General features: G+C 44.5%; 3 protein-coding genes across 5 annotated transcripts; 1 reads left to right on the forward strand and 2 right to left on the reverse strand.

Annotated features, from left to right (window-relative positions):
* Window positions 1-4,272: 4,272 nt before the first annotated feature.
* On the reverse strand, window positions 4,273-82,077 carry DECR1 (2,4-dienoyl-CoA reductase 1). 2 transcript variants are annotated; one of them, XM_088471517.1, is made up of 10 exons: window positions 81,974-82,077; window positions 59,228-59,433; window positions 58,169-58,226; window positions 49,715-49,801; window positions 40,239-40,386; window positions 11,922-12,021; window positions 9,895-9,967; window positions 9,652-9,798; window positions 8,458-8,520; window positions 4,273-4,580 (listed from the first exon to the last, which is right to left on the reverse strand). In XM_088471517.1, the coding sequence occupies exons 1-10, from the start codon at window positions 82,049-82,051 to the stop codon at window positions 4,521-4,523; spliced, it is 1,020 nt and encodes a 339-aa protein (XP_088327643.1). In that variant the 5' UTR covers window positions 82,052-82,077; the 3' UTR covers window positions 4,273-4,520. The 2 variants fall into 2 exon arrangements, with proteins under 2 accessions (XP_088327643.1, XP_088327644.1); XM_088471518.1 differs by lacking the exon at window positions 81,974-82,077 and adding an exon at window positions 81,808-81,937 and having other exon boundaries at window positions 4,274-4,580.
* A 3,351-nt stretch (window positions 82,078-85,428) lies between these two features.
* NBN (nibrin) lies at window positions 85,429-166,059 on the forward strand. Of its 2 annotated transcripts, XM_088471391.1 has the most exons (16): window positions 85,430-85,549; window positions 100,145-100,278; window positions 102,001-102,149; window positions 106,904-107,063; window positions 113,675-113,778; window positions 115,877-115,994; window positions 117,306-117,496; window positions 121,188-121,297; window positions 131,484-131,622; window positions 131,813-132,070; window positions 133,647-134,076; window positions 152,318-152,398; window positions 154,060-154,218; window positions 154,477-154,590; window positions 155,851-155,900; window positions 165,959-166,059. In XM_088471391.1, exons 1-16 carry the CDS (start codon window positions 85,519-85,521, stop codon window positions 165,990-165,992), a joined length of 2,262 nt encoding a protein of 753 aa, XP_088327517.1. In that variant the 5' UTR covers window positions 85,430-85,518; the 3' UTR covers window positions 165,993-166,059. The 2 variants fall into 2 exon arrangements, with proteins under 2 accessions (XP_088327518.1, XP_088327517.1); XM_088471392.1 differs by lacking the exon at window positions 152,318-152,398 and having other exon boundaries at window positions 85,429-85,549.
* A 2,498-nt stretch (window positions 166,060-168,557) lies between these two features.
* Window positions 168,558-196,629, reverse strand: OSGIN2 (oxidative stress induced growth inhibitor family member 2). The gene is made up of 6 exons (XM_088471519.1): window positions 196,378-196,629; window positions 178,486-178,624; window positions 175,481-175,617; window positions 174,760-174,951; window positions 174,175-174,266; window positions 168,558-172,327 (listed from the first exon to the last, which is right to left on the reverse strand). Exons 2-6 carry the CDS (start codon window positions 178,550-178,552, stop codon window positions 171,283-171,285), a joined length of 1,533 nt encoding a protein of 510 aa, XP_088327645.1. The 5' UTR covers window positions 178,553-178,624; window positions 196,378-196,629; the 3' UTR covers window positions 168,558-171,282.
* Between the last annotated feature and the right edge of the window lie 91,729 nt (window positions 196,630-288,358).

Here is a 288,358-nt window from a genome sequence, read left to right on the forward strand (position 1 = left end):
CTATCCTGGGCATGGGATAGGCATCAAATACAGTGGCATCATTTAACCTCCTGTAATCCACACAAAATCTTGTACATCCACATTTTTTTGGGACCAGTACCACTGGGGCAGCCCATGAACTGTGAGATCTTTGTATCACCCCTAGGTGCAGCATCTCATCAATTTCCCTTTTCATTGCCTCCAGCACTTCTTGGGAAGTACGATATGCTGGCTGTCTGAGGGGGGTCTGATTACCTGTGTTTACATGACATGTAACCAAGTGTGTCTTTCCCGGCTTTCCTGTGAAATGGGACTGAAAGGGCTGTACGGTGTTAGCTAGCTGTTCTAGCTGCACCTCAGACAGCTCAGTGCTGTAGTGGGCATCTGCAAGTGACCCCCCCTCTTTTGCAGCAACTGCCAGATCTAGTAAGGGGTCAGGTTCCTGATCACTCTCAGGCAAGCTACACACAGCTAACACACATGTCCCTCTGTCATGGTACTTTTTGAGCATATTGATGTGGTACATCTTCTGTCTCTTACGTCCATCCCCCTTTTCTACTACATAATTAACATCACTGAGGCGCTGCACTACGGTGTAGGGGCCTTCCCAGGCATCCTGTAGCTTGTTCTGCCTCATAGGGATCAAAACCAGGACCTTTTCCCCCACCTCAAATATGCGTTCCCTAGCCCTGCTGTCATACCAGAGTTTTTGTTTTGCTTGTGCAGCCTTCAGGTTGCTCTGTGCCATTCCCATTAAAGACTGCATTTTCTCCCTGAACTGTACTACATAGTGTACCACAGACTGTTCAGGAGTGACCAGCTTACCTTCCCACTCTTCCTTGATCAAATCTAGAGGGCCTCGCACGCCACGCCCATATAGGAGTTCAAAGGGTGAGAATCCAGTTGATTCCTGCGGCACCTCGCGGTATGCAAAGAGGAGGTGCGGCAGGAACCTCTCCCAGTCTCTTCCCTGGGACTCCACAAGTGTCCTCAACATTTGTTTCAGGGTGCTATTAAAACGTTCGACCAATCCATTGCAGACCAGATGGTACGGGGATGTAATCAGATGATTCACCTGCATCCTCTGACAGAGACTCTGCATGAGGCGGGACATGAACTGGGTACCCTGATCAGTTAGCATCTCCTTGGGAAACCCCACCCGAGAAAAAATGGTGATAAGCGCATCTGCTACCTTGTCTGTTCGAATGGATGAAAGAGCTACAGCTTCTGGGTACCTTGTAGCATAATCCACTATAGTCAGAATGTACTGTTTTCCTGAGCTGCTGGGGATGGCTAGGGGCCCCACAATATCAACAGCAACCCTCTAAAAGGGCTCAGATATGATGGGAAGGGAAATGAGAGGAGCCCTCCCCACATCACCAGACTTCCCAACTATCTGGCACATATGGCATGAACGACAGTATTCGGCTGCCTCCTCCCCATGTTGGGCCAGTAGAACTTATGCTTCAACCGAGCAATGGTTCGTTTCACCCCCAAATGTCCTGCTAAGGGGATCTCGTGTGCCATTTTCAGGAGCTCAGTTCTGTAGATCTGAGGGATTACAAGATGCCTTTCAGCACCCTCAGCTGTGACCCATTCTCTATAGAAGAGTCCATTTTCCATAAAAATTCTCTCTGATTTACCCTCCAGACCTGCCTCACTGATTCTCTCCCTCACAGTTTCCAAACTGGGGTCTGTCTGCTGTTCTGCTTTGAAAGCAGCACTTCTCATTAGCTGATCAGGGTGAGGAGACAAAATGGGATTTCTGTCCTCCCCTATCCCAGCCTCTGTGCTGACAGCTTCAGCAGGAGAGGAGGAGGGGGCTGAGGGGGATTAGTATCTAGTGACACACTCTCCCCCCAGGTGCAGGGGTTACCTCACAGTTACTCTGGGCTGTGGCTCTCCTGGTCATTAGGTAACAATGCCATCCCTGTATTAGCAGTATAGTATTCACTCCAACCCCTGATGATGGTACATTTGCAATATCATCTGCTAACAGTACATTACACAGTTTTTCATTAGGGTACACCGTTAGACCCATTTCTGACTGACCAGACTCTGGCCTGTGGAACTGCAAAGGGTTATCTGCTGGAACAGCACTTTGTACATCACTGATACAATCACATTCATTTGTACTCATGCTGGGCCGGTTAGCAGGGGTCACCTGGGGGAAAACTGGGTTAGATTGTTCCTTTGCATCATTTACAACATCACTCTCCGATACATATTTAGTTTGCATTTTCCCCAAATCACACCCCAACAGCACTGTAGCAGGTAAATTGTCCAGCACCCCAACATCCCGGATACCTCTCCCAATTCCCCAGTCAAGATACACACGAGCCATAGGCACCTCTGGGTGCACCCCACCCATTCCCCGCACTGTAAGTCTTCCCTGGAATAATATACTCGGGGCCCACTAAGGCTGGGTGGATGAGGGTCAGGTCTGAGCCAGAGTCTAATAGCCCAAGTACAACTTGGTGTCCTACCTGGACCGCTTGTAGATTGTCCCGGGGGTGTCCTTGAGACCCTTCCACACACATGATGGCTGGCACAGGTTTCCCTGCTGGGCCACTCGCAGGAGAGGGTGTTGATCTTTTCTTCTTGGGGCAATCGACACTGATGTGCCCCATCTCATTGCATGTAAAACACCTGCGGCCAGTTGCCAAAACAGGTTTTCCCCCCGCCCCCCAAAAGGTGCAGCAACAGCTGGTTTTGCAGGGCACCGCGGGGGTGATCCTACAGGTCGTCTCTCTCTCCATGCCGCTTGTCCTGGCATCCCCCAGCTCTTCACCACAGAAGCCCAAGTGCTGGTGCACTTGTCTGCCAGGCTGGCAGCCTCCTGAGATGTTTTGGGATCCCGATCCAGGACCCACTCTTTGACCTCCGCTGGACACAGTGCATGGATCTGTTCCTGGAGAATAAGGTCCTTTAGTTGGTCAAAGTCTGGTTATCTAGATGCCTGGTTCCAGGAAGACAAATCTCCTCCAAGCTTTGTATTCCTACAGGTCAAATACAGGACACTGCCTAGAAACCATGTTGATACACACACACACACACACATATATATATATATATATATATATATATATATATATATATATATATATATATACACACATACACACATTTACATGACATCATTCCAGGCGATTATTCTTGAGATAAACACCACACACCCCCTGCAACCTATATAGTAGGGGTCTTCAACCTTGGCCCTCCAGATGCTGTGGAACTATACATCCCAGCATGCACTGCCATACTTTGAGCATGCGGTTATATCAAAAATGCTGGGATATGTAGTTCACAGCAGCTGGAGGGCCAAGGTTGAAGACCCCTGCTCTATAGTTAGCCACTGACACCCTTGTGATGGTGTGGCCATGACCCTAAGTCACAAATTTGTGTGTCAAAAAGTGGTCTTATGGAAACAGGATTCAATAATCTCTTGTGCGAGATGACATACATAATTCAGACATATTTCAGATCTGTAGATCACGGAGCCATATGGCCTCTCAAGGTAATGTAAGTTAGCCACTTCACCACTGAATATAGAGCTGTCACTTATATTTATTTTCATTTTTAATTATTACATTTTTTTTCTTTACTTCTGAATATTTGAAATTCTGCAAAAAAAAAATAAAAAATCAGGTTCACTGATGGAGTTTAAAAAAATCTAGGGAAGGTTTGAGTAAGTCATCATTGTATATATGCCGGGTATGTTAGTGCTAAAGCAGATCATGAGAGTACAGGAACAAGTAATAAATTGCACAACGGGTACAGTAGAGCTGAGTGAGGACACATTATCTAACTGATCTATTTACAGAATAGGCTGCTGGTGCAGATGAGGACTTCAAATAAATATACTCCAAGCCAGTATAAAAAAATAAAAACAGGGCTTCTCAGAAGGTAGGCAGAAGGCTATCCCTCGTGATCGCTTTCATCTCCCCCCCCCCCATGCTGTATAATGTGGCCTATGACTGGCTGTGTAAACCATACATCCTCTTCTACAGAACTGAACACTCTTAACATTTTCAATGACCTTACATTGAAACACCTAAGGAGTTAATGATGCTAAGCACAAGCTGGAGTGGCATTACACTTGCTTGAAATCCCTCTTCCAAAACAGAAATACTCCTTGAACCATATCAAGTATTAAAATGTTTTTGGAACGCCGTGATCTTTAGAGTTTTTAAACAATTTAAAAGTGGTTTGTCATCTAATTCATAAATCAGATGTATGGTATGCAATTTTAAATAAATTTCACTTTGTGGCAGAATATGTTGATTTTTTTTTATTTAAGATATAGAAAATTAACATTCTACATTTGTTACATACAAAGATTTATTCAATATTAAACAACCCCCCACCAAAAAAAAAAAAAAAAAAAACTGGGTGATCACAACTATTTGGTTACATTTTTCAGACATAAATATTTGTGGATTACATAATGATAGTGCATATTCTTGTTGGCAGGAACTGAAATTAAATGTTCAAAATAAATCCTCCTAGTTCTCCTCGAACTCTGAATTTGATAGTAAATTTATTTAAGAGCCTTTTGTTTTCCGGATTAATTTTTCCATGATGTCCCACTGTTCATTAGTTACCTATATATAAATATATAAAAGAAAGAGTAAAAATTATAGGGATTATTATTATGTACGTGTTCACAAACTGAGAGGTTACATTATGCTCTGATACTCATTACAGATAATCACGTTACAGCAAAAAAAAAAAAAAGGAAATGGTCAATTCATATATTATACTTAACAGAAAAGAGTAACACTGGGGATATGACAACATGACAATTTGAGGAAAACCAAAAATCCAATATAGAGTCAGCCATGATGCTTTGCTTGTTCAGCAGTGTAATGAGCATTCGTCCCAGTAGAATAACAGCATAGATAGGGATGTCGCAAAGGATTACAGCTTTCGTTTTAGTTTTTTACAAACAGAAATACTGGGGATTTTTTAAAGAAAATGCCACAATATTCTGAGAAATCAGCATTAGGACCAGGGGCGTTTCTAGAACGGGTGCACACCCTGCACCCATATTTTGAATACTTACCTCACATGAAGACTGTGACTCTGTAATGTAGCGTTTCTCATGCAGATACACCCGCAGTCGCACACAGAATATAGGCATGCCGCATATTTTAATCAGCAGAGGCTGCTTGTACGTCCTATTCACATCACTTTGCAATTAAGATGCATTTGAGGGTAAAAAGTCACACGAAAAGATGCTCAGCGCTACGAGTCACGCTATGGCGTGACTAGAAAGGCATGTTAACGCGCAAGGAAGTAAGATGTATGTGGACACAACTGTACATATATGTATATAATACATACATGTATATAATACATACATACTGTACATATACATACATATGGCTGCACAAAGAAAGCTACAAAACCATTGGGATATTTTTAGAAATTCAGGTCAGGTTGTCAAGCTTGAATGACCTTCAACCCTGTTGCTACTAAAATATTGCAGAGCCAAATCCTGATCATTTCTGATCCTTCAAATTGTGGACATACAGGAAAGATGCATACCCCACCCACCCCCCTTTACAGTGGCGGAACTAGAGAGTGGTGGGCCCAGGTGCAAGAATATGATTTGGGCCCACAGCCCCCCCCACACCCATTCCTGGCACCCCAACATTTTTTCACCACCCCTCACCTCTCCCCAGTAAATAAATACAGTGTCTGTCCTGCTGCCCAGCCTTGTTTTCTCACCACCCCTCACTGCCCCCCCAGTCAGTAAATTCAGTCTGTCCAGCCCGAGTGTGTCAGCCTCGTTCTCCCCCCAAGCCCCAGCGTGTCAGCCTCATTCTCCCTCCATCCCCAGTATGTCTCTGCCTCGTTCTTCCCGCCAGCGTGTGTTCCTTCCAACCCCAGCGTGTCAGCCTCTTTCCCCCCCAGCTCCAGTGTGTGTCAGCCTCTTTCCCCCCCAGCGTGTGTGTCAGCCTCTTTCCCCCCCAGCCCCAGCGTGTCAGCCTCTTTCCCCCCCAGCCCCAGTATGTCAGCCTCTTCCCCCCCCAGCCCCAGCGTGTGTCAGCCTCTTTCCCCTCCAGCCCCAGCGTGTGTCAGCCTCTTTCCCCCCCAGCCCCAGTCAGCCTCTTTCCCCCCCAGCCCCAGTGTGTGTCAGCCTCTCCCCCCCAGCCCCAGTGTGCATCAGCCTCTCCCCCCCCCAGCCCCAGTGTGCCAGCCTTTTTCCCCCCCAGCCCCAGCGTTTGACAGCCTCTTCCCCCCCCCCAGCCCCAGCGTGTCAGCCTCTTTCCTCCCTCCCAGCCCCAGCATGTCAGCCTCTTTCCCCCCAGTCCCAGTGTGTGTCAGCCTTCCCCCCCCCAGCCCCAGTGTGTCAGCCTACCCCCCCAGCCCCAGTGTGTCAGCCTTTTAACCCCCCAGCCCCATCGTTTGTCAGCCTCTTCCCCCTCAGCCCCAGCGTGTGTGTCAGCCTCTTCCCCCCCACAGCCCCAGCGTGTCAGCCTCTTTCCCCCCCAGCCCCAGCATGTCAGCCTCTTTCCCCCCCAGCCCCAGTGTGTGTCAGCCTCTCCCCCCCCCCCCCCCCCTTGTTATGTCACGCGTGCCATGTCATAACAAGGGGCCGGGCTGCTGGATCAAGGGGCTGGGCTGCGGTGGGTATCTCTCATGTTGGAGCCGGAGCGGGCCCGCTCCAGCTCCAAACATTTAGGTAATGGGGACGAGGTCGGAGGGCAGCGGCGCTGTCGGATGCAGGCGGCCATGGGCCCCAGCACCACAGCGGGCCCCGGTGCAAGGCACCGGCTGCACCACCGCTAGTTACGCCCCTGCCCCTTTATTAAAGTCATGTTGTTTATAGAGTAAAGTGCATATTAGCAGATAAAAAATAGCAGCGACTGATGGGTGCAACATTCTGCTCCTCATTAATGTATGGCAAAATGTCCAAAAGTGCAACAACTGAATCAGAGTCAAGAGAAGCTAAGCCAACATTACAGGTACAAATGTAACTATGACCATGCTACACATTTTAATGCCAAATTTAGCAGATTAAAAAAAATAAAAAATAAAAAAAATCAGTAAACAAGGAATGTGGCAAGTACAAAAGTCTGGGTATACATTCAGTATGTAATAGCACGTATCTATACATAAATAAATAAAGTCCCTGGTAGGCGTCTGTCTGTGTGTTTGGGTTAATCTTGTGAACTACTGGACGGATTTTGGTGCAGTTGTCACTATTCTATAGAGCATTTGTTGAGGAAGGATTAGGTGTATGACACATTAATGTATGACAAAAGGGAGCCGAGCAGTGACGGTATTAGTGAAGCAAGTTAATGAGAAAACGGACGTCCATTCGCTTTCTTGGCGAACGCTGCCTAAACCGTTAGAGATATATCACAACGATGGACTTTATTTTATACCATGTAGAGATAGATACGAATTATCTGGTTCCTCTAGAAAGATAATGTAAGCCCTGTTTACTGATACAAAATGTTTTTTTTTCCCTTCTTGTACTGTTCCTATTTAATTTATGTGAAGAACAATATTTTAATTTTAAACAAATCCAATTCCCGGTAGGAGCCTGCTTTGGCATGACAATAAATAAAGCACAGGGACAGACACTTAACGTGGCTGGAGTTGACCTAAGTGGAGACTTGTTTTGCTCATCGACTTTACGTGGCTATTTGCGTGTCATGTCAAAACTAAATCTTTTTGTGTTGACGTCAGGAGGAAAACGACTGTCTTCTACAAGGCAATCTTACAAGACCTTGGTTTAAAAAAAAAAAAAAAACTATTGCAGTAAATTCAAATTTGCCCCCGTGCGAAGTCGGGGCGGGTTGCTAGTGTATGTATAAATACATGTCATGTTAAAGTCCCTACCCTGCAGAAGTCATGTTAGCGTACAGTATTTTTAGGTAAAGATTCAGTAAAACAAGGTTTTACCAAACTTTGGCATTCAGCTGTAGATATTGATTTTTAATAAGTGAAGAATGTGCATTAAGGGGGTGCTCTCAGCTTATTATTAGGTAGCTGCGGAAACTTTTTATACCTACAAAATTTTGGCAGCACTTTTTGAACAATCCAGATGCACTTTACATGGCAAATACACTCACTGGGCAAAACGTATTAACATAATTAAAAGATTATAATGTATAACTCTAACGTTGTAAAGACTGTCTCGATGTCCACTAAAGGCAGATATCCACTTATAGATATACAAACGAGAGCACGATTACGACACTGCTGTCGTGATCTCGCTTGTATATCTAGTGATGTGCCTAGACTGAACGTTCACTCGCTCAGTCCAGGCACATCCCTCATCCTTGCACATGCTGAACCTGACGGGATCGTCAGGTTGACCAGCATGTACGGATGTCGGAAGCGACCAGCGGGCACGCGCATCAGATAAGTTTTAAAAGACTGTTTAATTGTAATGTTACTAATGAGACTTTGCAGTGTATACCTAATGTTTACAATGCCAGCATTACGGAAGATACATATTACCTTTTTTAAACTATTAAATTCTCCAGCCATTGAAACGTATTCGCCACCATCCATTCTTATAATCTACGAAATATAAAAAGGTATAAAAAAAAACAAGGTATAACATTTGTTCTGCCAACGAAAAAAAAACAGAATATATAGGTTTACTTAGCAAACAACCATGTTCTTCTAATCTCTCTACCATCTATCCAAGATCATAAAGATACTGATAGGGTAAAGCGCACAGTCCAAGCTTCCCACTGATAAGATTGCTGTTCAAGTGAGAGATAATCTTCATTTCTCATGTCCAGTACTAAAATGTGATAGACGCACCAACTTTTGTCATGGCACCTTAATAGCTCTTTACACTCCTCTACCTGAAGATACCAGACATCATCAGGCACAGTTATCAAAAAGGTCTTTCCAATGGACAAGTGTCATCATTTGAGGTGCCAAAGCCTTCCAGCTCCGATCCTAACCTACCGTCCCATGTTCCTTGCGCACGGTCTCTCCCCCCTGTCTCTGTCTCCTTTAGACTGTAAGTTCTAACAAGCAGGGCCCTCTTCCCTCGTGTGCTTTTCCTTCCCTCACTTATCATCTCCTCCCCACTGCCTACAATGGCACCTATCCCTTGGGCTCTGCCGCCCTACTTCTCATTTGGGTATTATGACTGCTGATGCAGCAATGTTTATAAACCATGTCCATGTCCTGAAATAATCTGTATTGGAAGTCATTTTTTCTTGTTTTGTTCATACCGCCTGTTTATGTACTTTGTAAGGTGTGCAGAGCGCTTGTGGTGCCATATAAATATAATAATAATAGCCGCTGTAGGCTGATTTTTACAGTTTCAGTACCTACTGTATAAAATGAAAATAAACAAGCAAAGTGTTTAATGGGACTTATCACGCTTCTGTTTCATAAGTGTTGTAAAACACTTAGGGCTACTTTGATGGATTCAATTTGTAAAAAAGTGTAACAAATAATTTAAACAGATTTCTTTTATCAGGAGAAGGGAAAGAAAGGGAAGGAAAGGAATGTAAGTGAGGAGAATGAAAGAGAAGGGAAGGGATAAGGGTGGAGAGTAGGGGAAGAGAGGAAGTTTCAGTCCATACATCACAATTTACAACTTTTTTAAAACAAATGCACTGACCGAACAATCCAGCATAAATTAAATAAAAACAAAAATTTGGGTTAATGTATAAACAGAACACTTACCGCCCCAGACACCCAGCTGGCATAGTCACTGCAAAGATACACTGCGAGATTTGCTATCTCCCCTACTGTGCCCAAACGTCCAATTGGGATCCTGCCTACCATGTCTGCTTCAAAGGCTCCAGTGGGGTCCAGGCGACTGAAAGCACCCTGATAAATACAGAGCGTCATCAAGTAAACGTAGGGGCAAAAAAAAAAAAAAAGCAACCCATATTATTTATTCTTATTCATTAAAAGTCCATCTACCTTGGTTTTTACAGGACCAGGCTGTATAACATTGAACCGCATGCCATATCTTCCCCACTCACCTGCAAGCGATCTAAAATAAGGATTATTACACATAAGCATCACAATTATAGGTCTGCAAAACAATGAATTAAAATAGCTAGAAAGCACCAAAACTAAGTTACTCTGGTGCATTGTGGTTTATAGCACAACAGACCATACATCACATTCTCAGGAAATTGCATCATTTTATATTGTATGCTGGAACAAATTAGGGATTTCTTTTGAACTATACTTTTCAATTATTCTCAGTTTGTTTCATGAGTTTGAGAAACCAAAAGACGTTACTATAACTGGTAGGAGTAGTTGATGAAAGAAAATTATTGTGAACTTTTAGGAGAACATGTTTGACACCCTAAATTCCTAAACAAAAATATATATTTTAGATTTAAAACAGTTTATTTTTGTGACCTGAGGATATGCTACAACTGAACATGTAGAGTAAAAGGTGACTGGTGCATCTACTAAAAAGGGGATTTCTTCCACTACTTTTAACTCAACCTCCCCTGCTCTCCACTCCGCCTCCCCCTGCTCTCCCACTCTGCCTCCCCCTGCTCTCCCACTCTGCCTCCCCCTGCTCTCCCACTCCGCCTCCCCCTGCTCTCCCACTCCGCCTCCCCCTGCTCTCCCACTCCGCCTCCCCCTGCTCTCCCACTCCGCCTCCCCCTGCTCTCCCACTCCGCCTCCCCCTGCTCTCCCACTCCGCCTCCCCCTGCTCTCCCACTCCCTGCAGCAGCAGACAATCAGTGTAACAGAGCGTACAAGACATTGTACAAAAAGAAAATAATGTCCAAGCCAGTTTGGCGAAGGAAGCGTCAACGTTAGAATACGGGTAACCCATACATTTATTCACCAGAAGTTTATCATGCCGATTGTTCCCTCTCAGACAAATGTTTTTTTTTTACTTTACATTTATGTCATTTTCCATATGACTTTGTATTGTTATTCTTCCCATGACCCATGATCCAAAGACATTGCTGGTGTCTGTCCAAACTGGCCCTCGGGTGTATAGTGTCTGTCTGTCAGTTAGACTGTAAGGTGTATAATTGTATATATACAGTAAATATGATGTCAAAGGGTTGGCACTCACGAATATTCCAATAGCGATCTGGTCGTCACGTTATTGGGACTCCAGCAGTGGCATCCACCTCCGTATAGCAGTAAAATGAAACACTTACAAGACTTACAACAGCAGTTTGAAAAGCCCCCACGCATTTATTTCAAACAAACTCAAGTTGACCGATCTGTTCTCAGTTCCAGGATTTACCATTGCAGAGCAGTGCAAAAAAGTGTCAGAGTGAGATCACTAACAGATAAATGGGTGTGGAGGGCACATTTTTAGGTGCGTTTACTGCAGCATGGGAGGGCACATTTTTAGGTGCATTTACTGCAGCATGAGAGGGCACGTAGCCAACTGTACAGCACAAGGTTTGAAAAAAAAGGAAATAAAAAAAAAAAAATTACCAGCAGCACAGATAATTTATATAATTAATTTGCTACGGTCTGTTCCTGTCTCCAACATGTATGCACAGTGGAAGGTGGGGCAAGCACCACCATTGTTCAAAAAAAGCACAGACCTAATGCACCAGAAGACCCGGCCAACACTAGGAACGGTGTAAGTATGGGAACGGGTGGGGATGTGACTGATGGGACTGAGCAAAGTGGGGGTTCGGGTGGAATGGGATGAGCAGTGAAAAAGGGGGTGGACAGAGGAGGTGGGGCGAGGTCACATGCTAAGATGCCAGGTCCATTTACTAGTTGAATTATAATGTGATAAGAGACTGTTCTACAATAATAATAATAATAATAATAATAATAATAATAATAATAATAATAAATAATACATTAAAAATTAAAAAAATTGTGACTGGTGAACTCTGGCTTTCCAGGAGTTTCCGTACTAGACCTTTACACCAGATGCTGGTGGATTTCTAGTCTGCTTTTAATGTATATGCACAATAAATAATATGCATTATAAGAGCACTCACTTGCACAATGCCTCCACCCCAGCTTTAGCAGAAGCACTAGGAACAACAAAGCCAGAGCCACTCTCTGCATATATTGTAGTAATTGCCAGAAAAGCAGCACCTGGAAAACCAGAAAACAAAAATAGCATCATGTAATATTTTCTACTTCTCAGATAATGGTGACAAGTTAGATAGATTTAATGCCGTTGCATTTTGTACAAGTTATGTTGGTGAGTGGGAGGATTTAAGCTCGGTCAGGTCACAGTGGCCCAAACATTTTGGAAATGTGAATAATTGACATCATATCTAGTCATCCTTTTTTATTATCTCTATGTAGTTGGAGGATTTTAACAGAAAAACAAACAAAATAAAGTTGACATATTTTATGAGTAAAAAATGTTTGGTATTTCACTCGGGATCGGTATGATTTAAAATCCCGACACCAGAAGACCGGCACCAATGAAGATCCCAACTGCGCTAAAGGTAAGTATAAACTAACCTAAGCCCCCCAACCCTCCCTTAGGGGCCTAAACCTAACCATCCCGGGGGGGGGGCTAACCCTAACCACCCCTTCCCCTGGCCTAACCCTAACCCTCCCAGGGGGGGGGGTCCTATTCATAAGTACCCCCCCAGGAGCCCCCCCCACCATGCAGCTGCCTGCAAGCGGCGCCCGGCTTGCCTTCGATTGGGATGCCGGTAGGTAAAATGACAGGCATCGGGATTTCAACACCTGTCATTAGACTCTTGCCGGGTTTAGACAGTCGGGATGCAGACGGTCGGCATTCCGACTGCATACCTTTCACTCCAGTTAAATTAAATTAAATGTTTACCACACTCTCACCAGGCAATTAGCCTTGTTGTGATGAATCCCTGGTTCCTGTCTATGGCCGTTTGGGTTAGAATTGGGATGAAATAGTTTAACTGCATGCATGGTTATGGACAGTTACAGATATCGGAGTCATTTTAAATCCAGAAACCTTTTTAGATGCAATCTACCCCCTATCTAAAGGTTACAATATCTAATGCTGCCTCCACCCAAGCTACTATTAACTATCACTATTAAGGGGCTGGCTTGGGTCAATCCCTACCATATACTGTTATAATATCCCTAAACATACAAGTTAGTAATAAACATTCAAAAATTTGACACTCAATGCTTTAAAGTAAAAGGACACAGGTTAAATGTTAAAACAATCACTTTACTCTTAAACTGGGTACAGACTGATATATTGTACGATATATATTATTCCAACGCGGATCGGAATGATATATAGTGAGGATTGTACAGTGCATGGCGGTCGTTGGTCGCATCGTTCCATCTGCTGAACAGCAATGGTACAATGCAATGAACAACGCCATGCTGCTATATGCATCATGGAACAATATATTGCGCAGTCGTACACCGGATCGAGCAGTGTGTACGGATGGTGCGACATATCGTTTCATTGCATCGTTCCGTGGGCTGGGTACACATTATATAGTGTGTACCCATACTTTAGAGTTCTCCAAAGACTGGCCACACAGCTTATATTGGAGAAAACAGATTACCTTACATTAGAGATCTTCTGATAGGAACAACAATAACACAAGTAGTAATAAGTTATTGTGATGCATTACGATCTCCAAAAACCAAATGTCCATAAAACATTACTTAATAAATGCACTTAAATACTTTAACACTTAAAATATTACCTATTATCTATTTTTGTTGATGCACGTGTGGTTAATTATAAACAGTTGAAAGCCTGGGCTTGATAAATATCCTGCCTATAGAAACTAATACTTTTGCACGTTTCTGTTAACTTGGTGCCACTAATTCAATATCTCTGGACTGGAACAGTGGAAGGCAAATAATGGATCTACTGGCAACAGTCTCCCTGGTCGTGGCTTGGCTAGGTACAGCTGGTTTCTTGGTATAGTAGAGTACTTTAGGTGTTAAGATTCAGCTCCTGCAAACTGTGCTATAATTTGTTAAATGCCTCTACAGAAGCTGTTAATTCAGCTTCAGTTTCTATGTCTTTTCAGACTAGATGCTATATCCAGGGCTAGAAGGACCCCTCATGAGATATTATATATAAATGTAGAAATGGACTTGCATCTTATTCTATATGGCTTACTTGCTATAAGTCTTCTAATTATCCAAACTACCAACAGCTGGTCTCGGTTGTAACAAAGTTTAATTATCATCTTTCACAGTAAATTCTTTGAGAGCTTTTTCTTCTCTTAGTCCTTGCAGCTGACGGGACACGTATACAGTTTGTGATAGATACAGGTTGAGTTTCCCATATCCAAATATTCCGAAATACGGAATAGTCCGAGATACGGAATTATTATGGAATAACTGAGACAATGAAACCTTTGATTTTTGATGGTTCAATGTACACATACTTTGTCTAAAGCACAAATTATTAAAAATATTGTATAAAATTACCTTCAGGCTGTGTGTATAAGGTGTATATAAAACATAAATGAATTTCATTTCTGTACACAAACTTTGCTTGAGCCACAAAATTATTGAAAATATTGTCTAAAATTACCTGCATGCTGTGTGTATAAGGTGTATATAACACATAAATGCATTCTGTGTGTATATTGGAGTCCAATTCCCAAGATATTTCATTATGATATGCAAATATTCCAAAATAAGGAATATTCCGTTAGCCAACATACCCCTGGTCCCAAGCATTTTGGATATGGGAGACTCAACCTGTAGTAGTTACCTTTACTGCTGGTGTTAGTCTCTACCTAACTGCCACCGAGTCTCTATCTTACTGCAACTGGTCGTCTACAATAACTGTAGCCGATTCCTTAATGTGTGAAGGGCATGAGTGTTAGATATACTGCTGCCAGAGAAAGCGTTCATCTCAATCACAGGGGTCCACCCTTAAGCCCAACAGCGTCTACTTAAAAGGCCTCCCGATATGAAATTCCTCCTGAGGTGTGCCTCAGGGTTTGAGCCCTTACAGAATTACCACAGCCGTAATTGCCTCTATAAATGACACTGCCCCCGGGGTCCATCTAGAACACCTGTTCATCAACTCACTGCACGGCTTCCTGCCCAGTCTTTTACAGTACTCCCTGTGTACCACTTTCTGGCTTGTGGGTCCACTACCAGCACTTTCTGGATGCTTCTCTAACTTGAGGCACTCACTGACTCGAGACTGTCATTAATTCAGAGGAAGAACATCAGTATAATACCTGTACTATTTAACCTATTTACAAAGTCAACATATTAGGCACATTCATATTAACATATTTATATACATATTTATTAGGCATATTCATATTAAAAATATACATTCACACAAATATGTTTAAACTGTATTTACACCAGGGTTTACAATCTCCCCCTGGTGCATGGGTACTGAAAGCAGCCAATTAAAGTCAGGACCATAGTATCAAGTTACTTTTCAAACTTATGTACATAAAGTTTAACACACCATAAGACATTCTTTGCATAATCTCTTCTTTAATAACTGCTCCCAAAATAGGGCAAGATAACAAACAATGTGGCTGTATCACCCTAGATACCTCTATAGACTCCCGCCACCTATCATTCATTAAAATCATTGGGTGCGGCCTACTCCTGACAGGGTGCTCTCTTGTGTGCACAATATTCTGGGCTATCCACATTACAAACTACATCTGAGGGAGTTGGTGACAAAGACCCCTCTGCAATACTTTCTTTGTAGGTTTAGAAGGAGGTGTATATGGATCTACCTGAGATACCCATCCTCCCATGGGCATTTACTTTATTACAGAGGAATTAAGTGCATCTCTTTAAAAATGCCCTCCTGTTTCCTAATCTTCACTGTCCCCATCCATGTTATCCACTCTTCTTAGTATTATTATCTCCCCGGCATTGGTCTATTCTGACCTTATTCAAGGAACCATACCTCTTGACCTAGTGGTAACAGGTGTTGACGATGTCAGTATCAGCCCTGAACTACATTCTAATTGCAGTTGATACACGGGGAGATCAGGTATCTTCTCAATGATTACATAGGGATCATCCTTCCATCGGTTGATCAGTTTATTCTTTTTAGGCACTCCTAATTGTCTTAATAGTAAGCAGTCTCCTGGAGTTAATATGTGTTCTCGCACATTGCGATCAAACCAATTTTTTATTTTTCTCCCCGACTTCTGGGAAGCAACTAGGACCAGTCGATAGGATTTAAGTTTTTTCCTTAACTAAGCAACATATTTGGTGTGGGGCTGGAAAGAAGTGTCCACTGAAATATCCATGCAGATGTCAATAGTAAGTCTGGTCTCTCTCCCAAACAGGAGTGAGTAGGGGGACTACCTGGAAGACTATTTTTGTACAATTGTAGGCAAGTATGAATTGACCCACATACCTATTCTAATGGTGTTTAAATTGAGGGTCTAAAGTGCCTCTCATGCCAAGCAGTGTTCTATCGCCTTGTGAATGATAAGGTGTGCTATGAGATTTAGAAATTCCACAATATGTGTAGCGTTCATTGATTAACCAGCTCTCAAAATCCCTCATTTAGTCTGTAAGCAGATGAGCGGATAGACCATAAATGTACAAACAATTTATCTCATAGGGTTTTGGCAATGATGGTAGCTTTATGATCTCTTGTTAAATAGGCGTGGGCTTATCCAGTAAAATAAATGGTCATGAACATTATGTTTTAATTTTTCATAGATGGCCCTTTCAAACATAGGAAAATCGACACAAATTAAATCCAGAGGCCTATTGCTAGTGATGTTAACCAACGCAGCACTGTTGTGAGGAAGAGTTTTCCACAGTATACAATTTCCACAAGTCTTACAATGTTTTTCTACCTCCCTTTCCATGCATAGCCAAACAAAAATATCAGAGATCAGTACAAAGGGCCATGAATGGCCATCAACTCTAGTTTTGTAAACTTTTGGCAATATTTACTGATACCGCCACTTCCCAATCAGTTCGAAGAGTTTTTCTATATGGCAAACTGTTCCTAAAAATCAGATGTTTCTGTTGCCTAAATAGTAGTTTAACTGCTTCTGAAAGAGGAGTCAAGGCAAGATTGTTCAACTTCCTTTCCAGGACATTGAAGAAAGGGGCACTATCAGGGTCCCTCTGTTGTTCATATCTCAAATGATCATAAGTTACCTTGGCAAACCTTCCTAGGCGAACTGGCCAAGCCAGCAGTCCTCAGGGGACTCTAATACTACAGGTTTTCCTGGTATATTCACAAAAGTAACAAGAGTAATAAATAGTACCATCTCTGGATCTTTTAAAATGTGTCACTCAGGAATGAATACACCCGTGCTTCAGCAAGGAAATATGGAAAACATGCACTGTTAGGGTTCCCCGAGGACTAAATTTGGGAAAACACTGTTGTGTGGTGTATCTTGCATAAAATCATGCTGCAAATGACTATAATGTGTGTATATATTATATATATATATATTATATATATATGCACCTGTGCAGATTTCAGCGATTCTGCCACTTACGCACACCTGCCCGTTCATCCCTGGAGAGGTGGGACAGGGAAGGGGCAGAGTGTAAAGGCGTGCTTACACAAACACAGACCTGCAAAAACACACACATACGCCTGTCGAGAGGCAAATCTTTTGTAACTGATACAGACCAGGATGATGATGACGATTTGCCATAAACCAGGCACAAAGGGGGCCTGATTCTGAGTCACTGCTGCAACTTTCACAGTCTTTTGCCGTAGTCGTGTTTGTGACTTTATGCTACTGACAGTAAAAGCCCTTCCCCCGGTGTGCAAGTGTGCACAGCTGTGCAAGGACTGGGACGCCCACTTTGTGTGTCTTTAGACGCAACCACCGGTCGCACCATCGAAACATGCACCAGCCCAGTGCTAGGTGCTAGAGAATGGCCTCTAATGTAAGTGATTAAGTATCCGAGTTTGCAAGAAGTGATGCGGCTCTCCCATAACACGACCATAGAACAGTGGGATCTTTGGGTGTCTGAAAGGCCACATCCGAGTCACCGCCCAGCACGTTTCTAAGTACTACTGCGAAGCTGTGCGTACACACTACTGGATGTATGCGCTGTGTGACTATTAATCTACTAAGACGCATGTGCAGTTGATAAACAATCGACCATTACATATATCTGTAATACGTCTGCCTTAGAACCAGGCCTGCGGTGCGGAGGCTTACATAACTTGAGATGAGAACTGCTCTGCACATGTGCACATGCTCTCCTGCTCCGACTGTTAACCCTGCAAACCGACTGTATCGGAGAAGAGCCTTATGCAACATTTTGCTATAAATAAAATTAAATAAAAGGTCCATTGACACGTCTTGTGTTGCTTAGAAACCATTTATGTTACCACAGTATTGCTTATGCCGAGTGAATAAGATTGGTACATTATTATTATTCTGCAACCAACTTATGGTTAAATTATTAATAGTTTAATAATGAAGTAAAAAGTTATCAAAACAAATTTTAATTAAAACCATTCCTGCCTAAAGGAGATCCATACAAGATTTAATACCACTGTGGAAACGTGGAACCTGACTCAGCTAATCAGATTTTATAGTGGGGAATGATGCTTCAATCTGAGCACAATAAATTGAGCCGTGAACCATGTGAACATTTACAAGACGTGCCTGGGGATATTTTACAATGACTAAAATGAGTTTGAGATTGTATGTGCTTCAATATTTCACACAGCGGACCAAGGAGCTGATAAATCACGATGTGGACGTAAACATAGCACAGTGTATAATAAAACACTCGCTAGTTGCCAATATCTGGAAAGAAGTTTCACGGACAGGTGTATGTAAGCATGTCAAGTGCGGCGCAGTCTAGACCGATTTTGGCTCACTACCATTCCCACCGTGATATGTTCAATGAACAGAATTCGATTTTTAAAATATAAAAACTTTATTAGATTTAAAAAAAAAAAAAAAAAAAAAAGCAGATAGGAAAGAGTTAAAGTAAAAAAAAAAAAAAAAGGAAAGGGAAGAGAGCTGCGCCACCAGTCACAGCGTTATTGCTTTGTTGGAGTGCTCACTAAGGGGCTCCTATAGTAAATTGTCCTCATCTACTATTGCTGCAGTCACGCCAGACAGCTCCTCTCTGTTGGCGCCAGGCATCTTTGTCACCCGGTGCCCATCCACTAGAGGACATTGAAACGACTGCACGATTACGACATTGTAATCGTGCAGTCGTTTGTCAGTCTGTGGTGTCCCTACAATGAACAAGCAGTCGGTTATCCAGCAGGTTTGCCCGATGATAGATGTCTAAACGACCAGCGGGGACGCACATCGCTGGTCGTTTTAGACATTTTTCTTAACGATTTTTAAGCGATTTGCGAACGATTTATGAACGATAACGATATCATTATCGTTCAATTCAACCGCCTAGTGGATGGGCACCTTTAGTCACAAACGGATGTGAAAAACCAGCTTCCTGAGACTGCACTGATTAATCTAAAATGACACACTTGTATATCTGTGTGCGTCCCTATCTGTATACGAAGCACTATGACACAGAGGCCGCGGCTTTTTTCCACACCAAGGTCCTTTGCGCTACGTACACAGACTCAGACACATATATACAAGTGTCGCTTATAAAATTAATCAGTTTATTGCATCCACTTGCGACTAAGGGCCGTATTCAACTAGAAGCGAAAAGTTCATTTCGGCGATACTTTCTCGACTGTTTCAACTTATCCCCGTATTTAATTGTAGCATGCTTTCGCCGATGTGAAAATGCAATACAATGTAATAGGCGAAAAAGTTTCGCCTATGAATAGCCGGCGGAAAAAAGTGCAAAACTGGGGTTTGAAGGTGCAAGTAAAAAAAAACCAAAAAAATAAACACCCAGCACCCATGGGACAGGCTCCCTAAGGATAGCTGCGCCAAGTTTAAAAAAAAAAAAAACACTGCTGACACCCCAAAAAAGTATTTTCGTTTTGGTGGTGAAAAATCTAAAGTTGGGGTACAAAGTTAAAAACTAGCAAAATAGACTCCAGGGGGGTCCGCAAGAATGCCCCAGTTGCAAACTTCACATTTACAACCTCAAAATATGCTAGTACCCATTTTCATTTACCCCAAATTTGATGGGACTAGTTATTTTCACACAAAAACCCTCCAAAATGCTATTCTTCACCATTTAAAGTGGCCAAATACCTTCAGCAGGGCTATTCGGGGGTACCCAGAGTGATCCCCCATGTCAGTGCATCTTTTGGGGGGTGTCAGGCTGATTTCCCGAAAACTGACAGAACTTTTCGCCGGGTTCCATTTTAGCTGATTTGGAATTGAATACAGGGATAATACACCTCTCTAGCTTAATTAGGAGAGCTGCTATGGTGATTTGAAAATATTCTGGTTGTGAATTTTTTACAGATTTTTTTAAATTTTACATAGCATTATTCTGGAAATGGCATTAGATATTTAAATAAAATGTTGTATTTTTTCTTAGACTATATATATACTCTCCATATAGTAAATTTAAAAAAAATAAAAAATCTGAGCTGGTGAGGTAAAATGTTAACAAAAAGTGTGGTTTTCACACGGAATGGCCCTTCCGCGGACCCATCTTTCTAGTGATGCTGACAGAAAAATAGCGCTGTACACAAGCTAGCAAAAGACTATCCAGTGTCTTTGCTTTCTTCTGTGCATGCGTTTGCAAAGTGAACAAGCATTATGCAATGTGATATTGCGAATAATCACTCATGGAAGATGAAATAATAAAATTATAATGTGATTATCTGCATTCATTGATTATCCAGCCATGCATTTATTTATTTATTGGCCTGCTCTGTACTCATTCATCTATACATCTCCAATGCCAGCACTCATGGGACATTAATCCCTTAGTGGGATGACAATCTGTATTGCCTCTGCCTCTTGGCTCTCTGCAGTCTCCAATTCTATATGAAGCGACGCATGCCATACTATAAAAGGGACAGAACCTACCACTCAGCTCTATCGTACTTGCTTACTCTCCCAGGACAGCCGGGATCCTCCCGAAAATCGGGTGCCGCTCCTGGACCCACCCGCAAGAGTAGCACGTCTCCCGGAAAGGCCGCCCCCCCCCACTTAGCGAGCTAAAATGGGCGGTCCGGGGGGGGCTGATGACGTGATTCGCTCTGAATCGTGTCATTGTTGCCTCGCCCCCTGCATTACAATGCCAGTAATATCGCCATTGTAAAGCAGGGTGTGGTGCTGCGATCATGCCGGCAGCCTCCTTTACAGCCCACTTTAGCCGCCCCCACACCCCTGCTGCATCGACCTGGCTCCCCCCTCCCGGAGGCAGCTGTCAGAAAGTTGGTAAGTATGGCTCTATATAGGAGGAACATAAATACCGTAACACAATAACAGGGCTGAACACCCTCCAAGCAGCCAATGAGTGTAGACACGACATGTTTACAGGATGCAACTGGTAAAAAACCTCCCACATATGGCATTATAGAGAGCACATATAAGATGTTTACCCATTCACGGTACAGCAGTACTGTGACAGGTTGGTGTGTCACGTTATAACAATCTTACCATGTACATAATGAGTTAATATGAATTTCTGGACCGAAACTAAATTGTAATATATAGGGGTGAGCGGGTTCGGATTTCTGAAATCCGAACCCCCCCGAGCACCCCCGATCCGAGTCCGATCCGAGTCAGGCTCGACTTTTCCCGCCTGACTCGGATCTGAAATCGAGGCAAAACGTCATCATCCCGCCTTCCGAGTCTCGCGGGTTTTGGATCCTATATAAGGTACCCGCGTCGGCGCCATTTTCTCACTCGGCTGTGGACAGTGAAGAGGGAGGGTGGGAGTTAGGGCTGTGTAGTGTAGTGTAGTGCTGCTGTTGTCCACTACTTCAAAGTCCATAGGGGCTGGCTGTGTTGTGCTGTGCTGCTGTTGTTAATAGGGGCTGTGTCCACTACTTCAAAGTCCATAGGGGCTGGCTGGACTGTGTTGTGCAGTCAGTTCTCCATAGGGGCTGTGTCCACTCCAAAGTCCTGTGCAGTGTCCCAGTCCTAAAGGAGTGCTGTAGTGTTGTCCAGGGGGTGCTCTGTCCATCAGGGGTGCTCCCCCCAAGTGCTAAAAAAATAATATATTTTCTGTGTTTGTGAATTGTGTGCGCAGTAGCCGCACGTGCATCAACAAAGTAGTGCCAAGCGTGCGCCTGTGTCATAAGTAAAGGGCCGGCTGGCTTGACCGTTAAAGGGTGCTGTAACCCCCGAAAGTACACTCCAGTCCAAACAAAAAAAAAATTATTTTCTGTGTTTGTGAATTGTGTGCGCAGTAGCCGCACGTGCATCAACAAAGTAGTGCCAAGCGTGCGCCTGTGTCATAAGTAAAGGGCCGGCTGGCTTGACCGTTAAAGGGTGCTGTAACCCCCGAAAGTACACTCCAGTCCAAACCAAAAAAAAATTATTTTCTGTGTTTGTGAATTGTGTGCGCAGTAGCCGCACGTGCATCAACAAAGTAGTGCCAAGCGTGCGCCTGTGTCATAAGTAAAGGGCCGGCTGGCTTGACCGTTAAAGGGTGCTGTAACCCCCAAAGTACACTCCAGTCCAAACCAAAAAAAAAATTATTTTCTGTGTTTGTGAATTGTGTGCGCAGTAGCCGCACGTGCATCAACAAAGTAGTGCCAAGCGTGCGCCTGTGTCATAAGTAAAGGGCCGGCTGGCTTGACCGTTAAAGGGTGCTGTAACCCCCAAAATACACTCCAGTCCAAACCAAAAAAAAATTATTTTCTGTGTTTGTGAATTGTGTGCGCAGTAGCCGCACGTGCATCAACAAAGTAGTGCCAAGCGTGCGCCTGTGTCATAAGTAAAGGGCCGGCTGGCTTGACCGTTAAAGGGTGCTGTAACCCCCAAAGTACACTCCAGTCCAAACCAAAAAAAAAATTATTTTCTGTGTTTGTGAATTGTGTGCGCAGTAGCCGCACGTGCATCAACAAAGTAGTGCCAAGCGTGCGCCTGTGTCATAAGTAAAGGGCCGGCTGGCTTGACCGTTAAAGGGTGCTGTAACCCCCAAAGTACACTCCAGTCCAAACCAAAAAAAAAAATATTTTCTGTGTTTGTGAATTGTGTGCGCAGTAGCCGCACGTGCATCAACAAAGTAGTGCCAAGCGTGCGCCTGTGTCATAAGTAAAGGGCCGGCTGGCTTGACCGTTAAGGGTGCTGTAAACCCCGAAAGTACACTCCAGTCCAAACCAAAAAAAATATTATTTTCTGTGTTTAGCCGCACGTATATATCAAATCGATATAACATAAATGGAGGACCAAACTTTCTCCGATAAAAATAAAATAGAGAAAGATCAAGAACCACTTCCTCCTAGTGCTGAAGCTGCTGCCACTAGTCATGACATAGACGATAACATGCCATCAACGTCGTCTGCCAAGGCCGATGCCCAATGTCATAGTAGAGGGCACATACAATCCCAAATGGCAAAGTTCAGGAAAATGACCATGAAAAAGACATTTAAATCAGCTGAAGAGAAACGTAAACTTGCCAATATGCCATTTACGACACGGAGTGGCAAGGAACGGCTAAGGTCGATCCCTAGTATGTTCATGACTAGTGGTTCAGCTTCACATGACGATGGAAGCCCTCCTCCCACTAAAAAAATCAAAAGAGTTAAGCTGGCAAAAGCACAGCGAAGAACTGTGCTTTCTAAGAAGATATCACAAATCCCCAAGGAGAGTCCAAGTGTGGTGGTGGTTGCGATGCCTGACCTTCCCAGCACTGGACGGGAAGAGGTGGCTCTTTCCACCATTTGCACGCCCCCTGCAAGTGCTGAAAGGAGCACCCACAGTCCACTTGCTGATATGCAAATTGAAGATGTCACTGTTGAAGTACAACAGGATGAGGATACTGGTGTAGCTGGCGCTGAGGAGGAAGTTGGCGAGGAGGATTCTGATGGTGATGTGGTTTGTTTAAATCAGGCTCCGGGGGAGACAGTTGTTGTCCGTGGGATGAAAAAGCCCATCACGGTCATGCCTGGGCAGAAGACCAAACATTCCACCTCTTTGGTCTGGCAATATTTCTATCCAAATCCGGACAACAACTGTCTTGCCATATGTACCATATGTAAAGGTGAAATAAGTAGGGGTAGGGACGTCAACCACCTAGGAACATCCTCCCTTATACGGCACCTGCAGCGCGTTCATAAAAAGTTACTGTCAAGTTCAGAAACTTTGGCTAAGACCGTAAGCAGTCCAGGGACACCTAAATCCCGTTGTATCCAAGCGCCTGCAAACCACACCGTCAACTCCCTCCTCGTCAATTTCCTCCTTAGTCAGGATCGGAAGTAGTCCTGCAGGCCATGTCACTGGCATGACTGACTCTCCTATCCGGGATTCCTCTGGAGGATCCTGCATTGCTACGCCTACTGCTGCCGCTGCTGCTGTTGCTGCTGCTGGGAGTCGTTCATCATCCCAGAGAGGAAGTAGGAACACCACTACTTTTACTAAACAATTGACCCTCCAACAGTCCTTAGCGAGGAGGATGAAGTACGACAGCAGTCATCCTGAAGCAAAACGTATAACTGAGGCCTTGACTGCTATGTTGGTGTTAGACGTGCGTCCGGTATCCGCCATTAGTGGAGTGGGATTTAGACAATTGATGGAGGTAGTGTGTCCCCGGTTCCAAATCCCGTCTAGATTCCACTTCACTAGGCAGGCGATACCGAGACTGTACAGAAACGTCAGAAAAAGTGTCCTCAGTGTCCTGAAAAATGCCGTTGTACACAATGTCCACTTAACCACGGACATGTGGACAAGTGGAACAGGGCAGACTAAGGACTATATGACTGTGACAGCCCACTGGGTAGATGTATCACCTTACGCAGCAACAGCAGCAGCGTCACCAGTAGCAGCATCTCAGAAACGCCAGCTCGTTACAAGGCAGGCTACGCTGTGTATCACCGGTTTCAGTAAGAGGCACACCGCCGACAACCTCTTAGAGAAACTGAGGGAAATCATCGCCCAGTGGCTTACCCCACTTAGACTCTCCTGGGGATTTGTGATATCTGACAACGCCACCAATATTGTGCGGGCATTACATCTGGGCAAATTCCAGCACGTCCCATGTTTTGCTCACACAATAAACTTGGTGGTGCAGAATTTTCTGAAAAGCGACAGGGGCGTGCAGGAGACGCTTTGGGTGGCCCGAAAAATTTCTGGCCACTTTCGCCATTCAGCGACTGCGTGCCGAAGACTGGAGCGCCAGCAAACACTCTTGAACCTGCCCCGCCATCACCTGAAGCAAGAGGTTGTGACGCGGTGGAACTCAACCCTCTATATGCTTCAGAGGATGGAGGAGCAGCAAAAGGCCATACAAGCCTATACATCCACCTATGACATAGGCAAAGGAGGGGGTATGCACCTGACTCAAGCGCAGTGGAGAATGATTTCCGTGTTGTGCAAGGTTCTCCAGCCCTTCGAACTTGCCACACGTGAAGTCAGTTCAGACATAGCCAGCTTGAGTCAGGTCATTCCCCTCATCAGGCTTTTGCAGAAGCAGCTGGAGAAAGTGAAGGAGGAGCTAAGACGGAGCGATTCCGCTCGGCATGTGGGACTTGTGGATGAAGCCCTTCATTCGCTTTGCCAGGATTCCAGGGTGGTCAATCTGTTGAAATCAGACCACTACATTTTGGCCACCGTGCTTGATCCTAGGTTTAAAGCCTATGTGGTGTCTCTCTTTCCGGCCGACACAAGCCTGCAGAGGTGCAAAGACCTGCTGGTGAACACACTGTCAGCTGAAGCGGAACGTGACACGTCAACGGCTCCTTCTTCATTTTCTCCCGCAACTGGGGCTGCCAGGAAAAAACTTAGGTATCCTAAGCAACCCGCTGGCGGTGATGCAGGGCAGGCAGGACCAAGTTTGGACATCTGGTCCGGACTGAAGGACCTGGCAACAATTTCTGACATGTCTACTGTCACTGCATATGATACTGTCACCATTGACAGAATGGTGGAGGATTACATCGGTGACAGCATCCAAGTAGGCATGTCAGACAGTCCATACCTGTACTGGCAGGAAAAAGAGGCAATTTGGAGGCCCCTGTACAAGCTGGCTCTATTTTACCTGAGTTGCCCCCCCCTCCAGTGTGTACTCCGAAAGAGTGTTTAGTGCAGCCGGGAACCTTGTCAGCGAAAGGCGTAGGAGGTTGCTTCCACAGAATGTGGAGAAGATGATGTTCATCAAAATGAATTATCAGCTCTTCCAGGGAGACCAGCCTCCAGAAGGTACAGAGGGACCTGTGGTGGTGGATTCAAGTGGGGACGAGTTAATACTTTGTGAGGATGAGGATGTACACACTGAAGAGGGTGAGGAATCGGTGGATGAGGAGGATGAGGATGACATCTTGCCTCCGTAGAGCCAGTTTGTGCAGGGACACATTAATTGCCAGCTTGTTTTGTGGGGGCCCAAACGAACCAATCATTTCAGCCACAGTTGTGTGGCAGACCCTGGCGCTGAAATGATTGATTTGTTAAAGTGTGCATGTCCTGTTTATACAACATAAGGGTGGGTGGGAGGGCCCAAGGACAATTCCATCTTGCACTTCTTTTTTTTCTTTGCATTATGTACAGTTTGGGGCCTAGTTTTTCTAACTGCCATCCTGTCTGCCACTGCAGTGTCACTCCTAGATGGGTCACGTGTTTGTGCCGCCCACTCGTGTCGCTTAGCATAGTCATCCAGCTACCTCGGTGCAACCTTTTGGACATGAAAACACTATTGTGAGGTGTGAGGTGTTCAGAATAGACTGGAAATGAGTGGAAATTAAGGTTATTGAGGTTAATAATAGCATAGGAGCAGAGAAACCAACAAATTCTGTGATTTTAGCTGTTTTTATGCTTTTTAAAAAAAAAATACAGATCCAAAACACAAAACCCAGAACCCAAAACACGGAAGGGTGGTTTTGGCAAAACCAATCCAGATCCAAAACACGAAGAAAGATCCAGATCCAAAACCAAAACACAAAACACGAAAAGTGGCCGGTGCACACCCCTAGTAATATAGTTCATGTACATCACAGAAGTTCCAGTACAGTCTCAGGGAAAAACCAAATACTGACATTTCTGTATTGATCGCATGTTCTTATGTGCTTGAAAGGCAGATAATTCTATAATATTGTTATCTCTGCATGGTCTGTGTACAGGGACCAGGGTAACAAATTCAGGCTATAGGTGCGGCACCTAGTTATATAGTGCCAGGAGGGAGCTCCTGGAGCTATTTCATTCACTGCGATGTTTACTTTGACGGGTAGCAGTTAAATAGGAGAACGCCAGTTCTCGTGACTTAACCTGGGTGTTTAGTTGCGAGAACTGGCATATTCCAACTAAAGTGCCGGGCGCGAGGTCGTTTGTGTCGCGCTAAGCCGGAAAACAGCCTCGCGGCCGGAACTTTAGTCTGGTTTCTCCTCGCACCCTCCTTAAGAAATGAAGAAGTTGGTGCTATTCAATTCCCGCTGAATTGAATCGCCCCCCCATAGTATTACTTCCCATGTGGAACCGGTAGCACACATACATACTTGCTTGGTAAGTGCTTGGTAAGCTGAGGAGCGGCACTGACCCCTGCGGGTAAGGGCTGGCGCAGAGGGTACCCTTATGTGTCTCCGCAGCCGGCTTGACAGTGTTTAAAATGTAATTTTTTTGTATGTAATTAATGGGCGTCCGGCCAGGAACACGTTACCTCCGCGTCTGACTGGGAGGACCTTCCCCAGCTCCGCCTCCCCTGCATCGGCACCAGTAGGATCAGTCATCTGATCCTGCTGACGCACAAGCGCACAGTGACGTCATGAGTTCGGGCCGTGCATGTTCACATTCACTCCTGCGGCCACTACTACCCCCAGAGGCTGCCTGGACCCGGCCCCGAGAGTATAGGCTGGCATCAGCAGAATCTTCTGCGATGTGGCCTGGGGAAGTTGAGCAGAGCGATATTTAAGCCAGTGATCCGAGGAGTCTGTAGTAAGCTGAGCTGTCTGCTTCAGTCTCCTCTGACAACTGCCTAAGACAGGGATGTGGAACCTCCTGCCCGGGGGCCGTATAAGGCCCTCGGAATCATTTGGTCTGGCCCTCTGAGCTTTTTTCGGCTAGCCTCATCTGGCTAGCAGGGTGCCTAGAATGGCACACTGCAGCCAGAATCTATGCAGCAATGCCGCCTGGAACATCCTTAGGATGCTTCAGATGGTCACACTGCTGCTCCCCGGAGCATCTTCAGTATACTCCGGGCATTGCTGTAATCACTGGCAATTGTGGCCCCGCCCCGAGTGACGTCACACGGAGAGGGAGTGGCCTGCACCGGGACCGCAAATAATGTTCTATATATCAAAATGGCCCTCGGCAGAATAAAGGTTCCTCACCCCTGGCCTAAGAGAACCGATGAGTCATCAGGAAGCTCCACCTCACCAGTGTGATGTTCAGCTTCTCCAGAGACCCTGGCAGCCACTGTCAGACATGACAGCTACAGTAGGCTCAGAGGAGCACTACTAAGAAGAAATACAAGAATGAAGATGACCCTGGACGACTTTCCCTTTCTGGCCAGTGTTGTTATAGGTAAGTGTTAGAGGGGACAAAATGTGGGTGAGATGAGGGAAGGGGGGAGCACAGTGAGGGTGAGATGGGGGGGGGGGAAGAGAGAGAGAGAGAGAGAGAGAGAGAGAGAGAGAGAGAGAGAGAGAGAGAGAGAGAGAGAGAGAGAGAGAGAGAGAGATTCGTTGGACTTTTGTTTAAATATCTTCATAGTGCACTATATAATTGCTTACACACCAAGGAGGATCTGATCTCTGGACATTATAAGCACATTTATAGTCGCATGCTGCATCAATTTACAGGCTCTATGGGCCTGATTCAGAGACGGACGCTCTGAATCAGGGTTTTTTTTTTCTTTTTTGTGCGGCCTCCTGGCCGCTGGCACAGCTATTGCGAGTGGCCAGGATGATGGTCGCGATGGTCAAGACCATCGCGGCTTGCGACGAGACCCTTGTGGTAGGGTCTCGTGGCCGCAAGCCCCAGAGAGCTTCTGGCTCTAATAGAGCCGGAAGCTCTCCCACTGACATCACTGGTGATGTCAGTGGGGCCGCCCACAAACGGCAGGCGCCTCCATTTGTGAAGCCACCCCACCGCCACGCCTACAAAAAGGGGCGATCTGTCGATCAACATCGACAGCCGCCCCTTTTGTAGTGAGCCACGGAGCAAGAGAATTTCTCTCTCGCTCTGGGGTTTGCGCACGCGTAGTGAGCCTGCTGCGCGTGCGCAGAGCACACCAGCTCAAGCGCTTGCGAGCGGGTCTGAATCAGGCTCTATATCCACAGCCTGAACCTATAAGCTGTTTTTTTCATAAAGATATTCTTAGCTGCACATGAATTTGTACCAATTAGGTACTTTATGACTCAGCAAGGATCAGCTCATGGGACTTTTTTATACGTATTCATTACTGGTGTATATTACATGTATTTATGCTAATTTTTTAAGCTAAATCTTTATTTTCGTTATGAATGGAATATAAAGCTGGTTAGGCTTTTTTATGGTATGTGCTCGGCATCCCGGCGGTCTGGATTCTGATGCGCTTATTACCGGTACCGAAATCCTGAAGCCGGTCAGAAGCCCGGTGCCCGCAACCCGACTGCAGAGATACTGAAGGTAAGTATCGGGGGGGGTTAGGCACTAGGGGAAGGGTTAGGCTCCAGGTAGGGGGTGGTTAGGGTTAGGCACCAAAGAGAGAGGTTTAGGCTTAGGGTAGGGAGAGGGGGAGGGTTAGCATACCGACCAACAAGTGTCGGTATGCTAGTCCTTTTGGGATGCTGACGTCGGGATACTAACAGCCGGGATCCCGAGCGCCAGCATCTCATACAGATTCCTTTTTTATCACTAATTTGCCATATGAAATGTAAATGATCATATATACTGATATGGAGAATCTTGCCATTTACAGTACATGTATTCTGAGCTACATATATTTAATACTATAATCTGGTGAAATAAATATTTACTGCTTTATACAATATTGTTGTGGCTGACATTTTTTAGGGACCCATACTTTATCTACCTCATGTTGTCCCAACCCACTTCCCTTCCAACCCCCTTTTGTTTCCCAAGAGATAGAAGCGCTGTGAACTCTCACCTTAATATTTACCCAAAATCTAGGAGAGGTACCTAGGCAATTCCAAGCAGCAACTTATTTAAATTTGTGGAATTTGTGCACATCGACAACACAAAACTCTCCATGGCTGCGGCTGCCTGCTGGTGCGTTGGTGACCTGCAACAAATTCACCTGCTGATGGTACTCAGGGGGAGGACAGAGGCTGCTGGACAGACACAGGTGGCATAATGTTATAAGGGGCATTACTGTGTGTGGCATAATTTTATCGGAGACATTACTATATGTGGCATAATGTGTAAGGTGCTTTACGATGTGGCATAATGTGGTGTAAGGGGCATTACGGTGTGGCATAATGTATAAGGGGCATTACTGTGTGGCATAATGTATGAGTGGCATTATGTACTGAGTAAGGAGTACTACTGTGTGTCATAGCATGAATGGGCTCTGTGTGGTATAACGTGACTAAGGGACACTACTGTGCAGTGCAATGTGACGAAGGGGCACTACTGTGTGGCATCATTTAAATAGTCACGGCCTGTCCCAGCGAAGCCACACCAGTTTTTTTCAGCATGTGCAAATACTTCAGTTGTGTATGGCAGTTCTTTATGTACACAGAGCACCAAATAGTGTAGTTACGGCTCTGCTTTGGTGTGCACAGATGTGTCGTCCTCTGTGTTCAGCACCCCCTGCCCTAAAGAATTCCTACAGTGATCACTATCTAATCCTCTACAGCTGCTAAGCTAGGGCTTGGTCAACTGGGAAACTGCCTTCTCTTTTCTATGTGTGTGACCTAAACCACTGCAGTGCCAGCTTTACAGAATCAACCAAATACCAAATGTTTGACTATGGCAAATGTTTGAATCCCCTGCAGGGTGAGCCCTGTTCGGTGTATTTTAATGCAGAGAATGATGTACACTTGTATGTTGTTCTAATATTAATTATATTTGTAAAAGCATAGACAGTTGGAGGAGCCAAGAATATTAAGTGGAGGAGTCTATGCCAGGAGCCAGGTGCTGACGCAAGGTGGACCTGTGAGCTTTAAATGCCAGGGCCTATTTTTAGTTCCAGTCCGGCCCTGGAAAGACCCATAGCAAAAAGTTTATAAGGGCCCTTATGTACCACCCAATGTTGAAAAAATGAGATTTATGGTAAAACTTACCTATGTTAACTCTTTCTTCGAAGTCCATAGGGTCCACAGGGAGACCTTGGGGTGTAGATGGTGGTTGAGGACCGGGCACCACGCAGTTAAAGCCTTCAGCTCGCAGGATGCATTGGTTCAACCCCTATATGCCGCCCCCGTACCAACTCAGTTCGTGAGAAGCCAAAGGTCGTTGGAGAAGAGAGAAGGAAGATTGGTACACACAAGAATCACACTCTCACGTAGAAGGAGATGAGAAATCGGTGACCAGAAACATAGCCCATGTGAAGCCAGGTGCGTCAGGACAGGTGCCCTGTGGACCCTATGGATTTCGACAAAAGAGTTAATAAAAAGGTAAGTTTTACCATAACTCTCATTTTCTTTTTCAGGGTCCATAGGGCTCCACAGGGAATGTCCCAAAGCAGTTATTCAAGGATGGGGACGCTCCTGCGCTGAGAGGAGAATCCGGTGCCCAAATGAGGCATCCTGACAGGCAAATGTATCAAAGGCATAGACTCTCTGAAAGGTATGGACAGAGGACCACGTGGCCGCCTTACAAAGCTGTTCAGGTGAGGCGTCACGACAAGCTGCCCCGAAGGACCCACAGAGTGAGTAGAATGAGCAATAACAGTAGCCGGTACAGGGAGGCCTGCCTGCTTGTAAGCCTGTGAAATAGTCATGCAAAGCCATCTAGCAAATGTCGGTCTGTTGGCTGGCCATCCCTTCTTGTGAAATCCATAGAGCACGAATAAGGAGTCTTTTTCCGAAGAGAACTGGTACAGTCCACATAGATCCTGAGGGCACGGACGCCTCACAACGCCTCTTGAGTTACACAGGTTCCAGGGGTTCAAATGGAGGACCCTGGAGGGCATGAAGAGCTACTGACAAATCCCATGGAGCCACTGGAGGGACAAAGGGAGGTTGTATACGGAGGACACCATGGAGGAAGGTGTGGACATCCGGTAGTAGAGCAAATCTATGTTGGTACCAAATGTATAGAGTAGAAACATGCACTTTCAGTGAGGCAAGGCGGAATCCAAGGTCCAAACAACTTGAAGGAAGGCCAGGACTCTGGAAATCCTAAATACTTGAGGGTCATAGCTTCTGGTATGACACCATTGAAAATATGTATGCCACACACTGTGGTAGATCCGAGCAGAGGCTGGCTTACGCGCTCTGGGCATAGTTTTGACCACAGAGCTAGAGAATCCTTTGGACCTTAGGAGGGATGCCTCAAGAGCCACGCAGTCAAAGACAGAAGACCCAGGTCTGGGTAACGGCAAGGACCCTGAGACAAACAGGTCCGGAACTTTGAGGCAGCAGGAACGGAGTGTCGATGGAGAGACTCCAAAGATCTGAGTGACAATGACGTCTGGGCCAAGCTGGAGCCACCAGCAGGACAGTGCCACCGTCTTGTTTGAACTTACGAAGAACTCGAGGAAGAAGGGTGACTGTAGGGAATAGGTACGCAAACTGGAAGGTCCACTTCACTGATAATGCGTCTACGAAGGTTGCCTCAGCATCCCTTGTTCTGGACCCATACACCGGCAGTTTGTGATTGTATTGGGAGGCCATGAGGTCCACCTCTTGAAGGACCAATCTGCTCACTAGGAGTTGAAAAACCTCTGGGTGACGAGACCATTCCCCTGTATGCACGTTGTGATGGCTGAGGAAGGCTGCTTCCCAATTGAGAACTCCCGTAATTAACACAACAGAGATGGCTGGGAGGTGACCCTCGGCCCATGTCAGAATGCGTGACGCTTCTACCATGCTGTCCTACTTCGAGCGCCTCCTTGATGGTTGATGTAAGCCACTGTTGTGGCTTTGATAAAGAAGATGGGCCCCCTTAGCTCTGGGCCCCATAGCACCTGCGCCCCTTGCACCTATGGTAGTTACGCCCAAGCTTGTCACCTATAAATATTTAAATGACAGTCCTAAAATTGTATATAGGTACTTCTAGAACTTAAACTTCCGGTCCACATAGATTCTGGTTCCGTCTCTACTGGTTTCCTATGAAGATCCTCTGTCACATGTTGTTCCAGCCTCCAGTCTAATCCAAACATCCGATTTTATTTTCTCTTCAAAAGAAATGCTTATTTTTATTTTTACATTGACACTTATGCAAAATTATTGGATTCACTGTAGATCTCAGCATAAGGCAATGACACAGCGAAGTTCTCTCTCCTTCCAGTCTCCTCAATGACCTTGAACATGTCCTTCAGGGTGCGAAATATTACTCCGGGCTCACGATCCTTACCCATCATAGTAAATGTCTTCCCTGTGCCTGTTGGACCGTAGGTAAATATGGCAGCATTGTAGCTGGAAATTATATCACCCACTAAGTTCTTCAGTGTGGAATGATACACATGCTCCTGGGTAGCCGCTTCATTGAACACTTCGTTAAACGTAAATGTTCTTTCTCTTGTCCTGTTTGAGCGCAGGATATCATAAGGATCCTCGCCAGGGTCCTGCAATAGCACTGTCTGCTGTCCGAGCTGGTGTGTTATGCATCAGGCGCTGTTCTTAATCTCTGTCCAATTAAATGGATGTATGCGCAGAGCGACAGTCATTTGATGTTCTGTAACGTGGTTACTCTTCTTCTTCATGTTATCTCCAGAGCCTTAGCTCAGAAAAGAGGGGTTTCCGTATCGGTGTTGGCACTAGTCCAGCAGTATCAGATATAACCCAGGAAACATCCAGCTGCCTGTTAATACCACTCACAATTGTGGCATCATCAGCTGCCACTATGGCATCAATATGACATCACTAGGTGCCCTGTGGAAGAGGGACACTTATGTATCTAAGGCAGGCCAGTGAGGGATGCGATGAATACATGTCAGTAAATCAAAGCACATAATTGGAACATTCAGAAATATGCAATGTTTGTTGCACCACGCATACATCCCAATGCCGTTCGTACAGAGTCATAGGCGAAACTGGGGGGTGGTCTGGGGGTGCACAGAACCACCCATTAGCCCAGTTCCACGATATTCCATGAAGTCAGCAGTGTCGTGGGCGCCGTTTCACTGTGCCTGCTTTTTCAGAGCGCCGGCGGCAGTTCAAACATGGTGCTGGCCGCGAGCCAATGACAGCTCGCGAAACGTCAGCCAATCAGGAGCAGCAGCCAATCATGAGCGCCCACTCCTGATTGGCTGCCGTTTCGCAAGCTGTGATTGGATTGTGGCCAGCGCCATGTTTGAAATATCTCCAGTGCTGCACCGCTATGTCATGCCATGCAGGTGCAGGTACCCAGGCTGCAGACATTGCCTGTGCTCCCAGTGCAGGTGGCTCTAGAAAAAGTGGTGCTAGCATTGCCAGAGACAGCTCAGTGTGTGGCTGGGGAGGGAGGAGACTCCATCACCGGGGAGGAGCCTGTGCTAGGCCTGTTGCAAAGGAGGAAAATGCGTAAGGTGACAAATGCTCCGAGCAAGAGAGCAGGTGACAGAAATTGGGGATGGCTTCTTATTTTATACAGGTATATTTTCTCACACAAACTCAAGGAATAGAGCCTCATCACTCATGCTGCTCTGTGTCTGGTTGTTTCCAAAGAGGTTCTGCAGCAGGCACCATTTCTGCTCAGAGACATACAGTCACACCCCTTTCCACCGTACAAAATGGAATTTGAGCATAGTACCTAAACTGCTGTCTTTGGACAAGTTTCTTTATCTTTGCTGAGTCAGAAGAGATCACTCTTTGAGCTTGATTCAGGGGTGGATGCCGGTGTAGCCGCGACTATGTTTTTTTTTACACAATAGCGTCTGCCGGCCGTGAGCTGTGATTGGCTCGTGGCCGGCACCATGTTTGCGCGAGTTTCCTCCGGGTGGTCCGGTTTTCTCCCACACTCCAAAAACATATTGGTAGGTTAATTGGCTCGTTCGTGCGCGCGTGTACATGTGGTAGGGAATATAGATGGTAAACTCCACTGAGGCAGGGACTCGTGTGAATAGCCAAGCACTGAGGAATATGCAAAGAGTGTGTGTCTCAAAACCACACCTGATATTTGAGTGACCACACCCTTTTTCGGGGAGATCACATCTACGGCGCGCGCAAAAGTTCCCTTTTCTCTAATAGACACCCTGCCCCCTGCAACTCTAGATAATAATATGCTAAAACTGGGACCACCCATTACCAGATCTCTAGTTTCGCCTATGGTAAGAAGGGGGAGGGCTCTACTAGTGCTGGTGCCCTGTATGTGACATGACCCACAGCCTGAGAGAGTGCAGATGCATACACAACCTCCCCATGGTCACTAAATCAGGGATACTAGAAAACCTGCAAAAAAATGTATATTGCACCATGCCATAAAATCTAACACACAATGCAGGTGTGGTTGGGGTGGAGAACTTATACACAGAGGTCGGGTACTCAGTGATGGGGGTGGGGGGAGTAGTAGGGAAAGTTTCATGTCTGGAGCAGAGCCAAGTAAAAGGAATAATTCCAGACCTGGAAGGACATGTGTGCTGGGTCAGTCTTCCTCCTGTGTGTTGATAATGCCAGACACTAGAGCCTGTACAGCATGGCTCCTCCCACCTCACTGACACGATCAGCGCTTCATCTATTGACCCCTACAGAACAGTCGCCTGCTGCCAGTGTATCCGTGGGCAGCACAGAAGGGCGTGGCCGCCACGCAAGGCCCGTACCCCTGTTATAGTGGACGGAGCTCAAAGTCAGTGGAGCCCATTGGGATTTACCTGGGCCCCCCACTCGCCAGCCCGACCCTGCACACGGGCTGATTTTGAGTTGGGAGCAAAGCGAAAATAAAAACCAAGTAACTTTGTATCTGGACAAGACATGTTTAAATGCAAGGGGTGCAAATACACTTCATTTTTTTGCATCAGGGTAAATACTGGACGATTTCCTATAGCCCACAACTGCTGGGCAGCTTCATCAACTAGTTGATTGGTTGGAATGAAAATCTGGTAAGGCACAGGTTCTCAAACTCGGTCCTCAGGACCCCAAACAGTGCATGTTTTGCAGGTCTCCTCACATAATTACTAGTGAAACAGTTAGCTGCACCAATGGATCTTTTAAAACGTGTCAGTGAGTAATGAATACACCTGTGCACCTGCTGGGTGACCTGGAAAAAGTGAACTGTGTGGGGTCCTGAGGACAGAGTTTGAGAACCACTGTGGTAAGGTATGAAAGCAAATGACAATCAGCAATTTGCTCCCAAACGCCGGAAAATGGACAAAAACTGTTATTTGACCAAATTGTTTAGATCAAACATTTAACAAACTTGTCTGATGACCTTTTTCCTCTGTTTTCTGGCATTTAGGAGCAAATTGCTGATCATCAGTTACTCCCATACGTTACACGATTTTCATTCCAACCAATCAACTAGTAGGATGGTTGGACAGAAAATCTTTACGTGTGTACCCAGCTTAAATCTCTCTCTGCATTTTAAATCTGACCCACCTGCACTGCAACATGGTTTTGCCCAGGTGCAAAGCTGCCCCTTTTTTGTGTTTGCCTTTCTCCTAGTTCAGAATCAGCCGCACATTGTCACCAGCTAGGGTGAACAGGGGGTCATACCTATCCCTGTACAGTATATGCAAGTCGGTGACACTGAAAAGAGTCGGTGTGTAGTCATAAGGGAAGAGACTGCAATGGAATAAGAAAAAACCCCAGCTTTTCTCTGGATTTCTAGAGTTTAACATTTAAAAAAATAATAAATAAAAAAATACTCAATTTGTTGCATCACTGGTCAATGTAACAATGTTAAACTTGTAAAGATAAAGCACAGCAGTGTCGCCATGATGGATTATAGCTGTTATATACAGAAGACTGTTCCTTTCCTCTCATCTCTCATTCATGATAAGCGATGGCCTCAGAAGATTAGAGGACGATCATCACGCCCTAATCAGATTGCCCTTTTACAGGATTTGTTGAATTCTGTGCAGTTCCCGAATGTTGCATCTGTCAACAAGACTTTAATCTCAGCATTGCCCTCGTCGGCCTAGCGTTTTCCCCATATATTGTCTGTTTAACCACATTTGATTTGATCAGTTTCTGTGACACCTGTTCTTGAATATCTATATGGTTAAAAAGACAATTACCCAATACAATTTTATTCGTTTTTCTTCTGTGTTTATTTTCTTTACAGTGACGACTATATTGCGGTCTATGTGCCGCAGACCAACCCTTATCAGATCAAATCATTTCCTGGTGGAAAAGTTATGACTCTTTCCTTGGTTATTCGATCGTCATCTAAAATAAAGGGCTCTTCTTTTGAGAGTTTAGGATGTAACTCATCTGTTATAGGTTTTCTTGTTTGAAATAAATAAGATTTACAAGCTAATAACAGTTAAAAACCAGGAACCCTGTTTTAACAACAAATTTATAGTGTATGATAGTTATAAGACTAGAAATAGACTAGAGTAGTTACAGACCATTATATTAAATTTAGAGAGAGAATAAGTAATAATTGTAATACCTAAAAATACACAATACATCAACACTTTATAAGTATATTTATTACAGACAGTGCTGTAACAGGGCATAGCTGCGCCCTGTGCTGGCCGCACCACCTCAGCACGTGACATTATGATGTCGCATGTATGATGTCATTATGTTGCGCAGAGGGGGTGGGGCAGCCAGCACCGGTAAGTGCACTACTGACCGGAGCATCCTACGGGGGCAACGATTAGCTGTCCAGACTGCAGGGTGCAAAGGACGCTCCAGACGGCACTGCAACACCGATTCTAGCTGCAGGGTGCCGTTTCAGGCCTCTGTCCTGTGTGATGGCACATGTCGTACACCCCTAGTATTGGCTCTTATTACCCCCTATAACTCACTAACACACTGTAAGATGCTGTACAACCAAGGTGTGAATTAAACTTCAGTGAACCAGAAGTTAAGCAAATCGTGCCAATTAAGACCTTACAATCCAATGGAAGAGACAAGAAGCACAAGGTCTTATTTGCATAACAGACCAACCATGAGTATACTCCGATAATCTCAGGATAGGGAACATCCACATCTGAGGGCAGACAGTGCACATACAAGATATCGCAGCTTGTTTGCAGGTTGCACTTAAAATAAAATAAACCTCCAATGAAATTAAACCAGATGTTTGTATAGCTCTATCTAAACATTAGAGTTGTCCTCATTACTATAGAGCTGTGGTTCTCAACTGGGGGGAAAAATGTACAAAAGTGGTGATGTTGCCCATAGCAACCAATCCGATTCTAGCTATCATTTCTCTATTGCATTCTAGAAAATGATACTCAGATTCTGATTGGTTGCTTTGGGCAACATCACCACTTGTCTGTTTTAGAAGCTTTAGTAAAACTACCCCCTGCAGTCCTCAAGTAAAACCAACAGGCCATGTTCAATCAGCCGCAAAGCTGGATTGTTATATTTCGGCGCACATTACTAGCAATTACAATAATGAAGACTTTGCTCGTACCCAGCTATGAAGAGCGTTCCCTAAGCATCATGCAGAAATATAATGGGTGATGATACCACCAGGACCAGTGGCGGACTGGGCCAGGGGGCAGGGTGCCATCTGCCCCCCGGGCCGGTACAAGTTTAGCATCCCACGGCCGCCTGGCTGTGGGAGTACTGTCAAGCAGTCACAGATGATTCTTCAGCTCCGATTAGCTGCTATAGAGAGCTGAGACTAGCAGAGGATAATAAAAAATGGCTGCCCCCATATCAAGCTACAAAAAAATGGCCGCTGTCGACCAATGGGGAGCCAGGTTCCTTTCACATGGAACCCTAGAGTCTGAAAAGTGGAAAAAAGGGGGCGGGGCTTATCGGGGGAGTCGGCCAGGGAAGAGCAGCTGAAAAAGAAGTTTGATGGCACCCAGGGAGGAGAGAGACAAAGAGGACAGAGGTGAGGAGTGCTCCAAAGTACAGGAGATCCTGTGCTACCTGTCTTTTCTACCCTTTTAGAAACCAGGTAAGTGGAGGGTGAAGTTTATATACAATGTATGAGTCTCTCAATCTCTCTCATATCTATCTATGTATCTATCTCATATCTATCTCATATCTATCTTGTAAACAAATTATATGAGTCCGTCAGTGTGGCATAAACTTTGCAAGGTTTTTTTGTTCTTTACAATATTCATTGTCGGAATTCAATTCAGCGCGATGCTGAATAGCCCCGGGGGGGAGCTCCTGGAGCTATTCAATGCAGCGCGCTGTTAAGTCGGAGAAAGACGGTTCTCACAACCTGGGTGTTTAGTTATGAGAACCTGCATTCTCCGACTAAAGTGCCGGCCGCACGGCTGTTAGCGCTGTGCTAAGCTGGCAAACAGCCGTGCGGACGGCAGTTTTGTTGGATTTCTCCTCGTTTCCCCAGGGGGGTGCGAGAAGAAATCCTTTAGCCCGACCAAACATTGCATTGAATAGCTTCAGGAGCTCCATCCCGGGCCTATACAACATCGCTTTGAATTGAATTCCCCTGGACTTAATGTGTCTGTATGTATGTACATATTAGTGTTCCCACTAGGTACTTTTAGCAGGACACTGTGCCCTGCCTGTTTTCCTAACTGTGAAATGCACCCTGCCCATCTTGTAATTGAGGATTGTGCCCCGCTTTCTCCGGGTCAGACACACACACTGTGGGACGGAGCTTTAGGGGAAGGCGTCACAAAGGGCCGGGCGCAGCTGCTCAACCCAGTCCCCAGGAGACGCACACAATGGATGGTATTTATTTATAGCTCTTTGTCATAACAATTTTACCATCATATACTTAATTTGCTATTTAAACCACACGCACATTACGTAAACCATTGTTGTCACGCCAATTTTTACATTGCATTCGCTAGTAAAAAAACTGGGCCACTTGCATGTGTCTGCCCCCCAGGGTGAAAGTTGCCAGCCAGCCCCTGACCAGGACCTCGCCGCTAACCAAATTTGCACCAAAAGTCTTCTACATTAGTACCCCCATAACTTAGACAAGTCTAACAGAATCCCCAACAGAAATGTTAAAAAGGATTTAAGACAGTTCTGACAGTGGCAGATATAAAGAACAGGGTTCTCAATGTACACTGGTGAGGTCACATCTGCAAAATGACTTCTGCTATGTAATAACAATATGAGCAGACGAAAAAATGTTCGCACTAGAACTTGGATAGCAATTGAAAGCGAGGAGTTGTTTCACAGTAGGTAAAGGTCAAGTCAAATCAAGGTCGATATGTCTTACCTTTTCCTGCCTTAATGAGCTCTTTCCCAACCTCGAGAGTTACGTAAGCTGTGCCATTAAGAACAATATCTGTGATGGTTCTCCAGGCATTTGCAGAAAGTCTTTCAGAAGGAGATATAAAATTCCCTGCCGCATTGTTTATCACAACCTAACATTAGAGAGAAATACAACAATAATAATAATAATAATAAAAAAATAATACTTAAACATGTAAAATAAAACAGATTTGCAACAATGCAATGTAGAAACTTCATTTCCATGTTCAGTTTAGGAGAATAATTGTCTTACAATTATAAAAAAGCTGAACCTGCCACTATTATTAATCTGCATTTGACAAGGGTCAGAGCACCTGTCCATTATCAATGTTCCACTCCTGCACGTTTGTGTGTCCCCAGATTTGAAGGAAGCAGCCTGTAGCCAATCAGAATATTGGAGTGTTGACAGCAGAACTGTCCAGGGGATGAATGTGTGACTCAGTCCACTTATGCCGACAATATAGTAATCCAGCATGTCACAGTGCCAGGATATGGAAGCACAAAATCACAGACCATGAAGTTTGGTCCCCATCAAGCTCTCAGTGGTATTATTACACAACTACTATATATGGGATACCCGGTGTTGCCCGGGTTTATGGACCTTGAAGTCAATCAACAGCCTTCATTTTTTACATTGTCCACGCCAATAACCCCATTCCATAGATCCTGAAAAGGACCCCACTGTTTGCTAACATGGTTCTAGCCCTAAAAAGGACCTATCCATTTATATAGAGTATTTAGACACTGTTACCTCAACACTGAGGTATTAACAATGTTGTATAAGCAGTGTTGCTGCAATACTTGAGGAGTCAACTGCAATCTGCTTTTGGCCATGATTAGATTTAGGAGGAAAGTTTTTCCTGTTCCCCCTGGAGCACCTAGAAAGACAATACCTGCAGTTTTTCTTTTTACCATAGACCTAATTCTGTTATATGCAACTTTTTGATCCGACACCAGCCTGGGTTCTTTTCCGGTCACAAATCTCTGCAACATTATAGCTTTATTCACGCAACATGTATTTATTAAGATAAAGGGCGGGATGTAATATCGATAGAGTCTGCCGGAGGTGCGGGATGCAGACTGATCTCGATCGTTTTTTTAAAGTTGCAGGCATTTACAAGGCAAAGCTGTACTGGATTTGCCTTGTAAATGATTGCAACTTTAAAAAAAACTATCGAGATCAGTCTGTATCCCGCACCTCCGGCAGACTCGATCTCTATTACATCCCGCCCAAAGTGTTCTGTCAGGAGTTGGAAGCCCTAGCTGATGCAGACTCTTGCCTACCATCTGTTGAATTTTGTCCTCCAAGCAGATGAGAGCTTGATTGAACATTACATCAGTATTGTAATCTTTGCTCAGGGTTAGCTCCTCTTGGTTCATAATGAATGTCTTCACTTATATTTTCTCTAAAGTCAAGCCCAGGCTGACTTAATAACGGTCAGTGCAGGTGCAGTGCGACAGTTGATCCTAAAACTCACTGCTCTTCTGTTGGAGCTCTGCCTGCCCCCTACTGGTACATTTCAGCCTGTGCCTTCAGATCAGTGCAGTTTTAGTCACTGGAAGACATCCTGAACAAACTTGGTTAAACCAACATTTCAAATCAGATACTCCATGGCCTAGTTGGTGAACACCAGGTTGACCTCCATGGCCCTGAAAAACTTCAAACATAGCCAAAACTTAATCCTGGTCAAACTACACCATCGTGTCAAGTTTGGTGGAGCTAGGTACAAAATGGCCGTGCATACAGGACAAACAGACACACACTTTCTCACTTATTATATAGATGAGAACACTTAGCCACTGAGTTATGCCTAACCACTGAGCCACACCTTCTGGCAAAGCAATTAAAATATTTATTATCAAATTATTAGGCTTCAAGCAGTAGTAGTTATAGTAGTCTGCAAAACTGAAAATCACACTTCAATCAAATTAAAACCGAATATGCTTAATGAAATGTGTCTAGAATGAGTCTGAGATCCCAGTGGGTAGAAGATCCTTTTTTTAGTCTTAATAATCTAACGGAATGCCTGGGGAGATCTCCATTAGATTGTCTGCTCAATCTGTTGTGACCTATTTAAAAAAATATGTAACACTATTTTACAAACCTCATTATGTCCAAAAGTCTACAAATAAAAGTATTCACACTGTATTAGTGCCAATATACAGTATTTACTGACTAATATGTAATCTAATTTCAGGAAAATGCAATCTTTCTACCTTTCATTAATATATCATACTGCTACTGTCACACCGTTTGATTTTACGCCTATTATTAAAAGGGAAGTTTATTTAGTCATGTATACAGATTCATACACTTCATCTTCAAAAGAATAATAAGCATAAAAAGGGACATTTTCATATAAAAAAGTGCTGCTAAGACACAATGATTTTTAATGTGCTGCAATGGAAAATTACGATATAACAAAATCATATAGATGTGTCTGCAATACACGGAGCGTCTTTATGCCATGCGGTGCGAGATGCCTGGTGTGACTGAGGCGCTGTGAGAGGGGAAGAGTAGTCTACTGCATTTTTCGGCTTTTTCAGAGCTGATGAATCCCGCTGGCTTTGAGGGCTGGATTTAGAAGGGCAATGGTAATACATGCAAAATATGTAATTACTATATCTGTGTACTACTATTGCCCCTTTAAATCCAGCCCTCAAAGTCGCTCTGCACTTCTAAGTTCTCTGTATTTTATGTGTAGCCAATGGATACATCATTTTAACATTGGAGCTCCCTTCAAAGATGTTCCCCTGCCTTGTATATGTAATTGTAACTCTGCAATTGCTTCAAATGCACCTATAGCACAGGGCAAAGATCCTGGTACATATGTAGCATCCATACTGTGATTCCCATGTCTTCCCATATCTACACTACTTTTACTCCATCTGCTGGTTTCTCTCTCCATCCGAATGCTCATCAGAGTATACAAGATCACTGCCAGTACAGTGACCTGAGTTTACTGGGCATACACTGTATTTATAATGCAAAATAACAGCAGATAAGAACATTGTTAAGCAGGAAGAGACATGGTTATCACAGTACCTCTCTGAGTGGCAATTTATCGGGTACACACGTAAAGATTTTCTGCCCAACCATCCAACTAGTTGATTGGTTGGAATGAAAATCTGGTAACGTATGGGAGTAACTGATGACCAGCAATTTGCTCCTATATGCCAGAAAACAGATGAAAATGGTCGGTCAGACAAGTTTGTTCAATGTTTGATCTAAACAATTTGTTCAAACAACAGTTTTTGTCCATTTTTCGGCGTTTGGGAGCAAATTGCCGATTGTCATTTGCTTTCATACCTTTCCTGATTTTCATTCCAACCAATCAACTAGTTGGATGGTTGGACAGAAAATCTTTAGGTGTGTACCCAGCATAAGCCACCACACACACACATGCTGTAACACTGCAATAAGCTTTTTTGCATAAATGTCAAATAAAACATCTGGACTTGCAAAGATAATAATTTTTCTGCATATTTAAATACCAGACATACCAGAAAGCTTTGTGCAACATAACGAAAGTATTCGGAAGCTGCCCAGTAGAAGAAATATCGGATATGTTACATTATACAAGGATATATTCATTATTAAGTATGGTTACTCCTCTAAGTTGTGTTGAGTCAAAAACAAAAAGACACACATACTGTACTTAAGAACGGTTGGCATTTAGCAAATTGTGCTGTGATAGGTAACAGGATGTAAGCCTCCAGAGGTAGACGGCATATTTATCACCAACTACATTTTTAATGATAATTACACCCCGACTCGCAATGCGGTCATGTAAATGACTACATTCATTTATTATAGCTGGGGCACCAGGACAGTGCTTCCATAAAGGCCCTGTCCCGGCTAATGGCTAGAAGCAGTGATAGCTACCAGAGCTGTCCTTCCTTCCTAACTCCTGAGCATACTGTGGGGGAGATTTATCAAATCTTATAGGGGCCTATTCATCAACACTAAAATAACGTTTTTAAAGGACATTTTCCTTAAATAACGTTATTTTGGTATTCATGAACACACTTAGCACAGGAGATATCACTGATATCTCCTTGCTAAGCCCCCCTGCGTTAATTTCCACACTCTCCATACATTAGTATGGGGATATGGAAATAATGGTATTCATCAAATTACGAAAATTATGTATTTTCGGAATTTGATGGAGGTACTATCCGCCACTGTGAGGTGGCGAATAGCAGGTAACACTTACCTGTAGCAGCGTGGGCAGGTCCCCCGGCGTCTCCCTCCGGCGCTCTGGTCTCTCCTCTGGTGGCTCCGTCTGCTATGCTGACATTGTGTTCTCCAGACAGAACACAATAAAGATTAGGAACAGTAGTGTGCTCTGCTGGGAGAACACGTGGCAGCACAGCAGATGGAGCCGGAGGCTGCTGTGCGGACAGGTAAGTGTTGAACGGGGGGGAGGTGAGCGGGGGGGGAGGGGGGGACACACTAACTTACCGCATCTGTAGGCAGTGCTGCGCATACGCTGGTTTTACAGATGTAACAGTGCATACGCAGCACTCTTTCCAGCTGCGGTAACGTAGAGCAGAGAGGGAAAAGTATCTATTTCCCGAAAAGCGGTCATCGCAATAATGACAGCTTTTCGGAATAGATACTTATGGAGAGGAGGAATGATGAATTCCTCCTGTAATTAGGTAGAACTCCATGCGAGTTCTAAAGCTAATTACCTCCATCTGTATTTTAGGTATAATGAATAGGCCCCATAGTGAGATAAAGTGGACAAATTGCTCATAAACAGCCAATCAGCTTCTGTCATTTTTCTAGCGTAGTCTGTAAAATGACAGAAGCTGATGGGTTGCTATGGGCATGATTTGATAAAACTCCCCCTTAACTTTCAGAAATATGCCCCTAAAACTCTATTTTGTGGGACATGCTTAGGCCAGAAATGTAGTGCAACAAGCAAGGTCTGGATGTACATTAATATGAAGAAAAAATAAATAAATCACAACTTGAATCATGCCAAACAATTAATTCCTGACTTTAAAAAAGAAAAAAAAAAAAAAGTTTGCGCACACACGCTGGACGCATGCACGGGACAACTTAGACACGTGCACAAATAAATGTCTGCATCAGTCATCGGCAGTGCGTACACGTCTGAATCAGGCAGTTATAATATAACTTGTAAATAGCCGATATTACAGATGGATTCATTAGAGACTAGAGTCCAAACATCTCCTGGTTCAGCCACTGTTGATTTTTCCCCTGGAGCTGGAGGTAATTGGTTTAAGATTGCTTGATCATCCGGGTAATACACGTACCTAGGAGGTGGCTCAAAGTGAGTAACGCTGCAAACCTCCCTATATAACTATTATTGGACCCGACTCTTTTTGCAAACACCAATTTTATATTTACTAATATATGTACAGTGACTAGTAAATTCCACCAAGCAACAGCTATTTTTGAACACTAATTTAGATTATTGATAATAGACTGGTGACATTGGTTAATGAATAATCACCAACTGCAGTGGTGGTTATTAACTATTGAGTCCTATATGTTTTAACTAAATCACTGTGTGTATGGTTGCATTGATATTTTATGTGCTCATTACCTCGTTAGGTGGTTTTTGGATAATAAATATTTACTACGTTAAAGAAATGATCTGGTCTTTAGAGTTCAAATATATGCACCCCCTTTTGTGATGATTTAATCACTGCTGATGGAGTTGACAAAGGATGTCCGAAAACATTAACCGGGGGTATCAGTTCTTAGGATGTTTTGTTTACAGACTGACAAGGGCAGGTGCTACACAAAAAACATGCAAATCTAAGATTTGCAAAGAAAATTATTGGGAAAGTTATTTTTCTTCCCAGTCTGAATGTATTTTTAAAACTAAAGCACAATTTAAAATCGAAATTATTTATCATTAGGTGGTATTGCATTAATTGAGACCACAATGAAGATCATGGTGTCTATTTACTAAGCAGTGTTAGGAGACAGAGTGAAAAGTGATAAGGTGCCAGCCAATCAGCTCCTAACTGTCATTTTTCAAACACAGCCTGTGAGATGGCAGTTAGGATCTGATCGGCTGGCACCTTATCACTTTTCACTCTGTCTCCTAACACTGCTTAGTAAATAGACCACACATGTCAAGTATTTATAATATTAACCATCTTTTACCCATTCTTCCTCCTTAAGACGTGAATCACAGAAAAGTGAGAGAACCTCTATATCCTCATCTCATTGGGCAAAAGTATGAATACATGTTGATTTCAGCATAAAAACAGTATACCGTTTAGTAGATCCATCACAAACTGTGAAAGCAGCTATTTTGAAATGAAGACCATCAATGAGCTATTAAACAGCAATGAGGCACCAGCACTGCCTCAACAAGGTCATTTGTTGTCAGTGAATTGATCAGCTTCATTCTCATGAACGTTGGTTGAGTGCACAAAATGGCTGCCTGTACTATGTTTAAGGTGATATGTTCTCACCGTATTTGCCTGCTTCTCTCTCGAAATAAGTGAGACTCAAATCTGAGGGAACTAAACATGTTTAGCAATACATTATATATCACTATGAGGCACTGATTGTTTTTCAATATTGCCTGCCATTACTTGTGCACTTAGCTAGATGTTTTTCTAGTTGTAAGGGATATGCTTCCATATGAATTATTGTATTGTATTTTATACAGTCCTAACCATCTTCGCAAAACATTTGTAGTGGGCTGTTAATATGATGCTTTAGAAAGATTAAGATATGCTCACAACCTAAATATATACTATAGAATACTCGCTGAATTGTGTGCATAAAATTTCCTGTACTATAGAAGAAATCTGGTCACAAGGTTCCACACACAGTGTGATGTGACATCAATATACAGGATATTTTAATCCATTTTTGCCAGCTTTCTTGCTAATGGAGGAAATCATACTTCAAACAGAATAGTGAGAATGCCTTAATGAGAAAGATGACTATTTGCTTTCATCAGCCATGCAAGCAAGTCACTAATAGAGCGGTGTAAATGCTGACCGTGCCATGATGTATTAAACGGAGAGAAAGTCTCAGGAAGGCAGAACTAAAGAAAGAGACTGGGGAGTGATATGATAGATCTGCCTTCAATTCAAGTCCAGCAGGTGATAAAGTGATTGATTGAGTTCAGAGGGACAACATGTGGAGACCTCAGATAGAGAAGAACATGACTCAGTGTGAGGTCTGGTAGTCTTCCCTGTGATCCCAAAAGGCAAGAATTGGATTTCAATACCATAAAGAAGCTTATGTGGAACTACATACTCCAGCATGACCTAAATGTGAAAAGGTTTTGCAGCACGCTAATTCAACTGGTAGCTCTACAGCTGTTGTGGCGCTACAACTCCCAGCACGTCCTACCAGTAAAAATTATTTAACTCAGAGGCAGACTACCTGTGTCTTTGTAGCCGTTTTAGCACTAAAAGTATCTGCATGCAAGGCCAAGCTTAGGTTTATAGCAGGGTTAGGTAACCCTTGGCTCTCTAGCAGTTAAACAGCTGTAAGCCATACTTGCTGTTGTACAGTAGTTCCCCTAAACCTGGACAGTCAAAGATTCCCTATCTGAAGTACTAGATAAATAAATGGGTAAATAATCAGCTCTCTTCAGTTCTCCAGAACTTAGCTGTGGACTTCTAAATGAAAATTATTATAAAATACAGCAATTATTTATGACATGAGAGTGCTCACTGCAGTTCGATAATGTAACAGGAAGGACTCAGTTTAAGTTATCACAAACTATCCTCACTGAACAACTGCATGTCAGAAGTATCTATGGGGGAAAGGATAGGAGGTGGTAGAAGCATGCATTTCAAGTTAGAAATAAAGTCACATTTAATTAGATTACAATAGCATCATTTTATTTGACTCTTTTCTTAAACACTAATGTTACACCAAAAGCAAAGCAAGATGTTAGTCCACAGGGGAAGTTATGTGAGGTCTGTGATCAATGATGATACAATGTTTGATCGCCAGGAACATGGTACTTATGGGGGGCAGGACGGAACAGAAGAGAAGGCAGAGAGGGGGACAGGACTGCAGTAAAGGGGGGGAGGGAGGGGCAGAACAGAGTAGGAGGTGGGGCAGCAGATAGTGAGGGGGGCGGAGCAGCGGGCAGACATAGGGGTCTATTTACTAAGCAGTGTTAGGAGACACAGTGAAAAGTGATAAGGTGCCAGCCAATCAGCTCCCAACTGCCATTTCACAGGCTGTGTTTGAAAAATGACAGTTGGGAGCTGAGTGGCTGGCACCTTATCACTTTTCACTCTGTCTCCTAATGGTGCGTACACACTGGGCGATAAAGTGGACGATTGAACGATAACTATATCGTTATCGTTCAGTCGTCCACTTTATCGTCCATTTTTAAGCCCAAAAATATGAACGATAACGACGACGCGCGTTCCCGCGGGTCGTTCGTCATTATCGTTCATCGGGCTGACATGCAGGCCAACCTGACGATCTCGTCAGGTTACTGCATGTCAGGGAATGGGGGAGAGAGCCCGGCGCTGAACGATATCGTTAATGATATCGTTCAGCGGCTATGCTCAATGTCATGAATGACATTGAGCACAGCCTGCCGGGGACACACTACACGATATCGCTCAGGGAGCATATCGTGTAGTGTGTATGCACCTTAACACTGCTTAGTAAATAGACCCCATAGAGGTGACCAGACATATGCCGGGTCCCTTTATAAGAAATAATAATGTATTATATATTAAATACTTTCCTCAAAATGATTTAGCTCCGATATAGCTTTACGTGAAAAAAATTTCATATTAAAAATGTAGTTTCAGAAAAAGGGATATTTAAGGTTTGCCCTTCAAAATCGCTATGTTCTTCACCCCTCCCCACGCCACCCCCAATCCCTTTTAATCCAATTTATCTTCCTTCATAAGAGATCAACCGTTCTACCCACAAGACATTGAGAGATTCTCAGCCCTGCCAGCTTGTTATATTGGAAATAACAAGTGAAATTAAAAATGGCTTCTTGTTTGTCAGATATATACTACACAATACATTCATTTCTATGCATTACTTTGAATATATTTAATAATATGTTCACAGCGATATAAAATAAAACAAACAACCCCCCCCTGACAAACTATAAACAGAAATGTGTTTTATAGGATGAAAACCAATCGAGTGCTCAGCTGTAGTAATGCAGTGATTCACAACTAAAATGTATTTCAATTGTGTCTACTATTACCCAGTCTTGCTTTATTACTGTTCTATTATTACTGTTCTATTACTGTTTAGTTCCAATTGTAAAGTGCAACGCAATATGCTGGCGCTATATAAGTAATTGTTAATACCGCATTTAAAGTCACATTTCTCTGTTGGGTGAAAAAAAAGAATAATATATCCGCATAGAGAATATATGTAAATAAGGATAGAACCGGTCATATATTACATATAGCTGGACTGAGAGGCAGATTTATACTTACATTCGGATGTCCTGCCACTTGAATTAGATCTGCCACAGCTTTCTTAACAGACTCTGGGTCTCTGACATCACACTGAAGAGCGTGGACCTGCAGCAGCAAAAGGATGGCAGAAGGTCAGTTTATAGTCCCCTTCCTAACACTGATGTTAAGATATTTGCTAAATTGAATGCTAATCGTATCAACCCATTACTACCCCAGTTGATCCAGGTGGGATTGTTCTGGGTCACCAGGTCCCAGACAATACCCGTAGGGCTTTAGATGTGATTGACTGGGTATCAAGCTCACAGACGGAACTACTACTTTTCTTTCTTGATGCGGAAAAGGAGTTCTAAATTTGGGTTTCTTGGAGTCATTTTGAGCTCCATCTCAGCTCTTTATGAAGACCGTACAGCAAGAATTTTCAGTAACTGTTTCCTCTTCCTCTTTCCCTATCTCAAATGGAACTAGGCAGGGGTGTCACCTTTCCATCTTCAAGTTTGTGTTAGCTATAGAACCCCTTGCCCTATGAATACGTCTGGCCTCTGAATTCCCAGGGATTTTGATTCACGATTCCCACCATAAACTGTCTTTTTGCGAACAGTTTCCTATTGTTTGTAACCTACACTGGAACCTCCTGCTCTCCAAAACATTCTACACCAATATAGTGCAGCCTCTGGCGATCGTCGCCTCATCGTCTCAAATTTGGAAGCATGGTCCTCTCTAAATGATAATGTGGTTTTACTCTTCCTGATATTGCCCAATACCATGAGGCTGCTGGGTGTTGATTAACAGACAGTAAAAAGTTTGACAGTGTCTAGATAGACACCAGATGTTAGACAGTCAATAGGTCGACAGGGACAAAAGGGTCGACATGAAAATGGTCTAACATCTAGTGTCTATCTAGACATTGTCAAACTTTTTACTGTCTATCTATAGTCCGGAATCCGAGGCTTCTCTCCTTTCTCAATTGAGTGATTGGTTTGTCTCCCTCATTCGAAGCCCTGGGTACACCTAGAAGAATGTGTTCTTGTTTCAGGCTTTCCTCTCCTAGATTTACTCTGGACTTTGAGACAGCTCAGACCACCCAGTCTTATTTACTTGTCACAGCTATCACGGACTTCCTGAAGGTGTGGGACGCTAAAATCACGATATTCTTTGATTTCACCTTACCTACAAGAAACATCTCTCTTAAGGTCATAGACAAAGTCCTTCCAGACTTCCTATTGGATCCATTTGAGCCTTTCGACTCTGGCTGACATATTTTCCCCTGCTTCTTTACTCCCCTTATCTGACCTACATACTAAATTTGGCCTGAGGCCTTCCGTCTGGCTTCAGTACTATCAAATTCAACACTGGGTACACACCATGAGTACTACTGCTTCTGTTTTTTTGTGCGCCACCCACCCAGCTTCTGGCCAGGTTAACCACTTACTCTCAAGGAGCTATATCCTCCTGGTACCGCCTCCTGACTCCCGCAGTCCTGCCGGATAAATTTCCTATCCGCCTGCAGTGGGAAACTAACTATTCACAAACATTTACTCCACAGCAATGGGAATCCATACATCTCACCTCCTTTTCCATGTCACGAGGCACCAACCATACCGAGATGCACATTAATTTGTTCAACAGACTCAATTTAACTCCCATCAAATTCCATAGGATGTGTCCCACATCTTCAAAACTTTGTTGGCACCAATGTAACCTAGTGGGCACCATCCTACACATTTTTCGGGACTGCATTGTCCTACATCCTGTTTAGGGGGAGGTGTATGCTCTCATTAAAGATGTCTTGAATCTCACTCTCCCCTGATTCATTTATGGCCCTACTTCACCGGTAGCCCCTTGCAGTACTTAAATCTGACCACTATGTCCTTGGACATATCTTGATTTCAGCCAGAGATGCTATTGACCAAAATTCAAGGTCCCTACATCCTCCCTCTATTGGTAAGGTTCTTTTAAAGGCACCATTCCACTTTGACATGGAAACCCTGGAGGACCCATACTCTACTAATCCATCCTCCCGTCACTAAGTGGTATCCATGGCTCCCCATGGGGGCTGTAGAGGGTCTGTGAAGAGACGGCGCATTAAACTACACTTGTTCGTAAACTAATCCCTTCTCTCTACATCCCATAAGCCCTACCGTAGCTAACAGGAATCAATCAAACTTTATCAAGCTCTAAAAGAGAGCCCACTAAAAAAAAATTGTCATGCCCATTACACATACCCTGTAGTAGACAACAACGGGAAAGAATGCAGTTTCCCCAAGATGGATCAAGAAAAACAAATTTTAACGGTGAGTACCAAAAATCCTATTTTGCAGGTCAACCTCTATTGTGCGCCTCATACAAAACAAAAATACTATTGATTCTCACAAGGGAGCCAAGTGATCTACATAAGACCGTAAGGCTCGCACAAAATCCAGGAAGGACAAGTCATCACCTTTACCCGACGATAAATCCTGAGACAAAGCATGAATAACAATTTCCTGATTTAAATGAAAAAATGAGGTGACACCTTGGGCTGGAAAGACGCGAGTAGGCCTCAGGACAGTCCTATCCTGGTGAAATATCAAATATGGAGACAGACGTGAAAGAGCTGCCAGCTCCGACACATATCTTGCAGAATAAATAGCCAATAGGAAAGTCATCTTCAACATCAAATACTTAAACTCGACAGAATCAAAATTAAGTTTCTTGCAATGCCGCTAACACCAAAATTAAAATCAGTGATACCAGCGGCACATAAGGAGGGGGAACATGTAACAACCCCTGAAGAAAAGTCTGGCCCTCGGGAATAGAGGACAACTTCCTTTGAAAGAAAATAATTAGAGCCGAAACTGTACTAATAAGCTAATTTTAAGCCGGTGTCCAGTCTATCCTGCAAAAAGGACAAAAGACAAAGTAAATTAAATGCTGAAGTATGAAATAGTTTCTCTTCACACCGTGTAATAAATATCTTCCAAACTCAATGATAGTTTGTGGAATACACTTGTTTTCTGGCCCTGATCATTGTCTGGTTGACCCGGTCAGAAAATTCCTTAGCCTGGAGAATTACGGCTTCAACAGCCATGCTGTTAAAGCCAACCAAACTAAGGGCCATAGTCAGCAAGGATCGCAACTGCGATTACGCACGCAATCAGCCATTTGATGCGTTCTGCGCATGCATCGCAGTGCACGAACTCTCCACTGCAATCGTAGTCTCTACGGAGACCAATCGCATAGCGATTGACAGGAAGTACCGCTTGGGGGTGGTGACGGGGGGGGGGGGGGGAAGTGGGTCGTCAAAACACAGGCGTGCCAGTGCATTTGAACGCCGTTGCATCGGTGTGCATAAATTATCCACTGTGATGCCCTATGCAGCGACGAGGTTAACAATGTCTGAGTAAGGTCAGAGCTTGTGCAAGTGGCTGCGTTAGTACTCGATGTTACCAATGGTTTCACAGTCTTGTTAGGTATTATGGATGTGTAAGGTACGGTGGGCATCCTTATTTTGTGCTGCGACGGCATAGCGATCACAGAGGATTAGCATATATTCACAGTGAGACTGCGTGCGTAATCGCCATTGCATTTGCAGTTGCGATCCTTGCTGAATCAGGCCCTAAGTTTGTGTGCAGGACTGGACCTTGGCCGAGCAGTTATCTGTGTGCAGGAAGTCACCATAGAGGTTCTGCTGCCAATAAGTGGACGTCAGTATACCAAGCCCTCCGAGGCCAATCCAGAACCACAGGATGACAACAGTCTTTTCTGTCTTGATTTTATTGAGATCCCGGGGAATGAGAGGAATTGTTGGGAAGAGATAGAGCAGCCGAAATGGCCAAGGTGCTTTTAAAGCATCCACCAGAACGCCTGAGCCCCATACCGCTGCACTGTGTGGTTTACACGAGAAGCCATTCACTTCCAGCAATCCCTAGCTTTGACCTAGCTGGTTGAACACATTGGGATGCAGAGAACATTCCCCTTCATGAATGGCATGTCTGCAGAGGTAACAGGCTTTCCAGTTCTCTACTCCTGGGATGAACACCGAAGATATTGCTATTGTTAGTCCTGTCCTGGTCCTGGACCAAAGACCATGAAACCGGTATGCAGTCGGGAAGCCGGCGGACCTAATCCAGGCAGCCGGCTTCCCGACTGTCATATCCCAGCAAGGGTCTAAAGACATGCATCGATATGCCGACGCCTGTCATTAGACATATGCCGGGAGCCCGACGCCCGGCATCCCGATTGAAGGGCCGCCGGCCGCCGAGCGCCGAAGGGGGGGGGAGGGTTAGGTTTAGGGTTCCCGGGGGGGGGGACTTAGGGTTAAGCACCCCCCTCCAGGAGGTTAGGTTTAGACTAGGGGAAGGGTGGGTTAGTGTTAGGCACCTCCGGGGGGGACTTAGGGTTAGGCATCCCCCTGGGGAACTTCGGTTTAGGCGGCGGGGGAAGGGGGGGATTAGGGTTAGGCACTGGGGGAAAGGTTAGGGGGGTAGAAATAGGTTAGTATATACTTACCTGGGGATGATCGGGATTTCCTCCTCTGCTGGGATGCTGCTGTCAGGATTCCAACCGCCAGCAATGGGTCCGGTGGTAAATCATACCGATTCCATGAAACCATAGACCCAATGTGACAGAGATGACTTCAGGTCAGCCATCAAAGTAGGAACTGATGAGCTGCTGGGGACAGTATGATGTATCGAGTCCCCAGAAGGGGATTTGACCTGGACCACTGGGCCAATGACTAAACCTGAAAAGTCAGAGATTGGAAGCATGCCCTGATCTAGGTAAAGACCCGGAGTGCAGTGGCCAACCTGAATGGCAGTGCTTTGAACTGAAAATGGCCCTCCCCCTACTGCAAACCTGAGCAGGCCGTGATGGCATATGGAGACATGCAAGTAAATTCTATAGCTTACAGAAACCAGTCCCTCCATAATGCAGCAAACACAGACCGAAGGATTCAGAATAGACAGATCTGGCTTCTGAACCTGGAACATATTTTAATAAAGCCCAGGCCTTTTTGTTTTTGTTGGTACTGGAACAATAACAACTAGATGCAGTAACCTTTGAAAGGCCCCCTGCAAAGCCAGACCCTGTCCTTCTGAAAGGAAGATGCAAAGAAAAGGGTGGGAGGACCATTGAGGTCTAAAACATAGCCTCTTTCCACATAAAACCTCCTACTTCCTTATCTGTAGAAGCCTTTAGCTACTGGTTCCATAAATTGAGCAGACGGGCCCCTCTACAGACAGATTCTGATGGGGCTCCTCTGGATCTTCCGGCAACCAGATTTGCTTAAATGGAATCCAACTGTGAAACAATCAACACTGAACCTTCAAACGGCAATGACTCAAGTGACAGTCCAGGTCAGCCTCCCAACAGTTGAGCCAAAGAATACATCTGGCATCTATAGACAAGGCTGAAGTAAGGGAAAGACCAAGGACCGTAGTTATCATGCATACCCTATGTAAGTCACAACATTTATAAGATGATTCACCAGTGTCTTGAGAACGGATCGTGCAGTTTGTTCCTGTAATCCATTATACAGATGTGATATCCATTTTTCCATTGCCTTATTAGCCCCATAGGTCAAGAAAATAGACTTTACTGCGAGGGACTGCGCTTACACAATAGAGCGCATATTTTACTTGTAATAATCTGTGAGGGACTTACTTTAGCAAAATGAACGGATACCACAGTATAATAGGATGTGGATGGCTACCAATTTAATTGCGGTCAGGTTTCAGCGAGGCGGGCAAATCAGTAGTGCAGTTTAAGTGGAGGACCAGAGAGCCTTTGGATACCCTCATCTGCTGAATGGTGATTGGTAGACAGGGTCACATGCTGCAGGCTCACTTTCAGTAGCTGAGCAGTATTTAGGGTAGATGAAAGCGCATCATCACTGTGGAGCCGTGCTGGGCAGGGACTTATACCAGCTTCCACTACACAGCAATGCGGATACATATTTTGCGAATATCGTCAAGTCGCATGCTATCTTGATGTTGGACATAGTTGTTTTATTTTATTTTTTTACTATACATGCGTCCTTGTTTTGTCCATACCGTTGAGATATCAGTCACACACACGCAGAAGCATATTAAACATGTATTGGGCGTTACTGGGAGGTGGCTATTCAGACGCATGGAGATGGCAGTCCTATGGGAGTGCTGCAGGCGTATCGCTGAAGCGTTTACGTACACAGACGCTTGATCTCTCACATTGGAGGCCATATTCAGAAAAAGAATCTTCACATAGCTTAGGGCTGGTGCAAGCTTCTAAAATGCGACCGATAGTGGCGACTAAAGACGCATCATGCACGATTGCAGCATCTGGAGACGCTCGCAGATGTGCGTAGAAAAGTCGTAGACATACGCCGCTGAGTCCGGCTGACAATCAAGCCCACTGTTTCTGTAGGTATCCAGACCTACTTTGTGGGGGTTGCTGTGGCAGCAGACATATAAATTGAAATAAATCTATATAAAATACGACCATATTATTCTCATATTTCTCTCACAGTCCTCCACCAGTGACAAGTCTGAATCAGTCTTCCCCAGAAAGGATGCCCGCAGAGCCAGCGGATGTTTGCACGGTCCGCTAGCTAATGTAGCTTCACAAAGCTTTTCTACAGACACAGCCATTACAGCCATATTCTTTTGCAGGGCCTGAACCCAAGAAAGTTCCTGGACCCCTGCTGGAGGACTTTGGAAAAGCTATGGAGCAGGAAAGGAAGGGTCATGGGAGTAGATACGGTTACAAATAACAAAAAAGGAGCAGGCTGACTCCATGCACTTTGACCTCTGAGCTAGGTCTGCAATGGACTTTACCAGCATGCCCAGCTAGGCAAGTTCCGCCATCTCTCTGAAGAGGCATATCGTATCCGGCAGAGCAACTTGCGCGACAGTCACCTGGGTCCTGACAGGGTTGAGGTAATTTAGCGTGGCATTGGGAACAGGTGTAGTACACCTCTGAGTCCCCAGCAGCTTTGGTCTTGGAAAGTTATTCAGACATAATGAAAGAAAAACAGAGGCACTAAACCTCTGCCGAATCCAATCAAACACAATGAGCGTGAAACAGTAGAGCTCAAATTCTAACTGGCAAATACAGAATTTAGGGAATAAAAAACCCCTCTCAAACTGACAGATCAGAGGGCCACATTGTAATATCCCCCACTGCCCTCCCCTCCCCTCCGGACAATCACTGTGAGAGAGAGGGGAATGTTCTGTGGTGGAGGCCCGCCACGAGTCCCATCATATGGACTAGGCTCCGCTACAGGTCTGGGACCAGCTGCATCTGCCTGGAGGTGCCTGATCCTTAAGAAACAAATAAGACCAGGGCACCTCCATGCCAGGTACCCAGGAGCAGGTGTGGCAAACTGAATGCATAGCGCTCATACCTGCCTCCTTCTTATAAAGAACTCTCAATACAAAAGCTAAAAACAACAGCACTTCAGCATAAAAATAAAACTCACACACCTGCTTCTGCAGCATACTAAAGCTAGTGCCTACTCCACAGGCATATAAAATAGACTGATTCCTGTTGGCTCCGGGGAGGCTTATAGAATATAGAGGGGAGGGGGTTAGCTTACAAACAAGTGTAGTTTCATGCGTCGACTCCTCACAGCGCCCTCTATACCCCCATGGTGAGCAGTGCCCCCAGATTGGATGTAAGAGAAATTAAAATTGTGAATGAATGAGACTGGAAGAATTCAGGGCACCAATACTGCCCACTACACACCAACAGAGACTGTCCCGAGGAGGTTGCTGTATATTGCACACCCATCTACAATTACCCCATCGTGTCTCAACAGCTTTTTTCCTACTTCAGCAACAGTTGTTGCCCCTTCCTAAGGTGCTGTACTGTAGGTCTATGCCTGCAGCATATTGTTGTACTATTTGGTGATACAAAGACAATGGTAATAATTTTTACTGTGTGGCTATGCCAAGGATCCTGGTGTATGTGCTAATTAAAAATACATTCTAAACACGCTCTTTGGTTATATCAATCAAGGCAATGCTAAAAACAGTTAAACAACAGTCTTCCTGCAGGAACTGGACAAAGAGACTTCTGCCTTAATAGGAAGAACACATCAGGAGAAAGAGACCACATAAGTCAGATCTAATGGTGCATACACACGGCACGAACGTCAGCGATAACGATATAGCTGAACGATCTCCCAGGTGTGCTGGATGATCGATATCGACGAACGATCGCGGGTGCCTATAGTAACCTGGTTGATATCGACCAGAATGGCCTGCATGCACGGGCGATGGACGATATAGTTATCGTCCATGCGTGCCCGTGCATCGTAGGTCGTTGGTGGGTTGGAAGGGACCAAAAAATGCACGGTATGAACGATAACGATATGATCGATATTGTTAATATAGAGCATTTTAATCGTCCCGTGTGTACGCACCATAAGACGTACAGAGCATTATAAATACTGTAAGCTACAAGAACAACAGAGCAATCCCGCAGTAAGTAGCTCATAGAGAAATCTAAAACCACCTTATTTCCAGTTTCCGATGTGATCTCTGCTGCAGTTTCTTTTAGGACATCCAGTTTCCTGAAAGAATAGAAATCTATGATAAATAGATGAAATGGTTTTGTTTCAGGTTAGTGGGCTAGATGAAATTATTTCATCTGGGAGAAAAAAATAATAAAATGTATCTGACATTATGACAGTGAAAATTCTAAGAATATTACAATTACAGTTTTTCCATTCAGACCAAGTATTTCCATATGTTTTTAAAGATATACATTTTTTTTTTACCCATGCTAACTAAAGAGAGGGTATTGCAATCTACATAGGGGGTATTCCTATTGACACATCCCAAAATGATTATTAGAGTAATGATATCACAATGATTACATCACAGGTCAATTCAGAGATCTATGCCAATTCTTTGCTTTTATATCAATTAATTTTTTTTTAATCATAATAAATCATCCTTTAACAATCCCAGAGCTACAATGACCTTACACTTATGCTTGGTACACACTGGCAGATATATTTGCCGATCAATTGCACTGTATGAGCAAATTTTGATAAAAAGGAAAAGAATATAATGTAGATTAAGAGTAATGGCTTCCCTACATTACCGACGGATTGTTACAATCCTGAGATCCTGAGATGCCGGATTGGAGGATCCCTGAAATCCAACATGTTGGATTTCACCGACTTGCTGATCATGAACAATATATAACCTCGATTTGCAAATCGGTGAAATTTTACATGTATAATTTCACCAATCCTCTGCCATATTGTCATAAATCGTTGGCGCCGGTCGGCATCTCCGACCAGCGGATCAGCATTTACAATCCGGTCTCAGGATCCGGCAATCTGTCGGCTAGCGTATGGGGGCCTATAGACTAATGCTGGGTACACACTATGCGATAAATTCAGCTGATCAGATAAACACTCCAATCCAACAGAGCAATTATGGGATCGGTGTGTACCGATGGTAGCGGTAAGAAGATAGCTCATGCAGCTGATCGGCCCGATAACTCCATAGTGTGTACCCGGCTTAACATGAAAAGTTACATTGGCTACACAAGGCTTATTACCTGCTGGATATAACACATTCGGCTCCCAGCCTGGACAGGGCCGTTGTCATGCCTTTGCCCAGGCCAGTGCCACCTCCAGTGATAAAGGCCACCTTTCCTTTGAATGTATCAGGAGGCAGCATCACAGTCTGTAATGCTGGGTAAAACTTTGCTTGAGAGGCTTCTTTATTCTCACTTGACAATGCTGGTGTTCCATGGCTGAATACCTGGCAGCAGAAAAACAATAAGCAATTACTGCAGGGCTCATACAAAGTTCCGACAGACAATAAGAGACTCAAAACTCCTTTACCATGAAGTGATAACATGGTCGCAGAATTCATCTAAACAAAACCCTACGTGCCAAGTGTTTCAATTTATGTGATTCAGAACCTCTCGCTTCTTTTAATTGCCGACATCCAGTTGTATTTTTGCCATTTTAAAATGATTTGTTGGCTGAGATCTTAAACTGCAACCAGCTAATTGGAAAACAAAATGAGCCAGAAAGCAGTATATTTTCGGTTAGAACAATAGGGACGGGAAGTCATCAGACTTGTTGAAGTCTACTTTTCCACTTGGCTGCTGAAGTTTACAGATCAAAATTCCAGTTATGTTTTTTTTCTAATTTGAAAATGCAAACAAGGCTTTAAAAAGTACAGATGTGTCCTCATACACTATTGCTGCCGTCGTGCCAAACAGCCCTTCTTGGCGTGCCAGGTCCCGTGTGACTTGGTCTTTTTCGCCCAAATAGGTGTTTTAGGGCCTGATTCAGCTGTGGGAATAGAGTAAGATATAGCAAGTAATTGTGCATTTTGGTAAAACCATTCTGCACTGCAGGTGGGGCAGATTTAACATAGGCAGAGAGTGTGTCCAAACTGAAATCTAAAATGCAGTGTAAAAATAAAGCTGTGCCGTATTTATGGGCTACATGCAAAAGCAGCCAGTATTTACCCCACATGCAAACATTTTTTTGTATTTGCACCCCTTGCATTGCAACATGGTTTGTCCAAGTTCACAGTTACTTGCTATATCTTACTCTATTCCCAAAGCTGAATCAGGCCCCTAGTCACAATGAGACCATTGTGTCTGTCTGTTCCAAGTTGGCGCAAAAGCTACTGAAGGGATTTTCATGAATACTGCATCATGTGGTAGTGGAAACTCAGAGAAATAACCTGCACTTTGTGTCAACTCAATCTGTCAAGGTAAAGTTGTGCAATACCAAAAACAAAATGTATTAACATCATAAGTGCCAGCGATAGGTGAGAATTGCTCTGGGCCTGCAATCACTTGAATAGTATAGGCAACATATCCAGCATTGGTGATGATGGCTTCCTACCAGATTGTGGAGAAAGAGGCCTATAATGTCTGAAGACATGACAAGACAGAGCCTTGAAAATGGATCAACCATTTATCGAAACAGAGGCTACAAAGGGAAGGAGGTTTTTGTTATCCTGACCAGGAGGAGATTGGACCATTGGTGGGAGTAGAGTTTGCTCGGGAGTCTTGTCATCTCTTCAGACATTATAGGCCTCTCTTTCTCCACAATCTGGTAGGAAGCAACCTGCACCATGCTGGACATGTTATGTCATCTGTATGGGAAATAGACCTTGTTTGCATACAAGGCTTCTACTCCCTCCTAAAAAAAATGTATTGAAACTTTTTTACTTAAACTATTGTCAGCTTGCATTTTAATTGCTGGTATCTCCATTTATTCCAATATGGGATTATAAAAATGGGAGAGTAAATTGTATGTTTTAATGTACTTTTTAGTACAATCTACATTAGATTGGAGGTTTGGTTCTTTACATGTGTTCGATACCTGGATCATTACATCACTATACATAAAAGAAGATCAAGTGGATACATGGGAACAGTCTTATCTATTAAGATATATACAGAATTTTAGTTCACATTATTTGGTCATGCTAGTTAGAGGCGCTGAGGTACAGTAGGAGTTCCCATTTTTGTTTATTAGATATTGTTTTCAGGGGTAAGGATAACCCTTGGGATACTCCTGCCATAGCTGCCTCTGTGCAGTTCTTACGGCACAATTCAATTTTTTTTTATTAATAGAGTAAGCGGATGGGTGGAGGAATGATAAGAGTAGATACAGAAGGTGTGAGTACACAGGGAGGAGGTGAAAGTGCTGCAAAGACTAAAGGAATGAAGGATGTCAAGGAAGCGAGGTTGATATATGCAGCCAAAAGGGACAGATAATGTCAATGGAATATGAGCAAAATGAACTTTCCACTTCGCAGGAAATGGATCATCGGTCACATTTGTGGACTGAAATTACACAAAGGGCGAATTCAATTCACTGCCATGATGAATAGCACCAGGAGGGAGCCCCCGAAGCTATTCAACATACCACACCATTTGGGCGGCTAATGGATTTCTTCTCGCACCCGGCTGGGGATGCGAGGAGAAATTCGACAAAAGTGCCGGACGCGCAGTCGGCACTTTAGTCAGAGATTGCCGTTTACCGCGCCTTAACACCCAGGTTAAGTCGCGAGAACCGGCATTCTCTGACTTAACCAATTACCGACCAGGCAAGGAGCGCGTTGTATAAATAGCTGCATGAGCTCCCTCCCGTGGCTATTCATCATCGTACTGAATTTAATTCGGCCCAAAGATGTTTCACTTACAAATCATGGCCTGACTACAGACTGGCTGGCAGTCAGTAACATGTGACTAGAGAATAGAGTTCACATAGCTAGGGAGGGCCAGTCCCAGAAGCGGCGGGATCCCGGGATTTTGGTACGAAAACGCTGGAATTGAAATGAAAAAAGGACACGAAATGTCACAGCTAGTGCTAAAAGTGATCCCAGATGAAGGCACAGATTACATACTGCAACAAGGACACATGGAGTTTGTCATCTAAAATGTTTAAATTAAAAAGGTCACCTGTCGAATTTATCTAATGACACCTGGTTTAAACCAAGTTAGCTGATTAATTAAATAAATGGGCATACTGTAGATTTCCGCAATATTCGAATGCAATGAAGGATTTTTGAAGTCATAAGAAAGAACAATGTAAAATAATAGGCTTATTTTGTATTAATTTATACAATTTGAGCAAATATGCTACATAAAGCAAAACAAGAACCGGAAAACGGGTTATGGAATCATGGTGGAGATCATACTAAATTAAGAAGTGACCATCACCTAACACATTAAACTGATAACTGCCAGCAGGTCATTTAATGTAGGAGTTCCGTGGATTCAGATGGATGTTATAATTACATTGGTTTCCTGCTCTTTAATAATGTACTAATAACCTTCTTGGAGGTGACTGTGCCTTCGGATCCCTGTATCAGATCAAGGATCCCACTCTTATTAGGGCAATTTAAAGTTACATTTCTCTAGCAAGGCATTCTCTGTGAGGGGGACTTACCTGGAAATCTGGGAGCACAATTTATCCACCTTCTGGTTATCCTTTTGTGCCAAATAAATCTATTTCTTGGATACTCCCATATGACAACTGTGACTTGAAAGATTATATTGAGAGATAATAATCTGCTATTAAGGGTTAGTTTCTGCCAGAGAGGAAACCTACATTTAAATAAATGTGTATTATATATTTCCATTCATATTACGGATTTGACCTAAACTATAGCTCCAGGTGCCAAAGATAAAAGAGTTCAATTAGGATAACATAACACACTGCATGAAAGATCACCAACATCACTGTTCTGGACTCAAGAGATGGATGTATTTAGAGCCTTCAAGACATCATGAAACTCACTGTATTTTGAGTAATAGTACATTTGCATTCCTAGAAACACAGGGCCTCATTGAGGGGCCTATTCATCAAAACATAATTATCACTTGACATAATTATGGTTTGAACTTGCTGTGAGTTCAAAACACAGTTTAGGAGGCCTCCTGCCCTAAACTATCACTCCCGAAAAACTGCTGTTTCTACGAAGTCAGTTTTTCGGAAGTGAAAGACTTTCTCCTGCTCCTCTTCAGTTTTCATGCGCAGCTTGAAAACAGGCTGCGAAGAGTGACTGAACTGCAGAAGGAGAATAGAACCTCCTTTACCCCACCTATCTGCCCGCCCTCCCACCAAACCCGCCAGTGTCCGTCTCCCACCCATGCTTGTAAAGCTGCAGCCGCTGGAGACTGTGCCCCCCTCCGCTCAGACCTGCTGCACCGACTAAGTCCCCCGCCGCCGCTGCGGTGCGGGCGAGTTACTCGGCAAAGCTGTTGCAGCCGCCTCCGGATACTTGGCCCGCCCACCACCCCCGTCAGACCTGCAGCACATTGTTGGACCCCCACCGCCGATGCTGTGCAGGGGACCTACTCGGCATAGCTGCTGCAGCCGCCCCTGGATACTTGGCCACCCCCATCTGACTTGCAGCCCTTTGTAGGACCCCCGCCGCTGCTGCTGCTGTGCAGGGGACTTATTCGGCAAAGCTTCTGCATCCACCGGAGACTTGGCCAGCGTCCTCTCCCCGCTGAGACCTGCAGCCTGTTGTAGGATCCCCGCCACCGCCGATGCACCCTCTCTCTTGACCCCGGCTTTTCAGATCCCTCTACTGTATCGGATGCTGTACGCCATCTCAGGGTGGCGTACAGTAACACCTTTTAAGTTCCCCCCCAAAAAATGCTTTTTCGGAACCCTATTAATTTAAAATTATTGAGGCACATTTGTAACCAGGAGTGAAGAGAAACATATTGGAAAAAGGGGTGGGGCCTTGTTGAAGGGGCGGGGCCTCAGGAAAATGGGGCAGAGCCTCACAGCAATTCCCTGTTTGCATCACTGTGGGGGCGTGCCCAGCACTCTCAGAGATGTTGGGCAGCCCACTGGCTCTCCCTACACTGGTGACCATGCGCACGGCATCTTTTCTCCTTCTGCTTACCCGCTGCTGAACGCGGGACAGGTGGTAGGTATGCAATGGGTTTGTGTAAAACTCTGAATCAGGCCCTATATCATCTGTATTCTTCAAAACGCTGCTAAATTTCTTATTTAGGTTTGGGAAACTTGTATAGCACACCCACAGCCCATTCACCTTCTGATATTTTACTTCTAGAGATCTGGTCTTCTGCCCCACCCCTTATTTCCTTCTCTCATCTTCCTCATTCTCTACCTACTTCTTTCTTGCCTTAAGGTGCCCACAGACATAGCGATTTTTTACACGAGCTGGCCGATTCAGACACATCGGAACAACAGATCGGGTAAAAAATGCCCAAATCGTGAGTCCCCACTCATGGTCATGATGCGATGCGCGCCCCCGCAGGTCACATCGTCAGATCTGCCGTGCTGTACGGAAGATCTGACAATCTAGGACACAATGCACTATAAAAAAAAGTCTGGCTGCAGGAGATTGGATGAAGATTGGACAGCATATCGTGTGCTGAGCTGACGGGGAGAGTTTCAAGGGAAATCGGACACATCGGCTGATTGTAAGTATATCGGTATGTGTGTGGGCACCTTTAGGCTGGGTACACACAAAGATTTTCTGTCCAACCAGTCAACTGGTTGATTGGTTGGAATGAAAATCTGGTAACGTATGGGAGTAACTGATGATCAGCAATTTGCTTCTAAATGCCAGAAAACAGATGAAAATGATTGTCAGACAAGTTTGTTAAATGTTTGATCTAAACAATTTGTTCAAACAACAGTTTTTGTCCATTTTCCGGCGTTTGGGAGCAAATTGCTGATTGTCATTTGCTTTCATACCTTACCAGACTTTAATTTCAACCAGTCAACTAGTTGGCTGGTTGGACAGAAAATCTTTAGGTGTGCACCCATCATTACTCTAGTCTTCCTTTATTCCTATACCAAAATATTTGGACTGGTATTAAGGTTATCACATATCGATTGTTCTCTTCTAAATGAGTGATAGGATAGATAGCTCATACTCCTGTATACTGATATTTTGTATTTATGCTCAGTACTATCCCTTCCAAAATAAAACATTTAAATAAATTGAACTTCAAAAATTTTATGAGAGACAATCCGGATGAATGTCTACTAAAACATGCTTTTTCATTTCATGGTAAAAAAAAATGATCCACATTTGCAATCCCGAATTTGGAGCATTAGCGACATATCGATATCACGTCCATTGGGATGTTTTTTGGGTTTTATTTCCATTTAAAATGTTACTCGCACAAAGATCTATTAAAAATTAAATAAAAACAAAACACCCCGATTGATCAAGCCTCATAAATTATGTATTGGGTTCATATATAAAAGTAATAGAAAATCAAAATGAACCATCTGTGGTCTATTCGACAATGCACAAAATGGCCTGAAACTGGATATATGGGAACAAAAGTACTGTAATAGCATGCAAAGTTCCATACGGGGAATAGTAATAGTATGCCAAAAACTGGACGGATGCCATTGCCAGGTGAATTTCTAAACGTATTCAAAGCAATGAAGCGTTTAATTAAAATCTTACTTTCAGCTGAAGGAGATATTTGTCAGTAGATTTATGCCCTTGAAATGATTACGGCGTACATCCTCATATGAAGTGCCGGTTTGCAGCATAGCAAGATACTATTTCTACACAGAATGACAATGGAGTCAATCAAACAGCAGAATTGCAATCCTCAAACCTAACACAATGTATTCTCCATTCACCATAACGGCACACCAGTTCAATAGGTATACTTAAACTCTTCATATCATAAGCCAACTGATTCACTTTTGATGTCATTTTAAATGAGTTGCTAAGGGTAAAAAAATAAATAAATGATTATGCAGATTATAGAATCCAAGACATAGAATTCTTTGGGGGCGATTCAATTCAGCGCATTGCTGAATAGCCCCGGGAAGGAGTTCCCAGAGCTATTCAACTGACAGCAGTGTTAAGTCAGAGTAGAACCACTTAAATTGGAGAATGCCAGTTACAGTGCCTCAGGACGGTGCGAGCAGAAATCCTGTAGTCGGACATAACAGCGCGGTCAGTTTAATAGCTCCGGGAACTCAATCTCAGGGGCAAGGGGGTAATCAGCATTGCGCTGAATTGAATTGCCCCCTTTGGGGCATGAAATCGACACTGTGCTGGATACGTTACTTAGAGATTTTAATCCATGATCCCATGGTAGCATCATGTTGCTGCAAATTTGTTGAATGAACATTTATATTTTTGAGAATCTCCTGATCTGTCACATCGACAAAGACGCTTCTACTCTATTGAGATCTAAGGGGAAAGGTAATGAGATACCATTGGGCAAAATCCAAAGATGTTAAACAATTCTTGCCACAGGATTTAAAGGGACGAACATGTTAATTTGAAAACCAGGCTGGTTTTCCTTTCTAATAAAATGACCCAATGCAGTTCCCGCAGAAAATCAGGGATTTTGTCAAATCGAAGATCCTAACATTCTTCCCAGTTGTTTGTAGGGGCCACCCGAGTACATTCTGCTCATTGTACTTTCATGGAAACAGCTTGAGGTGACTTGTGCTTTGTGACATGGGGCCTGATACAGGGTTGTAGGTTATGCCGATGCTTCTGCAAATGGAGAGATTTTCTGCCACAGCGCATGTGTCGAGTTCAGCAGCGGCCCCTGCCCTCTTACCTGAGAGGGCTACCGCTGCGTTAGCCTGGCTGCCGGCACCTGCTCAATGATTCTGGAAGGCGTGGGGACCGGCGCATGAATGGCGGTGGCTCTGCGCTTGCATAACACCAGCTTCTCGGGGCTGCATTGGTAGAAGCCAGTTAGCTGTTCTCTGCTGATCGCAGCCCGCACTGGCAGTCCCAGGGGGATGAGACACCTCGTCCTGGGGCTGCCTGGCTTCAACGTGACTGGCAGGTGGCGCTTCCAATGGGAAGCCACCTCCAGTCACAGTGTAGCCAGTGCAGTCAAGGACCGCACTGACTCACTGAAGCGGCTGATTTTACTGGGGGGGGGGGGGCTGCAGCCTCGCAGCCCCTAGGTAAGATCCGCCACGGGTCTAGTTACATTATCATAGTCGCTTGCTTCACGTCTTTATTCGCAGTATGCTTGATAGGCAGGGAGCATTTGGGGGAGGTAAAGGGTAGTGTCGGGCTTAAATTGCAGGCGTGTCTTGACTGTTTTAGGAGTTACGGTGGTCATTCTGAGTGGCCATAGACGCACTGAAGGAATCAATGTTTGCATGATCGGTGTCTGTGTACAGAAGGCTCCGGTGGGCGTCTCAGTACAAGTCCTGGCGGCTATTACATTAGCAAATTTTGGCATATACTGAGAAGCAAAATCACAGCTACGGCAGCCATAGTGTATAACACTGAATTAGGCCCCTGGTGTGTAAATCGGCTGAAAGAAGCCAGTAAACAATGGGTAGACTGTGGCTGTGAAGTTATGTACATGGGGCCTGATTCCGAGATTTATGCGAATGCAATCGCAACTGCGAGCCCGCAATAGCGAAATTATGCTAATGTCTCCCTAAGCTTACCAGAGTATAGGGAGGCCCACTGCTGCCTTCTCATATCCATCTGACCACGTACGGCAGCGTAAACATCGATACAGTTTGGGGAGTCACGCAGCCTCTAAGCCAGGGATGGGGAACCTTTTTTCTGCCAAGGGCCATTTTGATATATATAACATTAGTCGCGAGCCTGGTGCAGCCCACGCCCCCTCCATGTGATGTCACACGGGGCAGGGCCACAATCGCTGGTGGTTACAGCAATGCTCAGAGCATCCTGAGGAGTTGTATGGGCAGCGGTGTAACCATCTGAAGCATCCAGGCGGCACTGCTGTATAGATTCTGGCTGCAGTGTGCCATTCTAGGCACCCTGCTAGCCAGATGAGGCTAGCAGAAAAAAGCGCAGATGGCCAGACCAAATGATTCCGAGAGCCTTATATGGCACCCGGGCCTGAGGTTCCCCATCCCTGCTCTAAGTGAAGTCTGAGCTGTTTCAAACACAGCCTTTGTCCTGACTTGTGGAGAGCTCTCATTCTGTGAAGGAGATCGCAATGGCTAATTTATGCACTGTGCAAGCGTCATCGCAAACCAACCGCTGCGTGTGCACAGTACGGCTTTCACACATGTGCAATGGCAAATAATTGCTCAATCTGCTTTAGTATCAGCATTGCGTAAATCTCTGAATCGGGTCCATATATGCCACAAAATACATTCCTCGCAGCATTACACCACCACCAGCCTGAACCAATGACACGAGGCAGGATGGATCCGTGGACTCACATTGCTTAACCTAAATTATCACCTTACCATCTGCATTTTGCAGCGGAAATCAAGATTCATCAGATCAGATGACGCTTTTCCAATCTTGCATCAGGAGGAGGTGTATCTGATGACCACTGAGACCTTTTGCTCAATGCAAAAGATACCATGTAGATACCAGATACCATGATAAACACGTGGGCTAAATAGTCTCATTAGTCCATAATTATCTTAGACTTATCTTACACGTATTAATGAATTTCTGCAAGTCTAATATCGTATTTTTATTTTTTCTTTCAATTTTTTTGTTACATTTTAGGATTTTTATTGTATGTTTAGGTGTATAAATTAAAATGCTATATTGTTGCAACTTCCTGGTTCTCATGTATTTTGCACATTAGCAAACCTTTATAGGATTTATCATCTAAAGGCAGGTATCCACTACCCGATTAAATAGAGCGATTGAACGATAACGACATCGTTATCATTCAATCGCTCGTTAATCGGGCACAAACAGGGCATGCAAATGTCGGAAACGACCAGCGATGTGCGCTCCCAATGGTTGTTTCTGACATCAATCATCGCCCGAACATGCTGGTCAATCTGCAGATAATGACAGATTGACCATGTTCGGGGATGATAGAGGGTGCCCACACTGAACGACTGATCGTTTAGTGTAGGCACTGCAGGGGATGGGGAATGACTGTACGATTACGATGTCGTAATCGTACTGTCTTCCCTGGGTCGGGAGTGGATGTGCGGCTTTAGTGTTTACTGGTGTCATCATTATATATGGTTTTCCTAATCTTATCGTCTCTAAGTGGAAGTGGATTTTGGCTACAAGTTGAAAGTTTTTGTATTATCACAAATACCCTGATAATTCTGAGTTCCACACAATCGCTTTGATTTAAATTATCGGAGTGCATTATTGAATTGTACATGCAGTTCCAGATTATTTTATATATAGATCACACAAACACACAAGTCCCCAGAAACAGATATGCAGATAAACAGCTTAATTTCTGGAGCACAAACAATTGGATCTGTTATATACATGGCAGATGTACAGTATGCCTTCATGCTTCTCTGTCATTCAGAGCATGACACAAGCCAATGTGGAGATAGCTTCAATGAGGGGATTCTATTTAATGAAGAATAGGTGTTCCAGCTTAGAATAGGAAGTGCTAAAGAGGCATCCTCACTGAAACAATGCAAAGTAACCTGCCCATTGTTGTAAATGTCCACATGGCAAAACACAAAAGTCTGCTATGTAAATGGGTAACCTATAAAATCGGTGCTTTAAATTAAAAAAAAAAAAAAGTCTTTTGTGCTCCTGAATTTCAGTTTGCAGAACAGTCTCCTGCTGCGTCATCCTTTTATAAAGATAAAGCAGATTTTAAAGTTAAAACTACTATTGAAGAGGAACAGAAGAAATGTTTCCTATAACTCCAGCGATTAGTAGAATATTGTGGTGTGAAGACCTGGAACCCATCTTAACTCTGAATTGTCCAGACCAATAAAATAACTAGAAGAAGTCTGGTTAGATGGCTTCACTAGAACATGGGTGACACTTCTCAGCCTAATTCAAATCCCTGTTACTCGCCCCCCTTAAGACGTCTTTCACAGATATATTGCATCATCCATGCTACACGGCAGATGCTATATACATCTGAACGATATACCCTTCGCATCTGCTTGTGTGAACACACAACTGGCCAGTCCATATGGTGGCCACAGGAACCAGCAATAATGACATCGCAGCCGGTTCTTCTGAACAGACTTATTAGGAGGCCGGTTGGCAAGTGTGTAGGGTAGGCACAAGGTCGTTTGGGCATAACATTACCAAATTGTCAGATCAGTTGGCGGGTCAGCTGATCTAACGTTTTGGCAGGAATTCAATTGTTTTAGCGGCCCGATCTTCCGTCTAAAGTGACAGGGCGCTATTCAATTGACGCCGATTATCGCGCCCATATAGAACGGGTTTGCAGCGTAAAACAGCTACACCCGACCAAAGGGCTGGGCGCGATCGCGAAAAAGTGCTGTTTGGGTGCCCAAAAGGGGCAGCTTATTGCGCATTTTAGCTCGCACCCCCTAGGTGCTAGCTGAGGTGGCCGTATACAAGTTGGAATGATGGCTCTGTACTTCCTCCTTGTATTTATAATAGTTTGCATGCAATACAAAATAAATTAGCAGAATAGGACTACATATGGGTCCTCATATATCCAGATCCAGATATAGACCTCATGGTGCCCTAGGCAAGATACAAGTTTGGGGCCCCCCTCCCATCCCTGGGGTGCTCTTCAATAGATGTACCAGTTCACAGTACAACTTTAGATATATCTGAAAAAATTAAGGCACTACTCCATCAATTCAGCTTTTTCATGAAGTGTTATTCTAATCTTCACCACCCATGCTGTATACTACGTCCAGCTATCACAGACAAGTGACAGTTCATATATACTTCATAGTACTTATATTGTCATCGCGTCTGTCGACTTCAGTCCAACTCGGGGTCATTCTAGACATCCAACAAGTTGTCACCACATTAGCAGCACGGCTCGCAGACACAATGACAATATATGTACTATGAAGTATATATGAATTTAGTGTTCATTCTAGCTCCGGCGGCAGGCAGGGCGCCAGAGCTAGAGAGGGCATTTCCACCCGAAAAGGGGGCGTGGCCATTGAAAAGGGGGCATGTCTATAAGACGCGTCCCCTTTTCGTCACTCTTGGGGGCGTGCCCGGCCCTTACGGACACACCGGGCAGTCCCAAGCGCTGCTGACAGGGAAAATAGATGCGCCCGGCATCTGTTCTCCGGCGGTGACCGGGTCACCGCACATTTCTCCACCCTCGGGACACTGCGACCCACGGGTGAAGACGGCACCCGCATGTTGCGAGGGCATGGCGCCGCACCCCGCTAAAACAGCCTAGCGGGAACGATATGAACTGTTGATAGCTGGACGTAGTATACAGCATTGTTTTTTTTTTTTACTGGGTGGTGAAGATTAAAATAACATGAAAAGGCTGAATTGATGGAGCAGTGCCTTAATTTTTTTGTGTGTATGTTACGTTTACACATACATACACATGAAAAAACACACACACATTATATATATTAGTCAATCTGTAGCCCGCACTCTCATCATAAACTTCACATGCAATTGTTGGGGTGCAATCCTCAGACCAAAGAAGTGGTCAAATATACATCCAATTGTATTCCCCAATTATGGAAAATAACAGAGGGCACTCACCAGAGGTAAAAGTTCACGCTATTTTAATCAACACTGCCAAGTATTTTGTCGATGTTTCAGTCCCGAAGGACTTTCCTCAAGACTCCAACTTCATAATAAACATCATCCTTATGCAAGTGTTCACATCACCAGACAGTATACATTAATGTGATAGACAACCTCTATTTATACCCAAACCAATCATAATACAACTCACCATTAGATCATAATGTTAGACCCGATGCGGGACAGCCATGAGAGCCGGAAGTCACGTGACGCAAGCCGGAAGTCACGTCACCCCATAGCTAGGTAACCCAGCAACGGTTACTACAACAAGAGCTAGCATACATCGCGAGTGTAAATGACACTCTCCTAATGCCATGATAACCGCAGTGACTTGGAGATAGCCCATTCCGATGCCACTGCTGATCCGTTATAGCACATCCAACTGAACAAACAGGCGTTTGTATCAACGCGACTACATCTCCGGAAAAGGGGGGCGGAGCTTAGTCAGTCTGATAGATACCGCGTCTTGTGTTTACATCACGTGGTGCAATGCATGTTGTTATATATATACACAAACTGTCAAACCTGACTGTCACATATAAACAGCATCAATACATAGAAATATCATACACCATCAATTTATATACTGGTTAACTACCAGCACAGCGCTATAACAAGACAGATTCGGGTACACATAGAGGTGTATACATTAAAAACTATACACCACAGTAATAATATCAAAACAACAATATAATAATGAATGTGACATAAACATGCTGAATTTTCTCAAGATAGATGACCCTTAATGTTTAAATACCATATTTTGTTATTTCAAAAATATATTCAAAGGATTCGATTCATTAAGACCTCTTGGGGTCATAGTTCCCAGCTTATTAATCCACCAACTCTCAAGCCTCCGGAATTTCAATGCCCTATCAGCACCCCTGACCAGGAGAGGCACCCAGTCACTTCAACGTAGCAACTTGATGACATAATTTCATAAAATGTATAGCAACAGGTTTGTCCGAGATACCAGTGTTCAATGCTTGACAAATCGATAACCTGTGGTTTGCCATTCTTTCACGAAAGCATCTAGTGGTCATTCCCACATAACATAGGCCACAAGGACAGGTAAGCACATATATTACATGATCCATTGTGCATAAGAGTTTATATTTAATCCACAATTTTCGTCCCATCAAAGGGTGTGGAAAATATGAGCCTGTCTGCATAGCCCCACAGGTGACACATCCCGTGCATTTAAAGCACCCAGGTTTCTGGCTACGTAGCCATGTTTGTGAGGTGTCTGATGTTGGTCTCGCCATTGGTCTTAGGAGCATCTGCTTTAAATTAGGTCCTCGCCTAAAGGCCATTAATGGCGGGGCCTTACCTATATTCTTCAAAGCAGGATCCGTTGACAATATTGGCCAGTGTTTTTTAAAACTTTTTTTAACCAAGTTAGATTTGGTGTCATATGTGCTTACATAGACCATACGTGGTGAGTGCCCTCTGTTATTTTCCATAATTGGGGAATACAATTGGATGTATATATTTTCATCTAGTGACATCAATGTGAATAATCCATTTCCCCCATTAATCTGTCGTGTGTGTGTTATATATACACACACACATACAATAGTCCCATGCGGTCGGCACTCCCTTTCAAGGATGAAAATAAGACTGTGGTGCCAGCAGTAAAAGTCCAATCAACACAAAACCATATGCAGCGGCACTCATCGGATTTTTCAGAAGAACTCAGATACCACAACAGAAATATCTACATTTCGAGTATATTTCAACCCTTCATCAGGAATGCTAGTTGGATCCGCTGGGAAGGACAGGGCGGCAGGCCCGGTGTCGGCAGGCGGCAGGGGCACACTGACAGTCTGCTGCCTGCACATACACTCCTTGAGAGAGAGAGCACCGTGCAGACAGCTGCGTGGGAGTGGAGGCGGGACTGCCTGACGTCACGCGGTACTCGCGCAGTGCTCCTCTGGGAGCACTGTGATCAAGCAGATTTCTTCGGGCAAAAGGGCCCGTCCACGGGCCCCTTGGGTCCCGCCGGGCCCTAGGCAAGTGCCTAGGATTTCTAGCTGGAAATCCGGCCCTGCATACATCTAGCCTCCTGGCGCGTTAAACAGCCCTTCTAGCCGCGCCATGCCGTGGCGTGACTCGGTAGCGCCGAGCATCTTTGCATGCAACTTTTTACCTTCAAATGCATCTTATGTGCACTGTGATGCAAGCAGTTAGCGCAAGCAGCTTCAGCTGATTAAAATGATATGCAGCATGCCTATATTCTGTGAGCGACTGCGAGTGTGTCTGCATGCTTAATGCTACGTTACAGTGTCAGCGGCAGTAACATGCAGTTACACCAGCAGTCACAGGCAGAACACATGCAGAACACATGCAGAACACATGCAGAACACATATTTTAATCAGCAGAAGCTGCTTGTGCTAACGATTTGCATCACAGGGCAAATAGGACGCATTTGAAGGTTAAAAAGCTGCACAAAAGATGCTCTGCGCTACAGAGTCACATGGAGCTCCCGCGTTATGTGTAGTGCGTGGAGGGTAGATGCATGTGGACACATCTGTATTTGCATGTTCCTAAGCACAGGGCTTTTCCATGTATTTGGTCCTGTAATGGAACAGCCTTCTGTGGTCCCTTGTGAATGCTATTTCACCTTTGAGAAGTTTATGACACAATGACGATTAGTATTAAGGCTTGTATCCACTTGCCGACAATGAAAGACTGAACGATAACGATATTATTATCGTTCAGTCGTGCATTATACTGTGCAGTGCCCACACTGAACGATATGTCGTTCAGTGCAGTCACCCTCCCTAATCCCCGAACATGCTCAACTTGACGGTATCGTCAGATTGACCGTCATGAGCGATGCAACAACGACTAGCGGGAACGCGCATCGCTGGTCGTTGACGACATTTTTTCTGCAAGATTAATGAGCGATTGAACGATAGCGATATCGTAATCGCTCATTTTTCTCGGCATGTGGATACATGCCTTTAGTACTGCTGTTTCTAGGTGTATAAAAATGTTCAGTGGTCATCAATGATGTTATCACTCATCTACAAATATTACAGAATTAACACTATTTATATGCAAACAGACAAATTCTAAAATACAATACACTGGAAACGATGACATCCATTTAATATTATCTTCACAACTGCTATGTAAAGGGTGACCACTAAAACAATGCTGCCATCCAGTGGACTATACTATTAATGATAAAGTATATAAAACTTATAACTTAAGCCAGGTCAGTTAATAAGTACATGTTAGGATGTTAATGATAAACCATTACTGTCTATGGGCCAAATGTAATAGGGTGAGAGTTTGGAAAAGTGAGAGTTTCTGACACTTTTTAAACTTTACCAATGTAATAGAGCCCAAAAACAAAGTAACAGAGCGAACTTAGCGTTCCCGCTAGGCTGTTTTAGCGGGGCGCGGCGCCCTGCCCTCCTTCTGGAGGGCAAAAAGCACCCTGCCCTCCAGGAGGAGGGCAAAAAGCGCCCTGCCCTCACAGCCTGCGGGAGCCGTTCTCACCCGCGGGACGCAGTGTCCCGCGGCTGGAGAAACATGCGGTGACCCGGTCACCGCCGGAGAATAGACGCCGGGCGCATGCGCCCGGCATCTATTCTCCCTGTCTGCAGAGCTTGGGGGCTGCCCGGCGTGTCCGTAAGTGCCGGGCACGCCCCCAAGAATCACGAAAAGGGGACGCGTCTTATAGACACGCCCCCTTTTCCCGATTACCACGCCCCCTTCTCGGTCGCGCACGCGCGCCTACGGGCATGCCCTCTCTAGCTCCGGCGCCCTGCCTCCCGCCGGAGCTAGAGGGAACACTACGAACTTGCATGTTTTTTTAGACTTAAAAAACTCTCATGATTTAAAATCTCATTCGGATGATTTCCCATTTTGAAGATAAAACTCAACCAATGTGAGAGTTTACTGCTAAACTCTCACATTTTCTAAACTCTCACCCTATTACATTTGGCCCTATATATTTATTATAGAAAACTAAACTGTCATGTAATTGCATCTGTAACAGAACCTGATAAAAGCAACCTATAGCTTCACTTTTTCATTTACATTTAGCATATATGTCTTTTTACTACAAGTAATTTCTCTCTGAAAGTTTTAGGAGGAGAACAACATTTTATTTGTTTTATACAGCTCATAGTTTAGCGGCTTCCTCTGTGTGTACTGTACATTAGAATCCCAAATACAGTACCCTATGGGGGGCGGAGGAGAATTCAATTGTTAGTGCTGGGCGTCTAACTAATGGGCATCTAGCAGAGCATTTCAATTGTTGCTCTGATCAGATGCCAGTCAGTATTTTACACACCCAAAAGGACAGGGTTATCTGCGTATAACAGCTGAACCTGTCTATAATCCTGCTTTAGGCGCCTAAACTAAAGACTTTTCACAGATTTTTGTCTAGCTTCTTGGGAGCCTGTGAGAAAAAAAATGTGACTGCCGCGGCTAATGGCGTCAGATCGGAATAACAACTGAATTGCTCCGATAGACTCCCATTAGAATGACGGCCAGCGCTAACAATTGAATTCCCCCTTATATGTTTACAAAGTACTTTTATTAAAGTAATGTTTTCTTTTACTGTACATGTGCGTATAGCAACTTGTACAGTAAATTACAACACTTTTATTATTTGATAAAAGGTGCCAGTACTCACCTAAAGTTACAAGTTGATTTATAGTAGCTTCCATATTCTGGACAAGTCTTTACACAGTTTTTTTTTTTAAAAGGTGATGGCACTGCATACTATCGTATACCATCACAGAAAAGCAATTCAGTATACAATGTCATTCATGCTTTGATAACCAAATCTTTTCCCATAACCACTAATGGACTGACCTACTCAGGGGAGTTTCTAGAGAGGAGGGGGCCCGTGTGCAGTCTCCGACACGGGCCCCCTCCTCTCCGCCCTGCGGCCGGCAGCGCACTGAGCTGTGTGCGGCCAGCGCCGGAGTTATAGACTCTGGGCACTAGAGTGTGCCCAGAGTTTATAATGAATGCACAGGTCACCGGGAAAATGGCCGCGGCGGCCATTTCCCCTGTACTGCGCATACGACGGGAAAATGGCTGCCGCGCCCATTTTCCAGTCGTTTTACAGCGCCGGACCCCCGCGCCGACGTGGAATCCGGAGAGGTAAGTAATATTATGGGTGCAGGGTGTGCGGGGCCCCCCTGTGCCCAGGGGCCCGTGTTCCCCGTACACCCTGCACCCATTATAGATACGCCCCTGGACCTACTACATATCATAATATGAACTCCAGAATCTGTACAACCACTTAAGTAGACAAGAAACTAGGAGCCGTCTGTCAATGAGAAAGATCATCCCATTCAAATATAAATTTGAAAGGGTTAGGACTTTGGCTTGGCATGTTGCCCACAGACTGATGTTTTATGAACATTGGTGGTTTACACTTTGGCTGAGAGTCAGGGAAATAATAGGGTCAGAAATATACTTTTCAAACTTTAACTGAAAGCCTGACCAAACAAAAGCTGGACCATAGCAACCTCTGTGTAACGAAAACTTTACTGGCAGAGACAGCAACTGTACAGATATCAGGAATATATCACTACGGACCTGACAACCCTAATCAAGCTCTATCAATAAAGCCAGTTCTGGATTCTAAAGCTGGGCACACACTAGACGATAGGTCGCCCGATCCGGCGGATTTTGCCGACATATCGTCCACATCAGCAAGTGTGTACCCACTATCAGTTACCATGCGTACTCCTGCGAGGTTGTTCATCGCAACTACAGATCAAGCCTACATGCTGCTCAATCTGTCAATCTGATGAACGACCCCATGCTTGTGGATGCAGCTAGTGAACGACATATCGTGCAGTCGTTCACCAGATCATGCGGTGTCAAACGACCGCACGATAAGTCATTCATCACATTGTGCGTTGGATGGGTACACACATCGGGTAATGTGTACCCGGCATAAGAGCTGAAATTGTAGCAGTCATCATTTGACATCATTGTCAGGATCACAATGCTACTGACCTGCATCTAAGCAGGGGTGGGGAAACTTTTTTCTGCTGAGGGCCATTTTGATATAACATTATTTGCTGGCTCGGTGCAGGCCACGCCCCCTCCGTGTGACATCACACTGGGCGGGGGTCACAATCGCCGGTGATTACTGCAATGCCCAGAGCATCCTGTGGATGCTCCAGGGAGCTTTAAGGGCAGCAGTGTGACCATCTAAAGCAGGGGTTCCCAACCACGGTCCTCAAGGCACACTAACAGTCCAGGTTTTAAGGATAGCCATAATTTAGCAGAGACAACTTAATTAGTACCTCAGTTATTTTAATTAAACCATCTGTGCTTTAGCATGGATATCACCAAAACCAGGACTGTTAGTGTGCCTTGAGGACCGTGGTTGGGAACCATTGATCTAAAGTGTCCTGAGAATGCTCCAGACGGCACTATTGCATAGATTCTGGCTGCAGGGTGCCATTCTATGCAGCCTTCAAGCAGGTTAGGCTAGCAGAAAAAAGCTCCAAGGGCCAGACCAAATGATTCCGGGGGCCTTAGGTTCCCCATCCCTGATCTAAAGTATTGAAACTACAATGCCACCTATTGTGGGGAATACCTTCATTTAAATTGGCCGCTGAAACGGAGTACAAACATAAATGGTGCTACAGCCAATCAGCTCCCAACTGTCATTTTTCTAACAGATGACAGTTGGGAGCTGATTGGCCGGAGCACCATTATCATACACAATAAGTTTTATCACTCGTTGTAAGTGATAAAACTCATTAATAAATGATCCCTTCATTCCATAGCACTTTTGGCTGTGTTATTTAGAGTGGTATAAACAATATGAAAGTGCAACAGAATAGTATTTGACTATGCAATAGGCACTACTCAGCGTGTATGGTACAATGCTAGTACCCATTATGCCTCCCGGAAATAATGACACACCTGCTTTGTGATTGAATGAGGACTGTGAATGTAATGTCAGCACAACTATATAGTTTTAAGGAATCAGTCACTTCATGTGTCAAATCAGGCAACACGACGTAGGTCCATCTAAAGCTCTAACGCAGCATGGTACTCTCTTCTAATGCCAGTAGCTGCAGTCGCTTCCCCCTATATGGGGCTAGAAGTCAGCACACAGATCAGCGCAGTGCAGACGGCAGGTGCAGCTACAGTAATCTCAGAATCGGTATGATTTACTGCCGGACACATGTCCGGCGGTTGGAATCCCGACAGCGGCTGCCTGACATGGGTGAAAATCCCGATCGTCCCTAAGGTAAGTAGTGACTAACCTAATTCTTTAGGTTAGTCAATTCTTTAGGTTGCCAGGATATGACAGTCGGGAAGCCGGCTGTCGGGATTAGGTCTGCCGCTTTTCCAACTGCATACCGTAATCTCTCCCTCTGTGAAGCCGGCAACCAGCGCAGAGGACAGTGTAGTGTGGAGGGCTGCACAGGGCTAGGTGAGGTTAACAGGTGAAGTGCACTGCTGTGGAGTCTGCTTGGTTGGGAGACAGTTCTTGTTAACGTCAAAAAAGGGGTGGGGCTTAATGCGTTACTCGGCACCTAATCCTTTACTTCAGAAGAGTGTATGCGACTCGCTGTTTCCGGATACCGACAATAGGTAAATCAGGTTGTCCAACATGTTGGATTTCAATGACCAATTGGGGCTGTAGATTGCTAGTTTATAGTAACGATCAGTATTTTTGCCGGCCGTTACTAGTAAAATGATGAGCCTTTTCGCGATTGGCAGATCTGTTATTTGCTGAAAATCTGCAAATCACTGAAGGAAGAGACCAGGGAAAAAAAAACGTAGAGATATTAAATGTTTTTTTTCTGATTGCTGATGTATGGACCCCATTAGTCACAGTGAACTGCATAACCCGACATAAGTCTGGACACGATGTTTTGAGCGCATGTGTCAACACCGTGACTAGCCCCGAGGCACTACTTAGCAAGGACTTCTGCTCGCATCTCAGTTAGGTGCAAGCAGCAATCCATTGGTTATGAGATTACAGCGCGAACATTTGAATAGCTCCAGGCACTTAACCCAGGCGCTACATCCCCGCAAAGAAAATTTAATTCAACCCTAAGGTCAATATTCCCGATCTCCCATCTGAAGTGACAAGAGATCGCAGGACGCTATTCAATTGTTGCCGTTTTTGCCCAAATTGGTCGGGTTGTGCCTCGTAAAACAGCTGCCCCCAACGAAAGTGCTGGGCGCGATCGCGAAAAGTGAGGTTTGGGCGCCCAAACATGTCACTTTTCGCCCATTTCAGCTCACACCCCCCTGGGGCTGCGAGCTGCAATGGTGCGCCGGCAGCTGATCGCGCCCGACACGAGGAACAATTGAATAGAACCTGTCGGGTGCGTACAGGGGCACAACAATTGAATACCGCACTAAGAGTTCAACGGTGAAGACTATTCACTGTAACCTGCTACCGCGGCAATGATTGGACACATATAAAACCTGTAATTTAAAGCTGGAAAAAAAAAAAAAAAGAATTCTGCAAACTGAGTAACAACCTAAAATCTTTCAGGCAAGTTTTCCAGCCAGCAAGGAGATGTGATACAGTATATTGCAGAGCTGCTTCCTCAACTGTGTTCTGCTGCATGAAAAGATCTCGCATGACAACTATAACAAGTAACTTTTATGTCTGTGGATGTCGGTACCTTGCAATCCAGATTTGAACTCGTGCGGTAAAATCCAAAAGCTTTAAAAATGAAGAACGATCTTCTAAGGCAGTGTAACATGCAGTGTAGGACAGTATATTTAGTTAATATGTCCATACCAGTTATGTAGGAAGCACAGATGGTGTTTTGGGTGGAACTACTGCATCACAGCACTGAGGTTGTGGGTTCAGGGCCTGATTCAGAGCCGAACGCTCTGTCCAGAGCGCTCGCTCTGAATCAGGGCCCTCCTCCATGAAAATGGAGCGTCCTCCTCGACGCTCGCATAGCTGTGGGTGACCACCCACAGCTTATGCGTGCGTCCATGATGATGGTCGCAATGGTCAAGACCATCGCGACCATCGGGCTTGCGACGGAGACCCTGCGGTAGGGTCTCGCTGCCGCAAGACCTGGTGTGATTTTGGCTCTATCAGAGCCAAAATCACTCCCACTGACAACATTAGTGATGTCAGTGGGGCCGGCTTCAGACAGTAGGCGTTCCCATGGGAACGCCTCCGTCTGGCAGCCACGCCCCTGGCACGCCCACCAAAGGGGGCGTGCTGTCAATCAACATCGACAGCACGCCCCCTTTGGTGCGAGACCCGGAGCGACGGAGAGGCCGTCGCTATCCGGGTCTCGCACATGTGCACGACGGAGCTCCCTCCGTCGTGCGCATGCGCAGTGGGGCAACATCGACCCGCTTGCGAGCGGGTCTGAATGACCCCCTCAATTCCCACTACGGCCATAACTGTGTGGAGTTTGTATATTCTCCCTGTGCTTGCATGGGTTTCCTCCGGAAGCTCCGGTTTCCTCAAACACTCCAAAAATATAATAGTAGGATAACTGGCTCCCAACAAAAATAAATGAACCCTAATGTGTAGGTGTGTAAATGTGGTAGGTGACAGACTAAGCTCCACTGGGTCACGGACTGATGTGAATGGCCAAATATTCTAAGTAAAAGCGTTGCGTAATATGTATGTGCTATGTAAATAACTGGTAATAAATAAAAATAAATGTAGGAAGAGGACAATCTGTCTGACAGGTCAGCACAGCAACAAGCAGTTTCATTAGCTGGAAGCCACACAATTTCAATGAAAATCAATCCTACTGGCTGAAACACATTGAGTTTTCAGTATTAATAAACAAACTTTGACCCTTGTACTGTCCTTTCAATCTAGAGAGAGTTGGTGACTTATTGCAGAACCCAGATGTCTGTTAGCAATATTATATATCCAACTACAAACTCAGTCTATATGCACAGGCAGAAGAAGGAAACATCTGTGTGATAAGAGAATTATAGACCACATTGGACCAAGCAGCATTCACCCAATACATGGAAAAGTTTTAAGGTTTCCAGTTTCCTCTGCTGTGCAATTAATCAATTTTATAAACTGACACTGTTGCTATTGAATATGACCACATATAGGACCAGTAGCAGATAAATTTGTCTAATTTACAGAATTTTATTTTTATTTGATAAATTGGGGAAAAACTTTAAAAAAAAAATAAAAAATTGTGCCCCTATCAAAGATGGCAACTTACGCTTCCCACACCACGAGTTCTGCCTCAGCTATTGGACAGGCATCGGTCACGTGCGTGTAAGGACACGAACATTAATAGCTATAGAGGAGCATTTTAACCAGCGCTACTCTGCTGTTAAACGGACACGATTAGTCACACCTAGCCCGACAGTTACTACAAGACTTACCCTGAGCCCGCCCACAGCTCCTCTTGTCCTGAGCACAGCCTGGCGCCCAACCACTGACACTGCTAGTAACGCCGCCATCTTCCTGTAGTACTAGTACTAGGTCCGACAACTCACTTCAATCTCCCGCAACTTTATTATCCCACTAACAAGTGAAAGACAGTGACCACAGCTATGTCACGTGACACTTGGATTTTCTGTCCCCCTGTATTATTGAAACTGCTGCTTAGCAGCCAGTAACACATTTCAATGCAGAGACACTAGTCATGAAGAGAACTTATGGATCTCCAGCCACTGTAGAACTACAAATCCCACCATGGGTGGTATTTAATTAGTTTCACACCCGTGATAAAGTTTCACCTGCCGGATTTTTTGCCTACATCGCGTATTGGACGGAATTCAATTGTTTTCTGGGCGCGATCGCGAAAAGTGATGTTTGGGCGCCCAAACATGTCACTTTTCGCACATTTTAGCTCTCACCCCCCAGGGGCTGCGAGCTGAAATGTAGCGCTGTCAGCTGTTCGTGCCCAACAGGAGCAAGAATTGAATAGCTCCGTCGGGCGCGATGGGGGCAGGAATCAATTGAATTCCGCCCATTGTGTGCGCCCCAGCTATTGCATCGCGTATTTTAGCCTCAGAAACTTATTGCGTGTGCCCCCTCTAGTCGCCGTTTTCAATTCCGAACTACGCGAAAACGGACACGCAAAGTGAAAAGATGCAAAAAGTGTTGTCAGAATTGGGGAAATCAGCCTGTACCCCCTAAAAAGATGCAGAAACATTGGGGAACAATGTAGAAGTGCCCGATTAGCCCTAATAAAGCTATTTGGGGTGTATAAGTTCGCACAATTGCCACTAATTTGTGTAGTTGCACAAGTGGTGAAGAATAGCGTAAAGCAGTTTTTTTTGTGAAGTATTCCTATCAAATGTGGGGTACCTGAAAATGGGTGCAAGCATGTTTAAAAGTTGCTACAGGGAACTTTTAAATACAGTGAGATTGTACTCCAAAAATGCACCTACAATCCTCAAACCACTTGACCCCTTCTTAGTGCACCCCCAGAACCTTATTTCGCTAGTTTGCGAACTTGTCCCCCCACTTTGCACTTTTTTGCCCCCAAATTCAAAGTACTTTTTGGGGGTGTTCTTGAATTTTTGTTTAGGTTTTTTTTACACAGTTGGCCATTGGGGGCCTGTCCCAAGGGTACTGAGTGATTTCCCCACCAATGCACCCCCAAACAAAAATTTTGCACTTCCTTTCTCCACCTTTTCAGAGGCGAATCTGCGTACGCGAAAAAGCAGATTGAATTGAAGACGGCGATACTTTTCTGACAGGCGGATCTCGGCTTTTCGCTTCTAATTGAATATGGGCCCATGTTTAAAATGATTATCCTTTAGTAAAGTTATATGGCACCGCAAGGGGTCCGCAGCGCCTTACTGAGCACACAACCAAAAACTGTAAATATAACAAGTAAAAAGTGCAATTGGCTTACAGTGAAAAACATTGCAGAACCTGGCATACAACCTATATAACCATTGCCTCACATACACTCATGATACTCCCAAAAGCAGCGTCGGCTGGAACCAAAAGTTCTTTGCTGCTGTTGCATCCATGCCTACTCTCCCGAGATGGCTGGGAGACTCACGAAAATCGGATGGCGTTCCTGGCCACCCAAAAAAGAAGGCAAATCTTCCAGCTGGTGTCACCCCCCTGCAACCGCCCGCATCGCCCTAGACCCCCTGCAGCCCAATAGTTACACCCCCGCAGCGAGGGGGGGTGGTGATGTGACTTGCGCTGAATCACGTCATTGTGGCCCCACCCCATGCCTCCAAATGCCATTAATCTCGGCATTGTGAAGCCCCTAATACTACATCATCGCTGCACCACACCATCTTCTGCAACGGCACTCCCCCACCCCACCCCCCGCAGTAGAAGCCTCATTCAGCTCCCTCCCGGAAGAAGGGAGCAGAATGTCTGTAAGTATGTGCTATTGGCACATGGGCAGAGGTAATGGTATAACTGAGGGAAGTAAAATCACATGAGGGAAGAGGGCCCTGCTAAAGAGAGCTTACAATCTAAAGGGGAGGGGTAGGCAGATTGGGGAGTTGAAGAGCCACAGACGGGCCACCTCTTAGATTGATCTCTGCTATGTCAGGTTTTTAAGACACTGTTTAACTTTCATGAAGCATGGGATAAGTAAACTGACAGCCGGAGCCCGGGGACATGTCGAACCCCACAGCAAAAAGGTTTTTTCCCCCCAAAAGTGGGTGTGGCCACGCCTACCGTGATTAGGCCACGCCCCCTTGCTCTGGGCCCAGGCCAACTCCCCACGGCCCTAGTGACAGGGACAAGTAGGTTGCCGGGGTATGTGTGGAAGGAGGGACTAAGACAGATGGTTCAAACGGGCGAGCGAACGAGCCTCCCAGTGACTCGTGGAGTATGGGGGTGCTGTCATCAAGGATACCTATATTTATATGTGTGCATATATACTACATATATATTTATACACACACATGTATATATACATATATATATATATACATATTCGGGGTCTTCCCCCTTCGTCAGGACATGACAGGGAAGACCCCGAGACGTTGATATGCAGTAAAATACTCTTTGTCACGAGTTGCTAAGCCTGAGAGTGCCGCTTAATTGAAAAAGGATATATGGAGGGGTGGCATGCCCCAGGGTGAGAACCTCAGCAGGATTTACTCTATTGCTCACGTTAAGAGTGCCGGTGATTTGGTTACTTTAAGCCATGTGGTTTGCAGCTCTATTTGTTTGCTATACTGTATATTTAGTTAGGAGCATATATATATATATATAATATATATATATTGAAAAAATGGAACGCACACAGTTCATAGATATCGTTGCAGGTGCAGGGTCAGATGTAATCCATATAAACATATAATCCCTGATGTTGACCAAAAGGGACCAGGGCCAGCACACCGCAGTTTGCAAAACGTGGTATTTAATGAACCATTTCAAGGTAATGTCCAATATCAGCCATATAAGGTATCAAGAACCGACTGGATTACAAATATAACGGGTAATACTTATCAGTTCTAGTAGTTTCAAATGCAAGTGGATGTACACCGGGGAGACATGCTCCTGACCCGGACCAGCCCCAGACCATATATATATATATATATATATATATATATATATATATATATATATATATATATATTATATACATACACAAAGCCCCCCTACAGCAAGAGTAGATCCTCTCCTGTATGGCCCGTGGTGTGCTTTGCTTCTCTAATTATACTTTCACTGCAGGATCTGATCTGAAGTAGCAAACCATCCTGTGGGAAAAAAAACAAAACAAACAAAACGTTTTATAAATCCCCCATAAATTTAAATTGTTTAAAATGTAGTGAAATATATCTTGCAGTACACAGCTGTTGCCACAAGATGGCGATATGGCTCCTTTGGATGGCAATGATGTGTGAGCGCTGGGCAGTGGTGGCTGGCTGTGGTGATGTCATGACTAAGCGCCTGTGTGTACACAGAGCCCGAGCTACAGGTACAGCAGCAGCCAGCAATGTGGGCGCTGGTGCAGGAGATTGCAGGAGGTAACAGCCACCAATGTACTATGTGATCACATAGAGCAGACGGGGTCTGTGTTATACACAGGGTGTAAGGAGCTGGCGCACATATAGAACAGGGATCACAGCTCTGTCTTCTCATATTATTCTGCAGTTAATCTCTTATTCTTGCAGCTTTGGGAGAGGTACTAAGCTTTTTTCAGAGAGATAAAATAACAACCAATCAGCTCCTAACTGTAATTATAGAGGCTGAGTTTGATGACAGGAGCTGATTGGTTGTTAAATTATCTATCTCCAAAGTCTTAGTACTATCTTAGTACATCTTCCCCTTATAGTTTCGAAAAGCATAGTCCATTTCAACACTTTTTTTTCCCCCCCAGCTAACATCACTTTGTGATGGATAGTAATATTGAGTGAATGATGTATTTTATTTTGCATTTATTTTATTATGTGCATTTTGCTAGGCTCAACGCAGCTGTTTACATATATGCATTTGACATAGGGATGTCCATCGAATAGTGGCTTTGGTGCCACTATTACAAGGAAACCAGTCTATGGTTTGACCATTAATGCTTAAACTGTGCACATTAGAAACTGGAGCTTCTTGCAAATGAGCTGTGTTGCAGGCACCGTTTTCGGGCGTCCGCAGCTGACTGCAAGCCAGCAGCCATCAGATGGGCATGGGAAAGAGCATCTGATGGCTGGCAAGCAAAGCAAAGCCGGTGTGTAATGGAAAAAGCGTTTCCATCAGATCGGGAACATGTCTATCCCTGATAGGACATGGATAATCCATATTAATAAGATTATGGGAATTTTCATTGCTGCGCACAGGACCTGTCCACTCACGTGATTGAGGACAGGGCTGTATGAAACGTGCAGTGTTAGGGTGTGTGAGGAGGGGAATGGAGATGAGGAAGGTCTTTATAGAGAAGTGTACTATGGGCCTGATTCAGACCCGGACACTAAGCCGCGGACGCACGCTATGGCCGATAATCGCCCGTTTGCGCATGCGTTAGTGTCAATATGCGCATGTGCGAGTCACTGCGCTCTGGAATTGTGCGCTCCTAGTACACAGACTGGACGCTTATTTGAGTGACAGTGCCGTTTGGGTGGCAACGGGAAGGTGCTTGTGAATGAGGGAGTGGATGTGCGAACGCAGGCGTGTCTGGGCATCTAAACGGCGTTTAATGGTTGTGCATAATTAGCAAAGAAGCGTCATTGTACACGTCACTTGGTTGTATTTTAGACAGCACTGATTGCAGTGCTTGCGGCGGGGTAGGGTCTACCTCAAGTGCTGCGTGCAGCTCCGATGGCTCTCGATGTATCTGATTAATCACACACTTCCTGGAGATGACGTGTGGTAAGAGAGAAAGGTGGGCATCTTTATACTGGCGTGCGTTAACTATGCCGTCGCTCTATAAGGCATAGAGGCCGTCCTTTCAACAGACAGTGCGATCGCGGCATTTGCATACCCGGTCCCTTTTAGCTGCGTGAGAGCGCACCTTAGCGCCTGGGTCTGAATAGACCCCTATGATAGCACTTGTCATTCTCGTACAGGTTTTCGGTCACAACTGTAAGAGGTTCAGCTTCATGTCGATGCAGCCAGGGCTATGGCTAGAGAGTTGGGTTCAGGTAGTAAAATGTTTCTGAAAATTGTGAAATTTTAATGGTACACAAAATAATGCTCTGAGGCTTCTGTCAAAAACATTTCTGAAATGTATTTAATGCATCAAACTTGTTTGTCTATCTTTGATTTTCCCTGTAATATCTAATAAAGAAAGAATAGTGTCATAAAAAACATGAAGTCCGAATTAGCATAAGACACAGATAGGACTGCGCCAAAAGAAGCACCGGCATCTGCGTCCGACTCAGGACCGGGCCCTAGGGATAATCTACAGGGGGCATGCACTCTCTTTCTGTACCCAACTTAGGCTGGGTACTCACTAGTCGATATATCACTCGTTCCATCAACATGTGATGTATCGGTAGCGGATCAGTTTCATGTACACCCGATATGTCAGCCCAGACATATCGAGTGACTGATTGGTAAGTGTGTATAGCGTACCAGTTGGCCGCTACGACGGCGGATCGGTCTGCTGACTGATCCATCGTCACAGTGTGTACCCAGCTTTATACTTGTTTGCCCCTGTAGCACCACTCCAAGCACAAGGGGTGCAGCTCTAAGATACGCTGAACTCTAACTACAGACATATTTTGGTCGCATCCACAGTAATTGAAATGTTTATATTTATGCCCCATAAATGGAATTATATGCAACTACTCTAAAGGCTCCTACACACTAGACGATTTTATTAATGATTTGGCCGATTCCGACGCATCGTAACAACAAATCGTTAAAATCGTCCAGTGCGTACGCACTACATCGTGTAGTGCGCGCTGCCGTGGGGTCGTCAGCCGCAACTTCTGTACATGCTGGAAGATCAGGCGATGTGGGTGATGATCCCATGCAGCGCTATGCGGCGGGCGCTGGCATATCGGGCGGTTGGGCATCGGATCTCCCAGTGTGTACGGACCGCCCGATATGTCGGCAGGGGGATCGTGGGTCGCATTGCTGGGTACACACGTTAAGTGTGATTTGAGGCTGTAAACAAAATTGTGTAATGGAGCGTACACACGGTCAGATTTGTCAGACTTGTCAGATTTGTCAGATGAACGACTGAACGATTAAACGATTTGGACGATTTGACCAAAGTTTTGAACGATTTGAACGATTGAACGATTTTTGACTGCATTAAAATGAATGGAATCGTCCAAGTCTGACTGCAAACCCATCAGATGTCAGATATCGTTATCTGACAAACGGGAACGCGCATCGTTGATCGTCCATCGTTCAGGCATGTCAGATATGAACGATTTTCCTTCAGATATGAACGACTGAACGATTTTTAAATCGTTATCGTTCATATCTGAAGGAAAAATCTGATCGTGTGTATGCACCATAAATGTTATGGTCACATAATACTTCTCTTTTGATGTAAAATACTCTTTAAAAAAAATAAGTGCAGCCATTTTATACCAAAAAATAAAGTGGAATGTGATCACTGTTTGAGGCGGTTATTGTAAGCTGGATTTCAAGAAAGAAACGAGGGAACAGTGCAAAATGGGTAATAATAAGCCTATATAATAAAATGAACTCATTCTAAGAACCCTGTGTGTACTCAAAACCATTCGTTATACCATTAGATAAAATATCGTAGCCAAAATATAATTCACATATACAATACGATTCAATTGCACAAAAGTGTGTGTATGTATGTGTATATATATATATATATATATATATATATATAGTAAAATAGAATAAGTATGTTGCAAACAATGCTATATTAATGTATGTGTGTATATGAAGTGCACTGCAAGATGTACCAAACGGGCTGTATGTGATAGAAGTTCTCCTCCGATTTTAATGAGTCTCAGGGAAACCGTTTCAGAGCAGCGTAGTCCGCAAGCATAGTTACTGGTATAGAGTTCCAAAGTGAGACTGGGAAATCCTTGTGTCCGGGATAGTAATTTTCTGCAGCCCTTGCAGTCCCTTCAGGATAAGCTCAATCCCACTGTTTATTTGTCTCAGGTTATAGGGGCTCACGATGTTCCGGTCTTTAATGCTGAGATACAAGGTTGTTTCCAAGTGAGATTAAAGTAGACGGAGGTTAGTTGGAGCTGATGGACAGCGTTGGTATAGGTTTAAAGCAGACTGACGCGTTTCTCTGTTCACTAACAGCTTTATCATTAAAGCTGGATTTCAAGTTTGCGGCTGTACGGTAGAAGACACTGGACTTCTCAAACTCTCCCTTCCCATTCTCCAGCCAACCCCACCTCTCCTTCACCTTCTCTTCACATCATACACCCTCTCCTCGCCAAAATTATCCATCACCAAACATAATCTCAATAACCTTGATCCTGCAACCTTTTCCTTACTGAAAACACTCAATAATCATCCTGATCTTCCCCAACCATGTGGCCTCCCTCACCTACACTCTCCATTCTGCTGCCCCCACCTCTGTCAGCCTCCAGCGCTCCAAACCACAACACTAGAACTCTAAACAAATTCCGACAAAAATGCTCTTGTACTGATGAACGTCACTGGAGGAAATCCCGCTCTATTGCTGACTTCTTTCACTTCAAGTTCACTCTCTCCTTCTACAGTGTCCCTTGCCAGACAATCTTTCTTCTAGTCCCTCATTTTCTCCCAGTCTTCCAACACCAACATCTCTTCGACACATTCTACTCCTTCCTCTGCATCCCCTCACTACTGACACTGCCACGTTTTTCACCCCAGAACTGATACCCATAGATATGGCATCTCCTACCGAGCCCCTACAGCCCAACCAACACACCACCCCTCCCTTTCCAGCCTTCGCCCATATGCTCCTTCCATTATGCCACGAATGATGAAATCCATTCTCTCCTTTTATCCTACTTCATCTGTACTTGTACCCTGGATTTCCATCACCTCCCACATCTTACACTGCCTCTCCCCCAATGCCTATCCTTACCTTGCCCAAATATCTTTACCGGCATCTTCTCCTCTTCCTTCAAGCATGGTCTCATCTCTCTTATTCTCAAAAAAACATCTCTTGCCCTATCTCCCTCTCTAACTGCTTCCCTATTCCCTTTAGCCTCCAAAATAGTCTAGCGGCTCATCTACAAATGCCTCATTAGCTACTTCTCCAACAGATCCCTCCTCAATACTCTGCAGTTTGGCTTACTCCCTTGTACTCCACTGAAACCACTCTATCCAAAGCCGGTAATAAGCTTCTGTCTGTCAAGTCCAAGGGTCACTTCTCCATGCTTATCCTCCTTGATTTCTCCGCTGCCTTCTAATACCTTCTACTGATATGATATATTAGATGTACCTTACCCTCCCAACCATATAAATAAATGAATTGAATGATAATCTAAATTATAACATAAATTAAGGCTTTCACATTTTAGATGTTTATGTACTAATCCAGGCAGCGGTTAATGTGTTATTGGCATTCCTTCTACAGTGGAATTGGCAGGTTGGGAACCATTAACCAATCATGTTGTGAAGAGCAGCTTCAACTTGGGTAATTAACATCAGGGCTGTGGAACCTTTTGATTCTGAGTCCTTAATAAATGGCAAATGTATATTTTACATACATTCTATCTAGACTACAATCTGAATCTCAGGATAATTAAATCTGTGCAATACATTAATTCCTTAAGGTTCAAATAGTAGTTTAGGTCATGAGATAGTAGAAGAATACATGGAAACTATCACAGCAGGATGGTGGGTATATTATATTGCAGTGCATTGTGTGATGGTAATTATCACAGTGTAGTGGGTGATGGCAGCGTTGGATGATTATTGCAGTCTTGTTGTGGGTAACAGCGGCAGCATCTGTAAATTATAATGGCATAGTATATTAAGTTGTCAGGCTATTTGTTGGACAGAAATAGTCCTTAAAATGTTAAGAGAATAATTCTATTCCTACAAAAAAAGTGACCACTTCTGCCAACAAGTAATCTATTACTTATTAGTTACTGTAGACTATAACAGTAGTAATGAAATAAATGCAATACCTGTACATGATTTCACTGTATTATTTTCTTCTCTAACTAATGGATAAGGCTAGTATTCACATCCCTGTTATACCAATATTAGTTTAGTACTACTCACCTCTCACCTGTATTCTACCACTGCTCAGAGAAATAACCCGCAACTTGCAGACATCGGCGAGTTTCAGGCGAGTATTGTCTTAAATAATTGCCACTTTAAAACATTGGATAGAATCACCGTAAACTTGACTATGCCTGCATGTTGCAGGCTGTTACATTTCCCTCTTTGTGTTAAGGTGGCCATACATCAGAGACAGGTTTTTGCGTTGCGATGGGAAGTGCCGGCATTTCCGTTGCCGGATCGCAGACATTTCCCATGTTAAATGTCGTTGATTTGACGATCACAATAATTTTTTGATCACAATCATCAAATCGGCAAAATCCAACATGTTGGATTTCTGCTATGCCGGGTTGCATCGCGGGATCACGGCAATCCATCGCTGATAGATGGGCCCCATTACTTACTCTCAAACAGATCAGTCTGGACAAGTGACACTTTAACTTCACATCACTATGCAGGTAGTTGTTTTCCCCTTTTGAACAAAACTTTATTGTTTTCAGAGCAGAGAACAAACAGTGCTGTGCTGGTCTTTTTTTTTGTTTTGCTCTGCAACACTTTTTTGTCTTTCTCCTGCGGCTTAGCATCTCTTGTCTGCAAGATAATAATCAGACTCCAGAGTTGCATCAGGCTGATCTGGAGAAGTTCCTGGGAAATGGGGAATGACGAGTCACAGACTTCTCCTGTACATGGGTTAATGCGATCAGTGATATTTTTTATAATATTACAAGTTTTTATATTGAAGCTGGAGGGGGAACATTTCTTCCGACTCCACCCAAAATTGTCTGTGTCTCCACAGCCCTGATTAACATAAAATGATATTGTGGTTTCCCACTTGTGGAACAGGCAGGCACAATATTTATTATACTGCAACCCAGAGATTAGTACTCTGCAAATAATCATATATTGGCTGCTCTTCCTCTGCTGTAATGGGAGTCTCAGAAGAGAGGTAAGAAAGCATTCTATTTTATTCCTGTCTTCTGCTTTGAGATGGAACAAAAGTAGTACATAGAATCCAAAAAGCGCTCCCCACTCAATATGTATAACAAATAGGACACCACTGTGTTTTCACACAAAAAAAGAACAATAGTCAACAATATTTATATTTATTGTGGTTATTGATTTTTTTATGTTTTTTCATGTTTGCATGGACTTATCAATGAGGACAATACAGCGACTTTTTAAGAACAATAAAGATTTTATTATTTGATTTAGTTTATTATGGAGGATTAAAGCCGGACACCTTTGGAACGCAGGACTTCCAGGTTCTGTGGAGCGCACCAGGTCTTGTGACTTTCGCCTCACGTGTAAGCGTTAAGCAGAATCACGTGTTGTGTATCTCTGGAATGCAGAACTTCCGGGTGCGGTAGAACGCACTCGGGTTGGTAACTTCCGGCTTCCGGTTCCACACACAGCCGCCGGCGATCATCTAATTGGAATCACGTGAGTTTATTGTATGTAGGGTATTTAAGGAAGGAACTGGGTGAGCATGCCACGCTTCTGACGAAGGACCAATTGATGTCCGAAACACGTTAAGCGGGTCTCAACCTCTGGACTTTCTGCATGGTCTGCAGCCTCCTCTTGTGGACTTCATCCTAGTGGATCTCTATATCCGGAGTAGCGGTTCCACTGTTTCCATGGTACATCTGGGTGTGGATGTCGACATTTGGACGGGGGCTGGGTGCAGTTTTACATTTGTTACATGCGTTTTATACTTCTTGTGATTGTAAGTGCAAATTTGTTATTAAAAGCCTATGTTGTTTGAGACATACTGCACTATTATCCTTTTTTTCTTATTTCTCCATGCATATGGAAATATCCTAAGGGAAAATTGATCAGCACCTCAATAGAGAAGCTTAATAGTGGATATCCAGAATTTTGAATTGCTAAATACCATTATCATTGGTGACTATTGTTCTTTTTTTGTGTGAAAACACAGTGGTGTCCTATTTGTTATACATGTTGAGTGGAGAGCGCTTTTTGGATTCTATGTACTACTTTTGTTCCATGTATGTTTATTGAGTATTTGGGTGTATACTCCTGTAGATTTACCTAGCAGCACCTCCCTCTTTATTTGCGCTATATTTCCTCTATCTACATTTCTATTGTTGTTGTTCACCTGAATTGGAAAAATGTTACCTGAATTGGAAAAATTGCAGCAAACATGTTTACCTATAGAGACTCGAGAAAAGATTTAATTAGAAATACATTCTACAGATCAAATGATATAAATATATGTGATGAAGATCTTGGCTCATTCTTTAGAAAATTAGAATCAGTTATGATTAAAGAAAATAAGCTATGGTGGGAGGTGGTGACTCTTGAACAGTATCAAGCAGCTGAGATCATTCCCAAGGGTTTAAAAATTATTAAACCAGCATAATTTGAGTCATCAGATATGAGTTTTAAAAAAGAATGGGATTCCATTCTAGATGCTTGCTCATTTTCCTTGATTAATTTGATTTTAAAGGAACGAAGGGCAAATCTAACAAAATTTAATGAAACTATTAATGAGTTACAAATAATGGCACATCCCTTTAGGAAAATGATAGAGTTTAAAACCTTTGAAAAGGATCTATTGTCAAAAATAGAAAAGAATACTAAAGATTTAAGACAGAAAAAACAGAAAAAATATGCTAGAGATATGAATTTGTTAAAATCTCCTGAAACAATACAGGTAATTTCTCCTCAAGTATTAGAGAAAGTGAAAATAAATCAGGACACTTTGCAATCTAAGAGGACCCCGTTCTGGAGACAAAAATGTTCACATAGAGGAATCAATAGAGAAAAGGGATATAAACCATTTAATTCTTAGAAATCATTTAATAATAGAAAACAAGGTAGATCCCAATATAATAATACGGATGTAGAACAAACTGATGAATGGGAATATGTAAATCATCCAGTAAAGAGAAATTTTAAATCTACCTGTAAACATAATGTTGGTCTTACGAATAGGTTCACAGTATTGGATGAAGACTTAGGGGAAGGCCCCTCATCATTAGATAGATCTTTTTTAAAGTGGGACCCCAGAACTCCCAGAAAGAATCGTTTTTAGAACATAAGAGAAAAACGTGTCGAGGTAAAAGAGCGGGGAATAAAAAGAAGCATACGAAAGTAAATTAAACAAACTCCAGAAATCAGATAAGTAAGGGTACTGATTTAATGAAAATAAATGATGAAAGTAAAATTTTTAATCTCACTGATAAGATATTAACTGAAAGTGAGAAAAGTGTGCTCATAAAAGAGTTAAGATTCGCCCCATCGAATAAGCCTAATCCATTTAACGTATTTGTAGATATACAAAAGTTTATACGTAAGTTAACGGTTAAAAGTTTTTTCTTGGTAGGGAAAATGATGATAGCTTCATAGAAAGGCCCTTGAATAAGACTAATTTTAAACCACCCTCTACCTTTTATCCTGCACAACAAAAAGGGAGTTGTATAGACGTTTTTAATAAAATAGTCTGTCAAGAGGTAGATAAAATTACACATAAATCCTATGCAAAAACAAAACTCAATTTAAGTAAAAAAGAATTTGAAGCAGTAAAATCTTTACGAGATGATAAGGATTTAGTTATTAAACCGGCCGATAAGGGTGAGGGGGTAGTCCTTATAAAGAGGGAGGATTATATTACTGAAATTTATAAACAAATAATGGATTAACATATTAAAAAGTGACCCTACATTAAAAATTAGTAAAGAACTAGTAGAGCTGTCCCGGAAAGCATTGGCAAATAATGTGATTACAAAAAGTGAATGTGAATTTATAAATATTCAAAATCCGTCAATTCCCTCAATCTATGTACTTCCAAAAATCCATAAGGATCCCCTCCACCCTCCACGTCGACCAATTATTGCTGGATGTAATAGTCTAACAAGTAACCTTTCGGCTATGGTGGACTTCTATTTGCAGCCAATTGTACAGACCACGAAAGCATATGTAAGAGATACTGGAAATGTACTTAGAAAAATTTCAGATTTACAAGTGGGAAGAGGGTGATATTATTTGTACAGCTGACTTCAGTACCTTGTATACTATTATTGAATTAGACAAGGGCCTGGCTGCTGTTACTTATTTCTTAAATTTGACCAATTTTACTGACCCTCTTAAGTGTTTTTTACTTGAAAGTATTAAATTTATTTTATTTAATAATTATTTTTATTTTGATGGGTCCTTTTACCTACAAGAAATGGGAACTGCTATGGGTACTAGGTTTGCCCCCAGCTACGCCAATTTATTTATGGCCTATTGGGAGGACCACAATATGTGGCATAATGGTGAGCTGGGGGTTGGCCTAGTGTCCTGGCAATGCTATATTGATGATGTCTTATTTATATGGCGCGGAAATGAAGATTCTCTTAAATTATTTTGTAATAAACTTAATGTTAATAATTTTAATATTGAATTGATTTTTAATTGTAGTGCGAAAGAGGTATCTTTTTTAGATCTATGTATTTATGTTAAAAATGGTGTAATTAATACCAAAACTTTTAGAAAAAATACGGATTCTAACAGTTTTATAGAAAGAACAAGTCAACATCACTCAAATTGGCTAGACAGGATTCCCTATAGTCAGTTTTTGAGGATCAAAAGAAACTGTACGGAAGCTGAGATCTGTGAGGAACAAATTAATGAGACAGCCGATCGTCTTCGAATGAAGGGCTATTCAAATGAATTCTTATTGAAAGCTAAAGATAAAACATCTTTAATTAATCTCACAGAACTATTAAAAACGAAAATAACAAAAAATAATACTGATGAGAAATTTAAGTGGGCTTTCATTACTCAATATAATAATAGATCTTTTAAAGAAATCGAAAAGGTGTTAAGGAAAAATTGAAAATTATTAAAGCAAGATTCAATTATAGGTCCAGTAATATCGGAAAAAACAAATTTTATATATAGGAAGGCACCTGCCCTCAAAGACAAACTTGTCAGGAGTAGTCCGAATACTGATACTAGACAGAGTGTAAGATCTAAGGGTTTTTATCGCTGCGGTGACTGTTTAATGTGTAAAACAGTTAAATCTCATGACCGGAAAATTTTAGAATTTGAGGTGCACGGTAATAAATATCCTATAAGGGAATTTATTACGTGCAACTCCAGGAATATAATATATCTCCTTGAGTGTGATTGTGGCCTATTGTATATAGGTAAAACTACTAGAAACCTCAAAATAAGATTATCGGAACATATTTATAATATACGTAAAGGTCTGATTACACATACAGTCTCCACACATTTTAAAAATTATCATAATAGTAAAGAGTGCCATCTAAAACGTTTTTTTAGGTATCCAACAGGTATTACCTAGATGGAAAACAAGAGACATTGAAAAGAGGCTTTCACAAGCCGAAATGAGATTGATCTACCAATTAGGGACCCTTGTACCCAAGGGGCTAAATGGAGATTTTGAACTCAAATGTTTCTTAACCTAATTTATTTATTTATATTCTTAATTAAATAATGTTTTTGAGTTTACATACTTGCTGCTATAGAAAATTTCCTTTCCTTGCACCTATTGGGATTTTGTCATACATTATTGCCCTCTCTCTGCACCTTTAGTCATGTATCCGCTGCTATAATTTGCATATTTGCACATATTTAGTGTGGTGCTATTTATATTTATTGTGGTTATTGATTTTTTTATGTTTGTTTTATCATGTTTGCATGGACTTATCAATGAGGACAATACAGCGATAAAGATTTTATTATTTGATTTAATTTATTATGGAGGATTAAAGCCGGACACCTTTGGAACGCAGGACTTCCGGGTTCTGTGGCGCGCACCAGGTCTTGTGACTTTCGCCTCACGTGTAAGCGTTAAGCAGAATCACGTGTTGTGTATCTCTGGAATGCAGAACTTCCGGGTGTGGTGGAACGCACTCGGGTTGGTGACTTCCGGCTTCCGGTTCCCCACACAGCCGCCGGCGTTCGTCTAATTGGAATCATGTGAGTTTATTGTATGTAGGGTATTTAAGGAAGGAACTGGGTGAGCGTGCCACGCTTCTGACGAAGGACCAATTGATGTCCGAAACGCGTTAAGCGGGTCTCACCCTCTGAGCTGTCTACATGGTCTGCAGTCTCCTCTTGTGGACTTCATCCTAGTGGATCTCTATATCCGGAGTAGCGGTTCCACTGTTTCCATGGTACATCTGGGTGTGGATGTCGACATTTGGACGGGGGCTGGATGCAGTTTTACATTTGTTACATGCGTTTTATACTTCTTGTGATTGCAAGTGCAATTTGTCATTAAAAGCCTATGTTGTTTGAGACATACTGCACTATTATCCTACTTTTTTTCTTATTTCTCCATGCATATGGAAATATCCTAAGGGAAAATTGATCAGCACCTCAATAGAGAAGCTTAATAGTGGATATCCAGAATTTGGAATTACTAAATACCATTATCATTGGTGACTATTGTTCTTTTTTTGTGTGAAAACACAGTTGTGTCCTATTTGTTATACATGTTGAGTGGGGAGCGCTTTTTGGATTCTATGTACTACTTTTGTTCCATGTATGTTTATTGAGTATTTGGGTGTATACTCCTGTAGATTTACCTAGCAGCACCTCCCTCTTTATTTGCGCTATATTTCCTCTATCTACGTTTCTTCTGCTTTGAGATGTCAGAAAATCCACAGATTTCATGAATGAATTACCAGATGTTCGGATTACTTGAAAGATATGGGGAAACTTAGATTGCAGCAATATATCGATATTCAACGATATATCGTTCTGTGTGTATGCAATGAACGACCAACAATGCGCTGGACGATAACGATATCTTTGGTCGTCCGTACATGCAGGCCAAACTGGACAATCTCGTCAAGAATTCCCCGTTTAGAGATGTGGCAGGATGACTTCACTGAAAGATATCTCTCATATATATCTATCAGTGTGTACACCCAATATCGTTTGTCCTACACTACAGAAAGTTCAAGGGAAATTGTTCAGCGATATAGTTGATGCAGCACATTGTTCCATGTGAGAGTATCTGTTTATAACTTTGATAAAATAAAGCTATATAAAATGTAAACATACTTGTATATATGGAGAGACAGACTTAGTGAATTGATACTTGTAGACCATTCCTGTTATGTTTCCAGTGCCAGTGACAAAAGGAATTTAAGATGAATATAATCTAATTGTATTTATACGGCACCACAATTCCTTCAGTGCTTTATAACGGCAACCGAGAGAGCATAGGAAGAGCTGTGACACAGAACATGCATAGTTATAATATCAGTGTTTTGGAGTAATCATTTCACTCCTTGAGGGTGATTAAATTGCCATTGGAACGGTTGCCATTCACGATCACCAACATTCCCAATTTTTTTGTAGCGGTGCGAAGTTGGGGCACCAATTATTGTGATATGCACAGCTGAACACTGCAGCCACACATTGCAGGGAATTCAATACAGGATTTTAAGTTTCAAATGAAAATCATTGTTGTATTGGGTGGTAGTTGAAATCCGGGCTGTTGGGATGCCAGCGCTCAGAATGCAGACAGTAAGTAGTGGGGTGAGGGGGAGTGCTAGGGTTAGGCACTAGGGGGAGGGCTAGGGTTAGGCGCTAGGGGAGGGTTAGGGTTAGTCACTAGGGGGGGTTAGGGTTAGTCACTAGGGGGTGTTAGGGTTAGTCACTAGGGTTAGGGTTAGGCACTAGGGGGAGGGTTAGGCACTAGGGGGAGGGTTTAGGGTTTAGGCACTAGGGGGAGGGTTAGGGTTAGGCACTAGGGGGAGAGTTAGGGTTAGGCACTAGGGGGAGGGTTAGGGTTAGTCACTAAGGGGGGTTAGGGTTAGGCACTAGGGGGAGGGTTAGGCACTAGGGGGAGGGTTAGGGTTAGGCACTAGGGGGGGTTAGGGTTAGGCACTAGGGGGAGGGTTAGGGTTAGGCACTAGGGGGAGGGTTAGGCACTAGGGGGAGGGTTAGGGTTAGGCACTAGGGGGGGTTAGGGTTAGGCACTAGGGTTAGGCACTAGGGGTAGGGTTAGGGTTAAGCACTAGGGTTAGGGTTAGGCACTAGGGGGAGGGTTAGGGTTAGTCACTAAGGGGGGTTAGGGTTAGGCACTAGGGGGAGGGTTAGGCACTAGGGGGAGGGTTAGGGTTAGACACTAGGGGGAGGCTTAGGCACTAGGGGGAGGGTTAGGATTAGGTACTAAAGGGGGAGGGTTAGGCACTAGGGGGGGTTAGGAGTAGGCACTAAAGGGAGGGTTAGGATTAGGCACTAGGGGGAGGGATAGGGTTCGGCACGGCACTAGGGGGAGGGTTAGGCACTAGAGGGAGGGTTAGGGTTAGGCATTAGGGGGAGGGTTAGGGTTAGGCGCTAGGGAGGGTTAGGCACTAGGGGGAGGGTTAGGGTTAGGCACTTGTGGGGATGGTTAAGTTTAGGCATTGAGGGGTAGGTTTAGGTTGCGGGGAGAGATGGGTAGGGTGAGGATACTTACCGACAGGTGTCTGCATCCTAACCCTGCTGGGTTAGGATTCTGACCTTCGGGATCCCGAGCACCTGCATCCCGTACCCAACCAGTTGTACTAACCCTAAATGAAGATGTCTGTTTTGCTTACAGTATTTTTAGAAGTTTTGTCCTTTCTGTAGTTTTTCTCTCTGATCGGTTAATTAAGAGTGAGTAGTACTTTCGTATTCATCCTGCTGTAATACTATTGTAGAATTAGATTGTTTGTAAAGTAATGGATGTTATTTGTAGATTTAAAGATCCAACAGCTTAAACTCCATAACATTTTGTTTAATGATTTTATTGTTATATGATGGGAAACACGTGATGTACCATAACCCATAGCAACAAATCAGATTGTAACATTTGTCCATTACAAATTGTAGAATAGAATATCTGGTTGCTATGGTTACAGAACTTCTTTTGCAATTGTCCCTCAATATTTCTTAAGTTATCTTTATTCTTTGAAAAAATAAAGAAAAATTTTTCTCATTTACAGGACAGAGCTATCGCTTTCTCACCGATACTAGCTACGTCGTGGGGCGCAAGAACTGTACAATTTTGGTAGAAGATGATCAGTCCATTAGCAGAATCCATGCCACGTTTACTGTCAGCCACTCTCTCTCTAACTTGGTGAGTGTTAGTGATCACATTGCAGAAGTGTAGGTGCGTTGTATGACAGCTGCCTGTAATATGATGTATAAGGCATTAGTCTCCCCCCCTCCAGGCACATTGTACATAATATGTGTGTTTCATAAATAAATAATGTTCCCTTTTGTCCTCCATCAATTACTCTCTCTCTGTGTCCTGAATATCCCAGAGTAGAGTGCGACTTACCCCTGACTAGATACTGTGTGCTGCCTCCACAGATACTATGTGTTTTGGGTAGCATTTGGTCTCCTTTTAGCACTCCATGGCGGTGGTTTCCTGGCCAATGGATTATAGGGTTTAAACCATTAAGTACGTGCGGAGGCGCAGTCCCATAAAGGCTTGGGAGCCATTAATTTAAGTGAAAGTTTGTTTTCCAATGAACACTTTTCATCATGATCTGGAAAATCACATTGGGGTATATCCCTATAACTATGGGGGGTGGAAGTGGGTGTCTATCATTAAAGTTCACCTGTTCCAAACTGTCTACTGCAAAACTACTCATTGGAATGTCACCAAATTTTCAGTACGCCCATGAGAAGGAAATTCAGTAAAAGAAAAAAAAAATTAGTTAAAAAAAATCCCCACCAGGGGGCATTTTTCCACCCCGTGTTGGTGGTCTTTCCTGCTGCACTCGTACTCCTGGGGGAGCCTGCATGGAGCAGGTAGATAGCCATGTTCAGGCATCTGAGACTTCCCCTCGCACCAGTCGGCAGCAGCAGACGGGACATGGCGGCATCGGCAGGTGTTGCGGCGGGCACAGGGCTGCACGGGGACACACACCAGTCAAGTGTACAATGCTCCTCTCCGCTTGCTGTGGGTGAGGCACCCGTTTAAAAGTTATCTGCCCTCAACCTTTCCTACCGCATGGAGCCCCCCTGCACCCCCTCTACGCCCCATCGGTCCCAGGCCCCGTACTTTTTTTTGTGTTACTGCTGCCAATGTGGGTGTCAGAGTCGGCCGTCTGACCCGCAACGCTTGCAGCGACGATTAACAGATGAGGGACAGTTGCTATCCACAATAATAAATGGCTAAAACACTAATTACTATTCGCAACGAGTTTAAAAGCGCTTAAACTCGTTTATAAATGGGGGCCAAGATGAGAATGAAAAAGATTATAAGACGTGCTAAAGGAAATTTGCATATCTGATTCCTTACAAGTGGGAAAGTGCCCCCTGGTAGTGATTTGTAAAATTAATTTCCTTCCCATGGCCTCATTAAGACATACTGAAAATGATCCAACATTCCGATGAGTAGTTTATACTGTAGGCTGCTTGTCTACAATAAACACTACTTGTTGTGGATCTGGGGTAGATGGCACAACCAGACGTGGCCAAGATTAATCCATAAATTACATGAATGTGAAAGGCTTACGTCCTGGTGTAGGGCGCAGCCACGTCACAATATGGTCTCTCTCTGGCTTTTCCAGTGATTTCGTTTTTAGGGAAAGAGAAAACAAAAGGATGTTGCTGTGACACGATTATAGAGCAATGTACAAATGACACAAAGTACATACTAATACCACGAGCCAGCTGTTATTATCTGTGTCCAGTGAGAAGTCCGTGCAAAATGTATTATATTGTGCCAAGAAAAATGTAGTATGTACTGATCGGTCCTGCCTGGGACACACAGGACCCTAACCCTGTATAGTGTGTGCTAGGATCTGTAGGTGGGCTTTACATGTGCTGCCTATCCTTATTCATTTAGGGCCGGCCCGATGTGATTCCTGTTCTAACTATTAAAGACTCCTCAAAATATGGCACTTTTATTAATGGAGAGAAGATGGAGAATGCCAGTCCTAGGAACCTGAAATCAGGGGACAAGGTCACGTTTGGTGTCTACAATAGCAAGTATCGGTAGGTGGTTTTTCATTACCGTTATGTCTTCTACTAGATGATCAACCACTGGCCACACACATTAGTATTAGTTCTTATTATTCTGATCACTGGATGTCGCATTGGTTGCTATGTGAGTGACACACACATGGAATATAAATGTCTAATAGAATAGGTAGTTCAGAAGAAAGATCGCATATGATTGAATTCTTTTTAGCACCCTTTGCTTGAAAACAGCTGTAGAGCTTTGTGTATGGGCAGATTACACGACCATAAGCATTACACATTAAGCCCTCTGTTTTCTGCCTAGGCTTACTATGGGGCTGAGTTTGACTCCTACACATCTGCAGCCGTTTATCCATACGCCTATGGCATCCTACTCACTTTATGTGCTAGCGAACGGCGTCCGTGTGCGTATACCTGATCCAGCTCATGCCCGGAAGCCAAAGGGCCAAATGTAATAGGGTGAGAGTTTAGAAAAGTGAGAGTTTCTGACACTTTTTAAACTTTGCCAATGTAATAGAGTCCAAAAACAAAGTAACAGAGCGAACTTGCATGTTTTTTTATACTTAAAAAACTCTCACGATTTAAAATCTTATTCAGATGTTTTCCCATTTTGAAGATAAAACTCTGAGAGGTTACTGCTAAACTCTCACATTTTCTAAACTCTCACCCTATTACATTTGGTCCAAAGTCTTTCTTTGGCACATGCTCAGCTTCTGAAACCCGCGACATCCAGGACATTTAGTACAGCGCGCTTTATAAAAGTGCAGTGATTGCGATAATAAAAAAAAAAAGACCAATTCTTACTTCTGTGTCACTGTTCTGGTCTCCTGTATTGGGATAGGGATTGATACATGGATACATAATGGCACTGATGGCAGTCTAAGGGCCGTATTCAGTTAGGCAGCGAAAAGTCGTTCTCGGTGAAAGTTTTTCGGCGATGATGTCATTTGGAGTGAAAAGTCTATGCATTGGGACCAGCGAAAAAGTGTCAGCTATGAATAGGTGGCGAGAAAAAGTGCAGAATTGGGGTTTTGGGTTGCAGACTTCCAAAAACCACCCTGCACCCCTTGGACAGTCATCCAAAGGTAATCTGTGTCAAAAAAATGTTTTCAAAGTACCTTAGGACACCCCCAAAAAAGTAATTTTGTTTCGGTGGCGAAGAAAAAAACAAAGTTGGGGGACAAACTTCTAAACTACCAAAACAGACTCAGAGGGGGTCTCCAAGTGTTTTTTTCTTTATTGCAGGTGGTTGCGGAAGGTGGATTTTTCACGATTTTTAAAACATCACATTAGCCAGTTTAAAATATGCTTGCACCCCTTTTCATGTACCCCAAATTTGATGGAATTATCTATTTTGCCAAAAAAAAGTTGCTAAATGCTATTCTTACCACTTTCTAAACAGCAGCTATTGAGACAATTTAAAGACCCAATATACCGTTAGCAGGGCTATTCGGGGGTACCCATAGTAAACCCCCATGTCAGAGCATCTATATGGGGGTGTCAGGCTGATTTCCCCAAAAATGACAGGACTTTTCGTTTTCGCCGGGTCCCGTTTTCGCCAATTGAATACGGGGATACGCGGGGACGGGCGCGATACTTTTTCGACACTGAAACCAGCAATGACGGCAAAGAGTCTGGCAACAGACTTTTCGCTCCTAATTGAATATGCCCCTAAATACTAATATAGTTCACACAACAGAGAACGTTCCTCATAGGAGAAACAAGTAACTGGTAATGCACACAGGGATGCTATCTACAGCACTTGGCCTTTCCTGAACCACATCCTCGGAGATTTAGTGTTCTCTTCACTGAGCCTTGGATGGAGATAAAGTACCAGCCAATCAGCTCCTAACTGTGATGTTACAGGCTGTGTTTGAAAAATCGTTTAGATTGGAGGTTAGGGGAAGAGGGAAAAGTATCTGCACACTAATAATAAATTACATAACCCCTATATATTCAAAATCCCAATGGTTAATTGGATATTGGGGGTGCAGCCCTGTTCAACTAGGTTAGATCATACAATGGACAAAAAGAAAAAAAGGAGTTGTATTTTGGGCGCACAAAAAATTATTTATATCAATTAATATATAACTTTTAATGAATCATTACTTTAAAAATATCCCAATGTAGGGAATATAGACAGTGAAATATAAGGAATAAAATAATTATTGGACAAAACACACATGTATAATAAAAAGGCCGGTCCACTAATGTATTGTTATTGTATTAGGGTATTGATACACTTATATGAGAATTGCAAATATAATCGTACACACTTCAAACTTATAACATACAAATATTTGACAAAATTGTGTCCAAATTGCACTGTACTATGATTCGTGTATTAATAGACACAGATGTCAATTGTAATATAGCTAGTCAAAAGATTCAGCAATTTATGTTAACCAGCTCAAGGTTTTCCATTGAGATAGCAAATAAAAGAGTTTATCCAAGTTGTATCAAAATCTCACTGTATATACATTCAATTCGGGGATATTTGAAGTATATTGCTTTCTTGCATACATTAGCAATTATAGAAGGAGTTTAAGTTTAAGACATCTATCTTACTATATTACATTTATTATATATATCTCCTTATATATTGTTGGTCCCCTCCGTTATTTGTTTACAATAGTATTTAAATGAATGGACACACCTCCCCCCTGATAGGAGGGGGTTCCGATCACATGCCTAAAATTAGTATCCACGATCTTCCGTTTTCTATACAACACGTAATCCCAGGTAAAAGGGTTTGTCTATTGGCTATTAATATCACGTGATCTGGGATAACAACATGATTGGAACTTGGTTCCTCTTAAATATTTGGCCGAGGTGAACAATCGGGTTCAGCCTTGATAAAGCTTACAGTGAAACGCGCGCGTCGGCGTCACTGGCGGTTGCACGTGTGTTTGTTATTGGGGAAATACCTCATACTTCATATTGATACTTGCTCTATGTGATGGCAATTAATGTTAATGTGCCAATGTAATAGTGAGACCAGTAGAATAGTACCTGACAGTCCACTGATATATATACCATTTAGACTGTTACTGACATCGTGGTAACTGCTGAGTCCTCCTAATGTTATAACAAATAAATGAAGCTAGCTCACTGTTTTTCAACTCGCTACTTTAACTGCTACTGATACCCCAGCAATTGCTGCAGCTTTCTGAGGAGTGCAAATTCTGAAATATCAATTATATTTAGTATGATGTGCGTGGGATCAATAAAATTTATGTCTCTGCAGATAACAGCATTGTTATTAAACAATCAAGGATATTGATACTCACCTGCTTATTATTAGTTTCTAACTTGAAAAGTATGTTGCAATATCAATAAGCAACAATTAATTACATTGTTTGCTAGAGCCTGAGAAGTTGTAGAAACATATCAATTCCTCTTCCTTCTATAATTGCTAATGTATGCAAGAAAGCAATATACTTCAAATATCCCCGAATTGAATGTATATACAGGGAGATTTTGATACAACTTGGATAAACTCTTTTATTTGCAGTGTATAATCACCAAACACGCACATCCTAATGCTATCTCAATGGAACACCTTGAGCTGGTTAACATAAGTTGCTGAATCTTTTGACTAGCTATATTACAATTGACATCTGTGTCTATTAATACACGAATCATAGTACAGTGCAATTTGGACACAATTTTGTCAAATATTTGTATGTTATAAGTTTGAAGTGTGTACGATTATATTTGCAATTCTCATATAAGTGTATCAATACCCTAATACAATAACAATACATTAGTGGACCGGCCTTTTTATTATACATGTGTGTTTTGTCCAATAATTATTTTATTCCTTATATTTCACTGTCTATGGCCCTCATTCAGAGCCGTTCGCTATTTGCGGTCGTTCGTTCAAAAACAAGGGGTGGCTATTCAAATGATCCGTTCGCAAATTGCAGTCTGTTCACACCTCTAAGTCTGAACGAGCGTGCAAAACATACGCTCGTTTATTTGTTAAAAACACCCCCTGGCCGCTCGCACCATACGTCATGTCCGCTATTTATTAGATTAATCGAGTACATCGAACAGCGTATGAACTGCTCGCTATTCTTGTGGTTGGTTTTTTCAACCGCTATTTTACGAGCAGTTCTGAGTTAAAAAAAACCAAGTGACGTGGTCAATGACGCTGCTGTATTAATTATGCACTCCCTTAAAACGCCCGTTTTGACCTTTAAGCACGCCTGCGTTCGAATTCCACTCCCCCGTTTACAAGCACCTTCCCCTGTTACCACCCACATACGCCTCATTCTGTCACTCAAAATAGCAGGCACTCGCTATATAGCGTACAAACGATTTTCGGCCGCACTGACTGGTTCGCGCATGCGTACTAAAAACCGTACGCATGCGCAGATGTGCGAACATCGCTCGGAACGAGCGTACGGCCGCTAGCGAGCGGCTCTGAATGAGGGCCTATATTCCCTACATTGGGATATTTTTAAAGTAATGATTCATTAAAAGTTATATATTAATTGATATAAATAATTTTTGTGCGCCCAAAATACAACTCCTTTTTTTCTTTTTGTCCATTGTGTTTGAAAAATGACAGTTCGGAGCTGATTGGTTGGTTTATCCCGATCCATTTTGTCTCGAAGGCTTAGTAAATAGATCCCAAAGTTCAACGTCATTAGTCACATTGCTCATCACTTCTGCCATACAATGGAGATTATTATATATCTTGCATATTAGTGACAGGTTTGCAACATGTATTGCGTGTAATTCTTTTGTTTTCTTCCCCCAAGGGTAACGTATGAGCCTTTGGTTGCCTGTTCCTCTTGCTTAGATGCCTCGGAGAAGAATGCTTTGTCCCAGGCTGTGCTAGGACTAGGCGGCCATGTTGTGAACAACTGGACAGAGAAGTGTACACATCTGGTAATGACCTCTCTTAAAGTTACTATCAAGGTAGGTGAACCCAGTATGTCATGTAGCCATATATTTCTATGTGTGTCATGAAGTACTTTTCTGCACCCAATTCTATGGCACTGAGTATCTCAATGTATTGGGGGCAGTGTTTCCATAAAACTAAAGTACAATGCGTTTGTGATAATTACCGTCCCAACGCACCCACGCGCTTCAGCACACCAATTGCCAACCTTGCATTATAATACACAAACTAGCAGTAATGTAGGCTACTTTATATAGATAAAAAAAACAAATACATAATATGCATGTAGGCAGTATAGTTTTTCTCTAGTGCCCTAGTGATGTTTTACATGGGTAGAGTTAATCAGCCCCGCAACCCACATTATCACCCACTTGCACCAGCCCCATCACATTTACCTGTCACCTGCAATCCGCACACACGACCTGCGTGGACTGGACAGGGGTCTGCAGCTTGAACACTACTAATCGTGGACTTTGCATTCGCTAAACAGCTACTAATAAAGTATTGGAAACGGTAATACAGTTCTTTCTTACTGTAGGGATAATTGTAATGTATATATTTATTAATTATTATTAACATTTACTTATGTTACAACTAGGATCCGATGTCTACTTAAATGGAAGCCGGGAGAGCGATGCCCGGGTGAGATAGAATAGAGGGGTAAAGGAGAGAGGGCAGAAACAATTTGGGGAAAGTGAATGTGAAGACGTTGTCTTCTGTTCTATTAACTCCTTTATATAATGACTTCTGTCATCTTCTGCACTAAGAGCTGCAAGTGTTCACAGCCCAACAACCGAGCAGCCGGATTTACTCCGATCTGCCAGTTTATGGCCATCTATTATGTTCCTGGTGCTCATGGTCACCCATGTGTAGCCAGCTGTGCTACCTTGTTCCATATTTGACCTCATTTACCCATTATCGAAAATTTATTTGGGCGCCAGCTCTTAAAACCCTGCAGCAGAAACTAAAAAAAAATAATTGTGATATCATTCATATCCAATGAGGATGACCTGTGGAGTGTGCATTGGCCACCTGCAATGGTGAATAAGGGCTCTCCTTCCCCATACTTGGGGCCTGATTCAGAGCCGGACGCTCTGACCAGAGCGCTCGCTCTGAATCTGGGCCCTCCTCCATGAAAATGGAGCGGCTTCCTGGCCGCTCGCATAGCTGTGGGTGACCACCCACAGCATATGCGAGCTGCCAAAAAGATGGTCGCGATGTGAGTTCGGAGCAAAGCAAAAAGAGGAAAGTAACTTTGCACCTTGGTAAAACCATACTATAATGCTGGTGGGGCAGATGTAACAAGAAGAGAGATTAGATTTAGTAGGTGCGTGACCAAACTGAAATCTAATAAAGTAAAGCTGTCCAGTATTTGTGAGCTACATGCGAAAGCAGCCGGTATTTACCCTACATACAAAAAACAATGTGTTTGCACCTATCATCGAGGCAAAGCAGGGCCAATTACAGACGGCATGTATTAAAAAAATCTTTTCGCAAAGAGGGAGAGTGTTAACTCCCCTCCAGTTAATCGCACTCTCCCTCTTTCGGCATCTGACCAGTGTTTGCAGTGAATTAACGCATGTGTCAGTCAGAAAACCCTAGCGGCACCCGTGGCGTTATTGAAAAAAAAAAAAACTTTTCGCGAAGAGGGGGAGTGTTAACTCTTCTCCAGTAAATCGCACTCTCCCTCTTTCGGCATCTGACCAGTGTTTGCAGTGAATTAACGCATGTGTCAGTCAGAAAACCCTAGCGGCACCCGTGGCGTTATTGAAAAAAAAACAACAACACTTTATTGTTTTTTTGTAAGCAGTCCCTGGTGCATATGCCGGCAGCCAGGGGCAGTGTTGTGAGTGCAGCAACAACAGCTGCAGCTGTCGAAATCGATAGCTACAGTTGTCACTGACCAGTCATACATTGCCACACCACCTTGGCGCCCTATCTATGTATAGCGACGCCGATAATGAGAGTGCCCCTGTTATTCTGATCACTTACCTGCATTTTTACATGCAGGGAATCGGTAACCTCAGCACATAACGTGCGCAGTTACCAAACTTACACCTATCACTTCTTAAGGTGCATACATACTACACGATATGCTCCCTGAGCGATATCGTGTAGTGTTGTCCCCGGCAGGCTGTGCTCAATGTCGTTCTAGACATTGAGCACAGCTGCTGAACGATATCATTAACGATATAATTCAGCGCCGGGCTCTCTCCCCCATTCCCTGACATGCAGCAACCTGACGAGATCGTCAGGTTGGCCTGCATGTCAGCCCGATGAACGATGATGACGAACGACCCGCGGGAACGCGCATCGTCGTTATCGTTCATGTTTTTGGGCTTAAAAATGGACGATAAAGTGGACGACTGAACGATAACGATATCGTTATCGTTCAGTCGTCCACTTTATCGCCCAGTGTGTACGCACCTTTACAGTTTTTTGCTTGTTTTGCTGTACTCCCAACTTAAATTATAAGCCCCATGATTTGTCGTCAGACACACCCGCGTTTTCATTTCCTTACAGTTCTGTTAAAAATAATGGCTTTTACTTTTTTGGCTTTTTACTTGTTTCAGCTAGAATGTGGGCAGAGCAGGGCACAGGGGCGTGGTCGAGCAGGGGAGAACACGCCCCCAATTCGTCACACTTGGGGGAGTGCCCAGCACTTACGGAGGTGCTGCGCTTCCCCCAAGCTCTCCCCTCACAGTGAAAAGATGCACACGGCATCTACTAACCCGACGGTGATCGGTTATCAGCAGCTTTTCACACCCGTGGGCACGAGGCAGGCTGTTTCAGTGGGGCGCCGTTGAAAGGGCAGGACGTGTTTTCCCCCTTTAAAATCGGGCAGGGTGCGGCGCCCCGCTAAAACAGCCTAGCGGGAACATCATTTTCGTTACTTCATGGTATGACAAACCATTAGAGCTAATCCCAATACACTATACAAGGTCTGCATCCATTTAAAAAATCATTAACGTTCGATGTTGTATTTCCACCGGCTTCTGTATAATGAACACACAATGCGTTTACTTTATATATACACTAAAAGTATATTTGGAAGCATACAGACTAAAGAGAGTATCTATAAAAGGGTATGCAGTCAGGAAGCCGGCGGACCTAATCCCGACAGCCGGCTTCCCGACTGCTTAAACCCGGCGAGGGTTAAATGACGGGTTTCTAAATGTAAATGCCTGTCATTTTACCGACGCCGGGAGACCGGCGCCCGGCATCCCGATAGAAGGGATGCCGAGCGCGGATAGCCGCAGGGAAGGGGGAGGGTTAGGTTTAGGGTTCCCGGGGGGGACTTAGGGTTAGGCACCCCCCGGGAGGTTAGGTTTAGGCGGCGGGGAAGGGGGGGTTAGCATTAGGCACCCCCGGGGGGGACTTAGGTTTAGGCGGCGGGGAAGGGGGGTTAGGTTTAGACACTGGGGGGGAAGGTTAGGGTTAGGCACCCCTAAGGGAGGGTTCAGGGGGTAGAATTAGGTTAGAGAATACTTACCTTGGACGATCGGGATTTCCTCCTCTGCCGGGATGCCGCTGTCGGGATTCCAGCCGCCGGGCATGGGTCCGGCGGTAAATCATACGATTCCTATAAAAGGGCTGTGTGGGAATTCGCCGTCTCCTGTACATAACACATCACATCTTGTACTGGTTCTAAAAAGTAACAATAATAAAGTATAAAATCCCCTGCTGTAAAAGAATGAGGGACTTGCTCAGGCAGTGAAGGGGTTAAGCAAAGCTGTATGTTTGTATGACGTTCGCACTGACAAATGCAGAGAGGGAGATAGTAATGAGAAGCCACTCATTGTATTTTCCTGGCCGGGTACAAGCTGCTGTGTTTTAATTGAGTATTTCCTCTGTTGACATTTACATTCCCAGCTGAAAATAGAATATTTCACACAAATAACCAGTGGTTCCTCATCTACAATTCAGTCTCTGACCTGATTCAGATACCGGCGGCAGCTTGAGCACAAAGTACATACAGTCGTGTGACGGAGATGAATTTAAGAATTGGTTTTATTTTATAATGTCTATTACACACTACAATCGGTTTTTTTTTTTTTAATAATATATATGTTTTCATCCATTATTAGCTGTTCCACATTTATGTTTGTTTTGCAGTACTTACCTTATTTTGTTCTGTGTTCAGTAATATGGTTTCCATCTTAAAATTCACCTTCAGCGAAGGTGGCAGCCAATTTATGGTCTGTGAATGTGGACTGATGTGAACGTCGTAATCCATACAGATATGTCCACATAGACCTATCCTCAAACCACGCCGAATAGCCACCTTTTCCGCGATACGCACTTTGACGACGCACCATGTGACTTTCTTACAATATACCTCTTTTAATCTGCTATTTCATACCAATTCCTTTGCGGAAAAAACGTATAATACTAATACCCTATTTACAGAACAGAGGTATAGGTACATATGAAAGGATTTCAATGATCTGAGAATAAATCAGAACAATCACAATAAATCATTCAAGCATCGCGGGATTCCTGTAAGAGTCCAATCCAGTGATGTAGGTCAGTCCTATAAATACTGTTCTCTTCTAAGGAACTTGTTTTCCAGACACATAAAACAAAAAGAATAACTGGTTCTCCTCGTATTTTTAAGTGGCAATCATTTTAAAGGCTAAACCAGCTTGGTTTAGCATTCAAAATGAATGGTGCTTTAAAAACACGAGGAGACTCACAAAAATCCCACGCGGCGGCTGAAGATCGCAAGCTATTACATTTAGCGCACGGTGTGGTCCTCCTGTGGGGAGGGTAGGCTGCTCATTAGTGCATCTCACGGATATCCGTTTGTTTTTGTCATGCTAATACAGTATTAGTGCATTAAGAGGCATATTCAATTCCAGGCGAAAAGTCCCGTACTTTTCGCATGCAGTACTTTTCTGCCCACATCGCTGGTTTTCAATGCGAAAAAGTATCACGTGTGTGCCCGCTTTTCCCCGTATTCAATTAGAAATCAGCGAAAACGGGACCCAGCGAAACCGTAACATGCAAAAAGTGCTGTCAGTTTTGGGGAAATCAGCCTGACACCCCCCAAATGATGCACTGACATTGGGGATCACTCTAGATACCCCCAAATTGGCCTACTGAAGGTATTTGAGGTACTTAAATGCTGTCAGTAGCTGCTATTTTGCGTCTTTGCATAAGTGGTGAAGAATAGCATTTAGCAGTTTTTTAGGCTCAAAATAAGTAGTCCCAGTAAATTTGGGGTACATGAAAATGGGTGCAAGCATATTTTTAAGTTGCAAAAGTGTAGTTTTAAAAAATCCACCTGCCGCAAGCACCTGCAAATTAAAAATACCTGGGGCATACTTGGGGACCCCCCTGGAGTCTATTTCGCTAGTTTGTAAGTTTGTCCCCCAACTTTGAACTTTTTCACCCCCAAAATGAAAGTACTTTTTTGGTGCGATCCAATGAATTTTTTTTTAAAAATGAACGCAGTTTACCTTTGGGGAACTGGCCCAAGGGTGCAGCTTTGTACCCCAAAACCCCAATTCCGCACTTTTTTCAGACACCTATTCATTGGCGAAACTTTTTCGCAGGTCCCATTGCATTGAGTTTCCACACCGGCGACAAGTCGGAGGAAACTTTTCGCATGGCGAAATGACGTCAGTCGTGATACTTTTCCGCAGAAGCTGACTTTTCGTACCTAATTGAAATAGGCCCAAAGATGCAAAATTCAGGAAACAGTACGTAATCTGGGTAAAAAGGCAGGAGGCAGAGGTCCTATACCAGTGACTTGCACCACACATTTTTCTGCTCAATCTGTTACTCACGCCACTTCCTTTTTGACAAAGAATGCTAATTCTGTGTACACTATTAGCTGTTTAGTAAACTATTAGCGAATTAAAATGCAAAAGTAGGAAAAAGTACTCAAGCACGAGAATTTCTGCCTGTGGCATAGCAACTGAGTAGCTTCGCCATATATGGGGGGAGGGAACAGGTACTCTTTACCTAGACCTGGGCCTGTTGGAGGGGCTCGGCAGGGGCCTGGGTCCTGCAGCCCCACCCATGTAACAAAATGTGGCAGCTACTTAGGGCATGGAGAGAGAAAAGACTGCTGCTGCCCCTCTCCCCAGCTCAGCACACACTGCTGTGTGCTGGGCGGGGGAGAGAAGCTTCTGCAGCAGAGGTCAGTACTCACTCTCTCTCTGTGTTGTGCGGGGAGAGGAGCGATCTCACTTATGCCCCCAACACGATCTGACATCGACGCCCCCTTGTGTGGAGTGCAATATATTTTTTATGATTTGTAAGGAGGGGCCTGGTTACACCTCCACGAGTTGGCCACGTCCCCTCCCGGTACCGGGGTCTATATGTGGCTAAAAGGATATGTGTTTGAGGACACATCTGTACATTCACCTGGAGTAATTGATATCACTTGTATGTAGATGATGAAATCGTGTTATCCATCAGACATCTGCTTATGAAGTACTGACCGGCAGGTGGGTGTATTTAGTTTGTGTTTCCTGATCTTAAATCTTTGACACCAGGTAACACTGATAGGATAATGTACCACAACTGAAGCGGCTTGTCCAGTGATGGCCTTATTCTTGCTATAACAATACGTACTTGCTTTTTATAACACAATAAAGTGTTTCTATTTCTTTTATAGACAATATGTGCGTTCATTTGCTGCAGATCTATTATAATACCGGAGTACTTTAGGGAGATGATTAAATCTATCCAGCGGAAGCAATCACTACCTGCACTTTCTAGGTAACGTTATCTTGCTGCGTTAAAATGTTGTCTTTAATGTCGTCACCTTATTCCTCAACCCCATAGTCCAGAGGTTACCAAACTCTGTCCACAAGGCATCCTAACAGTCCAGATTTTAAGGATAACCATCCTTGGGCACAGGTGATTTGAGTAGTACATCTGTCAATTTGATTTAATCAACTGTGCTCAACCATGGATATCCATAAAACCTGACTGTTAGGGTGCCTTGAGGACTGAGTTTGGGAACCTCTGCCATAGTCCTTGTTCTGCTTTATGTTTGCTTTGTTATACCATGAACCGGATCCTGCAAAATTTGATGGCGCTAAAAATAATATATAGATGATGATATAGGGGTTATAAATACTCTTTCATTTAGATGACTAGTTAAAGGTACTTCTGTTGCATAACGTATCTTGCGTTAATTCACACTGTGCATGCTCTGAAAATAAGAGCAGGAAAAATTCCAAATCAAACACACATTATCCGGAGAGGAGGAACTGGGGTGTGCAGGGGCATTCTCACATAAGCACAGGTCATTAATAGGGGTGTTCACGTAAATGCTGCAGACCAGCAGCTTACTGTATACAGAATATCAATACAAACTAGTAGTTGCTTTTATCAACTTAATGGTTTTTCACAGGGAGGGGTTTACTCTGTGCTGCAGAAAAGAAGGAAAAAAGTTTCCCTATTGCACACTACCAAAAACAGCAGCAAAAAGTCTTGCACACTACATGATAATAGAAATCCAGAGGTGTTTGTTGCATATACATGATTAAGCACCGGGTCGCGTCAAGGCTCCTCTGTACCGGCGTCCCTACATAATAATAGTACATGACTGCTAGGAGGTATATCTTTTGCACATCGTATAGGGCAGGTAGGTACAAGTACTCACTGATAATGAAGATGACGGCTAGTAGTAATCCTGGCGCATATGCCGCCGATGCAGAAGACTACTCTTCTCTGGGTGTGAGCCGCTCTGTATACAGTATGTGTAGAAATACGTTGTATTTCAGTGCATGTTACTTTTCAGTTGGCTTTTAAATTGATAGGTCACATACTGGACCTAATTCTGCGTCGTACACATCTGCGGCTGCCCTGCCATATGGCCCTGGCATTCTACTAACTTTCTTATGCTAAAGTGAGAACCCGGCGAAGTGTGCAGGAAATCCTTGTGTGACTGAAGGTTTAAGCCTGTCCCGCCTGCTGGGTATACATCTGCAGGCGTAACCCTCATCATTAGTATCTAAACTTGCGCCAGCCCCATGCTACAGGCAACAGATCAGTCAGGAAACAGACGCCCTATCTCCGTCTGAAGGTGGGAATACCCACCTGTGACTCTCCCATGAAAAGGGGCTATTACTTGTGATTTCATGGTTGCTTCCTACTTACCACCAAGAAATGCCCATTTCACAGAAAGTGTGGTCCATCAACAGACGCTGAATTAGATCGCCCCCTATGAGAGACAGTACACTCCGGCTCTGATTCAGAGCTGGACGCTCTGACAGAGCGCTCGCTCTGAATCAGGACCGGTCTTTTTTTTTTTTTTCTTTAGAACGGCCTCCTGGCCGCTCGCATAGCTGTGGGTGACCACCCACAGCTATAGCGAGCGGCCATGATGATGGTCGCGATGGTCAAGACCATCGCGACCATCGGGCTTGCGACGAGACCCTTGTGGTAGGGTCTCGTTGCCGCAAGCCCCAGAGAGCTTTCGGCTCTAACAGAGTGGGGCCGCACCCAGACGGTAGGCGTTCTCATGGGAACGCCTCCGTCTGGGCAGCTATCCCCCGGCCCGCCCACCAAAGGGGGCGTGCTGTCACTCAACATCGACAGCACGCCCCCTTTGGTACGAGACCCGGAGCGACGGATTGCCCGTCGCTATCCGGGTCTCGCGCATGCACACGACGGAGCCGGCTCCCTCGTGCGCATGCGCTCTGGGCCACCATCGACCCGGTTGCGAGCGCGCAACGCTTGCGACCGGGTGTGAATCAGGCCCTCAGTGTGCAATTGCGAAATAGTTTCCTTTCCCAAATAAAAGATGACATTTTATTTATACAACAGTTTCACTGAACCTAATTGCTGTGTTATTTTTTCCCCGCAGTTTCATGCCGATAATTGATGAGCCTTCCCTACAGTCTGAGACTTTAGATCTCTCAGAAAATGCAAAAAGAAAAACTATTTTCAAGGACAAAACATTCCTGTTTCTGGCAGCAAAGCAGGTGTGTGAGGGCTCCGAAACCAAAACATTTCCTCCTTATATATTTATAACACCAATTATATTAGGTGGTTTTCCCCACCTGCTACTTTCTGCATGGAATTAACAAGATATATAATTACAGTATATGTATGTAATCACAGCGATCAGGATGAAGGACAACAGACAAGGGAGATTTTATGTCCAGGGTCCTTGTATATTTATTAGCATTTTTTCATATAGCGACTACATATTGTGCAGCGCTTTACACAGAATATTGCTTCCCATCAGTCTCTTCCCTAGGAAATCTTACAATATATATATAATCCCTACCCCACATACATATATGTGCCCCACTTTAGGTGGTTATGTAGCTTTAATCATGAAGGCTCTTAATGCACTAAGACTTGTGACATTTTTGGCACATTGCAATACAAATCATCTTTGGCAAATTGGTCATGTTGGAGAAGAATAGAAAATAACATGGTAGGTACACAGAGGAATCCCGACACAACGCATTACATTTTTTGCACACAATTAAACAATACATTTTCTTTCAAGACCACAGAAAGTGCTATAAGATAGGCATGCTTTACACAGTGTAAATGTGACAAATTGGGTCCCTGCAAATGATATTTTGTCATTTTAAGAATTAAATTCCCTCTTGCATCCCTACCTGAATTATGGATTGCCCTTCTCTGCAATGTTCGGGGCTGTGATGGTATCAGGCTATCAGATCGAAAAGGCCTAATATACAGGTAGGTCTATGTCAGTTCCGCCTCCTGCCCCTGTCACCATGCCTCTTCAGACTGCCAACATAGTGGTCCCAATGATACCTACAGTATTACTGCTGGAACCTTATATGTCATCGGCCTGCAGCAGCACAATGACCAGTGTAGGCGGCAGAGCCACCAGGACTCTACTTATGGCCTATTCGCCTAGCCGACCTTCTTTTGTGGGTGCCCTATACGGTTATGGGCCACAACAAAGATTGAGAGTGCGTCCCGGGAGAGACACACTGTAATTCCGGTAATGTGGAGCAAGTATACTAAAAGTGCAGCGTCTTGAACTAGGATATTCTTTATTTCTAAACCAAATCATTTTGTTTTCAGTAGTTGTTGGACGGAATCTCCGACAAACATTTCTGCGGTTAAAGTTCTCATGTGACATTATTATATAAATGGAAGCTACAACCGTTTGTCTGAATTCTATTCATTAAAATTGAATGAATTCTGTAAAGTAGCAATGGTCAGTTATGCTTTGTGCATATTGTAAGTGGGTGAGCTTTAACTCTTATTTCTGACTGTTGAATTAAGGATTGTGTTTTGTTTTCTAGCACAAGAAACTGAGTCCAGCAATTCAGTTTGGACATGGCAAAGCCCAGCAGCTGACAGGAGAATTAGATGACCAGTCACTACTGGAAGATCCTAATACCTGTGTCATTGATCTGGGAATGACAGAGTCACAGCTATCAGAATCCCAGTGTATACCGACCTGGATCACTTCTACTATGGATGTTCTAAAAAGGTTAAACCTTATAGCCTTGTGATAATCCATGTACGGTAGTTATTTACTGAGCTGCAACAAAAATCTTTGTCATACAGTATATAGGGGGAAATGTAATAGCCTGCAACTTGTGAGTCTGCCTGATGTTTTAAAGTGGCAATCAGGTTGGTTTTGCCCGACGGAGTGATTCAATTTTTTTCTCTGTTGGGGTGCCCATTAGTACTTAACGCAGCTACAAGCACTGCGCAGAACGGCTAAACACGTCTAAAGTAGTGGTCAGGGCGCCCAAAAAACTGGTTTTACACACATTTCTTCTCATACCTCAGAAGGCTGCGAGAAGAAATGTGCAGCTTAGGCGTCCGAGTGGAGCAACAATTGAATTGCTCATTTATTTATTTATATGTATGTATATATATATATATATAAGTAAATTAATATATAATTAACTATCCATTCCCCCCCCCCATCTGAAAAAAACAGCGACTGACCATGACAATAGGGATTCTTTATTATGCTACATGCAATGCTGTTCAGATCTATGGGCCTGATTCAGACCCACTCGCGAGCGGCTGTGCGCTCGCAAGTGGGTCGATGGTCTGCACTGAGCATGCGCACGACGGAGGGAGCTCCGTCGTGCGCATGCGCCAGACGCGACGAGCGAAGGACTTTCCTTCGCTCGTTGTGTCTGATCAAAGGGGCGTGCTGTCGATGTTGATTGACAGCACGCCCCCTTTGGTGGGCGTGCCTCCCTGACGGGGGCGTTCCCAAGGGAACGCCTACCGTCAGAAGCCGACCCACTGACATCACTAGTGATGTCAGTGGGAGTGATTTTGGCTCTGATAGAGCCAAAATCACTCCGGGCCTTGCGGTTGAAAACCTCAACTGCAGGCTCCCGCTCGCAGTGGCGATGGTCACGATGGTCACGACCATCGCGGCCATCAAACTGCACGCTCGTATAGGCTGTGGGTGGTGACCCACAGCTATACGAGCGTCCAGGAGGACGCTCCATAATTATGGAGGGCGGCCCTCATTCAGAGCGTGCGCTCTGCTCAGAGCGTACGGCTCTGAATGAGGGCCTATGTTAGTTTCTATATTTGGGTTAATGGAAAATTTATGACTAGTAATAAACACCAAAGTGCCGACCTAGCATGAAACTTAGGTAATAAATGTCATTCAAAATGAAACTATTCAAATATAAATACACTTAAGATCAAAACAAATATTAAGTTGTAGCAGTATATTCTATATCAGCTAGTTAAGCATCAGTTGCTACACACGTGATTACAGCGGGATGCAGTCCTAATATCGACATGGGGGAGGGTTAGGATTAGGCTACAGGAGGGGAGGTTAGAGTTAGGCACTAGGGGGAGGGTTAGGATTAGGCTGTGGGAGGAGGGGTTAGGCACTAGGGGGAGGGTTAGGCTACGGGAGGAGAGGTTTGGGTTAGGCACTAGAGGGAGGGTTAGGCTACGGGAGGGGAGGTTGGGGTTAGGCACTAGTGGGAGGGTTTAGGGTTAGGCTACGGGAGAAGAGATTAGGGTTAGGCACTAGGGGGAGGGTTAGGCTATAGGAGGATAGGTCGGGTTAGGCACTAGAGGGAGGGCTAGGCTATGGGAGGAGAGGGTTAGGCACTAGGGGGAGGGTTAGGGTTAGGCTACGGGAGGAGAGGTTAGGGTGAGGCTCTAAGGAGTGGGTTAGAGATACCTGCTGCCGGAGCACCACAAGATAAGAGGGATGTCCTCATCAGTTGACCGCTGGACCCGGAATACACTTCTGAAGCCGTCGTACAACGGGACCACCAGGATTGTTTTGTCGACATGCTAATCATATTGACATGTCAGTGTGGTCAATATCGACATTCTTATGTAATCTACCAGACTCAATTAAAGCATATAGATAAACTTCAACGCTATGCTTTCTGAGGAGAGGTGAAGCAGTAATGATTTAACTAGCTGTTTTCTCCAGATCAATGTGCGGAATTTAAATCTGTGTTCTGATCAACAACTATCCGACCGTCTTACGGATCTCTGTGCGTCAGAGACTTTTAAGCAGCTGCACTGGAGGCCAAATGCAAATATCTCCATGATCGATAACCAGCAGCCTCACCGTTTTAAAACCTCCTTCACCATCTGGCTAAACACATGTAAGACAGCAGACCAGAGATCTATAAACCAGAGGGACGTCCGCACTTCGCTGCAGGATGTCACATAGGAGTGAGAGCCCATCCCAAGCTCTGTAAGACCAAATGATATCTGTTATGCATAAAGGAAGAGTTCCATGCTGAGTAATATTTCCAAAACTTATTACTTCATTTTAATGAATAAATGTTATTTCTAGGTCGGCACTTTTGTGATTATTACTAGTTTTCATTTTGCCATTTGCCCACATATAGAACAGTAGTGCAGATCTGAACAGCATTGCATGTATTCCTTCCTATGACTGAAAAAGCATTGTTAACATTTTAAAAGATAATTGCGAGATGACCTCATCGACTCATATAACTATTGTTAGTGCGTTCTTCTAATATGTAAAGGTGCAGCAATAACAGGTGTGAATAAGCTCAACCCATCTTGCAACAACTGCAAAAAAAATATGTTGTATAAAATATTATCCTGGTTACATTCAACATACACTTACTGTCTGGAGCAAATCCAGGTAAATGATACAGATTTGCCTGGACAAACCATGTTGTCATGCAAATTTTTTATTTTTTGCATGCAGTTCAAATACTTTCTTTTGCATATACACTAGCACATAAAAAAACAATTAGAGTTGAGCTAAGAAACAGCCCCCGAACTCTAAGGGGTAAATTTACTAAGATTCGAGATTGGTCGAGATGCCAATCTTGGGTGAGTTTAGGACTGATTTTCATCTTTCAAATATACTAAAGGCAAAGTCGGGTGAGTTAGAGAGAGATTTCTGTCTTCTCACTCGTAAAACTCGGGTGAGATAGCAATCTCGAATTAAAACACCATTGGGCCAACTCGGAAGTACTTTTCACCTAAAATATACATCTCCCAAATTTACCAAGAACTGGGATGACAAGCTCAGGTGAGATGATGGCAAACTCTCTACCAAACTCACTTTTCAAACTCTATACCTCCTGAGCTGCGAGTTTGGCAGAAACATGCACAAATCAGTGTATGTTTCTGCTTGTAAATAGTTAGGGTTATTTATTTTTGTTTAAATGACTTAGGGTCCCCCCCCCAAAAGCCTAACCAGCCCTGGACTTGTCAGCCAGTCCTGGTTCCGAAAATTACTGGCTGCAGGGCCAGTCCTGGTTTTAAATATAAGGGGGAAAAAATTGCGTAGGGGTACTCCTATATTTAAAATCAGCACCGGACCCAAACCGACCGGGGTGTAATGCCACAGCCAGGAGACCCTATTACCGGGTCTCCAGGGCCAATGCATTCTCACCCCAGTCTCACTGTATTGTATGAAATGTAATTCTTCCTAGCCCGCATTCTCCAGCTGAAGTACAGTAGATGGGGCTTATCTCCAAGAAGCAGTGTTTCCTCTTCCTAATATGTATCTACTCTAGATTCCTTGAAGTTTAATTTAATTTCTGCTCACCAAAGTATTATTCAGTTTTGTTAGAATATAATATTATTAAACTATATTGTGTTTTTCTAAGTTTATGTAACAGTCACCTTGTATTGTGTTACACATAAGCCAAACATAAATCTTTTTTTTTTTTTTTTTTTTTATACAGTAACGGCCTGAGAACTATTCCCGAAGCTGAAATTGGCTTAGCCGTTATCTACATGTCAACAGAAACATACTGCAATCCGCTGCAACGCACGGGGAATAGGAATGTAACTGGTAAGACAGTTCCTTATTTATGTAAGGAGGAAAGATATGCTTGGGCTGGGCTCAATATATCGGGCAACCTTCTGCACAGATGTTTGGTCATTGTGAAATTTAAGCCATGTGGTTTGCAGCTCTATTTTTTTGCTATACTGTATATTTAGTTAGGAGCATATATATATATATATATATATATATATATATATATATATGTATGTGTGTGTGTGTACATATATATATGTATACACTACCGTTCAAAACTTTGAAATTTCTTTATTTTTGAAAGAGAATCACTGTTTTTTTCAATGAGGATAACATTAAATTAATCAGAAATACACTCTATACATTGTTATTATGGTAAATGACTATACTAGCTGCAAACGTCTGCTTTTTAAAGGAATATCTACATAGGTCTATAGAGGCCCATTTCCAGCAACCATCACTCCAGTGTTCTAATGGTACATTGGGCTGTATTCAGAGGCGGCCGTACGGTCTACGACCGCCTCGATGTTTGTCTAGTGCGCATGCGCACGAGGGTGCCGGCTCCTTCGTGCGCATGCGTGAGACCCGCTATGACCGACAGCGCTGGTCGTAGCGGGTCTCTTTCCAAAGGGGGCGAGCTGTCGATATTGATTGACAGCTCGCCCTGTTTGGAAGGCGGGCCGGGGGGGTGGCAGCCCAAACGGAGGCGTTCCCATGGGAACGCCTGCCATTTGGGGGAGGCCCCACTGACATCACTAGTGATGTCAGTGGAGAGCTTCCGGCTCTGACAGAGCCAGAAGCTCTCCGGGGCTTACGACAAGTGAGACCGTACCCTAGGGTCTCGTCGTAAGCCCCGATGGTCGCGATGGTCAATGACCATCGCGACCATCACCCTAGCGGTCGTTAGAGCTGTGGGTATTAACCCACAGCCTAACGACCGCAACAGAGGCGGGCGGTCAGGATGCAAGTGGCCGCCCAGTTTCCGAGCGACCGCTTGAATCCTCTGACCGCCTCTGAATGAGGCCCATTGTGTTTGCTAAGCGCATTAGAAGACTAATGAATGATTTGAAAACCCTTATGCAATTATGTTAGCACAGCTGAAAACGGGTTTGCTCATTAAAGAAGCTATAAAACTGTCCTTCCTTTGAGCTAGTTGAATATCTGGAGCATCACATTTGTGGGTTCGATTATACTCTCCAAATGGCCAGAAAAATAGAACTTTTATGTGAAACTCAACAGTCTATTCTTGTTCTTAGAAATTAAGGCTATTCCATGCGAGAAATTGCCAAGAAACTGAACATTTCCTACAACGGTGTTTACTAATCCCTTCAGAGAACAGCACAAACAGGCTCTTACCAGAGTAGAAAGAGAAGTGGGAGGCCCCGGTTCACAACTGTGCAAGAAGACAAGTACATTAGAGTCTCTAGTTTGAGAAATAGACGCCTCACAAGTTCTCAACTGGCAGCTTCATGAAATGGTAGCCGCAAAACGCCAGTGTCAACGTCTACAGTGAAGAGGTGACTCCAGGATGCTGGCCTTCTAGGCAGAGTGGCAAAGAAAAAGCCATATCTGAGACTGGCCAATAAAAGCAAAAGATTAATATGGGCAAAAGAACACAGACATTGGACAGCGGAAGATTGGAAAAAAGTGTTATGGATAGACGAATTGAAGTTTGAGGTGTTTGGATCACACAGAAGAACATGAGATGCAGAACAAGTGAAAAGATGCTGGAGGAGTGCCTGACGCCATCTGTCAAGCATGGTGGAGGTAATGTGATGGTCTGGGGCTGCTTTGGTGCTGGTAAAGTGGGAGATTTGTACAAGGTAAAAGGAATTTTGAATAAGGAAGGCTATCACTCTATTTTGCAACGCCATTCCATACCCTGTGGACAGCGGTTGATTGGAGCCAATTTCCTCCTCCAACAGGACAATGACCCAAAGCACACCTCCAAATTATGCAAGAACTATTTAGGGAAGAAGAAGACAGCTGGTATTCTGTCTGTAATGGAGTGGCCAGCGCAGTCACCAGATCTCAACCCCACTGAGCTGTTGTGGGAGCAGCTTGACCGTATGGTACGCAAGAAGTGCCCATCAAGCCAATCCAGCTTGTGGGAGGTGCTTCAGGAAGCGTGGGGTGACATTTCTTCTTACCTCAACAAATTAACAGCTAGAATGCCAAAGGTCTGCAATGCTGTAATTGCTGCAAAAGGAGCATTCTTTGACGAAAGCAAAAGTTTGAAGACAAAATTATTATTTCAAATAAAAATCATTATTTCTAACCTTGCCAATGTCTTGACTATATGCTCTATTCATTTTGCAAATCATTTGATAAATAAAAGTTAGTTTTAATGTAAAACACGAAATTGTCTGGGTGACCCCAAACTTTTGAACGGTAGTGTGTGTACTGTGTATATATATATATATATATATGTGTATACTTTTTTTTTTTTTTCTCGTGCACTAGGCTGGCTTATTTACTGTTGTATATTGTAGCTTTTATGCTAAAGATATTTGTTTAAAGTGCCTGCAACAGATAATGTGTATGTCAAGGTGAAGTTTGGTGGTAAAGTACAGTCCTTTGGCAATTCCCTATTTGGTCCTGCCTTTAACTCTTATGGGCTCTTGCTGAGTTGGCGATTTTGCATTAGAGAGCTATAAAATTATTTATGTTAATATGCATATATTTATATGTGCTCGAGCAATGACAAAAAGTTTCAGAGGCCAATCCGTAAACACCCAAACCGAAGCAACTACAGTAGGTGGTGATGGCGACCGTCCTCCTCATCATTGTGTATTTGCACAGCTGCTAACAGGCATATATGGGTCTCCCTCAGTTTGCTATTACTCAAACATGCCCTTACTGTGCTCGGTCTGTATTTTGTCTTCCTCCATAGGGGACACAGGCTCTACGCTGGGTATAGGTTGGAGTCTGAGCAGCACACGGTTAAACTTGTTGAGCACAGCACAGACTCCCCTCTCCCCCTATACCCCGCCCTCAGACACAGGCACCTCAGTTTAGTGTTGGTGCCTGCAGAGGGCACAGTGTGGAAGCTGTGCTGCAGCTTCACTGGTTTTTAAATTTGTTATTTTTACAGAGTAAGCAGCGCTAGGCGTCCGATAGGACGCCTGCGCTGCTGCTTCATCACCCCTGCGCTGGCAGGGTCAGTGTCCTCGGCCGCTGCTCCGGACACAGCAGGGAGCAGCAGTCAGCGCAGAGGGGACAAGGTAAGGTGACTCCCTGCTTTACACCGCCAGTATGGGAGACACCGGCAGTGCTGACAGGGGGGACCAGGTCTTTTCCGCATCCCCTCTAGACCACCAGGGCACTTTTAAGCAGCGGGGCGTCGCGGAAGCTGGCGGCCATTGCCTTAGGGTCCATGTCAGAAGGGGGGAGGTAGGCTGTCCCCTTGGCTCCTCCCCATCCATGGATGCTTTCCCTCATTAGAGGCACTCTGTCCCAGGGTCACTCCTCTTCCTCTCTCCCCTCCTCACAGACACTGGGCAGCCATTTCTAGGTGCCTGCTGGTGCAGCTTGTCTGTGCAGAGTGCAGGCTCCTGTCTCCCCATGTTTCTCGCCCTCACCGGCAGGTTATACATTTAGCTCCTTTTTTCCCCTCTTGGGGTGGATTGTTGAGCATTTATTGCCTTAAATTATTGCTGTTATTATCGCATTGAATGTGTCTGTGTGTTTGACTATTTATTGTACTTTGCCATAGTCTCAGTCTTTGCAGGTGGTGCATTTACATTCATTGCTCTACCCTGTGTGGCACATCACAGTCTCTTGCTCTGGTGTGTGGGGTCCTCCTGGATTGCTGTACTATGTCTTCCAGGGGTTAAGTTACCAAAGAGACGGGTGCTTCGGTACTGGGTAATTGCAGGGCTTGTGCTGCTGTGTTCCGGAGCACGATGGTCTTTGTACTCGCTCTTATACAACCTCACAGCAGGCGGGTCCTTCAGCTTCACCTGCTATAAAAGAACCTGCTTGGATTGCCTCGCTATCCCAGGTAATGTTAAAGGTAGTGGATTGGCTTTCAGCCCCTAGGCCCGCTCCCTCTGCCGCTGTCCCTTCAAGTGTGGCCCCCAATGTGCTGCCATCCCCTTTGCTGCCTTCTGCCATTGAGCCTCTTTGGATGCAGCCTTTTGCGCAGTTTGTTCAGGGTTTAGCGCAAGTGGCAGAATCTTTAAAACAGATGCTGGGCAGAGAGCGTCCTTCTAAGCATAGACTCTCTAAAAGGGACAGCTCTACACCCCTGTCTGATATTGAGTCAGACTTTGAAGTTTCTTCAGATCATGAAGAACATGAATCTGTAGCTTCCGATGTGGAATCCTCCTCTATTCCGGAACATTCCCAGCCTCAAGTAGATGTAGTTTCCTTGATTAAATCAATTAAGTCAGTTTTGCTTATCAAGGATGGGGATCCGGCTCCTATGTCCAATGCTCCAGTATTCAAACGTCAAAAGAAGGCAGTTGTGGAATTTCCTTCTTCTGCACAGCTTGAAGACCTTTTGGCAGAGGCCTGGTCCCACCCTAATAAGCGCTTGTTAGTTTCTAAGCGTTTAACGCTTCCTTTTATCCCTTGCCTGCTGCAGATCGGGCTAAATGGGAGTCACCTCCCTCGGATGATTCGCATGTTGCCAGCCTGATTAAAAATGTCACCCTGCCTCTTCCTAACACGGCATATCTTAAGGATCCGACGGATAGAAAGCTAGAGACTTTTTCAAGTCTGTTTATTCTAATGCAGGTGCGGTAGCTCGCCCGGCCCTTGCATCAGCCTGGGTTGCTAAGGCCATTGGTCGCTGGGCGGACGCCCTGGAAGATGGCCTTACCTCATGTACTCACAGGAATGAGCTTTTACTGCTGGTGGAGCATATCCGCGAGGGGGCTTCTTATCTTGGGGAAGCGGCTATAGACACTGGTATTATAACTTCCAAGGTTTCGGCTTCTTCAGTCTCAGCTAGAAGAGTCCTTTGGCTTCGTTCCAGGCGGGTGGATTCTGACTCTAAGAATGCCCTTGAGGATCTACCCTTTTTCGGGGGATGTGCTCTTTGGATCGGAACTGGATAAAATAGTGGCTACTCTGGCTGCATCTAAGACGGCCTGTCTTCCTTCCAGGGCAGATCCTAGGTTGCGTTCTTTTCACTTTCGCTCCTTTCGTCCGCAGGGTAAGGCCAAGGGCTTGTCATTCTCCAGGTTTCAGAGTTCCCCTACCTGGGGGTCTAAGCCAGAAGGTAAGCAACCTTAGTCTACCAGATGCCCGGCTGCTAAGCCAGCCGACAAGCCTGCAGCATGATGGGGCGGGCCTCTACCCGGGAGTCACCAGAATGGGAGGCCGGCTTCTTCTTTTTTTCAGAAATATGGAAGGCGACCACTGAGGACGCCTGAGTAAGAGAGGTGGTCTCCCAGGGGTACGCGTTGACCTTTCCGGAGCATACTCCAACCCAGTTTTTTTCCACAGGTCTTCCTTTGGTTTGGGAAAAGGCAGCAGGTTTAAGAGAGTCCATTCGCTCTCTTCTGGTCTACAGACTAATTTTTCCAGTTACCAAGTCTCAGCAGGGCACAGGCTTCTATCCTAATCTGTTTCTGGTACGGAAGCCGAACGAGTCTTCCTGACCGATTCTCAACCTGAAGTCTCAGGTACATAAGAATTCCTAAGTTCCAAATGGAATCGCTTCACTCCATTATTCGAGCCATGGGGCCGTGGGACTTCATGGCCTCCTTTAGACATCCAGGATGCCTATTTGCATGTTCCCATCCGTCTCAGTCACCAGCAGTTCCTCAGGTTTGCAATCCAGGAGGATCATTTCCAGTTTCGTGCTTTGCCTTTTGGACTTTCCACGGCTTCTCAGGTCTTCATGGTAGTCATGGCAGCTCATTTTCAGAGCAAGGGAATATGAATTTTTCCCTATCTGGACGACTTGCTTCTCCTGGCCCAGTCCCCCGAAATTCTCAGGGAGCATGTCCGAGTCACAGTGGATCTTCTCCAGGCTCACGGATGGGTCATCAATTGAAAGAAATCCTTTCTGACTCCCTCTCAAGAAATGGTGCATTTGGGGACCTTACTGGACTACAGGGGACAAGGTTCGGGACTTACAGTTCAGGATTCATTTGTTTCTGCATCACCGCGGGTTTTAATTCTGCAGACATATCTGTCCATCTGCAAGTGTGTAGGGGCGCTCTGCAGACCCTTGTACACACGCACCAGCAGCCGCGGGGAGGGGGGCGGCCCTGCCTGCCAGATAGATTATGGTCGTTAAGTGTGTATGAACCACCAACATCTAAAGATATATCTGCAGATCACTCCATCTGCAGATATCTTTCAGGTGTGTACCCACCATTTGACTCTTTATTAAGCACTGTGGGAAAAGGTGCCTCAGGGTATAAGCTGTCAGATAAGATGTGTGTCAGACCGACATCCTGCTAACAGGCAGATATCATGGCCTTAAGGTGGGTCCTCGCAGCTGCCGCTGTGTGTGTACAGGCAGTCTGCAGACATATCTGTCCATCGGCTGTGCAGCACAGCCAGTGTAATATGTTGGTGAACACCGACGTTCACCAACATATCGCGGGTACACACTGGCCGACGGACAGCAGATATATTGGCATTACCCTGGGAGATACAGTGCATCCGGAAAGTATTCACAGCGCTTCACTTTTTCCACATTTTGTTATAGTACAGCCTTATTCCAAAATGGAATAAATTAATTTTTGCCCTCAAATATCTACACACAATATCCCATAATGACAACATGTAAAAAGTTGTTTTTTTTGAGATTTTTGCATTCACTTTATCTCCATCCAAGGCTTAGTAAATAGACCCCACAGCCTGTAAAGCAGTGGTTACCCACATGGGGTAAAAATGAAATTCCTGGGGGTAATGGATGGACAGCCTGGCATGCATATGAATCATTGTATAATATAGAATGATTCATATGCATGCCCGGCTGTGCCGCAGGGAGGCTCTAAGCCGGATGCCCGCTGAGATGTTATTAACAGCGGGCGCCTGGCTCTTTCCCTGCAGCGCCGCGTTAGCAGGAGGCTGGAGTTCTCTTCTAAACTCCAGCTTCCGGCTCTCTCCATGCGCCGTATGGGAGACACGTCATGACGTCTCTCCCATAGTTCTGAGGAGCAGCCGGGCGGACAGGACGGTGGCGGATGCAGTTGCGGGGATTAAGGTAAGTGTTTTTTTTTTTTTTGTACAAGCGGCACTACAGGGGCATTATATGGGGGCACTACTACAGGGGCATTCTATGTGGGCACTACTACAGGGGCATTATATGGGGGCACTACTACAGGGGCATTATATGGGGGCACTACTAGAGGGGCATTATATGGGGGCACTACTAGAGGGGCATTATATGGGGGCACTACTACAGGGGCATTATATGGGGGCACTACTATATGATTTCCTTCCTTTCAAATCAAGGGGGTAACGTCGGCGTATCTAAATATATTTTGGGGTAAAAGGTAAAAAAGTTCCCTAACCCCTGCTGTAAAGTGACAGTTAGAAGCTGATAGCTTATACAGATGTCTCCTCATACATCTAGCCTCTATACGCCACGCAGCGCGATGAGTAAGCCGCCAGGTCAGCAGACTGTGCTGATGAATGTGATAGGTGACACTTGTATATCTGTGTGCACCTGAGTCTGTATATAGGAGACTGTGCTGATGAATGTGATAGGTGACACTTGTATATCTGTGTGCACCTGAGTCTGTATATAGGAGACTGTGCTGATGAATGTGATAGGTGACACTTGTATATCTGTGTGCACCTGAGTCTGTATATAGGAGACAGTGCTGATGAATGTGATAGGTGACACTTGTATATCTGTGTGCACCTGAGTCTGTATATAGGAGACAGTGCTGATGAATGTGATAGGTGACACTTGTATATCTGTGTGCACCTGAGTCTGTATATAGGAGACTGTGCTGATGAATGTGATAGGTGACACTTGTATATCTGTGTGCACCTGAGTCTGTATATAGGAGACTGTGCTGATGAATGTGATAGGTGACACTTGTATATCTGTGTGCACCTGAGTCTGTATATAGGAGACTGTGCTGATGAATGTGATAGGTGACACTTGTATATCTGTGTGCACCTGAGTCTGTATATAGGAGACAGTGCTGATGAATGTGATAGGTGACACTTGTATATCTGTGTGCACCTGAGTCTGTATATAGGAGACAGTGCTGATGAATGTGATAGGTGACACTTGTATATCTGTGTGCACCTGAGTCTGTATATAGGAGACTGTGCTGATGAATGTGATAGGTGACACTTGTATATCTGTGTGCTCCTGAGTCTGTATATAGGAGACTGTGCTGATGAATGTGATAGGTGACACTTGTATATCTGTGTGCACCTGAGTCTGTATATAGGAGACTGTGCTGATGAATGTGATAGGTGACACTTGTATATCTGTGTGCACCTGAGTCTGTATATAGGAGACTGTGCTGATGAATGTGATAGGTGACACTTGTATATCTGTGTGCACCTGAGTCTGTATATAGGAGACTGTGCTGATGAATGTGATAGGTGACACTTGTATATCTGTGTGCACCTGAGTCTGTATATAGGAGACTGTGCTGATGAATGTGATAGGTGACACTTGTATATCTGTGTGCACCTGAGTCTGTATATAGGAGACAGTGCTGATGAATGTGATAGGTGACACTTGTATATCTGTGTGCACCTGAGTCTGTATATAGGAGACAGTGCTGATGAATGTGATAGGTGACACTTGTATATCTGTGTGCACCTGAGTCTGTATATAGGAGACTGTGCTGATGAATGTGATAGGTGACACTTGTATATCTGTGTGCTCCTGAGTCTGTATATAGGAGACTGTGCTGATGAATGTGATAGGTGACACTTGTATATCTGTGTGCACCTGAGTCTGTATATAGGAGACTGTGCTGATGAATGTGATAGGTGACACTTGTATATCTGTGTGCACCTGAGTCTGTATATAGGAGACTGTGCTGATGAATGTGATAGGTGACACTTGTATATCTGTGTGCACCTGAGTCTGTATATAGGAGACAGTGCTGATGAATGTGATAGGTGACACTTGTATATCTGTGTGCACCTGAGTCTGTATATAGGAGACTGTGCTGATGAATGTGATAGGTGACACCTGTATATCTGTGTGCACCTGAGTCTGTATATAGGAGACTGCTGATGAATGTGATAGGTGACACTTGTATATCTGTGTGCACCTGAGTCTGTATATAGGAGACTGTGCTGATGAATGTGATAGGTGACACTTGTATATCTGTGTGCACCTGAGTCTGTATATAGGAGACTGTGCTGATGAATGTGATAGGTGACACTTGTATATCTGTGTGCACCTGAGTCTGTATATAGGAGACTGTGCTGATGAATGTGATAGGTGACACCTGTATATCTGTGTGCACCTGAGTCTGTATATAGGAGACAGTGCTGATGAATGTGATAGGTGACACTTGTATATCTGTGTGCACCTGAGTCTGTATATAGGAGACTGTGCTGATGAATGTGATAGGTGACACTTGTATATCTGTGTGCACCTGAGTCTGTATATAGGAGACTGTGCTGATGAATGTGATAGGTGACACTTGTATATCTGTGTGCACCTGAGTCTGTATATAGGAGACTGTGCTGATGAATGTGATAGGTGACACTTGTATATCTGTGTGCACCTGAGTCTGTATATAGGAGACTGTGCTGATGAATGTGATAGGTGACACTTGTATATCTGTGTGCACCTGAGTCTGTATAACAACCACAACTGAACTTGGAATGAAAAAGCTGCCGCCGCTACACTGTAGCACTTCGTATACAGATTTAGGGACTCGGGTGCACACAGATATACAAGTGTCACATATCAAATGAATCAGCACAGTCTGCTGGTGTGTACTAGTAACATCATATTGCAGCTTAGACACATTTTGTCCCCAAAAAAAGACACCTGGCGCCAGCAGAGTCTCACTGGACCTGACGCACCGAGAGGGGCTTTTTAGCACAACTGCAGCTTAGATGTGTAAGGACGCCTCTGTAGTTATCATTTATCTGGCACTGTCTATAAAATGACAGTTAAACTGATTGGTTGCTATGGGCAACTTCTCCACTTTGTCGAAGGTTTGATACATTTCCCCAGGTGCGATTAGTAATGTAACAGAATTGAACTTGCTGTTGTACAATTGTAGTATGTCTGTATTCCGCTCTCTTCTTTCTTCAGAGACGTCCACCAGAAATAATATTATGGAGTCCTCGCATTCTCTCAGCATGGCTGTTGATGAGACGGTATTACCTGCAGCCACGTTTAATACCACAGCTTATGTAGCAGATACTGAGCCACAGGACCCGACAGATAACTGGTAGGTGATCCTCATTAACAGCAGTTGTGTTTTCCTGTTTCATTTTGTATTATTTTATGTTATTTTTTTTATTTTTTTATTATTATTATTATTATTATATTCCTTGGAGTCAGCTATTGTGCGGGGTTGGACCAACGCTCATGATTAAGGTTATATGGTATAATAGAGGAATAATGTGTGATCTTTTCAGCATGGCTATGAGCGGAGTTCGTGAAGTTAAGGAGACACCTGGGAGTCTTCGTAGGAGCAATAAACCCAGTATGGTGGCTGAACAAGATCTGGAAGCGGGTATTGGTAGTGACTGCAGGACTGTCTTGTTCCCGGAACACCCGACCCCAGCGGAAGAGAGAACTCGTCAGGTCTCCCAAACAGAGAAAGCGAGAGTCTCGCAGAAAATGCCGCCATCAAATAAAATACAGAATTATTTCCAGCCTATGGCCAAGAAACGGTAAGTCCTAAAGCCCTATCAGTTCCTAGACTCGCCTCATTTATGGGAGTTTTGAGTTAGTTTAAGCTGCCTTCTTTATTATATGCTATAATAAATATGAGTTACGGGTTGTTGCTTTGGTAATTAATGTGTTTTCTTTATGTATTTAGCTGTTCAATGTTCTTTCGTTGTATAAAATAAGGAACGCCTACAGATAGTGTACCTATATGTGGTTGTGTATCTGGTTTGTTTTTTCTATTACATAAATGTATGGGATCTGTTAGTCAGATATGGCCACGAGTGTCTCCCCCTGCAGTCACTGTGAGGAACACCGCTAAATAATACTAATAATTCAGGTAATGGCAGGTACATCGTGAGAAAACACTGTATCGGTTTTTAAGTGTCCCTTATTACAGTTGGACACAGTGGGCAAAATTTACTAAGCGGCGGTTTGACGGCGGGTTCTATTCTATTCTAAACCCCGGATGTTTGGTGGCGGGTTCTATTCTGTTCTAAACCCCGGGGGTTTGGTGGCGGTTTTGCAGCGGTTTCTAAATGACAGCCCTGTTCTAGTCTATTCTAAAATGTGTTTTGAGATCAGTTTTGCAGTGGTTTTGACCTTAGTAAATCTGCAGATAGCAAAACCGCCAGCAAACCACCGTCAAAACATATTTTAGAATAGAATAGAACAGGGCTGTAATTTAGAAACCGCTGCAAAACCGTCACCAAACCCCCGGGGTTTAGAACAGAATAGAACCCGCCACCAAACCCCCGGGGTTTAGAACAGAATAGAACCCGCCACCAAACCCCCAGGGTTTAGAACAGAATAGAACCCGCCACCAAACCCCCGGGGTTTAGAACAGAATAGAACCCGCCACCAAACCGCCGGGGTTTAGAACAGAATAGAACCCGCCACCAAACCCCCGGGGTTTAGAACAGAATAGAACCCGCTACCAAACCCCCGGGTTTAGAACAGAATAGAACCCGCCACCAAACCCCCGGGGTTTAGAACAGAATAGAACCCGCCGCTTAGTAAATTTTGCCCAGTGAATCGAATTATGGGCAAACAAAACTCTATCTATAAAACCCTACATCCCATATCTTTGGATCATAGTTATTATTGTGTATTTTATATTACATTTATCTATTCCTTTTGGGTCTTGTTCAACAAGAACATATAATGTACATATAATTTACGACATGTTTAGCTATGATTCACGTTTAAACGTATATACTGAACTAAATTGGCAGATATTCCTCCATCTTCGTGCGCTCTAGATAATGTTGTGTCGCTGGTCTCGGCTGATTGCCAGTGACCGTGACGGCTGTTTTGAACCTTTTGAACACTGGAAATAAAAGAATTGAGTAAATGTTTATCATTGAAACACAGGATGATCATGCTGGCGTGTAGAGGAAGCACCGTACATACTGTATCAGTGTATAATGCATGTGCTATAATCACCGAATTAGGCTTCAGTAAATATTTATACATTCCTGATAGAATCCCAAGGGGAGAGTTTGGGAAGTGTTTACACATTAATTGTAGAAAAATGTTCTGACAGCTCGTTTACTATATCAACCTTTTCTTCATTTAAAGGGACCGAGATGAAGATGAAAGTGAAGCATCATCTTCTACAAAGTTGGCCAGAGTGGGGAACAGGACGTCTCTGTGTCCAAAACCTGTTGTTGATGGAGTGAGACAATCATCCAATGCCGTGGATGCTGATGTGGATATAGAGCCAGTAGTTTTATCTAGCAAGAAACCTGAAATTTCACACAGTCTGCCTAAGAGTGATGTAGGGGCATCCGGTATAAGATTGGCAAAAGAGGCCTCGGTGAAAAAGAGGAAAGAACCTGAAAATGTGGTGGAGGAGTCCGATATAGAAAATGAAGAAGAAAGTGCTGATGAAATGCACCAAAAGAACCCCAAAAACAATATAAACAAGGCAAAAAGACCGCGTTTGGTATCTGAGGATGACTTTGGCGACCTCGAAACAGATTCACAGGACAGAGGAGACAGAACGGCAGTAAGTTATACATATTCCCAGGGGTGGAAAAAGTGCAGGTGCCCAGGGTGCTGGCAACCAACTGCCACCTCCAGTCTCCCTTATCTGGCACTGTCTGATTCATCAGTGTGAGACAAGGGACATGGAGACATCTCGTTACAGGCGGAAGTATTCTTATCATTACTATTATTATCTGACGTATTCCCTATCTGGAGGTCAGGAAGTGCACTGAGCGATTAAAAAAAAAACAGATGAAGTTTTAGTTTGTTATAGTGGATGAGGTTTAATATGTTGATTCAGGTCCTTGTCCGCCACCTCCATATCCCTTCCATTGTTTTGCATTTATTATATCATTATGTGGGGGTTATTAGTGTCCAATAAGGAAATTTGATTGAGATGCTGAAGTTCATTACTGGAAAATTGAGACGTACTTCTTTCTTTTTTAAATCGGGACTCGCGCGCGTAAACACACTGATTCCGCGAAAAAATGTGGAATCAGTGTGTTTTTCCCACGCATGCGAGTGTGAATAGGCCGTTTTACGCAGATGTTACCTCGCACCTCGAAGTCCGACTGCGGGCACTCGCGCGCTGGGTCTCAGGGACTCCCACGAGCAATCCCCCCTGACTGAATCGGATCAGTGCGACAATTAGCCGCGGGGTGAACTCCCGCGGCTAATTGAATATGCCCCATAGTAAGTTAATAACTCAGCTACACATAGTAAGTGCATAACTCAGCTACAGTGCATTCGGAAAGTATTCACAAAGCTTGACTTTTTCCACATTTTGTTATGTTACAGCCTTATTTCAAAATGGAATAAATAAATTTTTGTCCTCAAAATTCTACACACAATACCCCATAATGACAACGTGTAAAAAGTTTTTTTGCGATTTTTGCAAATTTAATTTAAAAAACAACAACTAAGAAATCACATGTACATAAGTATTCACAACCTTTGCTCAATACTTTGTTGATGCACCTTTGGCAGCAATTACAGCCTCAAGTCTTTTTGAATATGATGCCACAAGCTTGGCACACCTATGTTTGGGCAGTTTCGCCCATTCCTCTTTGCAGCACCTCTCAAGCTCCATCACGTTGGATGGGAAGCGTCGGTGCACAGCCATTTTCAGATCTCTCCAGAGATGTTCAATCGGATTCAAGTCTGGGCTCTGGCTGGGCCACTCAAGGACATTCACAGAGTTGTCCTGAAGCCACTTCTTTGAGATCTTGGCTGTGTGCTGAAAGATGAACCGTCGCCCCAGTCTGAGGTCAAGAGCGCTCTGGAGCAGGTTTTCATCCAGGATGTCTCTGTACATTGCTGCATTCATCTTTTCCTCTATCCTGACTAGACTCCCAGTTCCTGCCGCTGAAAAAACATCCCCACAACATGATGCAGCCACCACCATGCTTCACTGTAGGGATGGTATTGACCTGGTGATGAGCGGTGCCTGGTGTCCTCCAAACAGAACGCCTGGCATTCACGCCAAAGAGTACAATCTTTGTCTCTCATGGTCTGAGAGTCCTTCAGGTGCATTTTGTAAAAATCCAGGCGGGCTGCCATATGCTTTTTACTAAGGAGTGACTTCCGTCTGGCCACTCTACCATACAGGCCTGATTGGTGGATTGCTGCACAGATGGTTGTCCTTCTGGAAGGTTCTCCTCTCTCCACAGAGGAATGCTGTAGCTCTGACAGAGTGACAATCGGGTTCTTGGTCACCTCCCTGACTAAGGCCCTTCTCCCCCGCAACTGTTGCATGCAGATACAGCCCCACACAGAATATAGGCATGCCTCATATCACTTTAATCAGCGTAAGCTGCTTGTGCGTCCTATCAGCATCACTTTGCGAATAAGGCACATTTTAAGGGAGAAAGTCGTACCACTGCATGGCGCAACTAGAAGGGCTGTTTAACGCTCAAGGAGGCTAGATGTATGTGGACACATCTGTATATGTGAGGAAGTCACTTGGAGTACGAGATTTACGCCACTGACGTACTACTTTACGTGCGAGTTTTTGTAGGTGTCTTGTGAATTTGGAATGCCACGGTTGGTATCTAAGTCTATGTGGAGTGTGATGGGTAGCTGGAGCCACTTCATCGAGGGCTATTTCTAGGGTCTGGTTCAGGTGTGGTACAGCTGTCTTAGGAGAGGTAAATGTGGAAATCGGTGAGATTTCCCGGTGAGATTTGTCACAGAGAGGCTGATAGTTGTTGAAAATTAAAAGCATTAATATTTCTGCGGGTTTGAGGAGGCTTGGTTGATTTGATTGACATTGTGGTTGATGTAATGGAGGAGAGTGTGCAGGTGATAAGGCTGTGATCTGAGAGAGGGAAAGGGCCGCTAGTGAATTCAGAAACTCAGCATAGTCTGGTGAACACAAGAATAAGGCAGTGGCCGTCCAGATGAGTAGAGGAGTCAGTCCATTGGTAGGGGCTGAGAGAGATCTTTGGTGGCATGAGGAGATTGTGGACTGTCAATAGGTTTATTGAAATCACCCATGATGATGCTGGAGATGTCAGAGGATAAGTAGTGAGGGAGCCAGGCAGAAAAATGTTCCAGAAATTGTTGGGATGGCCCAGGTGGGCGACAGATACCAGCAACATGCAGAGAGATTAGGGGTGAAAATCCTGATAGAATGTAGTATCACCATGTGCAATTCAAATGACTGCAGGACTGGTATAAATCACACTGCTATTGGACTCTGGAGCAGTGGAAATGTTCTCTCACTTCGCTATCTGGCAATGTGACAGATTAATCTAGTTTTGGAGGATGCCAAGAGAACACTTTCCGTTTGAAAGCATACAGGTTCGGTGAAGGAGAAATAATGGTCTTTCATGTTTCTTTCGTGGTTTGGCCTGGACACCTTAGTTCCAGTGAAGGATCTTAATGCTACAACATACAAAGACCGTTTAGTAGTTGTGTGCTTCCAACTTTCTGGCAACAGTTTGGGGGAGGTCCTTTTCTTGTCTCAGCATGACAATGCCACCTGTGCACAGAGCGAGGTCCATCAATAAATAGTTTGCTATGTATGAACTTGACTGGTCTACACCAAGTCCTGGCCCCAAACTCATTGAATACCTTTGGGATGAAGACCCAAGCTTTATCTCTGCGCTCGACCTCCTAATTCTCTTGTGGCTGAATGGATGCAAACACGACCACCTTTCAAAATCTACTGGAAAGTCATCCAAGAAAAGTGGAGGTTATTAACACAGCAGCAGGGGGGCCAAATTCACATCTTGGAATGAGATGGTCAACATGTCCATATGGGTGTGATGATCAGGTGTCCACATAGGCCATATGGTGTATATTGCTTATCCACTCCTGTTTACATTTCACCATTGATGGTTTCTAACATGTATCCATGACTCTAAGGCCCTGATTCAGACCCACTCGCAAGCGGCTGTCCGCTCGCAAGTGGGTCGATGTTGTGCACTGCGCATGCGCACGACGGCGGGAGCTCCGTCGTGCGCATGCGCCAGACGCGACGAGCAAAGAACTTTCCTTCGCTTGTTGTGTCTGATCAAAGGGGGCGTGCTGTCGATGTTGATTGACAGCACGCCCCCTTTGGGGGCGTTCCGGGGGCGTGCCTCCCTGACGGGGGCGTTCCCAAGGGAACGCCTACCGTCAGAAGTCGGCCCCACTGACATCACTAGTGATGTCAGTGGGAGTGATTTTGGCTCTGATAGAGCCAAAATCACTCCGGGCCTTGCGGTTGAAATACTCAACCGCAGGCTCCGGCTCGCAGTGGTGATGGTCGCGATGGTCAAGACCATCGCGGCCATCAAACTGCACGCTCGTATAGGCTGTGGGTGGTGACCCACAGCTATACGAGCGTCCAGGAGGACGCTCCATAATTATGGAGGGCAGCCCTCATTCAGAGCGTGCGCTCTACTCAGAGCGTACGGCTCTGAATGAGGGCCTAAGTTCTTAGGGAGATTTGTCTAAGGCTGAATTAACAGATCAAAAGTTACAACCTTCGCTTGTGACTTAGTGAAAAATAGTTATTCCTGAAAGTCCCTATAATGTAGACCTGTCCTCATATCATACCTTCCCTCCCCTAACATACATTGCTATCATCTAACTTTTTAAACTACTAGAATTCTTGGTAAATATTTCGGGATGTAGTTAATATACCTACCATTGGGATGCCGACTGCGGAAATCCCGGACTGCGGCCAGAAGACTGGCGCCTGAATCCTAATATCAGTGGAGATGCCGACGCTGGAATCCCGACAGCCGGCATCCTAATCGTAAGTATAGCGGGCAGGTTAGATCTTAATGCGGGGGGTGGAGGGTTAGGTTTATGCACCACGGGGGGGGGGGGTTAGGGTTAGGCTGCGGGAGGGGGGAGGTTAGGGTTAGGCACTAAGGGGGGAGGGTTGGTTTTAGGCACTAATGGTTAGGGGGCGGGGTAGAGAGGGTTACGTTACAGGAAAGGAGGGTTAGGGGGTGAAGGGCTGGGGTTTGAGTACTTACTGTGCCCCTGTCGGGATTCTCAGCATCGGGATGCCGGTGTCAGTTTTTTCACAGCCGGCATCCCGAGTTCCGGGCTGCCATACCCAACCCAAATCTTTCTTACCCCTCAACTTTACAAAGAATGTAACAGGCGCCAACTAGGAGCTTCTAAGAGAGAGGGGATGGAAAGTTAGTGAGGAAACATTTCGGCAGTAAATGGTTTGCATAAGTTATGGATAATTTAGTTTTTTATTCTTTCAGCGGAAAGCGTTAATTCAAAACGACGGGTCTGATTTAAGCTGCTGATGCTTATTGTGCTTAGAATAATGAAAAAATGCATTTGTGTCATCGGAATTATTCGGTGCAATATCACATGCTATTCTACCAAAGTGTCTCATACTTGCTGACTGCGTGGGTCAGCCTTTGTGTGATTGTCACATCCTATCAGTCACACACATCCGCACAAAAATAGAATGATTAAAGTTCTTCCCCGATGAAAAGCATTGGTTTCCAAAGGTACAGTATGAGCAGCGCCCTCAGAGAGCCAAGAGGAGCCACTCCTCTCACATCAGCAGATTGCCATCGCGTTAATACTGGTTTTCATTTCTGCATCCACTTTACAAGCTATCGAGTCAGTGTTGCTATCTGTAATGTATTTCGTTTGCTGTTTATATACCTGGACACTTGCCAATCACCATTTGGTATAACTGGAGCTTACTGTAGTCAATGTTTGAAACCCCAATGTTGCTGGGAATGTGGGTTTGCCCCAAATATCAGTAGATTGATTGATTGTTTTCCTATGGAAATCATTTTGAAAACAAAGATGATCGTTTGATCCATAGCACACACTATAATAATGCATGTAACTAATGATTAGCGAGAACCTCACACTGACACTGAACAGATCTCGTAGCCGGGGGCTTATAATTTATATTGCATGTACCATGGGTTGCACATATATAAAGTAGCTTCTCTAGTATCCATGATTTTACATGTCTGCATGATGGTAACTGGTATTAATGTGCGTGTGAACGTCCCTTGTTGTATCAGAAGCCATTGAGAAACTTTGAGACATATTCTAAACCTCGCGGCTAAATCCTGCGCCGGACCTATTCAATTAGCGGGGATTCCCCGCAGTCGGACTTTACCTCGCAGCTCATGGAGGTGTGAGGTAAAATCTGCGTAGAAACCACCAAATCGGGCTCGCGCGGAGTAAAAAAAACCCCATTGATTCCGCAGTTTACGCGGAATCGGTGTGTTTCCGCGTGAGTCCCGATTTTTCGGCGTGGGAAAAAGGCTGTTTTATTCAATAGCCTTTCCCCACGCCGTGGGGATTTTCTCTGGCAATTAGTCGCGGGGTAAACCCCACAGCTATTTGAATACCGTCTTAGTGTGGCTAATTCTACTTAATGAATTTTGCCCGGTTTTCAGAATGTTTGTCGAGTTTGATGTCACATGATTTTTAGGCTACAGTACAGTTCACACCAACTGTTGCTTAAAATAACGCTTAATAAGGTAAAGAAGGGGGTGCCATTTCAGGTGTGTGTTAATAACAAAATTGCAATTAGGCTTCTGGGTACACACTTTGACAACGTATCGGTCAGCAGACCAATCTGCCACCAGAGAGGGCAATTGGTAAGCTATACACACTTACCAATCGGCTGCTTGATGTAGCTGGGCTGACGACATAACTGTGCGGGCATTTATATTCGCCTGCCCAGTTGTGATGTTAGTGTTGGCGGTCTCTGCAGTCAGTGTACGGGCGGTCAGCTGGTTGCCCGTACACACAACCAGATGCACCGATATATCTTTCAAACATATCGGCCTCGGTTGTGCTGCAGGGCCGAGCTGATATGTCTGTGAACGACGGCGTTCCTACACACCAGCGATATATTGGTCATAGATAGAACGATGTATTGCCAAGTGTGTGCCCAGCATTACTCTGTTGTTCATGTTAGATGTATTCAAAGCTGGCTGGTTCACTTTAATAGTCAGCAAGTTACTTTATATGTAAATAACCCTTTTGTTTTAAAGTATTTTTAAATATATATTTATTTTTCCTTTAAGCTGTGTATTACAGTGAAAAGGGCACACACACAATGAGTCTTTAATGGTATTATTGTGCTTGACCATTATTATTCATGTATAGACAGCAATTAGGGATGTGCAGGCTCGGATAGGTTCGAGTTTGCACGTGGAGTTCGGATTTTTCCCTCCAAAAAAACGGAACTCAGAACGAGGCAAAACGTCATCTTACATGGACGAACATCATCATTCCTGGACAAAAGACCAGGAATGATGATGTTCGTCCATGTAAGATGACGTTTTGCCTCGTTCTGAGTTCCGTTTTTTTGGAGGGAAAAATCCGAACTCCACGTGCAAACTCGAACCTATCCGAGCCTGCACATCCCTAACAGCAATCAGTATTGCTTCCAGACTTTCGGGTCATTCTGACCCATTTATGTACTACAGGGATCAAAATATAAAAGACTGTATTGATGGGTGCACAGCAATGTATTAAAGTGCTCAGCAAGCAGTCTCTTACCAGGTCACATTGTGGAAATGACATTAATAGGGGAAGCAGTCGGGAAGCCGACGGACGAAATCCCTGACTGTCTAATCCCGGCAAGGTACAAATGACAGGCGTCGAAATCCCAACGCCTGTCATTAGACCTACGCCGGGAGCCCGACACCCAGCTTACCGATCGAAGGTAAGCCGGGAGCAGACAGCCACAGGGTTTAGGTTAGGGGCTCCCGTGGGGGGGGACTTAGGGTTAGGCACCCCCCCGGGAGGTTAGGGTTAGGCTAGGAGAAGGGGGGGTTAGGGTTAGGCACCCCCGGGGGAGCTTAAGGTTAGGCACCTCCCTGGGAGACTTATGGTTAGGCTGCGGGGAAGGGGGGGTTAGGTTTAGGCACTTGGGGGGGGAGGGGTAGGGTTAGGCACCCCTAAGGGAGGGTTAGGGTCAGGGGGTAAAAATAGGTTAGTTAATACTTACCTTTCTAGCTGCGGGATCTTCACTCCTGTCGGGCTTCCGCTGTCGGGATTAGAATTGTCGGCCATGCGGCCGGCGGTAAACCATACGGATTCCATTAATAGTCAGAATGAGTTAAAAGGACATGTGCAGGTGGGATGATTATATAATTGGTAGTTGTTTCTTTAAGACAATATTGTGTTAAGGCCCCCATACATTTGCGACGGATCGTTGAGATGTAGGGATAGGATCGGAAACGCCGACCGGCGGCCATCGATGTTCCGAGATCCGATGCAGAATCGGTGAAATTCTACATGTTAAATTTCACCGATCTGCCAATCACAGTCATTTTTTGATCGTGATCGGCATATCTGTGAAATCCAACATGTTGGATTTCAGCGATCCTGCGATGCCAGGTTGCAGGATTACTACATTGCAACGATCTGTCACAGATGTATGGGGGCCTTTAACTAAAGGACCCCAAAACAGTGCATGTTTTCCAGGTCTCCTCACAGAATCACAAGTGAAATAATTAGCTCCACCTGTGGACCTTTTAAAATGTGTCAGTGAGTAATGACTACACCTGTGCACTTGCTGGGTGACCTGGAAAACGTGACCTGTGTGGGGTCCGGAGGGCTGAGTTTGAAAACCACTGCACGAAACACAAAAAGCAATAAGCTCGCCATAACTGTCAACCATAATTGCCAAAATAAATAGTTGCCCAGCACTTTACTTAAAGATGGTTGCTTATCTTTTTGTTTGTTGCATTTTTCTTTTGTTTCGTGTTTATAGCATGTTTTTTCTGTGCCCTCATTTTCCTGTGTGCAAAACCGGTCTTTGTTTTAGAAAAGAACAGAGCGGTTGTTATGAAGATAACATTTTGAAAATATATTACAGAGTGAAGAAGTAGAGATCAAGGATTTTCCACATTTAATGTATATTTTACCCTGCAGCATCCTGGCTCCTCTCCACCGCAATGAGTTAGGTCAGGATGACAGATGCCGTGTTTACCTGATAAGGATAATACTCCCCTGGGATGTGTCCTGATATTCTAAATGCAGTGGCATCTGTCAGCCATGCCCGACTCACTGTGATAAACAGGAATTGGGACTATGGGGGCAATCCAATGAGGTGCGAGTTGCTGTTTTCTCTTTGAATTTGTCTTGCAATCCATTTAGCAACTCACACTGGACCAGTCAGAGTTAATTTGCATTTTTCCATTCGCAACTCCCTGAGGGTGAGAGATGGAAAGGAAAGTCTTTATTTTAAGGTTAAAACATGCTGGACCCCTTGGACACCCCCTTGATGACTAATTAGCCAATTGGAAGTTTCCAGTTAGCTTAATTAGGCCCTCATTCAGAGCCGTACGCTCTGAGCAGAGCGCACGCTCTGAATGAGGGCCGGGCTCCATTTTCATGGAGCGTCCTCCTGGACGCTCGTATAGCTGTGGGTCACCACCCACAGGCTATACGAGCGTGCATTTTGATGGCCGCGATGGTCGTGACCATCGCGACCATCGAAATTGCGAGCCGGAGCCTGCGGTTGAGGTTTTCAACCGCAAGCTCCGGAGTGATTTTGGCTCTATCAGAGCCAAAATCACTCCCACTGACATCACTAGTGATGTCAGTGGGCCGGCTTCTGACGGGAGGCGTTCCCGTGGGAACGCCCCCGTCAGGGAGGCACGCCCCCGGCACGCCCACCAAAGGGGGCGTGCTGTCAATCAACATTGACAGCACGCCCCCTTTGATCGGACACAACGAGCGAAGGAAAGTCCTTCGCTCGTCGTGTCTGGCGCATGCGCACGACGGAGCTCCCTCCGTCGTGCGCATGCTCAGTGCAGACCATCGACCCACTTGCGAGCGGACAGCCGCTCGCGAGTGGGTCTGAATGAGGCCCTTAGTCCAATAATGTAATTTTTTGGGGGTGTAAAAAATAGCCTCAAATTACCTTCAAATCACCTTTTTTTGTTAGTTTCAGCACCCCAAAACTGTTTTCTTACTTTTTTCTAGGTTTTTCATTTAATTTGTTTGAGATTAAACTAAAAAAGTTAGTTTTTTTTGTAATTTTTGTGCATTGTTAAAAAAAAGCACAAATCAGCCATTTGATACCATTTAAAAAACCTTCAGTACTTTCCATTACCCACAAACCGCCTTCTATACGGTCCTGCTAACGAAATTATCAATTTTGGGGGGTCCTGGATGGTCTCCCCACTTTTCCATGCAAATCTCTCACATCGCATTTGGCAGTCAATCCACAAACCTCCGCTGCAAGTACCGCAAATAGGCATTTTTCATTGGATTGGAGAATTCTCGGGAACATTCGTGCGAAGTCTGCGAGTTTCCTGAAACAACCTTGCAATTCGCACCTAATTGTATTGCCCCTTAGGTTGTGTTATGCTGCATCCTGCATGGCGTTCACTGTAGCCACTTGTCATACGTTTCTATTTTAACATATGCCTCATGGATGAATCAAGCCACGTCTTTGGTGTTTTTTAGTAGAGAAATAGCAATTGTCGTATTATTATTATTATTATCCTTTATTTATATGGAGCCACAAGTGTTTTGCAGCGCCTTACAAAGTACATAAATAAATCAGTGAACAAGAAACCAGTGGCTTACATTGCTGCATTAGCGATTATAACACTCAAAATAAGCATCATGGAGTCAGCAATCAAGTGTTAGGTGCCTGTCTGGGGAGTAAGGAGTAGAAGAAAGTATGAGTAAAGAGAAGCACATGAGGGAAGAGGACCCTGCTCGTGAGAGCTTACATTCTAAATGGGAGGGGCAGACAAATTGGCGTGACACAGATGGGGAAGACAGGGAGGAAAGATCATGTGACAGGGTTCAGCCTAGGATCGGCCTCTTTCACCTCCTTGCCAGCTTCCCCTGACTTCCTTGCGGTCAGACGTCTGGTGCAGTGATGGATGTGTGCTGAGTATTCTGCCTTAGGTGCTTTTTGCGAGCTTCCATGGTCGGCTGTGTGTGCTGGGGATCGGAGTTCCCATCATGGGCGCCGTCATGACAGTTCCTCTCATGTGACAGTACTCCTAACCTATGGTAGCATGATTTCAGTCAGCTGATTCTGTGCTCCAGTAATCTGCTACCCCTGGGTATAAATCCGCCTCCAGAACTCCAGGAAGACGCTGTTCAACTTCGTTATTCCAAGTGCCTGTGATACTCCCACTGTTGCTCTGTGCTAAATCCTTCAGCGTGTTGCTTCAGCCTGCTCACAGTTTCCCAGTTTCCTGTATTAGCTTCCATGCTAAACCTTACTCTGAGACTTAGCTTTCTCACAGTACTTCAGTGTTTCATGTCCCTTCCCTGTGTGTCTTTGTATATGTGCTGCTATTCTATTGCAGCTTTCCTGTGGCTATTACCCTGTATCACTGTAGTGTCAGATTACCTGCTGGTATTAATTAGCTCACAGCTGGTCCTCCCAGCACATGTCTGTGTCAATCTGCTCTGTGTCTTGTCAGTGCAAATCTGCACTTGCAGTTAGCACTCTCCCAGTGTATGCCTATCTTCTCTGTATGTCTTGTCTGTGCAATCTGCACCTGCATATATAATTCTTCCCAGTATTTTGCCTTTGCCCAGTACCAGCATTTCTAGCTCTCCCAGTATTTGGCCTTTGTCCAGTACCACATTTCTAGCATTCCCAATATATTCCTTGAGTCCACTCTACTCTTGTATGTGCAATCCCCAGTATATGTTTGTGTTTTCCTGCATATTTAGCAAACTCCAGTACCTGCCTGTGTCCACATCTCCCTGAGCTGCTGAGCTAGTCAGCTCCTGGATTTCTTAGTGATTCTTAGTACATTCTCAGTAATCTCATGCAAGCCGGTGATCAGGATTTCTAATTGTGTTCCAGTGTATCTCCAGTGTTCTAGCAATAACTTAACGTAATATAGTTTCCGGTCTTCTGCCATTCCCAGGTACCTGTCCAGAGGGCCGCGACCTGCTCACTTGGTGCAGCGGAAAACCAAATCCCAATTGGAGGGGTCACTGGAGAAAACCACCAAGTGAGTTAGACTCCGCGCCTCTGGGCAGGTCTAGCCAAACCTGGGTTCGGCCGCAAATAGGAGACCTAGCCACAGTCACTACGATAGTCACCTGAACCCCCCGGCTCACCGTCCTCCACAGAGGATCACTTTCACCGGATTGTGACAGTTTGAACAGCCTAATATGCAAGCCGCCGGGTTCCAGGTTGAAGCAGGTTTTCAGGATTTACTCTTTCGTGTGTCTGCACAGGAGACAGCTTTGCAATCCGTCAGACAGCAGCTGCAAGAACTCTCTAGTCAAATGACGGTTATTCATTCAGTTCTAGCTGCTTTGTCCCTAGACACACCACAAGTTCCGCCAGTGAATTCTCCACAGTTTTGTTCCGAAGTTTCAATTACCCCTACAGATGAAAAATTTTCTGTGCAAGCTAGTGAACCTCTCAAGTGTCCTCTGGTTCCCCAATTTCCTGATATTCACTTTCACCGGATTGTGACATCATGTAGTATCAGGTTAGGATGAAAGCTGGAAGGCCTTGATGAAGTAGTGGGTCTTGAGAGCCCGTTTGAAGATTTGTAGACAGGTGTAGAGTCTGATAGGGAGAGAGTTCCAAAGGTAGGGAGCAGCACGGGCCAAATCTTGGAGGCGGGAGTGGAAGGAAGTAATCAGTTGGCAGGAGAGACGACATGCTTTTGTTAAGTGATGTAGACGGATGGGAGTGTGAAGGGTCCAGGATGTAAATGGGAGAGGCTTGGTTGAGTGCTTTGTAAGTGAGTGTAAGAACCTTGAATTGGATTCTGGAGGGGAAGGGGAGCCAGTCTAGGGCTTGAAGGAGTTGGGAGAGGAAGATGAGCTGAGCAGCAGCATTGAGAACAGATTGGAGTGGAGAGAGGTTGGAGTCTGGGCGGCCAGATAGGAGGAGGTTACAGTAGTCCAATCTGGAGATGACCAGTGAGTGGATGAGGGTTTTTGTAGCATCCAGTGTAAGAAAGGGTCTGATTCTGGAAATATTTTTTAGATGGAAATGGCAGGACTGCGGGCGGTGCTGAATGTGTAGTTTGAAGGAGAGGGAGGAGTCCAGGATAACTCCAAGACAGCGCACTTTGGGGCTAGGGGAGATAGTTGTGCCATCAATTGATGATGAAAATGTGGGAAGATGATCAGCACAGTCTTAAACATGTTAAGTTTAAGAAAGTGCTGGACATCCAGGAAGAGATAGCAGAGAGACAGTTGGATATACTGGTAGGGGGAGAGGTCAGGGGAGGAAATGTAGATCTGAGTATCATCAGCATAGAGATGATATTGGAGGTCAAAAGAGTTGATGAAGAAGACGTATATAGGGAGAATAGGAGGGGTCCAAGAACAGAACCTTGGGAAACACCTACTGTTAGTGGAAGTGGGAGGGAAGAGGAGTCATGAGAGGAGACAGAGAAAGAATGATCAGATAGGTAGGAGGACATTTAGGAGAGGGCAATGTCACGTAGACCAAGGGAGTGAAGGATTGTCACAAGGAGAGGGTGGTCCACGGTGTCAAAAGCAGCAGAGAGGTCAAGGAAAATGAGCAGAGAGTACCCTTGGATTTAGCAGCAAGGAGGTCCTTGTTGACTTTCGTGAGGGCAGTTTCAGTGGAGTGGAGAGAACGGAAGCCAGATTGAAATGAGCCAAGCTGGGAGTGGGAGGAAAGAAAGACTTTAAGGCGGTAGTAAACAGTACGCTTAAGGTGTTTGGCAGCAAAAGGGAGGAGAAAGATGGGTCGGTAGTTGGAGAGTGTTAGGATCAAGGATAGTTTTTAAGAATGGGGGAGACAAGGGCATGTTTGAATGCAGAAGGGACTGTGCCAGATGAGAGGGAAGAGGTGGGCAAGATGGGAACAGGCAGAAGGAGAGAGGTAGCGGAGGAGACGGGAAGGGATAGGGTCATGGGGAAGGTGGAAGGGGGGAGGATCGGATGAGGGCCATGACTTCCTCTACAGATACAGGGGAGAAACATGTCAGAGTTGGTAAGATGGATGGGGAGGGGTGGTCTGGGAAAGGAGGGAGTGGAGTTCTGAGCTCTGGTGGGACATGATGTCCTGACATATGGAATGAATTTTAAATGTAAAGTAGGTGGCAAGTCATGGGGAGAGGGCAAAGGAGGGAGTTGAAAGTGGCAAAGAGACGCCAGGGGTTTGAGGACTGAGATTCTTGACATATGATTGCTTGGAGAGGGACAGGGCAGCACTGTAGTATGAGAGAATACATTTGAAATGGAGAAAGTCTGCCTTAGAGCGTGATTTCCTCCACTGGCGCTTGGCCATTCGTGAACACTTTTGCAGGTATCTGGTGTATTTGGAATGCCAGGGTTGAGGTATGGATTTGCAAGTGTTAGTAGTGATTGCTGGAGCAACAGGGAGCCTGATTCAGCAAGGATTGCAACTGCAATATCCCATGCAATCGTCCGTTTGTTGCGTTCTGTGCATGCGTATACATCGCAGTGCGCAAACCAGCCACTGCGATCGGGACTGCGATCGCAGTGTCTACGCAGACCCATCGCAGAGTGATTGACAGGAAGTACCGTTTGGGAGTGTAAATGGGGGGGAGTTGGCGAAACGCAGGTGTGCCAGTGCGTTTGATGGGTGGACCGAGGGGGTGGCTGCCCAAACGGAGGCGGTCCCATGAGAACGCCTGTCGTTTGGGGGCGGCCCCACTGACATCACGAGTGATGTCAGTGGAGAGATTCCGGCTCTGTTAGAGCCGAAATCTCTCTGGGGCTTGCGGTCACGAGACCCTACCACAAGGGTCTCGTCGAAAGCCCGATGGTCGCGATGGTCTTGACCATCACGATCATCTTCCTAGCCGCTCGCTGTAGCTGTGGGTGGTCACCCACAGCTATGCGAGAGGCCGGGAGGCCGTTCTAAAAAAAAACAAAGAAAACCCTGGCCCTGATTCAGAGCGAGCGCTGTGTCAGAGCGACCGGGTCTGAATCAGGCCCACAATTCTAAGTTACTTTCCCACTCTACATTAAATACGTTTTCATATTGTATTTTACATTCACTTGCTAAACTATGGGGTTTATGTAATAGGCTGCGATTTCAGTGATTAAGCCCGTAGATTTAAAGCGCCGTTAATTGAAAAGGCAAAACCAACCTGGTTGGTTTTAAACTGTTTCATATTATTATGATTTTGTTGTGTATCTCAGTTCCACTTTTTATTATTTATCAGCCAGTAAATGTCTCTGGCAAGGGAACAGGGCCACTGGGGTAAAACGGAATGAAAGAAATGCTTAGCGCATTCTGCCGCCATAGTCCATCCCCATAACGGTCTCTATTACAGATGTGTCCTTGTACACTAATTCTGCAGTCACGCCAAACAGCCCCTCTCAGCGCGCCAGGTCCTGCACTAGTCTGTTTGCGCAGTGTCTTTTTTTGCCTGTAAATGCGTCTTTGTTGCAATGTGATGCGACTAGGACGCACCAGGAGACTGCACTGATTCATTGCTATACAACACTTGTATATCTATGTGCGACTGAGTCCGAATCTGTATACAAAGTGCTACAATGCAACAGCCGTGGGTTTTTTTCCCTACACCAAGGGCCTCATTCAGAGGCGGTCGTTAGATGCAAGCGGTCACTCTGAATCAGGGCGGCCGCTTGCATCCTGAACGGCTGCCTCCTTGTTGACCATTAAGCTGTAGGTTAACACCCACAGCTCTAACGACCGACATGGGTGATGGTCGCGATGGTCAAGACCATCGGGGCTTACGACCAGACCCTAGGGTAGGGTCTGGGCTCTCGTAAACCCCAGGGAGCTTCCTGCTCTGTTCGAGCAGGAAGTTCCCCACTGACATCAGCAATGATGTCAGTGGGGCCGCCCCCAAACGGCAAGCGTTCCGACTGGAACACCTCCGTTTGGCAGGGCACGCCCCCGGCCCACCCAGCAAATGGGGCGAGCTGTCACTCAACATCGACAGCTCACCCCGTCTGCCACGAGACCCCTAACGACGGAGCGCCCGCCGTTAGCCGGGTGTTGCGCATGCACACGACGGAGCCGGCTCCGTCGTGCGCATTCGCTGTGGAGCTACATGGAGTCGGTTGTGAGCGCTCAGCGGTCACGACTGACTCTGAATGAGCTCCCAAGTTCCTTTGTGATTTGTTTACAGACTCCGTTGCACACAGATATGCAGGTGTCGCATATCACATTTTTCAGTGCAGTGTCCTGTACCGCTTATGCTGGCCATACACGCTACAATTATCGGGACGATCCGCCCGATATCGGTGGATCGCCGCGATAATTGTAGTGTGTGGGGGGGCGACCGAGGGTTAAATATTGCTCGGTCGGGCATGCTGGATTGTCCAGCATGCCCGTCCGATGCAATATTTCCCGGTAAACTGTCGGCCGCATCGGGCAGTGTATGCCCAGCGCGGCCGACAGACAGACATTTCCTGTGTTCCTTCCTACGGAAGGAACAGGGAAATGTCTCCTCCCCCGGGGGCGGAGCGCGGATGTCTGCCGAATACACTGTGAGAGAAATCTCACAGTGTATGCCGGCGACATCTGCGGCTGGCAGCCGGCCAGATAAAATGTCTGTCGGTCTGACAGACATTTTATCTGGTAGTGTATGCCCAGCATTAGTTACATCGCATTGCAACTAAGAGGCATTTTCGGGTGAAAAAGACACACTGTGCGAGCAGAGTCGCGTATGACCTAGCTGCCAGGTGCCACATGGCGTATTGAGGCCAGATGAATGACGACACATCTGTCGGCCTATTTTTGTGTGTTATTACAGAAGTAGAAAGAAATGCACTTTCCTGCTTGAAAAGTGTAAAAGATATTACACTGAAAATATAGGCCGACAACTAGGGTTAAATTTACTAAGCGGGGGTTTTGGTGTCATTTAGAAACCACCCTCAATTGACGGCAGTTTCAATGTCAGATTGACAGCATTTACTAAAGGTCGGTTTTGATATCTAAACTGAAACTCCCGTCGATTTCTAAATGACAATACGCCATGGCATATTCTATTTGACGGCGGTTTCTACTGAAACCACTGCGTTTTAGAAGGCATTCAGTTGAGATTAATTTCCTGGGGTTTTTCAATTGATGTGTGACAACGCCTGGCAATTGACATTGGCACAAAATGCATAACAGGTTCTTCACTTCCTCCTCTTCGCTTGTGTTTTGTGAGTAAATTCATAGGAAGGTCAGGTAGTTTTATGTTATAGAGAGCAGAGATTTGACAGTCGGGGGGGGTTATTTACTTTTTCTTAACTATAAAAATTTTTATTTTCAAAAATGTCCCCAAGTTTGTAGATTTATTTTTAATTATCATATTATATAACTACAGGTACTAGCTATTTAAACTTAATTTTGCATTTGTGTTAAAAGAAATTATACTGACTCAGTTTTAAATAGCTATCGTTTACATAATTTGCTAATAAAAAAAACTATTTTGGGGACTTTTTTGAATTACATATTAGCCAGTTGAGTGATGAAATAGAACAAAGCCTGCACAGATAATAGCGATCAATGCAGTGCTTCTCCCAAACTCGCCTGCATCAGGCAGGTCTATTATGTGGACGGGTTTGGTGGTGGTTTTCAAAACCAGTGCTTGATAAATCCGGGGTTTCTATTATACTCCATTCCATGGTCTAAAACATCGATGTTGCTTTGACATTCAATTCCATTTTATTCTAAAGTGTGTTTTGACTGCATTTTTGTGGCAATTTTGCCTTTAGTAAATCGTAGTAAATCTTTGGATAGCAAAACCACCGCCAAAGTTTAGAACTGGCCGCTTAGTAGTTTCCATCACCTCAGAGGACATGTAAAAAGGAGCAAGTCAATTTTCCGAGGTTTTCAAACCCTCAGCAGCCAACTCTGAACCATCAAATGCCCACAAATGTGCCAACTCCTCTTTCATGTAAAAATCTCCTCCCTCCATACATAATTTCTCATTTGTGCACATGGGTGTAAAATGATGGTGCATTAACAGCATTTCTGCTTCTCCCATCATAACATACAGGAGTTCTGACATTTTTAACTTAATAGTTATTTTTCCCAACCTTGCACCTGCGAGAATAAAAGCAGCATTAATTCCTAAAGAATTTACTGTGGGTAAAATTCTCGCAGCTCATTGAATAGGAAAAACCTCGCACCTGGCTGAAATTTCTCGCACCATGGGAATAAAAAACTTGCGCCCAATTGCATATGCCCATTACCCTACGTGCTATTGCCCCAGTTACAGCCCCTTAGCCGCAGGTGGGAGATGTGGCAGAGATGCATATACGGTTCTCTATCGCCCAGAGTTGCTCAAAGATGGGTATTGTCATCTCGGACGTAGGCACAAGGCGAAAAATCAGAAAAAGGTCTGCAAAACTGGCGCAGCCTTAATAAGAGTACGTACCCATTTATTATAATATGAGAGTATTAATAAACCTGAGGTTTAATGGAACCGTTAAAAGAAGAATAGTGAAAGTAATTTCTTTGTTTTCTAGAATATTTTTACACAGCATTCGCTTTAACCCAAGGGCTATTTAGATCACACGGTCAGTCATCAGTAACGCCATGTGTGTCACAATATTGGCTTCAGCCTCACATACCAGACCAATACCTCCTGATTTGTAGCCTGCACCCATTTTCACAAGCTCTTTGTGAATATAGAGAGAAGCATGTGAGCAGCTTTACATTCCAGCAATTGTGTCATTGCTTCAGAGGATTAATCATTTTTAATTAAAGTTGCGGATTTTGGTTTCCAGATTGTATGTGTGCTTTAGCCGGTGTTCACCAATTATCACGGAAGGAATTCCTAGGTCATGTTGTCACTATTTACACTTTCAAGTATTTGACATTGTTTTGTGTTTTCCTGTTGTAGCCGCCTCCACAGAAGGCTCAGAAAGTAAAGACTGAGTCTGATAGCGAACAGGAGCCAGAGCCTCAATATGAACGCACCAAGGTAATCGCCTTCTGCGGTTACTTCCTTCACCTCCGACACTCGCTGTCTGGTTTAATGAGCACAAAAGATAAAAGAGAAGTGTCTGGTTACATGTACATCTTGGAGTGTGTTGCACAGTTGAATAGTCCTGATTCAGATGTGGGCGCTAATGTAGTTTGCAGCTGTGTTTCCGCACGCAGCCGTTGTGTATAAATATTCCAATCGTGTAGCCGGCTGAAAATGTATTGTGACACCCACCCGCGGCTTCACAGATCCAAGCAAGTGCGTACAAATGCGCAGCCGCCGTCGCAGATCATTCGATAATCGGCCGCCTGAGTAGTCCTATGGTCACGCAGAATGGCCTCCTCAAATGAGACCACTTCATTTGCGTATGGGATCGCAGGCGCAGGCTACCACGTGCCCTGAAAACGGTTGGGACACGCCTGTGCTTTTTGCCGTCACGCCCCCAAACGTTCCCTGACTGGCAATAGCTTTGTGAAGTCATTATAAGCATCATCGCAAAGGTACCTGCTTGCGCAATGTGACCATGACGCGATAATCCGTCAATTGCGTAAATATAGCGCGCATCTCTGAATCAGGACCTACGTTCACCCAGAGAAACTGCAGCTGCCATGGGGCTGGTGCACGTTTCAGAGGTGCGTCCAGACCGATTTCCACAGGCAAAAAAAATGTCCCTACACAGGCAGGTTAAGTGGACTCTTTTTCCACAGGCGTAAGGTGCTGCAAGTGAGCGTCTCAGTTTTAATGAGTTTGTCTGTGGCATTAGTATAAGGCGTGACTCCGAGCCAAACCCAAAGTCTACCTTGTTGCCTGCCGGGCGTGGAGCCTGATACACTAATGCGCCTTGGATCTAGGCTACACATACTGTAGCCGTCTATCTCTGCATACTGCGTCTGTGCATCTGTGTGTATGACCGGGCGATTCTGAGTCGGACTGATCTCGGCCATTTCTTTCTGCACGGAGACTGGGCGTTTCGCTGCAGCACCTGAGTGAATGCGCGGAAGAGATCCATTACCTGGATGTGTTGGCAGCGCTACCATTCATTGTGTGCCACATCTCCTGCACCCAACATAGGATGGGTGTAAGTGCCGCTGACCGAGATGACAGAGATGACTGCCGTGTTTGCAGACGGAGCTGCTGGGGCGCGGCATGCACACAGGTGCGCAGTTCAGTATACTGCCGTATAATGGCATTTGCACACTGATGGTAATGTGTATGCCTAGGCGCATGCATTCAGTGTTGCTCTGAATCGGGCCCTTTATGTCATCTGTGCTAAAATAAAGGGTCTAAATCTGTCATGAAAAATGACTAATATAGGAAAATAAAACTGTAACTTTTAAAATGAATCTCAAGTACCCTTATTAAGGTCCTGGCCAACGTCTGCTTTTTATACCCATCTGACGTCGTCACAAGCAATTGCACCAACTCCCCTCCCAGACCTCTCTGCATGCACTGCCAGTCACTGGTCTGCAACTGGCTGTAGAACTATAGAAGTAAATGTCAATAAATAAATAATAATAATAATAGTTACCATGGTCAATGCATATACGAATCTCTGGTTTTGGTTAAAACGTCTCGGGATTGCTTAGATGGATAACTGATTGATGTTATTCTTTGAATGATGCCTTTTAATGATACCACCCAATGCTTGTATTATTCAGATGACTGTCAAACCAAAAGACGAAGATGACGATGAACATCCCAGCAAAGTGTTGGTGTTAGAGTTTCGATCATTAGTTGTTAACCGACCGGCTAGAAACAGCCAGCTCACTGCTAACTCTAACAATGGAAATGGACCTAATTTTAAGAAATTCAGGAAGGTAATCCATCCCGTGCTGACATTTCACAACCGTTTCCACCACAGAGCTCCACATTATACTGTGTATGTTATTACATTTGCTTTGTGATGAACTTTTTCAGGAGGTGTAAATATAGTCATCAAGTATACAGTGTATTCCCATAGGGACCACCAATACAATACTAATCAGTAGTCATTCATTGTACCCAGCACACATCCTATCTGCTATTACACCAGCATGTCTGATTTCCTCATAGGGTATTCTTCTCTGTGTTCATAGATAGCATATCCAGGGGCAGGAAGCTTCCCCCACATCATTGGAGGCTCTGACTTGATTGCTCATGATAAGAAGAAGAATTCAGAGTTAGAGCAATGGTTACGCCAGGAGATGGAGGTAAGGAGTGAGAATAAAGATCTCACATGTCAGGTAGCTACTAATACTACCAGTTATATTATAGGTCCAATCATGTTGTTTCTAATAGCATTACTATTATTTAAATATAGCTTTAAATAGTTTCATTTATACAACAAAAACCCAATACTTGTATTGAAAAAATAGAATAAAACTGTTGAGCACAAACTAAGGGTCTGATTCAGAGTCTGACGTAATGCAGATATTTACGCAGATCGAGCGATGGTGCAAGCCGCACTGTGTATGCAGCGATTGCACTCACGCAGAGGATTCATACGCAAAGTGAGCGACAGGTAGTCAGCATTTGCAGGTGTGACGTACCGTTTAAATGCCGTTTCATGGGCGTGCATAAATTAGCTATTGCGATCTCCATCACAGTATAAGAGCCCTCTGCGAGTCAGCAGAGACACAGTGCTTGGGACCGGTCAGACTTGCTGCATGGCTGTCTGATCTGTGTCAATGTTACCGATGTTTGCGCAGGTGCGTGACGTCGGACGGATATGAGAAGGCAGCAGTGTCCCTATACTCGGGTAAGCTTTGGAAACATTAGCATATTTTCACACCTGCGATTACATTAGCGTCCATCTCTGAATCTGGTCCTAAGGCTGTACATGCTGCATTATCAGGCGACTGGCGAAACGCGTATAATGATGCCTAATGAAAATATTAACATGATTATTTAGCAGAATATTGGGCATTATAGGGATGGGCACAAAAGATCGATGTTTTCTCCCAATACATCATGATTTTGGATTGATTCTCAACATGTGATGTATTGATAGAATCAATCCAAAAATCAACGTAGCAACGATAAACTTACCTGTCCCACGGCGTCCCCTGCTCCGCTGTGCATGTGTAGGCTTTTATTTAATGTCGGCACTAACCGCGGAAAGAAATTTATATAGATTGAGAAGGTTATTTTCTGTATTAAATGGAGACATGGCGATTCCGTATCCATCCGAAAGTTCGCTTTGGAACTGCCGATTGGCCATCCCTAGGGCATGTCCATAAATGTAGTTACGAGGACGCTAGTGCTGTAAACTTCCAAACTGTACCAAATGTTTACCGACCACTCAGCGAATGACCAGATCCCATGTTGTGACCAAATTACACAAATGCGGTTTCTTACAAGAATATCTTAAGCTAGCTACAGCTGGCAATTTCCTATTTTATGGTAGAGTATAGTTTTTACTTGATGTGATTGATAAATACAAATGTAAGTGTAATGTTGTTTTGCTGCAGGAGCAAACACAACAAGCTAGAGAGCAGTCACTGGCGGAGGATCTTTTCAGGTGAGTACAGTCCCCTTACAGAACAGCCGTAACAGAACTAAAGGGCAAAACCTTACGATACAGACCAGGTAGATAATTACATACACAGTCATAATAACAAAGTCCATGCTGGCTGATACCTGGGCCATAATAGATGGAGGCAGGTGCAGGGCCACTGTATGTAGGGGGAGATGATTGCAATAGTGAGAGATAGATGAGTACAAGAGTGCCCTGATCTTGAAAGCTTACAATCTATAGAGGGGCAGGACGGGTAAGGGTGACACAGCGAGGTGGGTCGGTGTGCTAGGACAGAGATTGCCTGCCTGGATCAGATCTGCTAGGCTTTGGTAAAGAAATGGGGTTATACAGCTTTTTTGAAGCTTTGCAGAGTGGTGGAGAGTCTGATAGAGAGTGGGGGTGAGTGCCAGCGATGAGGAGCAGCACGGCTAAAATCCTGGAGGCGGACGTAGGAAGAGTTATCCGTTAGGAAGAGAAGCAGGGGTTATTTTCCCTCTGCCATCTGTAAGTCACTCCCCACCCGCACCCTGCAAATCATGGTCACCATTGCAAACCAAATGACCCCATCCCTATATTCACTATCTCTCTGCACTGCAAACTGCCCCAACTGTAAGTGCCTCCTGCTCAGCGCTCTGCAAATACCCCTGAGCACAAACAGTGTCCTCTTCAGTTTTGGAACTATTACAGCGAGGTAAACGGTTGGGTAGAGCTGCAGCAGCTGTTATACACATACATATTTGTTTTGTTCTTGATGGATATATTTGCAATCTTTATAGTGTGTGTAAAATCACTTTCCCCTGCAGTCACTCTTCATGTCTTGTAAGATCATTTGTAACTACTCCCACCAGTTTCTAAAGGCTTCAAATACATTTTCAGCATTGTTATGTATGTTTTATATCACACAAGTGATATTATGATTATCCCTAGTACTCGGAAAAATAGAACGGTCATTGAGGATTGAAAGCAAAAATAAAACCATTTGTAAATCAGTAGATTTATATATATATATATATATATATATATATATATATATAAACGAAATGTTAATATCCGCACTCAAGGCAAATGTCAGTCAGCAGTGTGGTGCTCCTCAAAAATCCAATAGGAATCCAGAATATAGAGTTTAACAGAGAAGAGGGCACTCACCAGGTAAGGTAGTAGAATAAAATCACATCTTTATTACTTATCTTGGTTAAAACATTAGAGTCGACGTTTCAATCCTGCTTAGGGACCGTCATCAGGACACAAACACATAGGTCTCTCCACAGCCACTGCATATATATATATATATATATATATATATATATATATTATAAGAATGAGATAAAACTGTGCATTTCTCCAAAGCTGGGTACACACTAGACGACGCCTAGTGTACCCGACATTTTCAGCGACGGGACCCGGCATCGGCAAGTGCAAACACTTTTGCCGATGGCGGGGACAGTGCTGCATTCGGCAGCATGGCAATCGCTAACAACAGGGATCTTCAACCTTGGCCCTCCAGCTGCTATGGAAGTACAGATCCCAGTATGCCCTGCAACAGTTTTAGCATGCTGTTATATCAAAACGGTGGCATGGCATGCTGGGATGTGTAGTTCCACAGCAGCTGGAGGGCCAAGGTTGAAGACCCATGGCTAACAACATTCCCCGTCAGACCTGCATCGTCAGCGACATAGCGGGTACACCCTAGACGATGTGCCCGATACATGTCACTCTGATCCGCCGGGTTGGACTACACATCGTCTAGTGTGTACCCAGCATAACAGTCTGTCGGATAGAACATTTGTTCTGTTTATTATTTCAGCAGAAAGCTTGAAGGATTTTTACACTTTAAAAATCAAGTTTACTAAACAGTTTCCACTTTGGCGCGGCCCCGTCAGTTACACATAGCCAAAACTTCAGCGCTCTCAGTTATCTCTGTAGCAGGGTAGAGCTGACACAGTATATTCTTTCCTACTATGGAGTGATCCGTCCAGTGCCAAATATTATTAACAAAAGGATGTTGCCATGGGAGAAACTTCAAGTAAAATGCTATTATCATGTATGAAGAGGAGATATTTCATTAAAAAAAATATTTAATAGACCCCATTACACAAATATTCGACATACAAATTAACCAAATCTAGTTCTTGAAAAATGTGTTTCCAAAACTAGAAAAACAAAAATTATGTAACTTTATTTTAATGAAGAAGAATAAAGTGAAATGTTAAAGTGTGTAGGTAACAGACAACAGTTAAAAAGTTCCCTTTAAGGAAAATGGAGAGCTAAAGACCTCTGTTCCCATTATCCTCAATGAGGACTACGGTCTGCTCCTTATGTACCAATCTCCAAAAAGCGTAGATTGTCCCCATAGGTTAGTGACATCTTCAGCACCATCTGACGTTTTTTTTTATTCTGGGATTTAATACTATGGCACTTTAATGTAAATATTCTATATTGAATTTTTTGTTTCTCATTTGCCCCGTGTTTTGAGTGTCACCGCTTTGAATATCGTTCTATGCAGTGCTTTGAAGCGCTCATTTTAGTTAGAATGTTTTTCTTTTTGCACTTTTTCGTACTCTCACATAATTTTCAATTAGCACTATGTTAACTGCTCTGTGCCCATGGAGGGATCTTGTGATCCCTCTCCATCCGCCTCTGTTTTCAGAAATGACAGTGACCGAAAACTCCTCATTTGTGCCAACTTGTATTCCGCAGGGACAGTGTTTTTTTGCAACCGCTGTCCCTGAATAAATTTTTCACACAAAGGAGGGATTATTATGTTAAAAAAAGATAATAAACACCTTGATAACCATAGATGAAAATTTGAGGATGAATATTACAATGTGCAAACTGTACGGAACATTGCAATGTACATTTATGTCTCTATTCACTATTTGAATTGGATTGTATTCTGTTTATATTATGTGGTTTCATAAAAAAAAAAAAAAAAAAGACAGCTTGAAACAAAAGAGCTCAGTTTGTTTTTATGAAGGATTGTACAGATGTGCCCACATACATCTATCCTCCGTGCGCTACAAGTCGCGCCACACATAATGCGGTACTAGTGCAGGGTGTCTTTCCGTGCATCCTTTTACCTTCAAATGCGTCTTATTCGCACTACGATGCGAATAGATAGCACAAGCAGCTTCTGCTGATTAAAATGATATGCAGCATGCCTATGTTCTCTGAGCGAGTGCATCTGCATGCTAAATGCTACGTTACAGTGTCAGTGGCTGTTACACTAACGTAGCATTTTGCATGCAGATACACCCGCAGATGCACAGAGAATATAGACATGCTGCATGTCATTTTAATCAGCAGAAGCTGCTTGTGCTATTTATTTACATTGTTGTGTGAATAAGACGCATTTGAAGGTAAAAAGACGCACAAAAAGATGCTCGGCGCTACCGAGTCACGGCATGGAGCAACTAGAAGGGCTGTTTAATGCGTCAGGAAGCTAGATGTATGTGGACCCATCTGTAAGTGAGCAGGATAATTTTATCTCTTTGGAGAACCCCATGGCTGCCCTTACATATAGGTTCATGTTTGTGCAAATGACCAGAGGACCAGTTTATGCTATTGCAAGAATCTGCTTAAAAAAAAATCTGTGTAACCAGGACCTGACCTACCATTATGCTGGCCAGCAAAGGGCGCCGTGAACAGCTTCTTGCAGTAAGCCGCCTGGCCACAATTCAGTCCCCAGCGCAACCACACAGTGGAGAGAGGAACTCAAAGCTGCCTGTCCACACACAGCCTCCTTCTCTCCTCAGCAACAGCACACACACTAAGGAATTAGTGAGATGCCAAAGGCAGGGGGGCAATGTTCTACTGCCACCCAGTAATGGGGTCAGTCCACCCCTGCATGCAATTGCATGTGGATGTCTATCCTGCCCTCTGTTCTTATGTCCACAGCCGTCATCACTGGTATCGGGACTTATACCAGCCCCATGCTGGGTGCAAAAGATCCGGCCGAAACAGGTGTCAATCCCTGACTCCTCTTCTTAGAGTGCTTGGCAGCTGTTGACTGTACCGTTGCTCTATTGGACGGGGAGACAGATGCCTCAAGGGATTGATTGGCCACAGAGCGTGTTTACATGATAATAAAATGGAAAGAAAAAATGGGCACTGCTCTCGAACTGGACCGCAGCAGTTTGCTGGTCACATCTGACCCGCGGGCCGCCAGGGGATTACCCGGCTTTATACCATTAGTTTTGTTCATGTATTAAATAGATCTACTGTTTCAGCTCTCAGTGATCAGAACTCTTCTTAATGTCTCTTTCCTTAATATGAGATGAGCCATGACCCTCTTGTAAGTCATTCAGATCTATGCCTATCTGCCATCTGGTCTGCAGTTCCTCTTTTGGATATAAAGGATTTAATCATCCAGTTAATTAATTCATTATGTTGCTCTGCACGTTGCACTTGGATATGTTCCTTAGGGATAGATGGCCCGATTCTGAGTTGTACACTATATGGTAATGCCGCAGGGGGACGTCTTGTGTAAATAGACGCTTCCTGCCGGCCTCTGTGATCCACTGCTGCGTCCGAGGATCCTGCACATGTGCGGATCTTCTAGCATCAGAGCTGTACACAAATCATTGGTTTTGCATATAACTTTGAATCAGGCCCAGAGTCCATACATGCTGTTGCTTTATAATCATTAAGTCAAAACCCACCAATACAGTAATGTGCCCTGCTAGTTTTATTACCCTGTACAAACCCCTTAGGAGTCAGGTTAAGGCTCCATACTGATGGTTGTGACAGTGACGCAGCAAGTTTGAATGTCGAAGTGTTCACAGCTGCTCCTCTTATATGTTCTGATGACACCAGCCTCACGGGTCTTGCTCTGACATTTAAAGATACTGTACCTGCCACCCCTTTTCCCACTGGGAAATCCCAATGAAAGCAACACTGGACCTTACGGATCCTTTCCATAAGTCTGCTCTGGTCTCTGCCTTACTCCGCTGACTGGAAAAACACAAAGAAGGGGAAGGAAGTGTCAGGGGGGGCGTCAACGTCATCCAGTCTACTTGGCTGAACAAAATATAACCCGTATGTAAGATCTGTCGTGGAGTGTGAGAAAGAAATACTAATTTATGGTATATTTACCTGCCAGTGTAGTGACAGCTCTGCCAGACTCTGTACAGCATAGGTCAGTGATACTGACTGGAAAATGAGCCACTATTAGGTATTAACAAGCACAATCGGTCCGCAACCAATTATATTACAAGTGTAGGGATTAACTACAAGTGAGGAATGAAATTTTTTTTTTTATAAAATTACATATTATTTATATATATATATATATATTATTTTTTTAGGATAAATGACCTCGGTGGCCTGCTGCAGAACTCTCTGTAGGGCCGCATAGGAAGTTCGGCCAGCATAGATGCTACTGAAAGCCAAAATTAAGAAATCAAAACAGTGAATGAATTTACACATACAAATATATTTGTGACATCCTAAACAAGATGTAGGAAAGCTGTGGTTCTCCAGCTGATATGGCGTATTACAGTGACTAGGTTGTCTGGGCCAGTGTTAGACAGACCAACTATTGGAAGATATCCGTTAGACTTCTGTGACATTGTCATAATAAATACTATACTGCAAAAGCATATTCACTCGCCCAACAGTACACACACAAGGAATATGTGAGGCAAAAAAAGGGATGTTGGTTTTACCTTTGTGCTTTATTTACCTAGGCACAGGATTTAGAATTCTGATTAGGGTATTTGTTACAGCCACTTGTCAGAGCAGGAGATGAGCTGCACTGCGAGTTACTTTCAGCCATTTGTGTGCTCTCTTCCTTCCTGTCTTCTCCGAAGGATAATCAGGAGTTGCTTAGTGACAGCAGCCATCTGCAATTATATTCCCAGCTAAGTGATGATGCAATTTGGCTGCTACATTTCCCTGCCTCAGCAAATAGAGCTTAGTAAATGGGATTTGAGGAAGGTAAAAGTGCTTAATCTCTTTATTGTATCTGAGGCATTTATAGATCCAAGCACAGCATGTTTTTTCTATAGGGTGCATAACATTTTACACAGCGGCCCTCTCCATAGGGTGCATAACATTTTACAGTGACTTTCTCCATAGGGTGTATAACGTCTTACACAGTGGCCCTCCCCATAGGGTGTATAACGTCTTACACAGTGGCCCTCCCCATAGGGTGTATAACGGTTTACACAGTGGCCCTCCCCATAGGGTGTATAACGTCTTACACAGTGGCCCTCCCCATAGGGTGTATAACGTCTTACACAGTGGCCCTCCCCATAGGGTGTATAACGGTTTACACAGTGGCCATATCCATGGGGTGTATAACGTTTTACACAGTGGCCATCTCCATGGGGTGTATAACATTTTACACAGTGGCTCTCTCCATAGGGTGTGTAACGTGTTACAGTGACTTTCTCCATAGGGCGCATAACGTCTTACACAGTGGCCCTCCCCATAGGGTGTATAACATTTTACACAGTGACTTTCTCCATAGGGCGTATAACGTCTTACACAGTGGCTCTCCCCATAGGGTGTGTAACGTGTTAGTGACTTTCTCCATGGGGCGTATAACGTCTTACACAGTGGCTCTCCCCATAGAGCGTATAACGTTTTACACAGTGGTCCTTTCTCCATAGGGTGTATAACGGTTTACACAGTGGTCCTTTCTCCATAGGGTGTATAACGGTTTACACAGTGGTCCTCTCTCTACATAGGGTGTATAACGTTTTACACAGTGGCTCTCCCCATAGGGTGTGTAACGTGTTAGTGACTTTCTCCATGGGGCGTATAACGTCTTACACAGTGGCTCTCCCCATAGAGCGTATAATGTTTTACACAGTGGTCCTCTTTCTCCATAGGGTGTATAACGTTTTACACAGTGGTCCTCTTTCTCCATAGGGTGTATAACGGTTTACACAGTGGTCCTCTCTCTACATAGGGTGTATAACGTTTTACACAGTGGCTCTCCCCATAGGGTGTATAACGTCTTACACAGTGGCCCTCCCCATAGGGCGTATAACGTTTTACATCCAGGGTGTAAGACGTTATACACCCTGGATGTAGTTATGAGACCGCCAGTCTCAATCCCGACAGCGGAATCCCGGGAAGGGATTTAACATAGGTGTCGAAATACCCAGCGGAATCCTGGCAAGGGATTTAACATAGGTGTCGAAATTTCGGCACCTATGTTAATCCCGACGCTGGAACGTCGAGGACGCCAGCCCGAACGAAGGTAAGTCCGGGGCACCCTTAGCGTTAGCCGCAGGGAGGGGGAGAGTTAGGATTAGGCACTCTAGCGGGGCTAGGGTTCAGTTTGGGGTGGGGATTTAGGGTTAGGCACCCCTCCGGGCGGGTGAGGCTTAGTGTGCGGGTAGGGGGGTTATGGTTAGGCACTAGGCGGGGAGGTTAGGGTTAGGTACCACTAAAGGAGGGGGCAGGGGGGGTTAAAATACTTACCTGCCCCAGTCGGGATCTCCTCCTGTCGGGCATCAGCCGCCGGTATTTCAATCCCATTCCATACACCCTATGGAAAGGGCCACTGTGTAAAACGTTATACACCCTATGGAGAGGGCCACTGTATAAGACATAATACACCCTATGGAGAAAATCACTGTGAATAATGTTATACGCCTTACGGAGAGTGCCACTGTGTAAGACGTTATACATCCTATAACGTCTTATACAGTGGCCCTCTCCATAAGGTGTATAACATTCACAGTGGCCCTCTCCATATGGTGTAAAACGTCTTATACAGTGGCCCTCCCCATAGGGTGTATAACGTCTTACACAGTGGCCCTCCCCATAGGGTGTATAACGTCTTACACAGTGGCCCTCCCCATAGGGTGTATAACGGTTTACACAGTGGCCATATCCATGGGGTGTATAACGTTTTACACAGTGGCCATCTCCATGGGGTGTATAACATTTTACACAGTGGCTCTCTCCATAGGGTGTGTAACGTGTTACAGTGACTTTCTCCATAGGGCGCATAACGTCTTACACAGTGGCCCTCCCCATAGGGTGTATAACATTTTACACAGTGACTTTCTCCATAGGGCGTATAACGTCTTACACAGTGGCTCTCCCCATAGGGTGTGTAACGTGTTAGTGACTTTCTCCATGGGGCGTATAACGTCTTACACAGTGGCTCTCCCCATAGAGCGTATAACGTTTTACACAGTGGTCCTTTCTCCATAGGGTGTATAACGGTTTACACAGTGGTCCTCTCTCTACATAGGGTGTATAACGTTTTACACAGTGGCTCTCCCCATAGGGTGTGTAACGTGTTAGTGACTTTCTCCATGGGGCGTATAACGTCTTACACAGTGGCTCTCCCCATAGAGCGTATAATGTTTTACACAGTGGTCCTCTTTCTCCATAGGGTGTATAACGTTTTACACAGTGGTCCTCTTTCTCCATAGGGTGTATAACGGTTTACACAGTGGTCCTCTCTCTACATAGGGTGTATAACGTTTTACACAGTGGCTCTCCCCATAGGGTGTATAACGTCTTACACAGTGGCCCTCCCCATAGGGCATATAACGTTTTACATCCAGGGTGTAAGACGTTATACACCCTGGATGTAGTTATGAGACCGCCAGTCTCAATCCCGACAGCGGAATCCCGGGAAGGGATTTAACATAGGTGTCGAAATACCCAGCGGAATCCTGGCAAGGGATTTAACATAGGTGTCGAAATTTCGGCACCTATGTTAATCCCGACGCTGGAACGTCGAGGACGCCAGCCCGAACGAAGGTAAGTCCGGGGCACCCTTAGCGTTAGCCGCAGGGAGGGGGAGAGTTAGGATTAGGCACTCTAGCGGGGCTAGGGTTCAGTTTGGGGTGGGGATTTAGGGTTAGGCACCCCTCCGGGCGGGTGAGGCTTAGTGTGCGGGTAGGGGGGTTATGGTTAGGCACTAGGCGGGGAGGTTAGGTACCACTAAAGGAGGGGGCAGGGGGGGTTAAAATACTTACCTGCCCCAGTCGGGATCTCCTCCTGTCGGGCATCAGCCGCCGGTATTTCAATCCCATTCCATACACCCTATGGAAAGGGCCACTGTGTAAAACGTTATACACCCTATGGAGAGGGCCACTGTATAAGACATAATACACCCTATGGAGAAAATCACTGTGAATAATGTTATACGCCTTACGGAGAGTGCCACTGTGTAAGACGTTATACATCCTATAACGTCTTATACAGTGGCCTTCTCCATAAGGTGTATAACATTCACAGTGGCCCTCTCCATATGGTGTAAAACGTCTTATACAGTGGCCCTCGCCGTAGGGCGTATAACGTTACTCACAGTGGCCCTCTCCATAGGGTGTATAACGTCTTACATAGTGGCCCTCTAGGATTTTATTGATTTAATAATCTTAGGGCTGGCACAGTATCCTGGGCACTCTCCTCCAATCTCGGTCTTTATATTGTGTGGGGGAGGGGATTAAAAACCAGTGACATGGTAAATTATTCAGATTGTTATTATTACTCCTTTCCTAGTTTGGCATGTGGGGTGTGTGTGTGTGGGGAGGGCGGGGGGGAAACCTGCTGCTGCTTCAGGTTAGACCCTGCCACCCAATGCTCCTCCAAGTGGACAGTCTGCTGTGTGTGGTCACGCTGCAGGGAAAATAAAAACTAATGAGCAATGCGGTCATCTACTGCCTCCCTGTCATTCACCAAGTGCTAGTTACGGACCTAATCGGACCAATATCTTTGGGCATACATAGAATATATTTTGCAAGTCACTAAGGGAAGTAATTTGTTGTAGTGTTTTTTCAGCCAAATGTTGATGGCAGCTGATGTCAACGCAGAGATTAGGAAAGTCACTGTCACAACTTCCTCTTGTGGAGTTGAGGTTTGTTACAAAAGTTTGTTTTTGCAGCATGACTGGAGAATTTCCGTACAAGGAAGGAAGAAAAACAAACTAACAAACAACCACACGCACTACAAGAGATTTGGAATGGCCCGTGTCCAAAAATAAATGTGACAATCATTAATGCCACAGATTTATGGTTTGCATATGTACTATATCATTTTGTGGATATAATGGATTCTCACGGTCTCATGTTTGTTTTCCATTACTATAGGTATAATCCCAAAACGGTGAAAAAAAGACGGTAAAAAGAAAGATTGCACAGATAAAGCAGATCAAAAATAATGCAAATAAAACTACGTGTTTAAAAATTTATTTTGTTGCATTCGTCATTTATTTAATTGTAATATTTCAGTGCGTTGGTAATTGGGTTTTTTGCGTGGATTATGTAAAATAAGAAAAGCAATATGTATAAATGTTGGAAAACTCTCTTTGTGCTGTATAGAAGTATAAATCTGCATTTGTCGTATCAGATAGTGGAGATTTCCTATACAGCTAATTCATCATTCACCATGCAGGAGGAAGTACAAGGCATTTGCATACAGCACACAGGCGTCTGTTGTTGAGTTCTGTGTTTATAAACACACCGCACATTATGTAAACACTGAAAACTGACACCTGCCCTGTACAGAGCAAGGACAGAACCACTGGATTAGGTGCACAATCCTTCAGAGCCGCTGTTCTGTCTTTTATATTTATTAGGTCCCTTGGTGACAACCCCCATTTATTGTCACCTTTACAATACTATAGGCCGGGGATGGTCTGGGGCTGCAAAATAGCCCTGGCATGAATCCCTGATGCGCGTGCCGTAGACGCGCACATTTGCTAAAATGGGCGTGGCCTTGACAGGGGCGTGGTTTGGCTGCACAGGGCGTAGTTTTGCCACACGCCCGTCTCTCAGTATCCCAGCGGAGCTGCTCGGCCAGGATTTCCATCCGGACCAGCCTTTCTGGCATTTATTGTATAAAATGACCTGCAGGCTGTGTGTATATAACACATAAATGCATTCTGTGTGTATATTGGGTCCTATTCCCAAGATACTTCATTATGGTATGCAAATATTCCAAAATATGGAATATTCAGTTATCCAAAATACCCCTGGTCCCAAGCATTTTGGATATGGGAGACTCAACCTGCACTTACTTAAAAATTGCTGCAATGCGTTTCACAGATGACCTACCCTTTAGGATGTGGTTAGATTAGCTATCGCTTTGCTGGACAGGCTTTCTGCTATTAATAATCACTACATCTCCTAGCTGCAAACCCTCAAAAGTAGCATAATCCCAGCAGAATAAAAAAAAAAAAAACACAGTTGCAGACTCCACTGAAATTAATGTAAGATTTCACACTCATTGTAAAAGGTAACATTCTCCCTAGCAGATTAAAATATTCCTTTTTCTGAGCCTAGTAAGGAGCAAAAATTACAATAACGGTGCTTTTAAAATGCAGGTATTACGGTACCTAAAACACCATCCAAAAAGGTAGGAGAATAACTGGGCTGCTAGAGACATCAGGGGCTCATCTCATTCCTGCTAAAACAGCTTTTGTTGCCATATCACAGTCTTTCATAAACAGTTTGCAGACATTATGCTGGGTACACACTGAGAGATATATTGATCGGCCAATAGATCTGCTGCCCATCGCCCAATTTGTACCCGCGATATGTCTGAGTGACATCGTTCACAGACATATCGCATTGGCTGTGCTGCACAGCCGATGGACAGATATGTCTGCAGACATATCAGTCCATCAGCAAGTGTGTACGGGCGGTCTGCACACAGCGGCAGCTGCGGGGTGGGACACGCCCCCGACCTGCGGGCAGAAGCAGGCCATTCAGTGTGTATGGATGGCCATCAGCTGCAGATATATCTGTATAGTGTGTACTCTGCATAAGAGAACCCATACAATTCTAAATTCAGATTTTGTTGGTATTAACATATAAAGAAACCCCCTCTTATAAAATCAACCCCTTTGGAGTTTGATAAAATCATTTTACATAATGCTAGAGGCAGTCCTGACCAGTTGGATCTTTATTGTAACTACATGTATACTGCCCTTAGTACACAACATTTACATCTACACACATAATATGGGTTTTGTGGTGTCATCCTAGTAACATTTGTAGCAAGTGGCACTACACGTCCTAGCAGGTCATGCTACTGTTTTAGCATGGCAGGCGAATAGCAAAACTGTGTCTGTGCATGCTGGTGTTGGGATGTGTAGTGCCATGGCAGCTTGTGTACTGCACACTGCTTACCCCTGTACTAGTGTGTATGTAGTTATGGTACTAACCCCAAAGGACTTACAATTTGCAGGATGAATCCATATGAACTTATATTGTGCCTATTGTGGGGTTATGTACAAAACGGCTTGGGGCTGGATTCCCGGCGGATGAAATAGACGCTGGAATCCTGATGGTGAAGTATCCCAACAAGGGACGTTCAGTACCCTAACACTCCCCCTCAACCCCCTTAAACCCACGTGGGGAGGCTCCTAAACCTAACCCTCATCCCCAGCATAAGTTAGTACCTGCAGCGACTTTGCTCGGTATGCTGGATGTCGCTATCCTGATGCCTTTAGGATAGCGGCGTCTGCATTATGTCGGGATTCCGGCGTCGGTATATCAGAGCCCGGGATCCCGTCCGCTGGCATTTTCAACGTATCCCGTACAAAGCGCTCACATTCTCTGTTCTAGATTAATACATGTTACATTATTTCTTTATTACAGCTGCTCCCCCCATTTGCACAAAGGTCACTTTGAGAAAGCGGACACAATAAATGGACCATAAATGAAGTGTTATTCTTCATATGAATTTTATATTGCATTATATAAAGTTGCATTTCAACAACCATATTTTGCACAGCAAATTGTTACATAGAGCATCTGAATAGATTTAACTTTACACAACATTATGTGTGAGTAGTGTATGGATGTTTCACAGAGAAACCATAATGATTATAACAGACATTATACACTCTAGGCTCGCCAAGATTTCTCAATCTAAAATGACACACAATAAGTGCTTTTTTATTTTAGATACAAAGTCATAGTTTAAGTGCTAGTGTGCAAGAAAATGCAGCTATGATATAAACTGGGCTTGCATTTGACAAACCTGTAACCACTCATTGCATAATGTACATGATAACCAGCCAACACATTACTCATAAATCGAAGAGTAATAACATGCTAACTTACAGTGTACCCATTACCCACACAGTGACGGCAACAATTGCTTTGGTTCAACCAATATGCAACCTAACCAATCACTAGGCACCTCATACCTTGTTGACGCCACTTTGTGCTAGCAAGTGGGTCGGCCTCACTCTCCAATACCGGTTTAGCCTACAAAATGCCTTTTCCCTACTGATGTTATCCATCCCTGCTTGAAGTGTAGCAAGATCAGAAGTGTTTTTTGTTTTAATATTAAAAAGGTCTAAATATAGGATTGCGTCATTTATCTACCAATACTGGAAATGTGTTCTGAAGATTTTCTTCTCAAAACTAAAAAAAAACAAAAACTTTTTTTTTTTTTTTTAAAGTGTAGAAGCAGCAGACTAGAAATTAAAAGGTGATTTGCTAGTTTGAGATTGCAAAGTGAAGGCTAATCAATGTATGCAGTTTTGCCATTTATACAGTCACACTTTTATACCAGGTTATTTTTATGGTACTGTATAGAATTATTTTTGAATGTAGTTTTAAAACTGGTCAAAGTACTACATGTTCATACAAAATATTATTGGTGGGACACAGGTAATTGTAGGAAAGATGGCACGTTCTACTATGGTAATCGGATATTTCTTTCCAGTACAGTTTAAAAATTTAAAGCAATTACAGAATCCTGTTGGCTGCTGTTAGGGAAAACACGTTTTCCTACAGTTAAGGCGGGTAACCACTTATACAAACGAGAGCACGATTACGACATTGCAATCGTGCTCTCGTTTGTAGATCTAGTGATGTGCCTAGACTGAACGTTCACTCGTTCAGTCCCGGCACATCCCTCATCCCCGCACATGCTGAACCAGACGAGATCGTCAGGTTGACCAGCATGTACGGGTGATTTCAGAAGCGACCAGCGGGCACACGCATCGCTGGTCGCTTCCGACCAAAACATGCTCGATGCATGCGCGATTTGCAAGCGATTACACAAAAATGAATCGTTAAGTGGATACCCCCTATACCCAGGAAAGTTTTTATATAAAAGGTCATTAGTTATATACAAGAGAATGATGTAGGAGAATGTAAAGATTGCTTTTGGACAAAGGGGGGTATAAAGCTGGAACCAGAAAGGTGATTAGACACCAGTATTAAATCTGGTTTAAAAATCTCTTTCCAAACTGCTGGAGCATTTAACTAAAAGTGTGAGGGCAAACATTGGCAAGACCTAGACATCCTTTTTTGTTCCATTTTCTTCAAGTGTGTGCAACCAGACAATGCTTTAAGTTGGGCATCTAATGAGTCTCAGCACGAGGTATACAGTGAATTAAAAAATAAATGTAAGTTTGCACATACCTGATCAGTACTCACACGTTACTTATTATGCACACATATATTGGACTGCATTTAACAGTTTCAACTTGGAATAAAACATCTGCACGCTTACAGATATTTTGCATTAATACACTGCACAAATGCTGACGCTTGCCTGTAGGATTACCAGTAGACCATGCTAGGAACAGCAATGACAGCACTTCGATTGCACTCATTTATGGTGCATTCTAACTTTTACAACACATCTAATTAGTATGCAAATAAATCAAGTGAGCAACATAAAGAATTACTTGTGCAAACTGTATCTGTTGTTTGCACCCAAAAGGGATTGCAGAAGCTAGAAAACATACGCACTGCAATACAGCAACTGTATAAAAAAGGGTGCATGGTATAAACTTCCAAGATATCAACCTTATCCGTTTCATTTAATACGTGGTTGCAAAAACTTCATGTACATTTCCAGAGTTTGTACTTGTATAATAATTACCAATAGTTTCAACAACATTACAAAAAGTATCACATTAATAGGATAACTTTCATAAGAGCACTTCAATACCGCTCTAGCCTGTAAACCAGCAGTGACCTTTTATACCAAGTTATGGAATGAGACCATATAAAAAGGAATTCCCATTTTACAATTACTGCACAACATTAGAGTTTTAAACAATACTATTGTCTGACGTAAGACATGGAATGCCCAGATTTCCATTACAGCATTCATCTGCAGCCCACTAACTAGAATGGATTAAATTTACAGCGCATGGAAAAAAAACGCAATTTAATGCGGAGAACACAAAAACCGGTATGAAATTATAAATAGCTACACGGGAACAATGTTAGTCTTTTAGAGTATCCTGGGTTTTCTACAAAAGCAGCTCTGACTTTTTTATTTTAGTTTTTTTTATGTAAGTCTTGCCATAGTTTACGGAATACATTGCACTGTGCAAAAACACATACTGATGGAATCTGCATGTTTGCAGATCATGAAGAGGGCGTTGGGGACTTTTCAGGAGCGTAACATCCCACAGCAGGCACAAGGAGTCTGATCTTCAAGGCACATTGTTTTCACTGCCACTTTCCACAAGTCTATGCCGTTTCTTCTTTTGGCGCATCTCTAAACAGCGAGTTATGGCAAGAGTTCCACCTTTAAGAAACCTGATGAAGTTATCGCCAACTAGCGGACCAAGGGCAAAAAGATTAGGCTCTTTGGAGGATTCGTATGTGAATGGGTCAACCGCAACGGGATTACCCTTACACGTTATAGGCTGGTTGTGGTGATGCCCTAAACTTCTACCTTGTTCTTTTAGGAAAAAGAGGTTTGGATGGGAGCCTATTAAGACCACAGCCATGGATATTTTTAGGACCTTTTTCAGTCCACCAGTACTTTGAAGGACACACTTCATATCGGGCTTGAAAGAAAGTACAAAGTGCTCAGGGTAACTTGTATAAGAGGGGTACAAGTTGGAGGCAGCAGAATACAGTTGTTTACACATCATATGGTATACCTTGTGGTATTCTGGATACAGTTTTTTTGGCAACTGCTTAAAAATTAGACTTGGGTCATTGAGTCTTCGACGGAAAACATGGATGACTGGAATATTATTGTTGTGTGCGTATAAAACAGCATCAGCTGCTGTAAGCCCGGCCCCAACAATTAAAACTGGATCTACTGCTCCACTTAACCTCCCCTTGCTCGCAGCTTCTTCAAAGTCTGCAACCGAGTGTGAAACATAAGGGAGGTCCTCTCCATGGACCTCCAGCCGAGCAGGTGCATCAAATGTTCCTGTGGCGAGAACAAGGGCCTCAGCAAAGAGACAAAAAGGCTGGTGGGATCCATCCGCTGTCCTCCGATAACCGTGAACTTCCCAGTTTTTCTTTAGCACAGGCTCTCCGTTCTCTTTGTCGATGTGAGGTTCTTCAGATGCAACATCTTCAGGATCATGGCTTACTGAGTTATCCTGTTCTCTGTAGGGTTTTGCCACAGAAGTTATGTAGGTGTTGTCCAAAAAGTTTCTTTGAATTCCCATTACTTTAACATAATGCTTGTAATAGGAAGCCACTTCTCCTGGGGTAGCTCGGTCACTTTTTACATTTCTGTGAAAAACAAAATGTAACAAATCAAAATTCATCTCTTATTCACCTACACTCATAAGAAGTATACACTTAAAAAGGAACTAGTTCTAGCATAGCAATTCATTAGAGAAGGACATGGAAGTAGTAAATAATATCCAGTTGAAGCCACACTCAAACTCATGATTTCAAACCAAATTACAAAAAAACGCGTAGGAAACAGTCCTTACATATTAATGATCCTTTTTGCAAATGATGCTTTTGCTTCAATTAGTATGCAGCAAACTGTACCAAAGATCATTAAAAACAGAAAGGGATCAATTCAATTAGGTGCGAAGGAGTGAGTTTCCATTACAATGGTGTAGAAACAAACTACGAGAGCTTAACTAGCACCCCCTCATGGCCTTCTCACCCAGGACTCGTAGATTTTTGTATGCAGCTGCGAACAAAAATCTGCAATTCCAGCGGTACCATAAACCACACATCAGAACAACTTTCCTCCAACTGACCAACTTGTCTGTCCAACTAAAGAGGCCTATCCATTTGCCGACTTTCTGCACGATGCGACCAACACCGGGAGGTGTTGGTCGGTTCATGCAGAAAGTCTGCAAGTGGATAGCAGGCAAGGACCAGCGATGCGCGTGCACGCTGTGTCCTTGCCCACCCCGACTATCTATTGAACATGCCCGTCATCCTGACGACGGTCGTCAGGTTTGGCATGTTAATAGATAGGGAGGTTGGGCTCCTGCACTGAAGACGTTCAGTGATCGTCTTTCAGTGCGGTGCCCGCACCTCAGCGACATGAAAGGCTGAACGCCGGACGCTCAGACTTTCATGTCGTTAAATGGATAGGCCCCTTTAAACTCTTCCCCACACATATAACCAACTTTTCAGCCAACCTGGCAACTTATTTTTTATCCGACCAGCCAACTTGTGATGTCACAGAAGTAGGCAGAGAGTGTGCCTACTTCTGCATGTTTTGAATAAATAGGATACAAGTGGGTGAGGTTAGGGCATAGAGAGGGAAGTGCCGTGCCACTTGTACTGGGGGGAGGTCTGAGGTACAGTACAGGGCAGTATAATAAAGAATTAGGGCAGCACAGTACAGTATAGCAGCATGGTTAGAGCAGTATAGTACAGGGGAGAATATGCTGCTGCCCTGGCTGGGGGGGTTGTGCGGCAGGTGAGCAAGTGCTGAAGTGTTTTGTTTTTTTTTTGTTTTGGGGGGGGGGGGGAATTAAAAAAAACTCACCGGCTGCTGAGTTTACTCTGCTGACACTGGGGTGGCCCGACAGTATGGACTACCCCTGGCAATATGGTGGGGGTGGGGGTGGGGGTGGGGGGGATGTGAATCAGGTGCTGTCTGTACTGGAAGGGGGTGATGGAAGGCAGCACACAGCTCTTTGGCTGGGAGCCTTTCGTCAGTCCTAGCGGTGCCTGGGCCACGATGCAGAGAGGCAGCAGGAGTACCGAGGGGCTGTCATGAGAGGTGAGTGACAAAAGCAGGCGGACACTGCTGACCGGTGTTTGCCTACTTATTGTTCAGTTGGGGGGGGGAACTTTCCCCTTACACTAGAACAATGACTTGGTGAAAATCCAACATGTTTGATACAGACCAGTTCTGGACTTTTTTTTAGCGTGTGGGAGCAAACGTCTGATTATCGTTTGCTCCCACTCCCACACACTAGATGATTATCATTCCAACCAGCCAATTAGTTGGCTGGTTGGAACGATATAGTCCTGGTGTGTGGCCAGCTTTACTCGCGGTCACGTCCAATTGAAAGGATTGCCACAAGTTATTCATTACTTGAATCTGGAGCACATGAAAGCATTTAGAGGCATTGAGGTGTTTTTAATTAACAGAAACTCACCTTCTTTTACCCATGACCCAGTCTTTGAATTTAAGTCCAGGTAATTCCATCCAATCACCAAGACTTAGAGTCAACATGGACCCTTCCATATCCTAAGAAAGACAGAATAAAATAAGAATTATATAAATGAGAAGTGCAGCAACAGGTAGCGTCTCATGTACAGATTCAGTACGTTTCTGCTGATATAGAGATAAATACAATTGGACTAGGTGCATACTGATGTCCTGGAGACAATGCTACACCATTACACTTTGTGATTACCAGAGTGATACTTTCCCTCCATCTTGGTTCTGGAAAACACAATGGCACCTGTGCCAGAGCAATCTACACACTGGAGTATTACTAGCTCCTAGTTCTCTGTTTGTTCTAGCTATAGCCAGCAGCCAATAACTGCTACAAGCTCCAGGTGCTGTTAGGTACAATGCACCTCGTTTCGGCAAGATTGGCCTTTCAGCATCTGAGACTCAAGTTTTCCCTGTGGGCTGAAGAGTAGCAGTCTGCCTGGTTTTAAAAAATAAAATAGTGGGGGTTTTTTGGGGTGGAAGCGACCCCCATTATGTATTTAAGTACGATAAGTTTACTTACATGCCAGGCTCCGCCGGGTGGCCCCTTGCCTAGTACAATATGCGGAATATAGTGTTCCTGCTCTAGTTTCCACTGCAGAACAGATGGGTAATCATACCCAAAGTCAGCATTCGGATGAAGTAGGGTGTCAAACAACACGGCTACAGGGTTAGACGAGCGACCTTCCAGCCCTTCCGACAAGTATTCCAAATCCTGGAATGAAACATTGAAACAAAGAACAAATCTAAGATGTACATTAAAGTATTTATGGCATTTGGAATGCAGGGGAGAATACTGCTAACTGCAGCTGTATTGAGCTGTCAGAGCTACATTATTCCACATTACTCTGGTTTCTATACTGGGAAAAAGTCATACAATATAGACTTTAGTATGTCGCACTCAAGTATTCTTCCTAATGTTAACAAACACACCCTCCCCGTCTTTTCTTCCTCCTCCTGTTAGCCTACAACAAGTTGCATTCCCTTTTATTAGTGCTGCACTACAAGCACAGACCTGAAATTTTCCAATTCTGCATGCGCTGTGGCAAGAGAGGATCAGCTATTGCAAATGTTATTTACACAGTTATGTGGAGCCGTTCAAAATAAAAAAAATAAAAATTATATATATATATATATATATATATATATATATATATATATATATATATATAGATAGATATAGAGACAGAGCGCGAGAGAGAGAATAAAAAATAATTGTGGGCAGGGACAATTGGTGCATGTACCTGTTCAGGGATAGACAGATGCCTCGCTTCCTCTAACTTGCTGTGGAGAATAGGATTTGGATGCAAGGCCTCAGGCGACAAATGTGGTCTGTACCCCGACAGCATGTACGACAGACAGATACCAGACGGGCCATTTCCTGCAATGGATAATGCATAGCACAAGTAGTACAAGCAAAAAAGATGTTCAAAGTAAATAGAAAATTTCTGTCAATATACTGCCACCAATTATTTCTTTTTGCAGTGACATTAGGCATACCACATACAGCCATGGCCAAAAGTTTTGAGAATGACACAAGTATTGGTTTTCACAAAGTTTGCTGCTTCAGTGCTTTTAGACCTTTTTGTCAGATGTTACTATGGACAAGCATTTCATAAGTGTCACAGGCTTTTATTGACAATTACATTAAGTTTATGCAAAGAGTCAATATTTGCAGTGTTGACCCTTTTTCAAGACCTGCAATTCGCCCTGGCATGCTGTCAACCATCTGTGTCTCGCCTGTTTGTCTGCCCTTCCCCTTTAGAATGTAAGCTCTTATGAGCAGGGCCCTCTATCCTCTTGTGGTTCTCCCTACTTTACTTTCATCTTCTCCTTACTCCCCACTAGGGCACCTAACACTTGGTTGCTTATGCTCTGCTGCTTATGTGGGTGTTATGGTTGCTAATGTAGCAATGTATATTATCCATGTCATTGTCCTGCCTTCTGTTGTACTGTACTGTAAGTCTTTGGTCACGTAATTGTTTATATATTTTGTAAGGCGCTGCGGAACACTTGTGGCGCCATATAAATAAATGATAATGATAACTTCTGGGCCAAATACTGACTGATGGCTGCCCATTTTTGCCTAATCAATGCTTGGAAATTGTCAGAATTTGTGGGTGTTTGTTTGTCCACCCACCTCCTGAGGATTGACCACAAGTCTTAATGTCTGGGGAGTTTCCTGGCCATGGACCCAAAATTTCGATGTTTTGTTCCCAGAGCGACTTAGTTATCACTTTTGCCTTATGGCAAGGTGCTCCATCATGCTGGAAAAGGCATTGTTCATCACCAAACGGTTCTTGGATGGTTGAGAGAAGTTGCTCTTGGAGAATGTTTTGGCATCATTCTTCATAGCTGTGTTCTTTGTGAGTGAATCCACTCCCTTGGCTGGAAGCAACCCCACACATGAGTGGTCTCAGAATGCTTTACTGTTGGCAAGACAGACTGATGGTAGCGCTCACCTTTCCTTCTCCGGACAAGCGTTTTTTCCAGATGCCCCAAACAATCTAAAAGGGGATTCATTAGAGAAAATAACTTTACCCCAGTCTTCAGTAGTCCAATGTATCTTTTGCAGAATATTAGTCTGTCCCTGATGTTTTTCTTTGCACCAGGCCATCCCCCAAAAGTCTTCGCCTCACTGTGCGTGAAGATGCACTCACACCTGCTTGCTGCCATTCCTGAGCAAGCTCTGCACTGGTGGTGCCCCGATCCCGCAGCTGAATCAATTTTAGGAGACGGTCCTGGCGCTTGCTGGATGTTTTTGGGCACCCCGAAGCCTTCTTCACAATTATTGAACCTGTCTCCTTGAAGTTCTTGATGATCCGATAAATAGTTGATTTAGGTGCAATCTTACTAGCAGAAATATCCTTGCTTGTGAAGCCCTTTTTGTGCAAAGCAATAATGACTTTACAGGTTTCCTTGCAGGCAACCATGGTTAACAGAGGAAGAACAATGATTTCAAGCTCCACCCTCCTTTTAAAGCTTCCAGTCTGTTATTCTATGGTGCGTACACACACGGAGCGATTTAAAATGAGCAATTTGAGCGATGTTATCGTTTAAATCGATAATTTTTAGGATCCTACAAACTCACCAACAACCGGGGATGCACGGGCACGTATGGTCAATATTGATCATCGCCCGTGCATTCAGGTCAACTTGCTGGATATCGAGAAAGTTACTATAGGGCCCGTGATCATTGAACGCGGGTCGTTGGTAGGTACAATGTGTGCTGGGTAATCGATATCGTTCGTCCAGGACACCCGGGAGATCAAACAATATAGTTATCGTTGTAAATTCCCGTGTGTATGCACCATAACTCAATCAGCGTGACAGAGCGATCTCCAGCCTTGTCCTCATCAACACTCTCACCTGTGTTAATGGTGACATGATGTCAGCTGGTCCTTTTGCGGCACGGCTGAAATGCAGTGGAAATGTTGTTTTTGGGATTAAGGCCCTGATTCAGAGCCGGACGCTCTGAAAGAGCGCTCGCTCTGAATCAGGGAGTTTTTCTTTTTTTTTGGAGCAGCCTCCTGGCCGCTCGCCCCAGAGATTTTCTGGCTCTAATAGAGCCGAAAGCTCTCCCACTGACATCACTGGTGAGGCCGCTCACAAACGGCAGGTGTTCGCATGGGAACGCCTCAGTTTGTGAAGCCACCCCCACGCCACGCCTCCAAAACGGTGCGAACTGTCGATCAAAATTGACAGCCGCCCCCTTTTGGTGCGAGACCCGGAGCGACGGAGAGCCCGTCTCTTGCCGGGTCTCGTGCATGCGCACATCGGAGCCGGCTCCGGCGTGCGCAGTGGCCTAACATCGACCCGCTCGCGAGCAGGTCTGAATAAGGCCCTAAGTTCATAGTCATGGCAAAGAGGGACTTTGTAATTAATTGCAATTCATCTGATCACTTGACATGACATTCTAGAGTATATGCAAATTGCCATCATAAAAACTGAAGCAGCAGACTTTGTGAAAACCAATACTAGTGTCATTCTCAAAACTAGTGTCATTCCTGACTGATGGGACACTAGTTTCTAATGAGTTAATAGGTTGATTATTAGCCAAGCCCACTGAATGGCTGCCTCTAATGAAGGTAGGAGACCGATGCGCTTTACTAATTAAATACAGACATTGATTCAAGCCTCCAAGTCTTAAAAATGAAAAAGGCAAAGTCATTTTGCCACTCAAAAGTTGCTTCTGATGGTTACTGCCAACTTGAACAAGAATACACTCCTAGTACAGAATACAACTTACCTATAATAACCACTGGAAGAGTCGGCGGAGGGTCCCCGGATAGAGTATTTTCCTCTGCTAATGGCATAGCTAAAGGATGCAATATTATTGCTGCAATGCTGAGTTAGCGAGTCACAGTCTTCCTCTTTAAGGGTCACCTCTGTGAAGAAAAAGGCGTTATGTCATATATTATAGGCTGCATCTGATCCTTAGTTTCATGTGCAACAGTGCCTATAGATCTGTTTAGGATCCAGCATGTAAAAGAGTTAATAAGTTTATTAAGTGACCCTGGAATTCCAGTTATAATCCGTAATTCTCTTCTCTGTAGGGTGTATGTACTAAACCATGCACAATGGCAGTTGATCAATACACTGACTGAGAGTGACCTGGGCTTATCGGATTAGAAAACTTGTGGAGTAGTTTTAAAACCTCTACATTTTTCTATACCACAGTTTATGTTGTTAGGCACAATCCATACTCACAACTAATTTACTGGCGACACCATCCTGCAACTTTTACTATGCACATCATTTTATCTCCCCGACTTCTTTCTGTGGGTCTATGTACTATGCGTTTGAGAGAGATAAAGTGGATGGAGATAAAAGTACCAACCAATCAACTCCTGTCCCTTTACAGGCTGTGTTTGAAAAGTGACAGGAGCTGATTGGTTGATACTTTATCTCTCTCTCCCAGGCTTAGTACATAGATCCATCTATCTCCATCCACTTGATCTCTCTCTAAAGCTTAGCACATAGGCCCCTATACTTTTCTGTAATGTATTTCTAACATCAGGCAGAGTTTTGTTTATTCTCATGACACAGCTCTCCTGCACCAACTGTGCTCGAAACTACATTATGCAGATAGCAGTTTTCTGCCCAGGAGCACCTGGTTTCAAACTGGTGCTCCTGAGTTCCACCTGGTTTCAAACTGTGCATCATAAAAACAATACAAATCAACCATTCTTTCCTTTGGAATATATATATATATATATATATATATATATATATATATATATATATATATTTTACACACACACACACACACACGTCTTAAATAGGCTCTCAGAAAGCAGAAGGTGATTGGCAACGTTTCAGTGCCTATATGTTTGTGGCACTTTCGTCGGGTAACACATATACATACATACATACATACACATAGAATTCTGCAGGATATGTGAATATACCCCATAATCAATATAGGTAGAGGGACACCAGTCTTTCCTTGGATTATTAGAATACGTGACAATGGACCTTCCGTAGATGGACTTTGAAAGTCTACAAAACACTACAGGCGGTGGTAACTTTTTAGATGTTTAAAAAAAAAAAAAAGTTATGTCCCATACACAATGAACTGCAGTGTTTTAATATACAGATAGCTACAGGGCTTCCTGTGCAATCTGGAGATTCCTGCAAAAAAAATAAAGATACAACTAAATTAATCAAAATGATAATTATGAGCATTTTCACCGGAGAGCTCACACAAGGACTAAATACAAATGATCTTTTCACTTGTGCAAAGAAGCTTTCTTCCTGCCAACTAGTTCATCTGTGTGGACTAATTTTTGCAGCAGCTATTGCAGGACATTTGCTTGAAATGACCCAAGAAATAACAACTGACCCCTCCTGTCCATTCATTTGTTACCATGCAGTGACGTGACTCGGCAGCGCAGAGCGTCTGCGTGACTTTTCACCTTCAAATGCATCTTATTCGCAAAGCGAATTGGACACACAACCAGCTTCTTCTGATTAAAATGATATGTATCTAGGTGTATCTACATGTGAAATGCTACGTTACAGTTGCTTGAGCGTCGTATTCGCATCACTTTGCAAGTTAGATGCATTTGAAGGTAAAAAGTCGCAAGAAAAGACGCTCGGCACTACCGGGTTACACAATGCTCACACGTTCTGTTTAATGTGACTTGTAGCGCATGGAGGGAAGATGTATGTGGACACATCTGTATATGGCTCAAATATCTTGTACTTTAAAGCCCCTGTGGCTTGTCAAATGGAGCAATCACACCCGTGGAAACCAGGAAAGGGATTTTGATATGACGTACGTTTCCCGAATGGTGTCCAATTCAATTGTTGTTTGGGCGCCCGACAGAGCAATTCAATTGTTGGTCGAATCGGGCACAAGAACCGTGGGCTCCCAGATTTCTGGTTGCACCCTCCTAATGTGGCGAGCAAAAATCTGCAAAAAGTTCATCATTTTGGCGCTCTAACTAGGCCTTTAGACGTGGCTCAACTTTTTGTGCTTTTGGGCGCAAAAACTGCGATAGGTTATGGGTTGTCTGCAACACTTGCACCCGATCGGAGCAACAATATAATTCTGCCCCCCCTCCAACAGTGTTATGTGGCTGGAACCCGGAACCTACATAGATTATAGCATAGAAGGGAAATACACACATTAAACATTCAATTCAGAACTTCAAGCTGGTATGGCTTTATGGAAGGTGACCAGATCCGCCATAGAAGTGCAGACCTGCGATATACAGATGCCTCCGTATACATCCAGCCTTAATACGCCATGTGGTGATAGCGCCGGGAATTTTTCACCTGAAAATGCATCTTAATCGCAATGCGATGTACTGACACGCACCAGGACACTGTGCTGATTAATTTGATATTTGACACTTGTATATCTGTGTGCAACGGTGTCTGTAAATGAAACATAATGGAACGTGGCGTGGAAAAAAGCCACAGCCGCTGCATTGTAGCACTTTATATACAGATTCAGAGACTTTGGGCCATATGTATCAAAGCTTGATGTGAGATAAAATTGTGAAATATATATCACCAGCCAATCAGCTCCAAACTATCATTTCTTAAACACAACCTGCAAAATGTAAGTTAGAAGCTGATTGGTTGGTGATATATATCTCACAATTTTATCTCACATCAAGCTTTGATACATATGCCCCTCAGTAACATGAAAAAGACGCAACAGTTGCACGGGACCTGACGCGCCAAGAAGGGCCACTTGGCGCAACTGTGGAAAGTATATATGAGAAAACATCTGTAGGAATACTGAATAGTGCATTGCAGCTGTCTGCCTGGCCTAGTTATCCTGTATGTGCATTTCTGAGGCAATAATCTAATGAGATCTCTCTCACAAGTGTTGTGTAGGGATCACTTTTAGAAAACCATTAGTTCTTTCATTCCACAGGTTAACACAGGGGGAAGGGGGAACTTCTGTAGAACAGGCAAGGTTTTTTGAAATAGCTGGACATTTTAATTCTCAAACTGAACCACTATAAAGTTTCACATTTAATTAAAAGCAAATTGTTTTTCTGGCCTGCATTCAAAAGGGATACGTTAAACAGCTTTCTTACACCGTGAGTAATGCTTTCAAAAAAGTGACAGATGTATACTGATTACTTTCACATGTTATTTCTTAACAGTATAAATCATACAGCAACATCATTCCCGATCAATACTAAAAGTGCACCTATCGCATACATATGGTGAGGGAAGCCATTTTGCAGGATGAATATATTCAGGCGTCTGCAGCCATTGAAAGTGCCTCTAGAATATCCCACCTTCCTTATAGTGATATTTCATGGCTGCCTTCATTGGCGATTTTCTGACTAGTACTGTACACCTGTCATTCGCAAGGTCGCTGGTTATTATAGTAGGTGGCATTGCAGGTCCCCCCTCCGTTCTCTGTCCTCCCACACAGAGATCTGACTCTTCCCCACCCAACCCCCTCCTCTCTCTTCCCCTCTACACCTATTATCCCCCCCATGATCTCTCTCTCCTATCCCACCCACTGCTCACTCTCCCCATTCTTTCACTCTCTCCCCCTCCCCAGTTCTTTTCTTACACCGCCACACCCCTCCTAATTTATTCACCATCTCAACTCATACCCTCCAAATTAGCCTGTTGGCCCATCTCTGAGCAACTGGCTAATGTGAGGGTACCGCTCATCATTTAGACGTCTACAAATTACACCAGGTCTCTCCCACCACTCATCTCTCCCCTTCAGCTTCCATACTGCTGAGATGGCATTGGCACGCCGTTGATGATCAGTCTTAGTGACCGGCCCTCACATGTCACATGCCGCCATCCAGCCACATACATGCTGTAAGTAATCCATTGTGTGGTATCCCTGGTGTAGTCTGTCACCAGTGCTGGTGAGAGCAGGGGATGTGCAACGCTCCACCAGGAGGTAGACAGACACTTATTACAATTAAATAACAAAATGAGGTCTCTACATTAAAAAAACCTGACTTTAGACGGTCTTTTGGGTATTTTTGTAAACGCATACCAGTTGTCCCCCCCCCCCCCCCCCCCCCCACCCCCATGGCACGTCAAAAATCACCACTGGCTGCCTATGCAGTGTGTAAGGGAAAGTGCCCTGACTGGGTGATAAAAATATTCGAATGCTTGAATAAGCTTGAGAAGATTTAAGCACACTGTTTTTTATTTTGGTACAGTACTAGTTAGAGCTGGTTTTCGTTGATAGTTTGTAATTGGTTGAGGTCAGTTGCCAATCATTATTTGGTTAGCCCATTAGCTGCTCCGTCGAGGCGGGGTTTAGCATTTGTATTTTAAGGCTGGAGGAGGAGTCAACTGCCTGTTGCCATTTTGAGATCAGAGTGACAAGTACTCAGCAGCTATAGTGTGCAGTTCATTCTTCACATAAGCATTTTTTTTTCATATCTTTTTCTTTTTTTCATTCTGTCCCCTTTTAACATAGCCTTTCTCTCTATCACCCTATTTCTCTTTTCTTCCTTTCCTCTATCTCCTGTTATCCCAAACCCTCCTCCCCCCCCCAACTGTGTGCAGCACGAGGCCCCGTCCCCGCAGAAATGCCCCCCCCTCCCCGCCGCCTTGCGGAGGCCGCCAGACCATTAGCGGTCGCCGCCTCTCCTCTTGCCCGGAGTGCGCGCATGTCCACAGCGCGCGCGGGCCCTCTCCTCCCGCCCGCCCGCCGCTGCAGCCGCAGTGACTGGCACCTCCGCCGCCCCGCTCCCGCCGCCCCCTTAGCCATCCGGCCTCCGGGCTTGGTTGGCCGGGGGTGCGGGGAGAGCGCACCCAGCACCCCCCGGCTGTTGTCCCCGCCGGACGTTAGCGGGGCTGCCCGCCCCGGCTTCCCCGCACAGTGACATCTTCCCAGTGGCCATTTTAGATTGCGCGGGGCCCCAGCTCCCGCCCGCCGCTCCGACTACAGCGGCGGGCAGCCCCGATTTTATAAACCCGCCAGGTCCGGCGGTCGCTCTAGGGACCCCCCCCAAAATATTTTGGCCCAGGGGGTTAGGGGGATTGCAGGCAGGGCGTCCCCGGCCGCTAGCCACGCCCCCGGTGGCCATTTTAGATGAGGAGGTTTTCACCTCCTCTGATTCCCCCCTCTCTGCCCTAGGGACAGGAGGACCGGGGTTTGCCTCAGCGCCTAGGGCGCAGGCCTATAATAGGAGTCAGGCTAGCTTGCCTGCAGATGCTTTGCAGCAACCCCCTTTTATTCATTTCACTAGGTCATGTGCGCAGATAGGGCAACCCCTTATGGTTCTGGGCCCAGGTTGCTGGCTCCAGCAATTTTTACCCTAACTCATACGCGCAAGCGCCTGGGTTTTTTCCCCAGCAGTTCTTTTCTGCCCCGGGCAATTTTGCGCCCATGCCCCAACAGGTTCAGTTCATTCCTGAGCAGCATGTATGCCAGCAGCTGGTGTGCCAACCCCCCCTTCCACAATCCCCTCCCCCGCCCTTGCCATCAAACACAGCAGAGGGTCAATCTTTCCCTGCACCAGCGCCGCCCCTACCACTTTCTTCTGCGCCCCCCCTCCCCCTCCTACAAGTTCCTCATTAACTTCCCCAGTGCAGTGCCCCCCCCCTGCGCCTATTGCTATTGGTCCTCCCTCTGCTTCAACTACTAATCCGAATGTCTCGAGCCCGCAGGTTTCATTAGTTCAACCCTTGGCATCCGCGTCAACTTCAAGGGAGGTCGTCACTGATGTAAGCCTCCTCCTCCAGGGGTACGCCCGAGGTCCCGTCGGCGTCTGGATCAGGTGAGAGGAGTGTTACAGTACCTTCAATTGCGCAGCTTTCACATTCTGATGAGTCTTCGGACTCCTCTAGTTCTGGAGGAGAGGCCGCGCAAGCTCATGAAATATTTTGTGCAACAGTTGAAGGGAAAAGGCAGGAGTCCCAAAAGAGCGAGTAGTTTAGCGGCTAGCTCGGTTCCAGACGCTTCAGGGGATGCGGTCCATTGCTCCAACACTGCAATATTAAGAGGAGTTCGGTCCAAAATCAGAGAGCGAATTCGTAAGGGTCGTTATGTCGACATGTTCGCCATTACTCATGACGCTAAGAAGGCATTAGACACAGCAAAAAAGGGGGGAGTAGCAGCAGAGGAAGCCAGGAGGAGCTATCAGAATTGGCTGACTGGAATATGGCCCTGATTCAGAGCCGGACGCTCTGACCAGAGCGCTCGCTCTGAATCAGGGCCCACCTCCATAAATATGGAGCGTCCTCCTGGACGCTCGTATAGCTGTGGGTCACCACCCACAGCATATACGAGCGTGCAGGATGATGGTCGCGATGGTCTTGACCATCGCCACTGCGAGCAGAAGCCTGCGGTTGAGTTTCTCAACCGCAAGGCCAGGAGTGATTTTGGCTCTATCAGAGCCAAAATCACTCCCACTGACATCACTAGTGATGTCAGTGGGGCCGGCTTCTGACGGTAGGCGTTCCCTTGGGAACGCCTCCGTCTGGCAGGCACGCCCCCGGCACGCCTACCAAAGGGGGCGTGCTGTCAATCAACATCGACAGCACGCCCCCTTTGATCAGACACTACGAGCGAAGGAAAGTCCTTCGCTCGTCGCGTCTCGCGCATGCGCACGACGGAGCTCCCTCCGTCATGCGCAGTGCAGACCATCGACCCACTTGCGAGCGGACAGCCACTCGCGAGTGGGTCTGAATCAGGCCCTATATGTGTTTGCTGCCTGTTATATCGAGACACGCCCAGCTGAATGTCTGAATGTGCTGAAGTACCTACATTTAGTCCAGGGTATGCAGGTTGCAGCTGGGCATAATGTTTGGAGACAGTATGATGAACTTTTTAGGAAAAAACAGGATGGCCAGAAAGTTTTTAGTTTTGGGTTTAAGGATGTTGAGGTGTGGCTGGAAGTTACGCAGCAAGCCCGATCAACGGTCGAGCCTACGGTGGGGCGTAAACATCCCTTTCCGGCCCGCCCCGGATTTAATACGAGAGGCAAGGGGAAGTGCTACGCGTTTAATAATGCCCAGTGTAGCAGAGGAGCCAGTTGCCGCTACCGGCACGTGTGCATGCTTTGTAGGGGAAGTCATGCAGCAAAGGAATGCAATCATTCCGGGGGTATCGCAGCAGGAAAAAAGAACCAGCGTACAGGTGCTAAATAAAAGCTGCGTCGCCAATAAGATTGGAAGTCTTGGAGCGCTGGTTGAGGCGTTATCCTCTTATGGAGGAAGCGGCCTTCCTATTACAGGGTTTTAGGGAGGGTTTTAGGTTACCGTTGGTTCGTCCAGTTATGGTTGTAGCTAAAAGAAATCTTAAGTCAGCTAGGGATTTTCCAGAGGTGGTCGCGGAAAAAATAGAGGTCGAGCTGAATTTGGGGCGTATGTGTGGCCCTTTTGCCTCTCCGCCTCTGGAAAATCTTTGCATTTCCCCATTAGGCGTGGTCCCAAAAAAGGAGCAAGGAAAGTTCAGGTTAATTCAGCACTTGTCTTACCCGGAAGGAGGGTCAGTTAATGATGCTTTAGATCCGAGCGATTGCAGTGTCACATACCAGTCGTTTGAGGATGCACTTGGTATTGTGCGGGAGTTTGGTAAAGTGCTCTGTTAGCAAAGATCAATGTTGAATCGGCCTTCAGGTTGCTCCCTTTGCATCCCGAATCATTTAAGTACATGGGCTTTCGGATTGGTGATTCAATTTACATAGACAAGTGTCTGCCCATGGGCTGTTCTATTTCTTGTTCCTTTTTTGAGTGTTTTAGCACCTTTTTGCAGTGGTGTCTACAAGCAGGCACTGGCCATGCAGGCGTCGCTCATTATCTTGACGATTTTCTTTTAATAGGGCCGGCCGATAGCGCAGTCTGCAGTGACCTGCTTTTTTCAATCAAGGCGCTTTTTGGTTCAATGGGGGTTCCCATTGCACACAAAAAAATGGAGGGCCCAGTTACTAGTTTATCTTACCTCGGTATTGAAATCGACACTGAGTTGGGTTTATGCAGGCTCCCCTGTGATAAGGTGCAGAGGATCAGCGAGTTGTTATTGCATTTTACATCAGTTAAGAAAATAACTCTGAAGCAACTGCAGTCGCTTTTAGGTTTGCTGAATTTTGCTTGTCGCGTCATTCCCATGGGTAGGGTTTTTTGTCGCAGGCTGGAGCGTGCCTCTGCCGGCGTTAAAAAAGCTTGCCACTTGGTCCGCCTTTCAGCGGACATGAGGGAAGACTTTAAGGTTTGGTTAAGATTCCTACGAGAGTTTAATGGGGTTCGCATTTGGCTCGCTTCGTCTGTAGCCAATCACGAACTTCAATTGTTCACAGACGCGTCAGGGTCATTAGGTTTTGGAGCATTTTTTGGCGGGGAATGGTGCGCTGAAGTTTGGCCCAATTCGTGGCATTGGGAGGGTTTGACTCGCAATTTGCTCCTGTTGGAGCTATTTCCAATTGTGGTAGCGGTGGAGCTCTGGGCTTCAAAGTTTAGCAATAGGAGAATAGTATTTTGGTGCGATAACTTGGGGGTGGTCCAAGCCATTAACAATCAGAGGTCGTTCTACCCCCAAGTGCTCAGGCATTTAGTTTTCGTCTGTCTGTTGAGAAACATTGATTTTAGGGCCAGGCACGTTCCTGGTGTGGAGAATGAGATAGCGGATGCTTTGTCTCGGTTCCAGTGGGGGAGGTTTAGGTCATTGGCACCGGCTGCCAGGATTCATGGTTTGCCTTGTCCTGATTTTGTCTGGCAGATCATAAATCCGGCATCGAAGGACTCGCTTTGAGAGCACTCGCGCCATGCACGTTGAAATCTTTTTCCACGGCTTGGAATGAATGGCAGGTTTTTCTTGCAAATTCTGAGAAGGGTAAGGAGCTGCATGTCAGTATGTCTGAATTTGTGTGGCAAGGGCATGAGAGTGGTCGTTCAAAAGCTTCTATGTCTGGCGCCTTAGCTGGCATTTCATACTTCTCGCGAATGTATGGGTTGAATGATCCTACGAAGTCATTCATCATTACTAAAGCAATGAGAGGCTGGGAGAGGGAACAGGCGACTCCGGCCGATTCCCGTAGGCCAATAGATGTGTGTATGTTGAGGGATTTAGTTTTGGCAGTCTCAGGAGTAGCTAAAGGTGAATTCGAGGCAAATTTGTTTAGTTTGGCTTTTGCGCTGGCATTTTTTGGCGCTTTATGGGTTGGGGAGTTAGTGGCAAAAAATAAAGCATCAGTCAACTCAGGGTTGCTTCTCTGTAATGTTGTAGTTCAAGAAAGTGCCATACTGTTAAAAATACAGAAATCAAAAACGGATCAGATGGGCCGGGGGCGTTGGACTTCTGTTCCCTCGCACCCTGAGTGGAGCATCTGCCCGGTCGCTCTAGCCAACAAATATAATCAGCAGCGTCCAAAAGGGGGAGCTCAATGGCTTATTCATGAAGATCTTTCCCCCCTATCTAGGTTACAGTTTGCAAGAGTTTTCAATAGATGCTTGATAGCTTTGGATGTGCCGACTGAAGAGTACGGCACCCATTTGTTTAGGATTGGGGCGGCAACTTGCGCTGCCGCATCAGGTTCTTCCGTGGAGGCAATCAAGCACTTGGGTAGATGGAAGTCTTCAGCCTATAAGGGTTATATAAGGGGCGATAAGTTACAGAAGTAGTGGCGCCCCTGGCGAGTTTGTTATTTAGGAAACCCAGTGCCTTATGCTACCCGCCGCTAGGGGGGATTGGAGTTCTTTTCACCTTTGCCCTCAAAGAAAGAGGTTTGGTGTTGTTCACCTCCATCTGGGTCACCTAGACAACTCAGTTTTTCCCCTTCCATGTTTTCCTTATGGTTTTAAGTTTTGTTTAATTCAAAATTATTAATGTTATGTTATACGTTTTTTTCCCATCACAGGTTTTTTTTTGAAGAAAGATTGCCGGGTGTGGATTGTTGGGCATTCTTTTGTTTACTGGGCTAGCAGGCATAATGGGGCCAGGTTAGCCCCTTTTAAGGTCCGTTGGATAGGGTTGAGAGGTTTTAGGTGGAGCGGCCTTTTGGACCTGCTATGGCAGTCAGAGAGCAAGTGGGGGACCCCTGACTGTCTGGTCGTGCACTTGGTGGTAATGACCTTGGCACGTGTAAAGGATTGGAATTGATCATTGCCATTAAGCGGGATTTGAAATTAGTAGCAGAGCGTTGGCCACTGGTTAAACTTTGCTGGTCTGAGATGATTCCAAGGAGGTTCTGGCGAGGTACACAAGGTGGGGCGGCCCTAGACAGAGTAAGAAGGAAGCTGAATGCTGCAGTCTCTCGGTTTGTGGTTGGCTTGGGCGGGCGTGCTATCAAGCACCCTCGTCTTCGATATGAGGAGGCACATTTATATAGGCCAGATGGAGTGCACCTCACTGAGGAAGGTTTAGGGTTTTTTGTCTCTGACATTCTAGCCTCACTGGAATAGTTAGTAGGGGCTGTGTTTTTTCTTTGGTGGCGTTACGTGGCCATTCCTTTTTTGTCCACGTTGTTGGCGGAAAGCAGTGCTCCTTGGTGGCTCAATTTAGCGCAGCAGAGCTTGGCTAGCATTCCCCATTTGAAAAAAGCGAGTTGGTTGCTACCTTAAGGGAGAACCAGGTCTTCACATCCTAGGGAGGGGGCAGCACTATGCTAGTTAAGGGGGGGGGGGGGGGTTCTACCCAGGATAGCTTGCGCAGGGGGTGGAGAAAAACTCCACCCCATCTTGGTAAAGCGATCAATTAATTATGAGCTGTGGACCGAGGTAGCACTGCTTTTTCGCCACCAGGACTAATTAATTAACAATTCTAATTTCATATAATAAATTTGGCTGTGACCTCTTTTACCAATTCTATACAGTTGTCTGTGTCTTATTTATTAGTTAAGTTATAGCTTAAGAGTGTTGTGTAAAATAATAAAACTATGGGTGACTTATGTCTCCATGCCTACTCCAAGAGGTGGGGCTGTATTATCCGAGATCCAGGCTCTATGTTTTGAGTTTCATTCTTCTATATTTAAAAATACTGGACAGAAATCACCTTTAGTGGAGATACACAGAGATGCAGAAGTACAGCACATATTATAGAGTCACATTCTATTAACTAGAACAGATGAGTTTGTTCAGGAAACATTTTATTAATAGCTTATAAGAGGCCAATATGCTCAGAGGGAGTATGTCCCAAATCGCCGCCTCTCTCAGCAATCATGTTATCCTCTGCACTCTTCTCACAGCTCAAAAGGTTTAAACTGTTCTGGTCTCTGAAGGTTTCTAGCAAAACACAAATAACAATCCCTTTTATTCCTGGTATATAGGATAAACCCCTCTGTGTGCCTCTGCGGAACACACATAACGTAGTTACGAGTGTTTTGTATGACCACCAAGTGAGGGATCCTCGGGCATACTGCTGTATATAGGATCCTACAGCCGTTTCTAGAGGAGAGATCTATTTTAGTAGTGGCACCACAAGGCCCTGGAGTGATGGTCTAGGTCAGGCCTGGCCATCCCTGGGCTCTCCAGCTGTTGTGAACTACAAGTCCCAGCATACTCACTCACCGTTCAGCAGGCAATGCAAGCTGGGACTTGTAGTTTCACAACAGCTGGAGGGCCACAGGTTGGCCAGGCCTGGTCTAGGTGGTCCACCTTCATGCCAAGAGAAGTGTCAGGTGAGCGTAATGGCCATGCTAAATTACACTTAGCTCTCCTCTGAATGCCCACACTGAGCCTGATAAAGGATTGAATGCATGAGAGTTTGCATAACGGAGCTGTATCGGTACGTTCTCATCTAGGTAAAGAGCAATGGAAATGTGGGCTATGCAGAGATGGAACATTATTAAAACCGGTTTCCTGGCTTCATTTTTGGACCTAGTCATAGCATAGCCAGGTTTTGAAGTCAGGGGGCAAAGGATGAAAATATATTCAGCTGAATGACAAAAGAATCACTGCGTGTACTACAGCAACAATTACAGCAGTGCTGTGTAGCTCGATGTGGGCATGGTCCATCATAGCCAGTCAAAGATTGTGGGGCTAAAATACCAATAGTTAAAAGCAGGGTGCCAACTAACGGCAGAATACCCCAGTCTCTCAAACATTAATATAGACAGGAGCCGCTTCTATGGTCACAATGAGAGTTGCCACTGATCGGAACCCAAGGCAGTCTTCCTCTACATTGAAAGTGCTCAAAGTCAGATTATTAAGGAGGCACCAGGTAGGCCAAGATTTACGTTAGAAGAATTCAATCACAACCTGTCTATGCCACTCTGCCTAGTATAGGACTGGTGCACATATAAAAATATGTTGATTACTATATGTATAGAGGGCAGGCACAACACAAGATAGATGTCTATTTCTGTATATAGGTCAATATACATATTTATTCCTGCCCAACACAAATCCAGCCTAGTGTTTACAGCTAACCACCAAGCAATATTAAAGTCCTCTTTACCTTAACAGTTCATCAACATGGCAAAATGGTTTTCGGGAAAGAGACACTCAGCAGGTACCTTATTTACCATATAGGTTAATGAATCCTATTGTTACAGCTATTCAATGTACTGTGATTGAAACCCCATTAGAACTGTCAGCAGGTACATAAGAAAGTATCCTTTCAGCAATTTCTATTAATACAGTTATAATGTCTTTATATGCTCATAGACAAAAAGCATGCCATACTTCCAGAGTATACCTAGCTCCACCAAATTTGGTATAGTTTGACCAGGATTAGATTTTTGGCTAGGTTTGAAGTTCGTCAGGGCCATGTACGTCTACATGCTGCCCACCTAGTAGGCCATGGAGTCTCAGATTTGAAATTTTTGTTTAAGCAAGATCGCTCAGTACCTAAAACATCACTGATCTGAAGGCACAGGCTGATATGTACCAGTGGGGGGCAGACAGAGCTCCAACGGAAGAGCAGTGAGTCGGAGGATCAACTGTCACACTGCACCTGCACTGACAGTTACTAACTTCCTCCAAGCACATTTTCTTATGCCATGGCCTCCAGTATTGGTCTGCAGAGATTTCTGCTCGGCAATGATTTCTGTTCTGCAGTGATTTCTGAAACCGCAGCGATTTGAGAAGCAATACCGATTTCTGTCCTTTAAGTCACTCTCCTCCCGATATACCCCATTCCAAACAGTCACAGAATACGCCTGCCTGCACGGTCATTTTCTCCTAAATTGCATTGTTATCCAGGTGTAAATGACTTCTCTGTTCCTTGTCAAAGCTTTCCCCCTTTAGTATACCACATTCAAAATAAGGGCCTGATTCAGACCCACTCGCGAGCGGCTGTCCGCTCGCAAGTGGGTCGATGTTCTGCACTGAGCATGCGCACGACGGAGGGAGCTCCGTCGTGCGCATGCGCCAGACGCGACGAGCGAAGGATTTTCCTTCGCTCGTAGTGTCTCTTCAAAGGGGGCGTGCTGTCGATGTTGACTGACAGCACGCCCCCTTTGGTGGGCGTGCCTCCCTGACGGGGGCGTTCCCACGGGAACGCTTCCCGTCAGAAGCCGGCCCACTGACATCACTAGTGATGTCAGTGGGAGTGATTTTGGCTCTGATAGAGCCAAAATCACTCCGAGCCTTGTGGTTGAAAAACTCAACCACAGGCTTTTGTACGCAGTTTCGATGGTCGCGATGGTCACGACCATCGCGGCCATCAAACTGCACGCTCGTATAGGCTGTGGATGGTGACCCACAGCTATACGAGCGTCCAGGAGGACGCTCCATAGTTATGGAGGACGGCCCTCACTCAGAGCGTGCGCTCTGCTCAGAGCGTACGGCTCTGAATGAGGGCCTAAGTGTAGTTCTTTTCACATCTCAGCCTTCAAAAGTTTGGACCTTTTCTGGACCACTCACTGTTAAAGCACAGCCAAAGACTAAGGGGTTTATGTATCGAGCAGTGAAAAGTGTGGAGAAGTGGATCAGTTTGCCCATAGCAACCAATCAGCTTTGAAGTAGCATTTATCAAGTACAGTCGATAAAATAATAGGTAGGAGCTGATTGGTTGCTATGGGCAACTTCTCCGCTGGTCCACTTCTCCATGCTTTTCACTGCTTGATCCATAAACCCCTAAAGCTGGGTACACACTAGACGACATGTCGCCCGATCCGGCAGACCGAGCCAACATATCGTCCACATCGGCCAGTGTGTACGCACTATGAGCGACCATGCAAGCTCCCACCGGGTCGTTTATCACATCGACAGATCGAGCTTACCTGCTGCTCAATCTGTCAATTTGATGAACGACCCCATGCTTGTGGAGGCGGCTGGTGAACCACATATCGTGCAGTCGTTCACCAGATCATGCGATGTCAATCGACCACACGATAGGTCATTCATCACATCGTGTGTCGGCCGGGTAAACACATAGTCTAGTGTGTACCCGGCTTTAGTTTCAGAATAGCCATGCCATGGAAAGGGGTAATAGGTGAGGCAATTTAAAAAATGAGTGCTGCAGATGTACTGCAAGGTCCATTTTATCAACCTGAGCAATGCCGGGTATCCCAGCTAGTTCTTGTACAAAAGAGACCAGTTGAGAACTTGCCAAAACCTACTAAACCCCCCCAAATTAAAAAGAGAGAGAGTTTAAACACTTCTGTTTATTACTGCTAAAAACCAAACAGTTATTACTAATAAACAACCTTATCACTAATTAGCAGATCATTCTGTCCATAGTCTAGGTAACCTGAGAAATGCCAATTGCATTAATATATCAACAAAGTCTTGCACGGCCTCTGCTCCTGTGCAAAGTGCCCGGAGCTATTCAGTTAGAAGCCCACAATCAACTTACGACTAGCCCAGAGACAGCACTCAGCACAGATTATTGCTCGCACTTCTGGAGGGTGCAAGGGGAAATCTGCTTTAAGTGCTGCTTTGAAGCTAGTCACAAGTTGATTGGAGGCCTCTAACTGAATAGCTCCGGGCACTTTACTCTGGAGCTAATTGAATCTCCAATGGTTCCTGAATACAGAGCAATTTAAAGGTTTAAAAAAACAAAAGTAATTAAAAACTTTCCTTTTATCTTTCACTGAATTCTGGGCACTTATCTCTAATTAAAGCCAACTTTTTAAAATTTTTTAAATGATTGTGTTCCTTTACAACTAGAGCATAATTCAGTTCAGCGTGACAGACACAATATGCCGCTCGAGAATGGCGTTCAACCGCAAAGTGAAGCGATTCGGAAGCACAAGCAGCTTCTGCTGATTAAAATGATATGCAGCATGCCTATATTCTGTGTGCCACTGCGTCTGCATGCAAAATGCTACGTTACAGTGTCACAGTCGCCGATAATGTAACGTAGTATGCAGATACAGCCGCACACAGAATATAGGCATGCCGCATATCATTTTAATCAGTAGGAGCTGCTTGTGCGTCCTATTCACATCGAATAAGACACATTTTAAAAGGGAAGTCACACAAAAAGACGTCCAGCGCAACAGACTCGCAAGAAGAGCTGTTCACGCAAGGAAGTAAGATGTATGTGGACACGTCTGTATTCAGAGGTAATGTCAGACCGATCTCTTGGACCGAGGATAGGCTTGCTACAAATGAACATGGAGAGCGATGACCATTGCGCTCACGAGATGCAAGCAGCTCTGAATACAAACGGAAATCTGCATTTATTTCCCAATGCGCAGAGCGGCTGTTGCATGTGATGCTGAATCGGACTTTAAGTCTGAAGCTGCATACACACACAACGATTTAGTTAATGAACGATTTTAGTAAACGATTTTCTACCTTGAAAAAATTAACTAAAATAGTTTACTAAAGTTGTTAATTTACTATGTTCATTTAAATGTAATGAACGATTTTTATGAACTACAAACGATTTTTGCATATTAACTTAATGAAAATCGTTGAGTTGACAAGTCTGACTGAACTACAAACGTGAACGCGCATGAACAATAATCGTTCATCGTTTGACTCAGAAAGTGAACAATTCTTACAAATGATTATCGTTAAACAATATCGTTTAACGATAATCGTACAAAAAATCGTTGTGTGTGTATGCACCTTAAGCTATTACACCAGTGTTGGCTAACCTTGACACTCCTGCTGTTGTGGAACTATATATCCCAGCATGCCCTGCCACAGTTTTAGCATGCCCTAATAGCAAAACTGTAGCAGTGCATGCTGGGTTATGTAGTTCCATAACAGCTGGAGTGTCAAGGTTAGCCAACACTGTATTACACAGATAGACAAATAATTAAAAAAATAAGTTTCACGGGACAAAATTAAGAAAGGGTCTTTAAACCGAACCAAATTAACATCAAAATACACAATATCCTTGTAGAAGGTGTGTTTTGTTAATAAACCAAATTTGTACATCATTATACATACCCAATAAAAGGCAATTCATTTACTGCTGCAAGTCAGTGACTATGGACATGCATCAGATTTCCATAGAAATATATCAGCCATTTAATTTTTGAATAATCGGCAGCATAAACAGAACAGTTCAGTCAAAGTAAATACAGGCAAGTCTTATTCCCCAACATATCAAAATACTCTGGAAGTTCAGTTTTTATGTTAGGATGGTCAAAAACCTAATTTTTCAGCTCTTGTTTCTGCACACTGCTGGCCAAACTACTTATCAAAGCAGTCACTTATGTGTATGTCATTTTCCACACTGTACACTGGTGTATGCAGACATCCGACAAGACCAATGAAGGTAAATACCCTATCAATGTTACCTACAGTACGCCCCAGCATCTAGGACCAATAGACTGGTCCATTCATAGATCTGTTCCCAGAACACAACACTCCCACCATTCATAGTAAGCAAACAGGTCTTAGTTAAGGATAACAAAATGACAGGATTATATAATACATCTTAAAGGCATACCACCCCTTATTTACACTTGCACGTTCCACAGAACTTTACAGACAATACTTAAGTCTTTCACATCAGTCCCTATCCAGCGGAGCTTACAGTCCATTCCCTACAACATGTACACACATTTACACTGAGGTTTTTTTTTTTTTTTCAAAATCTAATTAACCTACCAGTATGTTTTATGCTTGTGGGATTAAACAGGAGCACCCAAAGGAAACCCACCCAACATTGAAACTTTGCATAGTTAGGGCCTTGGTGGGATTCAAACCCAAGACCTTGAAAAACTGGAATTCTTATTTATTAAAAACAAAATGACAAATTAGAAAACAAAATACAAATTAGAATAACCTTCCTAAAACACTACCTTCAATAGTACATAGAGCAGAAAGCAGCATGCTGTCACCCACCAGTTTAATATGTGACCCCTCTGATTTATCTTATGGTCATGCACTGAAACCTCTTCAGAGAGGCCATGTGAGAAAGATTATATAGAGCATTCTCCCTTTCTGATGCAATAGACTGGAGGCATCCTTCCCTATGCAGGCTGCGAGCTAGGAAATCAGGGGGCCCCACAATAGCATCTGCTGCTCATACATGGAGCACAGCATAGTATCCACCATTCACAGGAGATAGGCAGCCATGCAATAATCTCATTATATAGTCGTTACAGGGACTTTTCATCATCAATGCAAATATTGCATAACCCCTTATTACACAGGAAGGGTGGCAGGGGTGCAGGATCCTGGTACAGAGACCGGCATGGTGCAGGGAGCCTGGCACATGGTCCATCAGGGTGGTATAGCACCAGGCACCTGCTCTGCCAGCCTGCTGCAGGACGCAGTGACTAGCACCGGGATATGTAACCAGTGCCTCCTCCCCCCTGCCGCCCATTCATCCGTCTCTTACCCGGTGTGTGCCGCTGCTAGAGAGCCCCCTCCTCCGTCCCTGCGAGCCCTAGGTAATGCCGCACTGCCCCCAGCATAGAACGCGGCCAGACCGGAGATATAAAGCCCAGCTCGTGGGGAGGTGGTGGGCGGAGAGGAGGAGGGAGAGCACCGGTCTGTGATGGGAGCTGCTGTCTGTCACCGGTGGGGGCGTGGTGGGGGAGCAATGAGCAGAAGAGGCCGAGGATGGGGAGGAAGAAGGAGTCTCACAGCAGCAGCAGCAGGCATGCTGTGTGGGGCGGGGTGAGGCTGGCAGAGCCCGGGGGGCTGCTGGTGATGAATGAAATATGTTATTGTCTCATACATGGGATTCCTCTGTAATAATCTGTATGTACTGCAACGTTTGGAGCTTCCACCCAGAGATTAGGAACTGGGACTGGAGGCACCACAATTTCCAGCGTGATGTAACAGCTACAAGTCTCAGCATACCCTGCCATGCCGGTGTTGTATGGAAAGTAAAATATTTAGACTGTCGACATGGACATAAGGTCGATAAGCAATATGTCAAATGTCAACATGGTTTAAATGTCGGCATGTTCATAATGTCGTCACCAAGGGCGTATATATAATGTGTGCAGGGCCCTCAATGCACATCCTGAACCCACACTTCCTAATACTTACCTCTCCTAAGTCCCACGTCAGCTGGAGAGGTGTTACACAGAACACCTGGAAAATGGCCGCAGCGGGCACTTTCCTGGCATTCTGCACATTCGCAGTAGGGAAGTTGCCGGGAAAATAGCTGCGCATGCGCAGTAGACTCCAGGCACAGACTAGTGCCCGGAGTCTACTGAACCTGTTAGTACGTTGCGGCCACAGGAGAAAGAGGAGGGGGCCCCGGATGGTGAGTGAGCATAGGCCCCCTCCTCTCTAAATACGCCCCTGGTCGACAATAGAATGTCAACTTTTTTTTGCATATTTTAGCCCAACTCTAGAAATAGCACAAAAATATATTGTGGGTATTCTGGTATCGACATTCTGATCCTGTCCTCATTCTGAATGTCGGCTTTCTAACCGTTTTCCCTGCCATCTAGATGTTTGCCCTATTGGTCACATCAATTTGGACACATGAGCTGCAACCGGACCCATGTTCCCTACAGACACTCCATATGCATGGATTCTATTGGGAATATATATTTACTAAAGTGCAGGTTTTTAGAAGTGGAGTTGTTGCCCATAGCAACCAATCAGATTCTACTCATCATTTATCTAGCACCTTCTAGAAGATGATTGCTAGAATCTGATTGGTTGGTATGGGCAACATCTCCACTTCTAAAAACCCACACTTTAGTAAATATATCCATAGGAATCTATTGTAGATTGATCTTTTGAACAGATCACAACTTGTGAATCAATCCTGGAGGCCTGATGTATTGGTGAGATCGATCCCAAAACCTTGATGCTGGCATGTGTAATTTTGTCTATTTTGCCCTGTTCATGTGCGAGTGGTCTTTACCACTTGAACTGCGCATGCACACAACTAACATTGATTCAGAAGATGGCCATTATTTGCCTGACTATTCTTTGTATTAAGGACCTGATTCACACCCGCTCGCTAGGCGGCATTCACATATAGCCTTACGATGTTTGCAATGTGCGCATGCATATAAGTCGCAGTGCGCGTGAGCGAACAAGTCCATACAATCGGGAAGTGTTCGCTCGCTGTTCATAGCCAGTTCACTAGAATGAGTGACAGGACAAGCTGTTTGACGGGATGGTCGATTGAAACGGGGGTGTGGTGGTGCGAACGCAGGCGTGTCTGAGCGTCCTAACGCCGTTTCAGGGGCGTGCATAATTAAGACGCAGCGTCATAATACACGTGACATGGCTGAATTGCACACTGCAGCACTCGCAGTGCTTGCGGTAGGGTATGGTCAGACACAAGTGCTGCGTATGGTTCCGATTTTACTCGATGTTACCGATTGTTGCATACACTTCCTGGAGAGGACGTGGGAAAGTGGGTATCTTAAGACAGGCTGGTGGGCGTCTAAATACACACCGCGATCGCACGCCAAAACATGGGCGTGCTAATGCCTTGCCTTGCGATTGTGGGATTTGCATACTTTGGCTGCGTGCGAACGCATCTAGCGAGCGGGTCTGAATCAGGCCTTAAGTACAAAGATGCTGATTTAGTGTCGATCCAAAAGATCGATACGGGACCAGCGATTGGCTGTCTCCAATTCACACATTTAGAATGCTTACACAGGGCTGTTGAGAGCAGGGACAGGCCCTTTTACTGGGCATGGCCACGTCCCCTCCCAAATATTTTTTTTAAAGAAAGTACTATGTGTGTCTGGAAAGGGGGACTGATTTGTCTCTCTCAGCCAGGGGCAGATCCAGAGGGTGTAGGGAGGGGGCAGTAAGAGCAAACACCCTTCTACCCCCTTGCCCCGTAACACTTCTTACCTGCCTAGTACTGCTGCTGCTGGCCGCTTTATAACAGCGCAGCGGCACATTATGTAGGGAGAGAGGAGACAGCTGCAGCCTCCCTGGACCCTCCACAACCCAGCTCACAGTAGCGTGTACTGGCAGAGCTGGCCCTAGGCATAGGCATTATAGGCAAATGGGCATCCCAATTTCCAAGCCTAGGGGCCAGTGGTGTAGTGACAGCGGTAGTTACTGGCTACAATAATCGGAGCTCAGCTCCGATCTGCCAGTGGCCAGAATGAGTTTCTGCACATGCAGAAGCTTATTTTGGCTACAAGCAAAATGGACGCAGGAGTGCATGCTACGCATGCCCAGGCGCAGCCACTCCTCCCATGAGCATTTTTGTGGCGTTCATGAGTAACGATACTGCTTTAGAACCTCTATACACTCCTGCCTATACCTTCTGATATTCTGCCTATAACCTCTAAGGATGACGCTATTTTGCGTATGCAGTCATACAGTAAATAAAGACTCCAGTCCTAGAACTTGTGGTTCCAAAGCACAAAGTATTATTCAAGTAAAAGTACAGTCAGTTACACGCTATGATCTAAGTACAATTTAACGCAAAGGAATTATACAGACCCAAGTACAGTTATACATACGCAGCGCTCTGGACCAGATGTAGGCATCAGCAAGAAACCCCGTCAATCAGCATTCAGCACGAAGACCAGAAACCAGCGTCAGAGCACACATATTTATACCCCCCAGAAAAAAACAACACAATAGAGAAGTTTTTTGCTAATACCATTGGTCCTAAAGGAGAGGGCATATGTTACAAGGCATCTAACAGGTTGGTTCAAATAGACACAGCCCAGCTTCTAACAACTGGTGGTCTCTGGTTTCCCGCCTCATGCAAATCCTAACAGTTGGTCATATAATGTACATTTTGTTGCTTGAAGTCTCTGCGGTCCATAAGTTGAGAATGCATGTTGCGAACTCTACATCGATGTTACCGGAATACTGTTGAGAGAGTACGCATCAGTACAATACCAAACATGGCTTACTTATCACGTATAAAACCTTAGTTACAAAATAATCTTTATTTCATAGCAATTATAATAAATGTGCATACTTGAATCTTATACCTTAAAGCTTATGGAACCTTGTATGTGAATATGTAATGTTTGAGTATGTGGGGTTTGATGTAAAGACGCTAGCTAACTTGGGGCAGATGCGTGTGCATGACCAAGGCATTCGCTAATATGCGACTAGTTAACAGCGCAATTGTGCGTATTAATGTGTGTATGAGAAATGGTGAAAGATGCAATCGCATGATGCTAATAGTAATATCGCCACATGTACTAAAGTGTGAGTTTATCTAAAATGGCGCTTGGGCGGCCATTCGCAAAATGGCATCTTGCGATCTCATTTCCAAGATGGCGTCTTGCGGTCAGTCGCAAGATGGCGTCGCTGCGATCCAATTTTAAACTGATCTTGTCTCAGCCAATTATCCAGCTTCGACATGAGTCACACCTTATGGCTCCGCCTCCATCAGCAGCTCAGCGCCCATTAAGTCCGAGGACGGTCCAGGAGCTGGAGAAAACGGGATGTAGTTAGAATACCGACGCACGGGAAACCGTCTGTCGAAATCCCGACTTAGTACTTAAAGATAGGTGTCTAAATCCCGACACCTATGTTTAGCCCGCCTACGGAATCCCGACAGACAGCTTCCCGAACTAAGGTAAGCAAGAACAGGTTTAGCGTTAGCCGCGGGGGTGGAGGGTTAGGATTAGGCACCCTCGGGGGGCAGAAGGGTTAGGCACCCTCTAGGGAGGGTTAGGGTTAGACTAGGGGAAGGGATGGGTTAGGCTAGGGGAAGGGGTGGTTAGGGAAAGGGGTTAGGTTTAGGCAGCCCCTGGGAGTTTTAGGGTTAGGCACCCCTAAGGGAGGGTTAGGGTTAGTGGGGGAGAAGGGTAGAGTTAGTATACTTACTTCCGGCGTTGGCATTTCACCCGGCGGCTGAACAGCCGGAATTTCATACCCAACCCGGAGAAAACAAGAAAACAGAGCATCACCAGGGATGAAACCCAGCGTCTGGTGATGTCTATGCGTTCCAGACTTCAGGCTGTAATTGCCTGCAAAGGATTTGCAACAAGGTATTAAAAAGTGAAAGTAAGATTTAGGATTGTTTAGTTTGTCCCACTACTTTTGGCCCCTTAAAAAGTGGGAGGCACATATAGAAACCGTTGTAATTCCTACACCGTTCACCTGATTTGGATGTAATTACCCTCAAGTTAAATATGAAAGTCTGCAGTTAAAGCACATCTTGTTTGTTTCATTTCATGTCTTCAGTTCCTGCTTGTTCTTGGTTGCTTTTGCAGTATGCTTCGGGTCATTGTCCATCTGCACTGTGAAGCGCTGTCCAATGAGTTCTGAAACATTTGACTGAATATGAGCATATAATATTGCCCGAAACAATTCAGAATTCATTCTGCTGCTTTTGTCACCAGTCACATCATCAATAAATACAAGGGAACCAGTTCCATTGGAGCCATACATGCCCACGCCATGACACTACCACCACCATGCTTCACTGATGAGGTGGTATGTTTTGGATCATGAGCAGTTCCTTTCCTTCTCCATACTCTTCTCTTCCCATCACTCTGGTACAAGTTGATCTTTGTCTCATCTGTCCATAGGATGTTGTTCCAGAACTGTAATGGCTTTTTTAGATGTTTGGCAAACTCTAATCTGGTCTTCCTGTTTTTGAGGCTCACCAATGGTTTACATCTTGTGGTGAACCCTCTATATTCACTCTTGTGAAGTCTCTTGATTGTTGACTTTGACACAAATACACCTACCTCCTGGAGAGTGTTCTTGATTTGGCCAACTGTTGTGAAGGGGTGTTTCTTCACCAGGGAAATAATTCTTCTGTCATCCACCACAGTTGTTTTCCGTGGTCTTCCGGGTCTTTTGGTGTTGCTGAGCTCTCCGGTGCGTTCTTTCTTTCTAAGAATGTTCCAAACAGTTGATTTGGCCACACCTAATGTTTTTGCTATCTCTCTGATGGGTTTGTTTTTTGATTTTTCAGCCTAATGATGGCTTGCTTCACTGATAGTGACAGCTCTTTGGATCTCATATTGAGAGTCGACAGCAAATGATTCCAAATGCAAATGTCACACCTAGAATCAACTCCAGACCTTTTACTTGCTTAATTGATAATGAAATAACAAGGGAAAAGCCCACACCTGTCCATGAGTTGATAGTCCCATTACATTTGGCCCCTTAAAAAGTGGGAGGCACATATAGAAACTGTTGTGATTCCTACACCGTTCACCTGATTTGGATGTAATTACCCTCAAATTAAATCTGAAAGTCTGCAGTTAAAGCACATCTTGTTTGTTTCATTTCAAAGCCATTGTGGTGGTGAATAGAGGCCAAAATATGAAAATTCTGTCAATGTCCCAATATTTATGCACCTGACTGTATATATATATATATATATATATATATATATATGTAGCTATGTATCTGTCTAGAGAGGTGTAATAGATTTGTTAAAATGGAGGCAAATGAATCACAATTTTGTGCCCTATGTTAGACTTCTAGAGGAAGAAAGAAAAGGAAAGAACATCTAAAAGGTAAGTGAAAATTTAGTATCATGTGTGAAGAGGTGGAGGGGGAGAGTGTTTGAAGAGTGTAGTGTGGTGGGATTACCTGCTAGGGTTCACAAGGCAAAATCTTGCCTAGGGCACCAAATTGGCTAGGGCCGGCTCTGTGTACTGGGGTAGGGAGAGAGGCATCCCTGCCCAATGTGCAACTGACCGGGCTCTTCAGACAAGCCCGGGTAAGAATACCCCCCCCCTTCACTCTGTACCTGCGGTTACAGCATACTTGCTTACAGCAGCTGACCTTTTTGGTGGAGGTGGCTTCTGTTTACGTAATTAGTCCCTGCTCTGCGATTCGCTTCATTTGAGCCCCACCCACTCCCTATGGACAGACGATTCCAGGTATTATCTCCCCATCCTGGCCACTTCATTAGGAAATGGGCAGGATGTGGAAGATCCACCCACGCTTCCGTTGGTTCAGAGGACTACCCAAAAAATCAGCATCTTCCAGGAGAGTAGGTAATTGTGGTGTACATTTAGGGTTCAGTAGCAGCTCTGAGTAGAAAAGAGGAACTGTGCCAGCCAGAATGTCCAAGGGTGACCCAGCTGCACTCAAGTTATGTAGGAGCTTAATTATCAGTATTCCTGTTTTTATTGCGGCCACTAAGAATTCTCATGGAGAAAACTCCATGGCAATGTATCACCGAGGACTTGCCAGGGCAGTGGTTATGGAAAAATGCTGTACCAGTGAATAAATATCCTTTGTGGAAAAGATCTCTTCCGCATGCCCAGACCATCACTTACATTTTTTGAATATAACAAACACTTGACCTTGTTCTGATCACACTGCCCCATGTGACTATCAGGCATGCGCATCTATACTGACCTGTATACTGAACTGATACTATTCCTAATAACCACAGTTAAAACAATGCCTTATTATCAGCTCCAGGTGAATATCACATAACTTGCCAAAGAACCTTTACTAGTCCAGGTTGTGGGATCAGCTAAAGTCTAGGTAATAGCTCAAATTATTAGAATTTATGTCCCGTATTTATGCTTCAAAAACTGTTACCTGTACATTAGTTACACCATTGGTGCATTTCAGTCAGAAGTAACACAAAGTAGATGGGTCTCAGTCTGCTTTGGGGGCCAGGCAGCGGCAGATTATTTTAGGGAAGGATAGGTTTTGCATAGGCCCAAGGAATAACTGCCTCTGCATGGAGTTCAAGGTGCTCCACTGAGCGAAACACCCACATTTTGTTATTATTAATAAGACTATTTCTATTATAATTTACATTTATTTAAACAATGCCAAGATAACACTTTACAATGGAAAACAAACACAGTAATGAAACAAAACTGGGTATTAATAGTAGGGATGTGCAGGCTCGTATAGGTTCGAGTTTGCATGCCGAGTTCGGATTTTTCCCTCCAAAAAAACGGAACTCAGAACGAGGCAAAACGTCATCTTGCATGGACAAACGTCATCATACCTGGACAAAAGTCCAGGAGTGATGATGTTTGTCCATGCAAGATGACGTTTTGCCTCGTTCTGAGTTCCGTTTTTTTGGAGGGAAAAATCCGAACTCGGCATGCAAACTCGAACCTATCCGAGCCTGCACATCCCTAATTAATAGGCAGACAAAGAGGTAAGAGGTCCCTGTTCACAAGCTTACAATTAATTAGGTGCCTGGAGGTGGCAAAACCAGAGGATTGGGGCAGAGCAGTGGGAGGGCGTCCCAAATAAGTTCCTGAATCAGGGCCAAACTCCATGTGGGTAAGCTTGTTTATAGTTCAGATGCATCAGGTATGTGTGCATTGTTTTCTGTACCTGTAACCATGCACCATACATGACTGTAGTAACCAGGCCAATCTCGATATCCTACCAGATCCTTATTTGAACCGAAGTACAAGTGTGATCTTCACTTTGGGCACGATAGCATTAGAACAAGCAAAAAAATATGACATTAATAATTTGGCAAGTCTATGAATGGGAAAACCACACAGGGCTGGACTTGCCCACAGGGGTGCAGGGGAAATCCCTGGTGGGTCCTACATCTTAAAGGGCCCTCCTCTAAAGTCAGGTTTTAGACTGTGCACTCGGATTATACATTGTTACTGTATTAGAGGGTCAGTTAACTGGCGAAGCAAGAGCAACAGTTTCTATATAAATTAAAACAAGATTCGCCCTCCTGACTATCAAAATTAGTTGATGGGTTACAGATGTGAAAATAACATTTAAAACATAGCAAATTTATTTTCAGTATTTCTATTGATGTTTAAGATGTTGTAAAAAAAAAAAATTTGCATAATTCAAACGGAGATTGTAGTTGTAAAAAAACGTAATAAGATTATTATTATTATTATAGATATGTTATACTGCATTCCCTGGACTGTATTGTATTCACTAAAGTGCATAATCTGGTAGATTATACTGCATGAACTATCAGTATTCATTTATATAGGGACCCAGTCCATACCCTGTAGTATGCGTGTTGTCCTCACCAATGTTTGACGAAGCCTCTGTAGTGACTGGCCACACCCCCTGTGGTGGCTGGCCACACCCATTAAGCATGTGCCAGTAGCACTGCATTCCCCTGGTGAGCCCTTAATGCCCCAGTCCAACACTGAATCCACATGTTCTTTTTATTCATTCTTTTTATTTTTCATGGGGTTCCCCAAAAATCTTCCCCAAGCTCTAAGATCTCTACAATTAGCATTATTTGTATTGCTTTAGGGCAGTGGTTCTCAACCTTTTTCATCTGGGTACTTACTGACAGCCCAATTGCGTTATTTGTACCCAAAACATTTGTAATAAATATAATTGCTGTTAGGTAAAAGGGCAAGCAGTATGGAATAAGTTCTGATTTCCTGGAACTGGCGTGATTTTGGCAATATAGACACAATGCAAAACCAACCTGGTTTTGCCTTAAAACAAATTGCCGCTTTAAATTCACGCCGGTTCCAGGAATCAGAACCTATTACATATACCCTAAACTGTTTATATATAAGCAGTATGGAGCTTATTCAGATGCGGCTGTACGGTCTACGACCGCACGGCCGCCTCGATGTTTTGCCAGTGCGCATGTGCACAAGGGAGCCGGCTCCCTCGTGCGCATGCGTGAGACCCGCTACGACCGACAGCGCTGGTCGTAGTGGGTCTCTTTCCAAAGGGGGCGAGCTGTCGATGTTGATTGACAGCTCGCCCCGTTTGGAAGGCGGGCCGGGGGGGTGGCAGCCCAAACAGAGGCGTTCCTATGGGAACACCTGCCGTTTGGGGGAGGCCCCACTGACATCACTAGTGATGCCAGTGGAGAGCTTCCGGCTCTGACAGAGCCAGAAGCTCTCCGGGGCTTACGACAAGTGAGACCCTACCCTAGGGTCTCGTCATAAGCCGCGATGGTCTCTGACCATCGCGACCATCACCCGAGCGGTCGTTAGAGCTGTGGGTGTTAACCCACAGCCTAACGACCGCAACAGAGGCGGGCGGTCAGGATGCAAGTGGCCGCCCAGTTTCTGAGCGACCGCTTGCATCCTCCGACCGCCTCTGAATCAGGCCCTATATGTGCTACAAACAAGATTTAGAAAAAAAATGGTGCAAGAATAGAATAGTGCATCTATATATATCTCACATATTGCAAATTAAGAAAAATTTAAAAGGGATAATAAAACTATAGTCCACATACTTTCTTTTTTTGAAGCTAAGTTACGTCCTCGCACCTTACTGAATCGACCCTACGAGATGCTGTGTTAGAAATGACCTGGGCTTCTCTAAATCTCATTTCTACAAGAAACATCAGTGATTATGTCACTTTTTCCTGCTTTTTATCTGGGTCCTGTTGTGCTGGAGAGGAGGTAGATAAACCTAAAATACAATTTCGTTATCACCTGGATGCAAGGCCAGTGTCAAGTTCGCAAGGGTAAAATCCCCTACTAAGGGGTTGTGATCTAGTTTTGGAAGGATTTGGGGTGAAAGACCTGGATACAAGAACTCCTCGTCCACAGATCTTGGATGTTAGCGAGACCTGGTCAATGGTGCACAGTCTAACCTGCCAGTGACCCCTCCAAGCGGGATATGGGCTTAGCTGCACCCTGCAGGCAGGTCACGGTCCTTTGACCAGGTATCCAAGATCCATGGGAATGGAGGCTCAAGATATCAATGGCCCAAGGGAAGTGCCTATCAAAGACACTGTTACACTAGGAGTACACTGAGAGTTAATACTTGAGAGTATTCCAGGAATAAGGTATTGACACACTCTTGTCACAGGGAATGACACTAGAAAGATTCACCAGAAATGCCGTGCAGACGCACTTTAGCACCACAGGTAAACACACAAGGAATACATAGGAAGATGGCGTGTGGACGCACTTTTGTACTGCGGGGTGGCACACCAGGGAAACACTAGGAGAGGAGTGCTGACGCACTTAAGCACTGTGGGTAGACACACAGAGGATACACAGGGAATGGCACTGGTAATATACACAGGCTGAGAAGTATTGCACTGTAGCTCACCGGAGACACTGGTAACTTAGGCCCTCATTCAGACCCTGACGCAAGTGGCCGTTCGCATGTTCAGCGTTCGTGCCGAAAAATGTTAATTCAAGCGCTCGCTCGTAATTTCGTACGCAGCTAATCTTCCGCCCCATAGTCTCCCAACCCCTCCTCTAGCTAACGAGCGAGCCAAATTGCGAGCGTACATCTCCAATTTTGCATGCAGGGAACGCTCGCACAAGTACAAACCGGAAGTGGGCCTGTCAGATTTCGATTACCTGCTCGTTCATTCTCCATACATCCTTTAATCGTATCATGCCAATCAAGAGATCAATTAGCTTAATTGCTCTTCACATGTTTGAATTTCATTTTTTTTTCATTTTCAATAAACTTTACTCTTGTCCATGTTTGTTTTTTCACGCAGAATACGTACGGTTTAAACAATGGTTTCCTTTATCCAAAATACATGTTTTGGGCATTTTTCATATTGTTTTCTGTGTTTTGTCTAACGCATATTTTACTTGTTTAATTTTTTGGGTTAAATTAGCTAACGCATGTCACTGCATTAAGCCAATCATATCTCTCATTTGATTTTTTAGCCTGTCGAACACATGACTCATACATTAACCAATAGAATGGTTCCTGTTAATTTTCCAAATACATTAGCCAATCAAAATTATTATCTGGTCTTTATTAAAACTGTTTTTACAAAAATCCCCCATTGCCATCATGAGAGCCTCTGCGTTCACCAGGCGGGAGCTTCTAGTCCTGACGGAGGTAATGGACCGGCTGATAACCAGCCAGCCTCCCCCCATCACCAACAGAGAGAAGCGATCCGCCTATGCGGAGGTTCGCCGCCGCCTGCGCTCCTTCGGCTCACGCCGACAGATTGGCCAGCTGGAGCGCAGGTGGTCGGATCTCCAAAGACGGACACCACACTTGCTGGCATGTTTTCGCCAGCGTATAGCTGAAAGTAAGTTTTTTTTTTTCCGCTTTCCATTTTTATTTTGCGGCCCTATCTGCGTGTGCATGTTTTCATTCTTGCCCTGTTTGTTCATTTACTACATATCTGCGTGTGCATGTTTTCATTCTTGCCCTGTTTGTTTATTTACTACATATCTGCGTGTGCATGTTTTCATTCTTGCCCTGTTTATTTACTACATATCTGCGTGTGCATGTTTTCATTCTTGCCCTGTTTGTTTATTTACTACATATCTGCGTGTGCATGTTTTTTTGTTTTTTTTTAAACAACATTTTTGAGGATGTTTTCAAGGTTAAAAATTAATCATAACTTACATTGTTATCCATCATTTAGGGGCAGAGCGCAGTCTACGCCGGCATCGGCAGCGACGCTTTCGGCCTCGTCCCCTATCCCCAACTCCCAGCCAATCCTCCTCTCCCCACCCTACCCCTAATTCACCCTCCAACCCAGCCTGGCCAGACCCGGACGCCCATCCCTCTCCCATACTTTCCATCCCTCAAAATTCCCCCTCCTCTCAATCCCCCTCTCTCTTTTACACCCCCTCCCCCCCTTCAGAAATCACCCCTCCTCCAACTGACCTGCATTTGCCCACCTCCGAGGAGGACGATGGTGGGGCTACAGGTCCAGGCATCATTGGCAACGGTATGTTTCCCTTTTATTTTTTATATTTTTTTGGGGGGGGATGTTATCCTTTGCCTGTGCATTTTTCAAATTTGACTTTTTCATAATGTTTGTTATATATATCTTGATTTAAAAATGTCTATGATGTTTGCCCCTTACACATATCACACATGTCCAAACACTCATACTTGTATCTCTTGTTTACGGTACCCCCAAAAGTAGTTTTTCAGCGTACTTCTCATTTTTTATTTATTTTTTTTTTCAGAGTCATTTTTATGAATTTACTTGGGCCAAGAATGTTGGCTTTGAATTGTAATGTTTGGCAAAATTGACACTTTTTATAAAGTTGTATTTCCTTAGGAAGTTGTTTGTCAATCTAAATTACTGATTTATTTTATTAAGCACCTCAATTTTTTAACCCACAGAGGACCAGAGGCGGCTGATGGAGGCAGCAGCATGTGTGCAGAGGCTGAGCGGCCATGTTATAGGCATGCTGGTGGTCCTCGATCACATGGCAGGGATTCTACGACCCTAATTTTTTTGTTTTTGCCAAATTTGGCCATGTTTTCTTCAAAATAAAAAAAAAATGTCGTTTAAAGTCTCATTCCTTCTCTGTAAATATTATATTGTTTAACCTTACATAAGTCGACTAGTGCAGAAAGTATTTTAAAGTAATGTAACTTAGATTCTAGAAAGCTGAATTATGTAAGCTGGCACATTCAACACCTAACAATACTAATAGGTTTGTTGGGGGTTTTTTTTGGGGGGGGGTAAGGTAAATATTAAATGAAACCTGTTTAGGCCGAGATTAGAAAACATACTGATTCAACATAATACCTTTGGGTGTTTGTTTTGAGCCACTAAGCATGGTAAAATACTGCAAAATTTAAAACATTACAGGATTAGCCCTTAAGCAAGTTGGCATTTTTTGAACACGGTTACACTTGCATGTAATTTAGAAAGGAAAACTTTTTTTTAATGTAACCAACATTTATTTACTCAAAATTAAGAAACACAAAGTGATTAAGGACAAAAATACACACAGTGAAAACACTCTTCAAAAATCAGCCTACACACAAAATATTCATAATCAAAAAAATCAAGTACTGTTTGACGAAGTAGCATGCCAACATGATTCCACAAATGAGTTGATGACAAATTTGGTCCAGAAGTTAAATCGAATGTGTCCACATGAAGTCATTTTGTACGATCAGGTAGTAGTCATGGTTTTCCCGAAATAAATTATGGAATAAAACACAAAAAAAAAAAGTTAAAATTGTTAATTACATTATTACATGTCTACATTGTATCATATAACTTCATTTGGGACAATAATTACCTAAAAAATCAGGCCACCACATCATCGCGTATGGCCACCCACATACTGACCTCCGACCAACCTCGGGGGGGCCATCCTCAGGCAAGGCATCCTCTGGCTGCATTGGGACACCACTCCTTATGGCGATGTTATGAAATATCCCACACAGGACCACAATTTTCAAAACCATATCCGGCAAATACATGAGCTCGCCACCAGAGCGGTGGAGGCATCTGAATCGGCCTTTTAAAAGGCCGATACAGCGCTCCACCACTTGCCTGGTGGCTGTAAGTGCGGAATTAAAATCACTTTGTGGCCCTGGTGTGGGAGCCAAATAAGGAGTGAGCAGCCAGGGCGTGCAAGGGTAGCCACTGTCTCCTGTGAAAAAGAAGTTACAAAAGCAGGATCACTGTGTATCAAGCTTTGCATTGGTATCTAAAAAAGGTCTCAACTTACCCAGAAGCCACGGTTGGTTAATTTATGCCAAATCCCTGATTGCCGGATGACGAATGAGTCATGTGCACTCCCGGGTAATTTTGCATTCAGGGACAGGATCTGGAGGGAGGCATCACATACCACCATTACATTCAGTGAGTGATAGTGTTTTCGGTTCCGAAAAATGGCCTCCAGCCGTGCTGGAGGCTGAAGTGGTATGTGAGTACCATCCACAACCCCTATGATGTGTGGGAAGCAAGCTATTTGGTAAAAATTGGCCTTCGCCACACTAAGGGAACCCATATCCAAAGGCATTTGAATAAAATGATGGAGGTGCTTGAAAAGGGCCTCCATCACTGCCCTCAGGATCCTTGAAAAGGAGGATTGGGAGATTCCCGCAACTATTCCCACCGTGGTTTGAAAGGATCCTGAGGCACAGAAATGTAACACCGCCATAAATTGCGTAAGTGGTGGTATTGCTGTAGGACTGTCAATATGCCGCTCAAGATCACTCTCTATTAATGAGAGAGTGTCTATGATGATTTGGGGCGGGAGACTTTAGCACCTTAACACCTCATCATCGGGCATTCCAAAAAGGGTGACACATGTTCTATATATCTGGGGCCTTGCACGCCTACGATGCCTATGCCTGGGACGAGATTGAGGTTGGTCGGCTTCCGGCAGCATGGCCACAATAATACGACCAACATCAACCTGAAATGGTAAGAATTGTAGTTAAGGTATGTTGCCCCAAAATAATAAAAAAAATACTTAAAATCCACAGATGCTTACATGCCGGGGTATTGTCATGATTTCAAAAACCTACATTTCCAAAAAAAAAAAAAAAAATAGAATTTGGGTTGGCCATTTTGTAATCTTGTGTTTTTTGAAAATGGGCCAAAATAAAGGGGGTGAGCACACATTTCGAACAATAGTAAACCTACATTGAGAGGACTTCCACAATTTGCCCCCTTAATTAAGAAAAACACGATTTTGAGAGCTAAATGGTTCGTATTTTGAACAGGGGAATAAAGCCTACAAAAGTGCGCTAAATGGTTCGCATTTTGAACAGGGGAATAAAGCCTACAAAAGTGCGCTAAATGGTTCGCATTTTGAACAGGGGAATAAAGCCTACAAAAGTGCGCTAAATGGTTCGCATTTTGAACGGGAATAAAGCCTACAAAAGTGCGCTAAATGGTTCGCATTTTGAACATCCCCAAAAACCATAAAAAAAACCTTAATGAGTCCAAAATATGCGAAGAACAATACATGAACATTTTACAATCAAGTTAAAATCAAAACTTACCAATACACGATAAATAAGTCACAGAACAAAAATGTCGTTGGGGCACAGCCAAAAAAAACCTACAAAAAAAAAAAAATATTATTATTTTGGACCCCAAAATAAAAAATGGAAGAACCAAATTTTACACAAGGATGACAGGTAAAAACTTACACAAAAAATACAACATAAATAAAATAACCAGAACAAAAAATGCGAACGGAAAGTTTATTTAAAAAAAATGCCTCGAACACACTCCAAAAAACATACTCCAAACACTACTCCCTCCAACAATACACTCCGAACCACGCAACCTCCAACAAACAACACCCGCTACCTCGCCTCGAGTCGCCAACAGCCAAAAATAGTGTTTCGTTTCCCGCTCAAATTAAGGACGGATCATAGGAACGCACAATCAATGATGCGGACGAAAAATAAGGACGCATGTATAAATACATCACGGAAAAACACAAACGGTCTGGTGTAGTTCAAGTTTTGGATTGAAAAATGGCTACAGACCAGCCCAACAATGGCCAAGAGGCGGCCGGTAAGTATTTCTATCATTTATATTCAAGGATTATTTTGAATCAGAATATAGTGAAAGATTGACTTCTCAATTTAAAATAATTTAATGTCAATAGGTGTTGAGGATGACATGGAAGAGGCTGCTGGGCCCAGTCTTCCCGCCAAAGCGCCAAAAAGGAAAAGGCAGCCACAATTCACAAAAAAGGAGATGGAGGTTTTGGTTCAGAAGTGTGTGGACATCCTGCCACAGGCAGACAGGAATATGGGTGTAAGCCAGAAGTGGAGAATGTGGGAGGAGATAGCCAGTGCTGTCAATAGGATGGGTGATTATGTCCGTCTAGCCCGGGATGTCAAACGGCGGTAAGTTAAAACCTAAATTAAAAAAAAATATACAGGGCCAAATAATGCAGGAATAATGCGAAATTTTTCATCCACAGATGGCAAGACTTCAAATATCGCCTGAAGCAAAAACTGGCTGACAGGGCTAGGCACGCAAGGGGGACAGGTGGAGGTCCCACCCCTGTGTCATTGGAGCTGACAGATTTGGAAGAGCTGGCACAGGGGTGTGTGCAGGATGTGGAGGTGTTTGGCGTGTCCAACATGGATACGGACATGCCAGACTTTGCGGCTCCTCATGTTGTCCCAGGTAAATATTGTGATGTAACCAACTCGGAAATGTTATTGTGACAATATGTAGATTCTAATGTGACTTTTTTCTCACAGAGACACAGGCGGATGAGTCTGCTTCAGAGGGGAGCCTTGGCCGCAGAATTTCTGCTGGCTCTGCAGGGGAGGAACCAGTACATCCGGCTGAGGACCCTGCAGAAGCCAGTCCAGGGCAATCCCCCTCGCAGGCAGTGGCACTCCTCACAGAACTCAATTTTAAATCGGATTACCATACGGAGATTCTGCAGAGGATGGACGCCAGTCAGCTACGGGTGGCTGAGGCCCTGGAGCAAAATGCTGCGGCCAACGTGACCATTGGTCAGGCCCTGGCTGAAAATACCTGGGCCAACATCAGAATCGCCAATGCCCTGGAGCAGCTCGTTCGCCAGCACATGGTGGAGCTGCCCTCCCTTCCTGCTGGAACATCAGGATCCTCCACCTCTGGCACAACATCAGCCATTCCTCCAAATGTGCCTAGCCCTGTGCCTAGTCCAGAGGCCACAACATCTGCCTCTGGACAGGCCAGCCAGAGGACATCCAGGACATGGTCTGGCGCCCACCCTACCCTAGCCAAACGGGGAAAAAAACGATGACAGCACTGGCTAATTTTCCCACACTCCTTCTGTGGTTGCCCCATATTCCTTTCTGGCCAAAACTTCCCTCTCCTTTCTTGTGAATTGTTTTTAATTTGTTTGTTTAAGTTGCCCAAACCTTTTATGTTTGTCCAAATTATTATTTTTTTGTGCCTAACACTGGCCAAAAAGTGTTTGGGCAAAATGGGCCCGAAAACGTTGAAAATGTGTGTGACAAATTAAATTTTTGAAAAATGATCTACATTGTATTGTGACATTATTTGATAAATGGTTTAGAGTTAATCCTGGCCCACAAGCCAAAAACGGCCTCCCCCCCAAAAAAAAGTGTTTTTAAAAAAAGGGCTCTTTAAGGAACACTTTAAAAATTAAAAAAGGATGCAAATTCTCCTGGCCAAAGCAAAATGGTAAAATACACACAAACATGATGACATTATTTGTTACCATAGCACAAAACCAAAATAAAAAATAAAAAAACATTCCTACAAATGTACGCTAATTGATTGTGTAATCCTGAAATTAGCTGCTGTGATTTCCACCTGCGTACGGTTTTGTGCTAACCAAAAAAACTCTTTTCAAAACACATTACAAGCTGGTTTTCAATTCAAAGTTGATTGTTTTTCTGAAAAGCTGTGATTAATCGATGAATCATCGTGGAGGCCCGGGACGGAGGACAAGGCCATCGCCATTGTGGTCGAGTAATCCACACCCCAAGCTGTGCGAGCAGTTTGAACGGAAAGAGGATCATCCAGTGACGTATGACTTGGTACGAACACATTTGACGTTCGCATCTGAAAATTTATGGACGCCCCAAAAACGCCTCGCCATGCCTGCGTTTTTCCATCTCCACCCCCGTCAACGCCCAAAAACGGCCTGTTCTGTCAATCACATTTGACATGTCACTTCCTGTTCGCAATTTGACGAATGAGACAAAAAAAGCTCGCAATCTGCCGTACGCACATGCGCAGTGAAACACCGGCGCATGCGTGGTTTCCCAACATCGGAACGCAACGAGCGTACTGATGCTAACGAACGACTCTGAATGAGGGCCTTAATGCACAGGCAGGGATGTTGGTCACACTGCTGCTCACTGGAAAACACTGATAGTAATACACAGACAGAGATGTAATTAGCACTGCTGCTCAAAGGGAACACTTGTAGCTTGTAATCACAGAGAAGATTGCATAGTGATGCAGCTGTGAGACACTCAGGATAAGCTTGTGGCTTGGAATCACAGATACAGCATGCACAGGCAGGGAAGTTAATCACACTGGTGCTGAAAGGAGACACTGGAACTCCTACACAGGCAGAGCTGTAATAGCACTGCTGCTCACAGGAAAACACTGGAATTTAGGCACACAGGCAGAGATGTAGATCGCACTGCTGCTCGCTGGAAAACACTGGAACTAAGGCTTGGAATCCAAAGGAACCTGGAACAGAACTCAACTAGAACACTAGGAGTGACAATAGTTGATCAGGCAACTGCCTGGGGTTCTGGGGGCGGATTTATACCCAGGGGTAGCAGATAATTGGAGCACAACGTCAGCTGACTGAGATCATGCTACTATTGGCTAGGAGGACTGTCACATGAGAAGAACTGTCATGGCGGCGCCCATGATGGGAACTCCGATCCCCAACACACACAGCCGACCATGGAAGTCTGCAGAAAGCACCTAAGGCAGAATAATCAGCATCTCACCCATCACTGCACCAGACGTCTGACCACAAGGGAGTCAGGGGAAGCCGGCACTGAGGTAAGAGATATCTGATCCTAGGCTGAACCCTAACAGCCATAGGGAGGGTGTGGGAGTAGTACCGCCGCCCAAAGGAGGCACCGTTGCTGCTCCATGGCCCCTGCATCTGGCTAGCAGGGTGCCTGTGGCCAATAGCGCTTCTTTAGTACTGGAAGGTGCATCCAACAGATGCCCCGTTAATGCACCTGCAGTGTGTAGAGCCACCCACAGCATATGGGGAACTATACTCTTTCTCCTGCAGGCGGCCCCAACCGCAACACCACAGTCAGGTACGGGGCTGGCACAGGGTGGGCTGACCGCTCCTGCCTTGATGTCCAGTAAGAGAATTGATCAATATATAAATGTAAAATTCTGTGCTGTTGGCCTTCTAACTGTTGGGACAGGGACCTGATGTGTCTGGTGGCAAGGAAATGATTAAATATTTCAACATCTTACAAGACAAGAGCCAAACCTGCCCACACCCCAGCCATTACTGACGTCACGGAAATTACATGTTGTGGTACTCATACCCTAGGTGGAGAAACACGGTTTGCTTTGACTTAGGCCCTCATTCAGAGCCGTACGCTCTGAGCAGAGTGCACGCTCTGAATGAGGGCCGGGCTCCATGAAAATGGAGCGTCCTCCTGGACGCTCGTATAGCTGTGGGTCACCACCCACAGGCTATACGAGCGTGCATTTTGATGGCCGCGATGGTCGTGACCATCGCGACCATCGAAATTGCGAGCCGGAGCCTGCGGTTGAGGTTTTCAACCGCAAGCTCCAGAGTGATTTTGGCTCTATCAGAGCCAAAATCACTCCCACTGACATCACTAGTGATGTCAGTGGGCCGGCTTTTGACGGGAGGCGTTCCCGTGGGGACGCCCCCGTCAGGGAGGCACGCCCCCGGAACGCCTACCAAAGGGGGCGTGCTGTCAATTAACATTGACAGCACGCCCCCTTTGATCGGACACAACGAGCGAAGGACTTTCCTTCGCTCGTCGCGTCTGGCGCATGCGCACGATGGAGCTCCCTCCGTCGTGCGCATGCTCAGTCCATAACATCGACCCACTTGCGAGCGGACAGCCGCTCGCGAGTGGGTCTGAATCAGGCCCTTAGTCTTCTGATGTAATTATAAATCTAACTAAAACAACACAAATAATTCCACTTAAAAGTCAACATTTTGATTATGTTTTTGTTTTAAAGCTATTGATTTACAATTTGTATGAATTGGCAGCATTGCTGGTTGTACTTCTGCCATGTTTAGGTTGGACAGACAGAGAACACTGATGTGGTGCCTGTGCAAATTGGAAAATATCAAACAATGAATAAACCTTTTTGTAGTTTTTGTAATGTGTCAGAAATGTGGAAAAGAGCAACTAAAGGCGTACGATCTTGTGATTGGATCGGAAACGGCGGTCGGAAATATTGACCAGCGGCCATCGATGTTCTGCGTTCCGTCGCAGGATCTGTGAAATTCTACATATTAAATTTCACAGATGAGCCAATCACAATCATTTTTTGATCGTGATCGGCATATCTGTGAAATCCAACATGTTGGATTTCACCGATACTGCGATGCGGTGTTGCAGGATCGCAGGAACGCATCGATACGTCGCTGATGTATGGGGGCTTAAGACTTAATTACAAATAGGAGAATCGCAATGAAATTTCTCTGTTTTAGACTTTTATAGAATTGCAACTATTTTGATAAATAAGCTCATGGATTTAATGTACGAGATGGGGATATGGGGATATCTAAGGAGCTGGGTTGATAGTGGCAAGCATTGATGTAGTTGCACTTCTACCAACATAATAAAAGCTAAAGTTATACATGAAATAAAGAAAGCCCCTCAAGGGAGTGATTAATTGAAAGCTGCACAGCTACCTAGGTAAATCGTGTTACTAAAGTGACCCCCACAGCAAAACATTTTTGAAAGTTTAAATGCCAAATATGACATACAGAGCTGTGGGCCAATCTCTCTCTCATACATAGGGGGTGATTCAGCAGAGGACACAGTAGCTATCGCAGCTGCTAACATGTTAGCAGCTGCGATAGCTGTAATATGATAATGACACCTCCTGCATGCATTACTTATCCGAGCTGTGTCCTAGGATGCAGCATTGGATAATCTGCGATACCATCGGCCGGCTAAGTGAGCCATGGGGTCACCGCAGATACAACAAAGAGGCCAGGAAATCTCCGGCAGCTGAATAAGGCCCATAGACCTCAAGTTATTTGTCCAGCTGTTATACATCATTTGGATGTCGTTCTTCCGGGTGTGAGCCATTGGGACCAGGGGAGATCTGCCATAAGTAGAGAAGCGAAGTATAATACCGCTAGAATGATTGATGTAATATAGTATAATGTGGTTTTTCTGCCCACAAATGCAAAGCATGCATTTTATAAAGGGGACTAGCACTTAATGTCAGGCTTGCTGGAACATCTGAGATTGGGCCCTCAGTGTCTCCTTATGATCCTCTCACCTTATAGCTCTCCTTCGCCTAGGATTCAGGTCAGACACTTGAAAAATTTGAAGGCAGGTGGGCCCCCTCTCATCTTACATTTTTGTTCTTAGTATGAAAACCACAAACACACTTTACTTTCAGACAACTTTCTTGACACCAGTGATGTGCGGTGAGGTGAGGCAGAACCTTTCCTGTCATACTTGGGTATACTTGACTATAACAATTCTAAGAAAAATTTAAAGAAAATATAAATATCTTCTTTGTACAGTATTATTCTAATATTTTTTATAGTCAAAACTCTGGAGTAAAAAGTGAATGGCAGATGAGGCGCTGACTCTCCTATCTACCTTTTCTGCATAAGCTCAGAAATTGCCATTGTATGGTAAGACCAGTTGAGATTTACAGAGTTTGATGTCTATAGAGCTTACTTAATGCTGACCCCTAGAAATGATAATCCTTCAGCAACTGCAATCTCCCCCATACAGTGCTGTAGCAGGGTGATTTTTCACCCAATGCCAAAACCCACCCCCAACCATGTGACTTCATGATATTACGTTGAGGTACAGGGCCACCAAGATCAGGAAGAAGAGGACACTTTGTGAGGCTTTACAGGCTGCAAGTGCCATTCCAGACACCCTGCAAGCCAAATACAGGTGCCATGGGTCGGTGATGGTGCTGCCACCTAGACCCTGTGTTCTGGGTGGCAGCACCACTCGCACACCCCTAGTTATGGCCTTGCCCCCATACCTTATAATAAATATCTTGCTCCATTATAGACTCCTACTAATCTCCCAATAGTATATCCTGGTGCTAGTCCACTCTTTTCCCCCTTTCTTGTTGATTCCCTTCCACCTGAATCTTGGTGCTTATTGTCCCCTTCTCCTTGATGGTGTTTACTATATAAGTTTATATGTCATTTGTGCCAAAGGACTTTTGTTTATATTTTACTAATAATGTTTTCCACACTTGATTTATGAAGCATTGAATGCTTGCCTTTTGTCCTTGTCTTTGTTTTTGATGTGTAGATCACCCATATGTGTTATAACGAACCTCTGCAATTATGATAACTATATCCTAATCCTTTTTGGGGTGCAGGATGTTGTACTGTATGTATCAATCACTGTGGCAGTGTATGTATTCCAAAAAATGTTATTGTCTTCAGAAAGATATTTCATATATTGTAATGGAGATCTAAATTTAATAATCTGTCACTCTTAACCCTTTAGAGACTGTGTAAATGTATCAAGTTGCTATCATGCATTTAATTAAGGAAATTCAGCAGAAACTAGAGCCATAGAATGTTTATTAATTTGGCTGCCACTTAAGCAGCATAGTGTTGTAATAGTACTTTCTGTCTTAATCTGATTTGGGATATATACTTTAGTATTGTAGATTTTGCCCAGCAGAACTCAATGTATTGGGAGGGACAATTATTTTATATATAGGAAACACAACACTGTCTCCGCAGTGTCTGCGCCCAAACTATTGTCTAGTTATTCCATGCATGGTGAATTGGTGGGTGTTAGTGTCACAGTTGTTATATAAGCAGTCTGTGTGTGGCAACAAAGTATCCAAATGTAAATGCTGCCCAAATGTTTTTAAATATATTTGTAATTATAACCTGTATATCAAATAAATACTTGGCAGATATTTAGTGACACAGTTTGTGCAGTATCATGGTTGCTATATATGTAGTCTGTGTATTATAACGAAGTATCCAAATATAGTTGCTGCCAAAATCTATTTAAATGAGAGATTATCTTTAAAACATGCACTGTTTAGGGCTCTGAGGACAGAATTAACAAGAGCACCAGCCCCGAATGGGATTTTATAGCAACAAGGGACAGTCACAAACAATGGTCAGTTATCTGTCAATAACTTTTCAAAAGTAGTGGTGTGTTTTACTCCATTAACTCGTTTAAATCAGGTGTATGTGCTCTTCATTATATAAAACCTTATTTTAGAAATCCTAGGCTATCTGTAAATTGATGATCAACTCAATTATATTATGTCCATATTAATAGAAAAAATATTTCTCTTTCATACTTGTCACAAAAAGAACAAATATATATCTTTATTAGTTACTATACAAAAATATTTTAATAATTAATTTAATAATATATATATATATATACCAATATAAATTTATATGCAAAAATAATGATAAATTCCTACAAATAATGGGTATAAATTAGTACAAATGTATATGTAAATAACTATATATAGAGTAACTGGTCATAACATTTCTTATTATGTATAAATAAAATTACTATATATTCATATAAATATACACAGTCGAGTCACATTATTATGACCACCTCCTACATTTGATGTTGCCAGTGTGTAGCCCATGAAGTACATCACCCGCCGTGCGCTGGCTTGGTGGGTTTATAAGGTGTGCGATAGACCGTCTGCACACATATCACTCGTTGCTGTCATGGGTAAAAGGGGTGTTTTATCCGTGTTGCAAAAAGGGATGATTATTGGCTTTCAGGCCAAGGGTGGCAGTATTTCTGAAATAGCGCAGTTTGTGAACTGTTTGCGTGCTTCTGTGGTGAAGGTGTATAGTGACTGGACAAGTGGCACCATTGCAAATAACCAAAGTGGAAACTGCGGAGCACCACGCATGAGAGGTGTACATCGGTTACGAAGATGCGTGAGGGCCGACTAACGTACTACAGTGGAGCAGCTCACAGTTAAAATTAACCTGGGGGCCACCTGACGTGTGTCTAAAATGAGAGTTCAGTGAACCCTGCTGCGTATGGGGCTCCGAAGCAAATGGATGGTAACTGCACCTATGCTAACTAAGGTGCATCGGTGGAAAAGGCTTCAATTTTCACGCCTGTATCGGAATTGGACCTCCGCTGATTGGTGAAGGGTTGCCTTCTCCGATGAGTCACGTTTTCTGGATGTTGGCATGTCAGGCGAGAAACATCTGAGAACAAACACCCTGCAACCATTGCTGGAAGAGCAGCGTTATGGTCTGGGGAGTATTTTCATGGTATTCTCTGGGCCCACTCATCCATATGGAATTTGGTTATGGATCCATCCTTGCAGAGCACATACACCCATACATGCTGATTGTCTTCCCTGAGGCAGATGGGATCTTCCAGCAACACAAAGCGACAAGTCACACAGCTAGAAATGTACGATAGTGGTTGGACGAGCACGACCAAGAATTCCAAGTACTTCCCTGGCCCCCTAATTCCCTGGACTTGAACCCAATTGAGCATCTTTGGGACCACCTTGATCATTGTGTTTGCTCTATGGATACTCCACCACGCACTCTCCAGCAGCTGTGGGATGCACTGCAGTCAGCATGGCTCCAGATACCTGTGCCAACCTACCAGCACCTTATTGAGTCACTCTCAGCCCATTTAGCTGCTGTCCGTGCTGCACTCTGGCTATTAGCTGGTGGTCATAATAATGTGTCTCGACTGTGTATATATATGACTTGACTGTGTGTATGTATGTGTGTGTTACAGGTGACACACCCGATACATCGGTAATTGCCACCCTTTTTACTCAAAAAATGTGACCGTCTACTATTGTTCATGCCAGTCACATCTGTTTTTACAACTAAATCACTAATACTGGAACCTCTGGTGTAACTAGGCATGAGTTTGCACTGTTTAAGATTTTTATGAAAGTTTACTTTTTATGCATTTCATTAATTTTTTATAGAAATTAATTACATTTTTATATGACACAGTATGCATATTGGTCATAACACTTTTTTCACTTTTTTTATGTGTTTATATTTTCTTGTCATTTTTAAATAATGTTCTCAATAGGTAGAACATATTATGCACTTTATTTATGATCAGTTATTTTTGTACTTATATTAGTGCCTGATTTTAATAGCACTAGGGTTGGAATGTCACAAGAATGTTTTTATATGTTTTGTTAAAGACTGCCTTACATACATAACTATGTACACATAGTTTCTTTGTTTTTTTTTAAGTCTCTTAAATGCACATTTTATTTATTAAGTTTTAGATATGTGTTTTATTTTTTACATTATTTTGTTATTATAGTATAATATGTTGATTGGCATTCCACAGAGCCGGAGCAGCATCTGTTCCTTGATTACGTCACTTCCGGTGACACGGAGCAGCGTGACCGGAGGTAGAACTCGGTGACGGAGGCGGCTGCCGCTCCGAAGGTGAGAATGGAGTCCCTTTGGGCATGTAAGTATTTAAGGTTGTGTTGCACATTGTTGTATCTTGTTTGTCCTGAAGACGGGGTATTCCCCGAAATGCCGTAGACTTTAAAGATTTTGTTTGATTCACCATCACTACAAGTCTCAGAGTGCCGCTGAACTATGTTAGTTATATTGGAAGGTATTTTTCACATAAATAACAAAATAAAACAAACATAGAAATATGCAAAAATTTTGTATTTTGTAATGTATTTGAACTAAATAATATATAACATAATATGTTTCAAATCTCATAATTTTTAAAAATAAAATAAACAAATCTTATATTAGTGAGTAACTGGTCATAACAATTGTTAGTATAATGTATAAATAAATAAATATAAAATAAAATATAAAAAAATATTTAATAAAAAAAATAATAATATAATAAATAATCCAAAAGTATATAGAAAATGAAGAGTGGTCTGTGGGCCTAATTATTGCACTGCTGAATGTAGATTCCCGATGTTCGTGAATCTGCGCTGGCACCAGACCCATTCTGCGCATGTGCAAAACAGGTCTGCGAGGCCGCATGGAGATTGCCAGCAGACTGTCAGTGATTGACAGTCTGCTGGTGTTTGTGGGCAGTGAGGGGGCGGCCCACCTCTTTTGGGGGTGAGGGAAGATGCCAGGATCTCCGTCGGCTGATGGAGATTTCCTAGCCTTTTACTCTAATCTGCGGTGGTCGGCTGCGGGACACCATGGGCAATGCAGCTCAGATACATAATGCAGCAGGAGGCGTGATGCCTCCTGCTGCATTACCATAATTGCAAGGATCACAGTTGCAAAGCTGCCTGTGTGCAGCTTTGCAATTGCGGTCCTTTGTAAAACGGGCCCTGTGTGCATAGTGGTGAAATAAAAATTTTATATTTTACAATTGTGTCTCTGTAAATATATAGTGCTATTAATAGAAAGAGTGAACAATGAGTGGAATAAAATTAGAAATGCTGTATTTCATGACTAAATATACCAAAAAGTATGCACATAATTGAATAATAAATATATAAATATAAAATAAAACAACAAATATGCAACAAAAAGAGAAGGTGTATTTTGTGATGTATTTAGACTAAATATAATATTGTGACAAGAATCACATAGAATGGTTAAAATCCAAGAGATGTTTATTTTCTCACCACAGGCAGGGATACAGGCAGTGCTCACATGCAAGATGTTGCAGGCTGGTACACAGAATCTTCCAAACAGCAACACAGCGGACTCGCAGGTCCAGGAACCCGAACACTAGTCACCCCCAGTCCTATAACCTGGGCGACTACTTCACCATAAGGATCATCATGCCTGTGCACAAACAACATTTTTAAAGCTAGTAATCAGCCTAGCTGCAGTTCATCCCTGAACTTAAGAAAACCTGGACTGGATCGATGTTCAACTGCTGTTCCACATTTAAACCAGTGAAATCTTGCTGTCCCTGCCACAATATGTAAACTTTATTGTATTATTATTATTAGTATCATCATCATCATCATTTATTTATATGGCGCCGCAGGTGTTCCACACCGCCGTACAAAGTACGTAAACAAATAGGTTGACCAGTGACTTACAGTATAATACAATACAGCATTATTAATCCTATACAATACAATATTATTAATCCTCATATGTCAAATCTTATGACATGTTTTTAATAAAATAAACAAATCCCATATTTGAAGCATAACATATATATTTGACTTGCTGATGTATCTGGTTTCACCTGATTAGACCTTAGATATTTACTATTTCCATCTCACCACTCCAGTAGCACATTAATCCTTCACCTCTGGAGTAATGCATCCCCTCCCTCACTGCTATAGTAAGACATCACGCTCCCTCACCTGTGTCCTAACACATTCCACTCCCTCACTTCTGTAGTAAAATATTTCCCTACCTCATCTGTGTTGAAATACATTCAACTTTACCCTCCCTCACCAGTGTAGAAATACAATCCCTTCCTTACACCTGTAGTAACACATTACTCTCACCCACAGCTGTAGTAACTTATTCCCCTCCCTCACCTCTGGAGTAACACATTACCCCCGCTAACCCCTGTAGTCACATATTCCCCTCCCTCACCACATAGTAACACATTTGACAATCCCTTCCCTCACCTGTGCAGTAACACTTTCCCCTCCCTTACCTGTATAGTAACACATTTCCCTCCCTCACTTGTGTAGTAAAACATTCCCTTCCCATGCCTGTGTAGTAACACATTCCCTTCCCTCACCTCTATAGTAACACATCCCCCTTTCTCATCTTTGTAGTAACAGATTCCCCTCCCTTTTTACCTCTATAGTAACACATTCCCTCTTACTGCTGTTGTAACACATTTTCCTCTCTCATCTCTTTAGTAACACATTCCCTTCCCTAACTATTCAAATAGGGGAGCCACACCAACTGCCAGTGATGTTTGGCAGCACTTGGGATGACAGTTGGTGTTTCAATATTGAACTGTGCAGCAGCCTCGATAAGACAGTCAGGACATTGCACAGGGAGAGGAAACATTTTAGCCCTTTTCACCCCTAAGGAGTCAATTTATAAGAAAAATCCCTTCTTAGTGGTCAGCTACATCATAGAAGGCATATACTCTCCGATTTTCATGTTTCTAGGTCCAGGGGGTTGGGCTGGACATATAAAAATAAAAATTAAATATTTTACAATTGTATCTAGAACTCTAGATAAATAGAAATAGAAATTAAATATATAGTGATGTTTTGCAAAAATGAACAATTAGAGAAATATAAATAAATAAATGCTATATGTTTTTATTTTACCATTATGAACACATACTGGGGGTTGCAATCGGGAAGCCGGCTGACATTATACCGGCAGCCGGCTTCCCGACTGTCCTATCCCGGCGAGGGTAAAATGCCCGGCATCTAGATGTAGATGCCGCTCACTTCACCGACGCCGGGAGACTGAACGAAGGGATGCCGGGCGCTGCGAGTGGACAGCCGCGGGGGGGAGGGTTAGGTTTAGCGCACCCGGGGGGACTTAGGGTTAGGCACCCCCTGGGAGAGTTAGGGTTAGGCTAGGGGGAGGGAGGGTTAGGATTAGGAACCCCCCGGGAGGACTTAGGGTTAGGCAGCGGGTAAGGGGGGGTTAGGGTTAGGCAGTTACAGGGGGGAGGTTAGGGTTAGGCACCCCTAACGAGGGTTAGGGTTAGGGGGGTTAGGTTAGTCATTACTTACCTTATGACGATCGGGATTTCCAGCGCTGTTGGGATGCCGCTGCCGGGAATCGAACCGCCGGCCATGCAGTTTATACCGATTCCCACACTAGTCTTCATTTTCTATATACATTTACTTTTATTTTTTTTTGTTTATTTACTCTTAATTTTATATGTGAATATATATTATTTTTATATACACATTATAATAACATATATTATGGTCAGTTACTCACTTTATATGATTGTATTTACATATTTGTTATTTCTAATATTTACCCATTATTTGTTGAATTATTATTTTTTGTATATAAATGTTATTAAATTGAACTAATATTAAATGAATGTATTTCTGCACAGTAACTAATAGATATATATTTTTGTGACAAATATGACATTTTATTATTTTTATATTAATATTGACAGAATTGAATAAAGTTTATCATCAATTTACAGACAGGATTTCTAAAATAAGGTTTTATATATAGAAGAGCACAAATACCTGATTTAAATTAGTTAATCGATTAAAACACACCACAGCTTTTGAAAAGTGATTGACATAACTGACCATTATTTGTGATTGGTCCTTGTTGCTATAAAATCCCAGGCAGGGCTGGTGCTCGTGTTAGTTCAATTGAGAAAGCTACAGCAAAACACATGTTGGGTGTTTCCCTCTGTACTATTGGACCACTAATAATAATATTATTTACTTAGAATGTAAGTCAGAAACAATAGTATCATTTAGTTATATCTTAGAACATTTTACTAACAATTGTATGATGAATGTTTAAATGGTTTTGTATTGGAATTACAACTATAAGACACTGACACTTCTATAGCAGCCGTGATATTGCATGAGCTGCAGCACCAGTATTAACTGTGCATTTATTTGCTATTTCATATAAATTGAAACATGATAATCTCAAACACATTTAAATAGATTTGAGCAGCAACTACAGTCAGGTGCATAAATATTGGGATATTGACAGAATTTTCATATTTTGGCCTCTATTCACCACCACAATGGCTTTGAAATGAAACAAACAAGATGTGCTTTAACTGCAGACTTTCAGATTTAGTTTGAGGGTAATTACATCCAAATCAGGTGAACAGTGTAGGAATTACAACGGTTTCTATATGTGCCTCCCACTTTTTAAGGGGCCAAAAGTAATGGGACTATCAGCTCAAAAGCTATTTCATGGACAGGTGTGGGCTATTCCCTTGTTATGTCATTATCAATTAAGCAGGTAAAAGGTCTGGAGTTGATTCTAGGTGTGACATTTGCATTTGGAATCAGTTGCTGTCGACTCTCAATATGAGATCCAAAGAGCTGTCACCATCAGTGAAGCAAGCCATCATTAGGCTGAAAAATCAAAACAAACCCATCAGAGAGATAGCAAAAACATGACAAGGTCTGTTTAAGAGGCCAGAAGGTGGGGTCATGTAAATCGTGTGTGTCATTCTGAGAAAGCACCGGAAAAGAGACCAACCTGAGACAGACGTAAAAACCCTGGCGTGTACCAGGTAGTCATCAACGAAACAAATTCCACTGACAGTGCTGACACTGAAAGTGAATAGCATTAAAGCTATAGACCGCCAAATGATCCTAGCTTCGTCTGAGGTGGATGTAATACAACTAAAAATGGAATTAGAGCTAGACATAGGTCCAGCATCGTTCGTAATTAAAACAACTAAGCATGATCGGTTGTAATCGCATATCCCATTGAGGAAAACATCAATTGAGCTATGCACCTATATGAGTGAGGTTCTGCTAGTGAGAAGATAAATACAAAGACCGACTGCACAAACTTTATTTGTATGTGTTGTATAATGGTGGCCTGGCTTTATCAAATTAGACTTTAAATCCATCCTTAAGCTAGCCACACATGGACACTGTTAAAAGGTTGCAAAAGTTGCTACATAATATCCAACTTATCTTTGATAAGAGCTTAGTTGCTCTAAAAGACATTCAAACCCAAACCTACATTGAACTGGAACTTCATGCTGTCTCGAAATTCAACAAGGCTAGTTTGGTTCCATACACCATCCAGTCAGTGGTGGAGGAAGAATTACATAACTTAGTGGGTTATACTATAGAACAGAGGGCCTGATTCAGAGCCGGACGCTCTGACAGAGCGCTCGCTCTGAATCAGGGCCGGCCCTCTGGTTTTGCAGAACGGCCTCCTGGCCGCTTGCATAGCTGTGGGTGACCACCCACAGCTATAGCGAGCGGCTATGATGATGGTCGCGATGGTCAAGACCATCACGACCATCGGGCTTGCGATGAGACCCTTGTGGTAGGGTTTCGTTGCCGTAAGCCCAAGAGTGCTTTTGGCTCAAACAGAGCCGAAAGCACTCCCACTGACATCACTTGTGATGTCAGTGGGGCTGGCCCCAAACAGTAGGCATTCCCATGGGACGCCCCTTTGTTACGAGACCCGGAGTGACGGTTTGCCCGTTGCTATCCGGGTCTCGCGCATGCGCACTGGGCTACCATCAACCCGCTTGCAAGTGCATAGCGCTCGTGAGCGGGTCTGAATCAGGCCCAGAGTCAGTCGGCCACTGATAATACCAGTTCTAAAAGAAAGGCAAATCAGGAATCATCTAGATCTGCGGAGATTTGAAGACGACGATAACCTGTTATCTCCTGGTTATTGTTATGTCTCTGTTCTGTTTATAAAGTACATTGTTGTTATATTATGCCGTTATGCAGTAAAGAAGCACACTGTCTTTCTCCAGACTCAGTGTGGTGTCAGATATATATACAAATATCCTCTTGCGGAGATAATATCCACAGTGTCTGGGAGGCCACCCAACTAGGAAGAGAGTAGGGAATTCTACTACTAGGGCACAAACCTGACTGTAGATTTGGCAGGGACGAGCCTTGTTGATGGAAACAACACCACCAACCCACATCCACCTCATTGAAAACGAGCTGTTCATAGATGTGATGATATAAATAAATGTAATGTAACTTGATTATGAGAATGGCGTCATTAAATCCCCCTCCCTTAAATCTATCACAGATGAGGCATAAAAAGCAGGTTTTCTGTACATCCATTCTTATACAAACCCAACTATTAATATAGCCATCCACAGAACATTTCTCATAGTATTGTATTTTTCAAGGGAAGATTATGTTGTACTTTACAAAGAGACGTTCTAATGGAAAAACACTGACCTTTATCAAGTGACCAAATCTCTGCTAACGTTTGCAAGACGGCTATTACTAAATATCAGCCAGTGAATCAGTGGATATCGATGGAATCTGACAAGTCTGACTTGGCTCATTTGTGTCTGTGTGCTGCAGGCTGTACAGAGTATTACGATTTCTATAGAGATAAGGTTAGCTGGCACATGACTATTCATTTAGCACCTATTGAATGAGGAGCCTTGGCACATGCTGTGTGCTTTGTATGGTATTGGAGGGCCGGTTTTATCTACTTCTACAAAGTAGCTTTGCCATGTATCATTTTACACATGTCATATAACAGCAGTTTATTGTAACAGGAAAGGAATTCATAAAAACACAGTCAATTTGAAAGACATTCCATCTTAATTAAAAAAGACATTTCTATTATTGAAGGAATTCCACTAAACACAGCATACTTAACTCACAATAGTTCTTAGAGCAGATTTGTCTGCTTGGTAGAGTGACCTTTCATTCATGTAATGTAATGTAAACTGGAACATTCATTATTGCAGCGATGGACCCTCCAAACATGCAAACTGGCAGAGGTGCATAGTAAATTCAGTTTTGGTCCCGCTGTTTGCCACGATTTATGTGTATTTAGCTGGAACAAGAAGGTAGCAGCTTTGCCCAAAGTTTGCACTGGCTGATGGGAAGGATGGGATGGACTGAGGGTGTTTTTAATGAAGAACGCTGTGCACTTAGTTTTGCAGAGCATCTCAATAATGAGATTTCCTTTTGCTCAGAGAGATTATGAAAATAAAACAAAGGGCTGTAGCGAGCACTTTTTAAAGTCAGTCCTTGCTTTATAAAGGCTCAATTTAACAATGCTGGGATGGGTTGGGTGCGCACCACATTAAACTTGCCCCCGCTCTGTATTGAGTCTGGAGCTTTTTTCATACATGAGTTTCCAGCAAGGCTGCAAAGGAGGATTGGGACTCAGGAACCCACAGCAGGCTCCTTCAGAAAGTGTGTGGTTAGTAGTGGCGTAACTATGGTCATTGGAGCCCAGGCCAAGTTGAAGAATGGCACCCCCACCTCCCCACACACACACATAGAAAATCCAATTTGTACGGCTTCGGCGTTCAGCAAAAATGGGCATGGCCACTGAAAATGGGGCGTACCAATATGAGATGGCACCCATTTCTCGTCACTCTGGGAACATTCCTTTCCATTCCATATGCACCTTACTTACACGGTAGTTTCTCACAATGTGGAACCTCTGAAGAAATGTATCCTCTCTGCAAAGACGGCATCTTCAGTCAGTATTCACTATTCATGTAGGTCGCATCGTCCGGAAGATGCCTGTTTGTGTAGGAATATTAAGAAGGTCGTCATCAATGGTTCAACCAGTATTGTTCCCGCTGTGTAAAATCCTTCCCCCTGTGTCTCTCAGCCACACAAATTCCCCCTGCGTCATCTCATAGCCACACAATCGCCTCCCCCCTGCATCATCCCTAAGCCACACCATCGCCTCCCCCCTGCATCATCTCTCAGCCACACCATCACCTTCCCCTGCATCATTTCTCAGCCACACCATCGCTTCCCCTCCTACGTCATTTCTCAGCCACACCATCTCCTCCCCCTGCATCATTTCTCAGCCACACCATCGCTTCCCCCCTACATCGTCTCTCAGCCACACCATCTCCTCCCCCTGCATCATTTCTCAGCCACACCATCGCCTCCCCCTGCATCATCTCTCAGCCACACCATCGCCTCCCCTCCTACGTCATTTCTCAGCACACCATCACCTCCCCCCCTGCGTCATCTCTCAGCCACACCATCACCTCCTCCCCTGTGTCATTTCTCAGCACACCATCACCTCCCCCCCTGCATTGTCTCTCAGCAACACCATCATCTCCCCAATGCGTGGTCTCTCAGCCACACCATCACCTCTCCCTCTACATCGTCTTTTAGCCACACCATCATCTTCCCCCCTGCATTGCCTCTCAGCCACACCATTATCTTCCCCCCTGCGTTGCCTCTCAGCCACACATCATCTCTCCCTCTACATTGTCTTTCAGCCACATCATCATCTTCCCCCCTGTGTTGCCTCTCAGCTACACCATCACCTTCCCCCTGTGTTGTATCTCACAGATACACACACACACTGACACAGATACACACATACTGACACAGATACACACACACTGACACAGACACACACACTGACATAGATACACACACACTGTCACTGACACACACACACACTGACACAGATACAGACAAACTGACACACACACTGACACAGATACACACACACTGACAAAGATACACACACTGACACAGACACACACACTGACATAGATACACACACACGCTGTCACTGGCACACACACACTGACACAGGTACACACTGGCAAACACCAATTGTTTTTAAAAGTCACCCCCCCGCGGCAATCCACCCCCCCCTCCATCCCTGCGGAAGTCCATCCCCCCCACACACAAAAAACTATTACTCATCTGGGTAGGGATGGCCATCGATGATTCATAATCATCGATGGTTTATGGCCAATGTTGAATGTTTTTCCCATCGATGGGGGAGAACCAGATCGTTTCCCTCCATCGATGGAAGAACATAACCGAATAGTGTTTTTTCAAAGTGCCGGGACACGGAGCATAGCCCTGCCCCCCGACACCCGCAAAAGCCACGCCCCATTTCTGATTGGCCCGCGGGCCAGTCAGCCTGGAACAGGGATGACCATCAGTTGGTGAAGCCATCGATGGTCATCCTTTGCAAAGTTGGTTACCATCGATGGCCACTTTTTATTTTCCAATCTATGGAAACTATCATTGGTAACCATACCGATGGTCATCCCTATACCTGGGTGCTCCGGAGCAAAGAGAGCACGGGAAAGGAAGAGTGAGTCACTCTGTCATCCGGCAGCTCTCAGGATGTAATGACAGTGACTGCCTGGGAGGGGCTGCGCACTTCTGCTGCAGCTCCACCTACAGGCAGCATCAGCAGGAACAGTTGCAATTGCCTACTAGTGAGTGACAAGTCCTCTTTGGTCCGGGCGCAATGGTGGTGGGGGGGCTGGCATTGAGGGTACGATGCCCTGGCCGGCATCGCCCCCTCTGCTGGGCTTGCCACAGTGTCCAGGGCACGTTGTCCGCTCGACCCCCCCCCCCTAATTACGCCACTGGTGGTTAGAACCTGGTCTTGAATAGAGCTGCAGTGAGAGGCCTTTTAGGGAGCACTTAACCAGTTTAGGCTGTAGATGGAAGTGATCTCCATGGTGGACATCAGTTTGTGTAGGGAGCATCATAAATACATTACACAATGCTAGTTTAGTTTAGATCAAATTTAGATGAGCATGTCAATGCATTACCTGTGTTCATCAATACAGTACAATTGTTTTGCAGAGACAGTGGGCCTGATTCAGAGCCGGACGCTCTGACCAGAGCGCTCGCTCTGAATCATTGCCCTCCTACCTTAAAATGGAGCGGCCTCCTGGCCGCTCGCATAGCTGTGGGTGACCACCCACAGCATATGCGAGCGGCCAAAAAGATGGTTGCGATGGTCAAGACCATCGCGACCATCGGGCTTGCGACAAGACCCTTGTGGTAGGGTCTTGTTGCCGCAAGCCCTGGAGTGATTTTGGCTCTATCAGAGCCAAAATCACTCCCACTGACATCACTCCCACCGGACTCAGACGGTAGGCGGTCCCATGGGTACGCCTCTGTCTGGCAACCACGCCCCCAGCACGCCCACTAAAGGGGGCGTGCTGTCAGTCACCATCGACAGCACGCCCCCTTTAGTGCGAGACCCATAACGACGGCTTGGCCGTCGTTATTCGGGTCTCGCGCATGCGCACGATGGAGCTCCCTCCGTCGTGCGCATGCACATTGGGGGAACATCGACCCGCTTGCGAGCGTCCTGCGCTCGCAAGCGGGTCTGAATGACCCCCAGAGATGGGAGAGACACAGGGGGTATATTTACTAAAGTGAGAGTTTTTTGAAGTGCAGATGTTGCCCATAGCAACCAATCAAACTGTAGCTATTATATTCTAGAAGATGCTAGTTAAATGTTAAGTAGAATCTGATTGGTTGCAACATCTCCATTCTAAAAACTGTCAATCTTTGAGTTCATGGTAATTTTTAATTCAATTTACAAAGCATGAGAAACCCTTAAGACAAATTAATTGGTTATTCCACAGTACAAGTAGTACCTTAGGTTGTCTAAAAATGGACAGGAATGATTACAAAAATGGCTTCCTAAAAAGCTGTTAAACAATCAGTGTGATTTTTATTATATTTTTGTGTTACTTTGCTAGATAGAGTACTATACTTACTATTAACAAAATATAAAAAAAATAGTAAAAGTTGTAATAGGAAAATTAAATGTAGAGTAAAATTTGGTGTATAAGCGTTCTTACAAATGCAATTCTCCGCCCCCCCCTCCCCTCCCAGGTATAAACCATTTTCCTTTAACACAAAGATTCACAGGAAATAATGTAAAGTAACCGTTTTGTTACAGTCAGTGATTTTCTCTTAGTACCCTTATCAAGAAATTTAATATAAATTTTATATTGGCTTATATGTGCTTTCCTGGCTACGAGAAATGCAGATGTGTCTTCTTGCATCCAGCATCCATACACCATGTAGCACACCCTGATACTAGTGCTCTCTGCCCTGCCGCAGCTTGCTGTATTAAGTCACCTAATGGCATATTGTCAGGTTGCGGTCTAGGATCAGCCGTTACTCACCTCAGCACCGGCTTCCCCTGACCTCCCGGACAGTCAGACGCCAGGTGCAGCAGCGAGTGACGAGCTGAGGATTATTCTTGGGGTCTGCTAGGACATCCATGCGTTGCTTCGTGATTTGGTTCCTGCGGTTACCGTCATGGACGCAGCCATAACAGTCTACATCACCTGATTAGCCCTTCATCCAATAGTAGCATTGTTAGCTGTAAGCTGACACCGTCCTCCAATGGATCGCTACCTTCGCTACTTTCAGTGACTACTTGCTGTTGCAGCGTTCCAGGTTCCATGTTTCACTCTTCTAGTGAAATACTCCAGCGACATTCACCAGTGTGTGTGTACTCAGGGCCTGATTCAGACCCGCTAGCGAGCACACATCGCGCGTGCGAGGGTCGATGGTCCCTCACTGCGCATGCGCAAGACCCGGCCAACGATGGGCGCTCTGTCACTACAGGTCTCGCACCAAAACTGGGCGGCTGTCGATTTTGATTGACAGCTCGCCCCGTTTTGGAGGCGGGCAGGGGGGGTGGCTCGCCAAATGGAGGCGTTCCCGAAGGAACACCTGCCGTTTGGGGGCAGCCAAAGTAGTGAGCTTCCGGCTCTATTAGAGCTGGAAGCTCACTGGGGCTTGCGATGGACAAGACCCTACCACAAGGGTCTCGTCGCAAGCCCTACGGTCGCAATGGTCGAGGCCATCACCTGGCCGCTCGCAAAAGCTGTGGGTGGTCATCCACAGCTTAGCGAGCGGCCAGGAGGCCGACTCACAAAAAAAAAAATGCAGCCCTGATTCAGAGCAAGCGCTCTGAAAGAGCGTCCGGCTCTGAATCAGGCCCTCAGTACGTCATCTGAGTACTGACTCCTAGTGTCATTCTCCTGTGCCAGTCCTGCATCTGATCACCAGCATGTATACTACTCATTACGTCGGAGCCGTAACTAGACTTTTTGGTGCCCTGTGCCAGAGAGAGCATTGGCGCCCCCCCTCCCAATTTTTTAAATAGGGACATAAGATAGTGCACCTGAAAAAGGACCATGGCTTCATGGGGAAGGACCAGAGAAGAGGTAGGGGAGGCCAGGAGCTGCTGGGGGCATAAGAAGAGGAAGCTACAAGTGAGAATGATAATAAACATGAAAATTGACAGGCCCAAACAGCGCCTTTTTTTTTATGGAGCGGCCTCCTGGCCGCTCGCATTGCTGTGGGTTGCCACCCACAGCTAAAGCGAGCGGCCAGGATGACGGTTGCGATGGTCAAGACCATGGCGACCATCGGGCTTGCGACAAGATCCTTGTGGTAGGGTCTCGTGGCCGCAAGCCCCAGAGAGCTTTCGGCTCAAACAGCCGAAAGCTCTCCCACTGACATCACTGACATCACTGACATCACTTGTGATGTCAGTGGGGCCGCCCCCAAATGGTAGGCTTTCCCATGGGAACTCCTCCATCTGGGCAGCCACCCCCCTGACCCGGCCACCAAAGGAGGCGTGCTGTCACTCAACATCGACAGCACGCCCCCTTTGGTGCGAGACCTGGAGCGACGGATTACCCGTCGCTATCCGGGTCTCGTGCACGCGCACGATGGAGCCGGGCTCCATTGTGCGCATGCACTCTGGGCCACCATCGACCCGGTTGCGAGTGCTCATCGCTTGCGACCGGGTCTGAATCAGGCCCTCAGTATGTCATCCAAATACTGACTCCTAGTATCTTTCTCCTGTACAGCCCTTCATCTGGATCACCAACATGTGTACTCAGTACGTCATCCAAGTACTGCCTCCTAGTATCTTTCCCCTGTACCAACCCTGCATCTGGATACTCAGTGCATACTTACATCATTCTGCATCTGGATTTCCAGTGTTTACATTATACCATCCTGTGTCTGGATCCTCAGTGCATATATTCCTCCTGAGCTTTCCTGTGTTTGTGTTCTTCCGTTTCCCACTTGTATCAGATACCTGACCTAAAGGCAGCGACCTGCTTGCTGGGTGCAGCTTAAACCCAAATCCCAATTGGAGGGGTCACTGGTGAACACCTCTCAGTAAGTTAGACTCCACACCTTTGGTCAGGCCTAGCCAACATCTGATATTTGTGGATGAGGAATACATATATCCAGGCCCCTCATCTCCAGTTGTTTCCTCACCCTAGCACCCCAACTTCCAATCCATCAGTAGAAGATCTTCCAAGCCCAATCGTGACACATATTGAGTCGCATTGTAACTTACTGAGATGCTGGAAAAAGCCAGAGAGTGTAATACAACTTTCTGTCCACCAGATGTCGCCTTTCCTGAACTGCACTGCGCATGCGTAAAAAAGCCAATGCACTTTCTGAAGTACTGCTAGTTGACTGAACTTGTCATTTGGTACGCTATAGTACAGAGTTTTCATCATGAATTGAGAGCTGTAATTGAGTGTGTACTGTAGATCCCTTTAAGGCCCGACTTCAGCCACAACGTAAAAGGACACATCTGTAATAAAGGATTAAATCACTAAGTGTGCAAGGTCTGTATTTTTTAGAATATTTAAAATATTTTCTTTATACTGGTAGTACAGGTGTCAGCTGTTATGGATTTGGCAGCATTCATTTATTAATTATTTATTGAAGACTGAGTGTGCGACATTGCCGCTCCAATGTTTTGCCGTACTGTACAGTATGACTTTATAGCATCTTCTTCCACAGTCAGTGGCAGCGGATCTGTTTACACTCTCCAGTGCGTGATTGGCCCGCCTGTCGGGATTTGCTACATATACTGTAGTGTCATCTCCATTCACTGCTATTGTATTCAGATCTGTACTCTAGTTTTAATCAGTGGAGCAATGGCCACCCAGCGGTGAAGATGTGTATTGCATGCTGTGGATACTGTCACATCTCACTGCTCCTCACCGCACCTTCCCGCAGTATTTTCATGCTGCGACTTAGATGCCTGTAAGGCGTGACTTGATCCACAACGTGAGAGGACACATCTATACAGTAACAGAAGAAAAATTATGGAAAAAAAAAAACATCTTTTCTTAGAATTAAGCATTTGTTTAATGACCAGTTTTTTGTTTTTTTCTTTAACATTTTAATGTTTTTTGGCTTTTTTACAATTATTTATTTTCATCAGCGGAATTGAAATCTCAAGTCTGGGGTTTAATTTGCATTGTGCATGCGTGAACTGGCTGTGTCACGTATACTCCTATCCCCCATATCCTCCCTTACTGTTCCGGGCCATGTTAGAATCAGACAGTATGGCACCACATGTGACATTTGTTTTTTAATCAGCTAATTAAGAGAACTAACTATGTGCGCTTAGCTGTTACTTTTACAATCTCATTGAAATATTTTTGTTTCCTCAAATGGTGGCAAGTATGGTGTAAATGTCCCGTCTACCACTTTTATTACAACTTTTGTATCTTTCACTTTCTATGTCTGATTCAGAGACACGACTATTGCTGCAGCCACGTCTGCGTCTATATGCTAATGCCGCGACCTATGATCTTACTACTGAGACATCCACAGGCAGCTGTGCATATCCGTCTCAATGCATCTTTACACACCGTGGGTGCACCATCGGTCACACCAACAAAGCTTGCAACAGTCCTATGGCAGGTGCAATTTCTCCCTCTGATTATGGCTTCCTGTGTCATCACTACTGTGTCTGCCTAACCACCTGTTACCCCCACTGAAATCCTAGGCTCTTGTGTCCAATTTGTTGTGCAACTCCCAGTGGTAACCATCCAGACGCATGCGCCGTGCAACTCCGATGCATCTCCGGTACTTCCAACATCGGCCAGCTGTGTGAATATCAGCATTCAGCATCCACCTCTGAAGCAGGCCCTCAGTGTGGTGCATTGTGTGTTTGAAGCATGGTATTCTATTTAGAAAAGATTATGTGATGTCACTTACCTGTCATAGTGCAATGATGTGTCCCACTAAAGATATGTAACCAGACCGTGGAGCTGATTCAGAATTGAACGCAATGGCAATATTTCATGCAAATGGGTGATGTTTTCCAACTATGCATGCCTCTAAAAAGTCACACAGCGCAAGCATCACACAGTCTGTATGGACAGAGCTGTAGTAGTGATGTCCAGAAATGGACTGTGCGTTACTGGGTCTCAGAAATGTATTGGGCGTTTCTGGGTCTCAGAAATGTATTGGGCGTTTTTGGGTCTCAGAAATTTATTGGGGGTTACTGGGTCTCAGAAATGTATTGGGCGTTACTGGGTCTCAGAAATGTATTGGGCGTTTTTGGGTCTCAGAAATGTATTGGGCGTTACTGGGTACCAGAAATGTATTGGGCGTTATGGGTCACAGAAATGTATTGGGCATTACTGGGTCTCTGAAATGTATTAGGGGTTACTGGGTCTCAGAAATGTATTAGGGGTTACTGGGTCTCAGAAATGTATTGGGGGTTACTAGGTCTCAGAAATGTATTGGGCGTTACTGGGTCTCAGAAATGTATTGGGGATTACTGGGTCTCAGAAATGTATTCGGGATTACTGGGTCTCAGAAATGTATTGGGCGTTACTGGGTCTCAGAAATGTATTGGGCGTTACTGGGTCTCAGAAATGTATTGGGCGTTACTGGGTCTCAGAAATTTATTGGGCGTTACTGGGTCTCAGAAATGTATTGGGCGTTTTTGGGTCTCAGAAATGTATTGGGCGTTACTGGGTACCAGAAATGTATTGGGCGTTATGGGTCTCAGAAATGTATTGGGTGTTACTGGGTCTCTGAAATGTATTAGGGGTTACTGGGTCTCAGAAATTTATTCGGGGTTACTGGGTCTCAGAAATGTATTGGGGGTTACTAGGTCTCAGAAATGTATTGGGCGTTACTGGGTCTCAGAAATGTATTGGGGATTACTGGGTCTCAGAAATGTATTGGGGATTACTGGGTCTCAGAAATGTATTGGGCGTTACTGGGTCTCAGAAATGTATTGGGCGTTACTGGGTCTCAGAAATGTATTGGGCGTTACTGGGTCTCAGTAATGTATTGGGCGTTACTGGGTCTCAGAAATGTTTTGGGCGTTACTGGGTCTCAGAAATGTATTGGGCGTTACTGGGTAGCAGAGATGTATTGGGCGGTTTTGGGTCTCAGAAATTTATTGGGCGTTACTGGGTCTCAGAAATGTATTGGGCGTTGTCTCAGAAATGTATTGGGCGTTTTTGGGTCTCAGAAATGTATTGGCCGTTACTGGGTCTCAGAAATGTATTGGGCGTTACTGGGTCTCAGAAATGTATTGGGCGTTACTGGGTCTCAGAAATGTATTGGGCGTTACTGGGTCTCAGAAATGTATTGGGGGTTACTGGGTCTCAGAAATGTATTGGGGGTTACTGGGTCTCAGAAATGTATTGGGCGTTACTGGGTCTCAGAAATTTATTGGTCGTTACTGGTCTCAGAAATGTGTTAGGCGTTATTGGGTCTCAAAAATGTATTGGGCGTTACTGGGTCTCAGAAATGTATTGGGGGTTACTGGGTCTCAGAAATGTATTGGGGTTACTGGGTCTCAGAAATGTATTGGGCGTTACTGGTCTCAGAAATGTATTAGGCGTTACTGGGTCTCAGAAATGTATTGGGCGTTACTGGGTCTCAGAAATGTATTGGGCCTTACTGGGTCTCAGAAATGTATTGGCCGTTACTGGGTCTCAGAAATGTATTGGGCGTTACTGGGTCTCAGAAATGTATTGGGCGTTACTGGGTCTCAGAAATGTATTGGGCGTTACTGGGTCTCAAATGTATTGGGGGTTACTGGGTCTCAGAAATGTATTGGGTGTTACTGGTCTCAGAAATGTATTGGGCGTTACTGGTTTTCAGAAATGTATTGGGCGTTACTGGGTCTCTGAAATGTATTGGGTGTTACTGGATCTCAGAAATGTATTGGGCGTTACTGGATCTCAGAAATGTATTGGGCGTTTCTGGGTGGTCACTATATTCAGATGCACAGGGTTGCACTGTCTTATGGTCGTGTTATGGGACTGTTGCGAGCTTGTCGCATAACTGGTTGCAAACTCATATGCTTACTGTAGGTCCTGATGCAGAGTTGTATGCTAATGCTCCCACAGCTGCGATTTTTGTAGCTATGGATATGTGAAAATTTGCTAAGTGTCCATTGACCGGGACAGGTACTGAGCCGCCCACCAGAGCCATCGCAACTGTCCGCTATCGTGTATACATACACAGCATTGGACGCAGATCAGGCAAACATTGACTCCTTGAGTGAGTCTATGGTCACTCCAAATGCCGTCGTAACTGAGATGCCAGAGCCACGTTTCCTGCATATGGGATTGCAAACGCAGGATGTAACACGTCCCCGAAATGGTCGAGATATGCCTGCATTTTTAGCTGACACTCCCTGTTGCCTCCCCCAAACACTCTCTGGCTGTCAATCACACTGCGAAAAAACACAGCATGCAATTATGGTAATGTACTTAGGACCCAGGGGCTGGCTGGCAACTTTTAGCCTGGGGGGCAAATGCATGCAGGCGGCCCTGGCAGAGGAGTAGCGTGTAGCCAGGGTGCCCGAAGAACGTGCGTGCTACGGCGCCCCCTCAAGTGTTCCAGGGAGGATGCGGGTCCATATGGGATTAATGTAAAGTAAAAATAAAGATTAGGGACAGCCCCGTCGTAGTGCCCCTAGTAGTAGTCCCCTCCCCCTATGCAGTGCCCTAGTAGTTGTCCCCTCCCCTTGTAGTGCCCATAGTAGTAGTAGTCCCCCCCTTGTAGTGCCCTAGTAGTTGTCCCCTCCCCTTGTAGTGCCCATAGTAGTAGTAGTCCCCCCCTTGTAGTGCCCCAGTAGTAGTCCCCCCTTGTAGTAGTAGTCCCCCCTCCTTGTAGTGCCCCCAGTAGTAGTCCCCCCCAGTAGTAGTCCCCCCCCTGTAGTGCCCCCAGTAGTGATCTCCCCCTTGTAGTACCCCCAGTAGTGCTCTCCCACTTGTAGTGCCCCCAGTAGTAGTCACTCCCTCTTGTAGTGCCCCCAGTAGTGGTACCCCCTTTGTAGTGCCCCCAGTAGTCCCCCCCTTGTAGTGCCGCCAGTAGTAGTAGTCCCCCCCTTGTATTGCCCCCATTAGTAGAAGTCCCCCCCTTGCAGTGCCTCCAGTAGTGGTTACCTCCTTGTGGTGCCCCCAGTAGTGGTCTCACCCTTGTAGTGCCAGCCCCCCCCCAGTAGACACACGTAGTAAAAAAAAAAACACTTACCTGAATTCCCGCTCCCGCCGTCGCGATCCGCTCCTCCGTCTGTCCTCCCGGGCCGGGCCGCTCTGCATTATGGGAGAGACGTCATATGACGTTATGACGCCTCTCCCATTGCGCAGTGCGGGAGCCGGAAGATGGAGTGGCTCCTGCAGTGGGCGGGCGCAGCAGCAGCTAATGAGAGTCAGACAGACTCTCAAGGCTGCTGATCAAAACAAACACACAGCTGCCGGGGCCGGCGGCTTGTGTTTGTCACTTGTGTAGCACTGACCGAACTCCGTCCGGTCAGCGCTACACACGCGGTGCAGTCTGTGTCACAGACCCCTGCCCCCCGGCCCAGCCCGCCACTGTTAGGACCTGATTCAGACCCAGACGCTAAGAAGTGTTGGCACGTAGCTGGCTGATGTTTGCATTCTGAACATGCATATGCACATGCGCAAACTAGTGCGAGAGATCGGGAAGCGTTCGCTTGCTGCGCATAGACTGCCCAGCAGAGTGAGTGACAGGAGAAGCCGTTTGTAGGTGGTGACAGGGGCTGGCCACTACTAACGGGGGAGTGGAGGTGCGAACGCAGGCATGCCTGAGCGTCTAAACGCCATTGCGCAGGCGTGCATAAGAGGCAGCGTCATTGTACACGTCACCTGGTTGTATTTTACACTGAAGTTCTCACAGTGCTTACAGTAGGGTATAGTCAACCTCAAGCGCTGTGTTCACTTCCGATGGTACTTGATGTACCGATGGTTGTATACACTTCCTCGAGATGACGTGCGCAAGTGGGCGTCTTAAGACAGGCTCGTGGGCATCTACATTCACAAAGTGATCGCACGCCAGGACATAGTGGCCGTGCTTATGCCTTGCCGTCTGATCGCCTGCCATGCTGTCACTTAGCCAAATTTGCATACACTGGGTGCGAGCATACGCATCTAGCGAGCGGGTCTGAATGAGCTCCTTAGACCCATACGCACTGCGATTCAGATGCATCTCTCCATTTGTAAAAACATCGGCATAGCAAACAACTCTGTATCAAGCCCTTAATCACTTAGGGCTCTATTTATCAATCTTTTTTTATTACTAAAATAATGTGAAAACAGGTGTTTTCACACCTTTTCACAGTATTTTAGTTCACTGAAATGTATTAAAGGGCTTTTGGTGCAGTTTTCGTGAAAAACTACTCCAAGCCCTTTAAATAGCAAGCAGATCGCATTTCCCGTACTTGTAATAGGAAATGCGATCTGCTTGAAATGTACTAAGGGGGAATTGTGAAAAAATACTGGATGGGAGCCCTGCTATAATAACACCATCTGGAGATGGCAATAAGCAGGGTTACCCTGCTCCACTCTGACAGGCAAAGCAAAGCTGGGAGCCGGCCCCCTGTGATAGCTTTGTGGTCTAAATAGACCACAAGCTGATCACTGCAAAAAAGAATAGTTAAAAAAAAAAAACTCAAACACCTGTAGCCATGGGTCCACTGATCAGTGAGCTCTCTACTCCAGTCAGATGGTCAGCAGGGCTCCTGCACTGTGACCCGGGTCAGGTGGAACTGTCGCGGGGGGATGATGCGTCTGTGGGTTGCGTCTAAAGTAGGGGTGTGCACCGCCACTTTTCGTGTTTTGGTTTTGGATCTGGATCTTTCTTCGTGTTTTGGATCTGGATTGGTTTTGCCAAAACCACCCTTCCGTGTTTTGGGTTCTGGGTTTTGTGTTTTGGATCTGTATTTTTTTTTTTTAAAAAACATAAAAACAGCTAAAATCACAGAATTTGTGGGTTTTTCTGCTCCTATGCTATTATTAACCTCAATAACCTTAATTTCCACTCATTTCCAGTCTATTCTGAACACCTCACAATAGTGTTTTTAGGTCCAAAAGGTTGCACCGAGGTAGCTGGATGACTATGCTAAGCGACACGAGTGGGCGGCACAAACACGTGGCCCATCTAGGAGTGAGACTGCAGTGGCAGACAGGATGGCAGTTTGAAAAACTAGGCCCCAAACAGTACATAATGCAAAGACAAAAAAGAGGTGCAAGATGGAATTGTCCTTGGGCCCTCCCACCCACCCTTATGTTGTATAAACAGGATATGCACACTTTAACAAACCAATCATTTCAGCGCCAGGGTCTGCCACACAACTGTGGCTGAAATGATTGGTTCGTTTGGGCCCCCACAAAACAAGCTGGCAATTAATCTGTCCCTGCACAAACTGGCTCTACGGAGGCAAGATGTCGTCCTCATCCTCCTCATCCACTGATTCCTCACCCTCTTCAGTGTTGTGTACATCCTCATCCTCACAGAGTATTAACTCGTCCCCGCTGGAATCCACCACCACAGGTCCCTCTGTACGTTCTGGAGGCTGGTCTCCCTAGAAGAGTTGATAATTCATTTTTATGAACATTATCTTCTCCACATTTTGTGGAAGCAACCTCCTACGCCTTTCGATGACAAGGTTCCCAGCTGCACTAATCACTCTTTCGGAGTACACACTGGAGGGGGGGCAACTCAGGTAAAATAGAGCCAGTTTGTACAGGGGCCTCCAAATTGCCTCTTTTTCCTGCCAGTACAGGTACGGACTGTCTGACATGCCTACTTGGATGCTGTCACCGATGTAATCCTCCACCATTCTGTCAATGGTGACAGTATCATATGCAGTGACAGTAGACATGTCAGAAATTGTTGCCAGGTCCTTCAGTCTGGACCAGATGTCCAAACTTGGTCCTGCCTGCCCTGCATCACCACCGGCGGGTTGCTTAGGATACCTACGTTTTTTCCTGGCAGCCCCAGTTGCGGGAGAAAATGAAGAAGGAGCTGTTGACGTGTCACATTCCGCTTCAGCTGACAGTGTTTTCACCAGCAGGTCTTTGCACCTCTGCAGGCTTGTGTCGGCCGGAAAGAGAGACACCACATAGGCTTTAAACCTAGGATCGAGCACGGTGGCCAAAATGTAGTGGTCTGATTTCAACAGATTGACCACCCTGGAATCCTGGCAAAGCGAATGAAGGGCTTCATCCACAAGTCCCACATGCCGAGCGGAATCGCTCCGTCTTAGCTCCTCCTTCACTTTCTCCAGCTGCTTCTGCAAAAGCCTGATGAGGGGAATGACCTGACTCAAGCTGGCAGTGTCTGAACTGACTTCACGTGTGGCAAGTTTGAAGGGCTGGAGAACCTTGCACAACACGGAAATCATTCTCCTCTGCGCTTGAGTCAGGTGCATACCCCCTCCTTTGCCTATGTCATAGGTGGATGTATAGGCTTGAATGGCCTTTTGCTGCTCCTCCATCCTCTGAAGCATATAGAGGGTTGAGTTCCACCACATCACAACCTCTTGCTTCAGGTGATGGTGGGGCAGGTTCAAGAGTGTTTGCTGGTGCTCCAGTCTTTGGCACGCAGTCGCTGAATGGCAAAAGTGGCCACCCAAAGCGTCTCCTGCACGCCCCTGTCACTTTTCAGAAAATTCTGCACCACCAAGTTTATTGTGTGAGCAAAACATGGGACGTGCTGGAATTTGCCCAGATGTAATGCCCGCACAATATTGGTGGCGTTGTCAGATATCACAAATCCCAGGAGAGTCTAAGTGGGGTAAGCCACTGGGCGATGATTTCCCTCAGTTTCTCTAAGAGGTTGTCGGCGGTGTGCCTCTTACTGAAACCGGTGATACACAGCGTAGCCTGCCTTGGAACGAGCTGGCGTTTCTGAGATGCTGCTACTGGTGATGCTGCTGTTGTTGCTGCGTAAGGTGATACATCTACCCAGTGGGCTATCACAGTCATATTGGGCCTCATTCAGAGGTGGTCGGAGAATGCAAGCGGTCACTCAGAAACTGGGCGGCTGCTTGCATCCTGACCGGCCACCTCTGTTTCGGTCGTTAGGCTGTGGGTTTACACCCACAGCTCTAACGACTGCTAGGGTGATGGTCGCGATGGTCATAGACCATCGCCACCATCGGGGTTTATGACAAGACCCTAGGGTAGGGTCTCACTTGTCGTAAGCCCCGGAGAGCTTCTGGCTCTGTCAGAGCCGGAAGCTCTCCACTGACATCACTAGTGATGTCAGTGGGGCCTCCCCCAAATGGCAGGCGTTCCCATGGGAACGCCTCCGTTTGGGCTGCCACCCCCCCGGCCCGCCTTCCAAATGGGGCGAGCTGTCAATCAACATCGACAGCTCCCTCCCATTGGAAAGAGACCCGCTACGACCGGCGCTGTCGGTCGTAGCAGGGTCTCACACATGCGCACGAAGGAGCCGGCTCCCTCGTGCGCATGCGCACTGGACAAACATCGAGGTGGCCGTGCGGTCGTAGACTGTACGGCCACCTCTGAATGAAGCCCATAGTCCTTAGTCTGCCCTGTTCCACTTGTCCACATGTCTGTGGTTAAGTGGACATTGGGTACAACCGCATTTTTCAGGACACTGAGGACACTTTTTCTGATGTTTCTGTACAGTCTCGGTATCGCCTGCCTAGTGGAGTGGAATCTAGACGGGATTTGGAACCGGGGACACACTACCTCCATCAATTGTCTAAATCCCACTGCACTAATGGCGGATACCGGACGCACGTCTAACACCAACATAGCAGTCAAGGCCTCAGTTATACGTTTTGCTTCAGGATGACTGCTGTCGTACTTCATCCTCCTCGCTAAGGACTGTTGGAGGGTCAATTGTTTAGTAAAAGTAGTGGTGTTCCTACTTCCTCTCTGGGATGATGAACGACTCCCAGAAGCAGCACTAGCAGCAGCGGCAGCAGGAGGCGTAGCAATGCAGGACCCTCCGGAGGAATCCCGGATAGGAGGGTCAGTCATGCCAGTGACATGGCCTGCAGGACTACTTCCGATCCTGACTAAGGAGGAAATTGACGAGGAGGGAGTTGATGGTGTGGTTTGCAGGCGCTTGGATACAACAGGACAACGGGATTTAGGTGTCCCTGGACTGCTTACGGTCTTAGCCAAAGTTTCTGAACTTGACAGTAACTTTTTATGAACGCGCTGCAGGTGCCGTATAAGGGAGGATGTTCCTAGGTGGTTAACGTCCCTACCCCTACTCACCTTTACATATGGTACATATGGCAGGACAGTTGTTGTCCGGATTTGGATAGAAATATTGCCAGACCAAAGAGGTGGAATGTTTGGTCTTCTGCCCAGGCATGACCGTGATGGGCTTTTTCATCCCACGGACAACAACTGTCTCCCCTGGAGCCTGATTTAAACAAACCACATCACCATCAGAATCCTCCTCGCCAACTTCCTCCTCAGCGCCAGCTACACCAGTATCCTCATCCTGTTGTACTTCAACAGTGACATCTTCAATTTGCATATCAGCAAGTGGACTGTGGGTGCTCCTTTCAGCACTTGTAGGGGGCGTGCAAATGGTGGAAAGAGCCACCTCTTCCCGTCCAGTGCTGGGAAGGTCAGGCATCGCAACCGCCACAACACTTGGACTCTCCTTGGGGATTTGTGATATCTTCTTAGAAAACATAGTTCTTCGCTGTGCTTTTGCCAGCTTAACTCGTTTGATTTTTTTAGCGGGAGGAGGGCTTCCATCGTCATGTGAAGCTGAACCACTAGTCATGAACACAGGGAAAGACCTTAGCCGTTCCTTGCCACTCCGTGTTGTAAATGGCATATTGGCAAGTTTACGTTTCTCTTCAGATGATTTAAATGTGTTTTTCAAGGTCATTTTCCTGAACGTTGTCATTTGGGATTGTATGTGCCCTCTACTATGACATTGGGCATCGGCCTTGGCAGACGACGTTGATGGCATGTTATCGTCTATGTCATGACTAGTGGCAGCAGCTTCAGCACTAGGAGGAAGTGGTTCTTGATCTTTCCCTATTTTATTTTTATCGGAGAAAGTTTGGTCCTCCATTTATGTTATATTGATATATACGTGCGGCTAAGGCACACACAAACACATAAAATTATTTTTTATTTTTGTTGGAGACTAGTGCACTTTGTGGGTTACACCACCCTTTAAGAAATGAGCCAGACGGCCCTTTACTTATGGGACACAGGCGCACGCTTGGCGCTGCTCCTTTGTTGATGCACGTGCACCTTGTTGAATTTGTAAATAAACCTTTTAATACATTCCTGGCTATAAACCTCTAAGATTCACCTGCCTAGAACCTCTAAGACAAAACCTGCCTATAAACCTTTAAACACAATGCTAATTGCGTACGCAGTATGACCGCAAATAAAGACAGGAGTGGAATCTGTGGTTCCAACGCACAAGTATTATTCAGGTAAAAGTACAGTCAGTTACACGCAATCTATACATACACAAGTTAGGCGTAAAAGGAAATAATACAGACCCAAGTACGGTTATACATACGCTGCGCCTCTGGACCCAGAGATAGACTTCTGACTAGATATCCTCAGTTCACCCAAAATTCAGCATGAACTGGCAAACCAGTGTTCGGACACATGTATTTACCCCCCCCCAGACTGAAACAGGACAAAGGGAGAACTTCCTGATGATCTCATTGGTTCCCAGAGGAGAAGCATATGTAACGACACATTTAACAGGTTGTTTCAAATAGACTTTCCCTGCCTCTAACAGCCGGAGTCTTTCTGGTAACGCCTCCTTTAGCATCCTAACAGTTGAATCTAAAATATACATTTTGGTTGCTTGTAGGTTCTGCGGTCCATAACTCGAGAATGCATAATGCGATCTCCTCACCGATAGCACCGGGAAACTGTGGAAAGAGTATGCATCAGAACAACTCCAAGAATGACATGTTTATCTTGTATAATTCCTTAGTTAACAAATATCTTTATTTCTTAGCATTTAAACTAACTGAACCTTCTTGAATCATACATTTTGATGGAACCTTATGTGCGAATATGTAGTGTGTGGGTATTCGGGATTTGGTATAAGGACGCTAGTTATTAATGGGTGAGATTTAAGTGCATAATCTCTCATACACGAAGTGAACATCCAGCAGTGTGGATGGCTGAGGGTTGTAGTTCTACATGCCCTCTGTCAGCAGGCCCCCACCTGTTGTGTGTTCAAAGGAAAACAAAACCTCTTTTGTTCTCACAGACTCTTGTGTGAAGTGCAAATGTATTATCACCTCAAAGCGTGGAATTTGGGGCCATTCTGTCTAGGATTCAAACAAATCCAATTGTGTAGATATTATATTACAATTGCCACAACTATACTTTATCTGCATCCAGGGATTCCCAATTTGTATGTAAAAATACCCATTGTCTCTTCTTATTTACTTTTACTCAGAAAGCTTGTTTTTCCAGTTGCCCTTGGTAGGTTAACGAAAACATTGCCATCTGTTCTTAGCTCCTGAGTTATAACTTGAATTGGCTGACCACAAAAATGGTGTCTTGCGATCTCATTTCCAAAATGGAGTCTTGCGGCCATTCGCAAGATGGCGTTGCTGCGATTAAATTTTAAACTGAACTTGTCTCACTCAATTATTCAGCTTCGACAACCTACAGCCCACACAATTCACAAAGACAGAAAAAAAAGAAGAATTTTTTATTCTTTGAGGAGCACACTTTGGGGGTTACACCACCCTTTAACAGACAGAGGCACGCTTGGCTCTGCTCCTTTGTAGATGCACGTGCAGCCACAGTGCACACAATTCACAAACACAGAAAATATGTTTTTATTTTGTTTGGAGTGCCCTTTGGTTGTTACAGCACCCTTTAACGGTCAAGCCAGCCGGCCCTTTACCTATGACACAGGCGCTACGCTTGGCACTACTTTGTTGATGCACGTGCGGCTACTGCGCACAGAATTCACAAACACAAAAAAATATATTTTTTTATTTTGTTTGGAGTGCCCTTTGGGGGTTACAGCACCCTTTAACGGTCAAGCCTGCCGGCCCTTTACCTATGACACAGGCGCACGCTTGGCACTACTTTGTTGATGCACGTGCGGCTACTGCGCACACAATTCACAAACACAGAAAAAATATTATTTTTTTTTGCACTTGGGGGGAGCACCCCTGATGGACAGAGCACCCCCTGGACAACACTACAGCACCCCTTTAGGACTGGGACACTACACAGGACTTTGGAGTGGACACAGCCCCTATGGACAACTCACTGCACAACACAGTCCAGCCAGCCCCTATGGACTTTGGAGGAGTGGACACAGCCCCTATGGACAACAGCAGCACAGCACAGCACAGCACAACACTACACTGCACTACACTACACTACATTACACAGCCAGCCCTAACTCCCACCCTCCCTCTTCACTGTCCACAGCCGAGTGAGATAATGGCCCCGACGCGGGTACCTTATATAGAATCCAAAACCCGCGAGACCCGGAAGGCGGGATGATGACGTTTTGCCTCGATTTCAGATCCGAGTCAGACGGGAAAAGTCGAGCCTGACTCGGATCGGGGGGGATCGGATTTCAGAAATCCGAACCCGCTCACCCCTAGTCTAAAGGTGCACCATGGGGGATTGTTGTGTCTAAAGATGAATAAAGATGGTGTCTCATTTCTTGCACAATCAGTCACACACTTGTATACCAGGGGAAGGGCTTATACCAGAATAAGCATAAGGTCGCAGACACGACTACTGCAAATGACGCTAAAGCTAACGTAGCAGTATGTGACTGTGCATTAGGGCCCGAACCTCTGGCAGCTCACAGCTAGTGCAAAAATCTAGTCCTTTTATGGAGTGGAAATGACCATGTGCCCCTCCAAATAAAAATAAACACCCCTAAATTGTGCCCTCTCAAACCCTATATATTAATTAAATTGTCTAAACTGCTTACTACTAACCAATGCTTTTTGGAAGTATAACATTTAAAATATAACTGTAATATAATTCCTTACTAGATGTGCCTGCACTATTGTGCTTCTCACAGTGTCCTTATATCCACAGAGGACACCACTAGAACAGATCTGGGTACATTTAATTCATACAGTGCCGGCCATTGTGCGTTACAGTGGGCAGACTTCTCTCTAGTATTGTTTAGCAATGTCTGGTATGTGTTTTGTGTATTTTACAGTCTGATAAGCATATGGAGTTTTAAACAGTAAGCAATTCTGCAGTTATCTCGAATTCATCCAGGAAAAGAGAACAGATCATTTTACCAGCTGTCAGCTTAATTTCTCTATCTACTCTGCATTGTGCTATTAATTTGATTTGCATTATTTGGTTTGAATGTCATTAATAGTCTTGAGAGGCATGAAATCGCCTTCACTATCCAACAATTTTGCCAATCTTTGTCTTAGCTTCACAAATTGCAAGAACAGACCATGACAAATACAGATTTATTATACATATGTAATTTTATTACCTTATTTATTTAAAAAATAAAAAAGGTTCTTAAACTTAATACTAGCTGTCTGATTCTTGCTAGGGATGTGCGCTGGACCATTTTTGCTGGATTTGGCTCTGATTTGTTGTCTTGCTTTGGATTTTGATTTTTTTATAAAAATTGCCAAAAAAAACCTAAAATCACATAATTTGGGCTTTTTTTCCCTAGAGTATTATTATGCTCAATAACATTAATTTCCAGTCATTTACAGTCAATTTAGACCACCTCACAGCTTAAAATTTTGTTTTCACCATTATTGGCCAAAGGCTGCAGTGAGCTGGCTGGTTACTAAGCAACAGAGCAGTGGCACAGACACCACAGTTTAAAGCACATTTATGAAACATTGCCAGACAACAGTGGCAGAAATGAAAGGTAGTGCAAGATGGAATTGTCCATGGGCCCTCCCATCCAGCCTTATGTTGGATATTAAAAAGGACATGCACACTTTAACAAACCAAGCATTTCAGCGACAGGGACTGCCACTTTTGTGACTGAAGTGCTTGGTTTGTTTGAACCCCCACAAAACAAGCTACACATCAGCTTAAACCAAGAGCTCTACAGGGGCAAGATGTCACCGTCATTGCCATCCTCACCCTCATCAGTGTGTACATCATCCTTACACAATATTTAATTCATCCCTGCTGAAATCCACCATTACAGAAGACTCTGTACTGTGACGTAGTTGCCGAGAAAGGTTTTCTTTTTGGAATTTCCAGTTCATTTTGATGAACATAATTTTTTTCACATTTTGAGGAGTAGCCTCCTACACCATAGGTTACCGGCTGTGCTGAAAACTCTCTCCGAGTACACACTTGAGGTTGGGCAGCTTAAGTAATGCAAAGCCAGTTCATACAAGGGCCTCCAACTTGCCTTTTTTCCATCCAGTACTCGAAGGGACTCTGGACCTCATTCAGAGGCGGCCGTTAGTTGCAAGCGGTCGCACTGAATCAGGGCGGCCGCTTGCATCTTGAACGACCGCCTCCTTATCAATCGCTAAGCTGTGGGTTACCACCCACAGCTTAACGACCGACCATCGGGGCTTACGACCAGACCCTAAGGTTGGGTCTGGGCACTCGTAAGCCCCAGGGAGCTTCCTGCTCTGAAAGAGCAGGAAACTCCCCACTGACATCACTGATGATGTCAGTGCGGCTGCCCACAAATCGGTAGGCATTCATTAAGAATGCCTCCATTTTGGAAACCACCCCCCGGCCCGCCTACAAAATGGGGTGAGCTGTCGAGAGCTCCGGAGTGACAGTTTCTAACCATCTAGTCGGTTGCGAGCGCATCGGCGCTTGCAACCGACTCTGAATGAGGTCCACTGTGCCATGTCTATTTGTACAGTGTCATGAAAATAATCCTCCACCATACTTTGAATCGTGATCGTATCAGATGGAGTTATGGTAGATGTGTCACTAATGTCGGGCAATTCTTTTAGACCCAACCAGATGTCAAAATGTTATCTGCATCACCACTGGGTCTTTTGGGAAAGCTGATTTTTTTTTCTGGCTGCTGCTGAAGAAATTGAAGGAGGAGACATTGTACTGCTTGTGATGCTTGCCAACTTGCTCACCAGTAGCTCTTTGCATCTTTTAAGATCTGGGTCAGTTGGAAAGAAAGACACAACATATGACTTAAACCTGGCATCAAGCATGGTTGCTAAAATGTAGTGATCAGATTTCAAAATCATGGCCACCCAAGGATCCTGGCGTAGCAAATAAAGGACTTGTTCTACAAGTCCAGCATACTTTGCGATTTCGCTTTGTTTAATCTCCTTCAATTTCTCTGGTTGATTTTCCAAAAGCCTTATTAGGGAAATCACCTTACTCAAGCTAGCAGTGTCAACCCTCACTTCACATGTGGCTACTTCAAATGGTTTGAGCATCTTGCACAAGACAGAAAGTACTCTCCACTGTGTTGGGCTAAGGTACATTCTCCCTCCTCTCCCATTGCTTGTTATATAGCTATGGATGGCCTCCGCTCCCAATGTCATGGCTTGTTGTATAGCTATGGATGGCTTATTGCTGTTCCTCCATCCGCTGAAGTATATAAAGGGTGGAATTCCACCTAGTTACAACCTCTTGCTTCAGTTGATGGCAGGGCAAATTAAACAGCTCTTCCAGGTGCTGCAATCTCCTGCATGCTGTTGCTGAATGGCGAAAATGTCCAGGAATTTTTCGGGCCACAGACAGTATCTCTTGCACGCCCCTGTCATTTTTTAAAAATCCCTGCACCACTAAGTTGATTGTGTGAGCAAAACAGGGGATGTGTTGAAATTCACTCAGCTGTAATGCTTTTACAATATTTGTGGCATTATCAGCAATCACAAATCCTGAGGAGAGTCCAAGTGGGGTAAGCCATGTTTCTATGACATCTCTTTTTTCTCGTTTTTCTGTCAGAAAATGCCTCTTATTGAATCTGGTAATACACAGAGTATCCTGACTCTGAATGAGCTGGCGTTGTTTGTTAGATACTGCTTCTGATGCTGCTGAAGGCGATTTATCCACCCAGTGGGCTGTCACAGACATGCAATCTTTAGTTTACCCACTACTGCTTGTCCACATATCTGTGGTTAAGTGGACAGTTGTTACAATGGCATTTTATCGAGCAATAATTAGGTTATTTTTAACATCCTGGTACAGCTGAGGAATGGCTTTTTGGGTAAAATTAAACCGGGATGGAATTTGGTACCGGGGACACAGGACCTCAACTAACTTTGTACAACCCACTGCATTAATTGCGGATATTGGATGCAGATCTAATACTAGCATAGCTCTCATGGCGTCAGTGATCCGCTGTGCGACCCAGTGGGAGCTGTCATACTTGCTTCTCCTTGCAAGAGATTCTTTAACAGTCAATTGTTTTGTTAAACTACTACTAGTAGTCTTCTTGGTTCACTACTGGGATGAAGATCCACCCCCAGCAGAAGCAGCAGCAGGCCTAGCGCTCAAGGATTCTTCTGAGGAGTCCTGGAAAGGGGATGAGTCATCTAGCAAATTGGATGCCGGACTACCTCTGATCATTACTGAGGATATTGAGGATGAAGGTGTTGGCAGTGGAGATTGCAGATGCTGGGATCTAGTAGAGAGAAGGGAGCTAGCTGATGCTGGACTGCTTGTTGTTATTTTTTAGCACCAATTTCTGATGTTATAAATACTTGTCATGAGCTCGCTGCAGATGACATAATAGCATGGAGGTTCCTAGATGCTTAATGTCCCTACCTCTACTTACTGTGGTTCCACAACGGCTACAAATGGCTTGACAAATGTCAGGATTTGGGTAAAAATTATTCCAAACATAAGAGGTGGATTTGTTGGTCCTATGCCCAGACATGACAATGTTCTTCTCCTTATCATGGCTGTCACAGGAGGATTAAGTACTTGTGTGGATGAACCCGGGGTGGATCCAGGAGAGGTTATAAGGGCAGACGTCTGATATTGAAAGGACGCAGGTCTGAGATGTGTGTTGCTCATGGATGGCCCACTAGCAGAGAAGTGATGCTGATGGAGAGATACACCCGGAATGGACTGTGGATATACACAACAGGTCACTGGAAAGTTTGGGAGGAGCACAGACTGTCAGAATGGCTCTTAAGCAGGGCTCCCTCTAGGGGTGGTAGTAGGGAGTAACACCACTGGTATGCAGAGTGTCTAGGAGGCTGGAACCTGAAGCAATAACATATATGTGAGACTCAACAGGAACAAGGTAGGGCAAGGAGCTCAGAGAACTAGCACCCAGCTAGGCTGGGAATAACGTTGCACTGGTAATGAAAGAATTGCAGATCAGCCCTCAAATACCTGGAGGAAGTGCAGGATTGGTTGCTAGGACTCCTGGAATGCTCTGCCTGGATTGGCCAAAAGGAGTCACCTGACCCCATCCAAGATGGCGGCACCCATGTTGTGCTGCAGCACTGCCAAGGTGTGTATTACTCACACCAGCAGCCAGGGCACTATGCCTCTAGACCCCTGTAGCATGCAGCACGGACCTCCATGTGCCTGCACCCCCGCCAGAAGGACCAGCCAGAACGTCCAGACAGGTAAGTGCCGCTGACCCCGACCCCTCACAGCCCTGGTCATGACAATGGCCAAGAGCTGCTTCCACCGGTGCCTGACTTACACAAACAACATCCTCAATATCCTCATTAGTGCCAGCTTCAGCTACCCCCTCATCCTCTTGCAATTAAACATTGGCATCCTCAATTTCTATGGGAGGGGCTGGGCTGCACATCCTAATATTAAACATGATAATAGGTGCTACCATGCTGAGACCAGTAGTTCTACAGCAAAAAGGAGAGGGTGGGGTGGGGGGGGAGGAGCAGGTGCACACTATAAGCACTAAGAATACAAATGATCAAAATATCTATAATAGACTGAAATAATTTACATAGTTTTAGATGTAATTTTCATGTTTGGCCAAATATGTTTGCCCACCTACCACGTGTTGATATTAAAGTGAACCTCTATATACCCCTGCCTGTACCTTCTAAAACCCTTCCTATAAACCTCTAAGGATGGCGCTAATTTGCGTACGCAGTCATACCATAAATAAAGACTTAGACGTGGAATCTGTGGTTCCAAAGCACAAGTGATATTCAGGTAAAAGTTCAGACAGTTACACGCAATTGATCAAGACACAATTTAGGCGCAAAAGGAAAATTATACAGACCCAAGTACAGTATACATACGCAGGCGCTTTCGGACCCGGAGATAGGCATCAGCAAGAGACTCCTAGTCATACAGCGTTCAGCATGAAGACTGAGAACCAGCGTTCGTGCACTCATATTTATACCCCCCAGAATAAACAGGACAATAGGGAAGTCTGTTGCTGATATCATTGGTTCCCAGGGGAGAAGCATCTGTTACAACACATTTAACAGGCTGGTTCAATCAGACTCTCCCTGCCTCTAACAGCTGGGGATCTTCCTCTTCACGCCCCCTGCAACATCCTAACAGCTGTTCCTAAAATATACATTTTGTTGCTTGTAGGCTCTGTGATCCATAACTCGAGAATGCATGATGCGATCTCCTCACCGATAACACCGGAATACTGTAAAAAGAATACGCATCAGTACAACTCCAAACACGACTTGTTTAGCATGTATAATACCTTAGTTATCAAATATCTTTATTTCTCAACATTTAACTAACTGAACTAACTTAAATCATACACTTTAGAGCTTATTGAACCTTATGTGTGAATATGTAATGTGTGGGTATTCGGGGTTTGATATAAGGACGCTAGTTATTAATGGGTGAGATTTAAGTGAATACTTTCTCATACACGAAGTGAACATCCAGCAGTGTGGATCGCTGAGCATTGTAGTTCCACCTGCCCTCTGTCAGCAGGCCCCCACCTGTCCTGTGTTCAAAGGAAAAAACCCTATTTTGTTCTCCCAGACTCTTGTGTGAACTGTGAATCAAGCTGTGAAGTTGGGGCCATCCTGTCTGTGTGTGGGGCTAAGACCTGTTTAGGATTCAGACAAATCCAATTGTGTAGATCAATGCCTGGATTATAATACAATTGCCACAACTATACTTTATCTGCATCCAGGGATTCCCAATTTGTATGTAAAAATACCCATTGTCTATTCTATTTACTTTTACTCAGAAAGCTTGTTCTTCCAGTTGCCCTTGGTAGATTAACAAAAACATTGCTATCTGTTCTTAGCTCCTGAGTTGTAACTTGAAATGACGCTGGTCACAAAATGGCATCTTGCAGATTCTTGTTTCTAAAATGGAGTCTAGCTGCCATTTGCAAGATGGCATCGTGCACGCTTCAATTTTAAACTGATCTTGTCTCAGCCAATTATTCAGATTCGACAGTCCACCCTTTGATAGCAAACAACATGCTATCACAATCTGCTATTAGAATTTAATTTAGGCTTACATTTACATATTATTTAGTGTTATCATGGGATGGCACAAGGTGGTTCTTAATCCATCAATAATGTGTCTCTGAGTGGGGACATAAAACTACTATTATACGCACACCGCGGATCTTGGAAGATCATGTGAAAGGTGTGGGGATGCACCAGTCTTATAAAAGCAGTCTTGAAGGGGAATTTAGACTTTACATTATTTGGGGTGTTTTTTTAAAAAAAATTTACATTTCAATAATACATTTTTTTATGCATGGCTAAATATAATACATTAAATGATGGTATTTCCTAGCTCAGGGTTGTAATGCAGTTCTGTATTTACCTCGGTATTCATACTGGCCACTATCATAATTTCATTCTTTCGTTTTACTCTGTTTTTACATTTTCCACACTTCAACACAATAGGAACACACTGGACGCATCATATTTCTTTTGCCTCTGTGTTTATATTGTGTGTGAAGATAGGGTGACGGTGTGTTTTTATGTATACCCAGCATTTCAACATGTGTGAGGGTCATAACTTCTGGAAGTATTTTTCCCAAATAACATAACAATACTAAAATTGGTCAGACACTCCCCTGATTGGCATTGGACTCCTCCTGACTCCACTCCATCAGCACTGCCATCAGCTCCCATTTCCTCAATCGGTCCTCCATCACAGACACTGAGTATCCCCAAACAGATCATCATGACAAAACTCTGGAAAGAAAAAGAACTAGGATGACCACAGCAGACCACTCCATTGCTGGAAGCACCGATCTACACATTTCTTTAGCTCAGATATCTCACCGTCACTTTTTTAATCCTTCCGGCACAAGCTCGCAATCGACAGGTCCACGTTATCGGCCTTGTCTCTGCCTTGTATCTCCACCGGTTGGTTAACCTCCCTATAGTGAGTGGAATGGACCCACGTATCTTCCCCGGCCACCCTTTGTGGATGTAGTATCGTCAGATATGGACCTTTCCACCGATCAGTCAAACAACCTGAGCTAAATTTGGATCATAACAAATTCTCCAGATTTGACATCATGACAGTTTGCATTAGACATGTTAGTTAATAACACTTTCAATTTCGGTTATTCTCATTCATCTTCTTGAGACCCTGCACAGTAACCTCATTATCATATTTTCACATGAGGCTGCCTGTTTGAACAGTGGGGGTCATTCAGACCTGCTCGCGAGCAAAGGACACTCGCATTCGGGTAGATGTCCCCCCAATGCGCATGCGCACGACGGAGGGAGCTCCGTCGCGCGCATGCGCGAGACCTGTAGAGCGACGGGCTCTCCATCGCTCCAGGTCTCGCACCAAAAGGGGCGTGATGTCGATGTTGATTGACAGCATGCCCCCTTTGGTGGGCGTGCCGGGGGCATGCCTGCCAGACGGAGGTGTTCCCATGGGAACGCCTACCGTCTGAAGCCGACCCCACTGACATCACTAGTGACATCACTAGTGACATCATTAGTGATGTCAGTGGGTGTCATTTTGGCTCTGATAGAGCCAAAATAACTCCAGGGCTTGCGGCAGTGAGACCCTACCGCAGGGTCTCCGTCGCAAGCCCGATGGTCGCGATGGTCAGGACCATCGCGACCATCATCATGGACGCTCGCATATGCTGTGGGTGGTCACCCACAGCTATGCGAGCGTCTGGGAGGCCGCTCCATTTTCATGGAGGAGGGCCCTGATTCAGAGCGAGCGCTCTGGTCAGAGTGTCCGGCTCTGAATCAGGCCCAGTATCTCCAAGGGGGGCAAATAAAGGAAAAGACAGTCTGGGATAATCTTAGTGTCGTTACCCATCACCTTTCACATGTTCTTGGAAACGTCACCTGTAAAATAAGTCCCCCCATCATTTTTTTTAATAATTCTAGGAATATAGTATCTGCATACAGGTTCCTGCAATTAAATCTTGTTATTAATAGCTACTGCTCTAAATAATGCCTGGGCCACTGGGTTGAATAGTATTCTGAGTAGTCGAACTCAGCCTGACATGGCTGCCATTTATCCTTAGCAACCTTGTGTCCTATGAGTGGGAGATAAAGCACAACAGTTTAATATCATTTAAACATGACCTAAAATACAACAATAAATCGTCCACATTTTACATTAGAACAGATACATTGGCAGGTTGAAAAGATTGTAAACAGTCATATAAGGCCTGGGAGTAGATACTGGGGTTACCTATGAACCCATGGGAAACTCGTGTTCTTGTGTGGTGTTCTTCACTTTGCAGTACTTACTTATGTGTCCCACTTGGTGACAGTTAAAACATAATTTTGAACGGGGTGGATGAAAAGATTGTTGTGGGATTTGAGCAAGAGGGAAAGGTGGTGGGTATGGGTAAGGATAGGGAGGGTAAGGATATTGTGGGGGATATGAGTATGGGACCTGTGGTTGTGTATGATATGTGGGGTAAGGATGTGTTTGCTGTGGTGTGGGATTGGTGAGGACGTGTAATTGTTCAGGTGCAGGTGTGTGTGTGGGTGCAGGTGTGTCGGTTGGCTGTGATGTTATTGTCATTCCTTCCAGAGCTTGGATACTGACAGCCATTAGTTTTTTGCCCTGGATCTCTCTCTTCTTTGTGAAATTTTTATCATGTTCTATGGCAGACTCTATGAGGTTATCTATTGTAAGCCCCCTCCAGCCAGGCTGTGAGGTCTGAGCCCGAGTCTTTAAGTCGTCTCTCAGACTTTCCATGAGTACCGTGACTATCATTCCCCTGTGGTGAGTGCTATCTTTAATATCTTCTGTCCCAGTGTACTGGGTGATAGCCTGCAGAGCCCGATCGCAATAATCTTCTGCAGTCTCACTCTCTTTCTGTTTAATGGTGAAAATTTTGTTCCAGTTAACTACTACTGGAAAATATATACCCAATTGAGTTACAATGTGGGAAATGTTACCTTGGTTTACTTGGTCTATTAAGGGAACGTCACCATCCAATACACAATCCGTGATAAATTTTGTCACGCCGGTATTGCATGGTAGACAGGCCCTTAACACCACATGCCAATCTTTATTAGTTGGCTCATGAGAACTACCCAAATTTCTCAAAAATCTTTGACATTTGGCTAGTTCCTTTTTGGGATCGGGAAAATCATTTATGATGGAATTTAGTTCTGCTCTTGTCCAAGGACATTGCATTACTACTTCCCTCGTGGGCACTACACCGTTCGCATCTGCATTTCCGTTCGGAACAGTTATCGTCCGAATGGGATGCAGACCGGTAGCGCTGCTACCTTTGACTTGGTTACCTGGCTGGGGGTTTAATCTGCTGCTGCTACGTATGTTATTAACAACTTCCTCTACTGGTGCAGAGTGTGTTAACACTTCCCTTGCTGTTACCGATGGAGATGTGGCACCACCCGTGATTGTGGTGATGCAGCATCTATCATCTGCACAGCATGGGAAATGGCAGACATTACAATAGGCTCATCATCCGCATCATGAACATTTTCTTTATAGTTGCTTAAGAGAGGGTACGAGTTGCTTGTTACATTTTTATGGCTATTTTTGGTAACTGTACTTGCACCTCCATCCACATAAGGTGGGGGAGGTGAGCGTGAACTGCTGGCAATACTCTCCATGATGCTACCTTGCAGCACGTGTGCACCATTTTGCGGCTCGCCCGTATTGCAATTTAGCGTTGCGATGTATTTTCTGGCAATGTGCTCACGACGCTAGTTTGCGTCGTTTGCACATTTTTAAGCCACACATCCCCTTCATGCTACCACAGTTTTAAACATTCAAAATATTTAACCTTTTTCTCTCGGGAGCGCATCAAACTGTTGTGATCCCGGACATTCTCTAATACATCCTTATCAAAACTACCAATTCTGGGAAACGGTCTAACACTCTTTCTCGTCATATTAAACCATAAATCACAATACCTTATTGCATAAGTACCGTACTTGGTATGCATGATACGACGGGCCGATCTGATCGGCGCCTCCATTAGCAGCACATCATTGCCTAACATCTCTACTGTTTGCGTGGCTCCCATTCTGAGACAACTCCTACGCTTTTCAATAAAGATTTAGACCGGTGAAAGACAATCAAGACACTTTCTACTTACCTGTGGATGATTTAAGTCGGCGGCGCCCACACACCTGGATAAGATTTAGTAAGGCAACTTCCACACCTGGATAAGATTTGAAAAAGGCAACTTCCACACCTGGATAAGATTTAGTAAGGGGACTTCCACACCTATGAGAGTTTATATGTCGGCTACTCTCACGCACCTCTCTACAACAAAGACAACATGTACACCTGCTACTGTGTATAGAACGGTAAAGCTGCTTACCGAGTGGCTAGACTAACCCTTGCACCTAGCCTTTAAGGATATACGATACCCTTAACTTTGTTCAACAAATATTCACTGTTACACACTTTTTTTCCTGCGTAGAAAAATACACGTTAACCCAGATATTGGTAATAGAAAAAAAATATCAAGCTCAATGGCTTTGTTCAAACACGTGGCAGCAAAACTGGAAGTACGTATACGCTATTGTGCGACCAGCCGCATACACAATAATGCAACTACCGCACAACCGTATAATGACTTTTTTTAACTGCATACGCAAAAATGCGTCTCAGCCGCGTACTCAATACTGCGGCACCCCTCTAAGCGTTAGGTTCTATCAACAATGGAAAACAAACTTTTTCCTTTCTTGTCCCTAGATTCTAGTTAGTTTCCTCTGCTCACACAAAAACGGATAGTGATTTTTCAGCACAAAGCGGTTGCAGGAAAACCCTGCATGTGGCCACTCCACCCTTTGCTGAGACATCGATAGCCGTATGTGCCGTGTGAGTAGGTAAGTGACTTCACTCGATGAGCCCCCATCTGTTGATATTAAAATGAACCTCTATATACCCCTGCCTGTACCTTCTAAAACCCTTCCTATAAACCTCTAAGGATGACGCTAATTTGCGTACGCAGTCATACCATAAATAAAGACTTAGATGTGGAATCTGTGGTTCCAAAGCACAAGTGATATTCAGGTAAAAGTTCAGACAGTTACACGCAATTGATCAAGACACAATTTAGGCGCAAAAGGAAAATTATACAGACCCAAGTACAGTATACATACGCAGGTGCTTCCGGACCCGGAGATAGGCATCAGCAAGAGACCCCTAGTCATACGGCGTTCAGCATGAAGACTGAGAACAAGCGTTCGTGCACTCATATTTATACCCCCCAGAATAAACAGGACAATAGGGAAGTCTGTTGCTGATATCATTGGTTCCCAGGGGAGAAGCATCTGTTACAGCACATTTAACAGGCTGGTTCAAACAGACTCTCCCTGCCTCTAACAGCTGGGGATCTTCCTCTTCACGCCTCCTGCAACATCCTAACAGCTGTTCCTAAAATATACATTTTGTTGCTTGTAGGCTCTGCGATCCATAACTCGAGAATGCATGATGCGATCTCCTCACCGATAACACCGGAATACTGTAAAAAGAATTCACATTAGTACAACTCCAAACACGACTTGTTTAGCATGTATAATACCTTAGTTATCAAATATCTTTATTTCTCAACATTTAACTAACTGAACCAACTTAAATCATACACTTTAGAGCTTATTGAACCTTATGTGTGAATATGTAATGTGTGGGTATTCGGGGTTTGATATAAGGACGCTAGTTATTAATGGGTGAGATTTAAGTGAATACTTTCTCATACACGAAGTGAACATCCAGCAGTGTGGATCGCTGAGCATTGTAGTTCCACCTGCCCTCTGTCAGCAGGCCCCCACCTGTCCTGTGTTCAAAGGAAAAAACCCTATTTTGTTCTCCCAGACTCTTGTGTGAACTGTGAATCAAGCTGTGAAGTTGGGGCCATCCTGTCTGTGTGTGGGGCTAAGACCTGTTTAGGATTCAGACAAATCCAATTGTGTAGATCAATGCCTGGATTATATTACAATTGCCACAACTATACTTTATCTGCACCCAGGGATTCCCAATTTGTATGTAAAAATACCCATTGTCTATTCTATTTAATTTTACTCAGAAAGCTTGTTCTTCCAGTTGCCCTTGGTAGATTAACAAAAACATTGCTATCTGTTCTTAGCTCCTGAGTTGTAACTTGAAATGACGCTGGTCACAAAATGGCGTCTTGCAGATTCTTGTTTCTAAAATGGAGTCTAGCTACCATTTGCAAGATGGCGTCGCGCATGCTTCAATTTTAAACTGATCTTGTCTCAGCCAATTATTCAGCTTCGACACACGTCATGGCGAACCTTATACAGATGGGTCCCTAACATCTCTAATACTGACACACTAATTAATTTATCTAGGACTTACCTATCATAGAGCCCATTAGATGTGTGTACTGCAATGCAAGGACCCATACCAGTTAAAATCACCTGAGGCAGGCAGGAAGAGTGCTAGCCCAAAGAAGGGGTCTCACCTTCAGAATGTACCTTAAATACACACACAGGAAATGGGAGGGGCTGGGCTGCACATCCTAATATTAAACATGATAATATGTGCTACCATGCTGAGCCCAGTAGTTCTACAGCAAAAAGGAGAGAGGGGGGGGGAGGAGCAGGTGCACACTATAAGCACTAAGAATACAAATGATCAAAATATCTATAATAGACTTCAATAATTAACATAGTTTTAAATGTAAGGTTTCTTAGTACATGTTTGGCCAAAGATGTTTGCTCTATGATAGGTAAGTCCTAGATAAATTAATTAGTGTGTCAGTATTAGGGATGATAGGGACCCACCTGTATAAGGTTCACCGTGACGTGGTAGGTGGGCAAACATCTTTGTCCAAACATGTACTAAGAAACCTTACATTTAAAACTGTTAATTATTGCAGTCTATTATAGATATTTTGATCATTTGTATTCTTAGTGCTTATTGGGCCTGATTCAGAGCCGGACGCAATTAGCGCTCGCTCGTCCTGAAAATAGGGGTGGCTTTTCAAATGAACCGTTCGCTGTTTGCGGTCTGTTCACGCCTCTAGGTCTGAACGAGCGAACAAAACTTGCGGTCATTTTTTGGGAAACTACGCCCGCTGGCCGCTCGCATCCTACGTCATGTCCGCTATTTATTAGATTAATCGAGTACATCGAACAGGGTATGAGCTGCTCGATATTCTTGTGGTTGGTTTTTGCTACCACAATTTTGCGAGCAGTTCTGGCTTAAAAAAACCCCAGTGACGTGGTCAATGACGCTGCTGTTTTAATTATGCACACCCATAAAACGCCCGTTTTGACCTTTAAGCACGCCTGCGATCGGATCTCCACTCCCCGTTTTCAAGCACCTTCCCCTGTTACCACCCACAAACGCCTCATCCTGTCACTCAATTTATCAGGCATTCGCTATTTTGCGAGCACATGAATTTTGGCCGCACTGACTGGTTCGCGCATACGTATAACGATCCGTACGCATGCGCAGTTGGGCAAACATCGCTCGGAGCGAACGAGCTGCCGCTTACGAGTGGCTCTGAATCAGGCCCATAGTGTGCACCTGCTCCTCCCCCCCCTCTCCTTTTTGCTGTATCCTCAATTTCTATGTCATCAGCAATACTTATGCTGCTCATCCCCACAAATACAGAGTGAGCAGAAACTGTGGAAGGCAGTTTCTCTGAAAGGTCAGACTCACACATAGCACTCGTGGACACACTTAGACAGTTTGATCTACTGTCTTACTGGTTTTCAGTTTTTTTACACTTCTTCTATAGTGTGAGTGAAAAGGTCTGTCATGGTCATGAGAGGAAGAAGATGCCTCACTGAAAGTTGCAGAACCACCACTAATAAATAAAGGACAAGGCCTGAACCTTTCCTTGCCACTGCGTGTGGTGAATGGTATGTTGCCAATTTCCTGTTTTTCTGCACTAACCTTTAGAGGTTTTTTGTCTTTACCCGTGTGAACTCTTGATTTTCTTATTTCAGATACCCTAATTTTTTAAAGCCTCTACGCCCTTGAGCATCAGCTTTAGATGATAGTGAATGACTAGTATCGTCATCATGACTGGTTCTAGCAGCTGCACTGCTAGCATTTTCTTGCTGCTTCTGCTCTACACTGGGTTGGTTGTTGTGATCCATATTAATGAAAACACTCAAGTTGTACAAAACTCCTAAGTTACTAATATTATGTATTTATTTACTAATCAACACTCACTGCGAGTCACAGTACTTGTGTGTTATGGAGCCACGGTGCCTTTACACACAGATGGCTATTGCCCATGGAGTCACGGTGGTTATACATACAGATGGCTATTGCCCAAGGAGTCACGGTGCTTATATACACAGATGACTATTGCTCAAGGAGTCATGGTGCTTATACACACAGAGGGATATTGCTCAAGGAGTCACGGTGCTTATACACACAGAGGACTATGGCCCAACGAATCACGGTGCCTATACACACAGAGGGCTATTCCCCAATGAATCACAGTGCTTATACACACAGAGGGCTATTCCCCAATGAATCACGGTGCTTATACACACAGCGGGCTATTGCCCAAGGAGTCATGGTGCTTATACACACAGAGGGCTATTGCCCAAGTAGTCACGGTGCTTATATACACAGATGGCTATTGCCTAAAAATTCACGGTGCTTATACACACAGATGGCTATTGCCCAAGGAGTCACGGTGCTTTTACACACAGAAGGCTATTGCCCAAGGAGTCACAGTGCTTGTATACACACTGGGGTCGGGGAAATGGGGCTGAGAGACACACTGGGGCAGAGTGATGCTCACTGGGGCGGAGAGGCGCACACTGGGGTTGGGGGAATGGAGCAGGGAGATGCACACGGGTGCTGGAATGTTCTCCCCACTCCTGCAGGTATCTGCTCTCCTCCCTTATGCAGGCATCTGTTCTCCCCCCTCCTACAGGCATCTGCTATCCTCCTTCCTGCAGGCATTTGCTCTCCTAGATCCTGTAGGTATCTGCTCTCCACGCTCCTGCAGGCATCTGCTCTCCTCCTACCTGCAGGCATCTGCCCTCCTTGCTCCAGCAGGTATCTGCTCTCCTACTTCCTGAAGGCATCTGCTCTCCTCGCTCCTGCAGGCATCTGCTCTGGACACTCTTGCAGGCATTTGCTCCTGACACTCCTGCAGGCATTTACTCTCTTCGTTTCTGCAGGCATCTGCTCTCCTCGCTCCTGCAGTCATCTGCTCTCCTCACTATCAAGGGTTTATAGTCCAAATGGAGGGGCAAATGTTGGATATGTTGAGGGGGGTTTCTATCTATCTATAAGCAGCAGGACAGGTTGCTAATGGGAGCGGGACTGGGCATTCTGCATTATAAGACAACAGCCCTTGTAATGTAATATCATAATTTGTGGGTCTATGTGAGGGGGCTGGGCCAAATCACTTAATATTAGTCCCACCCCCTTACCACAGACCCGTGAATTATGGCATTATTGTGCAAAAGGGTGAGGTTTTGATCATGGGCCTGGGGCCATCAGCCAGTGTGCAAAATAACATTGGCCTTTAAGGGGTGAGGGTTCCAACGTTGCGAGTGAAAATAATTTTTTAAATCTTTCACAAGTTTCATCCATATTTACCAACATTATTGGGGAGATTTCCGGGAGCAACAGGAGGGGACCTGCTGCTCTCCTCTTCGGGGGGCCGGGCAAGATGCTAGATGACAGTAAGCCCCGCCCCCTTTTCATAACCTCCCCCCCACGCGATTCATGGGTTCGTGAGGAGGGGCGGGGCTAAATGACGCGATTTGCGCCATTTAGCCCCGTCCTTTCCCTACGGACCCGAAAATGGCAGGTAAAATCTCCCCATCCTGACCACTTTACTAGGAAGTGGGCGGGATGCGGGAGATATGCCTACTCTTCCGGGGGTGTGGGGGGTTACCCGAAAAATCGGGAGCCTCCCGCGATTCCCGGGAGAGTAGGCATGTATGGTTTCATCCTATACAACACATTTTTATCTTTGGTTTAATATTTTTATGTTTAAATTAAAATGTTTATTGCACTACTGCTATTTGAAATATAGTAATAAAGTTATATTTTATTTTTTAGGTGCACCAGATACAGACACCCTTTCTTCTTTTAAATTGTATATGTGCTATATGCAAAAACTCGCCATTTGCCTCCAATAAGAGATATCCGTGTGAATACATTGATATACAGTAAGGTAGGAGGCATTTTGCATCTGCAAGAATTAGAGAGGAGCTGTTCGGATTCTGTGGAATCCGAACCGCTCCGGACACTGGGGATCCGAGTCCACCCGAACTGTGGACCAAGTGTTCCCGCCTGACTCGGATCCCACTTCGAAACCAAATGTCATCCTCCCGACGTCGGATTCTCGCGAGACTTGGATGACGTTCGGCCTCTATATAAGGCACCGCGCGGCAGGGTCTTAGCGCTATTTGTTAGTTGGAGTCACTCGGCACACACGCTGTGCAGAGCTCTGCAAGGAAGTTGGCTGTGTCCAGTCTCCAGACTATTGGCTACTGGCTGTGCTGTTAAGTGACTGTAGAGGGGGCACACTGCACATTGATGCTGCGCTACTCTGCTAATTAAAGTGACTCCTTGGGCAGTGCAGTAGCCCTTTGTGTATACAAGCACTGTGACTCCTTGGGCAGTAGCCCTCTGTGTATATAAGCACTGTGACTCCTTGGGCAGTAGACCTCTGTGTATACAAGCACCATGACTCCTTGGGCAATAGTCCTCTGTGTGTATAAGCACCATGACTCCTTGGGCAACAGCCCACTGTGTGTATAAGCACCGTGACTCCTTGGGCAATAGCCCTCTGTGTGTATAAGCACCGTGACTCCTTGGGCAATAGCCCTCTATGTGTATAAGCACCGTGACTCCTTGGGCAACAGCCCGCTGTGTGTATAAGCACCGTGACTCCTTGGGCAATAGCTCTCTGTGTATACAAGCACTGCATGCAGAAGGGAGGAGAGCAGTTGCCTGCAGAAGGTGGGAGAACAGATGCCTGCAGAACGGAGGAGAGTAGATGCCTGCAGTAGGGGGGAGAACAGGTGCATGCAGAAGGGAGGAGAGCAGATGCCTGCAGGAGGGGGGAGAACAGATACATGCAGAAGGGAGGAGAGCAGATGCCTGCTGGAGGGGGGAGAGCAGATGCCTGCAGAAGGGAGGAGGGCAGATGCCTGCAGAAGGGTGGAGAGCAGATGCCTGCAGGAGGGGGGAGAGCAGATGCATGCAGGAAAGAGTAGAGCAGGTGCCTGCAGAAGCTACTAGCAGACCCTATAGTTAGTATAGGTGGCCGTGGGTTGGGGATCGGAAGCCAGAATCCCAATGCCGGCATCACGACTGGCAGAGCCGGCCCTAGGCATAGGCATTCTAAGCCAATGCCTAGCTCAACTGGAATGCCTAGGGGCATTCCACAACTCTACAGCTCCGCCTCCCCCCCGCGAGCTGCCACCGCGATCGGAGCTTAGCTTAACTCAGCGCACAGCCGGTCAGGTGACTGGTACCGTGACACTGCACTGCAGCCAGGTCAGAATGAGCTTCTGCACAGAAGCTCATTCTGGCTACGGGAGGAAACAAGAAAGATGGCCGTGGGAGGGCATGCTGCGCATGCCCAGCCATGGCCACTCCTCCCATGGGCCTTTGCGGAACAGAGCCATGAGTGACATCTCACGTCTCTGCCTCCACCTCGTATTAGCTGACGTCGCCACCCAGCACCCATCGGACCTCACCGGGCATCTGCAATACTGCAGTATCTTGAAAAAAGTCAGGGCAAGTGAGTTTCAATCTAGGTAAGTTCCCTTTATGATTAATCAGGCTGGAAGACAGGAGCAGAGGGTAGGGCAGAGAGGAGTGCTGGCACGTGCTGCTGAGTCTGAGAGGGACTGGGGATAGGACCTCTCTTTTTGTGGTAGCGTAGTATTGAAGGTAGCGAGGGTGTGTTTTTATATTATGCTAATTAAATTGTCTACATATGGACATACAAACCAAATAGAATAGTTTTCACCCCATTAACTACAGTGCAGGTAGGTCTTAAAAGTGCACTTCAGAGGTGACACGCATGCCAAGCTTTTCCTGGCGATGTCATCACGCATGCGCAAGATGACCGCTGTGGAACCCGGAAGCGTGTACAGTGGTGTGTGTCCAGCGTCTCCTGACGCTGTAACAACGTGTGTGTGTCAGGCTTCTCCCAAATCTGTAACAACGTGTAGGTATAATGGTGATAGGACACACAGCTTTGAGGCTTAATCTACTTAAATGATTCCCACATGTAAATGTTAGAATATTTACTCTGCATTATTTATGGAAGCCCGGGGAGCAATGTGTTTATTATTTATTTATTAACAGTTTCTTATATAGCGTAACAAATTCCGTTTATAATTTGAATTAACATTATACTGGGTTGTAAAAGACATACATAAGGGTAAGAGGGCCCTGCTCGCAAGCTTACAATCTATAGAGAAGATGCTGCGTTACTTGCTGATGTGAGAGGTCTATGTTGTAACAGTCTACCCTGCTCATGACTATTTGACCTGATTGACATGCCTGGTTAAAGGTTCGGTTGGATCCAAAATGTCGGCAAATTTACCAAATCAAATGTACACAGGACATTATGGAGCAGCAGTCATGGCTATGACTTGGGCATAATAAATTTAAAAATTATTTCTACAATCTGATGATTGCCTTTATGTCTATTTCAATAGATAACTTTTATTTTTATATATATATATATATATATATATATAAAAGATTACAAGGGCAGCACTCCTCCAAATGTCAATATATAATCAGAGATGCAGGTGCCCACCAGTGCAGCCTGACAGAATTCAGGGAGACTAGAATAAATACCAACGAATCGGCGGCACTCGGTGCATTAAATTTAGACTCTGCAGGCAAGTTTGGTTACCAACGTTTCAATACGTTGCGTATTTTTGTCAGGGTGCACGGTCTTGCACCCTGACAAAAATATGCAATGTCCCAGTAGCTTCACCCCCAGTTTCTGAACCTATTTTTCCAGATAAATAGCCCTGTATATATCTATATGTGTTATTGTTGTTGGCGTCCACATATAAACACCAATATTGTTGGTGGGATTATCTGCTAGGGGGCACCAGCCAAAATTTTGCCTAGGGTACCAAATATGCTAGGGCCAGCTCTGACGACTTACAGCTAGCTGTTAGAATGCCAACAGCTAGCTGTAAGTACCCTACCCCTAAATATAACAATCCCTCCCCGTAGCCTAAACCTAACCCTTCTCCCTTCAGCCTAACCTTAACCCCCACCCCCGCAACCTAACCCTAAGCCTCCGCCTAGAGCCTAAAGCTAACCCTCCCCCTATCCCCAATACTTACTGTTGGGATGTCAGTGGTCGGTAAGCTGGTGCCTGGATTCGCACTGGTGTTAGGATTCTGGCGCCAGCATCCCGACCGCCGGGAACATAACTACATCTCCTGGCAGCAGTGTGTGATAGAGGTCAGCTCACATGATAGATAACTTAACCAGGTATTTGGTTTATTAACCAGGTAAAACAGGTTTGCAGGATGACACAGGGTTTATGTAGCAGGTATGTACAACAGGTACACAATGAACATATAATGGATGTACCAGATCCTTCCAGGAACATATGGTACAGCACAAGTGGTGTGTGGATAAAAGTGAGCACACACTTGTGTGTATACATACAGTGGTAGCAGTGAAGCATGCCCACCCTGGCTTATATATATAGCGGTACAGCGGTGGTGGTGTAGTGGAGCTTGCATGGCCCATGTCACTCTATCTCTGTTCTGGAGAATCCCTGCGGCACATCCTCTCACTATGAAGGATTGAGCTGAAGATGCATGGTATGGCCCAGCACGCGCATTAGCATACAAGGGCGTAGGACACTCCTCTGGCAGTCCGGAGTTCTAGTGCCGCCGAACAGGGACTGTGCTTGGTGCTCTCTCTTAACCCCCCTCCCTCGCACAAGGTTTTCTCTGGTTACATTAACAATACAAGTCATGCCACATTTTTTTATTCTGCATCTGTAACCAAAAATATAAGAGGGTATAAACACGCATAGTTTAACACATCAACATTCCAGCCCACATTTTTGTAGAATGGTATTCAGTACGGGATACAATCAATATCCCACCGACGGCAATGCCGGCAATCATATTACCGATGCCTCTCACAATCCCGATGCCGGCATCCTGACCGCCGGGGTACTGAAGGTAAGCAGCGGGGTGGAGGGGAGGGTTAGGTTTAGGCACTAGCGGGAGGGTTAGGGTTAAGCACTAAGGGGGGAGGATTAGGTTTAGGGTGTGTGGAGGGGGATGTTAGGTTCAGGCACTAGGGGGGAGGTTTGGGTTAGGCACCAAAAAGGGAGGGTTAGGGTAGGGAGAGGGGGACGGTTAGCATACCGAACAACAAGTTTCGGTATGCTAGCCCTGTCGGAATGCCGGTGTCGGGATTCTGACAGTCGAGATCTCGACTGCCGGCATCCCATACCCAACCCTTCAATACATTTGGCGTCAAACTTTTGGTTAACATATCAGCAAGATCTCCATACTAACTACATATTTCACACTGACCAAAGTGCTATCTCTGTTATGAAATGGTGGCTCATAGCAATATGCTTAGAATGACCATGGTGTTTGGTGCTGTAAGACAAATTGATTGCACCTTTATTGTCACATGCAATGCCAATGGTATTATCTAGGGATGTGTGGCGACCCCCGTGTTTGGGTTTTGGATCTGTATCTCAATCGAAGTTTCGGATTTGAATTTGGTTTTGCAAAACCAATTGATAAAAACAGCTAAAATCACATAATTTGGGCTTTTTTTTGTTCTTACAGTATTATTAACCTCAATAACATTAATTTGCACTCATTTCCAGTCAATTTGGAACACCTCACAGCTCACAATATTGTTTCATCCAGTTTAGGCCAAAAGTTGCACCAAGCTAGCTGGCTGACTAAGCTAAGCGGAAGCAGTGGGCGGCACAAACACGTGGCAATTCAACCCCCAACATGGCACATAAGGAAACATATGTTTTCATTAATCAAGAGGCCTGAGGGAAATGGATGTAGTTAAAGGCAGGGAAAGGAAGGGTTGATTCATAGTAAATTTTATTTAATTTTTTTATTCTGAAGCAAATTTATGGAGGAGGGGAGAGCATGGATGAACAATGTGTTGCCTACAAAATCAACTCGGTAGTTCAGAATATTTTTAAACTTGAAGGGGCGTGCAGGAAATGCTGTCTGTGGTCATAAACATTTCTGGACATTTTTGGCATTCAGCAACCACATGTCACAGATTGCAGTAGCTGTGGCAGTTCAACTTCCAACATGGCACATCAAGAAATAAATGTTTTTATTATTCAAGAGGCCTGAGGGAGTTGGAGTATGTATGTAGTTAAAGGCAGGGAAAGGAAGGGTTAATTAGTAGTAAATTTAATTTTTTTATTCCGAAGCAAATTTATGAGGGGAGGCATTTACAAAAAATATTTTCTCATTTACATCAGTCCTTGCCCCTCGGTGGTTCCGAATTTTTAAAAAAAAAATCAAAAGGACATGATGTCTGTGGCAGCACACAAAGTGGAAGGGGGCAGAGGGATTTTAAAGTCAGGTAGTAAACATCTCTTATCATTGTGCTTCTGGGATTATGTATGGGAAGGCTGGGAGGAGAGGAAGGAGAACATCTCCAGATACCATCACAAAATAGCCTCTCTATTTGGTGTTTGAGTTGCATCTGACCAAACATGGTTGTTATGATCAAGGAAAGTCAAGCCCACCAGGTTGGTATCTAAAAATCAAGTTTGAAAAATGGCATAAGAGTATTTTGCAAGTATGCCTATTTGTGATTTTAGTTGAAATAAATACAGTATATATATAAAAAAAAACACATCAGAGCAGCGGCACAAAAGCACGGCAGTTTAAAAAAATATAGGACATGTATGAAATATTTGCCACACAGCAGTGGCAGACAGGATGGCAGTTAATAAACTATAAAATGAAAAATGTCAGGCAGAAATGCCCCAAACAGCACATAATGCAACGAAAAGAGGTGCAAGATAGAATTGTCCTTGGGCCCTTCCACCCACCCTTATGTTGTATAAAGTAAACAGGACATGCACAGTTTAACAAACCAATCACTTCAGCGACAGGGGCTGCCAATTGTGACTGAAACAATTGGTTTGTTTGGGCCACCACAAAACAAGCTCCAATGGGCAGCTGATATCGCTGACAATGATCTCTCCATGCATAAACTGGCTTTACAGAGGCAAGATGTTGTCGCCATCATCAACCCTCATCAGTGTATACATCATCTTCACACAATATTAATTCATCCCTGCTGGAATCCACCATTACAGCATTAGGTGCCTCTGTAATTTTTGGATGTAATTGGCGGTAAAGGTCTTCCTCGTGAAATTTGTAATTTATTTTGATGAACATCATCTTTCCACATTTTGAGGAAGTAGTCTCCTAAGCCGATCGCTCACAAGGTTCCAGGCTGTGCTGAAAACTCTTTCCGAGAACATACTAGACGGTGGGCAGCTCAAGTAAAGCAAAGCCAGTTTGTGCAAGGCCTCCAAATTGCCTTTTTTTCCTGCCAGTAGTGAAATGGACTGTCTGACATGTCTATTTGGATGCTATCATTAAAATAAACTTCAACCATTCTTTGATGATGGAGTCATGGTAGAGGTTTCATTAACTGTAGGCAATTCTTTTAGACCCGACCAGATGTCAAAACTTGGTTGTGTTGACTCATCTGCAACTCCAGTGGGTCTTTTTTGGGGGGAAAGTTTAGTTTTTTCCTGGCAGCCGCACTTGCTGAAGAAACTGAAGGAGGAGTCATCGGTGCATCACATGCCACTTGAGCTGACAATTTCCTTACAAACAGCTCTTTGCATCTCTTCAGATCTGTGTCCGCTGGGAAGAAAGACACGATGTATGACTTAAACTAGGATCCAACACGGTCGCCAAAATGTATTGATCCGATTTTAAGATCATGACAACTCTTGGATTCTTGGATTCAGTTTATCAAGCTGCTTTCCCAACGGTCTAATTAAGGGAATTACCTGACTCAAGCTGGCAGTGTCTGAACTCACTTCACAGGTGTCTTTTCTTCGAAGGGTTTCAGCACTTTGCACACCACAGAAAGTATGTTCCACTGAGATTGAGTAAGGTACATCTCCCCTCCTCTTCCTATGTCATAGTTTGTTGTGTAGCTTTGAATGGCTTTTTGCTGTTCCTCCATCCACTGAAGCATATAAAGGGTGGAGTGCCACCTTGTAACTACTTCTTGCTTCAGCAAGTGATAGGGCAAATTCAACATTTCTTGCAGGTGCTGCAATCTTCTACATGCACCTAATGAATGGCGAAAATGTCCAGAAATTTCTGGGCCACAGAGAGCAATCTCCTGCACGGCCCTGTCATTTTAAAAAAAAAATTGCACCATGAAGTTGATTGTGTGAGCAAAACATGGGGCGTGTTGGAATTAACCCTGCTGTAATGCTCTCACAATATTGGTGGTGTTGTCAGAAATCCCAAATACAGAGGAGAGTCCCAGCGGGTAAGCCATTTTGCAATGACTTTCCGTGAGTTTTTCTAAGAGGTTGTCAGCAGTATTCCTCTTGAAACTGGTGATACACAGATTAGCCTGCCTTTGAATGAACTGCTGTTTCTTAGATGCTGCTGCTGCTATTGGTGGTGCTGAAGGCAATACAGTGGGATGTTACAGTCATGTAATCTTGCATTTGTCCTGTTCCACTTATCCACATATCTGTGGTTAAGTGGACAGTGGGTACAACGGCATTTTGGAAGACACTAATTAAGTTCTTTTTACTGTCCCTGTACAGGCTGGGAATTGCTTTTCTAGTGAAGTGGAACCTAGATGGGATTTGGTAGCGGGGACACAGGACCTCAATTAACTGTCTAAAACCTACTGCTCTAATGGCAGATATTGGATGCACATGTAATACCAGCATAGATATTATAGCATCAGTAATCTGCTGTGCAACTGGGTGACTGCTATCATACTTGCTCCTCCTTGCAAGCAATTTTTTAACAGTCAATTGTTTTTTTAGAACTTACTAATAGTACTTCTAAATAGTAGTACTACTAATAGTAGTCTTCCTGGTCCCCTTCTGGGATGAAGATCCACTCCCAGCAGCAGCAGGTGTAGTGCTCAAGGATTCTTCTAAGGAATCCAGGATAGGGAAGGACTGAGTTAGCCTTATCAAATTGGATGCAGGACTACTTCCGATCATGATTGAGGATATTGTTGATGAAGGTGTTGGCGGTGAAGATGCCATGTGCTTGGATCTAGCAGAGAGAAGAGAGCTAGCTGACACTGGACTGCTTGTTGATACTTTTGTAGCCAAAGTTTCTTAAATTCGCAAACACTTTTGATGGATGCGCTGTAGATGATGTAACAGGGTGGAGGTTCCTAGATGGTTAGGGTCCCTACCTCTACTTACAACAGGTACAGATGGCTTGACAATTGTTGTCCGGATTTGGGTAGAAATTATTAAGAAGCTGATTTTTTTGTTTTATGCCCAGGCATGACAATGAGCTTTTCCTTATCAAGAGCAAATATTGTTTCCACTGGGGCCTGATTTACACAAACAACATCCTCATCATCAGCATCCTCATCATCAAAATCCTTATTAGTGTCAGCTATACAGATACCCTCCTCATCCTGGTGCACTTCCACAGGGGCATCCTCAAGTTCTATGTCAGCATGTTGACTTGTGCTGCTCATCCTCACATTTGCAGATGCACAAGTTGTGTAAGGAGGCTCCTCTTCGACTACAGTTTTGGAAAGGTCAGACTCACACATGTCACCCGCCAACACACTTAGACTCTCCACAGGGATTTATGAAATTTCTGAGCGCACAGTCGGTTTCGGTGCCTTAACGATTTAATTTTTTTTAAACATCTGCAGGGAGAAAGGCTTACATCATCATAAGAGGCAGAACCACCAGTCATAAATAAAGGCCAAGGCTTTAGCCTTTCCTTGTCACTTTGTGTGGTGAAAGGCATATTGCCAATTTTATGTCTTTCTACAGCTAACTTTCCCTTTGATGTTTTTTCTTTAGCAATGTAAAAGATTGTTTCTTTGATTTTAGATGCCCTGACTTAAGCCCTGTATGCCCTTGGGCATCGGCTCTAGTAGTTGACATAGACGGACTAGTGTCGTCATGACGGGTGGCACTGGCAGCAGCTCCAGCTCTAGTATATGGTTCCTGCTCTCCTCTCAACTGTTCGTTCTCCATATCAACAAACACAAATGAAGTGGTTACAGCACACACGTCAATTTGTACCAATTTAAATATTACACTGCGGTATCAATAGAGGGAAAAAAACGTTGTGGAGTTCCCCCTATTCTCCAATAACCAGCACCAGGCTGATCCAGTCGGAAGGATAATACCATAGCAGGGGATCACAGAGCATGGGGTCCCCCTGCCATCACATTTACCAACCCCAAACTTGTCAGCCAAGGGCTGGAATTCCTCGGAAAGTACGGAACCCCAAAAAAGATTATTCCACAAGTGCCAGCATGTGGGGGCAGACTGCCTGGGACTGGTAGCTCACCTGTAATTGACAATATTATTAACTATTATTTAACAATTAACCCCGCACCCACCGTCAACTTGGGGTGCGGCGAATAGCCATGGGCTTTCAGTACAGGGCTGGTAGTTCCTCGCTGATTATTGGAAAATGAGGGAACCCCATGCTATTTTCCCCCCTATTATCCAATACCATTGCTGGCTGAGAGGTACTGGGCTGGATAATGATTTGTTGGGGGACACCGCATGCATTATTTATTTCAACACTTTTTGCATTTTGCAACCGAACAAAGCCTGCACAGATCATACTCTCAAAACTCACTTCTTCATCAAAGCCATCCAGCTCTCATCCTAACCCACTGATCCATGCTCCTTCCTCACTGACTACCCCATCTGTGTCATACCTGTCTGTATGCCTCTTCCACTTAGAATGTAAGCACTCACAAGCAGGGCCCTCTTCCTTCATGTGCTTCTTCTTTGCTTTACTTACACAATCATTCACTCCCTCCAACAAGGATAATAATCATACTGATCTGTGCAATTCTTCTGTTTGGATAGTCAAACACTCTTCTTAAACTAATAACACACAATTATAATTGATGTATTTATTGAATTAACGGTGTAAACATTTATAGTGAAGGGTGGACAAGTATGTGAACCCTTGATTTAAACCCTCCTTTATTTAGTAGTAAGCAGAATACAATTAATTAGTTATAAATGGAGATGGTTGGATGGAGGGACAAATGGAGATATACAGATGTGTCCAAATACACTTATCCTCAAATCACATCAAATAGCCTTCACGGCGATCGGACTGTGATTGCGTTGAATACGCAGACCCAATGCAGAGTGATTGACAGGAAGTGACCAATTTGGGGTGGTGACGGGTGGGGGGGGGGTGTGGCCGGTGAAACACAGGCGTGCCAGTGCATCCTTATGCTTGGCTGCGATGGCATACCGATTGCAATCATTAATATATTTTCGCAGTGAGACTGCGTGCGTAATCGCAGTTGCGATCACAATAGCGGTCCGTAATGGATCAGGCCCTAAATCTGCTAATTTATACCAATACTGTTGTGACAAAACTACTAATCTAATGTGACTTGTGCACTATTAGTGACATTGCATGCTACTATAATAATATAATAATCAGATGCTACTTGTGCACTATTAGTGACATTGCATGCTACTATAATAATATAATAATCAGATGCTATTTGTACACTATTAGTGACATTGCATGCTACCATAATAATATAATAATCAGATGCTACTTGTACACTATTAGTGACATTGCATGCTACCATAATAATATGATAATCAGATGCTACTTGTACACTATTAGTGACATTGCATGCTACTATAATAATAAAATAATCAGATGCTACTTGTACACTATTAGTGACATTGCATGCTACTATAATAATAAAATAATCAGATGCTACTTGTACACTATTAGTGACATTGCATGCTACTATAATAATAAAATAATCAGATGCTACTTGTACACTATTAGTGACATTGCATGCTACTATAATAATATAATAATCAGATGCTACTTGTACACTATTAGTGACATTGCATGCTACCATAATAATATGATAATCAGATGCTACTTGTACACTATTAGTGACATTGCATGCTACCATAATAATATAATAATCAGATGCTACTTGTACACTATTAGTGACATTGCATGCTACCATAATAATAAAATAATCAGATGCTACTTGTACACTATTAGTGACATTGCATGCTACCATAATAATATAATAATCAGATGCTACTTGTGCACTATTAGTGACATTGCATGCTACTATAATAATATAATAATCAGATGCTATTTGTGCACTATTAGTGACATTGCATGCTACTATAATAATAAAATAATCAGATGCTACTTGTACACTATTAGTGACATTGCATGCTACCATAATAATATAATAATCAGATGCTACTTGTACACTATTAGTGACATTGCATGCTACCATAATAATATAATAATCAGATGCTAGTTGTACACTATTAGTGACATTGCATGCTACTATAATAATATAATAATCAGATGCTACTTGTACACTATTAGTGACATTGCATGCTACTATAATAATATAATAATCAGATGCTACTTGTACACTATTAGTGAGATTGCATGCTACTATAATAATATAATAATCAGATGCTACTTGTACACTATTAGTGACATTGCATGCTACTATAATAATATAATAATCAGATGCTACTTGTACACTATTAGTGACATTGCATGCTACTATAATAATAAAATAATCAGATGCTACTTGTACACTATTAGTGACATTTCATGCTACTATAATAATATAATAATCAGATGCTACTTGTACACTATTAGTGACATTGCATGCTACCATAATAATATAATAATCAGATGCTACTTGTACACTATTAGTGACATTGCATGCTACCATAATAATATGATAATCAGATGCTACTTGTACACTATTAGTGACATTGCATGCTACCATAATAATATAATAATCAGATGCTACTTGTACACTATTAGTGACATTGCATGCTACTATAATAATATAATAATCAGATGCTACATTTATGAAAAAGTACGAAAGTACCGGGATCACTACCCATGGCGAAGCATCTAAGTTGCACCATGTATTTCACTCCACCTAGTGTAAAATTATACATATATGAGGGCACATCTGTACAGAACCGTAACTAGACTTTTTGGTGCCCTGTGCCAGAAAGAGCATTGGCGCCCCCCTCATTTTTCAAAGGGACATAATGCAACCAAAAAAGGGCCATGGCTTCATGGGGAAGGGCCAGGGAAGAGATAGGAGAGGCCATGAAATGCTGGGGATGAAATAAAAGGAAGATACAAGCAAGAATGATAATAAACAGAAATTTGACAGGCCCAAACAGCGCCCCCTGCCCTGTGGTGCCCTGTGCGATGGCACCAGCCGCACTACCCTAGCTACGGCCCTGCGTCTGTACACTGTAGTTTTAAGCTATGATAAAGGCACCTAGTGCCCCGTAGTGTCAGCTTCGTATCACATGTACAATAAGCATTAACGTTTTTATAATTACATTTCATCCCATGTGCTGCTGTTGTTGTAAAATGACTGAATTAGAAGGAAAAGAGACTCTACTCCCTGCAGAGCACCCTGGGGTTTTCGCTAATTGCAAGATGTGTTTAGTTACCACATCTCCATGTACTGCATTCCCTTTTATCTAATTGCGTGACATCTTGGCAAATATCAAGGTCACATAGTTTCTTGTTTGCTACATTCAGCTGATGAGTTATGAAATTTGTATGTTTTACTTTTCACAAAGCCAAACATATTGTGCAAATTTAATTCCAGTATATTTGCTATTTTGAGTTTCCACATGTGGATATTACTGTACAAGTGTACATATAATATGATACATATCCATACGTAGAAACTCAACATATCAAGTATACTGGAAATAAATTTGTACATGGGGCAAAGCAAAGCAAAGCAAAGCAAAGTAACTTTGCACCTGGAACAGACAATATTGCAATGCAAATAATTGTATTATTATTATTTTATTTATATATATATATATATATATATACAAGGTAACCACTGGCTGCCCACAAGTGCTGGACAGCTTTTTTTTTACACTGCAAATTAGACTTGCGTTTGGACACACCCCTCCCAAACAAGTTTGTAGCATGTAGCCATGGCACCTGGAGAATGTGTGTGCTACTGCACCCCCCCCCCCCCCCAGTGTGCCAGGTGTACAGCTTGTAGGGACAAAATAAAGGGAAATAAAATAAACATTAGTGCCCCTTCTTGGCATGTGGCGTCAGAGCAGTCAGGTGTGACCTCACCAGACTCACCGCTCAGGCTCCTCCCAGTCACGGGTTCCGCGACCCAGACTCTCAGCAGCAGCAACAACCAGCTCAGGCTTTCTCTCAGCAGCATGGACACAGCTGCCATGTTCTATACTCTTTGCGAACCAGACAGGCTGACGTAAGGTGGGACCCACTACAGAGTGGGACCCACTAAAGAGGTGGAGAAGAGAAGCTGGGGTGATGATGGGAGGGGACCGACTCCTCCTTCCTCTTTGTTATTGCCCATGGCTCCACCCACTCCTCCCTTCTACTCAGTCCCAGAGCCAAATTAAGACCCCAGAGGGTCCTACGCAAAATACCATCTTGTGGCTCTTTATTAGTATATATGTATATATATATATATATATATATATATATACATACAGTTAGCTGCATAAATATTGGGACATTGACAGAATTTTCACATTTTGGCCTCTATTCACCACCACAATGGCTTTGAAATGAAACAAACAAGATGTGCTTTAACTGCAGACTTTCAGATTTAATTTGAGGGTAATTACATCCAAATCAGGTTAACGGTGTAGGATTTACAACGGTTTCTATATATGCCTCTCACTTTTTAAGGGGCCAAAAGTAATGGGACTATCAAATCAAAAGCTATTTCATGGACAGATGTTGGCTATTCCCTCCTTATTTCATTATCATTTAAGCAGGTAAAAGGTCTGGAGTTGATTCTAGGTGTGACATTAACATTTGGAATCAGTTGCTGTCGACTCTCAATATGAGATCCAAAGAGCTGTCACTATCAGTGAAGCAAGCCATCATTAGGCTGAAAAATCAAAACAAACCCATCAGAGAGATAGCAAAAACATTAGATGTGGCCAAATCAACTGTTTGGAACATTCTTAAAAAGAAAGAACGCACCGGAGAGCTCAGCAACACCAAAAGACCCGGAAGACCATGGAAAACAACTGTGGTGGATGACAGAAGAATTATTGCCCTGATGAAGAAAAACCCCTTCACAACAGTTGGCCAAATCAAGAACACTCTCCAGGAGGTAGGTGTATATGTATCAAAGTCAACAATCAAGAGAAAACTTCACAAGAGTGAATATAGAGGGTTCACCACAAGACGTAAACCATTGGGGAGCCACAAAAACAGGAAGACCAGATTAGAGTTTGCCAAACAACATCTAAAAAAGCCATTACAGTTCTGGAACAACATCCTATTGACAGATGAGACAAAGATCAACTTGTACCAGAATGATGGGAAGAGAAGAGTATGGAGAAGGAAAGGAACTGCACATGATCCATGACATACCACCTCATCAGTGAAGCATGGTGGTGATAGTGTCATGGTGTGGGCATGTATGGCTGCCAATGGAACTGGTTCCCTTGTATTTATTGATGATGTGACTGCTGACAAAAGCAGCAGAATGAATTCTGAAGTGTTTCGGGCAATATTATATTCTTATATTCAGTCAAATGCTTCAGAACTCATTGGACGGTGCTTCACAGTGCAGATGGACAATGACCCGAAGCATACTGCAAAAGCAACCAAAGAGTTTTTTAAGGCTAAAAAGTGGAATGTTATGCAATGGCCAAGTCAATCCCCTGACCTGAATCCGATTGAGCATGCATTTCACTTGATGAAGACAAAACTGAAGGGAAAATGCCACAAGAACAAGCAGGAACTGAAGACATTTGAAGTAGAGGCCTGGCAGAGCATCACCAGGGATGAAACCCAGAGTCTGGTGATGTATATGCGTTCCAGACTTCAGGCTGTAATTGCCTGCAAAGGATTTGCAACAAAGTATTAAAAAGTGAAAGTTAGATTTAGGATTGTTTAGTTTGTCCCATTATTTTTGGCCCCTTAAAAAGTGGGAGGCACATATAGAAACCGTTGTAATTCCTACACCGTTCACCTGATTTGGATGTAATTACCCTCAAATTAAATCTGAAAGTCTGCAGTTAAAGCACATCTTGTTTGTTTCATTTCAAAGCCATTGTGGTGGTGAATAGAGGCCAAAATATGAAAATTCTGTCAATGTCCCAATATTTATGCACCCGACTGTATATATATATATATATATATATATATATATACACATATTATTAGTATATATATATATATATATATATATATATAATATATATACATATTATATGCATATAATATACATTTCTCACACAGCTCTCCCCTTTCACACATATCCCCCCAAACACACAGCTCTTCCCCCTCACTCAGCTCTCCTCACTGGGAACCCACCCCCCACAGCTCTCCCCCTACCCTCACAAGGGAAGCTATCGGGAAGCCGACTGCCTATATACCGGCAGCCGGCTTCCCGACTGTCTTATCCCGGCAAGGGTGAAATGCCGGGCGTCTAGATGTAGACGCCCGCATTTCCCCGACGCCGGGAGACCGGAGCCCGGCATCACGATCGTAGTGATGCCGGGCGCCGTGAGCGGACAGCCACAGGGGGGGAGAGGGTTAGGTTTAGGGCTCCCGGGGGGGACTTAGGGTTAGGCACCCCCCCGGGAGGGTTAGGGTTAGGCTAGGGGGAGGGAGGGTTAGGGTTAGGCACCCCCGGGGGGGACTTAGGGTTAGGCACCCCCCGGGGGACTTAGGTTTAGGTAGCGGGGAAGGGGGTGGTTAGGGTTAGGCACTTAGAGGGGGGATTAGGGTTAGGCACTTGGGGGGGAAGTTAGGGTTAGGCACCCCTAAGGAGGGTTAGGGTTAGGGGGGTTAGGTTAGTGGATACTTACCTATCCATAATCGGGATTTCCAGCGCAGTCAGGCTTCTGCTGCATCGCACTCTGCTCCTGTCGGGCTGCCGCTGACGGGAATCGAACCGCCTTGCGGCTGGCGGTATTTCATACCCATTCCCCTCACAAAGCTCTCCCCCCCTCACTCAGCCACCCTACACACACACACACATGCAGATCTCACCCTCACACAGATCTCCACTCCTCACACAGACCAACCCCCACTCACACTCATACACATCCATCTACCTTATGCTACTGTGAGTGTCTGCCCTCCTATGCCGATTATCCAGCAGTCTTCATGCGGATGGTTGGACCACCCAATGTTTTTCCATCCGCAGCTGCCATCATTACTATCTGGACTTACATGATGAGTGCAAAAGATCTGTCAGATAAAGATGTCCCATCTCCGACCGCATGTTCAAAAGGAGCATGGATTTCACATAAATGCCCATAACACTCCCATCAGGCTAATCTGTTTTGTGCGTCTGCGCGGTAACCACTCAGCTGCTGCCCACAAACATGGTTCTGGGACAGTGGGTCCTGCTGTTGGAGAATTGCGGCCAGAGCTCATATATAGCTGAAAAGAATTTTAAGCAAGTTGGGGGAAGTATCAGGAGCAGTTGGGAGTCCTGAGCAGTTGAACAGAGGGTCAGATTAAGGGCCAGATGGGCCTGGAGCTATCAATGTTCAAGGGCCTATACTGAGAAGAGGAGGAGCTGAGACCAGTGCTGTGTGGGTGTGGCTAGCACCATGTGGGCTTGTACACCCCTACACTATCTGCTCCAATGTCTCCTTAAATACATAAAAACAATTGTAATACTTATGATTTATGGCTAACTGTGTGGCCAGCTAGGCAGCTGGTCATCACGTTCTCATGATGATGGGCCTATTTTTATGCGGAGGCCTGGATCTGAAGCTTCATCCGCCACATTGTTAATCTGGCCCTTGTTGAAGGCACATAGGATGGAAGAGTGAGCTATTGCAGCCTCAGCCGAAGCAGTCTCCTATGCATATGGGGGGAGCGATCACGCTAATCGTGCCCCCATTGGCTGTGCGTCAGGCTGAGGGGCACACAGCACCCCCATCCCCAGCGAGCAGCGCTGGCAAAATTATTTTGAAAAAAAACAAATTCTGACAGGGCGTGGCCACGCCTCCCACGATATGGCCCCGCCCCCTGTCATCTAGTCCCGGCACGGCTGTCGGCGGCCCTGGCTATGACTCAGAGACATTGTTAGTAGTGATTCCCGTGCAGTGAAAGACTATATAGAAAAGAGAGAAATACTGTATTTCAGCCAAGGAGACACCGCATACTTTGAAAAGCTCAGAGACATTATGTAAAATAAGTTTGGTTAATTTGGGGCCTATTCATCATGACATAATTATCACTAGTGATTATTTTGTTTTAACCTCGCTACGAGTTTAAAAAGTCTTTTGGAGGCATTCATCATGCCTCATAACAAAAGTTTCACTTCCGAAAAGCTGCTCTTTTTGCGGAGTCAGCCTTTCGGAAAAGTGATAGTTTTCCCCCTACAGGTGAGGTATCCATATGGATTTCCTCACTGTGTCTGCCCCCCCTCTCTCTATTCCCCGCTGTCTCTCACCTCCTTCCACCCGCGGCCTCCGGTGTCAGATGGCTCCACCGCCCTCGCGGGTGTACGATCCTGGCCCGCTTGCACCGCAAAGCCCGCCCACCCCCCGCAGGTGTACGACCCTGGCCAGCCAGCCTGAGGCCACCCAGTATGGGGAGTGTGAAAATTATCGAGGCACAATTGTAACCTGGAGATATATGTTATATCTACTGCGTTACAAGAATGATGGATGGGGCTGACACTTAAATTATACAAAATTAGCTGAAAATTTTATTTTTCACCTGCTTTTGTATAAATTAAGTGATGATGAATAGGCCCCTTAGAATGATATATAAGTAGAAAGTACAGACTGTGGGCCCTATTCAGTAGTGCTAGCGCACTGCTGAACGCTGATTCCTGTTGGTCAGGAATCTGCGCAGACGCAAGAACCGTACTGCACATGTGCAATATGGGTCCTACGTGATTGCACACAGGAGCTCATTTAGACACTCTCTCTAGATGCGTACGTTCACTCCCAGCGTATGCAAATTTGGCAAAGTGACGGCATGGCAGGCATTCGCACGGCAATGCATAAGCACGCCCACTATGTCTTGGCATGCGATCGCTTTGTGTAAGCAGATGCCCACTAGCCTGTCTTAAGATGCCCACTTGCGCACGTCATCTCCAGGAAGTGTATGTAACCATCGGTACATCGGGTACCATTGAATGCGATCACAGCACTTGAGGTAGACCCTACCCCACCGCAAGCACTGCGATCAGTGTTGGCTGAAATACAACCAAGTGACGTGTACAATGACGCATCTTTGCTAATTATGCACACCCATAAAATGCCGTTAAGACGCCAAGACACGCCTGCGTCCACACATCCACTCCCCCGTTCACAAGCACCTTCCCCTGTTACCACCCACAAATGGCACTATCTGTCACTCAAAGTAGCTCCAGTCTGTGTACTACGAGTGCACGATTCCCGGACGCAGTGACTGGTTCGCGCATGCGTATTTTGCCGCATATGCATGCGCAGATGGGTGACAATCTCTGATAGCATGTGTCCCCGGCTTGGTGAACGGGTCTGAATCGGCCCGCAGAGCGGCAGCAGACTGTCAGTGATTGATAGTCTGCTGCCGTTTGTGGGTGGAAGGGGCCGCAACGTCCTCTGTTACCTAATACCTGATGTCTCTGCCATTGGGGGGAGGGAGGATGCCAGGATCTGTGGCGGCTGACTGAGATTTCCTGGCCTCTTTCTTGTATCTGCAGCGGCCGGCTTGCGTGACCCCATGGGTCACTTAGCCAGCCGATGTTATCGCAGATTATCCAATGCTGCGTCCTTGAGTGAATGAGTGAATATGAATGACCGAGTGGGGAAGGGGGTCATACTGGATATGGATTAACAGCAAACTAGAATTTATTGTTGTGTGATTTTACTAGAGAATCTAGACACTTAACATGGCTGGAGTTGACCTAAGTGGAGACTGTTTTTCTCATGGATAACTTTATGTGGCCCTTTTGCGTGTCACGTCACAACTAAATCTTTCTGTGTTGACGTCACATGAAAAACATGAAAAACATCTACAAAATCTTATAAGACCATGTTTAAAAAAAGACTATTGCCGTAAATTCAAAATTGCTCCCGTGCGATGTTGGGCCGGATCGCTAATAATTAACAAAATGTGCAGCTTGAATTTTAAAAGAGAATGTAAACAAAATATGTGTGCACCAAGAATGGGGATTTTAATTGAAACTTTGTTTTCTCGATTGTCACTATGAATGAAATTAGTTTGAACTACACAGTTTAGAGTATAATTTAAAGTATATCACTGTAATAGTGAAGACATTGCCGTCACAGTCACCGCCTGCACCCTAGAGGGCTTGTGAGGACTGGGGAGTGCCCAGCAATGTCATACATTTTTGTGCCCATGCCCACAATAAATTGCAGCTGGATATTATCTTCTATACTCCCATCTGAGCTGAGTGACAGTGGAGTATAGTGCTTTACTAAATTATTGCTGTCTCTCCCTCTGGTGGACCAACCCACAGAACTACACTTCCATTCAGTGGTGTAACAAGGGTGGTGCAAATGGGGCATGTGCAGGTGTTGGAGGAATGTCACAAAAACATTCATTATTCTTATAACATAATTTACAGTAATTTTAGGACCTTGGGTTTTTAATTTTCTCTGCAGAAACCAGTTTATATTAGGGGTGAGCGGGTTCGGATTTCTGAAATCCGAACCCCCCCCGAGCCCCCCCGATCCGAGGCCGATCCGAGTCAGGCTAGACTTTTCCCGCCTGACTCGGATCTGAAATCGAGGCAAAACGTCATCATCCTGCCTTCCGGGTCTCGCGGGTTTTGGATTCTATATAAGGTACCCGCGTTGGCGCCATTTTCTCACTCGGCTGTGGACAGTGAAGAGGGAGGGTGGGAGTTAGGGCTGTGTAGTGTAGTGCAGTGTAGTGTTGTGCTGTGTTGTGCTGTGCTGCTGTTGTCCATAGGGGCTGTGTCCACTCCTCCAAAGTCCATAGGGGCTGGCTGTGTTGTGCTGTGCTGCTGTTGTCCATAGGGGCTGTGTCCACTCCTCCAAAGTCCATAGGGGCTGGCTGTGTTGTGCTGTGCTGCTGTTGTCCATAGGGGCTGTGTCCACTCCTCCAAAGTCCATAGGGGCTGGCTGGACTGTGTTGTGCAGTCAGTTGTCCATAGGGGCTGTGTCCACTCCAAAGTCCTGTGCAGTGTCCCAGTCCTAAAGGGGTGCTGTAGTGTTGTCCAAGGGGTGCTCTGTCCATCAGGGGTGTTCCCCCCAAGTGCAAAAAAAAATAATATTTTTTCTGTGTTTGTGAATTGTGTGCGCAGTATCCGCACGTGCATCAACAAAGTAGCGCCAAGCGTGCGCCCGTGTCATAAGTAAAGGGCCAGCTGGCTTGTCCGTTAAAGGGTGCTGTAACCCCCAAAGTGCACTCCAAACAAAATAAAAAAATATTTTCTGTGTTTGTGAATTGTGTGCACTGTGGCTGCACGTGCATCCTCAAAGCAGCAGCGCCAAACGTGCGTCTGTCTGTTAAAGGGTGGTGTAACCCTCAAAGTGTGCTCCGCAAAGAATAAAAAATTCTTCTTTTTTTTTCTGTTTGTGAATTGTGTGGGCTATAGCCGCACCTGCATCCTCAAAGAGCAGCGCCAAGCGTGCGTGTGTCTGTTAAAGGGTGGTGTAACCCCCAAAGTGCACTCCAACAAAAATAAAACGTTTTCTTCTGTGTTTGTGAATTGTCTGCACTGTACGTGCATCCTCAAAGCAGCAGCGCCAAACGTGCGTCTGTCTGTTAAAGGGTGGTGTAACCCTCAAAGTGCACTCCAACAAAAATAAAATATTTTCTTCTGTGTTTGTGAATTGTGTGCACTGTACGTGCATCCTCAAAGCAGCAGCGCCAAGCGTGCGTCTGTCTGTTAAAGGGTGGTGTAACCCTCAAAGTGCGCTCCACAAAGAATAAAAAATTTGTCTTTTTTTTTCTGTCTTTGTGAATTGTGTGGGCTATAGCCGCACCTGCATCCACAAAGCAGCAGCACCAAGCGTGCGTCTGTCTGTTAAAGGGTGGTGTAACCGCCAAAGTGCACTCCAACAAAAATAAAATATTTTCTTCTGTGTTTGTGAAATGTGTGCACTGTACGTGCATCCTCAAAGCAGCAGTACCAAGCATGCGTCTGTGTGTTAAAGGGTGGTGTAACCCTCAAAGTACGCTCCACAAAAAATAAAAAATTCTTCTTTTTTTTCTGTCTTTGTGAATTGTGTGTACTGTAGCTGCTCGTGCATCAACAAAGGAGCAGCGCCAAGCGTGCGCCTGTATCCCATAAGTAAAGAGCCGTCTGGCTCATTTCTTAATGAGCTAGCCGGCTCATTGTAACCCACAAAGTGCACTAGTCTCCAACAAAAATAAAAAAATATTTTCTGTGTTTGTGTGCGCCTTAGCCGCACGTTTATATCAATATAACATAAATGGAGGACCAAACTTTCTCCAATAAAAATAAAATAGGGAAAGATCAAGAACCACTTCCTCCTAGTGCTGAAGCTGCTGCCACTAGTCATGACATAGACGATAACATGCTATCAACGTCGTCTGCCAAGGCCGATGCCCAATGTCATAGTAGAGGGCACATACAATCCCAAATGACAAAGTTCATGAAAATTACCTTAAAAAAAACATTTAAATCATCTGAGGAGAAACGTAAACTTGCCAATATGCCATTTACGACACGGAGTGGCAAGGAATGGCTAAGGTCTTTCCCTATGTTCATGACTAGTGGTTAAGCTTCACATGACAATGGAAGCCCTCCTCCCGCTAAGAAAACAAACATCAAACGAGTTAAGCTGGCAAAAGCACAGTGAAGAACTGTGCGTTCTAAGAAGATATCACAAATCCCCAAGGAGAGTCCAAGTGTGGTGGCGGTTGCGATGCCTGACCTTCCCAGCACTGGATGGGAAGAGGTGGCTCTTTCCACCATTTGCACGCCCCCTACAAGTGCTGAAAGGAGCACCCACAGTCCACTTGCTGATATGCAAATTGAAAATGTCACTGTTGAAGTACAACAGGATGAGGATACTGGTGTAGCTGGCGCTGAGGAGGAAGTTGGCAAGGAGGATTCTGATGGTGATGTGGTTTGTTTAAATCAGGCTCCGGGGGAGACAGTTGTTGTCCGTGGGATGAAAAAGCCCATCACGGTCATGCCTGGGCAGAAGACCAAACATTCCACCTCTTTGGTCCGGCAATATTTCTATCCAAATCCGGACAACAACTGTCCTGCCATATGTACCATATGTAAAGGTGAGTAGGGGTAGGGACGTTAACCACCTAGGAACATCCTCCCTTATACGGCACCTGCAGCGCATTCATAAAAAGTTACTGTCAAGTTCAGAAACTTTGGCTAAGACCGTAAGCAGTCCAGGGACACCTAAATCCCGTTGTCCTGTTGTATCCAAGCACCTGCAAACCACACCATCAACTCCCTCCTCGTCAATTTCCTCCTTAGTCAGGATCGGAAGTAGTCCTGCAGGCCATGTCACTGGCATGACTGACCCTCCTATCCGGGATTCCTCCGGAGGGTCCTGCATTGCTACGCCTACTGCTGCCGCTGCTGCTGTTGCTGCTGGGAGTCGTTCATCATCCCAGAGAGGAAGTAGGAACACCACTACTTTTACTAAACAATTGACCCTCCAGCAGTCCTTAGCGAGGAGGATGAAGTACGACAGCAGTCATCCTGAAGCAAAACGTATAACTGAGGCCTTGACTGCTATGTTGGTGTTAGATGTGCGTCCGGTATCCGCCATTAGTGCAGTGGGATTTAGACAATTGATGAAGGTAGTGTGTCTCCGGTTTCAAATCCCGTCTAGATTCCACTTCACTAGGCAGGCGATACCGAGACTGTACAGACACGTCAGAAAAAGTGTCCTCAGTGTCCTGAAAAATGCGGTTGTACCCAATGTCCACTTAACCACGGACATGTGGACAAGTGGAACAGGGCAGACTAAGGTCTATATGACTGTGACAGCCCACTGGGTAGATGTATCACCTTACGCAGCAACAACAGCAGCGTCACCAGTAGCAGCATCTCAGAAACGCCAGCTCGTTCCAAGGCAGGCTACGCTGTGTATCACTGGTTTCAGTAAGACGCACACCGCC

Source organism: Taudactylus pleione, unplaced genomic scaffold, assembly GCF_031769625.1.
Source record: "Taudactylus pleione unplaced genomic scaffold, aTauple2 ptg000114l, whole genome shotgun sequence".
Classification (NCBI taxonomy): Eukaryota; Metazoa; Chordata; class Amphibia; order Anura; family Myobatrachidae; genus Taudactylus; species Taudactylus pleione.

Excerpts from the sequence above, each read along its gene's own strand:
- DECR1 (XM_088471517.1), bottom strand. The coding sequence starts at position 82,051 with ATGGCGGCGTTACTAGCAGTGTCAGTGGTTGGGCGCCAGGCTGTGCTC. Across the intron at positions 9,799-9,894 it reads CTGGTCCTGTAAAAACCAAG|GGTGCTTTCAGTCGCCTGGA; the intron begins GTAGATGGACTT and ends TGTATTTATCAG. Across the intron at positions 8,521-9,651 it reads CCAGCTGGGTGTCTGGGGCG|ATTATAAGAATGGATGGTGG; the intron begins GTAAGTGTTCTG and ends TATATTTCGTAG.
- NBN (XM_088471391.1), top strand. The coding sequence starts at position 85,519 with ATGTGGGCGCTGGTGCAGGAGATTGCAGGAG. Across the intron at positions 107,064-113,674 it reads CTCTTAAAGTTACTATCAAG|ACAATATGTGCGTTCATTTG; the intron begins GTAGGTGAACCC and ends TTTCTTTTATAG. Across the intron at positions 155,901-165,958 it reads CTGGCGGAGGATCTTTTCAG|GTATAATCCCAAAACGGTGA; the intron begins GTGAGTACAGTC and ends CCATTACTATAG.
- OSGIN2 (XM_088471519.1), bottom strand. The coding sequence starts at position 178,552 with ATGCCATTAGCAGAGGAAAATACTCTATCCGGGGACCCTCCGCCGACT. Across the intron at positions 174,952-175,480 it reads ATCTGTCTATCCCTGAACAG|GATTTGGAATACTTGTCGGA; the intron begins GTACATGCACCA and ends GTTTCATTCCAG. Across the intron at positions 174,267-174,759 it reads CACCCGGCGGAGCCTGGCAT|GATATGGAAGGGTCCATGTT; the intron begins GTAAGTAAACTT and ends TGTCTTTCTTAG.